Consider the following 288,358-nt stretch of genomic DNA (forward strand, 5'->3'; position numbering starts at 1 on the left):
AAGTAGCTCATTAACAGCTCATTGCCCTTACTTATCTGCACTAAGTAACAAACTGTTGTAACCCAAAACAGTGTATTTCACATCCCTGCACCTGCAAAAAAAAAAAAAAAACAAGATAAATTAAAAATGCATTCATGGTTAATAATATAGCATTAAACTCATAGACTTCATGCTGTACAATTTATTCACAGAAAAATAAGCATTCTGTCAGCAGTCAACCAAACAAGAAAATCAAGGATCATATCCAAGGAACATGGCTGATATGATGAAGCCCCTGTTTACTATAATAAGTTCCTTCTTTTACATTATAACTAGGCTGGGAAGCAGGAGACACATACAGACACAGACAAAAATGCAGAAATATGACTATTGATTACAACTCCTTGAATGACTACATACATTTAGATGTTTGCTTGTGATAAAATAAATAAGCACATAAATGACTGAGAAGTGTATTTCATCTCACTATGTGAGAACCATACATTATATCCAATTGCATACTCCCATGCCCTTCCAACCTTTTATACCAAGTGTCAGAGATAAAGTCACAACAGTCAAGGAGCAGATTTTAAATCTTTCTCTTATAATGTTAGAAAATTGCATTAGCAAATATTTTCTGAAAGGCACAATGTCTGAAACCCATGTGTCTGATGTTATTTAGTGACTGTAATCTATAATGATTTGCCAGAAAGCCACACATTTTATAAGGAACAGACAAAACTAATTCTCAATTTTTTTGCTCAAGAATAGTGGAAAAAGCCAAAAATAACTGGGGAAGTAAAATTTTTAAATACTATTTTAACCAAGTAAACCCACTGGGGAAAATGTCCCTTTTCCTGGATGCCAAAGGAATAGTCTCTGAGTGATTTGCTTGCCATCACACAGTAGACAAATTGAGGTGGCAAGATTCAAATACTGTACCCCTTGACTTCAGGGAGCAGTTTGTTAACCATTAATAGCTTTAAGTGCCAGACAACTCAAATTTACTTAAAGGTTAACGGAACTACAACAGCTGTTGCATGGACATGCATTTTCCAAACAGTGAGAAGTATAAAATGCTAATGGTTTGTTTACCAAAAAAAAATAAATAAATAAAGGAGGTCTGGAAGTTGTTGTGGAGGGGTAAGGCTCAAAGTTCTTAATGATCTGTCTCATGGGTACAGGGTTTTAATCCTTCGACCCAAACTTTGTGACTCTGAGTAAGTCACTTAACTGGAAACTTCTATCTAACTGAGGTGTTTCACACATGTACCTATCAACTCAATGTAATAACCACTTTCCTTACTTCCTCCTCCTCCAGACTGGTTAAAAATCTGAAAATAGATACAGATCGTTAACGTTCTTACAAGAAGACATTCTTTCAAAAATGTCAGGCTTTCATGTGATTTAAGAATGGACTTGAAATCTTTGAAGAGTCAACTATACTTGCATAGGGTGTACACATAAAGATGCATCCCCAGTTGAAAACTTTTTTTTTCACATTCCAGTGTACTTGTGTTTTTTCTTAGCATTCCCAGTGGCTGGGGCATTCAGGGATCCCACACTTTCACAGTGGAAGGATATGCTGCCATGTGCCCCTCTCTAATACCACCCATGCTGAAGATCCAGTTGGCCAATTTGCTCTTTTTAAACTGCTTATATTTGTGTTTATTCCTATTATTTTAATCTCAGTGCTCCCCACTGGTAGAGCTCATGCTTTTTTTCCTAACAATTTCTGATACCTTTGTTGTCTCCTTATTAAACATGCTTATAAAAGACATTTATGATAACACATTTCCATTCTATTTGTTTTTTGGGTCCATGTTCTTTTTACTCTCTTCATATAAATGTCTGGCTATTTATTTTTTTAGCATGTAATGTCAGGGCAATTTTCTTTCAAGATTTACTATTGATTAGTCTTGTTTTACACATATTCTTTTGCTATAATAATTGCATCATAATATGATATATGTGTTACCTTTATCTGAGGCTGATCCTTTCATACATTGTATGTCATAGAATGGGTATTACCAGTAGTCATTGGTATTTGAATTGTGCCTCTTGCATTTTGTAGTTTGTAATTTAAAAAGAAGGATCTGTACTTATACATAGAAGAAAGGCACTGAGCTTTCATAACAAACATTCAGATTTATGAGCTTTGGTAACAAACCAATTTGTCCAGGGACATCTTCAGAAGGGGGCTAGATAAATATATTAGTGGGAGTTAAGAGGGTGGGGTGGGTCAAAGGATTAAACGGGAAGGAGGGATGGTTGGGAGGAAATGAGGTAAGGGTGGGAAGGGGCTTAAGAGGTTTAGGCAAGTATAGCTGTGTAAGGGATCACATTTTGGCGTGAACTTGCTACAGCAGGTTTTCCTGTAGGTATTGGTGGTCAGGTAGGCCTTAGAATAGTTGACTATGGAAGAGGTGAGTAATGTTCACTAACAAAGCTTGGTAGTGGTACTATTTTTTTTTTTGTGGAGGGGGGGTTAGGAGAGAGAACTGAAGTGAGGGTGGTCCAAATCGGTAACCTCCATTGGGACTGTAGTTGGTAGGGCTAGTGAGTGGAGTATCTTGTCAAGGGTATGGATGGGCAGAGAAGGAAGGTTTTCTCATAGTGTCTGCCTTTTTCTATAACATGGGGTTTAGGTGGTTTAGGTAAGGTAGCATTGCAAAGTTTATCCTTCAGGAGGGTCGTGCTAATGCAAATTGGCGGTTTTACTGATTTTCTATTGTTAATAGGAGAAGCTTTGGCATTCTGACTTCATTAGGTTTACTGACTTTGTATGAGCAGCGTGTGAACTGGTCCTAGTACCTGGCTTTTCAGTACTGATGTTTGTTATGGTTATATTTAATGTGCAAATGTCCACCTCTGTTGGAAGAGTGTGGGTTTCTTGGTAGAATTTTTCCCGGGTGGTGTCCTGTTATTGTCTTCTCTGTGCTGGCCTTTTTGATGTGCATGGATTGCTTTTGCAGCCTTTGGGTGCACCTCATGTCAGCTGGGATGGCTTGCCTGGTCTGTCTACTTAGGGCTTCTTGTGATGTAGAAAAAAAAAGGGGGTGTATAAAATAAGTAAATCAATGGAAATGATTCTCGAGGAAAATGTCCATCCTTGGGTGAGGGGTATGATGGGATTAGCAATCGGACCGAAGCCTTTTATTTGCATGCTGTCACTATTAACCAAGGCTGCTGGATTTAAGAGTACAGGAAAGATTGCAGTGGGCTGAACAGTGGTTCATAGGTTGGTAGTAGGCTATTGGCCCTAGGGCCTATACAAGCCTATCCAAACAATTCCTCGGATATTTCTTCCCACAATATTTACTTCCATGAACCCCTGTCTAGCAGGGCAACTGACGTGATCCCCAGGGTGAATTCCCTATCTCCCATCCAGTCATCAAGGTTCCTTTTGAAGAGGGCCAAGGAGGCGCTCTGCTTGACATGTATGGGCAGTCTATTCCAGAGTATGAGGAGTCTCTGAGTCGGGAACTTATCCCTCCAGCATGTTTTGTTCATTGTGATGACAAGGTTTAGATCCCTGGAGCATGTGGCTCTGAGGGATTGGAATTAGTGTGAGTGGAGCGTGTAGATCCAAACACAGGGAACAGAGTCTTTTTGATGCGGTAAGCCAGCAGTTTGGCAGACCTTTTGCATCACGTGGTAAATGCATAAAAACATGCTGATGTAGTTCCCTTGCGCTGGTAATTTGACAATATGCCCGGGGGGGGTGTTAAGTTGTCTTATCAGAACATACCTAGCGATGGAAACTAGCAAAAATAAATACAGTGTTCTGTAATACAAAGGGCAAAGCATAGAATTATTGCACCAGCAGGAGAATAAACTAATGTATGGTAAAGCTGATTGACAAGCTGCAGTGAAATAAAAGTTTAATCCTGTATGCTACTATATTGGTAAGGTCAATAGGTTGCTCAGCAATGTGATGCAAAGACAGGTTGTTAATCAAAGCAACTGCAATTACCTTCAGTGTTACTTCTGTTTCAAATATAATATTGTAGAAGGCTTGACGAGTGTTACCATATTCAAGCAAGGTACTCCAGTTTTATTCAGTAAGTTTTAGTAATGATAGCTTCAGTATGGGTATTATGAAACTGTCACTGGTGCAAATAAAAAAAAAATGGTGTTCGCAAATTTTAGATGGCTGCAGATAATGACCTGTGTGGTCTGAGGAATTGTCATGGGAGGGCTCATGCTGCATGCTCTTGCCAGTGATGAGAATAGAGGAGGTAGAACAGGATGGAACTACGAGGGAGTGGAGATTTCTACTGATGTATTGCTTGAAGAATTTAACGACAAGGTAGAGGATCTAATAATGACACCTTCTTCTTATTTGGAGTAGACTGGCATTTCTCTACGGTAAATGTTCGGTCCTGATAATATCTCCTACAGTGTTAGTAGGAAGGGTTTGTCTACTCTGTGATAACTCCTGCCATGGCAGTGCATATTGCTTGGTAATTAAGTAATGGGGTAATTGTTTCATGAATTACTTCAGATATGTTAAAGAGCAATTAGGATACTTATATGGGAATAACTGTTTTGGTATAGTGACAGGCTAGCAGTTCATTAGTGGTCACGACTAAATATTTGTTTGTATGTACTTGTGTAAGTAAGGATTTATTTGCTACCACATCCCTACAGCCTCACCAGTGAACTGATTAGGTTAATGGAAGATCATTTTGCATAAGAATGTATATTCAGACATGTTTAAGCTCCTAAACAATTGGCATGGCTCCAAACAATGCAGTTTTGAATAGTTAAGTGTTGCCAGTCCTTTGATTTACAATACTTTTGGAGCAGTTTTCCTGCATCTTATATTCCATTGGCCTCAGGTAAACATTTAATAACCTTCCGCATCATTACCAAACCCTTGTAATTGTAAAGATTTTGCAGAATGCCAATAGTTCATATGTGGATGATTACTGGCAAGTCATTAGAGATTAAAATAATGACAGACATTTATGTTTCAGACTACGTAACCTTCAGGAAATTCCTACTAATTAATTGACTCACTCAGATGCATATGGTCAGCAGATGGCACATCTGATAGACTGGACATAGGCATTTTGTTGTCAATTTGGGCAGTCAAATAATTTACACTTGGTCACTGCTTTTGTTCTAATGGGTGGGGAGGTGTGTTCTGCATGCAGTATTACTCCTAGTTGCAGTAAGTTGACATTGTCAACGTGCATGCATGGCTGAACACTATGGTGGTTTTGCCACTTTGGGCATCTGTAAATGTAATAACACTAATAGCAATAGAAATAATGCAATAGGTGTAAAAGAGACAGCTCAATGGAAGGGGAGGGATGTAGAAAGGAGGTTGATGAGTGATCTCTGGCCATTGCATTTTATTAGAAGTGGGGGTAGGCCCCCACCAATACTTAATGCTGTCATTAAGAAGTTATGGTTATGTGCGTGCAGAGAATTTATAGTTTTTTTTTTTTTTTGCAGGTGGGGAAGCATAGAGTGGGCATCGATCAGTGACCTGAAGGAAGTCAGTTCATTAGGTGATGGAGGCTGCCCAGTGCATATGTGGAGCTCAAGGTTGTCGCAGATTGTGGAGGTATAGAATTTGAGTGGCCATCGGTTGGTGCCCTGAAGGAAGGAGGTCCCGGTCACTTAATGGAGAGTGCTGAGTGAGCAACGTTCAGTGCCCTGCTGGAAATGGATTTGAAAGGTAATGGATTCTGCTTGTGTGGATGTTTTGATTGCTGGAGGGGCACACATGGTAGCAGGTAATTGTATTTGGTGGTCATTAAGGCACATCAGACTAGATTGTTTAATGAAATTTTGGAAAGTGAGAGAATGCCTGAGGAATGGAGAAAAAGTGTTTTGGTACCGATTTTTAAGAATAAGGGTGATGTGCAGAGCTGTAGTAACTACAGATGGATTAAACTGATCAGTCACAGCATCAAGTTATTGGAAAGAGTAGTGGGAGCTAGGTTAAGAAGGGAGGTGATTATTAGTGATCAGCAGTATGGTTTCATGCCAGGAAAGAGCACTACAGATGCGATGTTTGCTCTGAGAGTGTTGATGGAGAAGTACAGAGAAGGTCAGAAGGAGTTGCATTGTGTCTTTGTGGATTTAGAGAAAGCATATGACAGGGTGCCTAGAGAGGAGTTGTGGTATTGTATGAGGAAGTTGGGAGTGTCAGAGAAGTATGTAAGAGTGGTACAGGATATGTATGAGGGTAGTGTGACAGCGGTGAGGTCTGCGGTGGGAGTGACGGATGCATTGAAGGTGGAGATGGGATTACATCGAGGATCAGCTCTGAGCCCTTTCTTATTAGCAATGATGATGGACAGGTTGACAGACAAGATCAGACAGGAGTCCCCATGGACTATGATGTTTGCAGATAACATTGTGATCTGCAGTGAGAGTAGGGAACATGTGGAGGAGACCCTGGAGAGGTGGAGATATGCTCTACAGAGAAGAGGAATGAAGGTCAGCAGGACTAAGACAGAATATATGTGTGTGAATGAGAGGGAGGATAGAGGAGGATGCAGGGAGTAGAGGTGGCGAAGGTGGATGAGTTTAACTACTTGGGATCAACAGTTCAGAGTAATGGTGAGTGTTGAACAGAGGTGAAGAAGAGAGTACAGGCAGGATGGAGTGGGTAGAGAAGAGTGTCAGAAGTGATTTGTGACAGATGAGTTCCAGTAAGAGTGAAAGGGAAGGTCTACAAGAGGGTAGTGAGACCAGCTGTGTTATATGGGTTGGAGACAGTAGCACTGACAAAAAGGCAGGAGTCAGAGCTTGACATGGCAGAGATGAAGATGTTAAGATTTGCACTGGGTGTGACTAGGATGGACAGGATTAGGAATAAGTATATTAGAGCGTCAGCCCATGTTGGAAGGTTTGGAGACAAAGCCAGAGAGGCAAGATTATGTTGGTTTGGACATGTGCTGAGGAGAGATGCAGAGTATATTGGGAAAAAGATGCTAAGGATGAAGCTGCCAGGTAACAGGAAAAGAGGAAGGCCTAAGATGAGGTTTATGGATCTGGTGAGAGAGGATATGCAGGTGGTTGGTGTGACAGAGCAAGATGCAGAGAAATGGAAACAGTTGATCTGCTGTGGTGACCCCTAACGGCAGCAGCTAAAAGAAGAGGAAGAAGAAGAAGAAGAAAAAGAAGGCACATCAGACTTGGAGAATTTCAAGGTAGTATAGGGGCAGGTTGAGAGGAGATAGGTTTTGGTGCAGGGTGATGCAGGGCAGAGGATGGTTTAAGAGGAGTTTAGGGTTTCCACAGGTGGGGTGGAGGCACAACAATCACAGGATCATAAGAAGCTATGAGGTCACTGGTTCTAGGGCCCTTGCAAGCTAGCAAAGTTCAGATCTTTCTTCCACTTGCTGCTCCTATTGTCCTTTAAGAGGGACATGGGTGGAACTGTTGGGGAATTTATGCTTACAAAGCCAGTTGTTTGAGGGGGCTAAGGAGGTGTTTTGTTGAAGTGGGAGTTTGTTTTGTATGTAGTATTTTCTGGGAGACAAATCTGTCCCTCAGGCAAGTTTTATTAACGTCACTTATCTGGTTAAGATTTCGAGCAAGTAACATGTACCATTTGACATTGCTTTGAGCTGGTAGGCGGTGCTCGTTAGAGGTATGACTTTTATGGATAGATAGGGTTTGATGGAGCATTGTGGGTATGTGGGTTATTTGGGGGACAGGCATGGAACTGAATATTTTTTTTCTTAATAAGAAATCTTATGCAAGGCATTTGTTTGTGATTCCTTGCAGATGTAGGACATGTTTATTTGCTTACAGATACAAACATATCAAAAGGAAAAACAATGTTTTAGGGGAAGCTGAGGTCAAGCAACAGATTAAGGATGTTCTTCAGCTTCTTTGGTTACTGAAGTTGCATGTCGGCCAGTTTAAGTAGGTTGCTCAGGTAGGGGTCAATACGTTAGTGTAGTTTATTGTTCTGTTGCCTTTGGGTTAATTCATTGGGATGGCCCGTGGGGAAGATGGATAGGGTTAGTCACACGGATTTGTATTTTGTTTATATATTTTATAGGAGGTGTTGGGTTGGGTGCATAATTTGGGAGGGTTGTTTGTGGTTTGGTGGATGATAGGTCAGAGGGACAATTGAGGATGCTGAGTATTTAGAGTTTCAGTTTAACATTGAGTAGGTTTGGTGGGTGTTGGAGATTAGGGTTCACTTCAATTGTGTAAGATGGCAGTGGGATGGGTTTTTCTGTCTGTTTGTGTAGGTGTATCACTTTGCATTAAGGTTAAAGGCTTGCTATGGGAGTTTAGGGCACCTCTTTATAAGTCAAACATATGTTATGGTGAGGCTAGCTTACTTAGGTGTGGGTTACACAGGTCAGTGGGAAGAATTTTGATAGATGGAAAGATTTAGTTATTTGACAGGCTTGGGAACAAGGTAAGGCAGTTCACTTGGTCAGGAGGTTAAGTGAATTAATTTGGCTAGTGGTCATTAGTTTGAAGGGTTGGGGTAGGTTGAGAGGGAAGATGAATGGACTTTGGCTATTGTCAAGATGGGTTTTGTTGTGGGGGATTGGTGTTGGTAATATGGAGTTCAGTGGGTTACAGTTTCTATGACATTTATGTTATAGCTGTATTTAGTCATTCCAAAAGTGTTTTGAGGCTCAGCAAAGGCTAGGATGGTCACTATGTGCTACGCTTGTACTGGATAGATGGAGGGATGGCAGGATTGCTTTTGGACTTTATTATATAGGGCTGCTGTTAGGATGTTGGTAGGCAATTGCCCTTGCGTGGTTTCACTTGGCATTGGGTTTACTGCTTTGGTGTTGCCTAGGGCAGGTAATGTCCCAGAGCACATTACAAGGTTAACATTGGTAGTTGGAATGAGTGAGAAGTTAGTTAATATGCAGATGTTATGCAAAGATATGGTTATTATTTTAGTATTGGAAAGGGATCGTCAGTTTAACTGTTAGTCAAGTGATGGCTTTCGGTACTCGTATGACAGGGCTATTGGTGTTGCTGATAGGGATTCAGTTGGGTTTAGAGAAGATGGGTACACCAAATGATGTTTGGTTGAACCACCCCTCCCCTTTTGTATGGGTGGTTAGATTGTTGAAATTCTGGTAGGAGAGAGGGGGAACAGCCTGGTCAGGTTGGTAGGCAGAGAAGGGGGATAGGTTTGCCCTCTTCTGTTCCCCCTCTGGTGTTGGATGTTCCTTTCAGTGAGTTGGGAAAAGAAAGTGAGTATTTGGAGGCCGCTTGATAAATAAATAAGCAAGCGGAAGTAAGGATGCTGCTTATTGGTTTGGATGTTTAATTCAGTAAATGGAAAATATAAGTGAGCGGAGGTATGAAGCTGCTTATTTGGTTGAGGGTGTAATTCAATAAATAGTATATGAAATGAGTGGTGGGGTGCTGCTTCATAAGTAAAATAAGTGAGTGGAGGTATGGACGCTGCTTAATGAGTCAGGATGAGAGAGGTCATGATGTCCTGATTAACATTACATTGATGTTTATGCTGTGATTAAAATCAGCTATACTATATTCAATTGCAATTAATAAATATTGTTTATCAAAGCTATGTCATGGCAGTTTAATAAATGTCATCAAATGTCATTCGGTGTGATGTGTTTATTGAAGGGGACCAACAAATTTCATTCACTAGTAAGATTTCCAAAACTGTACCAAAGACAAACAGATCTCTTGAAAAGTTTAGCCTACCCCAGTCTACTACAACAACAACAACAGCATGCCATGCATTTCTATAGTGTTGTGTTCACAAAATAATTATGTCAAGACTCTGCTGCTCGCAGGATTCTCCTAGATATGAGTGCACATCTGGTAAGGTAAGTATTTTGGAGAAATTATCAAGAAAGTGACACATTTGTGAATTCCTTTAAATAACAGCAGATCTTCCAATCTGCCTTTTGCTGTATTACAATGGATCAAAATGTGGTAGCCAAAAACCTTATTATTTTTTCTGAATTCATTATATAAGCTTGCAGTGAAATAAGCATCCAGATATTAAGAATCCATTAACTTGATTTTGCCATTTTAATGAAAAATAAAAAATATTCAATAAAGCAAGCAAACTAAATAAAACTATTCACTCAGATAATGTGACTGTACAAGCTGCAAGTGTGCTAAGAAAGAGTTTGCAAAGAAATGATTAGGGCAGCAGAAATAGCCACTTATTTTGGCAGGGAATAAATGATGCCCATCATACATCATAGGATTATTTTCAATCTGCTTTCATCAGCAGTGCTAAGTGTCCTTGTGCATAAGATGATATGTGTAAAATAATATATAATAGCCATCTAACCAAATCTCAACTTTCTTCTGCAGATAACAAGACATATAGTCAAGTCCAAAAATCATTTTGCCCAAAATTGTCAACTTGGCACTTAGGGGTCATCTTTTAAGTGCTGTTTTTCACAATGTCCACAATCTTGGCAGACAATGAAAAAGACCTGACTGTGAAGGAACAGATTTCTGCTACTCTGGAGAGGTACTGTCTTTTACATCATTGTAACACTACCAGGAGTCTTTTATTCAATTTATATAAAAACTGAGACATGCACTTCGCAGATACCTCCAATAATGTTATTCTTTATACACAACACTTCCTGGAACCAAATGTAATCTGCAACTGGTCATGAAAATAGTATCAACTGTGATCATCTATACCTTGCATGTTTAGCAGAGTACTGCAAGAACAGTTAAGTGAATAACAGGACTACAGATTTCTTTAAATAAGAGTCTTCTAAAATTGTTATCTCTTTATGAGAAGGAGCAGAGCTTCCTGAAGCTGTTCCATATTCCCCCATGTCCATTTCTATTCTTTACAGGGAAATAAAAAATAATTTACTGAATATTCCATACCTGATAATTAACATGCTTTACTCTGCTGTGGTCACTATTTGGAACTGTTTATGATATTCCCCTCCTTCTGAAATCTTTAAAGGTACAATGAGGAGCTGTCCCTTTTATCAGTCTTTCATCGACCTTTACTTTAGTTTTGATATATTGCAATTGTGTTGCAAAAACGTTGCTCCAGTCTTGCATTACTAGATTGCTGATCCAGTTTTATTAATTAACACATTTGATTGCATTGCTGGTTGTGTTTATTAATCTCAATGCTTTTTCTATATTCACACTTTGGTGAAGCAAGTAGTAAAAATAAATCTTAAATCTTGGAAAGTAGCTTTTTATTTTAAACCATACATTCATGTTGCACAATGATTTTCTTCCTGAGGATGTATGGCACCATTTTCGCCGAAGAAGTACACGTGGTATATTAAGATGAGCATGGATAAGTAAATGAGAAAGAGATGCCAATGCTATGACTCACCCTTGTAATAATAAGCACAACCTTTATTAAAATACTGGCACATCTATTTTTGACAAAGCTTGTCGACATGTCTGGCAGCATTATAACTCCCACACAGTCTGACTTGGCAAACAGTTGAATCTTAAATAAATACATACTAGTCTCCACAGATGAATGCAAGGAGAAATGGATTTAGTTTGTTACAATAATGACAGACCAATGAAGCCAATACTTAGAAATCAAAGCATGTTCACAGCATGCTTGCCCTATTCATTCAACCTACTGCCAGACATGAAATAAATTTAGATTCACAGCTATATGAATTGTTGGTCTTCAGAAAGCTTTTATACAAAAGAGTGACCTTAGGATGTAATTGTCATGCATCAACAAAATATCTCCCAATTTTTTTTTGTCTTTCACCTCATGTTGGAAAGTCTCAGTAAGTTTTTTCCTTCTTACAGTATACTTTATATAGTGTCTGTATGTGACTGATATTTATATATATATATATATATATATATATATATATATATATGTGTGTGTGTGTATATATATATATATATATATATATATATATATATATATATATATATATATATATATGTGTGTGTATATATATATATATATATATATATATATATATATATATATATATATATTTATATGCTACAGTGAATGGCTGAACTATCGATGGACAACATGCAGACACAGTGATGCTGATAACAAACATTGGGAGCTGACTGTGCATGGTGCTGCTGCTGTGGCCAATACACAGATACCAGTTATGATACTTAGTTACTTAAGACACCATTGAAATGTCTCTTTGCTGGTTACAACTTCATGTGCTGTTATTCTAATTTTCACAAACCTCACATCAGCTCTAGATGGTTTTAAAGCTGACATAGTTAGAAGAAAATTAACATTGTGTCACATACATTTAATATATGTGAGCTGAGCAGGTCATCACACTTAGTACCCACACTGCAAATAGCTGTCTCTGAGTGCACACCCAAAAAATTCATATGGTTATAGTTAAAATGCATGTCACGTTATTAAACTGAACTTTAATGCTGGCGTGTTAATTAAACATCCTGTGACAGGCCTTTTATCTCAGAGATTTATGTCCATGAGCTGTTACTGAGTTTTATTATGTTGCCCTGGGTTTTATTCCTGGAGTTCTCTATTTGCCTTTTGTGTGACTTGGAGCAAGTCAGTTAATCAGACAGTGCTCCCAAGTTGACATGTAAAGAGATACCTGTGTCTAGTTGGATTTCATAAGAAACAAATCCATTGAAAAAAATAATGGGGTTATAATAATGGTTGTGTATTTGAATTTGCCTCAGTTTTAAAGGAAGCTGTTGAAAGAGTGAATATTTCATCTCAGATGTCTACTTCAGTCTTCTACTTGTATGGGTGCTGCACCGAGCTCATATCTTAACAACAGCAGAGGCCTTATATACTACACATGCAGCAGCTATAGTCCTCGAAGGTCAATGCATCCTGCATTTATGATAAGGTAGTCCAATTAATATACCCAACCTCCCGAAAATGCAATAGTAATGTTTTATACTGGGATGTTGTAACATAATTTTTTACATTTTGCATGTTAATAGCTTATGCTGTAGTGTTATTAACTCTAACTATACATATTAACAGTACATATTATTTGAAAGAAGTAAAGTTACATGTTTGTTAATTATTAGAGCGGCTTAAAAGGACTAAGAGGAATGAGAAACTTACAGAGGAAATTAGCTGCTGTGGGATATGAGTTGTCATTTTCACATGCTGTAGTCAAATTCTGATGTCAGTATGTCAAGCTTAGAGTAGATCAGCAGTTCACAATGGCTAAAAACATAATTAAACAAGCAGGCATTCTTTTATATACAGTCAAGATTGCTTGTAATATTGGAATTAATAAGAGAAATAATATGCATATTCACGAGGAATGCAATATCTATTTATCTATCTATGTAAGATTAATAAAAGAGCAGTATCAGTAAGCTAAGAAATATATACACATACTATAATCTTTCACACAGAGATGATGACGAAATACGTCTTTCATGGGAAATTTTAGAAATACAAGACATACAGAATAAGGTATAATACTAGGAAAATAACACAGAACAATATATTTAATAAACTATTTTTAAGAAAGATGTCTGTTACATATACCTGCATATGGCAGAAATGTGAAGGTACAAGATCTGATATAATTTACACAGAAAAATCAAATAAAAATATTTGAAAACCTGAATGCTGAAATTTGAAGATTGGTCATGTGATCTTTGAAGCTTTCTACATGTTGTATATTATTAGATTCACTAAGACTACCTGAAATAATTCATTTCATAAATCAAAGCTGAAATCTGTGTGTTTTATTGCTGAATCAGTACATCTATTTTAAGAGAAAGTAAAGTAGATTTTTCAATATGTTTGAATCTGGGAAAGGAAAACGGGATTTGAACTGAACACATTGTAACTTTTGAATGCAATATACACTGTCGGTATTTTTTTGGACTCCATGAAAATATCAAGACACTTTCTTTGACCTTAGTAATGTACATATTTTATGAAGTAGTTTAGTAAGCTAAAATATTTTTAAATATTTTGATATTTGTCATGTTAAGAGTGTTACACAAATATGAGATACAGACACTTGTACTTTAAAATTTAATTCAGAGGTTTTGTTGGATCTATAATATATGTGTGTGCCTTTTAACATGATAAATATGTGCTGACTTGTTGGAACATAGGCTAAATTCTTCGCTAGGCTTTTAAGGGCCACAGGGCTAATAACCTTGTCACTTTCTATGATCCTATATATATAATTTGATGGATTGTCAATTAACAGAGATTATCAGTCTAAATGAATCAGTAATAATAATTTAGATGATTTACTAGTAAAAGCAGATGAGTTATTGTTCTTCACTCATTATTCTTATGCACGAGACACAAACTAGAATTGATAAGATTTATAGCTCTATAGATTTACTTAATGAAGTGAATTATTTTAAAACTATTCCTTGTTCTTTATCTGATCATAATGTACTATTAATATAGTAATGGATATAAAGACATTTCAGATTATCTATAGAATCCCAGTATATGTGATGAAATCATAACAGTTTTAAGAGTTACCTTAAAGAGCAAATCAATAATTTTTTATCTTTGAATGATAATGGACAGGATAATAAAGTCATACTATAGGACTCCTTAAAAATGCACATTAAAGATAGAATGGGAAGATGGGCTAGAAATAAAATGAAAGATTGGGATACACATTTGCTAGAAATACAAGACGAAATACACAAAGCAAGGACTGAATGACAGACAAATACATTTGATAATATTGAATCATTAAAAAACTAATGGCAAAATACCAAACAGTTTTAATGCATGAAGTGGAGATAGCTTTAGAAAAAAAAATAAAATTGCACTGTTATGTGATGACTTCAAAAATCTACATCAATCACCTAATAGAAGTAACATGCTTAGCAAAAGTGCACACATCAGTAATATTTGAAATCCTCACACCAATAAGTTTACTTTGGACATTGAGGAAATGCTTAAATATTTTTTAAAAAATTCCATTATGATCTTAATAAAGATAGAAATAATAATCCTGATTATTAGAAACTTGAAAACTTGTTTAAAGAAAAATGTACTAATACACTTAATGACCAGCAACTATCTCTCTTGAATAAGCCTATTACCCTGATATAAGTTGAAGGAGCTTTAAAAATGGGAAAAATGGGAAAGCTCCAAGGTTAGAGGGTATAAGTATGGAATTGTATAGGCTGCATCTGTTAAATAGTTTAGAATTACTGAGTGACATTTTCAGGATAATTCAGAGTAACAAAATAATTACTTCCTCATGGAAATTTTCTTTAACCTCACCTATACTTAAACAGGGAAAGTATAATAGGTTAGTTTCCTCATTTAGACCTATTTCATAATTAAATGTAGACTACAAAAACACTTACTTCCATTTTCTCTTCAAGATTAAGTGATATTGTAGATTCATTAATGATGATTAAACAGGATTTATACTGAATAGATTAAGTTACAAGAATATAAAAAGGGTAGCAACTATCTTTCATTTAGCAAATGGAAAGAACAAGTAATTGGCCTTAAGTAGCTTAGATATTGAAACAGCGTCTGGTTCTGTAGATTGTAACTAGTTGTTTAAAACTTTAGAAGTGATTGCATTTCCAGAACATGTTACTGGAATATTAAGAAAAACTGTCTAGGGACTCCAAATCATATGTTAAAACTAGATATTGCATTTCACAAAGATTCACTTTAAACAAAGGCGTAAAGCAAGGGAGTCACTTGTCCCCTCTACTACTTGCATTAGTTATCTACCCCTTAGCTAATAGTATAAGAAGCAATAAACAATTTGATGGATTGTCAATTAACAGAGATTATCAGTCTAAAATACAGCTTTTTGCAGATGATATTTTACTAACTATTGGAAATTTAAATTACTCCATTGAAGAAATAGATCAGGAAATTCAAACGTTTCAAGAAACATCGCTGCTGAAATTTAATAATGATAAAACTGAAACTTTAACATTAAATCACTTGCTAGATAGGAAGTTTAAAGATAAATATAAATATAATTGTGAAGGAAAATAACTAAAAACATTTAGGAATAGAAATCTATCAAGATGTAAGATTATTAATAATAATTTTCAAAACATAATTAAAGAAGAGTTACTTCTTTTTAAAAATAGAATGATTTGTTTTACTTTTGAGGACAGGTTAATACTTATTAAAATAATTATATCATCCAAGATTGTATACATATATATATATATATATATATATATATATATATATATATATATATATATATATATATACTATGACAAAAAAGATTTAAAGAAAATTGAAAAAAAATTAGCATCATTCTGATGGTATCCTAAAAAGCCAAGAATATCTGATAGAAATCATATAAGATTATGGGAGTATGGTGATATTATCTTCCCAATGTAGAATCTTATTCTATTGCTGCAAGTTTTATTTCTGTTATACTCTGGATAGTCACAGCATATACTAGTCAATGGAAAACCACCCAGGAGCAGATTATACTAAATTCTTCTAAGTTTATTAAATATTATAAATTAGAAATATGTAATAATCCTTTCATCTGGTTAACACAATTAGCCTTAGAAGAAAATTCATCCCAGTCTTTACATTCTGCATATATGAAATCATTTTTTAAAACACTAATGAAATGTGTTTGGGCTTTACCGTTGCACACACCTCTAGATTTAAGGGAACTCAGAACTATGTTAAAAGAATTTACTAAAAAAGAATGGATTAAAATATAAGTTGGAGGAGTCTGCTAACCAGTTAATATTATCCATCAGTAAGAAATTAAATGAATGTGTGAATAATCTGAGTGAAGAGGAACAGAACACTATTCCCCCATTAAATGAAAATATGAATGACATTTTAAAAGGTAGATTGACCTACAAAAGAAGCTTGTCCAGGTTATATAATCTTTTACATCAATAATAATAGTTTTGATGCAACTGGATCTTTTTAGATAGACGTTGACTGAGTGACACAATAGATGATAAGAATAAAACGGTTTTACTTAAATCAGTCAAACTTCTTTAAGTTTATACTGGAAAGTATTTATATGGGAATATATACACAATGTGTGTTGCTCCCTATAAAATCTCTAAGTTTAGTAACATGACTTTTTCAGTTTGTTGGAGATATAGTAAAGATGTAAAAGCTAATTGGATACAAATGTTTAGGGATTGAGAAAAAATACATGCATATTGGGAAGAGATATGTTTTAAGGAGTTATGCTATGATAACTGTTCCTTAACTAGATCAGTAATACCAATGAATGTTCCACTTCATGTATCAGTAAAAGCCAACGTGCAAAAAATGTTTTGGGCTGTCTTGACGGTGTCTGGAAAAATTACTAGAAAAGATTGGAAATCAAACTCTTTTCTTATGTTCAAATTTTTTTTAAAATTTAAAAGCAATATTATATACAAGTGAAAAAGAAGTGACCAGAATTAGATCTATAAATTGTACTAAGACTTTTAGTGGTTGAGATAACCTTGAAATCTTGCTATTGAAATACCAAAACTCTTAATGTGTTAATTGTATAAGATTACCTTGATGATTCAATGTATTCTTATCATTGTATAACAATATGTAATGTTGAACTTCTTCCTTTCTGTGTATATATTGCAAATATGTTAAATTAATAATGTTTTTCTTTAAAAAATACATAGAATAACTAACATATAGATACAGAAGTACATGAAAAAAGAAATCTGAGTCCACATAGAGTAAACTATGCTGAAATCTTTAGCTACAAAGTGCAAACTAGATTACAAACAAGTTATGTTTAGGACAAAGTGCTGCTCTGTGCTATCGTACAAATAAGAGTATTAGCTTGTGTACACTCAATACTGATAACAGTGTGAACAGGTTTCTCCAGTTCTGTGTAAGGCTAAAACATAGTTCTGAAGGATTTATAACAAGTGTACAACTGTATATACTTACCCCATAATACACGAGTGACATGCTTCAAGACTAAAACTGAATAACATTTAATCAAAAAAAAACTGGACAATTAGCTAAGTCCCCATGGTATAATGTAGAATAATTCTAAATGCCTTAAATGCCTATGTAATTATTATTCATTGTTTATATACTGTACCCATTTGTGTTTATAAACTCCGTTCAAGACAGATGTCAATGACTATCTTGCTCAACCTTCATTCAGCCTCTATCTGTGACAGTATCACAATATCACCAGTCACATGTCTGTCAACCTGATTTTCAGCAGTAAATATAGCTTTGAACATGTACATAGTGTGGTTTACCTGTACAAACTAAAACATGGTGGGCCCTCAGATAGCATGAAAATGTTTACAGCACCATTTCCACAGTATTACTGATGCAAAATTCATACATGGTATTAGTGTAATTATCCAGAGGGATATAATGTATTGTTGTCTTTACAAATAAGATGCGGCTATGATTCTCTGTGACTCATCAGCCAGAGGCTTAATATTAAGCTATGAATCTATGATCTATGAATCCAAAATACAGGGCAAGGGTATGTATAAGTCATCAATTGCATTTTATCAGTATCATTGTACTACTCTGGTGTAGATAGCCTCAGTTGCCGCAAAATCAGATATGAAATGCCTTGTATGGATTATGTGTCATCTGTTGGATAGCAACATTAATAGTAACAATGCATATTAAACTTATGTCCCATCCGTAGATGAAAAAAAAATCCCATGGCACTTTTCAAGCAAAGGACATGGGTACTGTGATGATGTGAAGTGTTGCCAGCTATGCCAGGAGAAGTAGGGCAGTGGATTTTGTAAAGAGTTATGTATCATTTCTATATCAAACTGAATTGTACAGATGCCTGCATTGAAAATGTATTTGTAAAGTTTCTTTTGTTAAAAATGTACCAACAATGGGTCCTAAATGTATTGTAGCTGATTGAATCTAAAATCCAGCTAACTTTGAAAAATGGTAAGAAATGAAATTACTTAATTTAGGACATAAAGACTATATATTACAGTTTTGAATGCATCCAGAGATGAAATGTCTGTGCAAGAGAATAGTTTATTAGCTCCTGTAGGAAGGGTGAAAGTGTTAATTGTTTTATGACTTCCAGAACTACTACAGATCTTAGCAAAGCCCTATGTGTGTGTATTATTGAAGCATATGTGCTAAATCCTGGTAGTTTCTAGTAATGGGGGTTGTATGGGAAAAAGAGGGCAGATGACCAGATGTATGTGATGTCTTTCTGTAATCCAGACTGAAATGATGTTTTAATACTAGATGAGACAGAAGTCTCATGGCACTCTTTCTTGTAAGTTGATATAGAAGGATAGCTCACCTACTTCATCTCACCTTGCTCTAGTAAGTAAACCAGGGAATAGTAATTCTTTAGATCAGTCAGGAAAATATAGTGAGATTAGTTAAGTACTGTATTTCTGTATCTGTGTGAATCTGTTCATCTGTGTTATTTTAATATTTCCTGTGACTGAAACTCTGGTATTTATTGTAAATAGATATTCCATATTTTCATGTTTTTTTTATTATTTATTATTAAATATATTTAGATGTTTCATTGTGGCTGGTCCTTTACAGAATATTCTAACCTTTGAGAGTACTTATATTGATTTGGTGACTCTGTTGCCACTTCTGAAAGCCTTACTGCATTGTTCAGACACTATTATTTGCATTAATATTAATTTCAGTCAGTATAATTGAGTACCCTTTTAAGAGCCTTTACGTAGCTGGTTTTGGGTTGTCTGGTGGCAGTGTAACTACCTTATAGTCTGGATAGAAGGGGACATGGCTAGTAAATATGTGCCTGCCTTTCCCAGGTGTGTGAGTGCAAATCAAACCTCCATGACTGTGTGTGCGTCAGCTGCTTGGAGCAGTGACACTAAGCAGTGGTCTTACAGAGAGAGTGGTGGAGGGCTTGTCTTGGACACTCAGCTGAGGACTCAGCTCTATAGTTGTGCCAGTGGGAAGTCTCACTGGGGGGGGTCTGGACTGAGAAAGAGAAATCCAGACCATGGACTGAGTGTGTTCCCTGTGTGCTCTTAAGGGAAATTATGCTTAATGCAGAGAGCTGCATCTGGAAATACTGGGTGTATCCATTTTTGTTCCAAGTTAATGTCCCTCCCAGTATCAGTGTTGAGGACTCAGGCTGCTTGATTACCGGCCCAGAAAGGTTCATAGGTTCATAGGTTCATAGGTTCATACTAGGCTATCTGCCCGAGGGCATTTATAAGCCTAGCCATAGTTTTGTGGCTTACGCCACCCCTTAGTTTGGAGAAACTATGCCCATTATTTAGCTGTGCCTCTGTCGAGCAGTGACACTGAGGTAACCCCTGGGGTGTCACAGGTACTTTATCTTTTCTTCTCTGCCTCTATTTCTCCTCACTTTTTTCCAATTACTTCTTATTTTCCTTCTTTGTAGCATAATCCAAGCTAAAAGTATTATATCTATATGATTCAAATTAATGATGCCTTCTACCATCATCTTCTTATATGGCACCATTTGTTAAGTCTACAGAGGATGAAATACCACTGACTTTGTTTAAACTTATGAAATCGTTAGCATAGTATGTTATTGAATATGTTTTATGTGTATACTTAATTGCTTACTTACTTGATGGTTATTTGTTTGATTGTTAATCAAAAGGGTAGGCTGGCTCAAGGACAAACAGCAACCTAGCCCCAAAGACAAAGATGAAAATACAGAATCATTTTAATAGTGCTTACAATAAGTAGTAGATTCATTATATAAATTTACAAGCATGATATGAAAAACATTGCATTACAGGAATGAGACATAAAAAACTATTCTATTAACCGAGCAGAAAATGAAACATGCAAAATAATAACAATATAATGATAACAATGCATATTATACCTTGTGACACATAAGCAAGCACTAGAGATTTATAATTATGTGTGACTCTAAATGGCTAACAAAGGTGTGCTGGCACCACTGGGCTTCCGGATATTAGCTAAGGCTCTTGCCACCCCCATAGTGCCTTTTTTAGGCAAGGCTCAAAAGACAAACCCACCTCCTTAGAAAACAAAAATGGAAAAAAACTAAGGGTAATGCTGCTCAATGCCAGAAGTCTAAATCTCAAGATGCAGGCACTCGATGCACTCCTCAGCATGGAGAACATTGACGTCTGTGCATAACTGAAACCTGGTTCAAGGCTCCTGAGAGCACCCCATCGCTACCAGGCTATACCTCGTTTCATGCTTTTCAGCCCCAAAACCCAGGTCGAACCACAAAGGGAGGGGGAGTGTCCATATTCATCAAGGACACCCACACCTCCAGGTTAGTAGCAACACATGAAGCATCGGAGGCCATACAGGTGCAACTAACCATAGGCAAAACTGCTATACAACTGGTAGCATGTTACAGACCACCCTCCCAATCTCAAGAACCCCACTCAGCCTTCCTGAAGACATTGGAGGATATGAATGTATCACAAAATACCATCATACTGGGAGACTTCAACTACCCAAACATAGATTGGGTACATTATTCTAGCCCTAACACCCTAGCCCAAAGGTTCCTGGAATTTATAAATTCAAATGCACTGGAACAACTAGTCACCTCTCCCACTAGGGGAGATAATCTACTAGACCTGATCATCACAAACATGGGGACAAAATGCTCCACACCGGAGGTATACCCCTCACTAGTGAGATCTGACCACAAACTAATCACCCTGGATATACATATCCTACCTCCACCCCCAGCACAAAAGACCACAGTGAAAAACTTCTCAAAAGCAGACTTCACTCTTCTTAAGACTGAGATGGTATCCTTTAAGCCCACTGGGCCAGTGGATACCACATCCCACAATGCCGAATCCTTCACAAATGCTTTCTATGGACATCTCCAAGAATGCATGGATCATGCAATCCCAAATAAATCCAAGTCCCTCTTCACCAAAGGCAAGTATCCTGTCTGGTGGACCTCAGCCATTAACAAATTGTATAACAAAAGAAGGAAGTTACTGCATGACAGAGCAAAATCCCATAAAGGGAAGACATCTCTGATCAACACCAGCAGAAAACTACATTCTCTCATAAAAACATCCAAGGCCAACTTTGAGAGAAAAATCGCTAAGGACACTAAAGATAACCACAAAGCCTTCTTCAGCTATGTTAGAAACCTGGGTGGAAACCCTCAGATATGCTCAGAGTTAGTTCACAACAACAAAAAATGCACTGAACCCACAGATATTGCCAACATTTTGGCTGACAGGTTCAGTGCAAATTTCTCCCCTCCCTCACTCCCAAAAGAAGAAATACTTATCCCAGCTGAATGTAATCTCCCTGTCATCTTAGATGTCCAAGTGAGAGCCGCCCTCAACAAAGCTAAAAACACAGCATCAATGGGACCTGACGGTATCCCGGGTTGCGTGCTACGTGAACTCCAAGAGGAGCTAAACCCGCACATAAAAATGCTATTTAACCTTAGCCTTACTACAGGATATGTACCTGAACACTGGCGTACAGCAACAGTGGTCCCACTCCACAAAAGGGGTACCTCTACAGACCCTGGGAACTACCGCCCCATAAGCTTAACCAGCCTGGTCTGCAAAGCTATGGAAAGAATCATTATGAAACTCATAAACAAAGACATTGGGGACCTACAGACACTTGACCCCACCCAGTTCGGCTTTGTAAAGGGCAGATCCTGCCTTTTGAACCTGGTTGACTTTTTCGAAACAGTCACCAGAGCCATTGATGAGGGCAAAGCAGTCCATACAGCCTACCTGGACTTGGCTAAGGCCTTCGACACAATACCCCACTCAAGCATCATAGATAAGCTCAACAGCTTAAACATAAACCCTTATGTCACTAGATGGGTTGCAAACTGGCTAAAGGACAGACCCCATAAAGTTAAAATCGCTGGAGCAATGTCGGACTCAAAGCCAGTCACAAGTGGTGTCCCACAGGGATCTGTCCTGGGGCCCCTCTTGTTCAGCATTTATTTCTCAGATGTTAAAGCAAACATGGGAGGATTGTGGCTGACAAAGTTCGCAGATGACTGCAAACTAGGTGCCATAGTCGATACGCCAGCGGACACATACATCCTACAAAAAGGCCTCACAGAAACGGACAACTGGTGCCGGAGTCATAGCCTTAAACAAAATGCCAAAAAATGTATAGTCATCCCCTTTGGGAAAAACAAAGTGCCCACAAATTATCACATAGACACCAACCCACTGAGTACGGAAAAAGTAATCAGAGACCTAGGGACCCAAGTCGACAGTGACCTCTCATTTGACACCCACGTTGCCAAAGTGGTTAGAAAAACATTCTACCTTGCACACCTTATCATGAAGGGATTCACATCCAGATCCAAGGATGTCATTGTACCCCTATACTCCTCCCTCATCAGACCCATGATTGAGTACAATGCCCCATTTGGTATGTACCTCACCTGGCATTTGCAACAGCTGGAGAGACCACAAAAGTACCTCACCAAGAGGATCAAGGGTCTCTAACATATGTCTTATTCTGCCAGAATAAAGAAACTCCAGCTCTATTCAGTAGCATACCGCCTGCTCAGAGGTGATCTCTGCTTGACGTACAAGGCCTTGTCCAGTCAGGAACTGATGGATATGCTCCACCTCAAAAAATCCAAATCCATCAGGACCACGAGAGCTAAAGACTTAAACCTCGGCACAAGCATGAATAGGACATGCTGGAGGGATAGATTCATAACCCAGAGGCTTCCCATGCTCTGGAACAAGATCCCAGTTCATGTTAGGCAGAGCCCCTCACTGACTCTCTTCAAGAGAAATCTTGATGAGTGGATGGGAGATCGTAAGTTTACCCCAGGGGTCACATCTTGTCACTACTAGACAGGGGCACAGTAAACTAATTCTATTATATAAGGGGACCTTCACTGTGTCACTACTAGACAGAGGCACAGTATTCTAAATCTATTCTGTGCATTTTTGTACCATTTCATTGGGTGGCGAAAGCCACATCACTATGGCTAGGCTTACAAATGCCCCAGGGCAGATAGCCTAGTACTAAACTATGAAACTATGAAACTATAAGTTTAATCTGAAAGTGATATATTATTTTATACAAAAAGTCACCTTCATGCTTACTGAATACAGTACACCAAAAATTTGTCAGAGATTACGGATGCATGGCTAGGCTTAAAAAGGCAATTGTGATCATTAGCATAGTAAACATCTAAGAACCCATGATACAAAGCCATTATTTCAAGATGATAAAAAAACTGATTCAACTGAGCATAACAAAGCCACCATTTATTGTCAGATGTGGAGCCCCTTCCCCCAAACCCTGCTGTCAGGAAAAATATCATATGACACTCCCTTGATTTTATAAGCCATACTGATAGCCATTTGAAATTTTAGGACTCATAATGCTGTGACTGAATGATTGAAGAAATGGAGTTACTTATATACTAAGTGGGGTCCCACTGCATTTTTTGGCATGTTTGCATTCAGTGTTATGAGTGCTGATATTTCAATACGGTGTAGTCGTACAACTATGGGGAAAAGAGGAACACCCTGGAAGGTTGAAAACAGTAGTTATATCAATTCAATCACTGAATCAAATAGTTTAATATTTTAAAGGATTTGCCTCAGGATTCTATAAGACAACACACCATTGTTTATCTCTATACATACAACACAGGTCCAAGTTCATTCCTCACCTTTAATTCATTTCATAGCATGTAATATTTAATTTACTTGCCACACAGGTTAGTAAGTAGCTTACAGCTACATTTAAACTACCTAGTAACATAACCACTCATGACGATGTTGTTAAGAAATCATTGCCAAAGTCTCCTAAACCACATTTAAACAAACCTCAGACACATGATACCAATCACTCGAATACATCTGCAAATGCATCTTCACCCACTCATAAACCGAATCAGTCTGGGTCCAGTTCTATACTCATAAACACCCCTAGTACTTCAGCCATACATGGTAGAATGTACTTCCTGGTCCACAAACCAGGAAGACATTAGTCTGTAATGCAATACAACATTACTGATGTGATGTGCAAGTGTGGGAAAGTTACTCCCATATGCATGTGCAATACATCAAAAAATGCAGAAGAATAGGAAGCAACATGGATAAACACTATGACTCAGTTATACAAAGGTATTATTTAAAAAAAATGAAGCAATTTTTTTTCTTAAATTTTTCTTAAATAATGCCATTGTATAATAGCAATAACCCACCTGTGGGTGTGGGTATATATATGACATCAGATAAAAGCAGCAAATCCTCACTGTCCACCAAACTGTCTCTGACGGCTGAATATGTGATGTGATCAAAACCCTAGGTCACTTCACCTTTTTACTAAGCATGTTATTTGTTATTATCTGATGGTCTAGGCAGATGCAGATTACACCAGCATACTGTGCTTCATTCAGATTGGAGGATAGTGAGGAGTTTCTGCTTTTATCTGTTGTCATACTAAATTGTACTTAATACTTTGATTTTAAATGCCTTCATATTTTGATCACATTCAATAATGTAAGTTAGCCCATCACTGCTAACAGTAGATGTTTTTCAGTGTCAACTGAGGACCACATTAGGTAGCTGGATAAGTTGGATTCTTTGTCAAAATCTCTAACTTTGGGTGTGTTTAGTTGTCCTTCCAACAGCGAGTTTTCACAGCCAACAATAATATTGAGATCATCCTAGATTTGTTAATATCCTTATATCAAATTGTCGAAGTTCACACTAAAGAGAATAATACACTTGACTTTATCTTTATGAATACTGCCATCCATACACCAATTAACCTCATATAATCCTTCATCAAATCTGAACTGTCTTCTTTTCACTCAAAGCTAGTATTAACCAGCCTTGTATTTAGAAGTCTGTAGCTGTGAGGCATTAATGTGGCAGGAAATTCAAGGGCAAACCACTATAGTAAAATTTCCAGATCTAAATTTATTATAGGAGAAAAACTATTTGGGCCATCCAAAACTTAGAACGAGGCTTATACACATGTCTGCAGGGTTCTCTAACATGGAATTAGGAAAACTAAGGCTGACTATAAATTGAAGATAGCTATCTCTTCAAGATTTTAAACTACATTAGGAGAATGAGATGTTATACTCAATACAACTTTGAGACTGAATCAAGTGCTATCTATTTTAATATTATATGCTGATGTCTGACAAATGTAACTAAGATTTAACCCTCCCACTCATACCCATTTACCCTTCTTTAAATCTTTAATGTGTGCTCCCCCATTATCACAATGAATCAGATCTTAGAAACAAATGCAAAACTGAAAATAGCAACTCCGTTGATTGTTTATCAGGTTGTGCTGCTGTTGGCATAACTGTCATTATAGCTGAACTCCATTTGAAGATTTTAATCTCAGCATTTCCACAAGGTGTGTGTTTGAGCTATGGAAACGGTGGTTATGGTATCTTTGTATAAAGGTTACATTGCAACAGAGCCTGGGAATTACTATTCTAATAGCTCAGTAAACTAATTATATGCATCATAGTCAATTTTAAAAGCATAATTAGATAACTTACAAACTGTTGGTCTTAGTCAGTTTGGATTTGTGAAGAGTAAGCCTTGTCTGATTAATTTGGATGACTCTTTTGAGAATGTGACAGACACTAATGAAGGAGGTCTTTTAGTCCATGCTATTTATCTCAGCTTTGCTAAGACATCAAAGAAAATTTGCATGACGGCATTACTGATACACTTTTCACTTAAATGTTGATCTCTGTGTAACTTAATATGTTGCAACTTGTCTCTCGGTTTAAAATCTCTCCCTTCCTCCTCTCCTTCAAGAAAAACCTGAAATTGGCTCACCTCCAGCTATCATACAAGACCAAGTCCTGTAAGTCCTTTCAAACTCTAAAAATACTCCATTGATGGGTCCTGCCAATATCCCTGGATGCATCTTAAATAGCATGAAGCGCAATCTATCACACTGCTAACGACACTGCTCAATTTCAGCCTCAAACAGGTTTAAACCAAGTGAATGGAGAACAGCTACAGTTATTCCCCTGCATAAGGAAGATGTGTGCTTTCTGAAGATAAATCAGAGTATATGGGTCCCAGGCAATTAAAGATGCCTAAGTCTGACCAGCCATGGAAAGACATGGTGGAACTAAGCAAGCAGGATACAGGGAACCTCCAAACAGTGGACTCATCTCAGTTTCAGTTTCCTGAGGGCAGGTCATGCTTACTCAGCTTGGGGGATTTCTTTGAAAAGGTCACCAAAACACCGAATGAAGGCAAAATGGTACACAACACATATCTTGATTTGAAGCTTTGACATAATTCCCCATTCAGGTATAGTATAAAAGCTAAATAAACTGAGAATAAACCCCTATGTCACCCAATGTATTGCCAACTGACTCAAAGATAGGATGTAGGAACTCAAAATAAGGAAAGTTACCTCCAGAGAGAGACCGGTCACCAGTAGAGCATCTCAGAGTTCTGTGCCAGGACCTCTCCTTTTTAATAACGACTTTCCTGAAGTAAATGCTAATACCAAAGGGTTTTCGCTGACTAGGTTTGTAGATGCCTGGAAGCTAGGGACAGCCACTGAATCCCCAAAAGAATTTGCCATCCTGTAGGAAGGTTTGTCCCAAATAAATAACTGGTGCCAAAATCATAGACTGAAACTAAATGCCAAAAAATACATTTCTGTATCCTTTGGGAAGTCATCTATCCTAGGAAACTACCCCATCAACAGTCTACCCCTATTTGTTTGGCATTTGGGAACTTATGTGGACAGTACCTTAACTTTTGACCAACATGTGTCCATTATTGTAAGAAAGTCCGTCGATACTCCACGACTTACAAACAATGGGATTGTGTCTAGATTTAGGGATGTCATTGTCTCCCTTTACTCAGCCCTCATTAGGCCAGGCATTGAACATAATGCCCTCTTTGGCATGTATCTTGTCAGACACATGCAACCACTGAAATGCCAACAGAGATGCCTTACTAAAATGATGCAAGGCCTAAACAACATGTCCTACATGAACTGACTCAAAGCTCTGTCACTATACTCAGTATCCTACAGACTTCTAAGTTGTGACCTGTGTCTAGTACACAAGGTATCCTCTGGCCCAACAATGATGGATTTCTGTACATCAGCAAGTCAAATGGCTTGAGGAATACTCAGTCTAGGAATGTAAACTTCTTCTGCAACATCAACAGAATGGTTTGGAAGAACAGCTATATCTCACAGAGGAACAGACTCCCAATCCACATAAAACAAAGTTCATCTGTGTCCATGTTCAAGCACACACATGTATGGATAGGAAAAAGAAAACTTACCCCAGAACTACCCCATGTGCTACTAATGGAAAGAAACACTTCCTAAATTCTTTATCCCATGAATGGGTCCCTTCAAATGACCTATGTTATTTATTTATTTACTTATTTTACATTTGTTTACTGGAAAAGTCCGACTGAACACATGTCCTTTTGTGGTGGATACCTAGGGAGAAAAGCTCTATTACAAAATAGTATAAGAATAAACATAATAGAAGTTTAACACATTGCATGGATTTAACATGAAGATTAACATACAGGTAGTATTTACACAATGCTATTATATGTGGTCCTCAAGTGGAAGCGTTATCATAGCCAATTATATTACAGTTATTCTCATGAAGGGTAATATATAATTACCAACCATGGAATGGGGAGGGCCAGTCTCTAATCAAGTGGGACAGGCTATTTTGAAAACAGAAAGGGAAATTGGCTAGACTTAAAATGGCCCACAAGAGCAGCTAGCCTTGTACTTACCTATGAACCTATGAACTTATGAAATTACAGAGTGAAAGTTGTTTGTACCTTTTTATTTAGCTTAATAATTGCTATTGGGGAACCTCATGAGCTGGCACTGTACTGTGACCACTTTATTTGAGATTACCTCATTAATGTAAAGGTAATATATATAAAATGTGTGGCTGACCAATTTATGGCTCAGTGCAAATTTTGCACCATGACTGGGTTCGCTGCATATTCTTATATTCAGCAATAAGGGATGACAAGAATTAATCTTTGATATTCTGATAAAACCCCTATATTCAACACAAAAAATATAGTTTACTTGCATTTGGGAAAGAAGATTCTTCCATGGATTAGTGAACAAGTGGATCCCCACTGAAGGAAAATACTGTCATTAAAGATGTATTTAAATTCATTTACAATGAATAGTGTTTTGTTCATCAAATATTAGTTATGGTAAGGAAATCTTTATACATTTCCAATGTAATTATCAGATGTATATCCTCTAGATCTAGAGATGTCATATCACCTTTTTATTCATTCTTTATTAGGCTAATCTTTGAATATAACATATCATTTTGTATGCATATTTCCAAACATGTAACTCATCTTGAAAGGCCTCCATATTCTTTTAACCAAGAAAATTAGAGGTCTTGGCTCCCTTAGTTAACCAGACAAATTAAATACCCACTTACTTTTTTTCTTTCTCATACCAAGTGTTTCATGCAGATCTCACTTTGCCTTCAGGGCTTTGAATGTCCATGTTTTATCAGATCTTTTCCACCTTAGGAACACTTAAATCAAAGATTTCAACTTGCGTAGTAACATAACAGGTTAATTACTCAAGGGATACCACATACACACACACACACACACACACACACACACACACACACACACACACACACACACACACACACACACACACACACACATATATATATATATATATATATATATATATATATATATATATATATATATATATATATAAACATTTTCTTGAATATTAAATGGCTTAACAATTTGGCCTATTTCAGCCAATTTCACATTAAATCATCACAAGTAAATGGGTTCACATAAATATACTTCCAGATTATCAGTATGGTTCTTATCAAGAACTAAGGTAAATTTCTTGGTATATTTCCTTTTATGCATGACTAGGTTTTATGTGGTCATTCAGCTCACCTGCATAGTGCTAACTTGTGAACCTATAGGACACAGTTAGAGAAAAATAGCATTAATGAAAGTAAATGGGGAAAGGAACATTTGACCTGCTAATTACTTGATCACATGCATGATGTTGTGAAATGGGGAGCAGTCAAAATGGAGGTATATATGCCAAGGCAACAGAATACATTCCTATTGCCCATATTTTTGCTTCTGTGTCTATGGATATGCTGCAGTTTATCCTGATTATTATGGCTATAGGGTTAAGGACACTGGATAAATGTCCTCTCTTACGCAGATTTCATTGTTATACTGCTCTGTTGGTGTTCATCACTTCTCTGTAATCATGCACCTTAAAGGGTGACTGCGACATTTCACTTCCTCAAATAATGATAGTCATGCTACACTGCTCAAGTATTTTGGAATTCTTCCATTTGAGTTGTCTAATTCTAATATAGAAATAAATATCCAGATAATACAGATGTGCTGACAGATAAAATTGCTTGCATTCGATAAGAGATAAAATAAAGATTATACTGTATTCCTTGAAATTAAAAAAATAGTGAAGAAAATTGAAAACAAAACATGTAAAGATAATATTAATAAGGGAAATACACAGATTAAGAAAGTAGAGTAAAAACATTAAGTAGCCTAACAGAAGCACATAAAAAGAGACATAAATGCCATAGAAAAGGGAAACATTCCCATGAGACAATGCAGATACTGTGGTATTTATAATCTACATAACTGCCAGTGTAAAGACCTTGAATTTTTTATACAAAATTATGAAAAAATGCAATAATTTTGTTGTTCTATCTGAGAGTTAATGTATAGGGAATGAACAACAATGCAAATGAAAATCATTTCAGAGAAAAAACAAAACAACAAGGCAGAGAATATATGAAAGGAGAGCTAGTAATAATAAAAAACACAGCATGTGGATAGATACAAAGAAATAATTGTGTGGGTAGTATAAATATAAAAGGCAATGCAGAAAGGACAGAAATAAGAATGACTGTGTTAGACAAAGCAGTAAAGATGCTGATAAATACAGAATCTTCTGTGAACATAATAAGATATTAAATATACAACAAGCTAAGGACAAAGCCAAAATTCTGGAAAGCCTAGAAATACATTCACATATAAAAAAAACATAATTAACACTGGCTTGCAGAGGTCAGAATAAAATGGAAAATAATTAAAGCAAGACTCCTTATGCTAGTGGGAAAATAGTACAACTTGATTAATTCTAACTTTGAAAATAAACGGTATCTGATAAATTAAAGAGTTATTCCTACAGAGCAGAAAAGGAAAATAAAATAAGACTGCAGACGAGAGTGTGACCATGTTAGAGAAAGAGGTAGAAAGTCAAAAGACTATGAAAGAGTCACCAGTATAATGCTAATGAGGTTGTATAGAAAATAAGGCCTGGATTGTGAAGAGAGCCATTGACAGCTTTGTATAATGTGCCAGTGTATACCAAATAATACATTTTATTGTTCTTAATAGCTGCTTGGGTTTTTTTAGTTATAATACTCGTGCATTCCACATTCCCATAGATGGTATTTTCAGCTCTTGTTAAAATATGTATTATGTGGTCAGATGACTGCAGGGACTAGTAGCTCACCATCTTTTATCAAACAACAGTTAAAAACATTGTTAGAGCTAAGGAATTACACAAGGAAATGAAAATGTAACCAAATAAATTCTTGAATACATCATACCAAATACAAAGAACATTATATAAATTGCTAAAACTATGAAACACTATTGTTTTGGTATTCTTCCAAATAAATTAGGGTTCTGACATAACTTTAGGGAAAAAAAACTTCCCTAGCACTATCAAGTAAGTCAACTGAACTGAACTGATTTAGAAATAAAACATAAAAACCAGAAGGAGAAGAACACAGACAATTTTTTCAGTAAAGATAGATCATGCAAACAAGAACAGGAGACATCATATGAGCCTGACTCTTTGTTTAACTCAAAGCCCTAGCAAATAAGCAAGATGAAATAGATTATGCATCAGTACATTGAAATATAATATAACAAGGCACTATTCTGCTGTGATAGTCTGCATGACAGTTATTTGGTGAGAAAAATTATTATGTTTCTTGCTATGGTTCTTAGTTTCACCCAACAAGAGAAAGATTACCTGTCAGACAAATATTTATACCCAGAAAGTCCATAAATGTTCTAAACATATCTTAATTTATTTTAAATGATTGTTAATCTCTCACTTAATATTGACTACTAATATTTTTATTTATTTTACAGACCATTTGAAGTTATGAGCAATCAAAAGTGTCAGTTAAAAATAAATGTTTCTCTTCACAATTAATTTCCTTTCTAGAATGACTCAATCAGAAAAAGTTAGAAAAGATTGGGAAGAGAGATCAAATAATCACTTCACAAGGAAACAATTGTATGACATATGTATAGCTCCCAAATGTGCAACAAAGTCTAGAAAATGCAAAAGCTTTACTTGGAAATATTTTCATAGGCATTTTTATACACCAAGCATACACCAAAGAATTTTTCCTCAGGTCGATGGCAAATGCTGGAGGTGTAATAAGGAGGAAAGGGATAAACATGAACATATGTTTTGGTAGTATAATGAGTCGGCAAACTTTAAAAATGTCCTACAGAGTAATCCGTCAGAAATATTGGATGATCAAATGCGTGTAAGTAAATGATGTTTGAGCTTGGAAATAGGATCTGAACTGTCTAGGCATAGTAAGGCCTTGTTAAGTTTAATTCTGGTGGCTGCCCAAAACAAACAAACAAAAAAAAAACAATTACTAGAAAATGGAAATCAAAGCCTAAATCAACTGAGTAGTGAATATTCTGACAGAGATTACAAAAATGGAAGTGGGATCTTTAGAATGGGGTAGAAGCAAATGAAATAGAAAAAAAATAAAATTGTGGGAACAATATATGTAGAATAATGTTTTAGAAGAGCAGTGATGTTTAAGGGAAGGCATGAATTGCTTAATTGCAATGTTGGATTGATGATAATTTTATAAATTAATATATGTGATGTATAATGTTTGTAAATGTGAACATTAACATGTTTTTTCTTTTCTATAAATGTATGTTTGCCTATGTCTTAAGTGATTATTCAATAAAGGTGTTAAAAATCACTATATCTCTCTGACATAAATCATGTTTATAGTTACTGATATGCATTATGACAAATTTTATTTACAATTATTGTGTATTGTGTACGATTACTATTTGTATAGTATCTATCAATAAAGTATTTCACATTTCTACTACATTGTAATTTCCATTGCCAATTGGTCTAGTTCTTGCCTGAAAAGGTTGGTTAACCAGCACACTTACCCATTTAAAAAAAATACGGAAATGAGTAAATAAGTAAACAGACAAGTAGACAGGACAAAGATGGTAGATCATTAATGGACTAGAAGAGGCTGAATAAAAATTTAGAAAGTAATGTTGCATCTTAAATTTTGCACGAACCAAGTTATGTAGTTGATCCTCACTGGTTATCATATGATTTTGTTATTCAATACAAGAGTAAAAGAAAAAAAAAACTCATAACTCTAAAGAATAGAATAAAACAGAAGTTAGCAGCTAGTTCATATCAGGAATAAGTACAGCTTTATCTGAGGATAGTTATATTTAAATAATTTCTGAAGAGGGTGTGTGGGTTTTTTTTTTGTTTGTTTGTTTTTTTTGTAAGAGTGTTAATTCCAGTTACCAAACCAAATTACTGGGTTAAAGATCAGTTGGTCCTGGATGCATTGTGCTAAAGCCATTTCATTATTAAGTTATAGGTCCATCTCTTGATGTCAAATGAAATAAAATCATAACACCTCTGGTTACCAGGATTTAGCCCATGTTATCTAATCTTATTCCCACCATGCATGCAAACTTTGTAGAATGGAGGATTCATATGACATGTTTTTAGGCACGTCTCTGAGCTATTCACAGAAATATAAAAATTATCACTATTTACAGAGGTAAAAATGCAAACAGTACTCAACATTTCTGAAACAACACAAACTCCAATGTCAGTATGTTTTTTCAATGATACTCTTCTGAAATGGCTCCTTATCACACCAATACAAATCCCGATGCTTTGAAAAATAAAGTAGGATTCAAACAAAAAAGTGGTAAATTGCAAAATGTCGGAGAATAATTCGTCAATCCTGATGGCTGATGAAGACTTTAAGAAGGTTTTAGGTGATCGACTCGTTTTTTTTTTTTTTTTTTTTTTTTTTTTTTAAGAATAGTCAATCTCTTAATTTCAGGTATGCTATAATTTAAATAAGCATCCCAACCGCATTTCTGTTCTTGTACATCCTGGTACTGGCCGGATGTATACATTTATTTTTTATGCAGATTGAAACAGTATTGATCTAGTATATTTAGCTCAGTGTATATCCTGGTTGTGCTTTTATGTGGACGAGACAAAACATTCTTTTAAAAAACGGATATTAGAACATCTATGCGATATTAGTAAATAAAAAATGTTTAATGCATTTTTTTGTTCTACAACTGTTGAATGTTGATTTGAGGGGTGATGACTAATAAAATTGAATGCATGGAGTTGAAATGGATTTTAGAATTGCAAGATGATAGCGGGTTAGGATTGAATGACACTGTTTCTTTAAGTCCTATACTTAAGTCACACGTTCTTAAACATTAATTAATATTTAAATATGCTTATTTTATTTATGTTTTTATGGTCTGATAAGTGCCTACTGGGCATGAAAGTGCTTACCCTACATCAAACATATTTTATCCTTGGTCATGTTAACTGGTCTCTTTTATCCTTTATTTACTTTATGCTAATGTGAGAAGTGTTTTTTTTTAACTGTAGTGGTTGTATTTCTTTACTCCAAACTGCAAAATGTGCTGTTACCTTTTAAAGTGTTTTGTATGGCAGCTTCATTCTGTGCCTCCTCCAATGTGGGTGGCTTTGCATTCCATTCCACACTCTTTTACTTATATATATTATCTTCATAATATCTTTGCCTTGGACTAGGCAGAGTCTTCTGAGATCTCTTATCGTTTTAACACCTTTTTAACACATACATAAAATATAATAAAAAGGAAAACATTAATTGTAGGTTTAGCCATGCAAACATAGTATAGATGTTCATGGTGATCTATTTTTCTTAAAAAGTGATGTTTAATTGCTTGGAATAACTACTGTCAATCCAAAAAAACTCTATACTTTCCACTTGAATGTTTGATTTATAAACAATTAATTAATAAATAAGGTATAAGCTTTGCATGTAGTTCACACCAACAACAAAGTGTAAAATGATGACTCTGTTAAAAAGTGGTAATCAAGTCAGAGACATTTAATTTCTTAGTCAACATTTTGATAGTCAGCCTTGCAACATGCAGCCATTGTATCTCAGCACGAATACACTGCTGTATATAGGAAATAAGGTGTAATTCAGCACAAAGCATTTGGTTGCCTCACCTATGCTGTAGCATGGGGGTTGTACTCCAAGACACTGTGATATACTATTGCTGTGTAGATCAGATGTCAAAATTGTGTTGTCATACAATATCGTTGCTCCACATATGTTAACTTCACTGCTTTTTCCTTCTTTATTGTGTTACGTTTTGCTTTTCCTACTGTCAAAATGTTTAACTTTTATTGTCTTTTCGAGGCCAACTTACTGTGCAAGACATGTAATATACTGATTTCACATGTCACATACATGTATATTATTCTTACTTTTATGGACATTATTGCAGTCTTGTTTATGTTTTTGTACATATTTTTTTGGATTCTGAGTATTCCAGTGCATGGTAACATGAATGGAAGATTATGACAGTTAATAAAGAAAAGTGTTGACTTTGCTTCACACTTGAAAAGCACAGTGTCCATCTAATGTGCACTGTTTATGTGATATCACTGCTACCTCAGACAATGATCTGTTTACTTTTGACGTAACACTGTCTTACTTCATTTACAAAGCATATTGAGTAATCTGTCTTAAAAAAAAAAAACATTTTCTATTCTTGGATCCTGGCACTCAACTGCTTTTAATGAATTCATAAACATTTTCCCTCATGCTAATCTTTACCTCATCTCCTGGACTAAAGACCTATACTCTGATCCTGTAGATGGTCCACTGCAGACATTCTGACATAAAGAGCATAAGTAATTGTGCATATTGAAATTGCATATTAAATTAACTGATTAGCTAACATGGAATCCACAATACTGGCTATATAAAATATTTATAAAAGGGCCTTCTTGTGATGTGCTGTGTTGTGTTAGCTGACATATTGCTATCAGCACTAAAATATAATGTTGGCACTGAATATGCAACTTTTACTAGCACAGTTAGAACTCAGATGTCTTAAAATGCATTTAAGTGAAAATCTACAGCAAATTGCTGCTTTAGAGTTTCATTCCTAACTGCCTTTTACAAAGTGCTTTAGGCAAAGTTGAATTAGTCTCTAGCAGTGCGGGCATTTCACCCCTCATTAGCCACAGTGCTGGAGGAGGTAATGAGTACATGTTAAACTCTTAAAAGAGTTTATCTGAGTCAGATGGTTTGCCATCCAGTTTTACACATTTAATGGGAAAAGCCATGGCCACACAGTTATGCTTCTTCTAAATGACAGTACTAGAGAAAGTGTTCCTCCTCCCAGAAAAAAAGGTTATTGTTATTTTTTGTAAGGGTGGCTCATCAACTGAACTAAATAACTGTAGGCCAATAGAACTTATCTGCTCCTTGCCAAAATATTTGAATCATTAGCCTACTCGCAAATGCTGTGGTGTCTCAGTATAGCTCTTGAAAGTGCTGTGCTGTTGATGCTGTTCCTGTTTCTATCTCTGAATTCATTATTAAAGTCTTAAACAAAGGACTTTGTGGGGACCTCTACTTTTAGAAGTTTTTCACGAATGACCAGTCACTCCTTGTTGTTCAACATATTCTGCAATTCTTGTTTCAGAAATTATCTTCAAGAAAAAGTTGTCAAAATTAAATGGTAGAAATCCTTCCAGAAATCCTCCTGTTTTGATAAATGGGTACCACAAGGGTTAAGTCCTTCACAGACAGGTATGGTCTGTGACTCTGTTATGTTTATTTCCCAATGAAATGTAAAACCATTGCAACAAACTCTTCCTTTTGCACATTAGTTCAGTCTTCCCAATATAGGCAACTCCATCACAAAATTACAGACATATTTTGCCATAGGATTATACTTGTAGAAAGCCATGTTATTCTGTAGCAAAAGAGATAGAAACACACATAATTTAATCTGAATAACTGTATCTCTCAAATATATTCACTAAAAGGTGATACTGTGTGTCACTTCCCCACTCTGGGCCAGTAATCAAGGAGCCTGAATCTTCACTACTGGCACTGGAACAAAAATGGATACACCCAGTATTCTCAGATGCAGCTCTCTGCATCAAGCACAGTTTCCCTTAAGAGCACACAGGGAACACACTCAGCCCTGGATCTGGGTTTCTTTCTCTGTCTCTCCCCAGGTCCCCAGTAAGGTTCCCCACTGACACAGCTGTTGAGTTAAGTCCTCAGTCAAGTGTCAAAGCCAAGTCCCTCACCACCCTCTCTGTGAAACCAGTGCTTTATATCCCTGCCCCAAGCAGCTGACACACACACACACACACACACAAACACACACACACACACACACACACACACACACACACACACACACACACACACACACACACACACACACACACACCTGGGAAAGGATGGCACAGGTTTTCTAGCTATGCCTCCTTCTGCCCAGACTATAAGGTAGTTACCACCAGCCATTCCCAAGCCAGCTACTCTAAGTCTCTTACAAGGGTACCCAATTATACAGAGTGAAATTAATATTAATAGGAATGGTAATTTGACCAATGCAGTAAGGCTATCAGGAGTGGCCACAGAGTCACCAAACAGATATGAGTGTTCTCAAATGTTAAAATATTCTCTAAATGCCAGCCACAATGAAAAGTTTAAATATATTTAATAATAAATAAGAAAAGTACATGAAAATACTGAATATCTATTTAAAATAAACACCAGAGTTTCAACCACAGTAAATATTAAAATAATATAGGTGAATAGATTCACACAGATACAGAAAAACAATATTTAGCTAATCTCACTATATTTTCCAGACTGATCTCAACAGTTACTATTCCCTGGTCATTTACTAGAGCAAGGCAAGATGAAGTAGGTGAGTGGCCTTCCTTCGTCAGGTTCCAAGAACAGACTGACATGAGACTTCAGTCTCACCTAGTACTAAACATTATTTTAGTGATGGATTCCAGAGTACCATCAAATACATCTGGTCATCTGACTTCTGATTCCCATGCAACCCTCCATTGCTAGAAAATGCCAGGTTTTAGCACCTATGTGTCAATAATTCACACACACACACACACACACACACACACACACACACACACACACACACACACACACACACACAGCTTTGCTAAGATCTGACACAGCTCCTGGAAATCATAAAACCATAAAACAATTCCACTTGTTCCTCTGGAGTTAATAAACCATACGTATTACAGACATTGCATCTCCAGCTTCATTCAAAACTGTGAGATAACATCTTTATGGCCTAGGCCTAGTCATTTAATTTCTTACTATTTCTCACAGTTAGCTGGAGCTGAGCTTAACCTCTTCTATTTCAGTATTCTCTGTTACAATGTATACATTTAATCAGTTACAATACAGTACAATCTGATGTACACTGTTGATACATTTTAATACAAGGAACTTTACAAATACATTTTTCAGTACAAGCATCTGTACAAATCAGTTTGATGTACAAATAAAGAATTATTTACAAAATTCCAGCTAGATGTGCTGGCATATGATACAAATCCATTACCCTACTTCTCCTGGCATAGCTGGAAATACCTCACATTGTCACTCCGTGAACTAATTGAACGTATCAGATATTAAGATGGTGTCCCAGATCATTCCATATACTTTGAAAAACAAATTTCTAGACCTTCAAAAAATCAAAAATTATGGCCACTTTGTGACATTAGCTCTTATTTTACCTCTGAATCTTTCTGCAAGTTCTTTTTTCAGATGTTTTCTCTGTGTCTGTTCTACATAATTAATTATTGGCTTCTTCTTTTTTTTTTTTAATAAAGATGGCATATCACAGAGATGTAACACTTCCCACAGCTTTACCTTTTACAACTCATTACTGAGACAAGTTGCTTTGAAAGTTCGTGGCTGAACAGTTAGTCCTTAGGTTTAGACATGCCCCCTTGCATTTCCAATAAAACTTATCAAAATTATAATATGCCCTTCCTCAACAAACACTTAAGATGACAAACAACTGCTTATAGAAAATGTGTGTGAGTAGAGTTTCACTTGATGTAGTTTTAATATGACACTTCCAGGTCTTTCTTTCTTTCCACATCAATGTATCTATAGCTCTATATATATATATATATATATATATATATATATATATATATATATATATATATATATATATTTAAATATAGATATAGATATAGGTATAGATAGATATATGTATATATGGATCTATTTCCAAATATCAAAAGACCAGAATCCAGAACATTATTTTTGTGAGACGAAAATAATGATACTTAAAATCCTAAAGCACAACCTTTTTCCCAGGGCAAGTAAGTTCTTGCCCAAAACTACACAGTACACAGGGAACCATCTGAAATGCACCTAGGTGGAGCCTATGCCCCCACACCCCCCAACTCTATATACTAACTCCAGGATTGTACCCCGATGAGGAAAAGGGCATATTTCCCCTCAACTGGGAAAAAGTCCAGGGTTCAAGATTTTAACTTTCGTTATTTTTATCTCACAAAAAAATGTTCTGGATTTTGGTATTTTGATATTTGAAAGGGAATATATATATATATATATATATATATATATATATATATATATATATATATATGGGTCTATATGACTTGGTCGACACTCATTTGGTCGACAGTTCATTTGGTCGACAAGCAGATTTGCCTCCTTCCCCAATGTTGTGCAACCCTGGAGTTGATATATATAGTTAGGGGGGTGTGTGGGGCACAGTGCCCCACATTGGGGGTTGTGGGGGGCGAAGCCCCCCTCCTAAAATGCCTGTCCACCAAATGAACTGTTGACCAAATGAGTGTCAATCAAATGAACTGTCGACCAAGTCATATAGACCCATATATATATATATATATATATATATATATATATATATATATATATATATATATATAGATATATAGATATAGATATATATATATATATATATATATACACATATATATATATATATATATATATATATATATATATATATATATATATATATATATATACATATGTATACACACATATACAGGTGCATATATACATACATATATATAGGGGTTCCATTCAGAATTTCGAAGCTCAAAACTTCGAATTTCATATGATCGAAGGTCATATGTTTGAAGTTTCAAAACTTTGAAATCCTGAAGAGAGATTAGCATACAACACAGACTGGGAGATTTCTCTTGTCCTTACTGTAGTGCAATCTTGGAGTTGGTATATTTAAGTTACGGGGGGGTGGAGGGAGCTTTCCCCCTGGATACACATGTTTTAGTGTGTTGGGTGGTGTTTTGGGGGGGTCACAATTTCAAGATTCCAAGATCTCGGGATTCTGAACTCGATATTCTGAAACTCGAGATTTTGGGATTTCAAAATTTCGTAGTGAAAAAAAATGAACAGAAGTAGAGAAAAACAAACTAAAGAACAAACTTCCATAACAGGTTAAGGAATGAGAGGGACACACATTATATGATGAGTGCCTTCATCCTTTATTCGTAATAGGACTTCATCAGAACATGAAAAAATATAAGAAGCTGTCCAATGTGCAGGTTTTATTGGGTTTCAGTTTATAATACTTGAGCAAGTTGATGTTTTTGTGGGGGATGTTGACTGTTTTTAAGTAGTTTGTGAACTTAAGTGGCAATTACTGTTGAATGCTGATGCAGCTCCTGTTCTAAATGAAACATAAGATGTGCACTACGCTTGTATAACTAACCACACCCTGTTTCTTCATAGTGATGCTTTATTGGTCTCTGCATTTTTATGAATGACATGAATGACACTTTTATTGCTGTTAGTTCCTCTCTGGTAGAATATATATTGGACTGTTTCTTACATTTTTTCATGTTCTGATGAAGTCCTATTATGAATAAAGGATGAAAGCGCTCAACATATAATGTGTGTCCGTCTTATTCCTCAACCTTAGTTAGGGAAGTTTGTTCTTTAATATATATATATATATATATATATATATATATATATATATATATATATATATATATATATATATATATATATATATATATATATATATATGTATATTATATTATATTATATATAATTAGTCACTCATGGCTATGAAGGATCTGCTTATGTTCAACTTATTTTGGTTGACACCATCTGTTGCCAACATTTGTATGATAAACAATGATCCTGAGGAAAGGTAATGGCCAGGAATCATCAAGAGCTTCATGAAGTGTAGTGATCATGTTGGCATTGTGTTGTGCCACTAACATGATAGCATGTTATTCTGTATTCATTAAGCAGTTCTATATGATGTATAGAACTGCCAAATGCAGATACTTAGCAGAACATGCTAATGAAAGCATAACAAGCTGAAGTACATTCTGATTAACCAATCCAACATGTTGGAAATTTCAGGAAGCTATAAATCAATTATGTACAGTCAGTGTAGGCTTTTGCTATGTACGCCAAAACTCTTTGGAATAGAGGCATGATTACACTTAGAAAAAAAAGCATGTTAGGGGCTCTTGCTGATATTTTTATGCTGTATGTACAACAGACTTTAAATCATTGTGCTGTTGTTGCTGCTGCCAGACCTTGGGCAAGAAGACAAAGAAGAAGAGGGGCGGGGTTTATGACGCAGTTTAACTTATGGACTACATGAAACAGAAATTGTTGAGAGATACATGATTGCCAGGGAAATACTGGAAGAACTACACAACCTTTGCCACTTCCATCTCAGGTCACAGGGAAAGTATGTAAAAAACATCCCAATGAAAACAAAGGTATGTGTAGCATATCATGAAGTATACTACAGTAAGACCTGGATACTTATATGGAAAAACTTACAGTCTGTGCCATGTTACTCAATATAATTCTCCAGAAGCAGCTTCAACTAAGACAGCATAGTGTGAGATTACAGTTTCAAGAAACAGGCACAGCCAGTAGTAGCAGCAGGAGCAGCAGGTACAAATGAGGAGTCTACGGAAAAAAAACACCAGCTGAAGATTGTGGCACCACATACAATCACTGCCTAGCACACACAGACATAGGACAACGGATGCCTATGAGACACCACAACCTTTACTTAACCAGGCAATGGCTGAGTTCTGATAGCATCAGACAGGGACAACCCACACGGACACAATTCTTGCTTGTAGTAATGACAAGGTAAGTGTGGAGCCTGTAAAGCAAAAAAAAATAGTTATGCAATTGATTACTTTCATATGGATATGTGTATATGCACCTAAGCAGACCCTTTTATCTGAGGTGTGTAGTTAAGTCAGTATAATCTTGCCTGTAAGATATTTGCAGCATACAATTACATGTTTGAACCAGTTATACCCTCATTTGCACAACTATACTAAGAAGCAAGATTGAAGTACCTAATTCTTCCAATATTGTAATGACAATACTAACTGAAATACCATGTGCCACTTCAGTATACAAGTAATCTACTCACAAATGAGTAGGAACAAGAAATCAAGAACTCTAGCTCTGCAATATATATTTAAAAATCCAGTCTTGTGTATAAGCCAGCATCAGTTATCCATTATTTAAATCAGACTAATATACAACTCTAAGTCACAAAGAAATATGCAAGGGGCAGGGCACAATTATCATCATTTGCACATGGTGTGGGGAAGGAGTAGGAGGGCAAAGCTGACACCAATGAAGTGAGTGTGTACAAGTAAGAAATACATGTGTCTGTCAGAGTATACAGTGTTCAGGGTAAATGACAACAGATGCACAGCAGTCAACAATGCTGCTTAGATAGTTTGTACATGTGTGAAGTACTATGGGAAAGTTAATTATTTTTTCTATGTGTGTGTGTCTGCATGAACACATTCAAGCACTGTGCCGCACTATGTCATGGCTCTTGGACAGATGTGAGTCATGCATGGCAAACTACTCACTTCAGTGTTATTGCCCCCAATTACAAGAACCACCTCTGCCGTTAGTTGTAATGCTACTTCCATGGCCCTGGCTAGAAATTAGGGTACGACCTGAATGTAAGTGATGTGTACTGGATGGGTTCTCATCAGAAATATATCCGGAACCACAACCTCGTGGACTACACCAAGTTGGTGTAGACACTGCAATCACTGATGGAGCAGTGGATGTAGTGTCACTGCAGGAGTGGGATCATGCATATCTACTAACACCAAAAGATGGAGCAGCTCTCCATCACCGTGGATGCCCATCTTCACCTAACAGATGTTGCATCACAGAAACTGCCCAATCCAGCATGTCATTCATCCTGCTTAAGGAGTTTCCCACATAGTTCAAGGAGTCACTCACTTCAGAAAGCACAGTATTTAGTGGTCACACTATCTCCTCTGAGGCCCAGGTAGAACATGCCTGTGCCGCCATTATGGCCCTATACATAAGTCTGGGGGCACCTAATGACACACAAGCATGAGTAGGAGGGTGTACAGCAGGCCTCCTCCGAGCACCTCTACCAACCCTCCTGTGAGGCACCAAGCCCTCATAATGGCTACTGGGAGAGGCAACTGGCTCTGCAACCACAGTAACCACACTATCCTGATCAAATGTGCACCCTCAACCTGTACTGTATCAGAGGTCTCTGTATCCTGGCTGTGCATAGAAATACTGACTGTGTCTAAAACATGGGCAGGAGATGTGAGTGTCACAACCTCAGTGTCAGACTGACCCTCTGCACCCCCTGTGTGTGCTTGTTCATTGCCACCATCATCATCAAAGGCTACCAATACTCTGACATCAGGTGGTGGGAGTTCCACATTTCCACTTTCAGGATCACCTGTGACAACAAGCAATAAACACAAGAGAATAATGGAGAATAAAACTGATCACATATTTGCCTTATAATAAAGATATGTTAAACTTTTTAACAGATGCTGAGGTCACAGAAACTTTACTGTCAAATAGACCTGATTCTTACTGTGAGCAAGTAGGTGGGTAGCCTGCAATCCAGAAGTGTCTGTATAAGACAAATGGAAAGGAAAGAAGTCTACTAAGCATCACAATGCAAATGAAACAAGAAAAAGAGAGCACTCCCTTTAACAACTGCAGCTAAAAAAGGTTCTCATGAAAAAAAGTGAAAGAACAGTTGGCTGACCCCCAAACCAAAAGCAAACTGCACTCTTCTGGTATGACTGTAGTCTGATTCACACAGTTATTGCTCTCTCTCGCTCTCTCTCTGTAGATATAGATATATATATATATATATATATATATATATATATATATATATATGGCTTTCTATTGAAACCTTGAAACTGCATAGGTCGACCGGTCACATGGTTGACCCAAAATCCTGAATCCAGAACAGCAACATTGTGGCCAGGTCAAAACTAAATAGATCAACACCCATAATTTGATATATTCGACATAGCAGGAAGTGAAGTCATTCACACATGCTATGCACCATAACGTATTGTGACATTCCATAGTCAATGGTACATGTATTTTACTATTTTGCAGGGGGGCACAAACACACACACACACACACACACACACACACACACACACACACACACATATATATGGTTCTACCTGACTTAGTCGACAGCGTAGAACACCGACAACGGAATCCCGAGCTCCAGAAGATCGACAATGAAGAAGACCGACGCGAATCGCGAGTGCCAGAACATCGACAATGCAGAAGACCGACACGACAGATGACAACACCGACGCCGAGGATGCTGACATGGGAAAAGGCTGTGTGAGTATTCGGTAGTGACGGACGTTAGGGTGCGAGTCAGGTAAGTGTGGATATTGACGGTCTGTGGGGATAGGGGTGGGTTAAGTGAGTTAGGGTTAGGGAGCGGGTTAGGTAAGTGTGCGGTAGGGATAGACTTTGGGATAGGGGCGGGTTAAGTGAGTTAGGGTTAGGGAGCGGGTTAGGTACGTGTGCGATAGTGACGGACCTTAGGGTTAGGGTTGTCGATAGTTGTGTATGTAAGGTTTAGTGTGGGTTTGTAAGGATTTTGGTGTGCTTGTGTTGTGTGTGTGGTTTGTGGAATGGGGATGCGTTTTGTTTTTTATTGTTGTTATTGTGGTGTGTGCAGTGTATGGGGTTTCGTGTTTGTGTACCTTCGGTTATTTCGTTGTCGGGTATGTGAGGTTTCGTGTTAATGCACTGTCGATTATGTGGTGTCGGTGATGTCGTTGTCGGTGTTGTGTGGTTTCGACTATGTCAGGTAGAACCATATAAATATATATATATATATATATATATATATATATATATATATATATATATATATATATATATTGCAACTCCAGATTACACTACAGTGAGGAAATAGGCTAATTCCCTGTTCCTCACTGAACCACGATCTCAGTGCACTGTGCTGAACTCAGATACTTGAACTACACTACCCATTTGCTGTAGTGTAGTCGATGTATTTTGAGTCAGCATTCTGCCCATTGGAAAACTGATTTTTGTCTGTATGCCATTCAACAGCAGTGATGTTGAATATTCACTAGTAAACCATATAGATAGATAGATAGATAGATAGATAGATAGATAGATAGATAGATAGATAGATAGATAGATAGACTAATAGATATAGATAGATATATAGATATTCATATAAAGATGTAAAAATTACACTTGCTTCTTGCATACCTTGAAGTTCTGCTTGTGATACTCTGGGTCTGTCGTCTGCATCTGCACCAGTTTCAAGGATTCTGGTGGAACCCTCTCATGAGCTGTCTTGATGTTTGATTGTGGACAGGAACTCTCAGTTTCAGTCATTGGTGATTCAGTAGCAGGATCACCCCCTGTATCCACCTGTTCTTGGGCAATTGCAATAGCACTATGGTAGGAAGAAGTTAACATATCAGTGCATGGTGTCTTACCTGGAAGTACATTTTCCCATGTCCTCTGACAGTATTAAAGTGATCACCTGCTGCCACATCCTGTCTCAGGCAGATTAGTTTCCTCTACCTATCCCTAAAAGAAAAACTCCACGGTGGTGTAAGGCCTGTATAATTACCTCATTTTCTATACCGCTATATAGTGGCTTACAGGGTACAGATGTCTTCTTGGGTGCTATGTCCCGGTATGAGATGAAGCAGAAAACAGAAACAAAAATTAAACACATAATAAACAGACAAGATTACTATGAGTTCAATTCTTTGTGACTGCATGTATCCAGCATGTACACAAGCAATTTCTACATGTTAACTGCTCATTATGACTACACAAAAAATAGGTCCCTCCCCAATCCACAGCCCCAGGCCACCTCACTAAACCTCCCAACAAAAAAGAAGTATATTTAAAACTCAGTTGTCAGCTCAGATCTTCTAACACTTCTGTAATGGAGATAACACAGTTTTAAACTTTGTAATACATTGCTGCATTAACAATAGCAGTTATAAATGCAGCATTTGAAAAGTACCACCAAATTGCTACAACTTCCATATCCATTTCTGTGTAGTTTTGTCTGGAAGAAATACAAAAACAGAACATTTTGTTTCTTTTCCTGCTAACACAGATAAAAACATCACACCTTCCTACGTACTTTCAATACAGTCATATGCAATGTGTGAATAAATGGCATACAAAATAAAATAATAAACTGGTCATGCATAATTGTAGGAATGCAAACATGGCTGTGGCAAAATGAAGGAATAAAAGTAAATAAATCTAAAATTGTGCAAATTCTTTTCAGCAGTCAGTGCACTTTACCCTTTAATGTTAAACTAAAAAGCATTATTTAATAAATAGGAGCATACCTTGACAATAAGGCACTGTAGAAAATAAATAAATATCCCACATACCTTGACAATATAGCAATGTAATAAATAGATAAATCTCACAAAGTCTTGTATTAGTGGCAGTATTAAGCTTTGTGTTTCAAAACAGTCTCTTCAGCATGACACAAGGGCATTATCTAACTTATTACCTTTCTATATTGTGCAGCATCAGCCCTGTAAGCACTGTGAGTGGGCAAATGAGGTATCAAATCATTGGCATTCCTGAATACCAAAAGTGTCACTAAGTGTAGGGAATGTAAACATGGTGAACATGGTGTCAGGACCTGCAAAATTACATGCACATACCCTAGCAATGCAAGGGTGAGCACTGAGAAGTGATCTGTGTTAATGGCTTGCAGGTGCATCTGATTACCCTGACTGTAGGAATTATGAAGTTTCCCATCTGTACTCTTTGATATACACCTACCAAGGGTCTATGTGATAATGGGTGGAGCATTACACATAACACAGCTCAATGTCATGTTTTACACCTTTACTGCTATATGTTATAAGTAATGCTAATATGCCTGACAAGGAGTTCAAGGAGTTCATCTGCTTTAAATTGTGCAAATGCAGTTGGCTAGGCTGTGTGTCTTTGTACAACACCAGTAATACATGAGATCTGAAATAGGTGCCAGTTCAGACATGTTTTGTTATCTTAACTTTTGCAGACTTGGCTGGCAAAGGAGTCAATGGTTTTAAATTCAGAAGTCCAGAATATTTGTGGCACTCCTCATACTCCTCATGAAGTGCTACAATGATAGACTGCTGTAGGGGGGTTATACCTATATATATATATATGTATATATATATATATATATATATATATATATATATGTATAGGACACATGCTCAACTACCATATGTCTGAATCACTAAACATCGAACACACATACACGAAAGCGCTTAAAACCGAAAAGTGCTTCCGTGTATGTGTGCCTGTTTCTTAGATCGGACTACAGTGCAGGTAAGGGGAAATTCCCTTTTCCCCACTGCAGTTGATCTCAGAGTGAGAATATTAAAGTAGAGGGGGTGTGGGGGGTGCAGCGGGGCAAAGCCCCCCTGCAGAAACGTAGATTTGTTGTTTTTTTTTTGAAGTACACATACAAGGAAGCGCTTTTCAGTTTTAAGTGCTTTTGTGTATGTGTGTTCAATGTTTAGTGATTCAGACACATGGTAATCGAGCATGTGTCCTAGATCCATATATATATATATATATATTATATATATATATATATATATATATATATATATATATATATATATATATATAAAATAATTTAATAATTAACACCTGATGCCACTGGTGATCTGTGTTCCTCATGTCAAAAGGTGGATGATTTACTTACCATCATTATCATTATTAGTAGTAAATCTGGCTTTACTGATGATTACACTTGTGCAATTGGCACAGCTTGCAGAACTGTTGTTATATATTTTTATGACTGGACTGATGAGATAAATAATGTTAGGCAAAGATTAATATAATTCATTTAGGAAAGGATGTATATTTGATCTGTAAAGATCACACAATCCCTATGAAACAATATAATGCCACTGACAATTTTGGAATTCTGGATGCAAGTGCTTGGCAATTTGAGAATTCAGTTTGTATAAAAAGAAATAAAAAAGAAAGAAAGGAAGAAGTTCACAACAAATAACAAAGAAAATAGATACATTTTGGAAAAAATGTCTATGAAGATCCTATGGAATATAACAAAGACGCTGAATGGATAGAAGAAGTAAAAGAAAGAATAAGAAGTTCAAATGTACAGGATAGGAAATGGGAAGAAGTAATGGCCAGAGAAATTGAAAAAAAGTTAAGAAAAGCTCCTAATTGGAAAACCCTGAGGCCCATATACAGTACCTAATGTCTGGCTAAAAGTATTAACATCTTTGTATGAAGATGTAGCCATCAGTAAGAATTATTTATAAGTGCACCCTGAAGAGACACCAACCTGGTTAACAATAGGAAAAACAATACTTCTGTTTAAGTTTGATACTGCAAGCTATCCTAAAAACTATAGACCATTAACTTGCCTTCCGATGATGTATAAACTATACACTAGAACTGATGCCAACAGAGTTTATAGTCATTCAGAAGAAAACTCAGTCATGGCAATAGAACAAAAGGGTAACAAAAGAAGGTCATATGAAACAAAGGATCATTGTTAAATGAAGTCAAAACGGAGAACTGTAAAAAGGGGAATAATCTAAGTATGGCATGGATAGACTACAAAAAAGCATTTGACAGTATCCCACATACATGGATAAAAGAGTGCTTAAACATGTATAAGATACCCCTACACTGATCAATTACATTACAATAACTATGAAACAGTAGCAAATTACTTTGCAGTTAAGCCATGATAAAGGACAAATTATTATTCCAGGATGACTCTTTTGTCACTGCTGCCCTTAACCCATTAAGCTGTCTACAAAACATGTTTGGCTCCCAGAAAAAAAACAAAGTGTAAAGACTTCTTATGTTCTTTTTGTGGATGATTTAAAACTGTATAGTTCATCAGCTGAGGATCTGAAAGCACAACTTCAAGTGGTCAAAACTCTTTCAGATTATATAAGAATGTTAGTTGGTCTTGATGAATGTGCAAAAGCAGCCTTTAAAGGAGAAAAGCTGGAGCACCAAGAAAACATCAGCCTGGGACTGGAATGTGATATAAAAGAACTTGACCATGAGGAAGTGTATGCATATTTGGGAATTGGTGAAGGATCAACACTAAAACAAATAAATGCATATAAAACTTAGTATGGAATATTTTAGGAGACTAAAATTAGTACTGAAAACAGCACTGATATCTAGGAACAAAGTCAAAGCTATAAACCAATTTGGTCTTTCTGATCTAACTTACAGTTTTGCAGTAACTGACTGGCCCCAAAAAGTGCTCGATTGCTTGGACAAGAAAACAAGAAGAATGCTTCATGTTTGTCAAATGATTTATAAAAATCAGTGTATACCAAGACAATATATTCCCCATTCCTAAGGAGTTATGAGTCTCCATAAAATTGATTTTAGATATGCAATTGTAGGACTGCAAACATATCTGCTGACTTCACAAGACCCAAACACAGTGAAAGCTTTAAAACATGAAGAGAATAAGTCTATGATGACTTCCCTGCTTAGTTTAGTAGCAGTATATTGGTGTCAACTGGGAATGGAAATCAAACCAGAAATAGATAAAAATCAAGCAGCTACTGAATGTGCCAAAAAAACAAAAGAAAGCATATAAGGGGATCAGATGAGAAGGCAAGAAATGTGAAAAATGTATAAATATAGTTGCAAGTAGCGAAAACTTTTGGAACAACCTCATGTTGATCAGGACTGAATGCAGAAATGGTTAAGTAGAGGTGAATGTAAACCAAAAGAAGAAAAAGTTAATATTGGCAGTCCAACATAGTGGACTACATACACTTTGGTTTACAAATTCCATTGAACATGTGGGAGAAACAAACAAATGTAAGTTTTGTAAAACAAGATTGGAACCGGTCACATATCTTGTTGTTGGTTGTGATATACTAATGGCAGAAGGGCTGTTTACTGAAGATATAATAATGTGGCAAGACTGTTGTATTGGGGATTGTGCCAACATTATAAAATTGAAGTAGCTGAAAAACATTGGAAACATAGGTCACAAAGCATTATAGAAAATGATAAAGTTTATATCACATAGGACCACCCATTAAAAACAGTTCAAAAAATAAATGTGAGATAACCAGATATAGCAGTTCATGAAAAGAAGACAAAAGCAGCATTGGTTATTGAAATTGCTACACCCAGTGAGTACAGTGTCTTACTTACAGAAGGACACAAAGTTATAAAATACAAGGAATTGCAGGCAGAAATGAGAGCAATGTAGAAGAAGGATACCCAGAAAGTTTGAAAAGTACTAGTTGCAACAGGTCTTATAAAAAGGAATTTGCAAGTAATCACCGTGGTATCCCTGAAGTCTCAAACAACCCACTAAACAAGTAAAGTGCATCCAAAACCAAAACAGTGTAAGAAACTTCTCTGTGTGGAAGATTTTCAATCCATATATATCTAGTTAATCAGATTTAGATATGCAGATTTCCAAGTACAAAGGTGACCTTTGCCTAACATAAGGTGACCTTTGCCTAACATACAAGGCCATGTCAAACCCAGATTTGATGAATATGCTTCACCTCAAAAAATCTAGATCCGTCAGAGCCACAAGGGCGGGAGACTTAAACCTCGACACGGCTATTAATAGGATGTGCTGGAGGGATAGATTCATCACCCAAAGACTCCCTATGCTGTGGAATAAAATCCCGGTATATGTGAGGCAGAGCACCTCGCTGGCCTTGTTCAAGAGAAATCTTGACCAATGGATGGGAGATCGCAGATATACCCCAGGGATTACCTCAGTGTCACTGCTCAACAGAGGCACAGCAAAATAATGGGTATAGTTCCCCATACTAAAGGGGTGGCGTAAGCCACAAAACTATGGGCTAGGCTTGTAAATGCCCTCGGGCAGATAGCCTAGTATGAACCTATGAACCTATGAACCTACACCAACAATAACAGAATCACCACTGATCTAGTCAGAAAACCAATGAGGGTTAACTTATTACTCCACAGTTAAACTCTGCATCCTGCAAAAAACAAGTATAATGTGGTGAAGTCCCAGGGCTATAGATTAGCTAGAATTACTACAGAGACGGAACCATTTTTGAGAAACATGAACAAATTAGAGAATGATTTTCTAGTGAGAGGCTATGAAAGTCAGATGTTAAAAAAGCATCCTGGAAACAATTATAGAACTGAAAAGGACTGAAGTACCTTCACTCAACCTCCCCAGTAGGAGAATGTTAAGAAATTTCACAGAGAATACTAAATGCAAAAATAGCTGCTTCCTGACACTTTGGATTATCACAGTATCAAAAATGTTATTGAAGAAAACTGGGCCATCGTCACAGGAATACCTTTTCTGATTAACATCTTAGGTGAAGCCCATCCTTTGTTTACAGGAAGGCCAGGAACATTAGAAATGTTGTTGAATTTAAACCTAGACTATATGAGAGAAACACAAAAAGATGTGAAGCTAATGGTAAGGTGATAGTTTTTATTGACCTTATTTAAATAAAATCATTAAGACCAGTGCAGGGGGTGACTGTAACACTACAAATATAATATACAGGGCAAAAATGCTATGAATGTGAAGCGTTTTATGTGGGCAAGACTGTAAATAAACTTAAGTGTAGAATTTCATGTCATCTGGTAAAAATCCGCTCTGGATATAAAATTAATGCACTGGCCAAACACCTTGCTCTTCATAAAAGACGCACAGTTTTTAAGTTCCAGATTCTGGATTGCATAGACATGGGTGATCTTGAAGGAGACATCCTGAATATACTGGAGAAATGTGAACTCATGTGGCAATTAAAGCTGAATTCTTTTAGAAAGCCTGGACTAAATTATTACTGTTCACTTAAAAGTGTACTGGAACTTAGAAAATTGCCACATTGTTTGCATGACTAATTTTATTTTATTTTATTTTATTTTAGTCTTCCCGTTGGTTTTAAATATCATGTTAAATCAGTTTTAATGTAAGAGTATATTTTGTTTCCATTATCATACATTTTTCTTTTTCTTGTTCTTTTTTCCACTTTATTCAAAATGAAGTGTAATAATACTAACTAATTACACAATAATATTTTCTAGATAGTTTTTAGGGTTCTTGTACACAGATCTGAAGAAGTCTAGAAGGACGAAAGTGATCTTTGTTAACAACAGGTTATGGAAATAAGATATGATTTTTACAATGGATTTTTTGTATGCAAAGTGTATATGTATATATTTATATATATTTTTAGATTGCCATATGGTCTAAGGTTTACATATTTCCAGATATGTAGTATATTGTCTTGGATAAAATCACAGACTTAATAATCTGGTTAAATAAGAGGTACCACATCATTATTAATTTTATTTAAAGTACATAAGGGTTATATTATTATTATGACAGATACTAAGTAGGACAGGATCAGCTTGACTGTCACACTGATGGGGGAAGGGATGTGGATTTAACATGTATACCAATAACACTTTGTTTTGCAGCACTATAAACTACTCCCTTGCCTGATAAAAGTATATATATATATATATATATATATATATATATATATATATATATATATATATATATATATATATATATATAATTTGGTGAGCATACTTGCACAAAAGTGCTGTTCACTGAAGCAGCACTTTCGCATAAGTATGCTTGTTGTTCCGGTCTACTACGGTGCGGTAAGGGAAAAAATCCCTTTTCCCCACTGTAGTGCGACCTTGAAGTGAAAATATTAAAGTAGGGGGGTGTTGGGGGCACAGCCCTTCACATCGGGGGGGTGCAAGCGGGCTTGCCCCCCTGCATTCAATAGATTTTGTGGGTTTTTTTAACATACTTTAACGAAAGCACTTTTTGATGAAAGCGCTTTCGTTAAAGTGTGTTCGGTGGGAATGGATTTGGGCTTTTGATCTTTCGATCAAAAGTCCTAGATCCAAATATATATATATATATATATATATATATATATATATATATATATATATATAATATATATATTTATATATATATATATATATATATATATATATATATATATAAAATTAGAAAGCTTATGAGGAAACTATTACTCTGTTATTTTTGTTTTACTTGGATCGCTTGTTTATATACTTAATAAAGGATTTTTGACTGGAAACAGACTGCCTATCCTTCTTGGATTACTTTGGAATACTTAGTAATTCTGTATAATATTTCAAATTATGTATATATATATATATATATATATATATATATATATTTTTTTTTTTTTTTTTTTTTTTTTTTTTTTTTTTTACTTAGGACGAGTTTAAGTTCGCGACTTCTACCACCATTATCTGATTTGATTAGTATACAGTGATTAACTAGATATATATGGATTGAAAATCTTCCACACAGAGAAGTTTCTTACAGTGTTTTTTTTTTTTTTTTTTTATAAAAAAGAATTTACAATCAAACTTAGATATGTTAACAATACATGTAACTCCATATAAATTGCAGAAGAAGTCAATATTGGGCACGTGGTGGGTACTGCAAAGAGCGCTTCTGGCTGACATCAAAGATTGAAGCAATACTAATTTCATGAACTTTAATCATGTTTTGACTTAGGAATGTGGTCCATTCCCATTATGGCATTAGAAACACAAAATACTTGGAGAAATTAAAAATGGTAAGAAAGATTATAAAGGAATGAGAATTGTACTAATTGGTTCTCTGAGACAGTAGCTGCTGCATGGAGTAGACTACCAAATTTTATTAAAGTAAAGACTAGTTTAGATATTCTTCAGAACAACCTGGACACTTATTATGGAAATAACTGTTTTTATATTTGGCAGGCTAGAAATATGTTATTACCCATGCATGAAATATTTGCATGTATGTATCAATATATAATTTTCATGCATTTTTTATGACATTCTGGATGTGGAGGTTCAGTTTGAGGTATTCATCCAAGCTGAGATCTAATAGTTTTGTGTCTTCAATGGTAATACAGTTTTAAGAGACCTTGGAGAAATTTCATTTTTCTTATTGTTTACTTTTAGGGAAGAATAGGATGAGTTTTTATTGGCATTTAGAACAAGGTTTGATTCTTTTAAGCCAGGTCTCATTTGATGTGCACACAGAGTGGTGATTTGTAGGTCTTTTAGTAACAACTACAACAACATTGTGCATATGATAACAGATTCAAGAATGTATTGAATAATGGAGGAGTTACTGGAGTAAAGATAAAGATTATTAATAAAAATTCTAAATAGAAGAGGACCTAGGATGAAGTCTTATGGTACTCTGATGGGGATAAGAATAAAATATGAAGCAGTTTGATGACATTTAAATTGGGATCTATTGGAGAGATAAGAATAGAACCAGGGGGTGGAGGATGTTGAGAAATTAAGCAGTAACAACTTCTGAAATACTTTTTGAGGTTAGTATCAAAAGCTTTTAAAAGATCAGGGAAGATTATGGATATTAGGTTATTTGTTTCTCCATGTTTGTGGATAATTCCTATTAAAGAGAGAAATGCAGTGTGCACGTCAGTGTTCTTGATGAGTAGGAGAGCGAGATATTGTAAGATTTGAGTGTGTATACACTTTTCTAAAAAAGCTGAGAAAGGTGATGGAATAGCAAAAGATCTAGAATTAAGTTCATAAGAATTACCACCTTTATGAAGTACTAGGATGAAACATTGCTCCCTGCGGTGAGGAAAGTAGGATCCCTAAACCTATCTTTTTATCAGAGTTCTTTTCAAACTATCTAGAAATATACAGAGCTAAGTATATATTTTTTTGGTTCTTCAGAATTGTATACTGTAAATTGTTGCTGGACTAATTTTATTCAGAGTTGTGCACTGTTATTTTTGATTCACTGTATAGTTTTTCAGATCTCTGCTGAAAGTGTTTTGTCCCACTCACCCTTCCTATTTCTGGTTTGTTGTTTAAATTTGGTGGCTTTTGCAGTTGCCTGCCCCACTGTAGATTTGATCTGGGACACTCCCTCCAGTCCCATCTCTTTACCACGTTCTACCTAATACACTCCTTCTGCACTTGTTTTTAGTCATTTTTAATTTAATTGCATTTTTTTAAACTGTGTTTTATCTAATATTGCTGCATACTCAAATATGCTAGCTTGCACTGCATTTGAATTGTTTTTATTGCTGTTTTAGCTACTTTTCTGTAAAAAATCTGTAAGCCTGTTTCCTACCTTTCCTGTAACTAGTGCAGTCGAGATACAGATTTGCTGTATCCAGGACTGCATGTAAGCTTCTGAGCCCCCCCCCCCCCAAGTCTTTCTGTGTTGGAGGGAAGCCTTCTAGCTTGTCAGTGGGAGTGGTAAGCACTAGGTAACCTGTCTACCACATAAGGAGTGGTTCTAGTCCAGAAATTGTAGTTACTGGCCATCTGGGCAATCTTTTCCATCTCTCTCAACTTTCTGATTTGAAAGCCCGCATTTGCACTTGTTTCTTTCCTGTAACTAGTCTAGTGCAAATACAGATTCTTAGTTTTAGCACTTGAATTTGCTTATTCGTGCTCAGCACTTGTTCAAAACTTGTTGCAAACAATAAATAAACTACTAATTACTATAGCACTCAACCTTCCTCATTACCTAGAGGAAAACAGATTTGCACTTACTTTCCTCACTTGCTTAGAGAAAAACAGCTCTTGTACTCACTTTCCTCATTTATGTAGAGGAAAATAGTTTTTTATTCAGGCATGTCCAAGGGTCAGCTCCCAGTGTTCTCTCCTGTCTATCTGATGAATCTGGGCATCTTGGGGCAATGTAGAAATTGCCTCATGTACACAGACAACCCTCTCCTACCACCCAACACTACAACATGTGAGAGATGCACTTATCCAGCCAAACTGGAGGTAAACTCTCTTCAGTCAAGACTGAACTTGACATTCAAGAGGAGAAGGTAAACACTTGCACCATACCCCACTTATCACATAGTCTCACTAAATCTACACCACCAAAATCCACACACAGAAATAAAAAAATTCACAGAGGCTCTCAATAATAATCTGTCCAAGCAACAGAGACCTCCAAAGCAGAAACCCCCAACACAACCCAAATGATACATAGACCACAGACTCAGTGTGCCACTCAACCACAGCCAATAAGGCAAAACAACATATCCAACACACTAGTCATAGGTGACTCTATAGTCAGGCACACTGATGTCCCACTCACCAGGCTAAACAAGGAGAAGGTTACTGTCAGCTGCTTGTCGGGTGCCAGGATCCACCACATAACCCACGCACTCAGGTCACTCCACAACAAGTACAAGTATGACTCTGTCATTGTCCATGTTGGTGTAAACGACCTGAGACCTACCTCCCTGGACTACATGAAAAGAGACATGGAAGAGCTCTCTAATCTTGTAGCCCAGGCAGGTATGACCCTAGCCCTGAGTAGCATTCTGCCATTGCCCAGAATGATACCGCAGGACAAGGACAAAATGATTGACTTCAACAATTGGCTAAGCTTCTGGTGTCATTCTAAGGGGATCCAGTATCTGTCTGCCTGGGATGACATGGTCGACAGACCATGATGCTTTGCTAGAGATGGCCTGCATCTGTCGCCCCCTGGGATTTTGGATACTGGCTAAGGCTCTTGCCACCCCTATAGTGCCATTTTAGACAAGGTTCAAATGACAAATTCACCACCGTAAAAGCAACAGGCAAGCAAAAACTGAGAGTAATGCTGATAGAAGTCTAAATCTCAAAATGCACTCACTCAAGGCACTCCTTAAAATGAAGAACATCAATATCTGTGCAGTGACTGAGACCTGGTTCAAGGCTCCAGAGAGCACCCTTGCACTACAAGGCTATAACTCATACTACACTTTTCGGCCATGTAACCTGGGCGGAGTTGTGTCCATATTCATTAAGGATATCCACACCTCCATGCTAGTTGCTCAGCATAATGCATCCGAGGTTATCCAAGTGCAACTAACTCTGGGCAAAACTGCATTCCAAATTGTTACTTGCTACAGATCCCCCACCATGCTCCAGGATTCCCACTCCTCTTTTCTTGATGTACTGGAAAATATTAGGGTTCAACCAAACACACTAATAACGGGCGATTTCAACTACCCCACCATTAACTGGGAAAACTACTTGTGTAACAACTTCTTCACACAACGCTTTCTGGAATTCATAAACTTCAATGCCCTAGATCAACATACCCACACCCCCACCAGGGGCTACAATATCCTAGACCTAGTCATTACCAACATGAGTGACCAGTGTTCCACACCTAAAGTCAACTCCTCGTTGGTCTGATCCGTCCATAAGCTAATCACCCTTGATATCCACATCCCGCCCCCACCCCCATTAAGGAAACCACTGTAAAAAGTTTCTCCAAAGCCAACTTCATGCTTCTTAAGACAGAAGTGGTGAACTTCATGACAACCATGCAGATGGACAATACAGTTACAACTGCTGAATCCTACACAAATGCACTCTCTAAGCACTTACATGAGTGCATGGATCATGCTATCCCAAACAGAACCAAGGTGCTATCCTCCAAAAAAGGAAGCCAATCTGGTTGTCCCCTGCCATAAACAAACTTTATAGCAGAAGGAAGAAATTGTTGCAAAAGAGAGTAAAATCCCATGAGTGGAGGAGCTCCCTGGTCAGCCTCAATAAGAAGCTGAGATCACTTATAAGATAATCTAAAGCTAGCTACAAAAACAAAATCACCAATGAGTCTAAGGGCAACCACAAAGCATTCTATAGCTATGTCTAGAATCTCAATGGCAATACTCATATCTGCTCTGAGTTACAACACAACGGCACGAAAATTACAAAACCAACTGATATTGCCAACATCCTGTCAGATAGGTTCTGTGCTAACTTTACCCCCCCCCACCACCCCCTACAGGGCCCATCTATATACAGGAAGAATGCAGAGTCCCTGTAATCACAACTACGCAGGTAGAAGCTACACTCTCTAAAGCCAAAAACACAGCTTCCATGGGACTGGACAACATCTCAGGCTGCATTTTACATGAACTATAGAACAAACTGTCTTCCCGCCTAAGCACGATGTTCAATCATAGCCTCACATCAGGCTTTGTGCCCACCGAATGGCATACAGCAACAGTTATCCCACTCCACAAAGGGGAAGCCACCACTCATCCTGGGAACTATCGCCCTATTAGCCTGATGAGCCTGGTCTGCAAGGCCATGGAACGTATCATCATGGAACTCATAAACAAAGACATTGGTAACCTCCAAACTCTGGATCCCACCCAGTTCGGGTTTGTGAAAGGCAGATCATGCCTCCTGAACCTGACTGACTTCTTTGAGGCAGTCACCAAAGCCGCAGATGAGGGTAAGGTGGTTCACACAGCCTATCTTGACTTTGCCAAGGCTTTCGACACCATCCCCCATTCTGGAATTATAGTTAAACTCACTAAACTAGGTATAAATCCCTATGTCACAACATGGGTTGCCAACTGGCTCACTGACAGAACCCACACTGTAAAAGTTGCACACTCCAAATCTGACCTCAAACCAGTGACAAATGGTGTACCACAGGGTTCAGTCCTGGGACCCCTCCTGTTTTGTATCTACTTCTCTGAAGTACAGGCTAACACAGAAGGCCTCTGGCTAACAAAGTTCGCAGATGACTGCAAACTAGGAGCCATAGTCGAGTTCCCAAATGATGTGGAAAACCTACAGAAGGGCCTCGCTGAGACAGATGCCTGGTGTCAGAGCCATGGCCTCAAGCTCAATGCCAAAAAGTGCATTGTCATCCCCTTTGGAAAAAACTCTGTACCCATGAACTACTACATAGACAGCAGTCTATTTAACACCGGATGTGTGATAAGAGACCTTGGGACCCAGGTGGACAGTTGTCAGTCCTTTGATAGTCCCATCACCACAGTAGTCAGGAAGTCCTTCTATGTGGCACACCTCATCATAAAAGGGTTCTCATCCAGGAAAAAAGAGGTCATTGTTCCCCTCTACTCAGCACTCATTAGACCCATTATAGAGTACAACGCCCCTTTTAGAATGTACCTCACAAGAAATCTGCAGCAACTGGAAAGGCCATAGAAGTACCTCACAAAGAGGATTACTGGCCTCAAACAGATGACCTACACTGCTTGTCTCAAAAAACTCCAGCTTTACTCCATAGCATATTGCCTACTCCGAGGTGATCTCTGCCTAACATATAAAGCTATGTCAAACCCAGAGCTGTTGGACATGCTACACCAAAAGAAATCCCCAATCCCTCCAACTACATGCTCCAGGGACCTAAACATTGTCACCACAATAAACAAGACATGCTGGAAGGATAGATTCCTGTCCCAGAGACTTCCCATACTCTGGAACAGGCTACCCATCTATGTCAATCAAAGGTCTTCATTAGCACTCTTCAAGAAAAATCTTGATGAGTGGATGGGAAATAGGAAATACACCCCGGGGATCACTTCTGTGTCTCTGCTCAACAGTGGCACAGGAAAATAACTTTCTTGGGTGGCGTAAGCCAGGGAACCTTGTATTTTTTAGGCTTACGTAGGCCCTTGGGCTGATAGCCTAGTACCTACCTATGAACCTATGAACCTATAAACCTTGTCATCACAATGAACAAAACATGCTGGAGGGATAGGTTCCTGACCCAGAGACTCCCCGTATTCTGGAATAGACTGCCCATACATGTCAAGCAGAGTGCCTCCTTGGCCCTCTTCAAAAGGAACCTTGATGATTGGATGGGAGATAGAAAATTCACCTCAGGGATCATGTCAGTTGCCCTGCTAGACAGGGGTCCAGGGAAGGAAATATTGTAGGAAGAAATATCCAGGGAATTGTTATGGCTAGGCTTGTATAGGCCCTAGGGCCGATAGCCTAGTACCAACCTATGAATAGGTACTGGGTAAGAAATAGCATCTGCAGCTAGTTTAAGGCATTCTGACAGAAGATTAGCAGAGGCTAGTGTGATAGATTTGATTTTAGAGAGGTATGATTTTGTTTTGGATGTTGGGACTGGCTTGGGTGCAAAATGGTTGTGTGGTAGTGATGTACTGCTAGGATGCATGCAAATAGTGTTTGTGCTAGACAGGGATGTTACAACGTAAATAAGGTTCAAGTTAAAGGTATTGGCACTACTGCAATCTAAACAGTTTGGAAGTGGATACAGAGGGACACGTTTGCCTGGTTTTAAAGTTGGGGTAGAGTGGACCAGAATTTTGTGAAGATTTGTGTATTAGAGTTCATTGGTTAGACAAGTAGTTATTTTTATCTAGCAACATCTTAGTTTTGTTTTTGTTTCTGAGGGTATGATAGGTCTGGAGTGAAGAAGATTTTTTATTAGTTTTCCTGTGATGCCATGCCTTCTCTCTCTCTCTCTCTCTCTCTCTCTCTCTCTCTCTCTCTCTCTCTCTCTGTCTGTCTCATGAGCTGCTTTGTTGATGGGGTTAATCAAAGGCCTGAATTAAATGTGACTCAATTTCTACCAATGGGCCCATGTCAGTACAGTATATTTAGCATATTTAGTAATGCTTAACAAACAGGAGGCCCCATGGACTATGATGTTTGCAGATGACATTGTGATCTCTAGTGAGAGTAGGGATCGGGTTGAGGAGACCCTGGAGAGGTGGAAATATGCTCTAGAGAGGAGAGGAATGAAGGTCAGCAGGACTAAGACAGAATATGTGTGTGTGTGAATTAGAGGGAGTATAGAGGAATGGCGAAGGTGGATGAATTTAAGTACTTGGGATCAAAGGTTCAGAGTATTGGTGAGTGTGGAAGAGAGGTGAAGAAGAGAGTACAGGCAGGGTGGGATGGGTGGAGAAGAGTGTCAGGAGTGATTTCTGACAGACGGGTACTAGTAAGAGTGAAAGGGAAGGTCTACAAGAGGGTAGCGAGACCAGCTATGTTGTATGGGTTGGAGATGGTGGCATTGACAAAAAGGCAGGAGCCAGAGCTGGAAGTGGCAGACTTAAAGATGTTAAGATTTGCACTGGGTGTGACAAGGATGGACAGGATTAGGAATCAGTATATGAGAGGGTCAGCTTAGGTTGGACGGTTTGGAGACAAAGTCAGAGAGGCGAGATTGCGTTGGTTTGGACATGTGTTGAGCAGGGATGCTAGGTATATTGGGAAAAGTATGCTAAGGATGGAGCTGCCAGGTAAGAGGAAAAGAGGAAGGCCTAAGATAAGGTTTATGGATGTGGTGAGAGAGGACATGCAGGTGGTTGGTGTGACACAGCAATATGCAGAGAACAGGAAGAAATGGAAACAGATGATCTGCTGCGGTGACCCCTAATGGAAACAGCTGAAAGAGAAGAAGAGTAATGCTTAACAAACGTGTTCAACTTTGTCATCAAGGGGGAGGAGTTTGAATATTGACCAGTTACAGACTCTTAGGGTAATGGCAAATGCTCCTTTGTTGAATCTGGATATGTTTCTAATGTATTAATTCTTTGTTTAAGGTTTCGGCTAGGCTATTAATAATGTCTTCAAATTTCAAAAATAAGATCTAAAAGTAAAACATAAGTCAGGAAAACTGATGCTGATAGCTGATACATTTATAAGGTTATGTATTAAAGAAGATAAAAAAAAGTTCTGCTAGAAAAGACTTGATAGTTTTGAGGGTTTGTCTAAAGATCCCTATGTCTCCAGAGAAATGGAATGAGTTTAACACATTTACCCAAAAAGATGAAGAAACTTAAAAATTGAAATAACCCAATAGTTGACATGACCAAATGATGTGTAACCTAACAAAGTCCTTGACCTCCATGCTAACCTTTCCCTCATCTTACCAGATGTAGTTCTTCTAACTGAGACATGGCTTATGCCTGACATCTCTAATACTGAAATTACTGCCCCTGGTTATAATTTACTACACAAAGACTGAATAAACAAAAAAGAGGAGAAGTTGCAATATTATTTAAACTAAATGTCACAACACTAGACATACAAACTCCAGCCCTAGGTACCGCAGAAATTATACTCACTAACCTAGAAATTAACATCTAAAAAACTATCAATATAATTGGTTGCTACTTCCCACCTGGTAATAATATACCCACCCTAGAGAACTTACTCCACTGGGCATTCGAGGCACTCCCTCAAGAAAACATTATTATAGGAGACTTTAATATTGACTGGACAACATGTAATTCAATTATTCCCAATACACATATCGAACTCCATGGATTTACTCAGCTAATCCAATCTCCCACTAGAACTGACAAAACAACAAACAGACAGTCTATTCTAGACTGGATAATGTCAAACAAACCATCCCAAATAATTAAATCTGGCAGCCTACCTGACAGCCTGAGTGACCACTTGACTACCTATATAATTAGACATTGCCCCACTCAAGCTTCCAGCTAATATGTAACAGAAATAATTTCATCCCATCTAACTTCATCTCAGCTCTAAAAGCCTGCAATTGGAATCACATCAAGCACCTCAACCTTAATGAAGCTGTAAGGTATTTCATCTCCACATTTTTAAACATAATGAATTCCCATGCCCCACCTAGAGCCATTAGAATTAAATTTAACTATGTACCCTGGTTAAGCAAAGAAATCAGATCTCTGCTTCATGCAAGAGATACATCTTGGTCTAACTGGCACAAAGCAAAAACAATAAATTCAAAACAAGCATACCTAGAACTAAGAAAGAAAGCCAAAAAAATTATCAGAACAGACAAAATAAACTACTATCATAGCATACAAATGAATCATCAGCATAATCCTAGAATGTTTTGGACAGCTATTAACAATATTCTTCAACCAGGGAAATCTAAGACTCCATCCCCTGCTACTACAGACACCACAACTAAAATTTCCACTCAATTTAATACATTTTTTACTGAATCCATACTTGCCTTAGCATACTCCCAAACATTTTTTGTCCTCAATGAAAAACATAAACACCTTACTAATGAAGACGTCTTTACCTTTCAACCTGCCTCTGTAAACTTGATCAAAAATTACTCAAAAAGCTAATACCAAACACACTGAATGCTGATGAACTCCCAGCTGAATTTTTAAAAATCACCACTGATGGAATACCTTATCCAGTAACCATCCTTATCAACCATTCAATTACAGGAAAACTAGTCACTTGCCTCTGGAAGGTCTCTCATATTATTCCCTTTCATAAAAGGGATAACTCAAAAGAACTAACAAATTACTGCCCTATAGCTATACTGTCTCCCCTCTTAAAAATATTGGAAAGGAGCATACACAAACAAATCATGGAACACCTCAACACACAAAAACTGCCCACTAACACTCAACATGGATTTGGGCCTTACCATAGTACAACCACTGCTCTCATATCATTCAATCACATAGTTAATGAGCATAGAAAGAATGTTAGATATATCTCAGCCATCTTCCTAGACCTTTCCAAGGATTTTGACATGGTTAATCATAACAAACTTATACAAGCTCTGTCAGAACTACATCTTAGCCAATCCACTGTTGCATGGTTTCAGAGCTACCTAACAGGGAGGTAGCAGGCAGTCAAATGGTACTAATAGCTATCACCTCTACTCCCCGTTACAATAGGTGCACCACAAGGGTCCATTCTCAGACCTGTATTCTTTATGATATTCACCAACAACCTTCACACCTCTACTCTCCATTCCTCAGTCATTCAATATGCAGACAACTCTACATTATTCTGTACCTCCTCCTCCCTCCTGGAACTACACCAGCATACTCAAGCTTCCTTTCTGTCTGTTGAATCCTGGCTTACTGACCACCAGCTAATACTTAACCCAAAGAAAACACAACTTATTATCTTTCAACCTACACAACATACCAGTCCCAACCTTTCTTTTAACATCCTATCCAATGACAAAATTATCTTCTCTCCTGTTACGCACAAAAAGCTTATTGGGATTGTGACTGACTGTAACATGAAATTCAATATCCATATCTTTCACCATAAAGAAAGTCCATAAAAAATAGGTACTCTATATAGAAACAAACAGTTCCTTACAAACACTGCTAGGGCCACTATAGCACGCACACATCTCATCTCTACTCTATGCCTCTCAAATCCTCACCAACCTTAGAAAATATGATATAGCCAAACTAGAGGCCTGCTACAACAAAATTGCCAAATTTGCTTCTAACAGTTCCTGTAGATTATGTATTGTCTAGCTCTCAAACAGCTCAATTGGCTTGAGCTTCCTCACCTAATTCTATACAATCAGCTTACCCTGGCACATAACATTGTATATCAACCCAAGATAACCCCATCACTTCAAAGTCTGACAATACCATATTCCTGTACCAGAAACCTCAGCTCCACCAACAAACTTCTCCTCAAAGTAACTAAAGAGAATAATGCCACTGGTACTTTCCTCTACTCTAACACAATAGCCAAACAATTGAATAAACTTCCCCCTCTCCTTACATCTGTAACTTCCACACATGAATTAAAAAAAAAACTTAAAATCACACTTGTTGAACTCATGGATCTGCAACTGCAATACCCAGGTTAATACTACAACCCATCCCTTTTCTCACTCTGTCTTCTTCATCTTTACCTAATACTTCTTCTCTCCTCTCATCTCTTACTTGCTCCTACCTGTCCCTTACTCTTGCTTTACTTAATAACAGCAACTATCACTTGGTGATCTAATATTTAAATTATTGGTGCTGCTATATACTTTTATGTCATATGTTAAATAATACTACTTTGCACCACTATACTGTACTATGTGAATTCTGAATTGATGATTGTTTTGTTGTGTATATTGTTATTTGTGGAGCTTTTCTCCCCAGGTCTCCGCTGAAAAAGGACCCATGTCCAGTCGGACTTTCCCGGTACACAAATGTAAAATAAAAATAAATAAATAAAAAAAAACAACCTAAGGATATACAGTTATAAACCAAAAGCATAGCAAGGATACAACTAACTGTTATTTAAAAAGGTGAAGTACTTTTTGTTTGTTAAAATCACAAACTTCATCAGACCATAAAGCATTACATAACAGTTGTTTAAATAACATCTTACATTACTCACCCCAACCCAGGAAAAGGAAATGATGTCATTATACATTAATATAAAATCTTGCCATTTAAAATTCGTTATATGTTAACTAGAAAATGTCTATATAAACTCTATATGAAATATACACAGAAAAATAATAGCGCATATTACTATCTAGAAAAATAGCGAAAAAAACTATTTTTATGAATAAACTTACATATGCCTGACAAAGCCTATTCTTCAGCATACCTCCTATAGACTTAAAGGGTGTTAAACAAGTTGAATTGCATGTTAAATAAACACTACTAGTGATTCTGATGATGTCATAAAGCCTATCTGATCTATCTAAGCAATGCTTTTAATTTCAATATACTGTTAATCACACAGTAATCGTTAAGCCCTGGCCAAACATAAGAATACAGTGATAATTGCCACATTAATTCAGCTCTTTCAAGATGCAGCATCCATGGATCACCCCTAGGCTGCTCTTTAATGTGTTGAATACCACAAAATTCAAAACTATGGTCATTGTAAGTATGTACATGCTTTGCAAGAGCATTAGTTAAAATAGACTTTTTTATGGCATATAAGTGCTCATATACTCTTTCCTTAAGTGCTCTAGTAGTTTTTCCTGTATAATAGGCTGGACACTGCTTGCACTTAGCCACATATACCACCCTTTTTTAATTACAATTCAGTTTGTTATATATCAAATACTTTCTGCCATTGATTTCAACATATTGGCCTTGATGCATAAACTTACAAAAATTGCACATTCCACATTTTTTCATGCTTTCACATTGGGATTTGTGTGCATTACTACATGTTTCATAAGACATTTTAAATTCTTGCCCCTTCTTGCTATCATTCTTACACCATCCTTAAATGTATTCCTGATAAGCACGTCATCATCTATTAACATCCAGTTCTTCAAAATTATTGTCTTAATTTCATAAAAATGTGTACTGAATGTTGTGATAAAAGTAGCTGTATAGTCTATCTCAGCATTTCTTCGCTGACCACCTACTTGACATCCCTGTTGGTTAAGGATTGGAGTGAAATGGCCATTATTCATTTTATAATTAACCTTGGTGAATAGTTCATACAAAAGATCATTCACGTAGCCCCTACTTGGAAACATATCCATTAAATGTCTGCACTCCACCACAAAATCAGCATCTAAACTTACCATCCTGACAGCTCGGACAAATTGCCATTTTACAGCTGCTTATTTATTTGAAAGAGGATGGGTGCTTGTGAAATTCTATGTATTTTGGCAATGAAGCTCCTATTAATTCTATCCTTACTGAGGTTAACATCAAGATAGTTGATTTCTTGACCTTCAATGGCATGAGTGAATTGCAAATTATGTGTGGTGCTATTGATATAAACCAAAAATTCATCCAAAGCCTGTTGGTTACCCTTCCATAAAATAAATATATTATCCAGGTAACGAAGATATAGAGCGATTTTATTGGCATAAATACCATCAAGGATGTATCTCTTCTCCCATGCTGCTATAACCAAATTAGCAAATATGGTCCCACAGGATGACCCCATCACAACACCTACTTTTTGGAGATAATAACTGTTGTTAAATATTATAAAGTTATTAGCAAGCACAATATCAAACAAATTAGAATACAAATTAATTTTGGATTGCAGTACCCCTTACTCAGACAAAAATTGTTCTATTGCCTGAATACCCTCTTGATGACGTATAACAGAAAACAGGTATTTGATAGCAATCGTCAAAAGAAACACCTCATCTGAATATTCAATAGCATTAATCAACCTAAGAAAGTGCCATGAATCCTTACATATCTGTGTTTCTTCATCCAGATAATTTTTAAGCCTACTTTCAAGAAATGTGGCACAAGCATAGGTTATTGAATTACAGCCATCAACTGTGGGCCAGAGAGGTGGATTGGATACATCCTTATGGATTTTTGGAGCACCAAAAGTGGTGGGGATGGTAGGTGAAATTACATTTAAGTAATTTTTTTGGATAGTAATATGTGTTATTATTTTTTTGTGTATATTTCATATAGAGTTTATATAGACATTTTTCTAGTTAACATATAATGAATTTTAAATGGCAAGATTTTATATTAATGTATAATGACATCATTTTCTTTTCCTAGGTTGGGGCGGTTAATGCAGGATGTTATTTAAACAACTGTTATGTAATGCATTATGGTCTGATGAAGTTTGTGATTTTAACAAACGAAAAGCACTTCACCTTATTAAATAAAAGTTAGCTGTATCCTTGCAGTGCTTTTTGTTTTATAGTCATAGTTTGTTTTGTCAGTTTTTTTTTAAGGATATATAGTTGAAAGACATAAAGAGTTTGCATTATACATAGTTTCAAAAAACATTTTCTTGAAGCAGTGCATTTCAGAAGAAGTTATTTAAAAAAGATTCTAAATATTCAAGCCAAACATTTAAAACTTTTGTTAACCATTGTTTACTACATCAGTTCCATAATATCCTCAGATTCATGGCAAGAAAGAAAGGGAGAGACAGAGACAGAGCGGAAAAAACAGTATAAATTATTAAAATATTGACAATGTAATTTGGAAACTCCAAAACTGCAGATTGTTCCTTGTTTAGAGTATAGGAATTTGTCATTTCACATTCCAGATTAAAGATCATCTCAGTTATTGATGGAAAGAACATTGCAATCTAAATTGCCTACCACTTGCTTTTTATTATAGCCATAGACTCAGAGTAATGCACAACAGGATTCAAATGAGACAGAAGTTCTACTATGAAAAGAGGCACAGAATACTTAGCACTCTGTCGGGAGGGAGATAAAAGTGCAGAATGGAGTCCTGATGAAAGCAGAGAATTTACTGAGTGTATACAAGAAAACATGTACAAACTACTGCAATTTCAGAAGCATCAAGGAATAAAATGGAATTTAATGAAAAGTTTTGACAATTGAGTCTGCAGAAAAAGTTATAATCATATTCACAGAATGCCACAGAAAAAAGTTCCTGAAATACTTGTTCTACAAAATCAGAATATTATAAAACCATCTTGGAGAGAAAATTTCACTGATGTCTATCCAAAATGCATTCTTCAAGTTAAAATTAATTTGTACAATTTGAAAAAACAAAGCAAACAAACAAAAAAAACTATCTGAAAATACCGTCTTAGTTCCAGCACCATTCTAAAGATCCTTAGTTTGCAATGTAATCTTCGCCATGTGTCAGTGTCTGTGTCAGCTACTTCTGTGTGCTGCTTGTTGTTGTTGTGTCTTTCGGCTTTTCCCAGGTTAGGGGTCGCCACAGCGGAACTTCGGTCCGCTAATGATTGGTAATTAATTTTTACGTGCAGAGTTACCAACCCTGATGCACAACCTTCAATGAAGGTACGCCCATTCACGTATGTCTCCACGCAGAAGACGCTTTAGCTGAAAATCGAACCGGATAGCTAAAGAAAAGATTTGATAATACCAACAGCAAATTTCCTTTATATTTATTATTTGACAGACAGCTAAAGAAACTGCCAAGTTATTCTGTTAATACACACAATACTGATTTTTCAAGAGGCAGATCAAAAACTGAAATGTAATATACTAGTTTTATGTCAAGGTCATTCCACAGTTTAAATTTATTGTAAATGTATGTTATATAGTATAGCTTTAGTACAGTCCTTTTCATTTCTTTGTATAAAATGTGTATATTATGTATTATAGCCTTTTAAATAAAAGGGGATATTAAATATGTATATAAAGCACAACATCAGCTTATATGTGTGTTAATTTACAGACACACACACACACACACACACACACACACACACACACACACACACACACACACACACACACACACACACACACACACACACACACACACACCTATCTATCTATATATCTATGTATGTAATGGGTCTATGGATGTGTGTGTGTGTGTGTGTGTGTGTGTGTGTGTGTGTGTGTGTGTGTGTGTGTGTGTGTGTGTGTGTATATATATATATATATATATATATATGTGTGTGTGTGTGTGTGTGTGTGTGTGTGTGTGTATATATATATATATATATATATATATATATATATAGCATATTATTTATTTGTTTTACATTTGGTTACTGGGAAAGTCTGACTGGACATGGGCCCTTTTTCAATGGAGGCACGAGAAGAAAAGTTCCACAAATAACATTACATAAACATTAATAGCTTACAATTTTGTTCACACATTACAGTACAAATGGTGAGTAGAAGTATTTATCATATAACAAAATGTCAGATCAACAATTAGCAACCTTAGTTTCACTATTAAGTATCTTTTTACATTTTAGCAGCTGCCAAAGGATAAACAAGGATAAGACATGGATAGATGTAATTATATAAGAAATGTGTGGAGAGAAGTGGGGTGAAAGTGTAAATGATGGTCATATGAATGGAGATTAGAGAGTAGTAAGGCAGGGTCTTAGTATTAGCCTGTACTATCACATTTGCAGAGCCTTGAGTACAACAAATGTGATTTTAAGGACTTTTCAAATTCATGTATAGAAGCTGTCACTGTAATGGGGGGTGGGGTGGCAGTTTGTTCCAGTGTTTTGCTATAGTGCTAGAGTAGAAGGATGAACCTACTGTGTTATTATCTTTAGTTACTTTGAGGAGAAATTTGTTAGGGGAGTATAGATTTCTGGTACAAGAGTATGGAAGTATCAGGTCTCATAGTGAGGGGGTTTTCTCGGGATGATATAGAATTTTGTGTGTCAGGGTAAGTTAATTATATAGTAGTAGATGAAGAAGTTCTAGCCAGTTGATCTTTTTAAGAGCTAGGTAGTGGTGTGATCTGTAGGAACTGTTGGTAACGAATTTGGCAGTTTTGTTGTAGCATTCTTCTAATTTGGTTAGGTCAGATTTTAGAAGGTTGGTTAAGATTGGAGAAACATATAGTAATGAGGAGATAAGATGCTTGTGTGAAATAGTGGCCCTAGTAGTGTCTGTTAAAAATGTTTATTTCTATATAGAGTGCCTATTTTTGTGGACTTTCTTTATGTTAAGAGACCTATGGATATCGAATTTCATGTTTGAGTCAATCACAACACCGAGAAGCTTTGTGTGGGTAACAGGAGATATGATAGTCTTGTTATTGGATATGACGTTGAATGAGAGGTCAGAATTGGTATGTTCTGTATGTTGGAAGATGAGAAGTTGTGTTTTGTTTGGGTTCAGTATTAGCTGGTGGTCAGTGAGCCAAGATTTTATAGAGAGAACTGAGGCTTAAGTTTGTTGGTGTAGATCCTGGAGTGAAGAGGAGGCACAGACTAATGTAGAATCATCTGCATACTGGATGACTGAGGAGTGGAGAGTAGAGGTGTAGAGGTTATTGGTAAATATAGTAAACAATAAAGGTCCAAGGATGGAACCTTGTGGAACCCCTATTGTTACTGGGAGCAGAGAAGATAGTTCCTGGTCCCATTTAAATGCCCCCTGTCTACCTGTTAGGTAAATGTGAAACCATGCTATAGTGTTTTGGCTAAGACTGAGTTCTGATAGAGCTTTTAAAAGTTTGTTATGATTAACCATATCAAAGGCCTTGGAAAGGTCCAGGAAGATGGATAATACATATTTACCATAATTTCTGTATCCATTAACTGAGTGAATGACATGAGTGTAGTGGTTGTGCTATGGGAAGGCCTGAAACCATGTTGAATGTTAGTGAGTAGTTTCTTTGTGCTGAGGTGTTCCATAATTTGTATATGTATACACCTTTCTAGTATTTTAGAGAGTGCAGACAGTATGGTTATGGGGTGGTAATTAGTTAGTTCTTTTGAGTTGCCCCCTTTATGAAGGGGGATAATATGCAGAGATTTTCCAGAGGTCATGGACTAGCTTTTCAGAGATAGACCAGTTGATGAAGATGGCTACTGGATATGCTATTACATCGGTGGCTATTTTTAGGAATTCAGCTGGGAGTCCATCTGTGACAAGTGTAGTTGGTTTTAGCCTTTTGAGTAGTTTTTTAATCAGATTTATAGGGACGAGTTGAAAGGTAAAGCTATTTTCATTATTAAGGTGTATGTGTTTCTCATTGTGATTAGGGGAGTTGTGAGAGTTTGCTAGTGTGAGAATGGATTCAGTAAAGAATTTACTAAATTTGGTAGCAATATTATTTGAGGTGTCTGTAGTAGCAGGGTGAGGGATTTTAGATGTTCCTGGTTGAAGAACCTTATTAATAGCTGTCCAGAACTTTCTTGGATTATGTTGATATTTCATTTGTATGCTATGATAGTAGTTTATTTCGTCTGTTCTAAGCATTCTTTGGCTTTGCTTCTAAGTTCTAGGTATGTTTGTTTTGAGTTAATTGTTTTTGCTTTGTTCTAGTTAGACCACGCTTTATCCCTTGCATGAAACAGAGATCTGGTTTCTTTGCTCAGCCAGTATGCATAGTTAGCTTTAATTCTAATGGTTCTAGGTGGAGCATGGAAGTTTAGCATGTTTAAGAAAGTGGAATTGAAGTACCAGGTAGGAAGTCGCAACCAGTTAAACTGATTGTCTTTCTAGTGTTCATTTGTAGGTTAGTGAGTAAGATTTCTGTGTACCTAGATCTGGAATTGGTATTTCTAATGTTGTGACATTTACTTGGTCTTTAAATAATATTGCGACACCACCTCCCTTTTTGTGCAAACTGTCTTTGTGTAGTAAAGTGTAACCAGGGGCAGAAATCTCAGTATTGGAGATGTTAGGTTTTAGCCATGTTTCAGTTAGAAGTACTATATCTGGAGAGTATAGGAAAAGATTAGCATGTATGTCATGGACTTTGTTTGAGATGCTTCTAAAATTAATGTTTAGTATTAATAGACCAGTAGTATTTCTGGAGAAGCAGGTGGAACTATTAGGTGTATTTGTATTGGGAAGGCTCATATAAGGATTTGTAGGTGCAGGATTTGGGTGCATGTCTCCACAAAGTGACAGTCTGGAGGTAATATGTAGAATTAGTTTAATGATTTTGATGGGGTACTTATTATATAGTAAGGATGTTTTTTGTGAGTGCTGGCATGCTGGGGTTTTTAGTAGAATGTGGTGGTAGATTGCTGATTGAAAGAAACCTGGGTGTATGCAATGTTTGAGCGAAGTGGAATGCTCAGCATGTGTAACAGTTGTGCCATGGTGAGGATTTGTTATTAGAGTCGTGTGGCGATAGGAGGTGATATATGCTAGTAAAGTAAGAGTTAAGAGTGTGAGAGTGTGAATGTGCAACACGTTGTAGCTTTGTTAGAGAAATGAGGGAAGTTATAATTGGAGGAGTTAAGTTGTCTATATCGAACTACTAAATTTAAATGTACAGTACAGTAAGTTATGTTAAGTAATCTATAGTTAGTGAATGTGTAAAGTAGTTAAGTTAAAGTTAGGTAGGTTAGGTTGTGGTATGAGAAGTGTGATGAACTGAGGAATGGGTGTGGAAATGTGTTGATGTTAATTGGGAGAGAATAGTGATTGGATCATGCAGAGTTGTGGGCATGGTTTAGAGGGTATAAATCAAAGAAAGTGGGGTGGATGGGAATGGGGTAGGGTGGAAGAGCGAACGGAGTGGGATGGACCATGAGAAGTGGGAAACTTGTAAGAAAAACTATCAGCAAGGTGGCAATATCTGATGTCAAGAAATCAAGCCAGGTAAGTTTAACTGTGGGAAAGAGAACCAAATTCTAGTAAGCATGTACACAAGTTAATACAGGGAGCCTTCACCAGACTAGTGTAGGTACACAAATGGATAATTAAGTTGGAATGGAAAGATAGTATTCTTAAAAGACAGAAACCTTAATGTGAAACATAGGGAGTTTATTGGAAGTGGCTGAGTGATGGGAGCCAGTGGGTTAAAGAAGGAGATAGAAATGGGGGGATGAACTAGTGAGAATAGTGTTCCGCCACAGTCTTATCTCAAAACAGTTTTAAATATGTAGATAGGCAGTGATACTAATTATAGCAGCAGTAAATGCTAATTCTGAAATACTGGTAGCAGTAACGTCAGACATACAGTGCACTTCCCGAAATGTAAGGCAGTCCTCTCGAGTCATTGTGCTTCTTGGGTTACTATGATCCAAACAGTTTTATATATATATATATATATATATATATATATATATATATATATATATATATATATGTATGTATATATATATAAATATATATATATATATATGTGTGTGTGTGTGTGTGTGTGTGTGTATATATATATATATATATATATATATATATATATATATATATATATATACACATATATAATTTATTGGCCTTTATACTAAAACCGTTATGTGAACACATGTATTATCACTATGGCCACTTCTGATGAAAAATCATAAGAAGATATATTACACTGTTGATGATGTTACCCTGTTCATGAATTCCACCCTTCCATCTCCTTTTTGACAGTTGCTAGAAGCAGCTACAATTTCTTTCAGGATATATTATGTAATACCTATTAAGTGCTTAAAAAGGGAGGCATGAATTTCTGACTGTGTCTACAATAAAAGAAATTTGGCTAGGCTTCTTATGGGCCTTTGCTCTCAGCATTGTGCAGCATATTCTTTTCTGGAGGATCCAGGTCTCATGCAACATACAAACTGTTATCAGCAATTGATGGCACTTGCACAATGTTTACAATATTTACAATGATAATAATTATGTGCAGATACAAAAACAATGCTGACACCAGTTTAAGTTACATTGTATCAAGGAAATATCTGCATTATGCAACAGATGCTGAGTAATCCAGAAGGCTTTTCTTAAACAATATGTGGTCTTTAATATGTCTGGGCAGTTTGGAAAGATGTTCCACAGCACTGGAATAAGTTTGTAGAAGGCCATTTACCCTAAGTTGAGTAAGAAGGATGGTCTAAATCTAGTGTCCCATTGTTGTCATGATTTTTGATAGTTCACAATGGTAAGTTGTATAAGCTTGTTTTTCTCTGCAGGATTCTAACACAAATTACTACAAAAACCACTTCTGAGTCACAAATATAGTGCATGCAAACTGTTGCTGTAATATTAAATAATATTGTCTCTGCATGGTGTCAAGCTCTCCTATACCCACTATTATTTGCCAAGGATTTCTTATTACTTGGAAGTTTAAATTTGATTTGTAAATTATTTATACATAGACAATAGCAAGTCATTCTAAAAAATACAGCTGTAATAGACAGAAGAAGCAAACATTTGAAATGACTATTTTCTATACTATTTTATAAACTGCAAATGTTCTGCTTACAGTTTAACTCATGTCACAGCATAACTACATTGCATTACGTCTCTGTAATGGCATTGTGTTCATATGATGCTAAGTTCTTAAGAAAACATGGGTAATTAATTGCTTGCACATGCTACAAATTTAATGAAGGGGGTATTATTTTTCAAAAACTGGACTTATGTATTCAAGATTTTTTCTTCTACATTCACAGATAAATACTATTTATACTTGTAAAATAAGCTTCTTTATGTTTTCAGTTTTTTAAAACAAACAGTTTACCTTTAGTTATTTCTTGACAGGCACTTCAAGTTACCAGCTGTCATTTCTAAGTAGAAGATTTTAATTTTTCAATAAACAAACATTTAAACATACCCCTAGACACACACACACACACACACACACACACACACACACACATATATATATATATATATATATATATATATATATATATATATATATAACATTTTTGGTATCATTGCTAGGGGACTGTGCAACACTGCAGGTGAAAATATATTAAACTTATTTGTAGTTAATCAGACTGTAGAGCAATGCATCTGAGTCATATTAAATGCATAGGGCTACTTAGGAATAGAAGCTAAATCATGTGGTTAACCTTGTCTTGTGGGAAACAGATGAAGGCAAAGCAATTAATCCACAAATGAGCTAGGGAGAAGGTTGATCAAAACCTGTCTGTCAAAGACCACTTCAGTCTTTATTTAAAGAACAGTATTGCTCACTGGAATTCTTAGACTATGTATTGAGCATTAGGGAAAATTAAATGCAAGACAGCTGCAGCAGTGTGCATACTAAGTTATTACTTTTGCACATTACATTACAAGAAGTACTGTGCTCTGAGCACCCAAGCATACCTCACAGTTTATTATTCAAGTTTCTTTTTTAAATGAACTGGATTTTTCAATTAATTAGAGTTTTCATTTTCTTAAAGTGCATTAATGGCCAAGGATTTCCCCTGTAAATTCTCTGAAAATTCTTGTGAGAAAAGCAACGCTATTGTGAATGCGAAACACCAACTTTATAATATAGGCATTACTCATGTAAGGTATTCAGTGCAAGCCATCAGTTATTTATTTCTTTATATGCAGCAGTTTATACATCCCAAAATAAAACATGGACTTTCGTGCATATACTGTAACATACACTTATCCAGTGCTGGTCACTTTGCAAAAATGCAGGTATTAGTTGCTTTTTCCTGTATTTCCCATTTGGGCTACAGTTATATATTTCCTCAGATATCAACACTTATTTCTCCCCAAATCTCAGTAGATCTAAGGCTGGCTACATTGTCTCTATTGCTGATTTTCTTTGTTTTGCCTAGCTCTCAACTTGAAGGATAGATAACTCACCTCTGAATAGTTGTTTCAGTTTGTTTACTTCATCATTATCTCCAAGTTCCCTGCAAATTAACTGCTGTGAGTCACAGGCAGGTAGATTAGGAATGTTTGCTAAGCAAAAACAGCTCATTATATGTACTTTTTGCAATAAAAGTAATGAAGTAGAATTAAAAAAAAGTAATTATAGCACAGTCAAGACCAAAGTTGTCATCATGTGATTTGAAGTAGCAACAATTCTCTCTTCTGTTAGCAATGCAGAACTTCTATAACACTGCATAATGACAGGGAATACTATGCTCCTTCTAATGTGATAATAGTTCATACATTGTCTTCCCTTCAGAACCAAGACATTCTTGTATTGTTCCAGTCATTCAGTCATTCAATCAGTAATTTCTTTTTTATGACTTGTTTAATGTAGTTCAGGATCATGAATCTGTTGGAGCACATAGATGTTCATCCTGAGAAGGGTGACAGCCCATCACACAACAACACACACACACACACACAGTCACACACAGACACACACAAAGACACACACACACACACACACACACACACACACACACACACACACACACACACACACGTAGATGCACCTTTATACACACATCTGGTACCTTCACTATTAGCATCTACAATCTCCCTATCTCCCTTTTCATAACTGCCATAGCCACTGCAGGCAGCTGTCATTCACCGAACACACACACATATATATATATATATATATATATATATATATACTCATACACACAAAAACAAACAAACAAACACACACACACATCTGCATGCATACACATGCTCTCACATCATGAGCTATGGACAATGTACAGGACCACCAGTTCACCTGTGATGTATCTTCAGAATATGGAAAGAAACCTTTGAACTTGTGCCATAATTGCCCTGGCATTCAATAAACAAAGCATCTTCTTCTTTTCTCTGCTATTATTTTAAGTGATGGATACATTGTTAAAGACTGTATTGTAGGAAGATCTGTTATTTGGCTACATAATATTAAAAAAAATATTCTTAATGACAGTGAGTTTTCTCATACATTTACTCAAATAGCAACTAAGCAGTGCAATGAAATTCAGAAAGTTCAAAGATCATATGTTGCTGTGCTACATGATAATGAATCAGAGAAAAGCAGGCAAAGAAAGGGCAAATGAAACATAGCAAGGCACTCCTGATGACTCGTATGACACTGTGGCCTGGCTAGTGAAACCTACAAGAGGTATCATTCACACACGTACAAAAGCACAGTGCAGCACTGATAAACAGTGATGTCATTTTATGCAGATTATGAAAAAAGAGCACACTGACACCTGGTATGCTTTTTAGCAGTCAGGCATGTTCCAATGTATTAAGCTTTATGAAGAATAAATATATTTAGGGCAAGCCTAAAGAGAAAACCTCACTCTGACAGTACATGAAGAAATGTTTATAGGGTCATAGTCATTACTAAGCTAGCGGCCAAAATCACATAAAAATCCTAGACATTATTGTACCATGTAAAACAACCCCCCTATATCTATATGCTGGAAGATAGTAAGGCTATGTACATATGTGTGTATTTCATTACATTACATACTGCCTCTCCCCATATGTGACATGCACCACCCAGTCACACAATTAGCAAGCACACATCCAGTGGTCTGGAGGTGGCTTGCAGAGGCTCATGGAAGGACTCTGCATGAGTGACATGAGGACATCCTACACTCCTCTGCAGGAAGAATGTCATTCAGCCAGACGGAAAAAGAAGATGTTGGATGCATGGGGCTACATTAAAGGTTCTCCTAAGTGGTTGTGAAATAAAAAGCAATTCAAATGATAATACAATGACCATAATGTAAAACCAACCACACACACACACACACCAGTAGACTGGGTGTGATTTGAACATTGCACCAGTGTAGTTATGGCAGCTGACTTCCATACAATGCAATAGTAGCCCCACCACATATGTCCGAGTTTAGCACTGTCACATTACACTTTATGGAGTATGGTAGCATCATTGCATGCTGAGAAGAACATTTTGGGAGCAGTGTCTGACATGGATGTGGACTCATATCTCAGTGTAAAATTGTCTAACAAATATTATTTAAATGTATACACACTCAAGTTGCCTGCTGTTAGATATGAACCTGTAAATATCTAGTTATAGAAGCTGGAGTACATATCACTTAATGTTTTTGACACAGCACAAGTTTAACTTGAGTAATATCAGAGTACACATTATACAGGATGACATCATCAGTATATGTTACAAGAGGATGTTGAAAGGAATGCCTGACATAGCTGTGGATTCACATGGTAGCGGCCAAAATCACATACAAATCCTAGACATTATTGTACCATGTAAAACAACCCCCTATATCTGTATGCTCTAAGATAGTAAGGCTATGTACATATGTGTGTATTTCATTACATTACATACTGCCTCTCCCCATATGTGACATGCACCACCCAGTCATACAATTAGCAAGCACACATCCAGTGGTCTGGAGGTGGCTTGCAGAGGCTCATTGAAGGACTGGATGTGATTTGAACATTGCACCAGTGTAGTTATGGCAGCTGACTTCCATACAATACAACAGTAGCCCCACCACATATGTGTGAGCACTGATAAACAGTAATGTCATTTTATGCAGATTATGAAAAAAGAGCACACTGACACCTGGTATGCTTTTTAGCAGTCAGGCATGTTCCAATGTATTAAGTTTTATGAAGAATAAATATATTTAGGGCAAGCCTAAAGAGAAAACCTCACTCTGACAGTACATGAAGAAATGTTTATAGGGTCATAGGTCATTACTAAGCTAGCGGCCAAAATCACATAAAAATCCTAGACGTTATTGTACCATGTAAAACAACCCCCCTATATCTATATGCTGGAAGATAGTAAGGCTATGTACATATGTGTGTATTTCATTACATTACATACTGCCTCTCCCCATATGTGACATGCACCACCCAGTCACACAATTAGCAAGCACACATCTAGTGGTCTGGAGGTGGCCTGCAGAGGCTCATGGAAGGACTCTGCATGAGTGACATGAGGACATCCTACACTCCTCTGCAGGAAGAATGTCATGCAGCCAGAGGGAAAAAGAAGATGTTGGATGCATGGGGCTACATTAAAGGTTCTCCTAAGTGGTTGTGAAATGAAAAGCAATTCAAATGATAATACAATGACCATAATGTAAAACCAACCACACACACACACACACACACACACACACACACACACACACACACACACACACACACACACACACACACACACACACACACACATACACAAACACACACACACACACACACACACACACACACACACACACACACACACACACACACACACACACACACACCAGTAGACTGGGTGTGATTTGAACATTGCACCAGTGTAGTTATGGCAGCTGACTTCCATACAATGCAACAGTAGCCCCACCACATATGTGCGAGTTTAGCACTGTCACATTACACTTTATGGAGTATGGTAGCATCATTGCATGCTGAGAAGAACATTTTGGGAGCAGTGTCTGACATGGACGTGGACTCATATCTCAGTGTAAAATTGTCTAATAAATATTATTTAAATGTATACACACTCAAGTTGCCTGCTGTTAGATATGAACCTGTAAATATCTAGTTATAGAAGCTGGAGTACATATCACTTAATGTTTTTGACACAGCACAAGTTTAACTTGAGTAATATCAGAGTACACGTTATACAGGATGACATCATCAGTATATGTTACAGAGGATGTTCAAAGGAATGCCTGACATAGCTGTGGATTCACATGGTAACGGCCAAAATCACATAAAAATCCTAGACATTATTGTACCATGTAAAACAACCCCCTATATCTATATGCTCTAAGATAGTAAGGCTATGTACATATGTGTGTAGTTCATTACATTACATACTGCCTCTCCCCATATGTGACATGCACCACCCAGTCATACAATTAGCAAGCACACATCCAGTAGTCTGGAGGTGGCTTGCAGAGGCTCATGGAAGGACTCCACATGAGTGACATGAGGACATCCTCCACTCATCTGCAGGAAGAATGTCATGCAGCCAGAGGGAAAAAGAGGATGTTGGATGCATGGGGCTACATTAAAGGTTCTCCTAAGTGGTTGTGAAATGAAAAGCAATTCAAATGATAATAAAATTACCATAATGTGAAACCAACCACACACACACATACATATTATTTAAATGTATACACACTCAAGTTGCCTGCTATTAAATATGAACCTGTAAATATCTAGTTATAGAAGCTGGAGCACATATCACTTAATGTTTTTGACACAGCACAAGTTTAACTTGAGTAATATCAGAGTAGACATTATACAGGATGACATCATCAGTATATGTTACAAGAAGATGTTCAAAGGAATGCCTGACATAGCTGTGGATTCACATGCTGTTCTAAAATTGTCACCATACTGAGTTTTGAATGAACACACACACATTGACTGCAGGGAAACTAGAACCCCTGCCTAACTATTCATAGAACACAGTACTTAATGTAAGCACCACAATACAAGTATAGCTGGCATAATCTCAGACACTTTATAGCTAATGACATCAGCAGTGTCTGGTGAGAAGAAGATGGTAGTAGGAGTATCTCACATGCTGTTCTAAAATGGTCTCCAGAATATGAACTAACTGAACACAAATGCACACACACAAATTCACTGCAGTGAAACTAGAACCCATACGTATCTGCAAAGCGCAGTACTTAACATAAGCACCACAGCACAAGTATGGCTAGTTTAGTGTCAGATAATACTTTATAGCTGATGACATCAGCAGTGTCTGGTGAGAAGAAGATGGTAGTAGGAGTGTTTCACGTGCAGTTTTCAAATGCTCTCATGAAAGTGAAGTAACAGAACCCACCCCCTCCACACACACACACACACACACACACACACACACACACACACACACACACACACACACACACACACATTCACAAATTGACTGCAGTGAAACTAGAACCCCAACCTAACTTTCTAAAAAACATGGTACTTAACACAAGTGCCAAAGCACTTTTCTGGTCATTATAGTGTCAGACAACACTTTATAGCTGATGACAACAGCAGGGTATATTTGTGAGAAGATGTTGGGAGACCTGTATTTAATGGCTGTGTAGGCATGTACAATGGTCAAAATATTTGTTCTGCATTGGACTGGACTGTTGACAGTAAACTACAGACTCATGCACTTCTGATTACATGCACACACAGACACACACGCACACACACACACACAAGCTAGAGAACTCAGTACTTAATGCACATGCCAAAACACAAGTCTGACTTTTATATTTCTGCTGGACAATTTATAGTGGACAACATCATCATTGTATGTTCGGGAGAAGATGTTGGGAGGCCTATATGAAATGGCTGTATAGGCAGATACAAATGTAAAAATATTTGTTCTGCATGGGTCTGGATTGATGACAGTAGGATACAGACTCATGTCCTTCTGACTACTCTCTCACACACACACACACACACACACACACACACACACACACACACACACACACGCGTGCACACATGTGCACACACACACGCACATACACACACACACACACACACACACACACACACACACACACACACACACACACACATATACACACTTACACGTGTATAGAGACACGCACATAATGTGGCTGTTGTGGTAAGTTATCCCACATGTAAGTATTTTGTCCCCATCTGCAGAACACAGTAGTTAATAACTGCACCATCCCTGAAATATTTCTTTGCCTTGCTATACTGGTCTTTATAGTCAAAGCCATCATCATTATATGATGTGGGTAACATATCCTGTTTTGATAGTGGCATGCAAAGTATGGATTTTGTATTTTCTGTTGTGCTTCCAATGTGTACATATACTTTAAAAGACACCTTTTCAAACTAGTTGCAAAAAGCTGTCAGGAATGCATGTAGCAGAGCTGAGACATATGCAACTGTTTCTAAATATGTTATGTGCATAACACACCTACTGTCACACATAGACACACACATGTTTTTTGATCAGTATGCATGCAACTGTGTATGTAGGTGTGTTCATATTTGTGATGAATTGATTTCCACATTAGCATATACATAAGACAATCTGAATGTCTATTGTCAATATAAAACTTTAGATGATATTACAATGTGGTTGTTCTATTTATTTCTAAAGTGTAGTTGACATTAGGGAAGTAGTACTGACATATCCATTTTCAAGTGCATGGGTGCAGGGCACACGACTCTGACTAAATATGTATTCTGTCAGAAAAAAAGTGCCTTCCCTTTAGTTGTGGTTTTACATGGATTATTATGTGATTCATGCCAATCAGCTATTTCCACAGTGCACTGTGGAACAGCTGATTTGCGTGATCAATGGCAAAAGTGTTTGCGTATGCGAGATTTACACTTTATGACTACTACATTAACTTGAAAAGTACTTATACATATCGACTATGGTAGAAATAGCTGAGAGACACTATGGTGTTCATAATGTAGTTTATATTGCAAATGTGTCAGAAATGTTATGACATGAAGAACTATTAGTACTACTTTCTCCATTTGCACAGAGTTAAGCAATGAGCAAATGTGGGTCTTTGCTTCTTTGAGAAAATAATAATACTTCTATTAGTTCACCTCCTTCATACAAACATGCTAAGCAGAGAGGTGTGGCTGTCAGCACTTTGGACAATACTGAGTGTAAGAAAAACACATGCTGCCTAGCTCTCTCTGTGGCACGTGTAAAACAGAGTTGTTTTTTTTTTTTAGCACAAATGATATAGGGATCAAATTCAGCTCATTGTGATTTTTTTTAAATATGTATTGAGAATGACATTAAATAATTAAATGTGATAACTTAAGCAAATATGAGAGGGAATGACTACAGTGAAGTACGGTACAAAAATGAACACCACTCAATTGCATTATGTCAACAGTACACATATGGATTGGCATTTTTCTACATTCATCACTCTAAAGAAATAGGATAGGAAATAATTATATATATATATATATATATATATATATATATATATATATATATATATTAATATTAGTGCTATTACTATGTTTTAACTGCATGTTTCATTAACATAGCCAGTTAAGCAGCTTTACAAGGAGGTAACCATACCCTGTCATAGGACAGGAAGAACCATTCACCATCACTCAGCATTGGTGCACGATGCCAAAATCCATGGAAAAGCAGAGGACAAAAAGTGAATGCCTTTATTAGGCATTTATTATATATATGTGTGGTGTGACTCTATTTTTGAACAGATTAAAGGTGTAAAAATGAGGTAGATAGGAAAGTGGTGAAATGAGATGCAAGCATGGGGAAGAACAAAGGGGAATCAATATAGGAATTTGCAGCAGGAATTAGGAAAGAACCATACATATACACTTCTTCAACAGTGTAAAATGAACATGTATAGAATATTGTCTGAATCTGGACTGTGACCTCAAAAAAAGTGGGGTGACAACAATGCAATAATGTTGCATATCCAATTGAACCAAATCAAGTGTGTTATGAAGACACATGTGTGAAGTGGATAGCTATGTATGGGATGATATTTTTTGGGACAGGTACCCATTTTTTTAATTTTATTTTGGTAAGAGAGGAATGTTGTGTAAAGGACGTAGGTATGTCAGGATCAGGGTAGGTGATGAAGCAGATGCAGACACACAAGACAAACAAGACAGAGACAGGGATAGTGAGGGACACAAAAAGTTGGGGGACAGGGATAGTGAGGGGACATCAGGGGCCCATGTCCGTCAAGCATGGGAACAGTAAGAATCTAGTCCTCACACTCAAAACTGACATCACCATCCCCTTCTTCAGTTTGCTGTTGGAGTGCTTGACCCCCCCCCCCAGCATTCCAAGGAACATCTTCTTCAACTGGCTGAGGTGTGTGCCATTAGTACTTTTTACACTCTCACACACTACACCTGGTATCTCCTGGGGGATGACAAAATCACTACCTCTACTAATACACCTGGAGTGTACCACTGCACCAGCTGCAGGGTAATGCTATGTGATGGTTTGGACCCAGTGGCAGCACTGCCAGGTTTTGTCCTTGATATGCTGGGCATCAGTGCAGCAGCCACTGGAGGGGTGACAGGCCAAGATGCACTGGTTGGCCTACCTCCCTGTGCAGGAAATAATTTTGTCAGTTATCAGAAATTGATGAAATCTGAATGTCGTGGGCATCCATATAAAAATTTAAAAAAAGAAATAAGGGGTTGGGTAAGAGATAAAAAAGAAAAATACATAGAATAAATTACTATGATATAAATATAATTTTACTTCTACTTTTACTTTAACTTTACCTTTTAAAAACTAAAAAAAGGAGAATCGTTCCAAGTAATCCTTGCAATATGCATATAGTGCACATATGCTTTTTCAGATAATACAGATTAAGTTAATAAAATGTCATTTATGTGAAAGTTTGTTGAAATGTATATTTAATATTTGTTATTGTTTTAGTATGTATTTGTTATTTGTGGGATTTGAACCCACAACATCTGAATACGCTATTACAATTGACTTTTTCAATTCCTTTGAGCTACAGAATGAAGCATGCATGCTTGGTTTTGCAGCCAAGATGCGCATACTTAATTTACTACTAATGTATAGCAGAGCAATACTTTTCATATGATAATAATTATTTTGTACTACATACATACCTTTCAATTCTCTTAGCCTTTCTAAATGTTCAGCATGGGCTTTCCTATTCAGTGCAATCTCCTGGGACAGCTTTAAAATATAGAGGAGAGAAAAATATAAGAGCAGTATGCTTATTAGTCTTGCCTGTCCCCAACTTTGAAGTATCTTTATCTGTATACTTACATAACTGTGGGATGTCAGTAGTCATAAACTCATCCAGACACTGTTGGAGTTGTGTCTGCTTGCACTTTTTCAGGTCATCAAAGAGGTGCCTGCATTGCTCTCCAGTGTGTGGAATGCCAGTGGCACTGGAGACAGTCTTGGCAAGACTATTCCAAGTCTTAGATTTACATTGAGACCTGGAAGAGTCCGCCTGCAATAGCCTATGGCTGTGGCACTTTATAAAGAGTCAATTGAATATTTTGGACTCCTCTACACACCATCTTTGAGACCGAAATTTGGCACTTTCCTTTCTTGCACCTTCCATGTCCACACATGTCATACAGCAACAGTTGAAGTGTCTTACTGCCAATTTGTGATATTGCTTTTAATGTTCAGTGCGCAAACCCATATAAACATCTCAACAGCATTTGTACAATGTTTAGCAGAGACCAACAATGCCAAAAACAGAGGAAGGCAGTTTATGAATTTGGAAGGGTAACGTGAGAGCTGGAATTAGTTTATGGGTTGGATTCTGATGTACCTGTTAGATAACTTAATTTTTCAGACATGCACTGGAGGAATAAATTGTATAACCTAAAATATTTTTTAATGGATTTATGCACTGATAAAAGTCATTTGTACAATGTGGGATTCAAATCTATGTAAAACAGGCAACACATAATCTTCTACATGCTGTAGGTGTCTTTACCTCCTTGCCATAGAGGAAGTGTTTTTCAGGCATACTCATTAATTATGTAAACACATTTAAGAGTGAGTAGTTGACCATGTATCTGTGTGACCTGATAATGTCCAGGTTTATATATCCATGTATATATGACTATTATTGATGTATGAAGTCCATCCCATTGCAGAAAAACACTTCTAAGTACAGAAACATAATTGTCAGTATACCTTCAGTCACACATATAATTCATATGATATCCACTGCTATATGCTGTCATTTTTATGTATAATTATATGTATAGTGTTCCTTTTAATATAATTTACAGTGGAACAGCATTAATAAAAGTTGGAGTTTGCTGGATTAAAACCCTGCCTCACCTGTATTGTGTCTGTGCATTTACACCATTTGCCACAGGGAAGGCTGGACAGTAAGTTTATTTTTTAAAGTTATTACTATGCAGACTGCTCATTGCAACTGAGGATATGTTTATCACACATGCTTATTAATTTTATATATACATATTAACGTGCTGAGTGATTAACCATATATGTGTGAGACATGAAAGTTCAGAAAATAAATGTTTAACTGTAGAACAATAATTGTAGTGATAATCACAGTTAGATATATAATATATATATGTGTGTGTATGCTCAATCCATCTGCTATGCATAGTTATTTTTATGTATAATTATTTTTATTCTGTTAATTTTAATATAAATTACAGTGGAACAGCATTAGGTAGCATTGTCGCCTCACAGTAAGACATTGTCCTGTTCGATTCTCAGCTAAAGTGTCTTCTGTATGGAGACATGCGTGAATGGGCATACCTTCATTGAAGGTTGTGCGTCAGGGCTGGCAACTCAGTACATAAAAATCTACTGCCAATCATTACCGGACCGGAGTTTCCCTGTGGCAACCACTAACCGGGAAAAGCCGAAAGACACAACAACAGTGGAACAGCATTAAGAAGATTTGGAGTTTGCTGGATTGGAAACCTGTCTCACCTATATTGTGGCCATGAAGTTACACCATTTGCCGCATGTAAGGCTGGGCAGAAAGTATATTTTTTTCATTCATTACTGTGTATGAGTGCTGACCACCATGCAATACTGCTTGGTTGGTGTGTTTTCTAGATGAAAGACCACACATGTTACAATGCATCTTTTTGAAACTGTCAAGTCTGCAGGTGCTCTGGAAGCATGTTAACCACCATGCAATGCAGCGTAGAGTGTTTATGAGATGGTAAGCACAAGATGTAACAATGTATCTTTTTGAAAACTGAAAATGTCTGCCTATTGTCTGCATGTGTTGTGGAAGTGTGCTGACTGCTGTGTAATTCCACTTAGCATGCTTGCGCAATGGAAGATAAAACATGCATCAATGCATCTTTTGTGAAATTCTCATTGTTTGCTTATTGTTTGGGCATTATGCCATATCTTTTCAGAATTGAGCAACATGCAAACAAGACAGGTATAGCTCAACATATATTATTCTTGTTAAAAGTGGTTATTATTTTTCATCATTAAAAGATAAATGCGTGACTTGAAACATGATCTACATATCCTATGATCTGTGTGCTTCATCATGTTTACTAGGTGTGTTACACACTTAATTCACAGCTGTAATTGTCACTGTCCTTATCATTGAAGCAATTTCCCTTAATTTTTATTTATACATCCCTTTCACCATTATCTGTGCAAAGCTGAGCATCACACAAATATTAATATTTAAAAAAAGGAAACATAAATAACATTACAAAATAAATTTTAGCACACCTTGCAGATTTTTACACAACACTGGATTTGAACTATCATACTAACAAATCTACCAAACACACTAGGGATGTCTTATTTCTCTTTGCCACTGAAATAACTTTGCACTAGGAATGCAAATCATTGTGCATACAAGCAAGTTCCATTTCCTCTACAGTATTTACAAGACATATACACTTCTACACTCTCATTAGTTTGTACGTGTTGCTTACAGATTTATTGCCGTGAGTGATCACACAGCCAGTTATGAACATTGTTTGCAGAAATGCAGCTCTGTTTTCTCTTTGTATTGTGTTCATTCTTCTTTCATTTGTGCTTTACTCTCAGACATGCAATATATAGGGCATTTTGTATCATTTCCCATTAAATGCATGATAAAATTACATGACATTGGAAAACAGTTGTCAGCAAAAGCAGGAGTGTTGCTATTATTAAACAAAAATGAAAACTGCATGCTGTTCACCTCCATTTCAAAGCTTGCTACAGTTACTTCTACACTTTGTAAGTGCATCCTGGGTGACACACCCAACACAGGTAAGAAAGTCTAAATTGCTGCTGTGTCTTCCTTCTCCCTCACACTAATCATTCACAATTGCAATCCATTAGAATCTAACACTGAGGTAGTGCCTATACTGTGTTTATTTGATTTATTAAGTTTAAGTTTAATCATGCTGAATATGATATGTCAAATTCACAGTTCCTTTCAAGGAAAGTTCAAGTTTGAGTAGACAGCTTTGTATTTTTTTAATTTTTTAAGTTTTAAGTTTTAAGTTTAAGTTTAATAACTGTTAATACCAGTACTAGGTTCATAATATTTCAAATCTGGGGAGTATTTTTGTATAGTTATTCCACTGAGAACACCTAGTGGAAAGTTTCTTACAGTGTTTGGTGCATACACATAATTACTCACACTATTTGCCAAGAGGGAATGGTGACAACTCTTATTTTTTATTTATTTATTTACATTTGATTATCAGGAAAGTCCGACTGGGCGGATACCTGTTTTCAGCAGAGGACTGGGGTAAAAGCTCCATATAAAATAAAATGACTATATACACACATTACAATAAATAGCGTTCCATCAAGAAGAGCTCCCACATACAATAAAAAAGTATGCATACATTACAATAGATAGAGTTACACCATATAACAGTGTTGGACATTATTTGGTTACATTATTAGAGAACAAGTTTGAACAATATTTACAAAAATAGCAGATGTTCCTTTGGGAGATTGTTAGAAGTAAAAAAAAAAATACTTGTGCCATGTGGGGGGGGGGGGGATTGTATTATCCTGGTCCATTGCATGTGTAGAGCCAGGTGTTTGCAAAATGAGATTTGAGTAACTTTTCAAAGTTGGAGGTGTTTTCTACTGATCTGATAGAGTTGGGTAGTGCATTCTACATTTTTGTTAAGTGGCTGGAGTAAAGTGAGTCTCCTGGAGTATTTCTAGTTTTAGTAACTGTAAGTAGGATTGTATTGGTAGAATGGACTGAGCGGTTATTGGTATAGGGTGTTATTATAACCGATATCCTTTGGATAATTCTGTCAACCACACAGAATTAACCTCAACGGGTACAAACACAGAGCAGACAGACAATTCACTCAAACAAAATGTACTGTACCTAAACAAACATATAGCAGCTTGCATGAGTTTGGTTTTGAACAATGTGAACCAAGTTAACCAGTTTTCAAGTGACAAGGATGCATTGAATATTGACTATTTGATTAACAAACATTACAGCTTTAACAATGACACTCAACGAGTGCACCAAAATGAACTAAATGAGAACATTTCATTAAATGAACTGATTTTTAAGTTAGAAAAAAGTTATTGAGATTGAAAACCTTGTAATTGGATAACAATTATCTTTCTAAATGTTTAGAGCTGAAAATAGCTCTGGAATGCCTCCGGCTTTTTAAATTTCCATTTGGTTTAACATACACAAATTCTATGTACCAGGAATTAATTGAAATGTTTGACCAGCACGGTTTTTACTTATTGAATAAAATTATTAAGTTTAATGATATGGACATTAGCACTTTAATAGCTGAAATAGAAGTTTTAAATGTAACTATAAAAAATGATGTAATTTTTGATCAGTGGCAGAGGTTTTATAACAAGTGTTTAGGTGGCATTGACTTAAAATGTGTTAAGGCATTTGAGAGAAAATAAAAGCAAATAGCCAGAAACTTGCAGCAATATGCAGACAAAAATGTGCCTACCACATGAAACTTCATGATAGTGTGAATTTGGAGACAGGAAATAGACACACAGAGGATTTTGACCAAAAGGTGAGGACTCAAATCGAAATAGGTACTGAATATTCCAGTAACAACAATAAGAAGAAAGGTTTTTTTCGAAAGGGCCAAAAGAATTTTTACAAGTGGAAAAAATTCCCACATAATCCAGACCATTTGATACCATAGGGGAACAACAGCTACATGAACAGATGGTCCAAAAGGGGGAAGAAAAAATAATTAAGAAAAATGATATTGAATACTCATCAAATAGGTTTAGTATTTACAACTACACAAATATGGTGATCACCAAAGACCATTTTTCTTTATTTACCAAATGGTGGAAGTTTGTACCCTTTAGGAAGTTTGACTTAGCAGACACATGGAAATAAGTCAATTTTTTGTGAGGAAGTTGAATTTGGAATTTTACTTCAAGGATAAACCCTTAGGTATACCACTTCCTGACAACAGAGTAGCTGTTAAAAAGAAAAGTACATTTACCCCCCCCCCCCTTTGTTACCCAACCTAAATGTTTTTGAAAAAAGTATAGTGGATGATTTACATAAACTTGATATGGACCCCAAGAAGTGCAAGTCTGGGTACTTGAACTTAACTTACAAGAAAAGAGTTTTACTGGACAAACTAAAGGAAGACAACACAGTTAGAATACTAAAACCAGACAAAGGAGGTGGCACAATTTTATTTAATTCCTTTGATTATTCAACAGTAATGTTCGACTTATTAAATGACCATGAGAATTATTTGGTCTCTTCGATTAATGAGATTAATATAGGATATCAGAGAATTGATTCCTTTTTAGAAGAATATTTGGTGGAATAGAGAATCTCCCCAGAAATTTATGATTTTTTAAGGGTGAAATTTCCTAGAACTGCGACATTTTTTTGGATCCCAAAAATACATTAAGATATTTTAAATTCCCCATTTAGACTCATTGTTTTGGGGAGGGATTCCAAAACATATCCAATAGGTGTTTTTATAGCCAAATCTGTTAAAGCATTCATGGAAAGAATTCCATACATTATTAATGACTCATGGGATTTTGCAAGTCAGTTAACACAGGATATTTGATCAAGAGATTTGATTTTTTATTAACATCGATGTAGTTGGCCTTTTCACTTTTATTTCCAAAGTAGATGAACTGGAACACTTTAGGAATAGTTTGTTAAATTGCATTTCTTTCCCCTGTGATTACATTGACCTATTTGTCAATTGATGAGTTTGATCTTGGATTTTAATTTTATATACTTTGAGGGAGAATACTACAGGCAAACTAAATGTGTATTAGTGGGGGTGTCATGTGCCCCTGTTTTTGCAGACTTGGTGCTGGCAGAGTGGGAGTGAACTTACATATTTAATGGGCTATATTTTAAGTACACAAAATTTTATGTGCAATTTCTGGATGATGTTTTTATTTTATGGAAAGGCCCAGTAGCCATTATAGAGGAATTTTTAAGTTACCTAAACCAAACATCCATCTTTTTGCATTTTACATATACTTTTAATGATGTGGGTATTAACTACTTGGACACATTTATTGAACACAATATAGGTGGTTTCAAATCAAATTTGTTTAGAAAACCCACTTTTAGCAATAGTTACTTGGATTTTTCCAGCTGGCACACTTACAATCAAAAGAAAAGTATTTTAAAGGGTCAGTGTATCAGAGCAGCCAGGATGACTTCCCATTATGAAGAAGCTTGTAAAGAAATTTCATACATTGGCCAAACATTTTTAGACAGAGGTTACTTTGTATCCTTGGTGGAAGACACTTGTAGTTATGTTATATCCCAATGGGGTCTTAAATACAAACCCTTACTTGGTGTAAAATTGTACCAGGTAAACAAGGACCTGACGAGTGACACATATGATAGGGCTTTGGTAGTCCAGTATGGTCCCCATTTTGGGTTTATAAAAGAAATCATAAAAAGGAATTGGAATATTATTAGGGGTATATTATTAGTATTATGGCTATAGTTGATATTGTTAATCTCTTTACGGTGATCCCACACGACGAAGGTCTTGACATGTTCGAAGCATGTCTTAACAAATACTGTAGACAGAATAGTTCTGACAACCGACTCTTAACTGAAATGTTGGAACTTGTTTTGGAAAACAACTTTTTATTTTTTAACAACTATTTCAGGCAAATGAAGGGTGTAGCTATGGGGGCCAGATGTGCCCCCATTTACGCTAATCTGGTTTTAGCCTTTTGGGAATCAGAATACATATTTACTAGTAAATTTTGGAATAAGGTACTGTTATACTTACGTTACTTGGACGACATTCTCATTTTTTGGAGAGGAACTGAAGACGAATTTAATGAATTTATAATTTACATGGGAGAGACTACTAGTTTTCTTAAGTTTACAAGTCACTTATTTGTTAATAACGCTGAATTTTTAGACATTGTGCTTTCCTTTAGTAACAACCAATTTGAGTCAGGTATTTATAGGAAGAAAACATATTCAAATTCCTTTCTACATTTTGACAGTTGTCACCCGATGCATCAAAAGAAGAACCTAGTAAAAGGACAAATGGTTAGATTGTCTAGAATTGTCAGTAATGACGAGGCTTTTCAACAGGAGTTGAACAAACTTATGAATATGTTTTTGGCCAGAGGTTACCCTACTGAATTTGTTCAATCAATTAGCAAAGAAATTTTAACAAAAAGGCCCACACTATACCAACCAATTATTTTTCAAGGCACAAAACCAAACACTAGTACGAATTCAGTAAAATCTAGACACAACACTCTTATCCTGCCATATAATAACAGTTCTCAACAGATAGTCAACGTGATACATGAATCTTGGATTAGCGTTTTAGAATTGAACCCAGAAACTATGGATATTTTGGGTAACAAACCCAAAATTACTTTCAGCAGAGGTAGAAATTTAAAAAAACCTGTTTGAAGATTGTACTAACAATGACCTATACAGGAAATCTAAGATGAGTAAATGTGGAGCATGCCACGTTTGCAGATATGTTAATGATGGTCCATATCTTACTATTAACAATTTTGTGAAGACCATCAGATGTCCAGGTTTATGTAACTGTAATTCAGTCATGGTTGTGTATGCAGCTACATGCACAGCCTGTCAAGCATTTTATATAGGAAAAATGATTAGAAAACTAAAAACAAGAATTATTGAACATTTAAGTGATATTAAAAAACACAAAATGACCAGTGCTCTCTACAACCACAGTATCAACTGTCCTAATTTTAAAAGATTTTTATTCTTTGTTATTGACAGAATAGTTAACAAAAAACAGAATGGGGGTGATGAAAAAACATTACTCGAAGCCAAGGAATGTTTGTGGCAACTTAGGCTAAACGCCACTATGAGGCCTGGGATTAATGAACAAATATCCATTTTTAGTATACTAAAGCTTAAATCTCAATTCATTTAGAAATAGATTTTATTTCTCACCACCCAAGTTCATTTGCTGTATGTTTTCTGTTTTACATATGTGTTCACCAAATGTGTCTATTGAGTAAACATAGAATGTCATTTTTACAATTATTTATGACTATTCATATTCAAACATTTATATTTACATAAATAATTTTTTAAACAATTTTTTATAAAATTTTTATACAATATTTATTCATTCCTATATTTTAACAAACACATATTTAATATCAATATTTATATTTTATGTTTAATATTTAATACTTAACACTTAATATTTAATGTTTAATGATTAATATCTAACATTCAATATTTACATTTACTTGACACAACTTTAAAGACGGACCTAAGTAACTAGTTTACTCTAACTAGAACTATCTAAATATATTAAACATTTTACAAATATGTTCACAGAACAATTACTATTTATATACACATTCTATATTTACTCTATTTTAATGTACAGAAATATGTACAACTTCTAACTTTTATTTTACACTCTCCATTTACAATTAGTTGTTTCATTAATCACTATATTACATTATATATTTGCTTAAGCACACAAGGTTTTCTAACTTCAGGATTCACTATGTTGCCTGAGTATGTTTGAAATTGATTTTTTAATATATAATATACAATATATATATATATATTTTTTAACATATCTAAAGTGTGTTTCTTTGTATTATGCTTTTTTACAACTAATAGCCATTAATTCCATTATTCAGTTTACAATACGCAAAACATAGGAATCTAATCTTGTACTAAACAAGTTGGTTGTAAAACAAGTATTTTTTCTTCTTTTTTTAGTTAACCAAGTTAAGCAAATGTAATTGTCTGCTTTTATTCAACATATTAATTCAATTAATCACTTATTTATTTAAATTAAACAATTATTCCAATTAACTGTTTTAATGATTTAATATTTAAGGGATGATGGTTGTGTGATTTAGTTACTCTGAGGATGCCCTACCACTAGGGTGAAAGCACTTAGTGTTTTTTCATTGTTGTGTTCACTCTTTTGGTCCAGTTTGTAATAAAGAAGTTTTATTTGGAAACCAGGATCCAAGGTTCGCTGAATTTCTTTGTTTTATCTATATTTTAAGTACACAAAATTTTATGTGCAATTTCTGGATGTTTTTATTTTATGGAAAGGCCCAGTAGCCATTATAGAGGAATTTTTAAGTTACCTAAACCAAACGTCCATCTTTATGCATTTTACATATACTTTTAACGATGTGGGTATTAACTACTTGGACACATTTATTGAACACAATATAGGTGGTTTCAAATCAATTTTTTTTAGAAAACCCACTTTTAGCAATAGTTACTTGGATTTTTCCAGCTGGCACACTTACAATCAAAAGAAAAGTATTTTAAAGGGTCAGTGTATCAGAGTAGCCAGGATGACTTCCCATTATGAAGAAGCTTGTAAAGAAATTTCATACATTGGCCAAACATTTTTAGACAGAGGTTACTTTGTATCCTTGGTGGAAGACACTTGTAGTTATGTTATATCCCAATGGGGTCTTAAATACAAACCCTTACTTGGTGTAAAATTGTACCAGGTAAACAAGGACCTGATGAGTGACGCATATGATAGGGCTTTGGTAGTCCAGTATGGTCCCCATTTCCCTACAAACTTTCTTAATTAAAAGATCCTTGCAATATTAAAGTTTTTGCCACACCATTTTTCTATTATTTATTCTCCCAGTATACATCTGAAAAGTTTTTGGTTATATTAAAAAGAAGAGTTTTCTCTGGTGTTGTTATAGTTTTGGCACTTTTATTGTACAAGAAAAAAAGATTTTTAGAAATACTGTAGACTGACATTTTGTCTTCAATTGTATTTCAATTGTTTAATTGATTACTTATGATTCTTATTGAGCCATTAATCTGAGGGTATAGTTAAGAGCTGGTCATGTTGTGAGTTTTATTCTGAAGAAGTCTCAATTTGTAAGGGGATGAAAGTACTTATTTTACTGTGTTTTTAGCTGTGTGATGTGTATGAAATGTTTCTTTGTTTTAAAGACAGTTTTGAGTTCCTTGTTTCCACCATTCTGGATATTGGTTATTTTAAGTTGTTGGGTATGACCGTGTTTTTTCATTTACATAGGGTGCTATTATGTTTTGAATGGCTGGTGTCTTATGAGGGTGGTGAACTATTTTGTGAGCCAATGTTAGTTGGTTTTGAACAAGTGTGTGGGGAAGTTCTAACCAGGAGAGTTATTTTAGTGAGAGACAATGGTGAGTTCTATATTTAAGGCCAGTTGCGAATTTTGCTATTTTATTATACATAATTCAAGTTTTTCAAGATCTATTTTCCTTAGATTAGTGAATACAGGGGAGGTGTAGAGGAGGGTGGGGAGGTGATGATTTCTAGAAATGGATATTCTAGTGCTATTAGTTAGGAGGTGCTTATTTCTATAGAGGGATCCGTGTTTTTTGTATACCTTTTTGACAGTTTGTGCTATGTGCTAATGAAATCACATATTGTTTTCAATTACTACTCCCATAAGTTTAGATTGTGTTGCTGGTGTCATTTTTTTGTGTCATCAGAAGCAGTAATGGGTGGGAAGGGGTCAGAGGCTCTGGTAGGTTGGATGATCATACGTTTGGTTTTACTAGTATTTAAAATGAGTTGAGCATCAGTGAGCCAAGTTTCAATAGTGGTAAAGGACCTTTGTGTAGTCTCTTGGAGCTGTTTTATGTTGGAGCAGTGCATACAAGTGTTGAATCATCCACATATTGGATCAACATGGTTATAGATGTGGCTGTGCTAAGGTTGTTGGTAAACAGACTGAATAGAAGGGGGCCTAATATCGATCCTTATGGTACTCCTAATGTGACAGGGAGGAGGCAAGAAAGTTCTTTCAACCATTTCACAGCTTGTTGACATCCTGTTAAGTAGCTTTGGAACCAGTTGATGGCAGAGGGACTAAGGTTTAGGTCACTGAGAATGGACAATAGTTTGGGATAAGATTTCTGTTTAGTGAGAGTAGCACCTGTCCTGTATTCAATGTACTCTGCCATCGATCTGACTGCTTATCTGATAGGTAGATGCCCAGTAAAGGTCATTATTTCAATGGAGCAAGCCAAGAAGCATTATGTTATTGATGGCTGATGGTCAGTCATTTTCTTCAAAAGAGTGGATAGCAACAGCCACACCTGTGTTGTTTGAATATCCTTCACTAGCAAAATACATAATCAACAGCAATCTTTGTTAGATGAAGTGACAACTCATACCTTTTAGATGATATACTTTTATAAGATTTCCAGAAAATAACCCCAGAGAAATGGAAAAAAAATGATGTTACTCCTTCATTTACAGAATTTATAAACATTTCCCCTTTTGTGTGAAAAATAAATGTCTACCCTTAAGATGATAATGAACAAAATAAACTAACAATACAAGTACTAAATAAAACTGAACTTAATAACAAAGAATTATTAATATATGTTTGGCTGTTTAATGAATATTACTGATATATATATATATATATATATATATATATATATGTATATCTACTTCACTTCACCGAAATCCCATTTCACTGACATTCATTTCACTGAGACCAAATCACCTAAACTTCAAAACACTGACAATTCATTTCACTGAATCTCACTTCACCGACAACTTAAAATGTTAAATTTCTCAAGACTAAATGGGAAACCATACCGAAACAAACTAGCAAAACTAATGACTACCTCTTTCCACAACTTAGAAACTACTTATATATCCTCTTAACAAAAAACAGACAATATAAAACCAAACTAAGTGGAGGGTACACCCCCCCTAAATATTTATACTAACTCCACATCGCACTACTGTGGGGAAAAGGGCATATACCTTTTACTTCCCTCACAGTATTCTACACACTGCCGCATCAAATCTATAGCTTACAGTTCAGTGAAATGAGATTCAATGAAATGAGTTGTCAGTGTTGTGGACTTTAGGTAATTTGGTCTCAGTGAAATGAATGTCAGTGAAATGGGATTTTGGTGAAGTGAAGAAGACCCATGTGTGTATATATATATATATATATATATATATATATATATATATATATATATATATATATATACACACACACACATACATACATATATATATATATATATATATATATATATATATATATATATATATATATATATATAAATATATAGACATACATACATATATACATATATACATATATGTATAGTTTGAACCAGTGAAGACATGTGTGTAAATAGCTATTTATTTTATTAGGTGTTTTTTTTTCTGCATATAGTATTTCAATGAATGTATTAAAAACAGATCTGCTTCTGCATTCAAAACAGTATTGCAGTTGCAGGAGGAAAGGGAATAAAATATTCCATATGGACAGAGTGTTAACACAATGGATGCTGGCTGAAACATCTTGTTGTAGCATTTACTGTCAGATAGAATTTCCACTGATCAACTAATCATCCTAGACAATCATAAATTAAAAAAAAAAAAAAACAGCAATAACTCTGATGAAGTACAGCCCTTGGTTGTTAGATTTTCCCAAGTCTCAGAGCAGCAGTGTTTCTGATTCAATACACTCCAAACATGTTACATATATTTCAAACATAAATAAAATCAGTCTTTTCTTTTGAAGCAAAATACAAAATATTCAGATAGATCTGTTGCATGACGATGCAATATATCTTTTGAAGAAATCAGTAAGCAAAAAATCATAAACAATTTCATATAATTAAAAAGTCCTAAATTCTACACCTCAAGTAAAACACACAAAGTGTGCACATTTGTAAAATCCAAGAAGTTATCATCTAACATTCCTGCCCCTCTCTAGACTATAGGTAAGTTTGCTTGAGCTACCCCTAAGAAAACTAGTTTGGGGTGAAAATACATTTTCGTATTTAAGTCTGGGCGGCATAGTGGTACAGCGGTTAACGTTGTCGCCTCACAGCAAGAGGTTCTCCGGTTCGATTCTCAGCTGGGGTGCCTTCTGTATGGAGTTTGCATGTTTCTCCCTGTGTTCGCGTGGGTTTCCTCTGGGTACTCCAGTTTCCTCCCACATTCCAAAGACATGCATCTGGAGCATTTCTCCCCGGGCCTCTGCTGAAAACAGGCTCTGTGGAACCTAGTCGGACATTCCCGGTCAACAAATGTTAAATAAATAAAATAAAAAAAATAAAAAGTCACCCTGACTTTGAAGACATTGTAGGTTTCTTGTCTCGGAGTAAACACTTTTTCCATTTCTAGCAGGTTGCATTTCACCATAATAGTTAAGTCTGTTCTTTATCTTGGCAGCTGGTATAACCCCAGTTGGGTACACCTGGTTAAGGAGTGAATGTGTCTCAAAGTTCTCATGATACAACTTTGAATTCCTGAACAGGAATAGGGAATAGTTGCTATGACAGCACCACTTTATTTATGGAATTGTGAGACTGAGATTTATAAACAGATCTATTACAAGATTCATCTCTACTACTTCCTGGAATCACCTGGAAATACAAGATGCTGATGACTTTCTGTCATGGTAGGGATTCAAGATGTTAACATGGTAAAGTTTGTATTTTTTCTGGTTGACAAATCCACCATATAATTAACACTGGCTACCTTCCTTACAATATTGAAAGATTACAATCAAGCTGCTTATACTTATTTTGCTAAAAAGGAAGAAGCACAATTATCTTTTCTCTTACAGCATAGTCTTGTGTTGTCAATGCCCATCATAAAAAAATTGTTGCTGCTGTCCTTGAGCTAGGTGCCACTGCACCAGTCCCAGGAGCTCCATAATACTCCAAGGCAGACACTTTCTTGGAATCAACTTCACTCTCCCATTCATCACAAATAGTCTAGAGGCCTCTTCACCATCTGACTATAAAGTAGCTCAAAAGGGTAACAATTTGGATTCTTGTGCCACCTCCCTGTATGCAAAAAGGAGATCGGTCAGGCACTTGTCAGTCCTGTATAAACTGGCATACATATGCTCTAAGTATGCTCTAATTGAGTAGAGTTAAACCTCTAAATATCTGTTTGTGGATGTTAGGGAGTAGCTTATAAGTACTGTATGCCAGTACACTTCCACAAATAAGCCAGCAGGTCAAACTTAAAGTTAACCCATCTGTTTGTTAACATTTCCAAAGGAAAATAAATATGCTGCTGAAAAACAGCAGAGGACATAGACATCCCCTTAGGGTATCTACTGGCATAATCTACAACCCCAAGATATTTCTGAGATACTAATAGGCTACAAAACATCCATGGCTAACTTCTTCTTCAATACTAGGCAAATGCAGCAAAGCAACGAAAGCAACAATAGCTTTTTAGCAACTGCTGTATTGCTTCTCACTCTAGCCACTATCCAGGATTCAATTTACTGTAGAATTAATCAACTAATAATCCCAGCTTAACAAAAAAGAAAAGACAGGTATATTTCTAGTAAAGTGCATTTCTCAGTGGATAGACAAAATGTTGCCAATCCTCAGTAATAGTCCTATATAACAAGAAGGAAAAAAAGAAAGTATTGACTCAGACAGAGTTTGCTTCATGCAGGTTAATAATCTTTTTGGTTACTGCAAGACACCAAAACATATTTTGTTGCAAGGACTTTACAGTTGGTGGGACTGGAAATTTCATTAATATTGTTGATCATAAGATAATGCAATTGTCTGACGACAGCCATTGAAAAAAATGTCTCTTCCCAATAAGCATTTAATCTTTTACAATCCATGAATACATGCATCCAATCAGCTTTCACCTCCTTACTACATCTCTAACAAATTTTAATTAACTTATAAATTTTATACGGAGTAATACATATTCTGTTGAAATATTTCCACATGAAGACCTTCCAATATAGTCTAGATGAAATTTGGCTAACTGACTCAGGTAATACAATTCTATTCTTATCCATCCATCCATCCACTCACAACCCCTTTTTCCCATTTTTTTTCATGGGGTGTGGGTGTCACTTCACTAGTCATAATCATCTAGAGCGAAGGTTTACACTGCTTAGTGGTAATTTAATCCACTGCTATTTAAAATGTCCAATAATTTATATCAACATTATTATGATTAATAATTCATCTATATAACCTATATATTACCTTTGATAATAAAATCATATGTCATATAATTGCAAAATTGCATTCTGCACATTTTCATTCATAAAATTTTTGTAACTATTCAATTTCCCTCTAATAGACAGTATTAACTGAGTAACAGGTGCATCCAGTTTATACAAATCCATTAGTTTAATCAGAAGTCATTACTTTCCCTATCTCAAAGTAGCCATACCATAGTACTAGTCCATTTTTTTAAACAATTTATTTTCAATGACATTCTGCAATTCCACAGATCCTAGGGTAGATGTAAAAGGAAAACATAAAACATTACATTTTTAATTAACATGATTTGCATATATATTTCTTAAATGTTTTCAGAATCAAATTCTGCAACAAATGTCCTTCTAAAATGTGTTTTAGTAGACAAATGAAAGAATTATTAAATATTTCAAATCTACCTACACTAATATACTTATATGAAACCAGAAGAATCTGTTCATGAATAATTTTCCTTTGACTAATACAAGTTGGATCTAACCAAAATATGACGAGTAAGATTTCTGCAATTGAATACAATTCTACGAAAGGAAGTTCATTGCTGCCATACTTCCAAAGCCTCGTATGATTTCTATATGTAATCTTTTTCTGTTTTTAGGATGCCACAAAGATGATATTAATAGTTTTTTCATTTTCTTTAGCAAGTTTTTTCCCCAGAAGTAATGCTGTTAAATGCAAAAAAATAGACAATCTTTGGCAGTATAATCATTTTAATAAGGACTAATCTTTCTTCAAATGTAAAGAAACATCCATTCCATCATTTAGTAAGCAGTAAAACATCTTCAATTATTTTTATGAATTTATTATTAATATCGTTTAGTCGATCATTGAATTTTAATTCCTAAATTTTTTCCTGCCCTTCCCAGTTGTCTTTATATTTGTCATTTAACCTGCTATCCAATAGATGATTTATTTATATAGTTGCAGTTCAGAAGTGATGTCTTGACATTTTTCAATTTTTTTACTAATTTATTTGAGTTATCCATATCTCCTAATGTAAATAGAATATTATCAGCAAAGAGGTGTATTTTAGACTGAAAGTTCCTACTTATAATTTCATTCTTTACTGTTTGCTAAGGGCTCAGTAACCAATAAAAATAGTAAAGAAGACAAAGGACATTATTGTTTTGTACCTTTGATTAAGGTAAATCCTTAAGATAAGTAAGTACCAATTTTAATATATTGTTCTAGAAATCCAAATATTTGTAAAGTTTTGAAGAAATAAATACAATAGATAGAATGAAAAGCCCTTTTAATATCTAAACTAAGCAAGGTCAATTTGTATTTAAACTATTTGCTAAATCTAAAATCACCATTGCCCTTTTAATATTAGCATACATTAATCCACTAACAATGAACATAGTTTGAGCCTTATTAATCAAATTATCTACAATATCTCTTAGTCTCATAGAAAAAATAGCAGAAAAAATTTAAAATCTGCATTTAGAAGAGAGATAGATCTATATGATGAAACTAAATATTTTCCTTTCCATGCTTGTGTGCATTTCAGAAGGCATTTATTTAATTTTCTGGAAAAAGTGTAATTTTTTTTTGTCTCTTTGTTTTTTCCATTTCTGTTTGCTTCCAAATTGCCTTCCACAGGGTGACTTAGCCAGAGACTTAGTTTTTTGGTAGTATCCACACTTGAGAGCTGCTCTTTACTCACTTTTACATTAAGAAATTCTGGGGCAATCCATCTTGTGGAGGAAGGTGTTTACATGGTCTCTCTGATTTGGGAAGTACTCCAAGCAGCCCAAAGTGTACTTGTTTATTGGCCAGAGGGTATAAGATCTTTCTGTCTGCTATAAATTAGCCATGTTTATGTGCCACTGTTATTAGCAGTGCCATGTATAGTCGCAAACAGACTGAAAAATATACCTATAATGCTAGTTCATGGGCTTTAAACCTGTAACACAGAAAGTCTTTGGGCTTTGCTAAGCTTAAGGCAGCTAGTTAGCATGTTGAACAACACTACTACCAGATAACAGAACTTCTTAGCATCTAACCATACTCCTAGACACCACTCAGGTGACTCCTGTAAAACCAAGTCCCTAAACCGTAATAGCCCAACCCTAATACATGTCTTCACAACAAGCATTTGCACTCATCTAATGTCTCTGTGACCATCTTGGTAGATATGGGCATACTAAGACAATATAGCAATTTTTCATGTACTCAGACAACATTTTATTCCTTAAAGAAACAAAGTATGTAAGAGGTCACATACGTAACTTTCTTGGAGGCAAAAATCTCACTTACAAGCAAGGTTGTCAAGAACACATATACTGCATCCTTCATACATATCAATCATCCCATACATAGACCTTCTTATGTTGAGAAAGTTAAAAGCAGCCTTTCAAAACCACAAAGCTCTCCTAAGACAAAAAACAGAAACCTCTATCCTCAGCAACCACTTAAGCACATACCAAAAGCAATGCCAAAAACCACACATAAGCCCATACCCAGTAGTCCTCAATGAACAAAGCGAATCAAACACTTTACCTAGTACTCTTGTTATACAGGCTTCTATTGTACAATGTGCAGATGCCCCTCTCACCATGTTGGACAAACTGAATATAAGATTTAGTTGCCTGCCTGGAGCTAAGATCCACAATAAAATGCACACACTCAGATCACTGCACTACAGGTACCAATACGATTCTACCATAGTCCTTGTGGGCATAAATGACAGTAACATACCTCACTGTACAATATGCAAAGAGACATTATGGCTCTCTCTAAATATATGTCACACACCAGTACGCGCCTTGCATTGAGGAGCATTCTACCTTCACCCAGGATGATGCCACAGTATGAAGAGAAAATTATTGATTTCAATAATTGGCTTAATTTCTGGTGTCACCCCGGCAGGATACAATATCTAACAGCATGGAAGAACATAGTTAACAGATCACGCTGCTTTGCCAAGGATGGCTTGCCTCACTCTCCCTAGGCTTTTAGATAATCTAAAAAAATAAAACTTTATCCAACACCCTAGAGCCTTTTTTTAGACTATGTCAAAATTCCAAAACTACTACTATATTAAAAAAACTCATAGCAACCTTAATGTGTTACTGCTCCATGCTAGGAGCCTAAGAAAGAAACTCCAAACTCTACAAGCTATCCTCACTGTGGAGAATGTACACATCTATGCTGTTATCAAAACTTGATGGGAAGGTGCAGAAAGTACTATGGCAGTGCAAGGCTACAGTGTCTTCTACACATTTAGACCAACAGCAACACAGAAAGGATCTAAAGGTGGAGGCATGCTAATCTATGTTAGCAACAAATATAACTCCTTTTTGGTTAAACAGAATGCTGCCTGGAGTTCATTCATACCCATGTTTCCAGAGACAAGATTGCTTATCATGGCCAGGCTAGCTATGACCAGTGAAGCCCACAAGTTGTACCTCGACCTACTAGAAACTTTCAACATCCAACAAAATACTTTATTTATGGGAAACTTTAACTACCCCTCTACATACTGAGAAAAGGACATTGCCTTTAACTCACAGGCACAATGTTTCCTGGACATTAGAAAACACAAACTCCCTGGATCACATAGTATGCACTCCAACCAGTTGATCATGCTTACTAAACCTAATACTCACCATCATGGATAAGTGTTGTGCACCCCCCACCATGTGACATCCTCATTGGTGAGGTCAGACCACAAAGCTGTCTCCCTTGAAATAAGAATGAGCCTAACTAAACTGGCAACACTAACTATTCTAAAGTGAATTACATCCTATTAAGTGACAGTTTGTCAAGAATTCAAGGCTCATGCAGATCCCAAGAATACAGCTACCTGTGCAGAATTATTCACAGAAATCCTGTGCAAACATGTAAATGGCTGCATTGAGGCTTCCATACCTATCAGAAGCAAGCCCAAATCTAACTCCAAAATCAAATCTCACTGCTGGAATCCTAACTTTAACAGGGTATATAACAAAAGAAAAATGTCATGGCCAAAATCAGAAAGAGCAACTTTAATAGAAACAATAGATTTCTGATTCAACTAAACAAGTAAATAAAAGGTCTAATAAAGTCCAACAAGCTCAGACCCTTCACTGAACAGAATAACATAGTGAATCTTCTGACTGATAAATTTAGCTTTAACTTCACCCCCCCAGTACCCACCAATACCCCCTCTGAAATCCCTTTTGCTATATCCCCTCCACCCCACTTACCCCAACTATCAACAGGGAGTAGTCTTGGTGGCTCTTACTAAGGCCAAAAACACTGTTTCAATGGGCCCTGACAATATCCCCAGTTGCCTACTAAATAGCCTAAAACATGACCTAGCAGGACCCCTAGAGGCACTGTTTAACTACAGTCTCAGAACAAGTTACATACCAGATGAATGGAGGGCCGCAATGGTCATCTCTCTCCATGAGGGTAGACCAATAATTGACCCCAGGAACTACAGAGCCATCAGTCTGACAAGTCTAATATGCAAAGCCATAGAACAAATTATCATGGAAATAATCAACATAGACATTGGCAAACTACAGACACTGGACTCATCACAGTTTGGCTTTGTTAAGGGAAAGTCTTGCCTAGTCAACCTGGTTGATGTCTTTGAGAGGTTACCAAGGCCATGGATGAGGGTAAAACAGTTCCTAGCACCTAACTTGACCTGGCCAAGGTGTTTGATACAAATAATCCACTCAGAAATTGTTGGCAAACTCTCAGAACTAGCAATAAAGTTTTATATAACTCACTGGATTGCTGGCTCACTCACAGATGGAACCCAAGAATTCAAGATTGGTCAGATTAGTTCCACCAGGAGACTGATTACCAGTGGCCTGCACAGGGCTCTGTGTTGGGCCCATTCCTGTTTGTCATCTACTTCTTGGAAGTCAAGAGTAATATTGAAGGCCTCGGGCTCACTAGGATTGCAGATGACTATAAACTAGGAAATATCATAGATTGCCCCCATGACACCAACATCCTGCAAGATGGTCAAATACAAATGATTGGTGCCAGAACCATGGATTAAAACTCAGTGTGAAAAAAATGCATTATAGTGCCCTTTGGGAAATCATCCACTCAAATTAATTACTCCATCAATAAAACATCCCAAAGAGCTCACCCAGTAGTTAAGCATCTGGGAAGATATGTAGACAGACTAACGCATAGTCACAATGGTAATAAAAATCATTCTATGTCACCCAATTCATAAGGAAGGGTATGGCATCTGGGTCAAAGAAAGTTATAGTACCACTCTACTTAGCCCATATCAATCCCATCATTGACTATAATGCTTCCTTCAATATGTACCTAACAAGGCACTTGAAACTGTTGGAACACCGTCAAAGGTTTCTATAAGAATACAATGTATGAATACCCTGTCCTACATAGATCACCTCAAGGTCCTATCACATACTCAATCTCCTACAGGTTACTAAAAGGCAATCTACATCTGGCATATAAGGTATCCTCAGACCTAACTTGATGGATCTCTTGAACTTATGCAAAACAAACAACGCCATGAATAATAGATCCAAGGATATGAACATCGCCTTCAACATAAACAGAGCATGGTGGAAAAATGTATATGTGTCTCTAAAGATCCCGTGCTATGATTTAACCCAAATTCATCCCCAGTATCAACCCCATGTCTGTGATGGACAGAGGTCAACAGTAAGTAAGCTAATCCCAAACTAACATACCCAACTACATAACCCTTAACTACTTCTTTACTAACATACCCCCATATAGGCATCCAAGGTAGTCAGGGTTGCATGTCTAGGCTTATAAAGACCTTGGTGGTCATTAGCCTGGTAAAAACCTATGAACATTTATAGTTGCAGCAGCAGAAGCATTCAAGCTTCTATTATTAAGCAGTCCATAACAAGCTGGCAAAGCACAAGCAAAAGAGAGCACAGAGTTTAAGGATGACCACCCAAAACCAAAGCTTACCCAAATCAGAACAATGAATGAGACTTCACAGCATATTAATCAGGGAAAAAATAACAGCTGCTTAATGAATAAACGCAAAACAGACCCTTACCACAGTCGCACTTCTTTAAGAAAGAAAGATACAAAGTATTTCAACCTATGGAGAAATACCTAGAAAGTATGTTCACTCAAATACATTGAACACCAATAGAAAAAAGTGAAATTGGCAAATTGAGTCTCTTAAACTAAATAGCTGAACCCATAAGACAAACAGGTATCCAGCACTTTATAGCAACATAAAATGTCAACACAATATGAAAACAGAAAAAAATAGACGTATCTTCTTTGCCTCAGAAATAGTTAGCATACTGCTCATGTTCACTGCTACATTACAACCAGCTATGGCTCTGCTTCTGCTTGCAACAAGCCCACAAACTAAAAAATAGCATCTCCAACTCCCACTTTAAAATTTTAAGAGAGTAATTTTAGCATTTTAAAGAATAAAAGATTTTGAATTTATGAAAAGGAAGCAATTGTCTATATAATTATGCTTATCTATGCATTGATCTGAAGTTCCTGTATTTTGACTGCTTTGCATTCTTCGCATTTCAAGCAGTTCAGCTAGTATTTTGTTTCTCTCCCACGCATGGTAATACACACTGTGCATACTCTCGCAGTCAAGCTTTTCTTGTTGACTGTGGAGGTGCAGGCATCCTCTTGGTGGGTTCACCTCTGTATGAGTCACACAGGCTCTCCATACTCCTTCCTATCCCCTTCCTTGTGTGTCACTCGCTGAGCCTTTTTGGCTGTAGTCCAGTCCTCTTCACAAACAGTTGTCCATCATCAGTCAGGTCATGTCTCTCCACAGTTGTCTCACCCTTGTGTTCACAATCTCCCCTTAGTCTTTGTCTGCACTGTGTGTTTATCTGTCTGTCCTTGCTTCTTTGCCTATGCCCTTCTTGTTCTAATATTTGCTCTTTTCTGTCCCCCTGTCTCCTTTTTATAAAAGAATGGAATTGATTCCCAGTGCTGAAAAAATATATATTCTCACCCCCCCCCCCATCTATCTACTGCATGCCGCTGTGCCTTCATTTTCTTACTTCTTTTCATTTCTGTCTGTTTACTTCTCCATTACCTGCCCATTTGTAGTTTCATATGTAAGTACTAGGCAATCGGTCAACAGACCATTACAAGCCTAGCCAAAAACCTTGCCTTTGGAGCAGAAGGCTATGAATTCTTTTACCGCATCAGGTGTGTAGCTTATTTTTTGATGCCTGGATGGCGCCGCTGGTAGAGCATCAGAGATTTATAGGTTCATAGGTTAAGTACTGGGTTAGCTGCTCCTGTGGGCCATTTAAGCCTAGTCAGCTTCTCTTTTTGCGCTTGAATTAATCTATCACATTTGGTTAGATATTGGCCTTACCCATCTCATCCCATGATCAATAATTATATAATACCCTTAATGAGAATAACTGGGATCATACCAGAGGTAATTTGAGGTGACCCATGCATGGGATAAAGCATTTAGGAGGTGCCTCTGTCTATTAATAACACAGGGGATAGCCTGGGGTAAACTTTCTGTTTCCTATCCATAAATCCAAGTTGTGCTTGAATATGGACAGGGATGAACTTTACATTATGTTGATGCGGAGTCTGTTCCTCTGCAAGACATACCTATCCCTCCAAACCATTCTATTGATGTTGCAGAAGAGACTTAGATCCCAGGTGGAGTGTTTCTGATGCCATTTAACTTGTCGATGTGCAGTAAATCCATCAGTGTTGGGTCTGAGGATGCCTTTTATGCCAGACGCAACACACAGTCCATGTAGAGCATGTTGTTTAAGCCTTGTATCCTTTTAGTAAGGTATCTTAGTGGGCATTTCAGTTGTTCCATGTGTCTGGACAGATACTCACCAAAGGGAGCATTATATATTCAGTGATTGGCCTAATGAGGGCTGAGTAAAAGGGGGCAATTACATCCCAACATCTAGACACAATAACTTTGCTATAAGCTGTGCACTACAGAAATACTGATAAAATGAAAGCTGACCAACCATAGAAATAGAACACAACCCACGACAACAGTTAAAGGAATGACCAAAACCAAGCAGAGAATCTTGTCAGAATCTTGTCAGCAACCAGTACCAAATAATCCAATATTCCAACAGTTCGAATAGTCTTTTATTGTATGATATTCTACAAAGTTTAGTGCTTCATTCACACTGGAACTTCATCAGAACTCCTTTGATAAAAAGCACAACACATTTAAATACCTTCCTGTTCAGCAGTTAACAAATCACATACCCCTTCAACCAATAAAACATTTAAAATTTATTTAAATTTTTATTTAGAATTCAATCACTTCAATTTAAGCACAGGGAGCAGGGACAAAGTGTCATTTAGCCCTGGGTGGTGAGTTGCATTTAGAAAAATTTGCCACTTTAATTCTGCCAAGTCTAAATGCTCATCAACCATGCTCCCTTGTGCATCCTTCAACATCTTTTCCACTGCCATGAATTTTAAACTATGGGAAGAATTCATGTGAATGTGCTATGTCTATATAAAGCATTACTTGGATTACAGTTCTTAATATCAAAAGAATTCTTGTACATACGATCACGCAACCTTCTTTTTGTTTTGCCTATATAAAAACTTGAACAAAGGTTGCACACAGCAATATAGACTACATTCTGCGTCTCACAGTTGAATCTCCCATTTATATAATATGTGGTGTTTCTCACAATAAAATGATCATTACATAATATACTAGAACATTGTGAACATGTTCCACATCTCTTAGTACAATTCCCTTGTACACTATTAACATTTTGAGAGTGCTTCCCTTCCAATCTTTGTTTGAAGGATACTCCCTTTCTAAAAACAAATGTTGGTTTGACACCCACTTTTTCTATCACCTTACTGTACACATCCACATCACTAACAATAATACACCAGCTCTTTTCAATAACATTTCTGATGCTTACGCTATTCAAACTATAAGTAAAAATACAACTTGTATTACTATTCCTCTCTACTCTGTTACTGGCCATCAAGACCATATAATCAGTGCCCAATAATGGTAAAAATACCCCATTTTGCCTTTTTCTCACAACCTCATTCTTAATCTCAGCCAGGAACTCTGGTGGATAACCACTTCTTATAAACATTTCAAGTACCCCGTCACATTCACCAATAAATGTCTCCATATTGGAGACCATACGTGCCAACCTCACCAGCTGCCACTTCACCACTGCCTTGTTTTGATGTTGTGGGTGCCAGCTGGTGAAGTGCAAATAGGTGTTAGAAAAGGTAGGTTTTATGTAAACAGTCGATACAAACCTACCCCCCCAATGTTGTCCTTGGTGAGTTCAATATCCAAATAATGGATCCTTTCATAATCCAGATAGGTGGAGAAGGACAAAAAAATCACCACTGTTGTCTAAATAAACAAAAAACTCTTCTAGTCTTTCAATAGTATCATTCCAGTAGAGATAGATATCGTCCAAATATCTAATATAAATCACCTATAATTTTACATATGGGGTATTCAGGATGAATCTATCCTCCCACTCGGCCATCACATAATTGGCAAGCATGGGGGCACAAGCCGCCCCCATTGCCACTCCTGTTGCTTGCCTATAGAATTGGCCTTCAAAATGTATTATGTAAAATTATGTTTAAGGACTAGTTCCATCAAACAAATCATTGCACTAATCCTCCAGTTAGTGGTGTTGAAACGTTTTGTTAATTATGACTTAAAACTATTCCAAACCCTCCCTGTGGGGGATAACCGAAAAAAGATTTTTAACGTCAATAGTAACAAATATCCCCTCAGAACTAAAAGGCACCTTGCCCACCTTAGACAAAAAGTCCCAGGAGTCTCTGCATATTTGCTTGATAGAACCCACTCCCTTTTTCAAGTCAAGGTCCAAGAATCTAGCAATAGAACTAGTCTTGGACCTTCCCCCATCAACGATAGACGTAAAGGGAGGGTTTGCTAAGTCAGAATGAATTTTTGGTATACCAAAGATTGGGGCAATTTTTGGTTTATCAATTAACATATACCTATATTCTTCACTTGAAATTTACCCATCAGTAATCATGTCCAACAGTGCTCTATCAATTTTGGCATAAGCAATGTTGATTTCACACACAGACACTTCTTCATATGTTTCAGTAACCAACATTTGATTCATTCTGCTCAAATAATCAAGTTTATCCATTACTATCAAACCACACCCCTTATCTGGTTTCATCACCCTGATAGTATGGTCATCACACATAACTTTAAACAATTGTTTTTCTCTATTGTTTAAATTTTCAAATTCATATTCACTTTTTCTGCACAAGATATTGCGTATATCAATCTCACAAAATTTCTCAAACTGCTGGATGACACTATGCGGGGGGGGGGGGGGGTGTGGTTAAATACACTCGGCTTATACAAAACATTGTTATACCCAGCATTGTTAACCATGATTACACCTAAATTCATTTTACGACAAAACAACTTTAAGTCGACTATACTTCCAACAATGTTTGCTCTCTTTACAGGAACAAAGGATAGTCCCTTTGACAATAAGTTTGCATGCTCAACAGTCAAATTCTTCTGGGAATAATTAAACAGTTTAAAGTCTCTGTCATTGTTGAAAACAATGGTATGTGGCACAAGACCGCAGCCAAAATTGCCACCGTCATTGATAGCTACAGTTACCTCCGATACCATTGCTTCTGCTTCTTTGTCTTTGCTCCCTCTCATCTGTATTGGTCCTCCTGACCATTCATATATCTCTCCTTCTCCTTGTTGTGGATTCTCTTGGACCTGCGAATCCCAGCATTCTCTAAAGGGTCGTCCTGGCCATTTCCATAACCCTCTGACGACATGTCATAATTTCCTGCATTTTGAGACACTGCCACTTGCCTCACTGCACTGTTCAAGTTCCTGTTACTATCGTCATGGTAACCAGGCAGCCATGGATACGCCCTATTATTGTAATACTGGCCCAAGTCTCTAGTCAGTTTTTTGATTTTGTTTTGAAAAAGTCTATTGCACTGTTGGTCAGTCCTTGGAAACAAATTATTATAATTAGTCTCATAGTTGGAAAATAAAAGGTCACCATGTATTTTTCTGTCAAGCTCATCAATGGATTTAGATAAAGTCTCAATTTCAAAGCCGTTGTTTTTGACCATAATTTTTAAAATTTCACAGCCAATCTTATCAAATAGTTCGTACAATTCAGTTAGCATCTCAGGCTTATTTTCAACCCCATTCGGGTACTGCCATACCCCGAGACTCTTAGGTATACAGTTCAGCCAGATACATTCAGTCAAATATACATTCTCTGCTTGCAATTTCTTATATTGAAATAGCTGCTTATCCAAAGACAGTAACAATTCAGCTAAACAAGGTGTTTGCTCATGGAAATCCACACCCGTAACATCTATGTTCACCTCCGTTTGCCCATTGATGGTATATTTATTCAGTTTCCATTCATCTAATAATGGCAAGCTGCTACAATTTAACAAACTTGCTTGTTCTTTTAAATTGCTCTGACTCTGTTGTTTTAATGGTAACCCCAGGCTTGATGTCAAAAAATCGTTTACACCTGTGTTACCAGCCATAAGATGAGACAATTGATTGTTGATGGATTTTACTTGTTCCAAAAGCACTGACAAACTCACACCTCCCTGGGTGTTGATAGTATCCAAATAACTGCTCATCCTGGGAGAAGACATTAAACCAATTCTGATTAAATGAATGCTGACCAACCATAGAAATAGAACACAACCCATGACAACAGTTAAAGGAATGACCAAAACCAAGCAGAGAATCTTGTCAGCAACCAGTAACAGATAATCCAATATTCCAACAGTTTGAATAATCTTTTATTGTATGATATTCCACAGAGTTTAGCACTTTCATTCACACTGGAACTTCATCCAACCAATAAAACTTATTGCTTAAATTGAAACAATTGAATTTTAAATAAATACATTTTAAATACGTTTTATTGGTTGGAAAGGGTATGTGATTGTTAACTGTTGAACAGGAAGATATTTAAATGTGTTGTGCTTTTTATAAAATGAGTTCTGATGAAGTTCCAGTGTGAATGAAAGCACTAAACTCTGCGGAATATCATACAATAAAAGACTATTCGAACTGTTGGAATGTTAGATTATTTGTTAATGGTTGCTGACAAGATTCTGGCAAGATTCTCTGCTTGGTTTGGGTCGTTCCTTTAACTGTTGTCATGGGTTGTGTTCTAGCACTATAGAAATACTTTCTTATGACAATGGACATATGTTGGTCAAAAGTTAGGTCACTGTCCACATAAATTCCCAAATCCTGAACAACTGGGACAACTCTTTCAGGTGTATTGTTAATGCAGTAGTTCCCTGGAATACAATAATATATTTTTGGCATTTAGTTTCAGTCCATGATTTTGACACCAGTTATTTATTTCAGACAAGCCTTCCAGTAGGATGGCTCAGTTATTTAGGGATTCAATATCTGCACCTAGTTTGTAGTTATCTGCAAACTTGTCAGCTAGAGCCCTTTGGTACTGGCTTTTACATAAGAAAAGTTGATGCCAAACAGGAGAGGTTCCAGCACCGAGCCCTGAGTAGCTCCAGTGGTGACTGCCATCTTTGCCAAGGTAGATTTTCCTAGTTTTATTTCTTGCATTCTTTCTGTGAGCCAGATGGCAAGCCACTTGGTGACATAGAGGTTTATTTAGATTTTCTACTATGCCTGAGTGGGGAATTGTGTAAAAAGCTTTGGGCAGGTCAAGGTATGAGGTGTGTACAATTTTTAATTCATCCATTGCTTTGTTGACGTTTTCAAAAAAATCCACCAGGTAGAGTAAGCATGACCAGCCTTTGACAAATCCAAACTGAGATTGGTCCAGTGTTTAGAGGTTCTCTATGTCCTTACTGATTAGTACTATGAGAAGTCTTCCCATGGGTTTGCATAGGAGGTTGGTTAGTCTTATGTCTCTGTAATTGGCTGGGTCTGTGGAAGGTCCTCCTTTATGCAAGGATACGACTGTAGCTATTTTCCATTTGCTTGGTACAAAACCTGTATGGGTGCTGAGACTGAACAGTATCATTAGAAGTATGGCTAAATCAGGCTTCATGCTACTTAAGATGCATCCCAGCATGTTGTCAGGATCCATTAATGCATTATTTTTGTTTTTGATAGAACTTTTACGACTTTTAGGACTTGATGTTGTGTAATGGAGCTTAGCCAGCTTCAGACAGATCCCCTTGTGGGGACACTTTGTCACATTAGTCAAGGATTGCAATACCTCACAGGGAAAATGTTCCAGCAAAAACATGTTAGATGTCAAGACATGTGAAGATGAAGGGATTAAATGGGAGCATTTTCTAGGAGCTGCTGTCTCAGGGAACTCATGGCCAGAGGTAATTAGTCTATGTCAACTGTTCAAGCATGTGCCATTAATTGCCTTAACCCACTTTAGGAAATTGCATTATTAGTACATTTCTTCAACAGCAAAAAGGAATAAGGAATGAATGTTAGAGAGGTCAGAGTGCAGTGTCAGCTTATTTGCACATGCTATGGTCATGTTCAGTCACTAAGAGAGTTGGAAGATGTGATGGCAACTCTGGATGTAATATCCAGCTTGGCGGATACAAGTTTCTATATGTTTAGGGCTTGTGCACATACATGCCATTTAGAAAACATTTTACGTTTTTGTTTAATCACACAAGGCTATGTTATTGCTGCAATTATATTTAGGTAGTGGAAACATATACCACATAGTTTTTACAAACATCCTACGTGATTATAACAAAAAATTGTAAAGGTTCTCACCATGGCATTGAAATATAAAAAGCATCATAACTTCTGAACTCTTTTCTTGAATTGCCAGGACAGTGATTTGTTATTTAAACCAGTTTTTGACTGTTTCATGGGGAGATGGAAGTATTGTTTAATACATTTATTGTTATACTTGTAGCTTAGATTGTTATATTGCTCTTCTATTTTCTTATATGCCTTATATGTGGATGTTTTCTTATTCATGCTATACAATATAACATGTCTGTTTTAAGTCAAAAGTATCTGGATTGAGTTGTTGTATTACAGTGAATTATATCCTGCTGACATTTATTATTTCTAATTTGGCCTTATAGTACTAAAAAGCATTGTCAGGCCTTGTACTGCCTGACCATCTGAATTTTGAAGTGGTCATTTCAATTCATCTGAAATCAGCATAGTTCTCAGAATGCTTCATAATAATAATAATAATAATAATAATGAGTATATGCACTTAATGATACATTATAAGTTGTTTAATATGACATTGTCAAAAGACAAACTAATATTCAGTAGCAACAAAGAAGAAGGAAATGCAGAAATGAAAGTATACCATATATGAATACATTTTGGCAATCCAGGTTTGTTTTAAACACAAGTGCTTATTGAATTCAATGAGTTAAGTAAAGAGTATATATATATATATATATATATATATATATATATATATATATATATATACTTTATAATGCTGATCCTGATATGGGTGACTCGACTTGCAAGAAGGCCGAAATGCGATTGTCACCGAAGTCGAATTCCGAATGTGCGAATGGCAAAACCTCGCCCCTTTTTGATCCATGGTAGCATGGGTGCGGAGGTGTTGTGCAGGCAGTAATGTCGAACGTCGAATGAGCTTCGACATTTAAAAATTTTCACGGTTTTGGTTCGCACAAAACACTTCGAAGAAGTGGTCGTTCGACAAAGTGCAATTGCCTATTTAAAGGTAAACCATATATATATATATATATATATATATATATATATATATATATATATATATATATATATATATACATATATATATATATATATATATATATATATATATATATATGGGTCTACCTGACAAGAGTGAAAGCTCAAAAGGCTGATCAATGACACCACAAGAACGAAAGTGCAAAAACACGAAAGTTGACATGCCCGACAAAGCACAATCCTGACAGTTAACAAAACAAAAACAATTCCCTGTTCCAAAAAACACACACACAACACAAGCACACCAAAAACCTCATAAACCTACACTAAACCTTACATACACAACTATCTATGCACTAACCTTAATCCAAGCCCTAACCCTAAAGTCCGTCACTATCGCATACTTACCTTACCTGCACCCTAACCCTAAAGTTTGTCACTATCACATACTTAACGTACCCACACCCTAACCCTAAAGGCCGTCACTATCGCACACTTACCTTACCCGCACCCTAACCCTAAAGTCCGTCACTGTCGCACACTTACCTTACCCACACCCTAACCCTAAAGTCCATCACTATTGCACACTTACACAGTCATGCTCAAATGCAAGCACACATGTTTTGCATGTCGGTGTTTCCGGTGTTGGAATTTCCACTTGTCGGGTATTTGCTTTGTTGGTCTTCTAGTGTTGGTTATCTCATTGTTTTGGCTTGTCCGTCTTCTCAGGTAGACCTATATATATATATATATATATATATATATATATATATATATATATATAATATATATATCAAGTGTTATATCAAGTGTTCTAATATCGAACCCTATTAATTGAAAATTTAAAACATCGAACATGGGAAAGAATTTGCTGCTCCAAAACACATACAGACAACACAAGTACACCAAACAAATAGCAATCCACACACATACACCTAAACTCTTACACCTAACCCTACACTAAACTATACATACACCACTAACTATCCACTTACTTTAACCCAAACCCTAACCCTAAGGTCCGTCACTATCGCACAGTCACCTCACCCATGCCCTAACCCTAAATCACCTACCCCGCCCTAAGCCTCACATCCACACAATCACACACTTACCTGAACCCGGCCCGTAACTTTCCACCACAGCACTGAAAATACAGAAGCAACAGAAACAGACAACCAAATTCTTTCCCTAGGAAAAAAATTGGGTTTTCTGTTTCTTCGATATTTTCACCGTTCGCTGAAAACGGGTTGATATTGGAACACTCGAAATTTTGAAAGTTCAGAGTTCTAATATAGACCCTAGATATATATATATATATATATATATATATATATATATGTGTGTGTGTGTGTGTGTGTGTGTGTATGTACATACGGGTCCCAGAATCTTTAGCAAATGGTACTTTGGTTGACATCCGTTTAATCAATTCAAAAATTAAATATATAAAGCAGACTAAAAATGAAAATAATTAAAACCAAAGTTTGTTTAATAAAAAAACTTTAGTGCTTTCACCAATTAGATGGCAATTTTATTTTTGTGAGTACCTTCAAGTTTACCACTTGGGGGTAACATCCTCCTTTTCTCTTTGGGGAGTTCACTGGAGGGGTATGGTGCTTTTTCTTGAATGAATTACTACCACAAACATTTGCAACTATTTTCTGGTATCTGTTTAATCAACACAATTTGGTCGACTAACAGCTGGTCGACAGCTGTGCAAAGTCAACAGTCCCCAGGTAGGGGAATATAGCATTTTCCTTGGGGAGTGTGACATATCAGAGTTATAATGTATGATTAGCAGGAGGTGTTGGGTGTGCAGACCACCACATGGAGGCTACAGGAGGGCCTGCCCCCTGCAAAAACTAATCCGTTCTTTGCATTTCTTTTAAGTTTTGCATGTGCTAAGAATAGTAGGGTGTCAAGTGTATAATGTTGATCAGTTTGTTTTAACATTATGCACTTCAACTAAGTGGTATTTAATCAATTTAAGTAATTCCATAAGTGTGTCTGTGTATGTGTGTGTATATGGGTCTACTTTGAAACATCTAAAACCCATAACATCTAATTTCATAACATTGAGACCAGAACATCTAAAACCCATAACATCGAATTTCATAACATCTAACACTACAAATCCCAAGAAAATAACATCCCCTCCACATATAACGACACCACACTAGTAAACACACTTTTTACCAAGTTTCTGCAGAGGGGCAAGCCCCCCCTGCACCCCCTGAATGTGGGGGGGCTCCACCCCCACACCCTCCATAAATTAAATATACTAACTCCAAGATCGCACTACAGTGGGAAAAAGTTAATTTCCTAACCCCACTGCATCAAGCCCCCCCTGCAGAAACATAGTAAAAAGTGTGTTTGGTAGTTTGGTGTCATTATATGTTGTTATATGTGGAGGGGATGTTATTTTCATGTGATTTGTACTGTTAGATGTCATGAAATTAAATTTTATGGGTTTTAGATGTTTTGGGTTTTAGATGTTCTGGTCTCAGTGTTATGAAATTAGATGTTATGGGTTTTAGATGTTTTGAAGGTGACCCGTGTGTATCTATATCTCTTTCTCTATCTATATCTATATAAATCTATATCTATATCTATAGAAGGTGGGGCATTCTTGACCAGGTAAGACCACTGGACACAAGTGTCCATTTTCTGGGGCAACCCAGGATCTCTGTCTGGTTAGTTGACTCACTCAGAGTCATACAAAAAGGAGGTAGAAGGAATTGAACCCTGTACAGGAAGCAGCACATTAACAGATCAGATGTAAATGCTAGACAAAAAAATTTAGTTTCTCCAAGATTTGAACTCAGATTACTGAATTCAGAGTCCAGATCACTAGCCATTACATCATGGAACCTTCCTTGTTGTTATTACTAATGCAATACCAAAAAGATAGTTAAGTAAAAAAAAAAGACACTCAAAGCAGAATACCATGCAACATCGTGAAAAGGTCTTAGGGGAAAAAAGCCACCAAACAAACATTGAATGCTTTCCAAAATAGAATTCTGAACATTAAATGTTGGTGTATGCATAAACACTGGGATTTGCTTTTAACATATTCACAGACTAACTCTACGTGCCACACTTTTCAGCACATCTGTTAGACAGATACATTCAAAGTGAAACACAGATTAACTTTCTTTTTAACTAAAGTCCATAATTATTTAAATAAATGAATGCAGTGATTACCATTCAGTAAAATGGAAAGTTGGGAAGCTTCACGTTGCTTATTTCTGAAAGTAATACTGTGACTTTTTATGCAAAGCCGATTGGAAAGCAATGGCTCAGAGGTTAAGGACAAAAATAATTTGCAGATGGTTGTTCATATATAATGAGAGGAAAACATGCCTGAAGGCAAACTTTTGCCTGTGGGGACTCTGATCTCTATAGCAACCCTAGTTCAAGTAATCAGGAGCCAAGTGAATATGAGTGGTAACCAGCAAATAAGGACTGAATGGTGAAAATTAAATAGTATATCAAAAGCAACTTAACAATACCAAGCTGAAAGAAATCACATTTTCATTTATGGACAGTGATGTCTCCAGATGGTAGCTGCATTCATTTATTAGTCGACAAATAACTTATATGCTGGAAAGTGATCTCTTTATAAATGTAAAAATTGCAGCAGTGTACCGCTGTAGAATTCCATTTTTAAATAATAAGCTATAGTGCATTGGGTCTAACATTATATGAATAATATGCATATAAACTATATATATTTTCAGAATGTATTGCTTGCCTTTTTTTCTGTTTTGTAACACTGCCAGCCTGTCATTCTTACAACAGAATCAAAAATATTATCTTGGATATTAGTTGTTAAAATGGTTTACCTTAAACATTTTAACTTAAACCATTCTTATTTTAGTCAATCTTTTCATCTAAAACTAGTTGAACTTATAAGAAAGAAAGAAAATGACTTCATGCTCTGTTGTATGACCATCATTCATCTCTGTTAACTTTACTCCCTGTATTATAAGGCTCCTGTGTACTGGCAGAAAAGAATGTTAGATTCAGTTTGTTACTTGATACCTATGGACATTTCACTGGCTTTATATATATATATATATTTTGACAAGTCAGATGATACTAAGAAAAATACACATTATTTTTGACTCATTTCACTTTACATTCTTAAAGTCTAGTGATGTTATTATTTGATTCTATTACTATTAATGTTATTTTTTATTTCTCCTGGTCATTTCCTGAAAAAAAAAAACAATTGTGGCTTATATAATGGGAGTGATATTTTGCCATTGCAAATCTTAACTTTTTTCATCATAAGGAAAAGTTAACATGACACTCCAAAATTTTAATAAACTAGTTCAACCATATAGACAAATTGAGACCTTTCTCTTGGCTCAGTCCAGTGATATAGCTATACTATCACTTAGAAATGGTACATCTAAATAAATCCCAATCCCTCTGCACCACACATTCCAGAGACTTCATCCTCATTACCACAATCAACAGAACATGCTGGAGGGACAGGTTCATAACCCAGAGACTGCCCATGCTATGGAACAGAATTCCCATACATGTCAAACAGAGCACCTCACTGGTCATCTTCAAGAGAAATCTTGATAAGTGGATGGGAAATAGAAAATTCACCCCAGGGATAACTCCAGTGTCTCTACGTGACAGAGGCACTGGGAACTAATGACAGGTGGCATGATGTCAGGGTAATCCTATGGCTAGGCTTGTAAAGGGTCATTAGCCTAGTACATACCTATGAACCTATGCACTTATGAACTTAACTAGTCATACATCAAGGCATCAACTATTGTTATATTTGTAATGCAAGCTAAAGCCCAAATAATGAGACATCAACTATTGTTATATTTGTAATGCAAGTTAAAGCCCAAATAATGAGCAACATACTTGCCTATAATACTTGATCTACATCCAGTATAGCTAGAGAGATAGTTAGGACTATTCACATATGTGGTTATAATAATGGACAATAATTTTTAGCAAGCATCATATGGGTTATCTCAGATGCTGCAACAAGTATGTGTGGAAAACTGTGTGTATGTTTGTGTGTGTGTGTGTGTGTGTGTGTGTGTGTGTGTGTGTGTGTGTGTGTGTGTGTGTGTGTGTGTGTGTGTGTTTAGTTCCAGTGGTTGCTGGAGTGCTGTAAGTTTGTTTCAATACATTATGAAAAGTAGCATCTATTGAGTTTATCTAACTTTATTGTGACTTATAAAATCCAATGTATACCCGGAGTTTAATTAATTTTATTGTCACAGATACACATTTATGCTGGACAATTTTCTTTTCTATATTTGTTTAATAACATTCATCATTTTGGAGACATGCCCTAGCATTTAGAAAAGCTTAGTGTTAGGAGTTTCCATATGGTGCTAAGTCTTCTTGATTGATAGACTGCTGTACCATTGAGATTTTCACCTGGCAGAGGATACAGAATGGATAGCAGTCTTGAGGGTGAAATCTATCCTAATGGGCAGTCTGGAGGTGGCTAATGTTAATTAGACATGTTGTTAACTACATACATTTCCATGGTTCTCTATTTGCTCAGTGGAACAATTATCAGTTTGCTGAGTAAAATGTTACTCTAGGGTTAAAATAACCCCTGTAAAAGAACAGGAGGAATACTTGGGTTGTATTTAATCTGTCCTCTAAACTAAAGATATTTTGTTATAGCCTTTACTGTAAGCGTGCACACTACTGATCCGCCCCCATTTTTTTCTTTTCCTGTTGTATTCCTAGGTCAGTTACTTAAAACTACTTTATTTCTCTCGGAAAAGGTTTACCTATGTACCTGCAGCCCATACTTATTTTGTTTTTCCGTATAGAACTGGTGGGGCTTTTTCATCACACTACCCTGTATCAGTAGCATAAGATTTCTAGTTATTAGGAAGATACTGTGATACACTGACCTGGAATTGATTGTGCTTGGTTTTTTTTATTACTTTCTTGGAAGCTGGCCTGGTCCAGTTTTTCTGGCTCATCCCACTCTGTTCACCCTCGCTGCACTCGGGCTCTCTCTGCTGCCCTACCCTACCCGCAATGCCACCCACCCCTGACATAATTTCCTTTATAGCTAAACCTGCATTGCCCCACCTCCACACTAGCCAATAGACATCTCTCTCTCCTCTACTCATACCCCACATCACCATTAACTACACCCACTCCCCACCCCTCCTGAGCCTTACCTACTTTTAACTCTTTCAGTCACTCACTTTAGAAAACTCCTTCAGTTAATTCTTGATGTCTTCTACTAATCTTAATTGTTACTTTTTAATTATTTTTGAACTGAAACTAAATCATGGCTATACCCTTCAAAACTCTATTCCTCTATTCCTCTCCCTCCTACTTCTAATTCTTTTCTCAGCTCTAACCACTTACCATACTTCTCACCTGCTTACCACCCCATCTCCCACACTCTCTTATCCCACTACCCACAATGCAAATAACTACTCCACTCCTACTGCCCCCTCTGTCTTTAACCATACCACTATATCATTTCACAAGTTCAAAGTATTGTACATACCAAATGCCTAATCTCTCATCAAAACAAAGCATCAGTTCCTTTACAAATATTTCTTCATACAAATACTTCAAAGCATAATACTACTCTTATCTGTTGATTTTCACCCCAACTCAGGCCCTTCCCAACAGCACTCTAACCTTTCTTATACAGCACCCCCTGTTCTAACTGTCTCACAAGTAACTCATTATGATCACAAGCCTCCAAAAATCTCTTTTTTTTAAATTAATGTATTTATTTATTTTACATTTGTTAACCGGGGTGTCTGACTGAGCCGAAAAGGCCCTTTTTCAGCAGATGCACGTGGAGAAAAGCTCCACATAGAAAAATTACAGATACATTTAATTATTTAGACATGATCAGAATACACACAAATTACAAAAGACGTGTTTTTACAGTGGTATGCAGCACATCAACAGTTACAGTGGAGAGAACAAACAAAAAATATTAATTTAAAAATAATAGTAATTAATAGATTTGTGGTGTACAACTGAAAATTGGAACAAAGGTACAATACATACATAGACCAGACATACAGTACATACATTATAGATTAGTCAGTGTTTGTCAGTAAGATTGAAAACTATTATCAAGTACTCTATGTTTAGTATGTATACCTTATCCGCTTTCACTAGCCTGGGGAGCAATCATGGCACTGCCAACTTTGCTTGAGATTTTGCCTGATTAGGTCTTTAAAGGTGGCTTTGGATGATGTGTTTTGAATGCTAGTGGGGACAGAGTTCCATTTTTTAGCCACTGAACTACTATATAGCGCATCTCCAAAGGTATTGTAGCTGTTGGTGACTTCTAGTAGTAGTTTGCTTGATGATCTAAGAGGCCTTTTGGCTGAGTGATGTTGTACTAGGTTTTTGAGGGCAGGGCACTTATTGGGGAGCTAATAGATCAAATGACAGAAGCAGAGTTAATTGTAGGTCAGGAGGTTGGGCAGTTCAAGCCAGTGGAGCTGTCTCAAAGCTGTACAGTGATGAGTTCTATATAAGCAATTTGCAGCAAAGCAGGCAATTCTGTTATAGCAGGCTTCCATTTTGCTTAGTTCAGTTTTGTTGAGATTAGTCAGAATGGGAGATGCATAGAGTAGGGCGGATAGAAGTTGGGAGCGAGCAATGGCTGATCTTGTGTTGTTGGTAAGAAATGGTTTGATACGGTAGAGTGATCCCAGTTTGGCATGTACTTTTTTAATAGTTAAGTTGAGATGACTATCAGATTTTAGGTGGGAATTTATGGTTATTCCCAATAGCTTAGCCTGTGCCACTGGAGCGATTGGAGTAGCATTTGTGTAGTAGATAGTGAATTGACTGTTATCTGTGTTTTTGTTAGAACTGGTTATAATCATATGCTGAGTTTTCTTTGGATTGAGGATAAGTTGGGCTTTGCTAAGGTAGTTTTCAATGTCAGAGAATGCTAGTTGAGTTGTTTGCAGGATGGTGAGAATGTTTTGTGCAGCACAGATTAAGGTAGTGTCATCTGCATACTGAATGATTGATACATGCTGTGTGGAGGTCATTTGTGAAGATTGTGAATAGTAGTGGTCCTAAGATAGAACCCTGGGGAACTCCTATAGTTATGGGCAGCGGAGGAGAGAGAGAATGTTCCCATTTCACAGCTTGGTACCTGCCAGTTAAGTAGCTTTGGAACCAGGTAAGAGTGGAATTTGATAGGTGATATTGGTTTAGTTTGTTCAGTAGGAATTGGTGCAAGACTGTGTCAAATGCTTTGGACATATCCAGAAAAAGAGTTGACACCTGCAGGCCTTCATTTCTGAGACAGTTTACTGTGTCTGTGAAGCAGAAGAGGGCTGTAGTGGTACTATGGGCAGGTCTGAAACCATGCTGACTAGGTGACAGGATGTTGCTATCTAGGAGATATTTTAGCATCTAGGTATGGATGCATTTTTTTAGGATTTTGGCCAGGGGGAGAGTAAAGTAATGGGTCTGTAGTTATTAAGTTCAGTGGAGTTCCCGCCTTTATGTATGGGTGTAACATAGGATATTTTCCAGAGTTTGGGCACATAGTTTTCAACAACTGATCTGTTTATGAGAGTGGAGATTGGGATAGCAATAGAATCTGCTGCAGGTTTCAAGAAATAGCTAGGGAGTAGGTTGGCTGCTGTTGATGAGGTTTTTAGTTTGGAAAGCATGCTTTTGATTAAAGTGGTGGAAACTGTTTTGAGGATAAAACTTGTATTAGTGTTATTTGTGTTTGGGGGATAGTGAGGAAGGAACTGTCATGTGATACTAAGGATAGAATTGAGTTCACAAAGTGGGAGTTGAATTGTGTTTCGATGGGAACTTTAGTGTCAGGGGTGGTTGGTTTGGGGGTAGCCTTTTGGGTGGGTTTTAGTAGCTGGTTTACATTTTTCCAAAGTTTTTGGGGGTTGTGTTGGTATTTAGTTTGTAATGTCATGTAGTAAGACGTTTTGTTCAGCCTAATGCATTTTTTGCAGGGTTGCGCAGTTCTTGGTACTTAGTTAGGCTTTGTGTTTCTTTGTTTTTTTTATAGTAAAGCCAGACAGTGTCTCTGGACATGAGGATTTGTTTGGTTTCTTTACTGAGCCAGGGGATTGTAGAGGTTCTAACCTTGATTTTGTGCAATGGACCAATGGCGTCTAGGTGTTGTAGAAATGTTTTGTTGAAATATGTTACAGCCTGGTCACGTGGAAGGATTTTTAGGGGGGTCCAGTCACAGTTACAGAGTAAAGTATTGAGGACATCAGGAGAGAATTTTTTTGTGTTTCTAGTGGATATATAGTTAGTGGTTTTGCATATGCTTGTTCTACTATGTATAAAGTATATTATGTTGTGGTCACTTAAGGTGCCAGGGAGACTGACTGCGTGGGGGTACAATGTGGGGGTTGTTAGTTAGGACCCATTCAAGGATGGATTCCCTTTTAGATTTTTTATCACATCTAGTTGGAATTTGAACTAGCTGCTGGTAGCCATGGAGATTTATTAGATTACTTGATGGTTCTGATATGCAGGTGAACCAATCTAGGTTGAAATCCCCTAGAATAAGTGTTTTTGTGAGTATGTGTAAGAACACCAGGATAAGAAGTCTTCAAGGATAGCAGGTGTATTACCAGGTGGAATATAGATCACAATTGTGGTGATGACCTTTTTAGGGTGAAGTTGAAGTTGTGAGATAAGTATGTCCCAATTATTGGGGGAGGGGAGGAGTTTGGTAATTGACATACAGTTAAGTTGGACTTATACAGTAAGGCAGTTCCACCCCCTTTATGAAGTGGTCTGTCTTGTCTAATGATATTGTAGCCGGTAGGGAGAACTTCTGAGTTAGCAATGTTTTTATTTAGCCAGGTTTCTGTTAAAGCAACTATGTCTGGGGAGTAGTGTGCTATTGTGGCCTGGAGTTCAGGTATTTTATTTTTGATACTTCTAATATTAATATTTAGCATTACTAGTTGGTTTTGCTGCTGTTGTTGATTTGCCCAGGGATGAAGATAGTGGGGGTGTTATGTTCTGATATTTGTGTTGGACAGGATGGATTTGGGCCTGGGTTGAGGTGAATATGCCCACTTATGGTGAGCCTAGTGTTAAAATGGTGATACAGATGTTGGAGTTTGGTGAGGAGTGTAAGAAAGTATTGTGTTTTTTTTAAGTAGGAATGAGAACATATGTGTTTAGTTCTGAATTGGTCCATTATGTAGTTCTTGAACAATTGTGGGCAGATATTATTATAATGTGTGGTGTCTGTATATGAGAGTGCATAATGTAGTGTTGTGCTACTAAGTTTAGGGATATTGCTAGAGTGATAACTTGTGGTATTATAAAGAATTATGAAAAGACATACTAGACTTAGTTGTGTGATAGTCATGGCCATAAAGTTTAAGTTGGTTCTAGGTGGGTGTCTGAATAGGAATTATAGGGTTGCACTATATGTGGAAGGGAAAGTAGTGTGGGTGATGTAAAAAATGCCTAGTGGAAATGAGAGTGATTGGGAGTATTTTGTGTGGGCATGTTGGTGTGGTATAATGTGATCTGACTTGAGGAGCTGTGATTGGTGGAGGTGATGTGAGAGTGAGCTGTGGGTGTGGCTGCGATTACTATAAATGTAGAGGTAGTGGTGGCAGGAGGGAATGGGGGCAGGGTAGGGGAGCTGAGAGAGCCCGAGCATTAGCGAGGGCAAACGGAGTGGGGCAGAGCCCACCAAGATAAGAGAAAAAAGTAAGTATTACTTTACAAATCTGAACACTTTAAACAAATTCCTGAGATCTGATGGCTTACCAGCAAGCAGAATGCAATTGCTGAAGAGCACCTGGTGGGAGACTAGAAATTTATAGATGGCTCCATGCTCAGCAGGATTCTAATATAGACTTAGTACTGGGGGAGGGAGATAGCACAAGGGGTGTAAACCAGGTGGAATGCAAAGAAACCAGGGAGGCAATCAGTGGAAATCTATCAGTGAAGGCCTAAGGGGGGGGGGGTAAGTAATAATTCAAACTACCTGTAAAATGAAGGAGAGAAGAGATAGCAAAGTTTATTAAGGTTGGGAGTCTGTCTTCACATTGATTTGCTGATTAGTAACCAGTTTATGCACAGATTAGAGTAGGGAGATACACTAGCAATGAAGGGGAATGTATAGAGATGCAAATAAACAGTTGGGCCTCCAAGTGATACAAACTAAGGCAGAAAGCACTTGATGGTTAATTTAGTCACAGGTATCTGAATTAAATGTATACTGTCTATTGGACAGTTAGGATTACTGCACTAGCTGGGGGAGGACATAAGGCTACAACAGTCAGTTTTATTAACACGCTGTGAACTACTAAGAAATATTGCTAATGTAATAGCTTCACTCTCATAAAACATACAAGTAGAATGCCTGGTTGGACTGACCCTGCTCGAGGCTCAAAATGTATATCCTTGTTTAGTTTTGCAGTACTGATTCATTCTTATACTGTATGGTGGAGTGGTAGCTGCAGACTGCAGATGTGCTTGAGTGTGCTCTGAAGAGAGAGAGAGAGAAAAAAAAGCGAGAGGACAAAGCTAGTAGAATGAGACAAAGATAGGTCAAAGGAAGTAATGAGGAGATAGGAGGGTGTAAAAGATACAAATCTGAGGATAGTGTGGATAAAGCAGGAGAATAGATGCTACTGCTACACTTTGAGAGTGCTTCAACAGTAACCACATCACAGTACCATAACCTAGTTTGGAAACAGGTTAATAAATCATGCACAATACATTTATCAGCCAATTATCTATGCATACAAGAAAAAGGAAAATGAACACTTAACAGCTGAATCAGTAGCAGAGACAACTGTAGTGCTAAATCAGTAAATATTGTTTCTAACTCTAACACTAAGTCCATCAGATTTACATTACAGTTATAACAGCAGTTTTAGTAAATCATAGTAGCATAGAGAAAACATAGCTGCAGTGGTAGTGTCAGTAAAACACAATTGCTGAATGACAGAATCAACCAGTTAAATAAACAAATAAGCAGATCAGTAGTCAGGAATCAGAAAAATGAATACTAGCTGTATAGATCCAAATACAGCAAAAAGTAATATTACTTTACAAATCTGAAAACTTTAAACAAATTCCTGAGGTCTAATGGCTTACCAGCAAGCAGAATGCAATTGCTGAGGAGCACTTGTGTCCTGGTGGGAGACTTAAGCAATAACCCACACCTGGGTGTGGGTAATACTGGATTTACCCACGGTTGGTGTGGTTTGGTCACGAGAGTGAAGCCCGAGTGGCCAAACAAAGACAGCCGTGGGTAAATCCAGCATTGACCATACCCAGAAGTGGGTTATTGCTATTATACAATGACATTATTTAAGAAAAAAAATACTTACCTTTCTTAAATAATGTCATTGTATAATGCCTCCGTGCTAGCCTTCCGCAGCTGTTTGGTATTCTGCGGCAGTTCTGATGTACTGCACATGCGTATGCTTACGCAGCACATCAGAGCCGTGGGTGGAAGCAACGGGGAAAGCAAAATCGCCGTTGCTTTTTACAAAGTGTCTTGCTATGTTAAATGCATTTAACATAGCGAGACAGCTTTAAAAATGCAACGGCACACTTTAGAGCAAATAGAAAGTATAGAAGTTGATGAAAACATATTAAACAAAAGTTATTATATAAGGAAAGTATTTATATTTTAAAATATAAGACATTGGTTCCTAAGGGCTTAAACAATGAACTGAATTGGAAGTGTTTGCTTTAAAATAGAAACCTATTTTTATTGTTTAATTGATTAATTGAATGTAATTAGTAGTAACATATAAAAGACAAAGTTTTTGTAGTCTTTTTTTTATTCCTTGAAGGTGGTAACACCGAAGCGCTAGAATAAACTATACCTGTTTTACTACGTAGTTTTCTCCTATATTATAAGTAAGCAGTTGGAGTTACATTTCCATTTGAATTCAAGTCGTTGTGCTAAATATCTAGAGTTATATCAAGCTTTCTCTATCACTCTGTACATGTGCACATGATGTGTGTGTGTGTGTGTGTGTGTGTGTGTGTGTGTGTGTGTATTTATACATATTTCTATCTGTCTCTCTCTCTCTCTCTCTATATATATATATATATATATATATATATATATATAGATATATACACAGACACACACACATATAGATAGATATAGGCACACATACACACACACACACACACACACACACACACACACACACACACACATATACATCATAGTGCCCACAGTGCCTTTGCAAAAGTGCAGTCTGTTATATCAGCTGTTGTGTTTGATATAGTAATGAGCTGATAAGGAGGTCTTTCTCACTGCAATTACATCTGTCTCAGAATCATCTGAATCCATTTTTTAACCATTAGGTTATTGACCAACCTATAGTTGGCAATTAGTGAGAGCAGTAACCCTTTTTTTAATCCTAGGGATGAACATTTGTCAGCTTATATTCTGACTTTATAAAAATACAATGACCATAGAAATGGAAGTAGAATATGATATTCCACAGCTCTTATAAGTGCAAAAAAGTTAATGCATTAACTTTTTGAAAATGTATCTACCTGTGGTATGTTCATTTAGCTGTCCTACAACAGTTGATGACTTCTTCTCTTTCAGACTAACTGTCCCAAAGTGTTGATACCAGAGGTGCTACTAACTTCCAGAATTATTATCATTTCAGAATTTATTTTCCCTTCATCATTTTTTCTGAAAGATCATGTTTACCTTGTTCTCAAGCAGGCAGAATGATAGGATTTAAAGATATGCAACTATTTTTTTTTTGCAAAATGATTGTGCTGTCTTATGGGGATTATATACAACTGGCACCTATGTCTCTGATGAAAACAGGTAAACTGTAAATGTTTCATCTCCCAGGCCCATGTTTACACTTATCAAGAGTGTCAGAACTTGTCAGAGATTTGAGATGCATGGCTAGGCTTAAAAATGCCCTTGTGTTTGTTAGCCTAGTAAACACCTATGAACCTAAGTAAAGGGTAGAAGGATGCATAGACCCACAAAGTAGCGGAGTACTTGAGATTCACCCCCAGAAAAAATATTTTTAGCAGAGATTTGCTACAGCTTGGTAAAATTCGCAACAGTGAAGGATTTGCCCCCATAATGAAATCCCTTTCAGGGAGTTAGATGATTTTGGGGAATTTAGATATATGTACTGTTATGGGCTATCTTATGTTGGATAAACACTATACCAGTTACCAGTCAGAACATTCTCAAAATAAAGAAATATCCATGTCCACAGAGACTTCTGTAACCTTAAGTGAAGCAGCAAACATGTTTCAGATTAGGGGAGGGCTGGCAGCCCATCCTGTCTAGAGATCCATAACACTGCCACTTTTCTTAAACATAACATGAATAATAATAATAATAATAACGATAATAATAATAATAATAATAATAATAATAATAATAATAATAATAGGCTGTGATGCAATCTGTAGAGTATTCTGTGGCTACAGGTTTGGGAAAAGGTTTACATCAAGTTGCAGTCAAAGTGAACCAGCCCCAAGTAGGCTTATTCTGTATTGTCAGGATGCTGTCAGTCTTATTTGGCAAACTTTGTACAGTTCCCAATTGACTAGTGTGTGTATTTTTACAGAACTTTTTCATTAAATTGTAACATCATAAAAAACAAAATAGTGATACGACATGCTTCAAAATGCATATTCCAAAAAACTTTGAATCCATTTGCATCATATAAAAGTGCCATACTTAAACAGATTAATAAACAGATTTGTATTAGTAAAAATGAAAGAGAGAGAGAGAGAGACAGAGAGACAGAGAGAGAGCAATAAGAGATAAATGTAAGCAGAGATTGTTTATGAAGACATAATGGGATAGATGTCAAGTGCATTTCCCATTAATTGCCTAGCCCAAAATCAAATCCCAATTAATTCCATATGAAGACAGAGCCCGGTAAGGGATCTGGGTATACAATTTATGCTGAGACAAAACTGGCATCTGCAGTTCATTTATTATATCTCCTCTGCACAACCATACTATACACTTTGATTATACTTCAGCTAAAAAGAAAACTGGGCATCATCTTCTTCCAGTGTCTATATTAACTACACCAAAGCAATGATCCTGAGGACCCATAATTAAACAAAAAAATGCATCCCTTACTTGGACCTAATAGTATAACCCAATTTTCTTCACTATTGCTGTTATTGGAGAACATCTAGCACTTGGTTTCCAAAATATTAGATCCCTATTCTATTATCTCTACTGACACATTATAACCCACCCCCCAGCTAGTCTAACCTTGTTGTGCCATTACTTGATCAATCCAGAAAGCTTAATTTACTTGCACTCAGTATAACACTGTCACATTTCTCAAACATCCAGGTGACTTTCCTTCCCTAGTTGCATTATCTTCAGAACCTAATTAAAGCTTCTGCTCATTTTGCTAGTTTCTGTTCTGCTTTCCCATTTCCATTCCAGCTACTTTTTTTCAAACATTTTTTAGAAATTTGTATATAAATTGGGGATCATTCCATCTAGAGCAGACACTGCACTCATGCATATTTCATTAGAGATCTTCACAATAATTGGCTTTTCCCATAGTTATTTAATTAGGGAATATATGTTTATGCTATAAGTCTTGAGTGTAGTCCATGATGGTCTTGCTTTGTTTAATCACCAGATACCAATGGGTGTTAAATCTTGCTATCCTCATCAACATTGCTAAGCTCGGGTACTTTATTCTGCCTGAGGAACGTTTCTGGTAATTAGTATTTATTTGTTTGTTTATTTATATACTGTTTGTGACATGTGTCCCTTTTCATTGGAGAACTGGGAGCACTATCTCGTTAAGTGACTTCCTTACATTCAAGCATTAGTCAAACGGGAGGCTGATCCTATTTTTAGGTTGAATTACCTTTAAGTTACAAAGGATTTAAACCACTAAAGAGGTTACAGACTGATGTCAGAATTATGTAATAAGTTTAGTAAGAGAGATTTATATTCATTACAGCCAAGTGAGCCTCCAGGTGTTTCTGCAGTTAGCTCCTACTGATGCCTCTAGGCATCAAATATTGCTTGTTCATATTTGTATTAATTGTATAAATGTAAATTTGCCTATGTCACAATGATAATTCAATAAAGGTGTTTAAAAAGTAAATAATTCCAAAAACATGCTACATGCAGGGTATGATAAGATTTTATTTTAAAGCATACATTATGGCAAAAACAATTGTATTGATATTTGACCTCTGTCTAATGCAGCTAAAGTGATATTGAATATTATTTATATACTTTTTACTTGTGTTGTAATAATTTTCATATGTCTCTAAATATCTCAACATTCAAGTAACACAGACAGAACTACATAGCTTCATATGAAAGCTCACAGCTGTATGAAAAAAAAAAATCCTGCTGGCAGTATGTGCCTTGCTTGAATGGCTGCTGAGATATCATAAGCTATTTATACAACATTACTAAATTAATATTAACTGCCTTTATTTTGGCTTATAAAATACAGTTTAAAGCATCAAATGGAATGAATGCCACCAATGTAAAAACTAATTTATCCTGGATGGTTTGCCATTTACAGTTTTCTAGTAATACTTAATGCATAGTTCCACAGATATGAATATTTGTTTGAACTTTAAGGTGATAACTTTATTTTTTTAAAGGCTCAAGCCACACCCACTGGGTGTTAAAGGTGCACTTGTAAAAGAGTTGTAATAGAAGGAATAAATTAAGTCAATGACTTTAGTCAGGTTGATGAACTGGGCACTTGTAAGGAGGCCTTTGTTCAAAATTTGATGTATTATGAACAAGGGCAGAAATAGAGGTCATTGTGCTTCTTCCTGCCCAGAAACAGTACTGGAGTTTAGGGAGTATCCTGGATTTTTGGATACATTCTGTCAGCTGGTTGCAAATTAGTTTTTCAAAGATTTTTCCTAGGGTTGGTAGTATAGAGATTGGGCAAAAATCATTGGGTTTGGAGGGTTTAGTTGTTTTGGGAAGAAGTTTAACTACTGGTATTGTTCCAGTGTTTAGGCATATAATCATTGGGAAGGCTGAGGATATAAAGATGTGTTATGAGCCAAAATGTATTCTTGGTAATGGTTAATAAACAAGGAGTGGAGGTCACGTGGACCTAATGTGAAGTTAGACTGGATTATTTCTGGGATTTCTACCTGTTTTATTGCATTCTTCTGAAGCAGAATGAAGGATAGTCTGTTAAAGGCTATGTAAGTTCATTACTAGTAGATAGAAATGAGGACAGTTCATGTTGAAAGTCAGCTGGAGTGGGAGGTTATGATATCTTTGTGCAAAGGGTCTGGCTTAAGGTTTTTCCCTGTTATCTAATTTACTAGGTTCCAGATTTTTTATAATTTTTTGGCTACTTCTTGCATGGCTTTTAAGTATTTTGATGTATAATATCTAGTAGATGTTTTGGCCAAGTTCCAAAGTATGGTGAACATGTGTCTGTTTTTATAAAGGTAGAATGTTTTCCAATTAAGTCCAGGTTCTGTCCATTTCTTTGTATAGGGTCTTACGTTTTGATATATTCAGATGTAAAAAGGAGCTAGTAAATGAGCTGACTACTGCTTTAGTGTTTGTTCCACAAGTAAAGGTGACTAATTAATTTCTGCAAGTTCATATCTAAGGGCTTCAGGTCTTTGTTGAGTTTTGGAACAGTAAGTCATTAGTTTGTTGTTGTTTTTATGATGAATTTGCAGTATTTTACTGGTCAGTGCACTCAGTGGACACTACTTTAGGGAAGGAGGATAGATAAATATATGTTGGAGCTGTTGATGATTATAAAGTCTAGGATGGTATGCTTGCATGATTTGAAGTTTATCTTGTTGCTTCTTGGACTACTTGAGTAAGAATGTGATGTGTGATTGTGCCATATATTTGTAAGTTTTAGCGGCGTAACAATTTGATAGTGAAGTCACTTGGAATAAAAATATCTTCAGATTCCTTTGCTTGTTTCATAATATCATTTTGCAGCTCTTCATATTTATTGTGCTTTCTGGGGATGGAGATATGAGACTTTAAGAAATAAATTGAGTGTTTGGTTTTAGTAGCGATGGTGATGGTTAGGCATTTTTGATCAAGGATTATTATTTGACTGGTTTTCTGAAAATAATGTTATGTTAGCATGTTCAAGTATGTTCCCACCTACCCAGGTTTTTGGCCAAGCACTGACTAGGAATGCAGAGAATAGGTGGGGGGAGGGGAGAAAATTGGCAAAGGGACCAAGGTATTGGGAGTAAATAATTAGAGAGGAAATTGGTTAAAACTGCATCATCAGCTAACATATACACTGCTTCCTACCACCTATAAAATTATCCAGCATCTAGCTGCCTGTCCAGCACTAAAAAACATTCTACACAACCATGTTCCCAGTCAGTCATTGCAACCCAGTGAACAAAAACTCCTGTCTGCCTACAAACTTGGGCATTGTCTGCACTCATACATGGTTGCTAAGGCCTGTTATAAATATTTAAACTGCAGATGTTTTTGTTTTATTTTGGAAGATTGTAAAATTATTGTTCTTAAAATGTTTTGTAATAATTTGAAGCTTTTCTCCCCCTCTCCCCTCCCTCTCCCATCCTCTGCTGAAAATGGGCTTCTACCCAGTCAGACTTTCCCAGTAATCAAATGTCAATACATAAATAAATAAAAAAAAAAACAAATAATGGGATTTGAAGAGCCCAAGAAGAAACTTGGACTGCAGGCTATAGACTGCCTTCCCTATCAAGGACTGATATCAGAGTATAGGCAAAGAGAAAGGAATAGGGGACTCCTAAGTGAAAGACCAGCACTGGTAGAGTTTTTAGATGAATGCAGAACAGAAGCTGCTATTAAAAAAGGATAATTAGTAGGTCATATAAAATATCACATGATAACTATAGGAATCAAATAGAGAAGGTTAGAAAGGATTGGGAGGAGAGACTAGCTAAGCAATTCACAAAGAAACAATAGTAGGCAATATGCATGTCTCACAAATATACAACAGAATATCGATGTCTCAGGATTTTTGCTTGGAAGTGTTTGCATAGGTATTTTTATACCCCAAGCAGCCTCCAACGAGTTTTTCCTTGGCTAGCAAATGTTGGAGGTATGCTGGAGAGGAAAGACATAATTTGTCAAAACATTTTGAGAGTGTAATGAGTTGGGAGATTTTAAAAAATTAAAGGCAAGAAAAAACAGCTAGGGCCAGGTCTAAGGTTAACTGTCACTCAATATACAAAATATTCACAAAGAAAAGTAAGTCCAGTGATCAGAAATGCTGGGCAGTGGGGTGTGGCCAAGATGTCAAATAGCCAACAGCTTAGAATTTTAGCTCTGCTTATTTTTCATTATTCTGACAGGAAATATTCTTTCTTTCTTGAAGAAAACTGTTCAAATGCATCTTGGAAGAAACATAAATATCTGCCCTTTTGTTTTTGTTTTGTTTTTTTCTTCAGTTTAGTGTTGTTACTTTTCTTTTTTTTATTGTTCCTGTCAAGAAGTTTTCAACAGGAAATACAGACATGAGTAACTCAAAGAACTCACATCAGGAGAGTGCAGTGAAGAAGGAACTTGTGTATATGTATATATATATATATTCAAGAACTCTCAATCAAAATGGACAAACTGGATGATAAAACTGACAAGATAAAACAAGACAGTAGTAAATAACTAGATCTACTTAATGAGATAATAAAGAAACATGCTGAACAGATTTCTTCTGTTGAAGAAACAGTGACTGATATTGATGGTAGAGTGTCTGAGTGTGAAAACCAGAATGAGTTTCTTCTGAAGCAGAATAATAAACGATTAGGGAAAGTAGAAAATTTAGAGAGTAGATCAAGGAGAAACAATCTAAGAATCTACGGGATACCAAAAAAGGAAGAGGGCAGCAACATGATACAATTTCTGAATAAATGGCTACCCACAGCATTAAATTTGCCTGAATCTCTTTAATTTGGAATTGAAAGAGCTCACCGGTCTTTGTTAAAATCCAGTTTCAGTTGGCAATTCCTCTACACCCAGATCTATAATAGTTAGATTTATGTCAAGTCAGGATAAAGACTTGGTATTAAAATCTGCCTGGTTCACCCTCCTGTCAAAATTAATGGCAAAAAAACACATTTGTTTTGACAATGATTATATGTCTTCTGTTATTGCCAAAAGGAAAGAATGTGTCCCTTTAATACAGTCCCTAAAAAAATCTAACATTAAAGCTCAAGTACTATTCCCAGCCAGGATAAAAATATATTTACCTGATGGAGAGAAGATCTTTGGTTCTTTACAAGAAGCTGTAGACTTTGGCCAAAAGAAAAATCTAATATCTGAGACAAAAGATATGGACCGGTCAGCACAAAGTCTGAAGAGATATGCAACAAATAATGGATATACTGTGAAAGAAGGAGCTAATAAAAAGCTGAAAGATAAGTAGAATGGACTTTTTTTCATTACATCTGTATATTTAACAAGGTAAATAGTGATATTTACTATATTTTCATCTTTCTTTCTACTTTATTTTACTTTTTATCTAAATTCTTTAAATATATTTTGTATATTAATCTGTTAAAAAAAGGGGTAATACATTTGTGCTTACTTAAACTACAAGGGTGCTTGTGGTTATAAATGTAGTTTTGGTGTCTTAATTAAATATTTTGGCATATTAAAAGGTTAATGATCTTATAATTGCAATTTGATGGGGTGCTGTAGAAAAATGCATATAGTTTGTTTTTTTCTTTTCCTTCTCTCTTTGGCCCTATATTTCCTTTTGTGACCTCTTATACTGTCTTGGGGAGGCATATGTCTTAAATATAAGTAGTGGTAATTGAATATGAAAAAGATAGATATGTTGTTGTTTATTTATATTGGGTCTTTATGAGAAATGTTTTAGTAGTGTAATTATTGTTGATTCCTCCTAATTTGGGTACTGTAGTCTTTTTATCTGGTTTTGAATGATTAGATTAGTTCTGCAATGCTATATTGTGATTAGATTTCTTCTTTTTTGTTGGTTCCATGAGTTTTGGAGTGATGCCATTGAATTACTGCATCTATAAGCCATTTGAAAATACTGCAGAGTCATCTCGAGCATTTCTTTCAGTTTTTCTTACCCTGTGTGCATTGCTTTCCTGCCTGATGACATTCAAATGCTATTTTAGTTGAATTCAAATTTGCGAGCCAAGTTAAGTATGCAGCACAAAGTGTAGCCACAATTAACAGTGGCTCACATTAAATCAGATCAGCTGGTGACCTTTAACCCCTCACTGAATGTCTGAAATCCTGCAACAGCAACTACAAGCAAAACCAGAAAGAAAACAAGACTATAGATGTAGATTCTAAATCTTTCTTCATTAAAACAAGGTGCAAAAAGATAAAATCAACAAAATAAATATTATCTAATGCAGCTGTAACAAAAGGAAACATCAAAATATTAAATAAGGTATATGATGGGGGGAATAAAGGGAAAAGGCAGGTTCAACAGTTTAATAACAGTGTTTCATGCTGAGTACATTGCGATATCTATCTGGACATTTAATGACACTTATTGTAAATTATTCTATATATCAGATATAACAATGATTTAGGAATGAAATGTCAATACTGTAGGTAATACATTGTGTAGCTGTTTAACATGAAACAATATAAAAGTAGATGGGAAAAATTTACAAAACTTGAATAAGTGGCACATAACCATCATAAACAAACAGATTTGGTTTATGCTTCTGTGAATATATATGTTCATAATAACATATGAATATATGTGTGTATGTTTGTGTGTGTGTGTGTGTGTGTGTGTGTGTGTGTGTGTGTGTGTGTGTGTGCACGTGTGTTTGTGTGTAAACATTTTATGGAAAAAAGGGAGAGGGGAAGGAAGGGGAAAGGGAAGGAAAAAAAAGAAAAAACATACATTTATGTTAAAGAAAATTTACTATAGAACATAAAGAAATGCAAAGTTATATGTTGATATGTGTTCCACCTGGCATTGTAATTAGAAGTCAGATTGTCCTCACTTTAGTAAAATATGCAGGATGACTGGATATAATGCTAATGAATGATAAAAAGTTTTGGAATGCTGAAGTTTGTAAACTGTATATACTATAGATATTTCAAGGAAATCTTTTTCTCTTTTGTTTTGTTCACCTTATGCAAAGCTTTCTGATTCCCACCTAAATCATTAAGGATCACCTCAAGTCAATGAGGGAAGGAAAAAGGGAAATGTCATCTATCCATTCAGTATTATTGATCTATTCAGACTTCTCGAAGAATTTCAAAGTTATAACAGGAGATATAAAATGTCTCAAATATATCATCTGTATTATTTTAGTCATTGAACTGTACAGTATCATCTTTGATTATCTGTTGAGAGTTAACCTTTCATTTACTTGGGTTTATTCTATTTATTTATTTATTTGATACACTTGCTTATTATGCTATGACTTTAGGCATATATTATATGATTAGAGACAAAGTCATTTATTGAATTGTGTTCATTTGTCTAAGATTAGTAATTTTGCTTATCACATTAGGTGAGACCAGGCATAGACTGAGCATCAAAATATCTTTGGAGACATTGTTCATTAATGATATTTAATTGCTTCTTTGGAACTATTCATTTTGTAAAACAAGGGAAGCTATGTTAGGCAATTAGAGATGTCAACTAAGATAAATACATAAAAGAAGAGATGGTGATGGATGGAAAGATGGGAGCAGAGGAGAGAGGTAGATTAATATGACTCATGTTAAAATATGACACATAGTAAAAATAAAAAAAAACTAAGCAGATTGTATTTTGTAACACAAGCACAATTACACATATTTAAAATGAGCATATATGAATCTTAAAGTTGTTCTCTAACCTTCATATTGATAGTTCTATATGTACTCTGATTTATAATAGTTAGATACACATTTCATCTATCTAAAGTACAATACACTTAGTAAACACATATATTTAAAGCTGATTCACATTGCATTACTATACAGTTTCAATAGTCTGTTGATATTTGTATTCTACATACAAGGCAGTAGCTGAAAATAATGTATTTGGAGAGTGAGTTATGGTGTGGGTGGTTTGATTAATAATTTAATCAAACCATGAACTTTAAGTTCCATGTACATCTTTGTATATACAATTTTGTTTCAGAAACCAATAGTTAAAATGTTTGTTTAATCCATGATAAAATACTTAAAAAGTTATTTCCAAATATTTTATAATAAAGTTTATTACAGATTCTTTAAATACACTTTGCAAATATGCTAGCTTACAAGTGTTATCACTTAATGTTAATGGCTTAAATAATAACACAAAAGAGTGGGTTTGCTTAAATTTATCAGTCTACACAAGGCACAAATAATCTTCCTACAGGAGACTCATTATTGAAAAATGATCTAGATAAAACATCCTTTAATGGCTATACTATACTCACTGACTCTTGTTACAAAAAAAAAAAAAAAGAAGAAGAGGGACACTCATATTATGGAAAGATTTATTTATTTATTTATTTTATTCATTTTACATTTGTTGACCGGGCTAGTCCAACTGGATATATGTCCATTTTCAGTAGAGGCCTGGGGAGAAAAGCTCCAAAGACAGATACATTATAACAAAATGTATAAGGTTACAAATAAAAACAGTGTTTGTAAGGTTACAATCAAGTTAACATAGCAGTAGATACAAACATTTAACAGTTTATTACAAGAGAAATATTTACAATAATATGGGGCAAGATATTCTCATGAGGTAGATTAAACTTAAGGTTTACAATTTCCTGAGAACGGTTACATAAGAGTATTGATAACATGTTGATCAAGATATCCATGTGAGGTAGAACATCACTAAAGTGGGTTCGCTATTCTTCTAAAGTTTGCAGAAAGAGCATTAAATTATAATTAGAGAGGAGTTAGGAGAAACTTAGTCGCTGAGGTAGTAGGTTAATCAGGGTTAGTGCAAAGGCATAGCCAGTGTGTTCTAAGGTATATTTTGAGTTTATGTTTAAAGTAGGGTAGGGAAGGAACAACCAAAAAACAGCTTAACCAGTCCAGAATACCACCACCACACGATAGAAACACAGCTCACAATGAGGTACCACGAACTCCAAAGCTCAGATTTATTAACGTCACAATAAGTTGGCAAATACACATTTTCATCGATAAAACGACTTCTTCAGATAAAACCATGTACAAAACAGCTCTTTAAATACACTTCATAAACAATCAATTATGATGCAAGGTAATCAAACAATTATATAATTAATTAATTAAATAATAAAAACTGTGTACTGCATTATAAAGCAACAAAAGTTTTTTTACAATAAAATAAAATAAAAATATTAATGTTTAACCAATTTTCCGTTAAACCACATGAACAGTAGGTAAAACATGTATACACATATATTGTTGGATTCAACTGCCATATTACCAACTTAAATGGATTATAAAATATATGTGTAATATACTGTATATATAGGTCTTCTAATTTGTTTTGGTTTTTTATATTAAGGTAATTATGTATATTTCTATATACAAACACCCTAAATTATATGCGCCCTGCCTTAAGTTTAAGGTAGGGAGCAATAGAAATAAAGTAATTAAGACCCGGGAATTTGTTAGATTCTAAAAGAATCTGCCAAAAAGTCTAGGGTAGGGTAGGGTAGGGTAGGGAAGGAAGTGATATAAGATCACTAGGTAGAAGATTCCAGTATTTCCCAGTTGTGTTAGCAAAAAGAGTTTCCTGCCATGTTGTTAGACTTACTAATACTAAGTAGAGGTCTGTTAGCAGAGCGTAAGGTATTAAGATTTTGAGGTTTGAGAGTATAGGAGTGTTGTTGAGCTGGTTGAGGATCTTATGATTCTTATGATTCTTAAGATTGTACTGTTATGTCGAACATTATAAATACATTCTCTGATAAAGAAGGAATATTGTGTTTGGTGGTATTAGAAATCATTGAAAAAGTTACACTTTAGGTAACTCTTACTGGATACCTGGATTGGGGAACTAGATTTATGAATAAATGCCTAGATATGATTACACTGCAGGCCAAGGGTGAAATAATTATGGCTGGAGATTTTAATTATTTACTAGCAGCCAGATACACTTCAATAATGAGTCTCCTATTATACTTAATAGATTTAAAATGATGCCACAATCTAAAAAAATAAATAATTGTATTTCTTTAATGAGTCTTAGAGATATATATGACTTAAAACTAACAAACTCACGTAACTATACCCATTATTCCTTTAGATTTGGAAACCAAACAAACATAGATAAAGTTTTTGTTACTAATAGATCATATTCCAAAATAAATGAAGTTTTAATGATGTCATGCCCACTATCAGACCATAATGCCCTTTTTTATCTTAATGTGAGAAATGATGAATTAATATATTGGCAAAGAATTCCAGCTTATATAATAAACATTAAAGGCTTTAAAGACTGATTCCAATCTGAAGTAAATACCTTTGTGGAAATAAATAACAATGGTTTAGTTACAGATTCTATACTCTGGGATGCATTGAAGGCGTATCTATATGGTATTATCAAAAACTGGTATCTTTTGAAAAGAAAAAAAAATGGGATAGGGAACTATCGGAACTACAAATTAAAACTGATAGCTTAAAAATCAAAATTTAAACCAAATGCTAAACAACCATATACAGAATTGTTAAACCTAAATCAAAAATATTTAGAAATACTAAATCATAAAGTGGCTATAAACAAAGAAAGATTACAATTACAATCTCACTCTGTGAATCCTAAACATTTATACAAATTGGCCATTAGAACCAAATAATAATTTAAATCATATCAATGAAATTAAACATACAGAAAATAACTCTGTAGAAAAAAATAACTGATTTAAAAGGTATATTATAAGCATTTAAAGAATATTACAAATCAATTAATGATAGAATTCTATCTTTAGAAAATGATAGTATAATAGATAATTCCATACAAAACAATGTTGTTAATAAATTATCTAAGCAACAAAATAGGATATTAAACAAACCAATACCATTAATAGAACTTAAAGATCAAATTAAAAACCTAAAAAAATAATAAAGCCCCAAGCTTGGATGGGATAATTCCAAAAATGTATAAAATATTGCCAGATACAACTCTTAAAATCTTGTTAAATACATTTTCCACTGTTAAACATAATTTAAAAATCCCACCTTCCTGGAAATATACTATAATTTCCCCTATTCGAAAGCAAAGCAAAGCAAAGACATGCCGTTCTGTTCTTCTTATTGTCGTATTTCTTTTTAAACATAGATTATAAAATATTGATGTCTATCTTAGCAAAAAGGTTAAATAATATACTTCCCAATCTAATACATCATGATCAAACCAGTTTCATTATACATAGGAAAGTACAAGACAATATTATAAAACTGTTGTCTCTGATAGATATTGCAAATAAAACTAAAAAGCAGCTTATCACCATTAGCTTAGATATTGATAAAGCCTTTGACTCTATTAGCTGTCTCTATTTGCAAAAAAATCTTTAAAGGATATAAGTTTTCTCTAGAGTTTTCTAATCTAATACTAAAATTATATAAGGATTCCCAAACATATGTTAAAATTGGTTCATGTCTATCAACAGCATTGAAAATTTTAAAAGGTACTAAACAAGGCTGTCCATCATCACCTCTATTATTTGCCTTATCAATAGAACCATTTGCCAATTATATAAGAAATAATATAAACATAAAAGGATTTCCCTTAAAAAATAGAGAGAACTGTCAAAAAATCCAGTTATTTGTGGATTATATTCTTATAACAAGTGGAGACATGGACTCTTCCTTACAATATATCACAGAATCAATTAGTCTTTTTGAAAGAATATCCAGTCTAAATTTTAAACAAAATAAAACCAAAAGTTGACTAATTAACAAAAAAGTTAATAAACTTTTACAAAGCTACAAAAATCTTAATTGGGAGAATAATACTTTGCAATATTTAAGAATTACCTTTAAATTCACCAGGAAGGAAACAGTCATACTAAATTATATTATTCTAATAAACATAATCACTAATTTAACTAACAATTGGAGCAAAATGTTATTTTCTATGGAGGATAGACTAACTCTGATTAAAATAGTTATCTTTCCAAAAATGTCCTATATACAATCATTAATCTTATCTCCACCTAAAAAAATTCTTTAAACAAATAAATACCTTATTTCTTAAATTATTTTGGTTTCCTCAAAGGCCAATGATAGCCTTTAGCTGGCATATTACAGTGTGGGACAGTAATGGGACTGGATTTCTGGATGTTGAATTGTATTCAAAAGCAGTTATTTTTAACATAGTCCTACATTGCCTTACCCTGACCTATGTTTCAAGCTGGAAACAAGTATATGAAGCTCACATAATTTATATAATATGAATGAAACACAAATAAATCCTTTATTAAGCATTAGTAAAATATATTGGATACTTCGTTACTTCTGTATATATAGTAAAAATATTTGCCCATTTCTCTTATGGTATAAATCAAATCTTTTATGCTTTCAAAAATATAACGGAAAGCAATTATAGTGTTAAACAACTACTTTTTCTTATATTTCCCATCGTCTACACCCCTGATTATTCAGAATCTTTTAATATTAATAAGACGTTAAACTTTAAAGACAATCATTTCAAATTCTGGTATCAGTTTATAAATAAAAATAAAATTCAAACAATAAACTTTCTTTTAGCTAGGTATAACATTAAACAAGGCAATTGGTTATCCTTGCGATCTTTAAGACAATTTATTGAATGTAGATTGGGGCTTAGAATAAATTCAGATTCAGACTGTGTACCATCATTGCTGCAACTTTTTATGTGTTGTAACTCAATGAATATTGAACAAAATTACATATTTCGCCTATATACAAAATTTTAAGGAAAGAATGCTTGGCCTTTGATTCAACTTACTGGAGTTATTCTAAAAAAATCAATAAAGAATCACTAACTGCTGATAATAGGAAACAATTATTAAAATCTATAATTAACACCATATCTTCTTTATATTGGACATTTCAACTGGAAATTTCTTCATATAAGTTTGTTCACACCACACAAAATTGCCATTATTACTAAATGCATGGAAATTAAATGTTGGAGGTGTGGTGAAGCCTTAGAAGCTAATTGGGTTCATATGTTCATTGATTGTAGAAATATATTGCAATTTTGGAATGATTTTAAATATTTTGTAAAGGCACTGTGGTCAGATAATTGTCATATTACTGATTCCTTACTATTATTTAATGTTCCTGTCCCAAGTGTAATTCCTAAACATCAGATACCTCTTCTTTGGTCAATTTTGGCCATTGCTGGGAAGATTATAACATTACATTGGAAGAATAAACGAGCTCCAGGATTCAATAAAGTCTGCATAGGAATAGTGTTATTCCTACATGGAGTGAATGGTGTTCACGTCTGCATACCCTTCTCAGCAGAGTCTTTCATATTAATCAAGGCACACTACTGAGATGGATCTGCAGACATGAACACTGAATGAGTGCAGGAGGCATGTTGCAGTAGTGCTTGCAGATCTGTAACACACCCGCTGCACTCTCAAAGTGTGGTATGGCACTTTACAAAGCATTCAGTGCCCATGGACAATGAAAGCAAGATTGTCAATGGGAAGCAATTCAGGGAGTGTGTGACAGGAACTGTAATACATCTCCCTGCATTGTCAAAGTGCCATGCAGCATTTTATAATGCTTTCAGTGTCCACGGACACTAAAAGCCAGGAGTGTGAATGGGAAGCAATGCAGGGTGTGTGTGACAGGAACTGTAACACACCCTCTGCATTGTCAAAGTGCCATACAGCAATCTACAGTACAAGTGTGTCCTCAGACACACAGCCATACCTGTCAACTTCTTAGTGCCAAATATCCAGACAAAGGGCAACAAAATGGGGGGACAAAGGTCCAAAAATAGGGACATATTTCAAGTACAGCTCTTAGAAACTTAGAAAGTTGATAGAGTAACATACCTTTTCTGAAGGACTAGAAGTCTGAAACTCAAATGGATGCCATTATGTAGTGACTTCAGTCTTGAGATTATCCCATTGATTTACAGAAAACCATGAATGTTAAAAGGAACAAAACAAAAATAGAGCCAAACATTTGGACAGTCTGTGAAAATCGGGAAAGTTGAGAGGCATGCACATAACTCAACCTCTTCCACCAAGAAATCTAGATAAAGTCATGAAATAAATGGACAAAGGTCCCAAAATAGGCAAATTCTAAAACATATTACAAATACAGACTTAGAAAGTTGATAGAATGACAGGTCTTTCTTCTTCTACCTCCCACCTGGCTGCTGTGCGTCCTGCTCCTGTGCTAGAACTGCTCTGTGTTCCAGTTTGTCCCTGCAACAGTTACCTGCTTTGTCCCTTCAGGAAGCCTCTGAACATTAGGGCAACTAAAGAAACCACCTAACATCTCCCTGAAAGCATTGACCTTTGAAAAGGCATTGAAACTATGTGTTCCAGTTTGTCCCTGCAACAGTTACCTGGTTTGTCCCTTCAGGAAGCCTCTGAACATTAGGGCAACTAAAGAAACCACCTAACATCTCCCTGAAAGCATTGATCTTTGAAAAGGCATTGAAGCTCTGTGTTCCAGTTTGTCCCTGCAACAGTTACCTGCTTTGTCCCTGCAGTAAGCCTTTGAACATTAGGGCAACTAAAGAAACCACCTAACATCTCCTTGAAAGCACTGACCTTTGAAAAGGCATTGAAACTCTGTGTTCCAGTTTTTCCCTGCAACAGTTACCCGCTTTGTCCCTCCAGGAAGCCTCTGAACATTAGAGCAACTAAAGAAACCACCTAACATCTCCCTGAAAGCATTGACCTTTGAAAAGGCATTGAAACGCTATGTTCCAGTTTGTCCCTGCAACAGTTACCTGCTTTGTCCCTTCAGGAAGCCTCTGAGCATTAGGGCAACTAAAGAAACCACCTAACATCTCCCTGAAAGCATTGACCTTTGAAAAGGCATTGAAACTCTGTGTTCCAGTTTGTCCCTGCAACAGTTACCTGCTTTGTCCCTTCAGGAAGCCTCTGAACATTAGGGCAGCTAAAGAAACCACCTAACATCTCCCTGAAAGCATTGACCTTTGAAAAGACATTGAAACTTCGTGTTCCAGTTTGTCCCTGCAACAGTTACCTGCTTTGTCCCTTCAGGAAGCCTCTGAACATTAGGGCAACTAAAGAAACCACCTAACATCTCCCTGAAAGCATTGACCTTTGAAAAGGCATTGAAACTATGTGTTCCAGTTTGTCCCTGCAACAGTTACCTGGTTTGTCCCTTCAGGAAGCCTCTGAACATTAGGGCAACTAAAGAAACCACCTAACATCTCCCTGAAAGCATTGACCTTTGAAAAGGCATTGAAGCTCTGTGTTCCAGTTTGTCCCTGCAACAGTTACCTGCTTTGTCCCTGCAGTAAGCCTTTGAACATTAGGGCAACTAAAGAAACCACCTAACATCTCCCTGAAAGAACTGACCTTTGAAAAGGCATTGAAACTCTGTGTTCCAGTTTTTCCCTGCAACAGTTACCTGCTTTGTCCCTCCAGGAAGCCTCTGAACATTAGGGCAACTAAAGAAACCACCTAACATCTCCCTGAAAGCATTGACCTTTGAAAAGGCATTGAAACGCTATGTTCCAGTTTATCCCTGCAACAGTTACCTGCTTTGTCCTTTCAGGAAGCCTCTGAGCATTAGGGCAACTAAAGAAACCACCTAACATCTCCCTGAAAGCATTGACCTTTGAAAAGGCATTGAAACTCTGTGTTCCAGTTTGTCCCTGCAACAGTTACCTGCTTTGTCCCTTCAGGAAGCCTCTGAACATTAGGGCAGCTAAAGAAACCACCTAACATCTCCCTGAAAGCATTGACCTTTGAAAAGACATTGAAACTTCGTGTTCCAGTTTGTCCCTGCAACAGTTACCTGCTTTGTCCCTTCAGGAAGCCTCGGAACATTAGGGCAACTAAAGAAACCGCCTAACATCTCCCTGAAAGCATTGACCTTTGAAAAGGAATTGAAAGTATGTATTGACACTGACTCTGAGGAGTTACATGTAAAGCAACTACTTCTAAATAAAGTTCTAATTTTGCTAGTCTAGGCAAACTATTCAGGCAGGCTAGCCAGCAGCCTACCCACCCCCTTTCACAGCTTTCAACTTTTTCCTCTAATATTCTTACCCCCTTGCATTATCTGATTCTTCTCATTCGCAATTTAGTCCCCCATACCCAACCTAGACAAGACCATTGCTATACTACAAATGGCCACCAGGTGGCGCCTCATGAATTAACTCTCTATAAAAAAAGCTTTCTGATCTGTAATTTCCTACCCCATTTCTGTTACCTTTCTAATATGCTAGCTTCTGCTCTGTAATTTCCTACATCATTTCTGTAAGCTTTCTATAACCTGACCCCCAGTCACGCTGTTCTTAGTCTCTTGATACACTTATCTATCACCTTTTCTTCTTAACCCAAGGCATCCTGCTATCAGCGTCCTCTGCTCTTACATCTTGTCTCTCTTCCTTCCTACCTCTGAATATTGCCCACCTTTCTCCCACCATCAGACTTACCTGTTGGTTTGCTCTCACTTTACTGATTGTCTTCCTCCACATTCTGCTCTCTTGTCTCTACCCACTCCATTCACCCTGCGGGCTCACTCCGCTCCCCTACCCTAACCCCAATTCCAACCCACCCCCACTACCTCTACCTTTGTACCCACTAAGCCACACCTACTTCCACCCAAACTGTCATACCCCTCCCCTTCCTCTTGCGTCCCCTCCCACTTTCTCTCCATACTCACATGACAACTTCCCCTCATCCTTCTCGAAACAGTACAAACCTCACCAACACAACATGTTTCTAAAATATTCATCCCTCCCAATTCAACTGTTACTCCTTCTAAGCCTCACTTATATTTACTTTCTTACCCAACCTACTCTCAACAACCACTCTACTCACTTACACACAACCTTTCATCTCCACACATCAAAATCCTACTATAATAGCCAAATCTCTCCTTACCTTTATCCCCTCAACAACAACCTATGTTTTCACTACAAACTAATCCTTCCTCATAAAACCATCTCACCCTCTCTATTCTCCATATCTCCCTCTAATCTTTCTACTTACTCCACTCAAACAAAACAACCCAAACACCTCTACTACCTAACTCAACTTCTAACTGTCATACTTTTATCTGGTGATATACACCCTAACCCAGGTCCAAACCACCTCCTCAAATTCTGAATCTATTCTATTCGCATCTCTTAACGCACAAAGCTTAGCAAACAAAATCCCTAACCTTCATGCATGGGTACTCCATAACAAACCTGACATACTAGCCATTTCTGAAACCTGGCTAAAACCCCACATAAAGGATGCCGAGATATTACCACCAAACTACTCAATCATTAGATCAGACATAACCCACAAAAAGGGTGGTGGAGTAGCTCTACTCTACTCATCCTTCCTATGCTTAACACTTTATAACAAATGAATTCCCCAGTTTTCTAATGCAGAACTAAAATTAGCTCATCTCCAGCTGAATAAACACAAATTTATATGCATAGCCTCTCTCTACATTCCCCCTGGAGATAATATCCCAATACTTGAAAACATCCTCTCCTGGCTATCAACTAACATCTGTAATGAAACTATAATCATGAGAGATACCAATATTAATTGGCCCTCCATACAGTCACCTACACACCCCCTCAACATCAACCTTTTCAACTATTCTCAACTAATCAACTCAATAACTAGGCCATCCAAAGACTTCTCAAGTGGCAACATCTTAGACTGGATTCTAGTCTCCCATCCCCATAACTACCCTAACAGTGGAACCCTTCCTGACCCCCGTCAGTGATCATCTTCCCATCTTCACTAGACGTCTTCCGACTCCCTTACAAGTTACTCATAACTACATAACTACCAGATGCCATAAAAACTTTAACCCTGAAGCTTTCTCCAGCACCCTTAAATCTATTAACTGGATTCCCTTAAAAACCCTACCACTTGAAAATGCAGTAACTCACTTTAATACTATCTACCTAAACATCCTAAATAATCATGCTCCCTTAATAACCAAAAGAATAAAAAGGAAAGCCACCCCCTGGTTAACAAAAAATACACTTACTACCATGCGACTTAGAGATAAAACATGGGCACAATACAAGCAAAACAAATCTACATCTAACCTCAATAAATACAAAACTCTTCGTAACTTAGTAAAAAAACTCATCTCAATAGACCGCCAAAACCACTTTATCCAACTTCAAAACAATCATAAAACTAACCCACAACAGTTCTGGGCAGGTATAAATTCACTCTTAAAACCTGGCACTATAGAAAACCCAAACCCCAGCCCAGATTTACAAGACATAGATCTTGGTACCCAATTCAATTCTTTCTTCATATACTCTATTTCCAAACTTACTTCTTCTTTTACACATAACAATGCACCTCCTACCCCCTCTACTCACAACCAACCTCCCCCTCCAACTCCTTTCTCTCATTAACCCACACCTCAACTCCTCCCATTTTTGATTAAACCTACTCTAACTTTTACTATAAGAAAACTCCTACAGAAATTAAAACCATGCACCAATGCCCCTGACAACATCCCCTCATACTACCTCAGTATAGCTGCTGATGCCATTGCCCTCCCTATCAGTATCCTCATTAATCGCTCTATCCAAGAAGGTTTAGTCCCCGAAACTTGGAAAAAAGCTTACATCATCCCTCTACACAAAGGAGGAAATAATACTAACATCTCCAATTTCTGTCCCATTAGCCATCCTCTCACCCATTTCTAAAGTTCGAGAGAAATGTATCCACTTTCAACTCCTTCCCCATCTCTTGGACAACAATCTGCTAACCCCTACTAAACACGGATTCAGACCCCATCATAGTACTATGACAGCCCTCCTATCCTTCCTTGAAACTGTGAATAAAGCTAGAGATTCTGGACTCATTGTATCTACCATTCTTCTCAATCTTTCTAAGGCCTTTGATACTATCTCCCATAATCTACTTCTTACTAAACTATCTAATCTAAACCTTTCTCTCTCTTCACTCAACTGGTTTAATAGCTATCTCTCCAATAGACAACAAGCAGTCAAGTGGAAAAAAAGCTACCTCCTCCTTTCTAAATACCCCTACAAGTGTCCCACAAGGTTCCATTCTGGGCCCCCTTCTCTTTAATATTTTCATTAATGACTTTTTCCACGCTATCCCTCAGGCTAATATTATTCAATATGCAGATGATTCCACAATCATCTGCGCTGCATCATCCATCCCAACTCTTTTAAAGCTAACCCAGGATGCCTTCTCCACCACTGAAAATTGGATGAAAGACAACCATCTAGCTCTTAATGCTGCTAAAACCAAACTCATGATATTTACTCCTTCAAAAACTACTAACATTGATCATAAATCATTCTCCATCTCCAGCCAAAATAACATCCCCTTTGAGCTTGTATCAGAAACCAAACTATTAGGAGTCCAAATTGATGACAAGCTTAAATTCAATTCCCATCTACTACAAAACATAAATAAAACCCACCAAAAATTTGGCATACTCTACCGTCATAATTGATTCCTCAGCTCAGCTACTAAGATTACTCTCTCTACTACATTTCGTCTACCCTCCCTTCTCTATGGGGCACCTCTTCTTACTAACCTACAATCCTCTCTCAAAACCAAACTATCCTCTTGTTACATTAACATTGCCAAATTCGCCACTTGTAACAAATCATCAACCCACCACTGTGAACCACTCCACAAACTGAACTGGTTAGAACTACCCAACTACCTCTCCTACACCCAACACACATATGCTCACAAACTGATTTTCCAGCCATCCCTCTGCCCTGCACTCTCGTCTACCTTTAAAATGCACCACACTCAATGACATCTAAGATCAAATAATCAAAACCTCATAGAAATTCACAGACCCCTCCACCCTCCTGGACAAAACCTCCTGTCCTTCTCACTAGCATGCTTATGGAACTCCCTTCCTCCCTCCATTCATACCATTACAAACCTCCCATCCTTTAAAAAATCACTCCACTCTCATCTAACCTCCACATGGGAGTGCTCCTGCTCTCACCCCTCATAACCTACTCTTTACTCTAGTACCTTTTCTCTTCTTTCACTCTGAACACCAGGTAGCATTATTCATGGACTACCAGTATACTGCTCTCACCCCTCATAACCTACTCTTTACACTAATACTTTTCTCTTCTGTCACTCAAAATCCCAGGTAGCATTACACATTGGCTACCAGCATACTAACTAACGCTCGTCAAAAAAAATATATATATTGTTGCTCTTATAACCTGTGTTTTTAGGTCTCTCTACATGTTTAATTACATAAACTGTACAATGTTTAACCCCATGTAATGTATATATATATCCTCATCTTTGTGTAATCTGTATGTGGAGCTTTTCTCCCCAGGACTCCATTGAAAATGGGTTCTTTGAGCCCAATGGACTATCCTGGTTAAACAAATGCAAATAAATAAAAATAAATAAATAGTGCATTACCAAATATGAATAAGCATTAGTATTAATATATGTAATTAAAGTGGTTGTATAAATTTTTTCCCATTATAAGTGAAGTTTAAGCTTAGCTGAGCAGGTTTGTGCATTGTGGTGCTTTGTTCAGCATTGCTTAAACATCTGATAGGAGCTAAATACAAATCTATATCTAAAATCCTCAGCAGTGTGATAACATAGTGGTTAGAGTTCCAGCTTTGCATGTAGCAGATCATGGTTCGAGTACCAAGACAGGTCTATCAATTTTACATGGGAAAACATTGTGAAAATTATTATTTTTCCTGAAATTATGTAGTAATTGATATTTGTTAGCCAGGGTAGTGTAGCTGGTCCAAAATTGAAGCATCGGTGGATATAAGATGTGAAATCACCCATATAAACACGTGTCACATACAGTATAGTCACACCCCAAGGTAATGTAATGAAAGCACATAGGGGGACACCATGTAAAGTAAATTATATACATGTAATACTATGTCAGTAATGAGTGATTAATTTGCAATTCTGAAATATTTTTTTAAAATGAAAACTGACCAATGCTTAGCAGTGCTTAGCTTTGCTTAGCCAGTATAAGCATTGCTTAGAAGTCTCATTCTAAGCAGTATTCAGCCCAGCTGAGCATATTTGCATACTGCTAAGCACTGCTCAGCATTTTCCTCTTTAAGCACTGCTCAACTCAGCTTAGTGGGTTTACGCACCATTGAGCTGTATTGAGCATTTTCAAAAATGGTCCAATGATGGCAAAGTGTGGGAATATGGCCTTATTTAAACCACACAGGTGGCAATACAACCAGAACCTGTTGTAGTTTGATCTCTGCAGGAACTATGTCTGGTGTTGGAGAGGGATCATGCTTTCAGGCACAGTGCTTGGGCATCTTGGTGTCCAGGGTCATGGCTGGGCTCCTTGTTAAAGACCATGACCACAGACTGCTGCATGGTCAGTACTAGGGCTCACAGTACAAAGCAGATGGCTGGGACCATCTGGCATGTGAACTCACCAGTGCTACTGGAATCCCCCGAGCTGATGAACAGGTACAGCATTATTATTCTGAGCTAAACTGTAGGAAGGGGGTGCCCTTGGCCCAATGGATCCAAAAATCTCAAGACAGGGATGCCCCAGTAGTATCTCACCCATATCAGTTCCAAAATCTAGCCCGAGTATGTGATAGACATGTAGTATTAATGCTTTTTTCCCCTACAGCTGAAGAGGTGAGAGCTAGCAATCTTGAGGCCCATGCTGACAGATTGGCGAGGTTGCAATGAGAGTCTGGTGAGTGCAGATTTATCTTGCAGTATATAGTGTAATAAATAAGAAGGATTGTCTTTTGTTTACTGTCAGTAGGTATAGTGTGTTCTGAGTGTACTGAATAAATAAAAAGTTTGTCAGACCAATATTGACCTTCAGGATATGGAGTAGTACTGAATGTAAAATATCAACTGTAAGAAAGCATTGTGTCATGCTACTTAAATAAAGATTTATATCACAAACTGTTGTGTGTAATCTGGTTTGCTGTTGAAGAAATAGAATGTGTAAAACAAGATATAAATGAAATATGAAATATGTCCTGCACTAACATCTGAACCCTGATTAGTAATGTGTAATGGATTTCAGTGTGTCCCCTGCAGCATTGCCTTATGTTAACCTTTGCATTTCAGATCAATGTAGTCCTGAATGTGGGTATACTGATGCAGGCAAGTATGAGAATGTAATCGGTGGAGACTGCAAATATATGCTGTCCAAATGTATACAGGTCAGGTATGCAACCCAGCACCCTGCTGTACTCTGTACAGATCACACATATTCACATCTACTAGGGGGTTAAATGTGTACACCTGCTTTTAAAGGATTAATACAAAGTAAAATAACTATCTGTCAGGCATGTATGTTCAACTGTCACCACAGTCTTTGGTGACACTCCACTTAGATTACAATGTCAGACTGTATAACCATGTGAGTATTAGGCAGAAATCAGTCAAGCAAGAAACAGTGGTTCCCCAGTAGCTCAGTATATTGAGAAAGAGATTTGTTATTCGTTTTTGAACACACAGTCCACAATTTAAATCCAGGGAGTGGTACTAAGATGTAGGAATATTTACTGATAAGTAATCCTGAATATGTGTACAAATAGTCAGGTACTGTTAACAGATATTGTATTCACAGGTTTTACAGGTAAAGAAATAATTATAGTAGCTGTATGATGAGTATACTAATAACTTTGTGTCCAAAAGTTCCAGTGTCCACCCCCATGCCTGAGAAAGACAGCAGAATAGGTACATACACTATGCACTCTTCCCGATACATGTTTCTCAAGTGTTATGCTGTTACAGCTAGTGATCACTGTTGCTAATAACCTTGGACACAGATATGAATCTAGTTGAAGAATGCCTGTAGCACACTCACACAACATCAGTGCAGACTACACCTTGTTAGTCATATATGTAACTCTGACATGTACTAGACTCTCCAGTCATGTACCCAGAGTATTCGCACTTTGCCCCATACTATTCTAGCTTGACAGTTTAATAGTTATGCATGTGCTACAGAAGCTATGGGACACAGGTAGATATAAAGTGAGAGCAGACTTGTAGAATATTGAGCAGTACTGTTCTGAAAAGTAAAAGCCTATGTAATTGTTAATGGACTTTTTTTCTCTACCCCCATCCCTTATCTGTATCAATAATTATTATCCATATACTACAGGTATGTTGCTGTGGTAGAGCTGTCACCTCACAGTAAGACGTTGTCCTGTTCGATTCTCAGCTAAAGTGTCTTCTGTGTGGAGACATGCGTGAATGGGCGTACCTTCATTGAAGGTTGTGCGTCAGGCCGGGCAAGTCGGTACGTAAAAATCTACTGCCAATCATTAGTGGACGGAGTTCCGCTGTGGCGACCCCTAACCAGGAAAAGCCGAAAGATACAACAACAACATACTACAGGTATGTTGTTCTCAAAATCTAATGTTTGGACCTGTGTTCTACTATTATTAATATATTTCATTGTTTACATATTAACATACCTTGTTCAAATACCATTGTTGGTGGCCTGTTGCCACACATTTAACTGGCATGCTGTTAAAATTCTGACTGTTATTTCTTATATGCATGTGTTCTGTTTGCTATGCAGTTGTTTGAATTCCATTGTTCTGGGTTAACTGGAACGCTCATGCATACTGTTATAATTAATTTTGAAATGTATTGTTCAACTTTCTTGGGGGGGTCGTAAGCTATGGAACCTTGCTGGCTAGGTTTACATAGGCCCTTGGGCTGATAGCCTAGTACCTACCTATGAACCTATGAACCTATGACTAACCAGTACATTTTGTGAAACCTCAACACCATAGCCCATTTGGAAAGACCGATCCCAGCAGATCCACCTGTCCCGCCTCATGTGGCCATGGCACCAGGCTCCAGCATGTCTGGGACCCATACCGGAACTTCCCTCTCTGCTGGTCCTGCACCACGCTCGGGTGGAATTGCCTCAGGGGATGGGACCACCCCCCCGGGTGTAAGCATGGAAAGGAACTGGTCACTCGCAAGACGTTCCGGGGTATGGTGCACAGTGTTATCCGCTCAGAGTTGGAAGGAAGGCTGAGCCAGATCGAGGGCAGACAGATGCACCTTGAGAGGCAGCCTGCTCCTGTTGTCCAGCGACCAGCACAGCCACCTTTAGGGCCATGAAGGTGCAGTGGTGACCGCCCATGGGTGGGGATCTCAGTCCCACTGTATCCATTTGGGGACTCCCAACCACCCTCCCCATCCAAGATGTTTACCCCCCTCATGTGTCATATACCGCTCCTGTCTGCTGTCTTGTGTGTCTTGTCTGTCTGCAAATGCAACCTATCCTACCCAACCTACCTCCCCAAACATACCTACAGCCTTTTCCCAACATCCCACTCTCACCTTAATAAAAAAAGGGCATCTGTCCCGCAAAAAAATAATTGCCCCATACATATCTTTGCATTTTGCCCCCATGAACAGTGATGTAAATCAATCTACCCTCAAATTACTCTACAAAAGTATGTTGCCAACACCCCTCCCTATGGCATGTGAGGCTGTAAATACCAAATTTCCCACATCATTCACAGCTGTTGCTGCAGAAGAAATGTAGAGCTATGGTCCTTTCCTACACTTGCCCTTCACATACCTAGCTTCTTTTCCTATTGCTTTACTTGCTGCTTGCACCCATTTCACCACTTTCATATCACCATTTTTTCTTTTCTTTTTTTTAAATTAGTGTGGGCTTAAGTGGGAATAAGCAGCTCTAAATGAAGCCAAACAGGATTAAGCACCTTTGGCATCACTTAGCATTGCGCAAACCTGTGCAAACCCGTGTAAAACTGCTTTAATCACGCTATCTCAATCAGCCTCTGTTCTGTCCACCAACAAAGTAACCAACCCTGGCAAGTCTCAAGCCCAAGACCCTGTGCATTACAGTCAAAGCAACATACTGCTAGACCACATGAGCTGTGGGAATTTGTTCATAGGTTCATAGGTGTGTACTAGGTTAATGGCCCTGGAGTCTTTACAAGCCTAGCCCACAGAAGTGCCCTGGCATAGTGCTGTCTGATGTTAGTTCCCAGTGCTTCTATCAAGTAGAGCCACTGGAGTAATCCCCAGGGGGAACTTTCTATTTCCCATCCACTCATCAAGATTTCTCTTGAAGATGGCCAGTGAGGTGCTCTGCTTGACATGTATGGGAAGTCTATTCCAAAGCATGGGCTGTCTCTGGGACATGAACCTGTCCCTCCAGCATGTTCTGTTGATTGCAGTAATGAAGTTGAGGTTTCTGGAGCATGTGGTGTGGAGGGATTGGGATTTCTTTAGATGTAGGATTTCTAACAGAGCTGGGTCAGACATGGCTTTGAAAGTCAAGCAGAGATGGCCTCTTAGTAGACGATATGAGATAGAGAATAGCTGGAGTTTTTTTGAGTCTGTCCATGTATGACATGTGTTTAAGGCCTAGGATAATCTTCTTGAAGTTCTTTTGTGGCCTTTCCAGCTGTTGCATGTGTCTAGTGAGGTACATGCCAAATGGGGCAATGTTATAATGCTTTTACAAACATATCATGCGTTACAGTCATTTAACATAAGGGAAAAAGTGCACATCCCTGGCAAGTCTTAAACCTAGGACCCTATGCACTCCAGTCACAGCAGCTTCCACTACTACACATGAGCTGTGAGAATTACTAATGCTTCAGTAAAGATATAATGCAGGATGGTCATCCAACATTAGGGAAAAAGCCTTGGAGTTAGTAATGTTTGTATATATATATATATATATATATATATATATATATATATATATATATATACTCAACATGAAGGTACTGCCAAAAAATTAAAATGTAAAACCAAACAATAATAAGGCAGTAACCACCACGCTGAGTGTAAAAACTAATACAACTTTATTCAAACAAAAAATAAATAAAACAGTATCATAAGTGCTTTCAGGTGTAACCCTTCATCAGATAATAAACCAGTCAAATGCACACACCTTTTTATGCATAAACAATGACCAATCAAATTCAGTACTGATCCCTCCTTTTCATTAAAGCCGGTTTTAAAGGGACCACTTCATTCAAAACTGGGTCTTTATCAGCTCCCAGTCTAAGAATCCATTGCATTTCTTTATATTCAGTCTCATTCTTTAAATCCCCCATTCTGTTACTCAATAACTATCTGTATAACCATGAATAAACATGCATGTCCCTCATGCAGAGTTATGTGTTTATACAAAGCATTATGTTCATTGTTCAACCTTATATTGGACAGATGTTTCAAAATCCTGTCTGTTAGTCTGCAGTTAGTTTTACCAATATAATGTGCAGTACATTGTTGACAAATAGCAATATAAACAACATTTTGTGTATTGTAATCCACATAAGCATTTAAGGAATACATCTTACTGGTTCTTGGATGAACAAAACAATTTTCCTTCATGATATGTGTGCAAGTTTTGCAATGATGACAGGCATACTTACCCTTTTTCACAGTATTAAATTTTGGGTCTATGTTATAACAGCGAACGATCAAAAGATCGAATGCTGTTATATCAACCACAAAAGAATGAAAAGAAAAAAAGAGAGAACAGCCAGAACAGCATTTTTTTCCCCAGGGAAATATCCACTTTGTACCATTTCCTTATCCAGTACTTTTTTGGTATACCCCCTTTTTCGTAGATTATTTTCTAGGAAGTGTTACTCATGATGGCAGGAATCCTCATTGGTACCCAATCTGGATATCCTGCAGATTTGTCCCTTTACTATATTGTTAAAAACATATCTAGGGTGCATACTGTCAAACCTTAGCATATTATTAGTCCAGAAAGGCTTTCTACCATTCTTTTACTGAGAGAGAGTATCGCGATGTACACATAAAACAGAAAGGAGATGGTGGCATAGAATCAAGTGGATATTATAGAAATAATGTGAAACCATGGCTCTTTAGAGGGAGGGAACATGAGAACGAGAGAAATTACAAGGAGAATAGGGGAATTTGAGGTGTACAGTTAAGTCTCACTTACAGTAGTGATATAGGTGGGATATGTAACATCATTAGGAATAATTGGAGAATTATGATGATTGATGAGAAGATAGCTAAAATCATAGGGATACAACCTATGTATACTTTTAAAAGGAACAGAAACTTAAAAGACATTTTATGTCATGAACCATTTTTAACTACTGGTAAGAAATTGAATACTGTGAAAAAAGGTAAGCATGCTTGTCATCATTGCAAAGCTTGCATACATATTATGACGGAAAATTGTTTTGTACATCCAAGAACCCGAACCAATAAGATGTATTATTTAAATGCTTATGCGGATTGCAATACACAAAACGTTGTTTATCTTGCTTTTTTGTCAACAATGTACTGAGTATTATGCAGGCTAAAGGACAGGATTTTGAAACATCTGAACGATATAAGGTTGTACAGTGAACATAATGCTTTGTATAAACACATACCTCTGCATGCGGAACATGTATCTTTATTCATGGTTATACAGATAGTTATTAAGAGTAACAGAATGGGGCATTTAAAGAATGATACTGAATATAAAGGAATGCAATGGATTCTTAGACTGGGAGTTGATAAAGCCCCAGGTTTGAATGAAATGGTCCCTTTAAAACCGACTTTAATCAAAAGGAGGTTTCAGTACTGAATTTGAATAGTCATAGTTTATGTATAAAATGGTATGGGCATTTGACTGGTTTATCATCTAAAGAAAGGTTACACCTGAAAATGCTTATGATGCTATTTTATTTTTTGTTTTTTTTAATAAAGTTGTATTCGTTTTTACACTCAGCGTGGTGGTTACTTCCTTATTATTGTTTGATTTAGCCTGACAAAGTGGCGGGACAAATGTCTAGAAATAGGAACATATTTTAGTTATTGATTTTATAGGCTCAGAATGTTATTACAGTAACACGGTTTGTTTTAACATATACTTATTGAAATATGTCAAGTCTGACACCCAAATGCTTCTCATTATTTAGTGACTTAAATCATCAGTGATTTGTCAGAAATCCACAACAGTTATGGGGAACAGACCAAAGATATGAGCTAAACATCTGGACATTCTATGAAAATCTGGATAGTTGAGAGGTATGAGTCATGTAACATTAAGGGAAAAACACTGAGCTGCCAAGCATTCCACCCAGTACCTTCTGAACTACAGTCAGAGGAACATAACACTACACCAAATCAGCTCTAGGGAACTGTTGATGCATTTGCAAATATATCATGCACTAGAAGAATGTAACTGTAGGGAAAACAGACACCGGTGAGAATTTGGCTACCCAGAACCATTTGCACAACAGTCAAAGCAACATACCAGTAAGCCAACTGACCTCAACAATATAATAACTGTTTTAACAAACATATCTTGATTGCCAGTCACACATTACTCCTATATATACTGCCCCAAATCACAGTGTACTTGAAATACTGAAGCTTTAAGGGTCATGTCTCAGTCTGTCCCTACAAACATATACAGCTGATAGACCACCAGCAACTGTAGCAGCATGCACAGTCAGACAGAAAAGGATCTATAACACTCACATCTTCCCCTCTCCCTACTCTGCCTAACAAACATTTACACACTATACTGCTACACAGTGTTGAAAGTCTGTTAACAATGGCTAGACATACATAACTCTCAACTGTACAGATTTCCACAGAATGTCCAGGGTTTGGGCCCATATTTATGGCCTCTTCCTCATAACATTCCTGGGATTCTGCTAAATCACTGGGATGATTTCAGGAGTGAAGTCAACAAATAATGATATATCATACCTCTCAACCTCTTAGTGCAAGACATCAGGACAAAGCCTGACATACTTGGGGGAAAGAGGCACAAAAATAGGGACATATTATAAATATTGGTGTTATAAACTGAAAAAGTTGCTGGAGTGACAGGGTTTGTTTTAACATAAATTTGCCGAAGCATATGAAGTCTGAAACAAAAATGGATGTCATTATTTAGTGACTTCTATGCTCAGATCATCCTAGTGAATAGCCAAAAAGAACAATTGTATGAGGGGCAGACCAAACATAAGAGGTAAACCTCTGGACATTTTGCGAAAATCTAAACAGTTGAGAGGTATGTCATACATATATATATATATATATATATATATATATATATATATATATATATATATATATATATATATATATATCAGTATCAGACTTCAAATGAAGCAGAAATGGCATGTCCATACAAACCCTGTTAATCTAGTAAGTTTCTAACTGCATAACAGCAATACTTACAATCTGTCCCTAATTCTAGCAGTTTGTCCCCCATTTTGTTGGGCTTTCTCCACATTTCTTGTGCTAAGAGGTTGACAGGTATGCAGACACAGGATGCAAAACTGTGGACATAGCACATCAATCCAACCAGTGGACTGCATTTCCATCTGCCTCTGTGATGATGTAGCTCCCACACCTCTATAATGACCTCCTCACAGGCAAGGAAAAGAGGCAAGGCCCATATGAAGGACTTAATTATAGCACTGTGTTGCCACGCCATTGGCTAATGGAAAGATGCCACGGTTGTTCTGGATGCATTTAGCAAGTGGGAGACATCAGTTGGTGCACAGGTCATGACCTGCTCATGAGCATTGCCAATAAAAGGCAAGCTGCTGCCTATGCAAAACAGGTCTGAGCCTTTGTATGCAAATACACACTGCAAATACAGGAAGCAATACCTGGGTTACTCTTTGAAAACACTACACCAGTATAACAGGCATGTCAAACAATTAAGCATGTAATGGAATGCAGAATGGGGGATGCAATAATGGGAAATAGGAAGTTAAACAATAGATCTCAACAAGACTTGCTGGACTGACATGTTGCTGTCCAGCTCCTACAGCCTTCCCTGCTGGCTCTATCTGCAGTGACATAGATCACAGCTCTGACCCCTGAGTCACCCCAGCAAAGGTCAGCTCACATATGAATTCTACTGGAGTGTCTGTTGTACAATACTGACTGTGACACTGCCAGGCCATCTACCTGGGATGTTGTAAATATTCATATGTCACTTGTGAATACTACTATGATACATATGCATGCCTTACAAATGTAAGAGACCTATATAGGATATGTGCATAGTAAACAACTGGCACAGAAGTGTGTGTTGAACTGTATGCTATATACTGAGCTCATACCTTTCAACTGTCCAGAGTTTTGCAGACTGACCACCTTTGCCTCATATTTGTAGTCACTTTCTTATACAGTTGTGTTTTTTTTTTTTTTTTTTCTGGCAAATCATTAAAGACTGAAGTCATAACATAATAGCATGCATTTGAATGTCAGATGTCATATCCTTCAGAGTGTTCCTGTGAATGCAAAACCTAATTTGCTATCAACTTACTAGGTGTGTTACAGCAACATTTATAAACTGTCACTATTTTTTGGGCCTTTGCCCCCCATTTATGTGTGCCTTTGTCTAGATGTCTTGTTCTAACAGGTTGAGTGGTATAACTGAGCTGTAAGAGTGTAAACATAGTGTGCCATACTGACAAAGAACAGAAATGTATATAAAGTATTACCTGTGCACATGTATGTATTAATAGTAGTAGCTGGAAGCCTCAAACATACTGACATGAGTTGCAAAATGTCAGGTAAATAAGCTGCACTTGTTTTACAAATGTGTAATCTTAGTTTCAGTGCATCAAACAGACATAAATGTCTACAGCTACATGTTGCTGTATTGCATTGGAACACAAATAATTACTAGTTTGATTATAATTACTATGTTGAAATTGGAAAAGTGTTTAACTGTGTTATGACTTTGTGTCCAAGCCTACACCAAACATCTATATGAGCACCTACATAGCTGTATGGACTCAGCAATACCTGACTGGACAAAATCATCTCTCCCAAGGCAGAGTAAACCTCTGTTGTGGACAGCAGCAATACACAAACTCCATAATAGGTGGAAATATTGGCTGTGCAGGGCCAAGAAGTAGCAGGTGCTAAATTGGAAGCAATCCCACCTTTGTCTGAACAAGCAAATAAGGTCACAGGTGAATTACTCTCAGGCTATCACTGAGTGCAAATTGGACACATCCACCAAGGCCAATCACAAGGCCTTCTTCACATATAGCAAAAAGACAACAATAATAAAGTTTCTTTAAAGCCATGTCTCAAGGCTAGAGCTCTTAAACATTGACTTTTAATTTTATTAATGAATGTTTCTATGACTGTCATTTCTATGTTAAATAGTATATGTATTAATTATTTTAGCAATGTGACACTTTTAGCAACATGTACTATATTTTATAATTTATATATATGTGTTTATACACACACACACATATACATATGTATTTTTTGGTAACAATCTGTTGCTTATATGTCAGAGATTTTAGTATCATTTTTATTTATGCCTTTACTATTTTAATGTGTTAATACCACTTACTATGAGCTATTTTTCACTGTGATCCAGCATTTTAGAAGTTAAATATGTATTTAAGTCATTAGCCTAGATGATTGGCTCATGTGAATGTATAAAAGCAAGTTTTCTATGCTATTTCTCATTCTAGTCTGATGAAGCGGATGATATTCGCGAACGCGCTCACTTGTTTTTCCTTGGAATAAATTATTTTTGGATATTTATACAGCCGAGTGGAACCAGAGTGTTTTTACTCAATTTGGCCCTGCTTCACATATGTCTGCAATCTCAGAGGCAACACCCAAGTCTGCTCTGTACTGGTGGTCAAGAATGCCAAATACAGATGAGCCATAGATATAGCTAACTTGCTGCAGACAAGTTAAGTGAAAACCTCACCCCCTGTCCCACCATCAGTAAAGGAAGACATGCACAGCACCTGCCCCCCTCCCCTCATCATCAGGGATCAGGCCTGTAAAAGTCAACCAAAGCCTGAGCACCATTGTTATCCCATCTGCATGGAGGACAGCCACTGTCATCCCTCTGCACAAAGGTGGAGCATCCACTGACCCAGCCAATCATATGCACATCAGCCTAACTAACCTGATCTGCAAGACCATGGAAAACATTATCAAGGACCTAATAAACAAGGACATCGGCAACCTCAAAATGCTTGACCCCACACAGTTTGGTATTGTCAAAGGGAGATGAGGCCTGTTAAACCTGGTTGACTTCTTTGAGGTGGTCAACAAACACATGGATGAGGCGAAGACAGTGCACACTGCCTACCTTCACCTAGCCAAAGCCTCTGACAATAATCCCTAGTTGGCCATAATACATAAGCCTACACAGCTAAGCATCAACATGTATGTTACCAAATGGGTAGCGAACCGGTTCAATTATAGTACCCACTCAGTCAAAGTAGCAGAAGCCACCTCTAGTAGTAGACCCTTAAAGAGTGGTGTGCCCCAAAGATCTGTCTGGGGGCCTCTACTGTTAGGGATATACTTTTCTGAGCTGCAAGACAAAACCAGTGATCTGTGGCTGACTGTGTTTACAGATAGCTGCAACCTGGTCACTGTCTTACATCTCCCTAGTGATGTGAGCATCCTGCAAGAGGCCCTTACCCAAACTAATGTCTGGTCCCAGAAGCATTGCCTCAGACTGAATGCCAGGGAATGTATCATTATCCCTGTTGTGGTAGATTTCATCCACACTAGTTATGACAATAATAACAATGTACTGAGAATGCAATCAGGTGTGAGGTGACTTGTGCAGCAAGGTTAATAGCAATCTGATAGCTTCCAACCTCATTGCCACCATTGTATGGAAGGTTGTCTACATGGCCCCTTCACAAATAAGGGTATGTCATCCAGGAACCAGGAGACCATAGCATCCCTGTACTCCTCTCTTATCAGACCAATTACTGAGTACAATGGCTCATTTGGCATGTACCTTGCCAACCACATGCAGCAGTTGCAGAGATCACAGAGGTTCCTGACCAGGAAAACCCAGTGCCTGCAACATCTATCGGCTGGCTGAAAGCCCTGTCACTCTCCTCAGTCTCATACAGAGTGATCATAGGTGATGTGTATCTGGCATACAAGGCCATTCCCACACCAGCCTTGATAGAGTTTCTGCATATCTGTAAGACAAACCCCACTCACTCAACTGGCGCACAAGGCCCTCACCTTGTCTGTGACATGAATAGTACTTGTTGGTGGGATAGATTTGTATTACAAATAATACACTGTCTATAAAATACATTCTCTCCCCATGTCTAGCAGAGTACCTCTCTAGCCTTTTTTAAGAAGAAGCTGGATGACTGCATGGGAAACACAAAAGACACCCTTGGGATCCCACCTGTGTCCCAGCTGGACACGGGAAATAGGTGCTAACTTTGAAGGGACATGGGCAAAAATCTGGGCTAGGATTATGAGGGCATCTGGGCCAATAGCCTAGTATCATCCTATGAACCTATGCACCTAGTACTTTACACATTTACTGTGTGTATTGCAGACTGTCCTGCAATATTGTCATAAATGAATCCCTGTGAGTCTGACCTGTGTAGTTACTGGATTGATAGAGTATTCCCTTGTTCCTTTATTAGTTATTATCACATACCGTTACACTTTGTCATTGTGTCTTGTCTGTATAGCACTAACTCACCTCTTAGAGTACTTGCATATGCACATGGTGACACTGTATAGCTCAATCCAATAGCCTTGTTGTTGTCACACTAACCATTTTGCTAATAGGCTCATCATACAGTAGGATTTGTCACCCTTTGTTGAGGGCCTTACTGTACCTGTCAAGGAGATGGATTGTGGCAGTCAGAACTATCTAGAGTCTGGGCTGAAGGGCCCATAGGTAGTAAAGTTGTACCAGACTTTAACAGGAGTGTATGTGTTTGTGTGTGTGTGTGTTTGTGATTCAAAACTCAAATAGCAAAGTGTGTGTGTCAGCTACTTGGCCAGGAACCCAATTTTCTGGTAGGACAGAGTATGACAGATGTTTTGGATTGACTGCTCTGCTGAAATTTTAACCTCATAGGTGTGCCAGTGTGGAGTGTTATTGGGGATGTGAAGAATGAGGGAGAAATTATCCCCACACCGACTTTGACCACTGTGTCCTCTGAAGGGTAATTGTACTGTAATGTGCATGTACGTGTCATCCTGCCATTGTGTAGATCCATCACTGGTGGTAGAGGTTAGCATTTAGGCTCCCTAAGGATTGGGCCAGTGCAGGGGTGACACAGTGACAGTACATACTGGTGGATAGAGATGGCATATCACATCATGTACCATCACTGAGCCCCTCTTAGTCTGACAATGTCATATAGGGTTATTTCAGAGATTCTCCATGTCTCCTTGACCATTCCTGACACACTTTGACTAGGTGAGTATGTACTCCACATCTGTATCTGATTGCCTCACACCTATGGCTAGCATATCCGGTGACCCCTGGAGCAGGACAGCAAGTTATAGTAAGTATTAGTGGGTGGATGCTGACACTTGGTCAGCAGCAGTGTGCACATACTGAGCATACAATGTAAGGGAATGGATACAGTACCAGATACCCAGGTGCCATCACTGTGCCCCCAGGGGTCTGACATGTACCAGACACATTCCCCAAACTACATGGACAAGTATCATGTATTGTTCAACTGGTGCGCGTAAATATACATTTGTCTGGCAGAGGGGTCTACATCTTTCAGACACATGTATGCATTCCACAAAACATCTGGGTGCTGAAAATGTCAGACACCTATGAGGAGGTCACTCTACAGCACATATGCACTGATCTCAGTTATTGTGTAGCTCAGATGTTCCAGGAATGTCCCCATGCACCTGTAGGAGCACTCTCCTATTTGTGGAATATAGGCTTGAATACATGGGGGAGACCCAGCAGTCAATGGCACTGATGTGTATGGACACATAACAACACAGTCTGTCACAGCAGACAAGCCACTTATAGTATTCCATGTACCAGGTTACTAGGCTGCTGGCCCTGAGCAACCATATCCCTAGGCCATATGTTAGCCCATGTGTATGCAAGGCAGCAGCTGATGCCACCATCCAACAGGGACACAGGTGGTATCACAAGGGTGTATGTGCCATTAACCACCCAGTTGAACATGTTATGCTTGCAAAGGTGTAGGTAGCTACTCTGCCTGATGTGGACAGGGTGCCCATTCCCCCACAGGGTGATTGTGTGTGACACACATCCAAGCTGCCAACAAGGCCAGTCCAGATCACTCACCAGGTGGAGGTTGTGTGTGTGTGTGTGTGTGTGTGTGTGTGTGTGTGTGTGTGTGTGTGTGTGTGTGTGTGTGTGTGTGTGTGTGTGTGTGTGTGTGTGTGTGTGTATGTGTGTGTGCGTGTGTGTGCGTGTGTGTGTGTAACAGAGTCCCAGTAATGTGGAGTGTGTGATTGTCTGGCATGAAAGAGTGAGGTAACTCTTGAGGGGTATGTATGACACCGGGTAGGGGCTTGGCTTCATAACCTATAGGTGTATGGTAGATGTCTGATGAGCTGGTATGTCCTGGTAGGGAACTTCTTTGATGTCCCAAGCTGTTGCATGTGCCATCTGATATGAATGATGAATGGAGGATTATGCACATTAATGATCTTCATTGGGGGGAACAGGAAACATCAGGATCAGGAGTGCAATGCATGCTGTAATGCCAGTATGGTGAAACTACCCAAACACATACTGTGCTGATAGATAGCAGGGCTATGATGTGGGTGTTAGTGTTGGATAGTGGTAGCAAATGTGTATATGCAGAATCTGTACATAACAGTGCCCAATGTATGAAGTCCTGTGATGTATTTCCCTGTTCATGTCTTTCAGGTATAATGTCTCGACAGTGGCAACCAGCCTTTTCTGACACTGAGACTGCAGCAATATGCAATGTCATAATACTGCCTCATACAGTCCTGCTTGGTAGACGCAGACAACAACTGCAAGAATGGACTGCCCTGTGGACCAAACTAGTGTCAACTGTTAACAATCTGGGTCAGCATGGGTGAATCTATGAACAGATCAGGTACAGGGCAACTGACCTTATTCACCATGCCAGGCAAAGGGCTGCAGTTGTGGCCAGGGACTGTACAGCCACAGGAAAGAGTCCTGCTATGCAGACCCCACTGACACCAACAGAGGAGTTCCTCGCCAACCATGGGGCAGCTGCCACACCTCAGGAAACCATACACACCTATGTCAAGGAGGTGGGTGGTACCCAGACAACAGGCAAGGAGCATCCAGCTAAGGCCCTAGTGGACATCACTTCAATACTGTATCAATCATACTGGCATCCTTGGAGTATCTAGATGCATATGTCAGGTCAAACTGCATTTGTGGGTGGGGTATTGTAATGCACACAAGTGTACATCTATAGTGAATGATAACAAATTGAGTAGTATCAGAGCTTGTACTGTACATGTCCAGAAATGCACCATTTATCCAGTACCAATGCCACGTGCGAGTGTGCTGACAATACTTCTCAACCAAAACTACATAGGTCCCTCTGGTCTGGCTGGGGAACAGCAGCCTGAAGCCAGTGAGTATGGAAATGTCTTGTTGTGGCACACCAATACCCTAGACATGTTAAGGTCATGCATTTTCCATGCACAGAACTGTTACTCTTAGTCATATTGCAATATGTGCATGGTCACTTGTGGTGGGGTTAACTGCAGTGCATCACAGTGTTCATCAAAGGAGTCAATTCACAGGAGCTGAAACATTTATGTGGGTGTTGCCACTGTGCTATACAGAAGTACAGCAATATTGTGTACATGGGTCCAGTGTGTGTTATGTGAAGGTCCACCACCTACTACCACTCCTTACATCTCTCAGAGGTGTATATTAGTAGCAACACTAAGTGGACATAGCTGCACTGCATGTTGTTCAGGGCCTGTCCAGAGTGTGTCTGTTGTGGTCTGATTGTGTGTCGTGCATGTCATCATTCAGATATTGTGTGGTCTGTATAATGCCTTTGTGCCACCTCACGTGTGTGTGTGTGTGTGTGTGTGTGTGTGTGTGTGTGTGTGTGTGTGTGTGTGTGTGTGTGTGTGTGTGTGTGTGCGTGTGTGTGTATCAGCAAACATTAAGTACAGGTATTAATTTACATATGTTGTCTTCCCCTCACAGTTGAACACAGGGGTTCATGTCTCTCCCCTCACAACCTGATGCCAGTGTCTTTGCAGACTCTGATGATGATGTTGGTCATAATGAGGCACACGTGGGGTTGTCAGAGGCTGAATCTGGGCAATTAGTTGGTATCCCACATTCACCCACAATGTCCTTGCACACAGTCCATATGCCCACACATACCCAGTCCCCAGCAGCCACAGATAATGGATAGTTAGAGGATGGTGGCATGGAACAGGCTAGTGTGGTGACTATGGCAAGTGTGAGTGTAGACACTAGCCATAGCCTTAGAGCATGCCATGTCCCACACAGGTGGATGGACAGGGATGCTTGAAGGAGGAATGCTGCCCATAAGCCCTTGTCGCAAGTGTCACAGCAGGTGTCACCAGACATATGTTTTGGTCCATCATAGAGGCACAGACACATTATGAATGCAACACCAGACAGATGCTCAGAGTCATAACTGCAACACGCTGTCATGCGTGACAACCTTCAAAGCCTTGGTGATGACATACGTTATTATGCTGATGTCATGGATAGACTGTGGGGTAAGACATTGTCATTGCACAACCGTGCAATGTCTCTGCTTAAGCATATAGTGGGAGTAGGTCATCACCCACGTGGGAGTAGGTCAGCAACAAGATCAGCTGGGAGTCCATGAGACCATGCATATTTACACTTCCATAGTGGCAGTACCACCAGCACTAGCAAAGGAAGGGTGCTGTCCACACTTCAATGGAGTAGACCAAGGGCACTTGGTCCTGGCTGGTCCCATCAAGGACACGGATCTAGCAGATAGCATTCACCATCAGGGAGTAGTACTGCATCTGGCCTTGGGCCTGGTGGTACCAGTGAAACCTCTGGTAGAACCAGTTCCCATGTCTATGGCCGGAGATGGTGAACTGTACATCCTGCCATGTACGATCCACCACTGTCCAGCATACCCTTGTGCAGGGCAACCACATGGCTTGATTGTGTGCAGACAAACACTTACACATCTCTATCACAGGCCGGTCATCACCAGACACACACAGCTCCTTTGCACAGCCTAGTTGAACAACACCCCTCCAGACACACATACACATGATGTCAACCGTATGGCCAGCCTAGGCTTCTGGCAAACCCACACCACACCCTGTGCATGTGATGATACTTGTGCCACATCCCTGTTATCCATGCCATTGATGCAGGGACATGTTAATATGGGTCTGATGCACAGGGTGAATATAGTTCAGTGTAGTAATGTGATGCTGTGTAAGGTGCTGTCTGCTGGAAATTGTTATGGGTACACATCAAAGTGTATGTACCTTTTTAGCCATGAGGGATTATTGCTGTTAGCACTGCTGATTGACTGTGGTCTCACATAATGTATTCTGTTTATGTTCCAGGTGTCTGTGTGTCTGCAGGCTGTGGACCTGCTGACATTACCAATGATAAGTATGGCAGAGTGGAAATACAGTGACATTTTAATAGCCAAGGTACAGCTGTATATGTACATGTTTACCAGGTGTGTATGCATGCAACAGTGCATGAGGGACACTGGGGGCAGACAGTGTGACATTGCATACATACCCCTTTACACAGCAAACTAGGCTTCATACATGTCAACTGGGTGTTCTGTAGTACCACAGGCTCATACATACAGAGGAGGTTACTTGAGTACTGGCACTAGGTCCCTCACAAGCTTACCCATTACTGTAACCCCAACAGATTCACCTATCTTGTGGGCACCAGGTAGTCACAGGGCCTTCACATGTCTACATATTGCACACACATAGGCAACACACAAAGTGTGTGTGACATTATCAAATGTGGAGTGTGAGACACAATTCATAGTAATGTGACAGTTGGCAGCACATAGCATACCCACAGCAAGTGCAACACACAGGGCTTCCTCTGGTTTACTATTATGACACCTTCTTTGTGTGACATTACCTTAGCTTACAGTATTTCTCGTAACATTAAGGTGCTTCTGATGTGCAATAACTGCTCTATGCAACCAGTACAGTACTGTATGAAATGTTGATTGTCCTACAGTCTTGGGACCTCTTTTCACTGTTTCAGTTGTTGTCACAGGTTACACCTTGCCAAACATGGACTGCAACCTGCAGGGTGGTACAGACATACCTCTCAACTGTACAAATTTCCACAGAATGTCCAGATTCTTGACTCATATTCTTGGTCCATTTTTCCATAAACCTGTGTTTTTCTAGCAAATTGTTGCCAAATAATTGTGGGTTGATGTCAAAAAATCATGGCAGACATTATGATTTGCAGACGTCATACCTTTCAGACTATATGTGCTAATGCAAAACCTGTTATTCTATCACCTTTATAGGTCTGTAGGAACAATATTTGACAAGTGTCCCTATTATGTGGCCTTTGTCACCCCATTATGTATGGCTTTGTAAATATTTCTTGCTCTAAGAGCTTGAAAGGTATGGGTACAGATGGTGGCCATACCTCTGACCTCTGCATATGTCTGCAGATTGTCCTGATGTCTGACACATAATTTCTTTCCATCTGTCATAAACTTGTGGTTTTCTGGCCAATGTTTTTGAAAATCATGACAGACTGACATTGCAGATTAATGACAGATATCGTCATGTAACAACACATACCCTTTGGAAGGTGCATTCAAATGTATGACCTGTTCTACTATCTATTTCCCATGTATGACACAGCAATATTTGAAGGGTGCACTTAATGTTTGCTGTTTTCCCCAGCTTCTCATGTGGCTTTAACCAGATGTTTTTCTGTGAGTGGTTGAGAGGTATGCTGGTACATACATACATACATACAGATGCACACATACACACACACACACACACACACACACACACACACACACACACACACACACACACACACACACACACACACACACACACACACACACACACACACACACACACACACACACACATTCATGACCTGCCCCTGCTAATAGATGAACCTCCACCTGCCCAGTTTTACAAATGATTCTGCTAGATATATAACAGAAACACCACAGAGGTAATGTAGTGTTGCAGGGTCTGCCACTACTATTCAATTGTGTGACAATTGCAGAGACTGCTAGGATTGCCAATGGGGGGTTCAGAGGCCCTTAACATGGTAGAGCCACTTGAAACACACACACATTGCTGCATGGGGACATGGATTGAAACACACATGCACACAGAGTTTACATTTCTCATATTAGATGACCCACCTATCTATTTATGTACAATACACAGTGATATGACAATTGCATGCATCACAGTGCCTTTGTGTTAGAAACTGTGTAACTGTGCTTGTAAGGTGGATGACATCTGTAGGGGCTGCAACTAGGTTGGCAATGGGGAAGTTAACAGGGAGGAAGAGGCACACAAAATGGTATAAGCATCAGATACAGATAGTAAAGACAGCCACAAGGGGATATGCATACAGAAACACATACACAGTTGCCAATAGAGTTCTAGCCCTACGTATTTACTTGTATGTACTACAGTGCTACATACACATTGCATGAACCACAGAGATTATATGTTGGGGATATAACTTATTACATCTTACAAGTAATCTTGGGAATGCCTTCATTGATGGTGGGATAAAATGGGTCTATATTATATCCTCGAAGAGGCGTTCCATCAAAAGCTTCTTTATTGACCCTTAAACCGCAAATTCACAAAACACCGAATATTCACATCAGCGATTTCTTTCCCTGCAAAGAACTCGTTTGCCCTAAAAAGAAAAACACATCACTATAAACATTACAAAGTGAGGGGATTTGCCCCCCACACCCCCCTAACTAAATATAACAACACTGAGATCGCACTACAGTGGGGAAAAAGGCAAACTAAGAGGGATGGCCAAGCGATTTATTTCCCAGGGAAAGAAATCACTGATGTGAATGTTTGCTGTTTTCTGATTTTGTGGTTTAAGGGTCGCTGAAGAGGCGTTCAATGGAATGCCTCTTCAAGGATATAATATAGACCTGGATAAAGCACCCAAAATAGCAACTGGTCTCATATATTGCTCTTACATACCTGGACAAGTGGTAGAGTAACAGACTTTGTATCAGCATGATGTTTCAGACAGGTACAAAGTCTGATGCTGACATGTTTGCCACTATGGTAGCTGTCACATATTTTGCAATGATTGCTCATAAATGCCCATTGTTAGGGGACACAGACTAGATATAAGTTGTAAACATCTGGCTATTCCATATACATCTGTACAGATGACTGGTATGGCCTATATAGTTTAACATGGTGCATGTAAAGCAGATGCCATTAACTGCCTCCTTAAAGTAATGCCATGGGGAGGTAGTCAACAGGCCTTAAAATGGTATAACCAAGACACACAACAGCCACAGGGAATATGCTTCATAAACAAACAAACATGGTACTATAGTTGCCAATATTGGGATTAGAACCCCTACCTATTTAATTATTTGCATTATAGTATTACAGACTTCTTGCATGTGCCACAGAGCTTAAGGGGCTGGACAATGTATACAGGTACTTCTAAGGTGAATGACATCAGCAGGCCTTGTAAAGTAGGACAATGGGAAGTGTACTGTGTGGAACACACCTCAAAATGGTAAAACCCACACTCCCAGAGGATATAGTTCTCACCCACATACACACACCTCCACACACACACACCTCCACACACACACACACACACACACACACACACACACACACACACACACACACACACACACACACACACACACACACACAGTTGCCAGTATTGAGTTTAGAACCCTGACCTACCTAGTTATTTGTACTACAGTATTACACAATTATTGAACATGCCACAGAGCTTAAAGGGTTGAAGAGTGTCCCAAGGTACTTCTAAGGTGAATAACATCAGCAGCCCTAGTAAAGTATGGCAATGGGAAGTGTACTGGGTTGGATGGCAATGGGACATGTACTGGGTGGGAAAGGCATCAAAATACTTTAACTTACAAACATATACATTTGCCTGAACTTCAATTAAAACACCTACCTATCTAGCTATTTGTACTATACTGTTAGGCAGTTATTGCCATTGAGCTTAAAGGGCTGAGGGCTGTCCAAAGGTACTTCTAGGGTAAATAACAGCAGCAGCCCTTGTAAAGTATGGCAGTTGGAAGTGTACTGGGTGAGAAAGGCCTCAAAATACTTTAACCTACAAATATACACACTTGCAAACACATTTGCCAGAGCTGAGATTAGAACCCTTGCCTATCTAATTATTTGTACTATACTGTTATGTAGTTATTGCATGTGTCACAGAGGTTAGAGGCCTGATAGCTGTCCAAAGATACTTCTAAGGTGACTGACGTCATCAGGATTGTTAATGTAGAGCAATGGGAAGTGAAGTGGGTGGGAATGGCATAAAAATGTTTAACCTACAAACACACAAACTTACATTTGCCAGGACTGAGATCAGAACCCCTACTATCTAGTTATTTGCACTATAGTGTTATACAGTTATCGCACATGCCACAGAGCTTATAGGGCTGACAAGTGTCCAAAGGTACTTTTAAGGTGAATGACATCAGCAGATCTTGTAAAGTAGGACACTGGGAAGTGAACTGAGTGTGAAAGGCCTCATAATACTTTAAACTACAAACACACACCACACACACACACACACACACACACACACACACACACACACACACACACAAAAAGCAGGTGATGTGATATTACAACCCCTACCTCAGTACTATTACACAATGGAGCTCATCTTCATGCTGGCACATGCAACTGTTTACAACTGGTATGCAACTGTCTGCAACAGGACATCACTCTATCCCTGTCTATGACTCACTTACTATGTTTGTCTTCCTGTGTCTCTGTCTACCACTGTCTGTCTCTCTCTTCCCCATGTCTATGTGTGTATGCTTGAAATATTGTTATACGTTGCCCATATATATGTTTATGTATCACATGCAACAGATGCAGATATATCATGTATGGGCCACCTACAGTTAGGTGAGGGTAATCCGGTCTAATGGGTGTGGGTAGAGTCAGTTAAGGTGTACATAGCTGTCTGTATGCAAAGACATCTATACATAATACAGTTGTATAATCTGATGTGGGTTTAGACATTGGCTGTAATTCTCTAAGTGTAGGAGCATGCTCAGTATAACCTTCTATAGTAAGAGTGGGACTCCATTCCAGAGATAGTTGTACTCTGGTCCGGAGTTTTGTGTGCTACAGCCATACCTCTCAACCTGTTAGAGCAAGGAATCTGGAGATAGCCTGCCAAAATTGGGGGACAATGGTCCAAACAAAAGGAAATACTGTAAATATTGCTCTTATTAATGTGGAAAGTTGCTAATGTAACATGGTTTGTTTTAGCAGACATTTTTTGACATATATGACATCTGACACTAAAATGTGTAGTGTCGTTACTTATTGACAGAAATCCTCAGATCATTAGAGTGATTTATCTGAGAAATACAAGATGTATGATGCACAGACTGAAATTATGAGCCAAACTATAGACATTCTTGCCTAATTTGGCTATTTGAGAGGTGTGGCTACAGCTGATTGGCTGATGAAGCTGTGTAAACAGTCTAGCACCTCAGTGATATACTGGTTAGGGATCACCTGCTTGTGTGTTATTCTTCTTACCTGAAAAGTCATATCCTGGTTCGTAGGTTCATAGGTTCATAGGTTCATACTAGGCTATCTGCCCTAGGGCATTTATAAGCCTAGCCAGAGTGTGTTTGGCTTTCACCACCCATTTTAAATGAATTTTGCTATGCCCTTTTTCGAGGTTAGTATACTGTGCTTCTGTCTAACAGTGACACAGAAGTGATACCCGGGGTAAACCTACTATCTCCCATCCACTCATCAAGATTCCTCTTGAAGAGAGTCAATGAGGGACTCTGCCTAACCTGGACTGGGATTTTATTCCATAGTGAAGGGAGCCTCTGGGTTATGAATCTGTCCCTCCAGCATGTCCTATTTATTTCAGTGCTGAGGTTCACGTCTCTCGAGCATGTAGCTCAATGGGATTTGGATTTTCTGAGGTTCAGCATGTCCATTAATTCCTGGTTGGACATGGCTTTATACGTCAGGCACAGATCGCCTCTGAGCAGGTGGTATGCCACTGAGTAGAGCTGGAGTTTCTTTAACTGGGCAGCATATGGCATCTGTTTGAGCCCTTTGATCCTCTTGGTGAGGTACTTTTGGGGTCTTTCCAGTTGCTGCAGGTGTCTGGTAAGGTACATCCCAAAAGGGGCATTGTACTCAATTATGGGTCTGATGAGGGATGAGTAAAGAGGCTCGATGACCTCCCCTGATCTAGATGTGAATCCCTTCATGATTAGGTGGGCTATATAAAATGTTTTTCTAACCACTTTGGCCACGCGGTTGTCAAATGAGAGATTGCTATTAACTTGGGTCCCCAGGTCCCTAATTACTTCTTCTGTACTTAATGGATTACCACCTAAGTGGTAATTTGTGGGCACTTTGTTTTTGCCAAAGGGGATGACTATACACATTTTGGTGTTTAGCTTGAGGCCATGGCTCTGGCACCAGTTGTCTGTTCCTATGAGGCCCTTTTGTAGGATGCTTGTGTCGGCTGGAGAGTCGATTATGGCGCCCAGTTTGCAGTCATCTGCGAAATTGGTCAGCCACAGTCCTTCCGTGTTAGCCTGTACCTCCGAGAAATATATACCAAACAAGAGAGGTCCCAGGACTGAGCCTTTTGGGATGCCACTTGTAACTGGTTTGGAGTCTGACATGGCTCCAGCAATTCTAACCATGTGGGTTCTGTCCTTGAGCCAGTTTGCAACCCATCTAGTGACATAGGGGTTTATATTTAAGCTGGTGAGCTTATCTATAATGCCTGAGTGAGGTATTGTATCGAAGGCTTTTGCAAGGTCCAGGTAGGCTGTCTGGACCACTTTCCCCTCGTCAGTGGCCTTTGTGACTGTTTCAAAGAAATCAACCAGGTTTAAGAGGCAGGATCTGCCCTTAACAAAGCCGAACTGGGTAGGATCCAATGTCTGTAGGTCCCCAATATCTTTATTTATGAGGTCCATGATGATCCTTTACATAGCTTTGCAGACCAGGCTAGTCAGGCTTATGGGGCGATAGTTTCCAGGATCCGTTGAGGCACCACCTTTGTGGAGAGGGACCACTGTTGCTGTACGCCATTCTTTGGGTACATATCCTGTAGTAAGGCAGAGATTGAACAGTAGATTTATGTTTGGGTTTAGTTCTTCTTGGAGTTCATGTAGGACGCAGCCCGGGACACTGTCTGGCCCCATTGATGCTGTGTTTTTTGCTTAGGAGAGGGGGGCTCTTACCTGAGCATCTGAGATGTCAGGGGGGCAGCACTATGCTGGGATAGATATTTGCCCTTTTGGAGGGGAAGGGGGGAGAAGTTTGCACTGAACCTGTCAGCTAGGATGTTGGCAATGTCTGTGGGTTCGGTGTATTTTTTGTCATTTTGGACTAATTCTGAGCATATCTGGGAATTCCCACCCAGGTTCCTAACATAACTAAAGAAAGCCTTGTGATTATTCTTAGTGTCCTGTGCAATTTTTCTCTCGAAGCTGGCCTTAGACAATTTTATGTGCCCATAGTTTTTTGCTAATACTGATCAGAGATGCCTTCCCTTTTTGGGATTTTGCTCTATCATGTAGTAGCTTCCTCCTTCTATTGTATAGTTTGTTTATGGCTGGGGTCCACCAGACAGGACGCCTAACTTTGGAGGACTGGGTCTTGGTTTTATTTGGGATTGCATGATCCATGCATTCCTGAAGGTGTTCATAGAATGCGTTTATAAAGGATTATGCAGTCTGGGCCGTATTTTCCACAGGCCTGCGGGCTTTGAAGGATTCCACCTCAGTTTTGAGGAGTGTGAAATTTGCATTAGAGAAGTTTTTCACTGTGGTTTTCTGGGCAGGGGCTGGGGTCGGGATGTGAATATCTAGTGAGATTAGTTTATGGTCTGATCTTACCAGTGAGGGATACACTTCTGGTCTGGAGCATAGAGTCCCCAAGTTGGTGATGATCAGGTCCAGTATCTTTTCCCCTCTTGTGGGAGTGGTAACAAGTTGTTCCATAGCATTTGAGTTTATAAATTCTAGGAACCTTCAGGCTAGGGTGTTGGAGCTAGAGTAATGCTCCCAGTCTATGTTTGGGTAGTTGAAGTCACCCAATATAATGGTGTTTGGAGAGACCTTCATATTTTCCAGTGTTCTCAGGAAGGCCGAATGGGGTTCCTGGGTTTGGGAGGGTGGTCTGTAGCAGGCTATAAACTGGAAGGCAGATTTACCCACTGTTAGTTGCACATGGATAGTCTCTGATGCTTCGTGCTGTGCCACCAACCTGGAGGTGTGGGTATCTTTGACGGATATTGATACTTCCCCTCCTTTTATGGTTTGGTCCAAGTTTTGGGGCCAAAAAACATGGTATGAGGTATAACCTGGTAGTGCTGGGGTGCTCTCGGGAGCCTTGAACCAGGTTTCTGTTACTGCACAGATATCAATGTTCTCCATGCTAAGGAGAGTTTCGAGTGCATGCATCTTGAGGTTTGGACTTCTGGCGTTGAGTAGCATTACTCTTAGTTTCTTATCCCTTGTGATATCTATGGAGGTGGGTTTGTCTTATGAGCCTTGCCTAAAAAAGGCACTATGGGGGTGCAAGAGCCTTTGCCGATATCCAAAAGCCCAGGGGTGACAGGTGCATGCCGTCCCTAGCGAAGCATCGTGGCTTGTCGAGCATGTCATCCCAGGCAGACAGGCATTGGATCCCCTTTGAATGACACCAGTACTTAAGCCAATTGTTGAAATTGATCATCTTGTCTTCATATTGTGGCATCATTCTTGGTGAGGGTAAGATGCTACTCAAGGTCAGGGTCATACCGGCCTGGGCTACATGCTCAGAGAGCTCCTCTATGTCTCTTTTCATGCAGTCCAGGGAGATACATCTCAGGTCATTCACACCAGCATGGACAATGACTGAGTCATATTTGTACTTGCCTTGGAGTGACCTGAGTTCTTGTGTTATGTGGCAGATCCTAGCACCCGACAGGCAGCTCACCGTGACCTTCTCCTTGTTCAGCCTAGTGAGCGGGACGTCAGTGTGCCTGACGATAGAGTCACCTATTACAAGTGTATCAGGTGTGTTGTTTAGCCTTAAGGGCTGTGACTGTTCGGCACACTGGCTTTGTGAGCTATGTGTTGCACGTGTTTTGTTTTGGGGTAGCGGTTGCTTGGGTGTCTGCTTTGGAGGTCTCTGCTGCTTAGGCAGATTTTTATTTAGAGCCTCAGTATGTTTTTGTGTGTTTATGTGTTTGGTTTGCTGTCGTGGTAGGTCTATGTGAGACTGGAATTGTAGTGAGTGTGGTTTCCTTCTCCTCCTGACTGGTTACACCAGTACTGAGTTGAGAGAGATTAGCCTCCAGTTTGGCTATATGGTTGCATCCCTCACATGTGTTGGAATTTGTTGGGAGGAGGAGAGGGTTGTCTGTGTACATCAGGCAGTTGTAACATTGCCTCAAGATTCCCAGATTCACCAGCTGGACCTGAGAGGAGATTGACAACTGACCTTTGGACATGCTAGAATAGTATTGGGAATTCCTTTATAATTGAAAAAAAAAGGGCCAATGGGGAACAAAGTACTCAAGGGGAGTTTGTGAGGGTGTAGTGCTTTTAATTTTTTAGTGCTGACTTATATAATTGCTTTAGTGAGCAAGTGCCAGGCTTTAGAGTGGGAATAAGGTATTTGTTATGAGAACTAGATCAGATCTAAGGGAAAAAGTGAAGAGCAGACTTTGTGGAGCCAAGAATTGTTTAAACCCAATTAAGCGGTGCTGCCTGATGCTGCGCTATGTGCAAAATCACGCAAAGCCACGCTAAAGCGGGTTTTATACAGGGGGACTTGAAAGAAATTGGCCCAAAACGTCCAATAGACTACCAGATTCTTGTGCTGGGAACACTCCTCCAGGGATAGATAGGCTGCTCCAAGCTCCCCACTGCCACTGGTGAACAAAGAAGCCACCCTTTATCCAAGAAAGGAAATGGGCAACACAGAAACTTTCCAAAAGTCCAGAATACAGCAAAGCCTGCATGTGGACTACTCTAGGTCAGGAAAGATGGGAAACAAGGATTTTTTTTTTCTTTTTTGCAACAAACAGTAGGAAAATGCAATAAATATGTAAGACAGGCTAGTGCACTTGAGTGTGTAGCCTCAACAGGTAAATGCAACAAACAGGACAAACTTTAAAAGTGCAGGTGCAAAAACAACTTTAAACAGTTTAAAACAGTTCAAGAAGCAGAAATACTTGCAGTTTAGCTACATCAGACAGTCGCCCAGATAGTAGCAGGAAAACAAACACTTTTATCAGGTTTGCAGTCACTCTTTAGCCTTTCTGCTGCTAGCACCACTCTGCAGGACCACAAGGAGCTTGGCTGAGTAGCGACAAGTGCAAAAACTGTGCCAAAGTGGGTTTTATACAGGGGGACTTGAAAGAGCTAGAAATTGGCCCAAAAGAGCCAATAGACTACCAGATTCTTGTGCTGGGAACACTCCTCCAGGGATAGATAGGCTGCTCCAAGCTCCCCACTGCCACTGGTGAACAAAGAAGCAGAAAAATGCAATAAATATGTAACACAGGCTAGCGCACTTGAGTGTGTAGCCTCAACAGGTAAATGCAACAAGCAGGACAAACTTTAAATTACAAGCACAAAAGCACGCTAAAGCTGGCTTTAAAGCAGGGGGTTAGAAAGAGATAGGAAATGGCCCAAAACAGCCAATAAGCTACAGGTCACTGGGCTGGAACCACTCCTCAAGGGACAGATAGGCTGCTCAGAGCTCCCCACTCTCACTGGTTAACAAAGAAGCTTCCTCCTATCCAAATAAGGATATGGGCAACACAGGAACTATGACACAGCCCAGAGATCAGCAATACCTAAAGACTGGACTATTCTAGTTCAGTAAAGGCGAGAAACAAGGATTTTTTTTTTTTACAAAGTAGTAGAAATTAGGTACAGAAACGCAGTAAATGCTTTAATTCGGCTAGCGTACTTGAGTGTGTAGCCTACCAGTTAAACTAAGCAAAAACAAACTTTAAAAGTGCAAAAAAACTCAGAAATATAGGCAGGAATGCAATAAAACAACTTTGCAGAGCTTATTTAGTTAAAGAAACAGAGAAGTCTATATATACAGAAAAGCAGCTAAAACACACAAACACTTCAGATGCAGTGCAACGTAGAGCACTTGAGTTGTAGCAATATTAAGGCAATTACAGTTATAATAAATGCTCTGAAATATACTCTATATTTCCAAAATGTTTGAGAAGTGCAGTCAGAACACAAGGAGGTTCAGGCAAAAAAAAAAAAAAGTTTTTTTTTTTTTTTGAAAGGGAAAAAGGAGAAACAGAAGGCCTTATCAAATGTTCTCTCTGTACTAGGTAGAATGAGCTAATGACACTAGACTGGGAGGAGTGTCACAGATCAGATTTACAGTAGGGGCGGGCAACTGCAAAGCCACCAAGTATAAGAGGAAGACACCAGCTGGGCGGGAGAGTGGGTACAATAGCCTACAGCCAGTAGCACTAGAGAAAGCCAAAGTGTGACTCATACTTCTCAACTGTACAGTTTTTTTGCAGAATGCCCGATGTTTGTCTCATAATTGTTGTTTTCTGGCAAGTTAGTGGCAAATAATTAAAGACTGAATTTAGAAAATAATGACAGAACATTTGAGTTTCAGACTTTATAACCTTCAAAAAATTCATGCTAATGCAAAGCCTGTTATTCCATCAACTTTGTAGGTTTGTGAGAGCAATATTTAAATATCATCCCTATTTTTGAGCCTTTGTCCCATTTTTTATGACCTTATCCAGATTTCTTGCTCTAAGAGGTTAAGAAGTATGGGTGTGGGTACAGAGTACATTCTACTGAGCAGAGATGTCCATTATATGTGTGGTATATCCCACATAGCACTGTGATTTCTAGGTATGTCAGTGGTAGAGCAGTATAGGGCAATGTGGTGAACCAGTGGCAGAAATTTGTTTATAGGTTGATAGGTTGGTATGAGGTTACTAGGCTATTGGTCCTGAAGCCCTTATAACCCTCGCAGATGAGGGTGTAGCCCATGTTAAGACATGTCAGCACCCATAGCCCCCATACAGTAAGGACACATGTGGAATCACAGGACTATATTTTCTGTTGCCCATGCACTTATACAGGGAGCACATCACAAGGGGTATTGAAGCACTCGGCTTGTTGTGGACAGGGAGTGTATTGCACAGATGGGGGAGTCTGTGCGACAAGTATCTGTCACACCAACACGCCCTATTGATATCACAGACCCAGTTGATGCTGCACCTACAGATTGATTGAGTGGGCCTTGACTTCTAGATGTGCAACAGCCCCATCAAGGCAGGGTCTGGATTGCTTTGCATGCCAGACAGAGATCACCTGTGGGGAGTCTGTGTGGAATTGAGTAGAGGAACAGTGTTGTTAGCCTATCTGTGTAGGGTAGGTGTTTGGGGTCCTGGATTATCCCAATGAGGAACCTCTGTGGTCTCTCCAGCTGCTGCATGTGCTTTGTGAGGTACATGCCAAAGGGGGCGTTGTACAAAATAATTGGCCTTATAAAATTAGAATACATGAATCTTCTGACCTCTTTGTCCCAGAATGAGATACCCTTACTTTTGTGTTGGCTCATCTATGAAGCTTTCTGTACAATGGAAGCAACATGGTGTCCAGACTTCAGGTTGCTATCAACCTAGGTGGCTAAATGCCTCACTACTGATTGTGTATGTAGGACATTGTTGTTCATATGATAATATGTGGGGACATCAGTCTCCCTGAAGGGGATGATGATGCATCTTCAGCTTGAGGCCATGTTTCTGGCAGCAGTCATTTGTTTTGTTGAGACCCTGTTGTAGGACGTCCACATCACTTTGAGTATTTATGACTGTTTCCTGCTTGCAGTCATCTGCAAACTTGGTCAGCCATAAGCCAGTGTTTTTGAGTTGCACCCCAGGGAAGTATATCCCATATACCAGAGGCCCCCAGACCAATCCCTTGGGTATGCCACTCATTACGGGTGTACTGCTTGACTTGGTTACCCTATTATGATTATGTGAGTTCTATCAATGAACCAGTTTGCTACCCATCTGGTAACATATGGATTGCTGCCTAGTTGACAGAGTTCATGTACTATGGCCAAGTGGGGAATAATGTGTAAGGTTTTGGCCAAGTCAAGGTGGCCAGAGTGCATCATCTTTTGATCATCCATGCCTTTGTTTGGTGTCTCAGGGAAGTCATCCAGAGTTCACTGACATACTTTTCCTTGCGAAAGGCAGACTGTGTGGGGTTAAGTATTTGGAGTTTGCCAGTGTCCCTGTTAATGAGGTCCAGGATAATCCATGATGATCCATAATGATAATACCTCAGACAGTTTGTGTTGCTATGTTACTACATGTTGGTCCTAGCTGTCAACCTGTCACAGACTGATATTCGGACAGGCCCATATATGATAGTCAGACACATGCCCACACATGGGGATAGGGTGTTAATATTGCTCTTGCAAACATAGACAGTTTGGAGACCGGTTTGTTATAAGCTTGTTTTTTCTTATGGGTATGACGTCTGCTTCTCCACTGTCTGCCTTTGATGTTTTGACATGAACCTTTCTTGTTTGGCACATAGCTTGGCAGGCAAATGCAATGTTAGGACAAGCAAAAGAGATATATGAGGCATACTTGTGATCCTTCTGTGAAAGCCTGTCATTCCAGGGGTATGGATGGTGGCCAGTGACTTGTCAGTGCTGATACAGCAAGGTGGCAGCCATTTAACACCTGGCAGTACACTGACTTTCAGGTACCTTCTGACCTACTAGGCACTGAGTAAGTTACACTGAGCTGTGTACTGCCCATATGTGTGTCCCCCTGTCCCTGACTTGTCCAGCTTTCCTGCAGTAACAGATATTGACTTCTGGAAAGTGTGTACAACTCCTACAGTAGGTGTAGTTGCATGCAAAACAGTTGGCACATAAGGTCTTAGAACATGGACCCTGCCAACCACAGTACAGCATCTAGGCCACTAAGCCACAGCAGCCAAGAGTAAGTGCTGCCCAACTTCTGACTGTATTAACCATGCATATATATAGCTCATTGACCCCTGCATATTGTGGACATGCGACAAGTCATCAAATTGATTGGGACAGCCCTGGGAATGTGTGCTCTGCTACTATTACCCTACAAATATACATGTTATTACATTTCTATGGGGACGTAGGTGTGTTGGGGGCATAACTGTCAACTGTACACATTTGCACAGACTGTGCAGATGTTGGATTTACTTTTTGGTTCCATTTAGCATAGTCTTGTGCCTGTCTTGGAGAATACTGGCATATCAGTAAAGATCAAATGTTAGAATGTAATGGCAGACATTTGAGTATCAGACTTCCAAACATTCAGAGACTTCATGCAACTGCAAGATCTGCTGTGACATCACTGTGTAAGTCTGTAAGAGGGCCAAACATTTCTTTATGGTTTTCTGTGGCTGACTTACTGGAGATGCTGAGGGGTGAGTATGGGACTCCAACATTGACATCCATGCATGTGACCTATGACTCCTCAGTTTAACTGTCCCCCACATACACTGCAATGAGTTTTGTCACCTAGGGGACTACTGCATACTCTGTGGAAGGCAGTATTGGGCAGACATTTCCTGTTGTTGCACATAGCTGTCAGTTGTCTGCTGCTATCCCGGTAGGCCACCCAATTTCCTTGCATACATGCAGCAATACCTGAGATATGCCTCCAAAATGTACTACTTCATTGATCTGTTGTTAAGAAGAGTGCCTTACCTTGTGCCTGTGGCAGTTCTGAGGATGGTGCTTGAGGACTGACTCTGTAGGATGCACGCAGTACACAGCATATACATAGTAAGGTACAGGCAGTATGATGTGTGTGGCATCCATTTTACTGTGTGTGCAAGTCAGAGAGAGAGGTATCAGTCCCTGTGTCCCTATGGTGTCAGTGTATGTGCTATGCATTGCCTCTTTGCCAAGGCCAGGGCATATTGGGCACACCTACGTCTGCCTACAGGGACAAGCTCAGGGGGTTCCTCCTCCAAGTCCCCTGTGCCTGTAGAGATCTTGGCAATGGTGGAGGGCTGTGTCCCCCTTCCCTGTAATGTTCCTGCTGCAGCTGTTTCTGCAGGATCATTTTGTGTAGCATGGCCCATATTATGAACATGTGCACACATGTGGCTGGAGAGTACTGCAAGGCTCCACCAGAAATGTCAAGGCAGCGGAACTGTGACTTGAGCATCCCAAGCACATTTGCTATAATGTTCCTAGTTTGTGCGTGTGCCTCATTGTTGCATTCTTCAGTGGGAGTGTATGCATTTCTTATGGGTATCACCATTCATGATTCCAATGCATAGCCAGCATCCCACACAAGATGGCCATACGGGATATCCTCCCTGGTAAAATGCCTGGTAGAGCTGTGAGGCATGCCAGATGTGGGAGTCATGATAGCTACCAGGGCTGCCAGCACACAGATTCATGATAATGCCCTGGGCATTACACATGACCTGGCAGCTGATGGAGTGATAGCCCTTGTGGTTGACATACACTCCACCATCTTCACTGGGTGGTGCTTTGATGTGGACATGAGTGCAGTCTATGGCACTCAGTATCTCTGGTTAGTCTGGTAAATGGTGGAAGAGATGCATATTGCTGATCCTCTCCTCAGGGGTGCTGGGGAAATAAATGTGCTTACCAGCATGTGGTAGCATAGCATCCAGTAACTGGGTGGAGTACCCTGGATGCAAATGCCTGTGAGACCCCCAGGATATCCTCAGTAGGTCTTTGGAAAGTACCTGTAGCTAGTATTCTTAAGGCTACACATAACTTGGTTTCAACTGGGATGGGTTCCCTTCTGTTGGCTCTGGGTCTGAGGTGAGGCCGGCAGAGCTCAGTGAGTTGCTGAAGTATGTCCCTATCCACCCTGTACCACTCTAGTATCTCCAGATCATGTATCCCCTGGAAGGTTACCCTTGGTCTGAGCACTTTCCTCCTCCTTGGTCTGGGCTGGTTCTCAGCATTATCCTCATCACCACCCTCAGCCTGTAGCACATACAGATGTAGCAAAGCAGCAGCAGCCTCTATCATTTTGTCAGTTAAAACTCCCAAGTGTGTACACCAGTGGTGCAGAGTTTGTGGGATAAGCCAGACTGAAAGGTGTTTGCATAGTTTACACTGGTGTACTGCGGATGTTGCCTGTGTGATTGGCTGACTATGATTCACTCCACCTGCCAGCTATATTATTGAGGGGTTTGAATGGGCCACTGTGAGTGGCAGCTTCCATATTAGTGATTTGTAATTAATTTCCTTTATTCTGCTATTTCCTCTTTTTTTCTTTTTCCGCTGTGTTTAAGCCCTGTGGCATGCCACGCAAACTGTTTTAGCTAGTGTAAACATTACTGAGCAGAAATGTCCCTCCTCTGGACATGAACATGCTCAGCATTTCTTGAACCAGCTAAACACAGATAAGCAGCCTCAGACACACCCCCTTGCTTAGATGTGCTTAGCTGAGTGCAAATAGGAGCCGTGGAATTCCAGTGTGCTTACACCAATCATGACACATCCCCTTTTTATGTCAACTGCTTCTTCTGCTTACACCACCGCATTATAACTCTTACATAGTTAGGTACCCACAGACATGGTCTCCCATTTTGCTATTCAATAAATGTAGCTCATTTACGTATCCCTACTGGCTTATACCCTAGTTACACCACTACACTGGAGCCTATGCCCTTAGCAACCACTGTCACCTGCTATTGTTATGAGTCTGCATGCTGCCCACTATAATGGCAAAATTACTGTTTCACATTTAATCGCTTTTTTCCTAATTTTTTTATTTTCTTTCCAATCACATTTGGGCGCCACTGCTCTGCTTAAATGGACGAAATCGGCCCAAAAAAAAGTTTGATTTTTTTCAATTTTAGAACATATTGGGATGCCAGTGGCCATGCCTAATGAACATAATACATGCTTTACTTTGAGCTGTCATGCCTCAATTTTGATTTTTGCAGAAATGTACATGGTTACTAACCGCATACATTTCTGCTGTGGACACGGCTCCAACATGGATGCCTGTCTGCTTCCTGGATCCCAAATTCACCTCATTTGCATGGTTTTCACCAGCAAATGAGGTGATTTGCATTATTCCATCATGTCCATGCTGGATTAGTCATGCACTCCCCCCAGCCTTGTTTACTGGATCGCACAGGCCCCAAACTTCATGTTCAAGCCATGGCACTATGCTTGCATGGAGATTAGCTCCATGTAAGCTTTACTGAATGCCCCCCCAAAACTTTTATTCACTGATTTTATAAGATTAGTCAAATGTGACTGTAAAGAAGAAATGCAAACTAACTCCATTAGAACATCTAATATAACGCACAAAAAAATAGCCCGGAAAAAATTGCAAACTTTATTAGATAAATACTAATGTTATGTAAATATTTTTATGCTCACATCATCATGGATCTTTGCATATAGCTATGAGTAGTTATTTATTTGATCTTTATTTATGTTTGAATTGTTTTGGTTGTTGATTTTTGATTGAAAACTTAAATAAAAAGTTGTTTAAAAAAAAAAAGAAACACTGGGCAGGTAATAATAAGTAGCAAACTTGTTTATTAGAATACACAAAGCTTTCAGGCCAATGCCCTTCCTCAATGTGTTAGATACCAAACTGCTATTCAAATATATTTAAACTAAAATCTTCATGACACAACCCAATCAGAAGAGAACAACAATTAACTGCATATTCAAAATTAAAAATATAAAACACGTTTTAAAACATAAAATAATTCCTGTCTAAGTTGTCTTGTACTCTAAAATTATAAAAAGTATAAAAAATATATAAAAATAAAGTCTCTGGTCTGTTATTCAAATCACCTCCTCTTATACTTGAAAAAACACCTTTGTTATAAGGTTATGAAACAACAAAATGTTAAACCAACATATAAAGTAGGCACTTTTCCTTGTTAAAACTGCTCCTGCTGTAAATATATCATACATAATGTTGAGTTTATACATCTAGTAACAGATGTAAAATATACATTTAAATGTCATGCTACCTGCTATTCTTCTAATGTGGTATACCTTGCTACCTGTACAAAGTGTCATTTTAATGTATAAGTGCACACGAAAACTTAAGGATCTTATAACAGAACATAAATCTGAAATACGCAGAAATGTTAAAACTAATGCACTTGCAAAACACATGGATGAAAAGGGAAGAGCCCATTAATTTAAGTTTAGAGTTATAAACATTGTGCACAGGAGCATAAGAGGAGGTGACTTGAATGACAGACTAGAGACTTTACAGTATGAATGGATAGTGAGACTGCAAGTAGACTCTCTACCTGTATTAATGCAGCAGTGAGCTTGAAACCTATACTAAAGAAAAGACAAATGCTGTTGAATTATTGTATAGGATATATGCACTTTAATATAAAATATGTATATATTTTTTAAATATTTTTATACTTTTTATAATTTTAGAGTGCAAGACTTTTAGAAAATATTTTATGTTTTAAAATGTGTTTCATGTCTTTAAATATCATTATGTGGTTAATTATTGCTCTCTTCTGATCGGGCTGTGTCATGAAGATTTTAGTTTAAATATATGTAAACTGTAGTTTGGTATGTAACACCCTGAGGAAAGGCATTGGCCTGAACGCTTTGTGTATTATAATAAACAAGTTTGCTACTTACTATTACCTGCCTAAAATTTTTGATCACTGGACTTTACTTAGTTCTTTGTGAAGATTTTAAAAATTCCCTGCAGACTACTCTGTCAGAAATACTCGGTGAGTAAATTGGTGTAACTAAAGAATTTTTTTTAACTGTGATACAGGATTTGAATTGCCTAGACATATTAAGGCCTTGCTGAGTTTAATTCTGGTGGCTGTCAAATACAAGTACTAGAAAATGGAAATCAAAGTTTAAACAAGCTGTATTAAAAGTAGTGAGTATAATAGAGATAAAAGAACTGGAAGTGGGATCTTTAGAAAAGGGGAGGAGCAAACTGCATAGAAAAAATAGAATTGTGGGAACAATGCATGCAGAATATTGTTGTGAAGGGAGAATGAGATTTAAGAGAAGGCAGGAATTGAATGAGCTATGTAATATTCAATTGGCAATCACTGTATAGAAGAATATATGGGATGTATAATGTTTGCAACTGAAAATATGTCAGCATGGTTGTTTTTTATTTATATAAATGTATGATTTTCCACGTCATGAATGATAATTCAATAAAGATGCTTTTGTTTAAAAAAAACATTAACTAGGAATGTATAGTTGGGGAAGTGTGTTCATATATTAGGAGTGTCCTATTTTATCAATGAGTCTGTGACTACAAAGATGTCAGGAAATTGAGAGGTTAAAATGCATGTTGCTGCTCTAGTTTGTTTAGAATATTGCTCACACTAATCAATGCTATCATGAGAGAGGTTCGGACACAGGAGATGGACATGGTATTACTTGATGTGATTTGTCTGATGTGGGCCAGAACAGGATTGAAGAATAGGTTGCAGGATGAAAATGTTTAGTAATGGGCTCTGCAAATAGGATAGCTGAGAAATCCTTTGAGGGGAGGTCAGCTTAGCAGGATTGGTTGTTAAATCAGAGTTTGGTAAGTGGGTAAGTTGTAGTTAGAATGTTAACTGTTAAAAGCTTTTCATATGAATAGAGTTGTTTTGTAGGGATTATTAGGTGTACTGTGCCAGTTTCTGTGGGGGTGGTGAGGAAGGTTTGGATGGGCTGATGAGGAGACTCGTGGGTTTGGAACTTGCCTAATTTTATTTAGTCAAGCTGATATGGTGATCAAGGCAAGAATGGTAATAATGATGTAGCTCACAATGTAAATCCAGAAATGCAGAAGGAGTGGTTGATTGGTTTAGAGTTTGGGGGGCAGTGGGTTAAAGGCAAATTATAGGTATGTACTTGAAAATAATCACTTGAAGTGTGGATTATTTATGTGTAGGATTGGTAGTAAAGAGCTGATGGGAGATCACTAGACTGAGGATATTATCAAAACTGGATTGTAGTGGGTTTTGTGAATGTCACTATGAATCTGAAATAAGATGTTTAATCAAGGGGTTGTTTGAAATAAGTTGATTGGTGGACTAAACTCTGGTCTGGGTCTAATGTTGCTGATGTCATTACTTTAGATGGAAATACCATAGTATACAATGCAGGTCATAATTATAGTCCCAAGATACGTTTCATCAATAATGCATGCAAAGTTTTTCATAGTGAAAAACACCAGATGTGAAGTTGTTCTATCTCGCAGTTTTGTTCTTACACGTGGCGTTTTGTTCTTACACGTGGGTTCGGAGCTGATCCCTCAGCTCTGAGTCGGCCGCTTTTCAAGCTCAAACTCTCAGAGAAGCTCGTGACCCAGTATATATCCCATGATGCTCTACTGTAAACCCCAGGTCTAGTTTGCCGCTGCAACGGATCTACAGACTCGTCAGAGCAAGCTCGGGTCATTGTTATGTTTTTTCTATATTTAGAGATATTTTGAAAAATATTTTCTCTTGCTGTGTTAGCTAGTCTTATAGTATTTGAAAAATAGAGTTTAGTTAGACTTAGCATGTAGATTAGAATACTTTTGAAGTGTTTTCTTAACGGCTGTTTGTTCTAGGCCTTTCTTAGTTTTTTGGGTGTGACAGGGCTCTGTCAGCTCCTTTGTGTGTGCTAATTTTATTAGTGGTAGTTTAGAATTAGTTAGATTAGTTAGAAATTAGCTACTTCTGTAGAGAGTTAAACTTCTAAAAAATAGTTGAATATCTTTTGTGTTAATATTCAAAGTTTGAGTTCAAGGATCTGAACTTATATATATATATATATATATATATATATATATATATATATATATATGGTTTACTATCAAAATGCCGACATGCAATTGCATGGCTATGAAGTATTCGAACAAACATATGTTCGAATACTTCATAGTTTGGCAGGTTATGTGAGCGAACGTTATCATTGCGAATGGACTGTTCATTCGCAATTATAACGTTCGCTCATGTGAGGAGACCATGGTACAGTGCTGTTAGGGAAATACATCCCTTTCCTCACTGTAGTGTGATCTCGGAGTTGGAATATTAAGTTGTGGGGGTGTGGGGGTGCAGCCCCCCACAGGGGGGTGCAGGGGGGGCTTGCCCCCCCCTGCATAACTGTGAGTTTAGGCTAGTTAGGTAGGGAGTTAGGGGATGGGTGGGAGTGCTGTTGATTGTCGGAAATGTCCCGAGCGACATTTTCGACAATTAACACTTGTTTTCGACATTAGGGCCATACGAAAATGTGTCCATTCAGCGAAACAATTCGCAATTAAGTACACATTTTATTATAAATTTTGACATTATGATAGTAAACCTATATATATATATATATATATATATATATATATATATATATTCCTCTCTTCTTCTAAATCTAAAATGTCTGAGAAGCAAAAGTCAGCTTCAAAAGGTGTGAGTGTGGCCAAAAAATGTCTGTGATGGACAACCACTCAAGCTGTGTGCACTGTTTGGGATCTGTTCATTTGCAGGAAGTGTGCTCTATCTGCCACTCCTTTAGCACCAGGGTTCTTCTGGAAAGGCACAGGAAGCTGGTGGATAGGGGACTCCTGAAGCCTAATTTTCAGGCTGCACTGGACAAGACCAACCTTTCTTCCAAGGCTTCAAAGGGGTCAAAGTCATCCAAGGGGTCCTCGGAGCCCAAGTCCTCGGCTCCGAGCTCCTCTAGTATGGTTCGATCATCGGCTTCACAGCCCTTGGAGCCATGTACCGATCCTTTACCTCGGAGCCCAGTTGTGGATCCGGTGTTGGAAACTCCTCAGTCTCCGATTCTTTAATCAGTGCCGTCTTCAGCCCCTTCGACCTATCCCTCGACCCATTCTTTGAGGTTATCTGATGTGGACCTGGTCCAAGTGGTTAAGAGATTGCTAGAGAACCCGGCCCTGGCCAAAATGATTTCCACTTCGAGCCACTTGGCTTCGAAGCCTAAAATTTCAGTCCTACTTTCTACTCCTCCTCCTCCGAAGCCAATTGAACTCTTGGAGCCAGGGCAGAGAGAACCGATGTTGGTAGAGCTCTCGGAGCCAAGGTTCGATCCAGCTCCCTCGGCTACCTCAACCTTGATCTCCTCGGTTCCAACCGGGGAGTCTCGGAGCCGACAATCCCTTGCTGGCTCCGGGGTGGAGAGTCGGACCGAGACTTCGGTTCCGACACTTCCACTCGGGGCTTTGGCGCAGGTGGGTTCGGCTCAGTCCTCTGGATTGGAGCATGAGGTCTCAGCTTGGGGAGGGCTGCTGGCCTCTTTGAAGCTGACAGACTTCTCAGACCGGGATTCTGGTGCCTTTGATGCCATGAGAAGGTCATGTCTTCTAAGACCACTACCTCTTCTGATCTTTCTTCCCCTTCCCCTAAAGTGCCTCATTCTGTCTCTTCGCCACAGGTCCCTACCAAGCATCAAGACCCAGAGCCTCAGGTATCCCCATTGGGCAGCCCCTCCTCTACAGGGACTTCACTGGACGCTCCCACTGATGAAGTACCTAGGAAGAGACTGTGCAAGAAGAGGCACTTCGATTCCCCACATGAAACCCTGACATCGGATACCAACTTGGAGGAATCAGAAGGGTCCCCATGATCCCCCTCAGAGGATGTCTCATTTGCAGACATATTGGAGATCTTAAGGCAGAGGGGTGATTGGCAGTCCCTTGCCCCTACTGAGGATGAGTCGGTACTCCTGAAGACCTTTGGGTCTCAACCATCCACCTCCTGGGTTACTCCTCCCTTCGATGAACTAATGGATCTGGTTGCTCGAAGGGCGTGGGAGTCCCCTGATTCAGTGGAACCAGTCCCTCGGAGGCCCAACAAGTTCATTACTACGCCTGCTGACAAGCCCTTCCTTACCAAGGGAGTCCCGGTTGATGCCATGGTGGTGGCGGCAGCCACCAAGAAAGAGATGTCGGAAACCTCTTCTTCTGTCCATCCTCCTAATAGGGATTCTAAGATGATGGACAGGTATGGGAAACGCATATTTAGTTCTGCAGCTTTTTCCATGAGATCGCTCAACTACCTGACCCATTTTACCCGCCGTCAACGAGATCTCCTTAAAGAGCTGGGAGATACTCTACAGGGTAACACAGCTGATGCAGTTTCTGAGAAAGTGACTGCACAACTCAACACCCTCAATTCTATAGTCAACTCATCCATGCGGCTTATTTCTTATGACGCCGATGGATCGAGTAGGGTGGCAGGTTCAGCGATATCTCTTCGGAGACAGTCCTGGATGCACCTTTGCTCCTTTGCAGAAGCCTTCAACTCTTCCTTCGTCAACACCCCATTTGATGGTTCCGCCTTGTTCGGGCCTAAAGTTAAGGAGACACTTACTAGGTTTGAACAAGAAGGAAAGATTCTGTCTGCTGTAGTAGTCCGTTTTTCCACTCCAACTAGACCGTATCCCAAAAGTCAATGAAGTGGAAAAATGGGGTTTTGAAAGCCCCAAGTAGCTTTCCAGAACACACCTATGGATACCCCCTCTAGAGGCAGAGGAGGGGGTAAAAACGGAAGACGCCATCCAAATGGCAGAGGGGGGTCTTCAAAATCAGGGTGACAGGGAGCAGTTCTCTGGTAAGCCCTATCAGCATTCCTAAAAGGAAGCCCGGCTGTCCTTTTCAGGAGGTGGTCGGGGGGTCGCTTGGCTTTATACCCAAACACCTAGCTAAACATTACAACGGATTCTTGGGTAAAAAGCATAATTTCCAGAGGTTACTACATCCCCTTTACAAAATTCCCTCCCATGTGTACAAGTATTCCAGACGTTCCACCCAGTCTGCAAAAACTAGCAGCCATAGAGATTCAAAACCTGCTAGACAAAAGAGTCATCCAGCCAGTCCCGGCAGACCAGATAGGATCCAGAACTTACTGAAGGTTCTTTTTAGTTCCAAAGAAAACAGGGGACTGGAGGCCCATCTTAGACCTCAGCAAACTCAACACCTTCGTCAAGAAGGAAAAGTTCCAGATGGTCACGCTTCAATTGATACTTCCATTCCTAGAAATGGGTGATTGGATCTGCTCTATCTATCTCAAGGATGCTTGCTACCACATCAAAATGGCCAGATCATCCAGAGATCACTTGCGTTTCTGGCTGGGGGCCAGTCATTACCAGTTCAGAACCCTGCCCTTTGGTCTCACCACAGCCCCCAGAGTGTTCACCAAATGTATGGCAGTGGTCACGGCTCACCTGAGATGCTTAGGATTCCGGGTGTTTCCATATCTGGACGACTGGCTCCTCACCACCACCTCCAGGCATCAACTAATTCAGGCAAGAGACTACACGATCAACCTGTGTTCCCAGCTGGGCATAACCTTAAACTTCGAAAAATCTGCATTATCGCCCTCGCAGTGTATTACCTTTATAGGAGCAGAGCTAGACACTATCGATTCAAGGATCAGGTTGCTGCAAACAAGAATCTTATCTCTAAGAAGTCAATTGTCCAGTCTGTTGACCCAAAACAAAGCTCCTCCGTCCCAGATACTGAAGCTATTAGGCACAATGGCAGCCACGCTAATAGCAGTCCCATTGGGGCGCATGCACATGCAGATACTCCAGTGGTTACTCTTCACACAATGGATTTACCATCAATTGCCCATGTTGCACGAGACTCTGTTAACAAATCTTTGCAAGAAGGATCTCAATTGGTGGCTGAACAGTGACCAGATAGTAGTCAGACATCCCCTTGTTCTTCCCCAACCCACAGCCACAGTGACCACAGATGCTTCCCTGATAGGGTGGGGGGGCTATTTCAGGGAAAGACTGTCCAAGGTACTTGGTCAAGCATGGAATCACATTTGCATATAAATGTCCTGGAGCTGAGAGCTGTGCTCCTGGCATTGCAACACTTTCATGACTGTCTTCCTCCAGAGACAATTGCAATTCAGACGGACAACATGTCAGTAGTCTGGTACATCAACAAGCAAGGGGGAACCAGATCGTATCCCTTATGCCAAAAGGCCCTAAGAATTTGGCAGTGGGCTGTATCCACCAGGCGCTTCCTGATAGCAATGCACATCCCGGGGTCATCCAATGTGATAGAGGACAAACTGAGCAGGGCCATCCTGTTGCCTCACGAGTGGCCCCTCAAACAACAGGTGGCGGACAAGATTTTCCACAGGTGGGGCCAGCCTTGCTGCGATCTGTTTGCATCTCCGATGAATGCCAAATGCAGAAGCTACTTTGCCCTTTATCCCCCACCAGGGAGCAACCCGAGGGATGCGCTTGTACACAATTGGCCCCCAGGCCTCCTGTATGCCTTCCCACCAATTCCCCTAATTCCCAAATTCATACAGAAAGCCAAAAGTCTGGGAAGGACTGTTATTCTGATAGCCCCATCTTGGCCTTGTCAGATTTGGTTCCCCTTCCTACAGAAGTAACAAATGGAAGAACCATGGGTTCTGGACCCAGTGCCAGACCTTCTGACTCATTCGTCGGGAGTTCTTCATCCCTCCCTCATGTCCCTAAAACTGACAGCTTGGCTGCTCCAATTCCCATATTAGCCAGGTCTCAAGATTTGTCTCCCACAGTCCAACATATTATAGTTTCCTCTCATAAACTGTCAACCAGGAAGCTATATAATAGCAAATGGAAACAATTTGTTCACTGGGCTTCTCACCACGATGTTGACCCATATGTTGCACCTATTCATACCATATTAGAGTTCTTGTCTTCCTTGTTCTATGATGGCACAGCAGCTGCCACCATAAGGGTTCAATTGGCTGCCATTTCCAACTTTCATGTAGGGTTTAACGGATCTAACATCATATCCCGCAGACTATGCAAGGCCTTTTTGAAAGGGACCCACCATCTCAGACCACATATCAGACACCCTGTCTCTCCCTGGAATATGAATCTTGTTTTATCCCAATTGATGCTTACCCACTTCGAACCCACGTCATCTTGTGATTTGAAGTTTCTGTCTTGGAAAACAATATTTCTGGTAGCCATTACCTCTGCACGTAGGGTCTCTGAACTCCAAGCTTTATCTTCCAGGCCCCCATATTTGATCTTCCACCCTAATAGGGTGTCCCTCAGGACAAACCCTACCTTTCTTCCTAAGGTCTGTTCAGAAACTAACCTAATCAGTCCATTGAACTCCCAACATTTTTTAGACACCAGACCAACAGACTGGAATATATGTTACACAAGCTTGATGTTCACAGACAATTGAGATTCTACTTGGACAGAACGAAAGACTTCAGGCAATCTGATCAACTCTTTGTCTCTTACGCAGAGAATAAGAAAGGTTCTGTGGTATCAAAAGTCACATTATCAAAGTGGCTTTCTGATTGTATTAAATTAATTTATTCCTCCACTAACCAGCCATTACTGACTAATGTCAAAGCCCATTCTACCCAGGCTGTTTCTACGTCATTAGCTCATGCAGCTCGTTTACCCTTGGATATCATCTGTGCAGCTGCTACTTGGTCCAAACCTCACACGTTTATCACTCATTACAAAGTGGATAGGGCTTCCTTTGGTTCCACTGTGCTCAGGCATGTTCTCCCTTGAGCCACCTGGGATTAGGGTGCTTGGGACGCTACCCACATGTAAGAATAAAATGGCGAGATAGAACAACTTCACATAAAGAAGTTATGTTCTTACCATAACGTTCCATTTGAGTTGTTCATCTCACCTTTTTGTTTTTACATTCCCTCCCACCTTCCCCCTCCTGGTGAGAAAGATGGTTGCCTTGGTGGATTGGTTGGTCTTGTCAGCTTGTCTCCTTAAGACAGACTGTTTTTCTTTCTGCAAATCTATAGGTACCCAGATAGGTAGGTACTGCAGTGCTTATTTTTTTTAGGCTGTCTTTGGGTGCAGTGTACTAGATCTGGGTTTACAGTAGAGCATCATGGGATATATACTGGGTCTTGAGCTTCTCTAAGAGTTTGAGCTTGAAAAGCGGCCAACTCGGAGCCGTGGGATCGGCTCCAAACCCACGTGTAAGAACAATACGGCCATGTGTAAGAACAAAAAGGCGAGATGAACAACTCACGTGGAACGTTATGGTAAGAACATAACTTCCTTTTCTCTTTGTTGTTCTTACTGCTCTTATCATTATTATTGTTTTCATGATACAAAGGTTAACGGTTCTACTAGGCATTTTTATTTCCCTGCATATTGAAATCACAGAGGAAATAAATGTAGCAATGCATCCTGCATTGTATACAACACAACACTGTTGCCAAAGTGCCAAAAGCAAACGTATTACCTAACCAATCACCCTATCCCACAGTACAAGGATTTAGCCCCATCAAGTTCTCCTGCATTGTTAGAAAACAACAGTGAAACACTCAGTGATGACCACACAGACTGTGCCTATGTATACCCAGTGAACGTGTGAAGCACTTAACTTCTCCTCTCTTAGACACGGGGAGCAGTGCGTCTACCTCGGGCATGGAGACCGAAAATTATTATTTCACATGTCCAATGGAATTTGATGAATTCTTTGTACAAAAATGTATGTTCATAATTGGCTTGCTTCACTTTAAGCATAGCCCATTACAGTTAACACCACTCATTCAGTTACTACATGTAGTCTGAAATTGCAGCCTATCCCTAAGTAATGCCAAGTGCCATAAGGAGGAAATTCTAGTTGCTGTGCTCTATTTCACCCCATTATTCATTTATAATGTATAATAGAAAGTATACTATTGATTTACTTTCACATATCAACCTGACTCAATATGTGAAAGTAAATCAATAGAATTTCTTTGGGGTTGCAGCCCATAAGAGCAAGAAAACTTTTTTGCTTGTTTTTTAGCCTGCCATCTGCTTTCTATACAAGACTGCTTTACAGTGAGGTCTGAAAATTTATCCTTAACCTCTGTCATGCAGTCTAGGAGTTGGCACATATAATTATCAGGGGGTTGGGTGAGTGGTGAAGGGGAAGCTTGGCCCCCTGCAAAAAAAAAAAAAAAAAAAAAAAAAAAGATCATATAGATAGATAATATGGATATACATATATATAATTTTAGATTTTTCATTCCATCTTTAAAGCACTTAAGATTTCATCAGAAAGACATCTTGGGATTTTAATATTTTGGTCTTCTATTGTTTTGACTTTTCCTTATTTACAGTATAAATACAGTAAAGCTTTAGTGTCCCCAAACCCCCACACAATCAACCTGAAAAAATGTTAATATTTGTTATTTATCTCTTATAAGTCCATAATAATAAAAATAATAACAATAAAAATAATAATAACAAGCAAACTATCCATGGTGAATGATGACACCTATGTGTATATTTGTCTCATTTGATGATGTTCCAAGTGAGCTAATTATGCAGCTACTGTGTGGCAGACAAGGTACTCATAATCTCTGAAAACTGTTACATAAAAACCACATATATTTGCCAAGAAAACCCCATAATGATGGCATAGATTAACATGTGATAAGCCAACAGTGTGGCACTCAGCTATTTATGCATTAAAACAGTCATGTAAAATAACACAGTTGCTCACACCTCATAATTTATGGTATATTAACAGATGATCTAGGTTCCTATTATAAATGGCACAAGGGAAGCAGACCATTAAGCAGTGTATACATCTTACGAAGGCCAAAATTCAAAGAGATGCTTTGCATGGCTGAAAAATGTTTACACTGCTTAGCTGTGATACACTGCAGGGTATATAAGGCATGAATATACAAGTGATATTTCACTGAGAAATCAGAACAAAGCCAAAAGATGTGAGCCAACCAATACAAAGAAGAACAAGTGGTACATTCTGGAGCAAGGTAGTAGTCACATGCTTGTTAGGACAGATATTGCAATAGCTGAAGGCATCAGGTAGCCTGAGTTAGTGTATGCTGGAGCAGAAACTCAACATGCACTGCATGCAAGTAAGCTGCAGTACATTGAAAATAACTGCTTTGAAATGCCCAGTTAACTGGATACTTAACTGCTTCCCTCAAAACACAGGAAAGAGGAATATAAAACAGCAGAAAATGGGGATACTATAGGAAGCAAGGGAATACACAGCAGGGAAGCAAGCAAAAATGTTGGGGGGCAAGGAAAGCAGAACATACTTTCTGAGAGGATAAGCATGCTTTTTTGCAAATAAATGGTGAGAAATTGGAGGGGGTAAAGGAAACAATAGAAAGAAAGGAGGGGAAGGATAGGCAGTGAAGGCAAACTAACACAAAAAAGCACAGAGAAACAAGGGTGGGTGTGTAGATACTAGACTTAGGAGACATGGCTATACAGAGGCAAGCATGGTAGAAATGGTGATATGGACGAGTGGACAATGTACAAGACTGTGCCACAATAGAAAGGATGTGAACCTTGCTGTGGCTAGAGTGAAAACAATATACTGGCTACCAGTCAGCCTAAGGCTGACTGGTCAGGGAGATCACTGACATGGGACATACCCTGCTCCTGTTGATTGATGACAGAGACCTGTTGTTTAGGCAAATCTGCTGTGTGATCCAGGAGGCATGATAATGACCAACCAGTGAATCATCACACCATCAACTGTCTCAGTTATCTTCTGCTGTACAGATATTTGGGCAAATGACATGAGTAACATGCCTAGTAGATGCTGATCCCTTTAACAAGGCAGTCATCACCCTCACCTACAATAGCTTCAGCCACTGGGGCAAGGGCAGCTGCAGGTGCTGAGCCTGCAACTCCTTGGGCTTGTGACCTGCAGGAGAGAAACACACAAGAAAGGATAATATCACTGAACATATCTTACACATGGCAAAAGCAGTAGAATAGCTTATTAGGCAAATCATGGTTATCGATTGAGAGATCTCTCAGCAAATGAGAAAACTGTAAAAATAGCATCATATTGCTCTCCTGAAAGATCTTTCAGCAAGCCTTGAACTAAAAAAAAAAATGCTGAAAACTCCTTGTGGAGAACTTCAAAACTATTGACTGATTGATTGACTGATTTTTTTGCAAGGATGCAAGCTTCCCTGCATCTACCATGTGCTGATACGAACCTCACTCCTGCATACGTATACATACCTTCTCCTTGGTCACACAACAGTAGTGTAAAGGGTAAATTTCATTGGCATTGAAAATGGCTTACAGAAAATTTACTTTGCAGCAAGGGCATTTGCTCAAAGTGTGGTTAAACAGATGCATTGTAGAAGGTATATATGCACCACATTAATCATGCTGTACTGCAAGTCTCAGATGACTCATTTTGCAGCCAACATGACTGGCTTCCCTTTCTGCCTGAGTTCAATATTCTATATTCTAAATGTTTTATGTCCAAAACTGAAGCTCCATCTCTCTTCCTCTCAGAAAAAATGGACAATCTAAAATCCTTTAAATGACAACTAAGAAATATCTGTCCAACTCCTGGCTGTGCTCCAGCATTTCTCCCCCACTTTACACCTCATTATTACAGGTAGCATCTCTCATGCATTCTTCTATTATTTCCTATATACACAAATCTTTTGTCCACTCTTAATCTCTCACAATGCTTGTAAATGAACTTTTTCTGACACAAATGTATTATTGCAATTATCAGTGTCTCTTAATGCATTATTGCAGAATTTTCTTCACAGCTGAATTTGTGAATCTAAATGCAAAGACTGTGCGCAGATATTGACCACTAATTGTTGTAATGAGAAGTAATTGCATATTGCAACATGATTGCAACCCTGTATGTTGTTCAGTAATTATATTGTTCTGCTTTCTTGATTCTAAGTGAAGTTTGCACACACATATCCATCACTGTTAGTGGTATAAGGTAATGTTAATTCCACCTAATACGCGGCTTCTCAGCGCTTCTGTGGATCACTAGTGATATCTGCATTGCTTACTGTACTTATTTCCTTGTTTCACTTGAAAGAAAGTTACTGTTTGTCATTTTTGCATTTAAGTTACCTGTAACACATTGCACTTAAGTTACCTGGCACTTGCTCGCTAAAGCAATTATATAAGTCAGCACTAAAAATTAAAAGCACTACACCCTCACTCCCCACTGGCCCTTGTTTTCAATTATTAAGGAATTCCCAATATTATTCTAGCATGTCCAAAGGTCAGTTGTCAATCTCCTCTCCGTTCCAGCTGGTGAATCTGGGAATCTTGAGGCAATGTTACAACTGCCTCATGTACACAAACAACCCTCTCCTCCTCCCAACAAATTCCAACACATGTGAGAGATGCAACCATATAGCCAAACTGGAGGCTAAGCTCTCTCAACTCAGTACTGGCATAACCAGTCAGAAGGAGAAGGAAACCACACTCACTACAATTCCAGTCTCACATAGACCTACCACGACAACAAACCAAACACATAATCACACAAAAACATACTCGGAGGCTCTAAATAAAGATCTGCCTAAGCAGCAGAGACCTCCAAAGCAGACACCCAAGCAACCGCTACCCCAAAACAAAACACATGCACCACATATCTCACAAAGCCAGTGTGCCGAACAGTCACAGCCCTTAAGACTAAACAACACACCTGATACACTTGTAATAGGTGACTCTATCGTCAGGCACACTGACGTCCCGCTCAGCAGGCTGAACAAGGAGAGGGTCATGGTGAGCAGCCTGTCGGGCGCTAGGATCCGCCACATAACACAAGCACTCAGGTCACTCCAAGGCAAGTACAAATATGACTCAGTCATTGTCCATGCTGGTGTGAATGACCTGAGACGTACCTCCCTGGACTACATGAAAAGAGACATATAAAGGAGCTCTCTGAGCATGTAGCCTAGGCCGGTATGACCCTGACCTTGAGTAGCATCTTACCCTCACCAAGAATGATGCCACAATATGAAGACAAGATGATCAATTTCAACAATTGGCTTAAGTACTGGTGTCATTCAAAGGGGATCCAATGCCTGTCAGCTTGGGATGATATGCTCGACAAGCCACGATGCTTCGCTAGGGACGGCTTGCACCTGTCACCCCTGGGCTTTTGGATATTGGCAAAGGCTCTTGCTACCCCCATAGTGCCTTTTTTAGGCAAGGCCCAAAAGACAAACCCACCTCCATAGGTATCACAAGGAATAAGAAACTAAGAGTAATGCTACTCAACACCAGAAGTCTAAACCTCAAGATGCATGCACTCGAAACTCTCCTTAGCATGGAGAACATCGATATCTGTGCAGTAACAGAAACCTGGTTCAGGGCTCCCGAGAGCACCCCAGCACTACCAGGTTATACCTCATACTATGCTTTTTGGCCACAAAACTTGGACCGAACCACAAAAGGAGGGGGAGTATCGATATTCATCAAAGATACCCACACCTCCAGGTTGGTGGCAAAGCACGAAGCATCAGAGACTATCCATGTGCAACTAACAGTGGGTAAAACTGCCTTCCAGTTTACAGCCTGCTACAGACCACCCTCCCAAACCCAGGAACCCCATTCTGCCTTTCTGAGAACACTGGAAAATATGAAGGACTCTCCAAACATCATTATATTGGGAGACTTCAACTACCCAAACATAGACTGGGAGCATTACTCTAGCTCCAACACCCTAGCCCAAAGTTTCCTAGAATTTGTAAACTCAAATGCTATGGAACAACTTGTTACCACTCCCACAAGAGGGGAAAACATACTGGACCTGATCATCACCAACATGGGGACTCTATGCTCCAGACCAGAAGTGTATCCCTCACTGGTAAGATCAGACCATAAACTAATCTCACTGGATATTCACATCCTGACCCCACCCCCTGCCCAGAAAACCACAGTGAAAAACTTCTCTAAAGCAAATTTCACACTCCTCAAAACCGAGGTGGAATCCTTCAAAGCCCCCGGGCCTGCGGAAAATACAGCCCAGACCACAGAATCCTTTATAAAAGCATTCTATGTACACCTTCAGGGATGCATGGATCATGCGATCCCAAATAAAATCAAGACCCAATCCTCCAAAGGCAGATGTCCTGTCTGGTCGACCCCAGCCATAAACAAACTATACAATAGAAGGAGGAAGCTACTAAATGATAGAGCAAAATCCCAAAAAGGGAAGGCATCACTGATCAGTATTAGCAAAAAACTACAGGCACTCATAAAATTGTCTAAGGCCAGCTTCGAGAGAAAAATTGCACAGGACACTAAGGATAATCACAAGGCTTTCTTTAGTTATGTTAGGAACCTGGGTGGTAATTCCCAGATATGCTCAGAATTAGTCCAAAATGACAAAAAATACACTGAACCCACAGACATTGCCAACATCCTAGCTGACAGGTTCAGCGCAAACTTCTCCCCCCCCTACCCACCAGAAGGGCAAATATCTATCCCAGCAGAGTGCTGCCCCCCCCTCGACATCTCAGATGCTCAGGTAAGAGCCGCCCTCTCCAAAGCAAAAAACACAGCATCAATGGGACCAGACGGTGTCCCGGGCTGCATCCTACATGAACTCCAAGAAGAGCTAAATCCAAACATAAAACTACTGTTCAGTCTCAGCCTTACTACAGGATATGTGCCCAAAGAGTGGCGTACAGCAACAGTAGTCCCTCTCCATAAAGGTGGTGCCTCAACGGATCCTGGAAACTATCGCCCCATAAGCCTGACTAGCTTGGTCTGCAAAGCTATAGAAAGGATCATCATGGACCTCATAAATAAAGATATTGGGGACCTACAGACACTGGATCCTACCCAATTCGGCTTTGTTAAGGGCAGATCCTACCTCTTAAACCTGGTTGATTTATTTGAAACAGTCACCAAGGCCATTGACGAGGGGAAGGTGGTCCACACAGCCTACCTGGACCTCGCAAAAGCCTTCGATACAATACCCCACTCGGGCATTATAGATAAACTCACCAGCTTAAATATAAACCCCTATGTCACTAGATGGATTGCAAACTGGCTCAAGGACTGAACCCACATGGTTAGAATTGCTGGAGCCATGTCAGACTCCAAACCAGTTACAAGTGGTGTCCCACAAGGCTCAGTCCTGGGACCTCTCTTGTTCAGTATATATTTCTCGGAGGTACAGGCCAACATGGAAGGACTGTGGCTGACCAAGTTCGCAGATGACTGCAAACTGGGCACCATAATTGACTCTCCAGCCGACACAAGCATCCTCCAAAAGGGCCTCATAGAAACAGACAACTGGTGCCAGAGCCATGGTCTCAAGCTAAATGCCAAAAAGTGTATTGTCATCCCCTTTGGCAAAAGCAAAGTGCCCACAAATTACGACATAGGTGGTAATCCATTAAGTACAGAAGAAGTAATTAGGAACCTGGGGACCCAAGTTGATAGCAATCTTTCATTTGACAACCACGTGGCCAAAGTGGTTAGAAGAACATTTTATGTAGCCCACCTAATCATGAAGGGATTCACATCTAGATCAGGGGAGGTCATCGTGCCTCTTTACTCATCCCTCATCAGGCCCATAATTGAGTACAATACCCCTTTTGGGATGTACCTTACCAGACACATGCAGCAACTGGAAAGACCCCAAAAGTATCTCACCAAGAGGATCAAAGGGCTCAAACAGATGCCATATGATGCCCGGTTAAAGAAACTCCAGCTCTACTCAGTGGCATACCGCCTGCTCAGAGGCGATCTGTGCCTGATGTATAAAGCCATGTCCAATGCGGAATTAATGGACATGCTGCACCTCAGAAAATCCAAATCCCATTGAGCTATGCGCTCGAGAGACGTGAACCTCAGCACTGAAATAAATAGGACATGCTGGAGGGACAGATTCATAACCCAGAGGCTCCCTTCACTCTGGAATAAAATCCCAGTCCAGGTTAGGCAGAGTCCCTCATTGACTCTCTTCAAGAGGAATCTTGATGAGTGGATGGGAGATCATAGGTTTACCCCGGGTATCACTTCTGTGTCACTGTTAGACAGATGCACAGTATACTAACCTCGAAAAAGGGCATAGCAAAATTAATTTAAAATGGGTGGCGAAAGCCAAACACATTCTGGCTAGGCTTATAAATGTCCTAGGGCAGATAGCCTAGTATGAACCTATGAACCTATGAGAATGTAACTCTCTATACTACAGATTTCAATGTGAATGCAACCTTATATGTTGCATGCAAATATGGATTTTATTTTACTCATTTTGTTTTGACAGAAATGTTTGCTATCTCTGTATACTGTATGCATCTCATGTGTATAACATTTTGCAAGCTGGAGCTTTTCTCTCTGAGCCTCTGCTGAAAATGGGTTTTATTGACCAGTCAGGCTTTCATGGCAATTAAATGCAATCAATCAATCAATCAATCAATAAATGTTGGAAAATACAAGGGGCACAACAGCTGTCTCGCACAGATGTAGGTAAGATATAGAGCCATTAGTGCAAAACTATACTCCCTCATGAGTATGCATGATAGCAAACACCTGGAAATGTGCCAAAGCTATACAATTAAGCTTCAGACCTACACGCACATGCATAACAGCAGACACGTGAAAAAGTGAGCACACTTTAACAAAAAAGCTACACCACCCACAACTGATCAGCTATGCAATGACCCACAATAAGTCGCAATGCCAAAACAGATAAGCTGAAAGCACAGATCAAACAGAGCTCCCCCACTGTAGTCTACCTGGTATGCCCTGGTAACTGTTAGTGCAAATTACATTTATTAAGAACATAGCTAAAGACAGAAAAAAAGGATACAAGTATACTTTTGAAAAATATTGGCTACTGCAAATCCATTACATACTATATTCTTGGGTTTTTCCCTGCCTAACTTCCTCTTTTTGGCACTGTACTCTTACTCCATTCCCCCAGCCATGGCCTGTAGTGCCATCCTTGTTCCTATCATTAGATGGTATTGTCTATGAAACAGAGCCCCCCTTGCCACGACAAGATTCCCATCATCACCTCTGGTAATGTGCCCCACCACCAAGGCTGTGATACCTACAACATATAATTGTTTCCCTTGGCACCAGTGCAAATTACTATGACTGTCACCCACTATACCTTCCCTGCTGTGTGGTGTATGTGGAGTTGTCTGTTGCACAGTTTGACTTGACCAACCATTCCCTAGCTTTTAGCTAACACTGCATGCATGATGCTTGCTCAATTTGGCAGATCACTTTCACTGCATGCTCATTATGAGCCCATAGAGCTTGACTAGATGTTAGCACATTGCCTGTGCTACCATGTACTGTGACATTCATCAAGAGGGATATGATACAGCTGCTGCATGCTGTCTCTCAGCCTCACTATCAACACTGCATGTATTCCGCATCATGACAAATGTGATTTACCCATTGTGTCCCTGTTTGTCTCTGGAAGTTCCCTCTAACAAATATAGTAAAATCAGCACATACTTTAGTGTTCACTTGTTTAAAAAGACCCTGGTTTCCTACTAACCTTGTTTATAGGCGATACATTCCAACAGGTAAAAACAAGCTCAACCACCACAGCTGACACGTATAAAACTTTAATAGAAAAACAATAAAAAAAAACAAAAAGTAAAAGGTAAGTACTCTCATGGCTGGAATATGGTCTGAAGAAGCGTCCTCCAGCTGTAAAAGCACTTACCTTTTACTTTTTGTTTTTTTATTATTTTTCTATTAAAGTTTTATAAGTGTCAGCCATGGTGGTCAAACTTGTTTTCACCTTTTGGATTCTATTATGTGCTAATTCAACCTTCATTCATCTGGTATACTTCTGTTTATTGTTTATAGGTGATACATGCCAACTAATGCCAGTATGATAACTCAGTTCACACAAAGAACATCTCTCTGCTTCTATTTGGGTAGCTTCTCTGGTAGTGTGTAGCCAGTTGTTGGTACCATTTTTGCTCATACTGCCTTCCACTACATTGCACTACTCCATGGAAGTAGTTATACTTGGGACAAGTTCTCAGCCACAAAAGCTGTTATAGATGCAAGCAACTTTTATAGATCCAAGCAACTTTACTTTTTGCAATTCCTGAAGTTTCAATATGTCATTTTCTCCTACAGTAACACCTAACTTATTGAGCACTTTATTGGTAGTTCAAAGATAAATCATGACCTGCTTCAGGAGGGCAAAAATTTGCATCTTATAATGCACACATTAGACAAAACCTTTTCATTTATATATGGTTTACCATCAGATGGTCGAACCTGACCCCATCAAACGATGGGATCATCAACCCCTTTCCATGAAACCAACAATGTCGAATTTTGACATTATCGAAATATGACTCACTGCAAACCTTAGAACAGGCTTTAACATGGGTCGAGATGAGGGCAAGATTCGTACTTCGATAATGTTGGGTTCGACATTGTCGCCGTTCAGTCTCCAGACTTCGACTGAAGTGGGTTCAACTGAACCCACTTCGACCTTCTGATTGTCACCCTTTACATATCATTATACAGCCATAGTACTACCTGCAAATATGAATCAATTGGATGGTGTAGTGGCACAGCAGTAGCATTGTTGTCTCACAGCAGGAGATTTTCTAGTTCAATTCTTGGCTGGAGTGCCTTCTGTGCAGAGTCTGCATGTTCTCCTTGCATTTGTGTGGGTTTCCTCCCACGTTTCAAAGACATGCATCTGGAGTGTTTCTCCCTGTGCTCATGCTGAACATTGGCTTCGTTCCAAGTTGGACTTTCCCAGTAAAAAAGTAAATCAAAAGATACTGCTATGTGGACACTTCCTATGCAATGATATGCTAGGAATCTTTGACTAACTGCACATTCTTTAATATTTTTTCTGTTAAGTTTATTTAGAATTAGGATAGTTGACTTTTGGCTTTTTTTTAAGACAAGCTAAACTAGATGTGTATATATTTTTTAAAACAGGGCTGAAGCCAGCATTTGGAATGTGTCCCCAAAAACAGAACCTCTACCTCATACTACATTTGATTCAACTCTAAACAAAATAGTTTGGTAGCAAGCCTCTCAGTAAAAGAAGAAATGTGTAATGTAAATGCAATTGCAGTTCTAAGAATTACTTATAGGTTCATAGGTAGGTACTAGGCTGTTGGCCCAAGGGCCTAAGTAAGTCTAGCCAACAAGGTTCCCTGGCTTATGCCATGCAAGAAAGTTAATTTCATGTGCCCTTGTCGAGCAGACCCACAGAAGCGTTCCCAGGGTGTATTTCCTATTTCACATTCACTCATCAAGATTTTTCTTGAAGAGTGCAAATGAGGAACATTGCTTGACATAGATGGGCAGCTTGTTCCAGAGTATAGGAAGTCTCTAGGACAGGAATATATCCCCCCAGCATGTCCTGTTTATTGTGGTGACAAGGTTTAGGTCCCTAGAGCATGTAGCTCAGAGGGATTGGGATTTTTTTAGGTGTAGCATGTCTAACAGCACTTAGTAACATTTTTATGCAAGCTTTTCATATTTATATTTCTCACAGTTTAGTGTATTAGCAATCAAAGTCATTTTATCTTATCGACCTGTATCATTTTGTCATCTGGTATATACAAGAGCCATGGCTGAAATTCAACCTTTGACTAGATCACTTACCTGTTCATGAAACAAATAAGTAAATAAACAAAGGCAAAAAATGCAGATACATACATGCATTTCTCTTTCTCCTAGGGGCATTGTGGTAATCCTTCCTGCATTAAAACACACACTGCTTCTTAATTTTTGAAAATAGTCATGTAGCCATTGTAACCCTTTATTCAATATCTGCTAAGCAGAAAACATGTCCAGTTAGTGTGCAACAGACATTACATTAATAAGTTGTGTAGAAATCTGCTCAGCAAATGAATCATGTAGCCAGTATACATCAATCAAATCATATTGCTGTAATATATTGAGTTTCTGCCAAGCAGAAAGGATTGTGTAGCTGATAAGCAACAAACATTAATGTTAATAAATTATGGGGAGTAACTGGCATATCAATACAATAGGTGCCAAACAGAATCATCAGTGTATCAGTCTAAAGAAAATAAGTATGAAGCAGATAAAATTCACATTGATGCTATGCAACAATAACACTAAAATTAAAGAGTTGTTATGCAGCTATATTCAAGGATAAATACACTGTTCTAATGTACATAAAATTATACACTTGTGAGCCTGCCAAAAGTATAAATTATGTTAGTGTTTTCTCTGGGTAAGCTAATGTTGAACAAACTTAAAAAGTCTTTGTGCTGTCTTTACAACAAAGTATGCACTACAAATTGCTAATACACAACAAACAGCCTCAGTGCCCCCTCAAGAATGTTAAGGTAACTGTAACTGCCCTTCCTCAGGGAGGACAAAATATGACATTTATACTGACAGTGGAAATGTGTCTAGAATACAAGGAAAATTGTTCTGGTCTTTCTGAAGTGCATGCATTTTGTTCTTGCCAGGAAACAAATGGCAGACATGACATTTGGTAGAAGTGTCGAGGAGATAGAGTGGTAGTTGTCATATATATAAAATGTAAACTCAGAAGGAAATGAGTCTCTGTTAGGAGCTCATTGGCCTCTGTAATGGATCATATCACTAATCTTATGACTATTGACATTAAGGTGAGGTTTCTGAATGGTAAAGGAGAGGAGAATGCATTAAAAAAGCATCTTTATTCTTAGTCTGTAGATATCACAATTAGTGATGCAGCAGGAAGAGAGAACATTTAAGTTCTGCTATACTTCAGATTCAGTGTTTATTTGGTGAGGACAGATCACTGGAAGGGACAGCATGTAACACTATAAGTAATAGAGGAATTTAATATGCTAATATCATGCTACCAATAGCTGTAAGACATCGGTCATATATTATATATGGAAAACCATTGTATGGCTCATAAACATAAGTTCAAAATGTTATTTCACTTATATGCTTAGTAAATGACGCGACTTTGACATTTGACCATGTGAATAAGGTGAATAATTTTATTAATGCATTTAGAATTAATGCTAAAGCAAAACCATCAAATGACTTTATCTGTAACTTAAGCTCCCATCAAAGCAGGTAATATTGACCCACTTCACATCACACAGATTACATAGAACTTTAAGCTTGACGACTCCCTCCAAAATGCAAACACAACATTGAGGGTTGTTCCTCCACTGACAGTCTAGGTAACCATAGCCAGCTGGGGTAACCAAAGCCATGATTGGCCAAATATGTTACTATGGGATTACAAACAAGAAACATAATAATAAATAAGTAAATTGACATGGTGCAGGCAGAACTTAACACAGTGCAGGCAGAACATGAAATAAGGAACCATAGTCTGCACTAAATAAATAAACAATAAGTGATCATATTACCAAACAGATCTACAGAGTATCATAGCAGCAAAATATTATATTAGAGGGAAGAATCAAACAAAGAACCACAGTTGTTTCAAGTAAGATAAAGCAGCACTCGGCTGGGATGCAGCTGTCAGAGTATTGCACCAGTTATCAGTATCAACTGTAGTGATAATCACACTCTATGTACTGCAGTACAGCTCACATCCATTCTCTCGATGTTGTTTCTTCACTCTTTTACAGAGTCTTCAACAACACCATTTGACATCCTCTGTGGGATGGAAAGAGGATAGAGGTAAAGTGCTTCAGTCTAAACTTAGGAGGCTGACTTTATCATACAAAATATGTTGCTGCAGTTGGAAAATAATGCTTTTCTTCAGCTTATCAGTTTAGAATGTTTTTTGACAGGATATCAAAATGGAATTATTATTGTACTGTGACAATTTTAATGAAATTACAAAATTAAAAGCATACAGATGTTATGCTTATAGGTTCATAGGTTGGTACTAGGCTATCGGCCCTAGGGCCTATACAAGCCTAGCCATAACAGTTCCCTGGCTATTTCTTCCCAGGAAATTTACTTCCATGGTCCCCTGTCTAGCAGAGTGACTGACGTAATCTCTGGGGTGAATTTCCTATCTCCCATCCAGACATCAAGGTTCCTTTTGAAGAGGGTCAAAAGGTACTCTGCTTGACATGTACGGGCAGTCTATTCCAGAGTATGCTGAGTCTCTCGGACAGAAACCTATCCCTCCAGCATGTTTTGTTCATTGTGATGACCAGGTTTAGATACCAGGAGTGTGTGGCTCTGAGGGATTGGGATTTCTTTAAGTGTAGCATGTCCAACAGCTCTGGGTTTGACATGGGCTTGTATGTTAAGCAGAGATCACCTCTAAGTAGACGATATGCGACAGAGTATAGTTGGAGTTTTTTTAGAAGGTTGGCATAGGGCATCTGCTTTAAGTCTGTGATTCTTTTAGTGAGGTATTTCTGCGGCCTTTCCAACTGTTGCAGATGTCTTGTGAGGTACATGCCAAATGGGGCGTTGTACTCTATAATGGGTCTAATGAGGGAAGAGTACAGTGGGACAATGACCTCCTTTTTCCTGGATGAAAAGCCCCTAGTAATGAGATGTGCCACATAGAAGGATTTCCTGACTGTTGTGGCTATGTGGTTATCGAAGGTGAGACCACTGTCCACCTGTGTCCCTAAGACCCTTATCACACTTTTGGTGTTTAGTGTACTGCCACTTATGTGGTAATTCATGGGTACATGTTTTTTCCCAAAGGGGAAATGCTCACTTTGTGACAACCAAATTGCCATTTTGATTCTGTCAGTGTGTGAGAGAGTGTTAGAACAGTACTTACTGGGAAATTCTGTTCTACTTTTACATTTTATAAACTATAGGACTGGAAAAAGTCTTATAAGGCTAAAAGTGCTTCTTCTAAACACTTAGTGACAATTAACCTTCTGCCCAGCTCACTCCAGATATGAGTATCACTTTTGGTGATTTTTCCCCAGTTACAGCATGAATACTTACTATATTCCAGCTAGCTCTCCTCTCATAATACCTAGAAAGACAAAAAAAATTACTTACCAATGAATCCGTGCCATTGTTGTGGACTCAGTCTGTGCCTTAGCCAGTAGTGGGTGAAGCTGTAGTGGCCATTGAGCTTTCCTCAGACCACTCACTTACTTCCCTGGTTTCCTCTTTTGTAGTCCTTTTGGCCAGCATGAACCACAGGTGAGCCACATCCTCTTTGTATGTTCCAGTGCTTGATACTGGCATGGAATAACCATCTTTTCTAGGTGAGACCCTCTGGGAAATTTTTCTTGGGTAACTGGGTCAAGGGATCATTCCACTGGGCAGATGTTTCTCCTTCGAATCAGTCCTCTTATGCTGGAATTCCTATTAAAAAAAAAAAGATGAACATTGTTATACTAATGAAAGTCTTACTGGTAAAAAAGATGTTTTCTTTTTTTTTATCTTAGCTAGACAGGCATTACAAGCAGTAAATCCCAGTACACAGAATCGTATACAGGTGGGCACTTCCTGTAAAGGTACTTCAGAGGAAACAGGATGTGATGATTTTGATTTTGACTGAGGCTTCTTCTCCTGCAGATTCCTAAGCTCAGCTCTCTGAATAGGAGAACATTTTTAATTCTTATGCTCATCTGGAGAAATTGACTTTTAATCATTCCTTTTGCCTAGATAAATGAGGTATTTTAATAGGAACAAATAGATATTCGGCCAGAACTGATGAGATGTAATATGTTATAAATGGATATACCTCATTCCTCTCTTATCCTTACTTTACTGCCAGTTCTGGAGGATGTGTTGAATATTGCCTGTAGTTATCCTGATGCACAGCCATCAATCCCTAAAAAAACAAATAAGCTATATAAGGTGCCATAGGCATATATGTATGAATATATGCTCTGTCATATAGATAGTCTGAGGGATTTGGCTTTCACTTTTCCTACCGAAGAAAGCTCTTTTTTAAACCAAACTGTTCCACTCCTTTCTCAGGTATCTAAACATGCTTTGAAGAGTGTGTATGATTGTGCAAATACTGCATCTAGGGTCATGGCTATTGTTACACTGTTGAGGAGATGTGCTTGGGAGCATGACCAAATGTTTGTTGAGATAAAACCTGAAATTTTGGTTTGATGTTTAGATAGGGAGGTATTTTGTGGTCCTTTGTTGCAAAACAAAATGCAAAACATAGATTGCCTGGGGGTAACAAAAAAAGGTCCTTTCAGAAACAGGGACACATCAACAGTAAAGAATGACTATGCCAGCATTCCTTATGCTCTTCCCTCCCCCTAACCAATATCACTACAAATCTGTCCCAATAAATCAACTGTCCCTTAATATTCCCCTTTGGCATAAGATTGTTATAAACTCCTGGGTGTTAAAAGTGTTATAGGAGGGAATACCTCTCTTCCCTCCCAAACAAAACATAATTTTTCTTAGGTTCTTCAGGCTTTACACACCCAGGAAGTCATAGAAACAGTGCCTTTCAGTCAAAAAATCAAGGGCATCTATTACTGAATGAGACGTCTTTCATTTTTAAATATGCATGTGAAAGTTGCAAAGTTCAAAATGTTAACCTTACAGACACTGTTACCTCTCGTTCCTCACATGAGTTACCTGGCAACTCTAGACCAAAAAGGTGCTTACTACCATATTCCCATACACACTGGCTTCAGGAAATTTCTAAAATTCTCTTTTTCTTAGCCATGCTATAATTTCTCTGCATTTCCCTTGGTTTATGTAGAACATCAGGATGATTCACAAAATGTCTAGCCCCAGTCATGGCTTATTGTAGACTGAATGGCATTCATATCATTCTTAATTTAGACAACTTGCTTGCCCCAGCAGAGTCCTTTTCCAGATGTCAAGAGTCAATATCATGGGTTATGTCTCTTCTGACCAATCTAAGCTACCAGGTAAATATTGCAAAACCATCCTTGACACCATCTCACAGGATTGTTTTTCTGGAATGCCACATAGATTATTCTCCTCAAAAGGCCTTTTTAACACAAAAGGCGGTGGCTCTTTATCTGGAATTTTTTCTGAACTTTTCCAATCATTTTCAGACTTCTGCAAGACAATTTCTCAGGATCCTAGGGTTCATGGCTTCTATGATTCTCATGATATCTCTTGACAGATTACACATGAGAAAAATACAATGGTTTAAAAAGAACTCATGGACCTAGCATTTGCTTTCTCTGGACTATCAAATTCCAATTTGGGTTTTATAAAAATAAAACTTCATTGGTGGAGACAACATATTTAACTAAACCCAAGTCTCCCTTCTCAGACTCCAAACTAATCTGTTGCCCCAGATGCATCAGATTTTGCATTAGGGAGCTGCAAGGCTTATGGAATCCTTCAGACAAACCAATCGGATCAACTGAATAGAGATATTGTCTGGGATCCATGGCTTTATGTCTCGCCATCACATTTGGTTCCTAAGACCTCTTCAAGTAATTACAGACAATACCCCAGGCATGTGAACTGACAGTGGTGACTTTGAGTTAGATCTTCAGCATTTCTTAACTCACTGAGCATCTTGCATCCCATGAGAGCAAAACATAGTGGCAGACAAGCTGAGCAGAACCAGAACAGATCCGCATGAATGGGAATTGAATAAGGGGGTCTTCAAGGAATTGATCCAGTTGTGGGGAACACCTCATATAGATCTGTTTGCATCCTTACAAAACAGACAACTAAACAATTTTTGTTCCAGGGATCCTTGAAAACAAGTCTGGAAGATAGATGCATTTTCATTCCCTTGGAAGGGAATGTTCTTTTATGCATTTCTACCCTATCCACTGATATCACAGGTAATTCTGAAAATTCAAAAAGATACCACGGAATTAATTGTGGTGACCCTCTTTTAACTGAAGCAACATTGGTTTTCACTTTTTATGGAACTGGCCAAGGACAGTTACAGCAAGCTTACTCACAAACTGTATCTACTCAGAACAAGCCAGGGGGAGTTTAATACACCCCGATATCAATAAACTTCAACTGACTGAGTGGATGATTCAGTTTTTTACCTTTTAGGCACTTATTTCATGAGGACATGCAGCATGCACTGAACGAGATAATACATCCTTCTACTAGAAAAATCCTATCTTGGTAAGCAGAAGCAATTTTCTATTTAGCGTCTAACCAATACCCAGGGCCATATCAGGAATTTTGTACCACTGATACTCCAATAATTGTGTTACTTGCATCTGACTTTCTTATTCCTCTATAGAGGTTTATCTTATGGCCATTTCAGTATGAATGCCCATGCACCCTCCTCTTTCTTTTCTATTTGTTGTGAAACAGATTCGGAAAGCAGATTTACACCCAAAACTTCTTCATAAACAGGTTGCTGGGAGTAGGGGAATAGTGAACATAGTACAGTTGTGTAAGTTGCACTTTCCCATAACAGTAAATCTTTAAATTCCTCACTGCTACAGTAGCAGCACCCACTCTTCATCCTCCCACTCTTATATAAAGTTCTAGTTGGGATATAATGTAAGGTTATGTTTGTTTCTACTTTATATCTTTTATTGTTAATATTAGTTAGTTGGTTATTTCAGGATTGTTAAGCTCTTCTTTCATTGTATCAGCCAGAAAATCCTGAAAAAAGCTTCAGGGATTAGCCAATCAGCAGTCAGAGTGAATGAGTGTTCGGGGTGGAGATAGAGCTTTGTGAAGCTGACCAGTTAATTGTTTCCTGGGAGATAAACAACCCATATAGCCTATGGGCTACTGCAGCAGTGAGAAATTTGAATATTTACTGTTATGTTTAAGTGTACATAACACAATTATAGTTGGTGAATGCTCTCAGTGAAAGTTTTACAAAGTATTTAAAGGAAACAGTAAATTAGCTGCACAATTCTGGAAGAAATACTGTGAAATGTGTGAAGAAGCAGACAATTTTAGTAAGTGGCAGTAGGGGAAAAATAACTTAATAGAAAAAGGCAGTACAATACCCGATGGACAAGAAAATGTAAATGAAGAATCCATAGCTGAATGCATGTTTTTGTGCCTCAGACATTACAAAATGCTTAAAAATGCCTGTAGGACAAGGTGCAATGGCCATTTGGCAGTTTTTTTATCTCTTTCAACTTTCTGGTCTAAAGCCCACATATGCGCTTGTTTCCCACCTTTCCTGTAGCTAGTCTAGTCCAGATACAGTTTTGCTGTATCCAGGATGGTTTGCAAGCTTCTGAGCCCTCCAAGCTTTTTTTGTGTTGAGGGAAGCCTTTTAGCTTATCAGTGTGAGTGGTAAGCACTAGGTTGCCTAGCTATCACAAGATGAGTGGTTTCTGGCCCAACATTTGTAGTTCATTGGCCTTTTGGGCAGTTTTTTTCCATCTCTTTCAACTTTCTGGTTTAAAAGCCCAAATTTGCACTTGTTTCCCACCTTTCCTATAACTAGTTTAGTCCAGATACAGATTTTCTGTATCCAGGACTGTTTGTAACCTTTCCTATAACTAGTCTAGTCCAGATAGAGATTTGCTGTATCCAGGACTGTTTGTAAGCTTCTGAATCCTCCAAGCCTTTCTGTGTTGGAGGGAAGCCTTCTAGCTTATCAGTGGGAGTGGTAAGCACTAGGTTGCCTATCTACCACAAGAGTGGTTTTGGCCCAGAAATTGTAGTTTATTGGCTGTTTGGGCAGTTTTTTCATCTCTTTCAACTTTCTGGTCTAAAAGTCAGCATTTGTGCTTGTTTTCCACCTTTCCTGTAGCTTGTCAAGTCCTAATACAATTTTGCTGTATCCAGGACTGTTTGTAAGCTTCTGAGCCCCCCAAGCCTTTCTATGTTGATGGAAGCCTTCTAGCCTATCAGTGGGAGTGGTAAGCACTACATAGCCTATCTACCACAAGAGGAGTGGTTTCTGGCTCAAAAATTGTAGTTCATTGGCCGTTTGTGCAGTTTTTTCAATCTCTTTCAACTTTCTGGTTTAAAAGCACACATTTTGCTTGTTTCCCACCTTTCCTATAACTAGTTTAGTCCAGGTACAGATTTGCTGTAACCAGGACTGTTTGTAACCCTTCCTATAACTAGTCTAGTCCAGATACAGATTTGCTGTATCCAGGACTGTTTGTAAGCTTCTGAGCCACCCAAGCCTTTCTGTGTTGGAGGGAAGCCTTCTAACTTTTCAGTGGGAGTAGCACGCACTAGGTAGCCAATCTACCACAAGAGGAGTGGTTTCTGGCCCAGAAATTGTAGTTTATTGGCTGTTTAGGCAGTTTTTTTCCATCTCTTTCAACTTTCTGGTCTAAAACCCTGCCTTTGCGTGTTTCCCTCATTTCCTGTAACTAGTCTAGTCCACATACAGATTTGCTGTATCCAGGACTGTATGTAAGCTTCTGAGCCCTCCAAGCCTTTCTGTGTTGGAGGGAAGCCTTCTAGCTTATCAGTGGGAGTGATAAGCACTAGTAGCCTATCTGCCACAGAAACAGTGGTTTCTGGGCTCAGAATTTGTAGTTTATTGGCCTTTTGGGCAGTTTTTCTTTCTCTTTCAACTTTCTGGTTTAAAACACCATGTTTGCACTTGTTTCCCACCTTTCCTGTAACTAGTCTAGTCTAGATACAGATTTGCTGTATCCAGGACTGTTTGTAAGCTTCTGAGAGGTGCCAAAGTCTGCTCTTAAAATTTTCCCTTAGATTTCCTAGTTCTCTCCTCTCCTGCACTTTTACTAGCTTATTAGTCTAGCAGTTTACCATACCAGACTTCTTGTAGCAATTATTGTAGCAGACAAAAGTGCTACCAACACTAAACATACTACAAGGAAACAGCTCCAGTACTTATTAAATGCCCTTCCCTCCAGGCATGTCTAAAGGTCAGTTCCATGTGCTTTCTCCTATTAACCTGGTGAGCTTGGGCATCCTGAGGCAATGTAGCAACTCCCTCATGTACACCGACAACCCTCTCCTCTTACCTCCCAACACTCAGACTTGCAAGAGATGCACTTATATATCTGAATTGGAATCAATGCACTCTCCAGCCAAGACTGGGATAGCTGGTCAAGAGGAGAAGGTCAACACTTGCACCACAACACATGGAACACATAGCCCTCCAGAACACACACCAGCATTGCCTTCACAAAAAAAACACAAACCATGCACTCAACTTCATGAAGACTCTCAATAAAAATCTACCCAAACAGCAGAGACCACAAAGGCAGAAACATCCTCAACTACCACAGCACAACACTAATCACAAGATGCATAACTCTCCTAAACAGTGTGCCACTCAACCAAAGCCCCTAAGGCAAAACAGCATCCCCAGCACACTAGTCATAGGTGACTCGATAGTGAGGTACGCTGATGTCCCACTCACTAGGTTGAATAAGGAGAAAGTAACAGTCAGCTGCCTGTCAGATGCCAGGATCCACCATATAACAATCACACACTCAGGTCCCTCAACAACAGGTACAAATATGACTCTGTCATTGTACATTTGAGTGTGAATGACCTGAGACATACCTCCCTGGACTACATGAAAAGAGGCATGGAGGAACTCTTGGATTATGTAGCCCAGGTGGGTATGACCCTAGCCCTGAGCAGCATCCTACCATCACCCAGAATAATACTACAGTACAGGCAGAAAATGATTGATTTCAATCAACTGGCTAAATTTCTATATTTAAATTTTTTAAATTTTAAATTCAATAAATTGGCAAGGTTTCTGGTGTCATTCTAAGGGGATCCAGTATCTCTCTGCCTGGGATGACATGATTGACAGACCTCGATGCTTTGCCAGAGATGGCCTGCATCTGTTACTTCTGGGCTTCCGGATATTGGCCAAGGCTCTTGCCAATCCTATAGTGCCTTTGTAGGTAGTGTTCCAAAGACCAAATTACCACCATAACAGCTAGAAACAAATGCAAGCTAAGGGTCATGCTGCTCAATGCTAGAAGTCTACATCTCAAAATGCACTCACTCGAAACACTCCTTAAAATGGAGAACATCAACATTTGTGCTGTAACAGAGACCTGGTTCAAGGCAGCAGAAAGCACCCTTGCACTACCAGGCTATAACTCATTCCACACCTTTCGGCCCCAGAACTTGGACCAATGCTCCAAAGGTGGTGGTGTTTTTATATTCATAAAGGATGCGCACACCTCTAGACTGGTAGCCCAACATAACACATCAGAGATACTTCAGGTGCAGCTAATATTGGTTAACACAGAGATTCAGGTCATATCCTGCTGTAGGTCCCTAACCATGTCCCAAGACTCACACTCCACATTCCTAAACACCCTGGAGAATATTAGGGTCCAACCTAACACTCTCATACTGGGCGACTTCAACTATCCCTCCATTAACTGGTAAAACTACTCATGTACCAATACACTTGCCCAACGTTTCCTGGAATTCATTAATTCCAATGCCCTGGATCAGCTTGTTCTTACCTCCACTAGAGGTAACAACATCCTTGACCTGCTCATTACTAACATGAGCGACCATTGATCTACACCAGTAGTCAACTCTTTCCTGGTTAGATCCGACCACAAACTATACACCTTGGAAACCCACATCCCTCCACCCCCCCCCCACACCTTGCAAAGGTAACCACCATGAAAAACTTCTCCAAAGCTAACTTTGGGCTCCTAAAAACAGAGGTGGCTAGCTTCATGGCACCCATGCAAATGAAGAATAGTTGCATGACCACCAAATCATACACCAATGCACTGTACGAACATGTACACAAATGCATGGATCTCACCATACCCACTAGAACCAAGATGCTCTCCTCCAAAAAAAAGAAACCAATCTGGTGGTCCCTTTCCATAAACAAACTCTACAACAGAAGGAGGAAACTGCTGGAGTATAAGGTGAAGTCCCAAGATTGGAAAAACTCCCTTATCAGCCTCAACAAAAAGTTGAGATCCCCCATCAAATCCTCTAAAGCTAGCTATGAAAACAGAATTGCAGTAGATAGTAAAGACAATCACAAGGCCTTCTATAGTTATGTAAAGAGTCTCCATGGCAATACCCAGATTTGCTCTGAGCTACTGCACAATGGTACCTCCTATACCGAGCCAACAGATATTGCCAATATACTGGCCGACAGATTCTGTGCCAACTTTACCCCTTTCTCCCCCTCCCCAAAGTACCAATCACAATACTAGTAGATTGCCAGGCATCCAGTATTACTGCTGCACAGGTTAAAACAGCACTGTCCAAGGCCAAGAATACAGCTTCTATAGGACCTGACAATATCCCTGGCTGTGTTCTACATGAACTACAGAGTGAACTGGCACCTCACTTGTGCGCCCTGTTCAATCATATCCTCACCTCAGGCTTTGCCCCTACTGAATGGTGCACTGCTATAGTCATCCCTCTTCACAAAGAAGGAGTGACTACAGACCCTGGGAACTATCGCCCCATTAGCCTGACAAGTCTGATATGCAAAGCTATGGAATGCATCATCATGGACCTAATAAACAAGGATATAGGGAATCTCCAAACTCTAGATCCCACACAGTTTGGTTTTGTGAAGGGTAGATCATGCCTGCTCAACTTGGTCGACTTCTTTGAGTCAGTCACCAGAGTGGTGGATGAAGGCAAGGTGGTTCATACAATCTACCTTGATCTGGCCAAAGCCTTTGATACCATTCCCCATTCAGGAATCATAGAAAAACTCACTAAGCTAGGCATCAACTCCTATATCACTAGGTGGGCTGCAAACTGGCTCACAGATAGAACCCTGTAGCTGACTCCAAGTCAGACTGCTGACCAGTCATGAGTGGAGTCCTACAGGGATTGGTCCTGGGTCCTCTCCTGTTTGGTATCTACTTCTCAGAAGACCAGGCCAACACAAAGGGACTCCGGCTGACAAAGTTCGCAGATGATTGCAAGTTGGGAGCCTTTATTAACTCCCCAAGTGATGCTGACATCCTACAGAAAGACCTCACTGAGACCAACGACTGGTGTCAGAACCATGGCCATGAATTACCACATTAATGGTAGTCCACTGAACACAGAAGGCATTATAAGAAATCTGGGAACACAGGTTGACAACAACCTCTCTTTTGACCACCACATTGCCATTGTGGTCAGAAAGTCCCTCTATGTGGCATCTCTCATTAGGAAGGGTTTTGCATCCAGGAAGAAAGAGGTCAATGTCTCCCTCTACTCCTACCTCATTAGGCCAATCATCAAGTATAATGGCCCATTTGGCATGTACCTCACTAGATACCTACAACTACTGGAGGGGCCACAAAAGTACCTCATAAAGAGGATCCTAGGCCTTAAACACTTGTCCTATATGGATAAACTCAGAAAACTCCAACAATTCTCTGTCTCATATCACTTACTTAGAGGCACTCTCTGCATGACTTACAAAGCCATGTCTGACCCAGCTCTGTCAGAAATTCTACATCTAAAGAAATCCTAATCCCTCCGCACCGCACACTCCAGAGACCTCAACCTCATTACCACAATCAACAGAACATGCTGGAGGGACATGTTCATAACCCAGAGACTGCCCATGCTATGTAATAGACTTCCCATACATGTCAAAATAGAGCACCTCACTGGCCCTCTTCAAGAGAAATCTTGATGAGTGGATGGGAAATAAAAAATTCACCCCAGTGATCACTCCAGTTGCTCTACTCGACAGAGGCACTGGGAACTAAGGTCGGGTGGCACTATGCCAGGGTAATCCTATCGGCTAGGCTTGTAAAGGCTCCAGGGCCATTAGCCTAGTACACAATTATGAACCTATGTACATCTGCAAATAATCTTAAGAATGAAACTAAGAAAAGGATGATGAGTTAGGGCAGGCTGACTACAGAAACTTAGGAGGGACATATTCTAGGATTTATGGTTATGAACTGAAAGGGAAAGGTGAAGCAAATTACACAAGGAACAGGCGAAACATAACAAATATTGAAAATTTCCCCCTGAATGTTAGCAGCTACAACTATGACTATACAACTGCAGTGCTTTGTGACAAAACAGTAGGATATTGCTTGCCTGCAACATATTGAAGCTTAAGATTGGGTGTCTGATTGTAACCAGCTTGTTATGTCTTCATGACATTGATATACAAATAAGGTCAGTGATGGTTATTCATGCTGACCACAGAAATGTGCAGGCATTTTGAGACACATGCCTACCAACAACAAGTATGTGCATAAGGTGCTGTACACATCTGCATATTACTGCGATTCATACAGATAAACATTAAAGTGCCTCGTTTGCACACAAACCACTTTAGGAGCTTGAATTTATGTGAGTATGTTTAATAGCTCCATATTAGCTTGAGATTACTTGAGTTAGGTGATAAATTATTTAAGAAACAGTGGACTTTTAAACTCTGAGAAATATTAGAAATTATTAAGAAACAATTTTAAATGAGGAAAGATCATTGGGTTCACTTCAGGAAATGCTTGTTTTATTCATATGCTAAGCATATTACAACATTGTAAGCTGTGCTTTGTAAATGGGAAATCATTACAGAAGCAGTGGAAATGATAGAAAATCATTTACTTTGATGTCTTTTAGTGATTGTGCATAAATGGTAGAAATACAGTGATTTAATCTGAAGTACTGAAATCTCAAAGATGTTTTGTTGGCTGAACATGTGTCTTTACTGGAAGATTCCTGAGGGTCACTGACATTATTATGACTATAAGAGTGTGGTAGGGGCTAATGAAATGATGCTTTCTTTACTTTTTTGGACTCTTCATGAGTATATAATAGGTCTGTGTCACATAACCTTTTTTTTTCCTGACAACGGCAGGTATTCTTTGGCTGACTGTGACATTTTATTTACTGATCCAGCAACAAAAACAACTAAGTTAACAGAAAGTTTCTGGACTGCAAAGTAGATATGATAAGTACAACTAAGCTTTTTACAACAGATGTGTGGACCACGTGAAAATCTGACTATGATTCGCAAGTAGGCAAGCAAACGCTTATTTAGCATACACTGGGTTACATCATTTCTCATTTGCTTCTCATTACTAGTTAACTAACTTACACTTATTCAAAAACCAAGTCAAAAGCACAAAAACTAAATACCAAAAGTAAGCCCCAAATCCCGGAGCCAGCAGGGCAAAGCTAATCACAGTGGTGTAAGACAAGGCACAATCCGATATACAGTCACTAAGAAGTTACAGAGACCGGTTGAATAAATTGTTTCTGGTGTTCAACCGGTCTCTGTAACTTCTTAGCGACTGTATATCGGATTGTGCCTTGGATTACACCACCATGATTAGCTTTGCCCTGCCGGCTCCTGGATTTGGGGCTTACTTTTTGGTATTTAACTTATACTTATTCACAGCCATAATACATTAAATGGCCTCTATGAATTTGTGGCTTAGCTACAAGCATTCATGGATAGATCAGTTAGCCTAAACATGTTCATGCAGTGACTATGAATACTGCCCATGGTCTACACTGATATAAAATGTATTTAGAATAATGAGAAGCAAACAAGAAACTGAAGACTTTTAACACACCTAAATACAGACTACAATTTACAGTGTAACTGTAAATTAGAGGTGTGCCACAAAACATCTTGGAATAAGAAATCTATGGTATGTGCAAACCTAATGGATTTTACAAATTGTTTAGAGCTCAGTGGAGAAATGGTAGCTACCATTGTTAATGGAAAAGGAATATGCAGAACCATTTCATTGACTAAGCCAAAGTTTACAAAACTGTTAAGCAGGGCATGATATGTGATGTAATGCAAGGGTATGAGTTTGGTGTAAAAACATTATTGTTTATGTTAATTTATAGTTTCACACATTTTATTCTATAAATAAATGTTAAGAAAGGAAAGAAAACAAAAGTGTTGTGTGTGGTTAAGCAGGGTTACCTGCTACTCCCTATTTGTTTGGTTTGGTTTAGCTATGACTACTATGATTTGCATGGTAAAAGGCAAAAAGAAATATATGGAAGGAGAGTTATTAACATATATTGTTACCATCTTGTATGAGTTGCAGAAATTATTTTTTGAGCTTAATGAAGGATGTAGATGTAGTTTTATTCTTTACAGAGATAGGAAAGAGACTGTGGATGGTCAAGGTACTGGAGATAAACAAAGGTTAGTTTAAAGGCCTACACAAAAAAAAGTACAGAAGATTTATGTCTGATAAAGGGAATTCAAGTGTGTGTGTGTGTGTGTGTGTGTGTGTGTGTGTGTGTGTGTGTGTGGTGTGTGTGTGTGTGTGTGTGTGTGTGTGTGTGTGTGTGTGTGTGTGTGTGTGTGTGTGTGTGTGTGTGTGTGTGCCTGTGTGTGTAGGGGTTGTGGAAGGAATACCAAAAAATTTAAAATATTATTATTACATGGATATTTATATACTATCATACAAGAAGTTTATTTTTATTTTTAATGAATTCTACATTACTGGCATACAGCATTACTTTAAAAGGATATATTAACCTGAAGAGATGGAAAAGAAAAGTTTGAATTTGTTTCTGTATTTTGTGAGTTCTCAAGCTGAGTCTGATTAAACAGGGGGATTTATATGGGAAAAAGAGGATGAAGGCTTTGGGATAACAAATCCTGTAGTGCAGCATGCATCTTTTCACTTACATAATGTATTTATAAAAATAAAAAAAAAAATGAAAACAGAATGTGTTAGGTGGCCTGTTAAATAAAAGTACCTAAATTTATGGGAAAGTATTAGAAGTGGGGAAGTGTAGAAACTAATAAATGATTATGCAATGCATCATTTAAAGAAATAATTTAAAATGTATTAAGTTTAAACAAAATTATGTTTGTTACAAAATAAAGAACTAGTAGCACTGGGTAATGATGCATTATTGTTTTATATCAAGGTGGAATTCATTATGGTCATCTGCTGCTTCAGCTATCAAAATAAGAAAGAAAATACTACAAAATGAAGTCTGGTGGCTTGAGTTCATGTGAAGACTATAAAAAAGATATCTATAAAGAGCGAGATGAAATATAAATGTGTGGAAGAGAGACATTGGGGAAATTCTGGAAGGCTTATAGTGATGCTAAAGCCTTTCCTGAATCATCTTCATGTTGAGGTAAGCTGTTCCAATGAATAGACTGCTCTACTGCTGTGATCTTCCCCTTGTGGGGACTGTAATGCAGAGAACAATATTACTTGAGAAGCCACATGACAATGTAGCCATGTGGGGGAGTAGCTAAGCAAGCAATAATGCCTGACAGGGTGTTTGTTAATGTGCAATTAACACCTGCCTAGGGATGTTATGAGGCCTGACACCACAGGCAGAGGGCCTCTACACCCTTGGAAGTGCATTAATTACACATTAATACACACTGTGGAGGGAATTATTGTGCTTAGACAAAGGGTTCTCTGTAAAATTGTTGTGTTTTACTTGCTTATTTATTTTTTAAGTACTATATGATTTTTTTATATATTTTAATGTAAAATAGTTCCTCCTTCAACTGTTTCAGACTTGCTGTAGTATATGTTAATAGTGTTGGAGGAAGCATTTTACATCAAATATATAAAAAAATAATATTGTGCTTAAAAAAATAATAAGCAAGTGAAACAATTTTACATACAGCCCTTTCTCCCTCCCACACACACACACACATACACAGTCTCTTCTGCTTTAACACACATACATATACATACACAGTCTCCTATGCTTTCATACACACATTCACTCACACAAGATCTGTCTCACCCTCTTTCTCAATCACTCACAGTCTCCAGCTGCTTTCATACACACATTCAGTCTCACTCTCTATCGATCTCTCTCACAGGAAGTTTCCTCTGCTTACATACATGCATTCACTCACACATAACTCTCGCTTTCTCTCTCACTCTCTCCATGTATCTCTCTTTCTCACACACACACATACATACACACGCACACACACACACACACACACACACACACACACACACACACACAGAGTCTCTCTGCTTTCATGCACGCATTCACGCACACATAGGCAGAAACATAAACAGACTCTTCTGTTTCGCTTGGTTGCTCTTTGTGTCTTACTCACATACACACCTACACTCTCACACACTCTGTATTTTTTTTTATTTTTTTATTTTACACTCGCTAAACAGCAAAAGCACTGCTTAGCGAGTGTAAAATAATGGCTCACTCACTCTCACTTTCACCGACATGCACACATACATTCACACACAGACAAACTCACACACACAGACACATACATACCTTTTTTGTTGTTGTCTTCTTTTTTAAATTTTACACTTGCTAAATAGCAAAAACGCTGCTTAGTGAGCATAAAATAATGGCCACTATTCCGTTTCCTCAGTCTGAGCTCCACTGTGGCTTGATAAGCTGCCATGAAGCGGCGGACTCATTTTTCACTGGGCACTACTTGTATATTAACACCCTCCTGGAGAATGCTTGTTCTCCAATCAGGGTATTGACGTACAGTTTGCCCATTGTCTAATACTAATTAATCATATATTGTTCCATGGAACTGTTTGTGGGTCCTGATTTGCTTGGCTAACTGATTCAGAGAACTGCTAGGCAGAGTAGAATTTGCTCTATGAGGAAAACGTGAACATCATCAAAATATGACATCCATCCATTCACTCACTGTGACTACTCACAGTGCAGATAAGTAAAGCAGAGCTTTGTTTCTTGTGTGTGTGTGTGTGTGTGTGTGTGTGTGTGTGTGTGTGTGTGTGTGTGTGTGTGTGTGTGTGTGTGTGTGTGCACATTTATGCTTGTTTATTTGTATATGAAGAAGCCTTTGCTGATGCGATTCCTGGGCTGATAGGGAAAGAATAGTCAGGTGAAGAAGTGATCATAAAATTGCATGCTGTCTTCTGTGAACTTGAAGTAGGAGATGTGCTGATATACTGTATAATAAAGTGTCGGATATAAAAAAAAATGAAAATATCATTAGCCAGAAAAGGAATGTAGATTCCTTTACCTTATTGGTAGATATTAAGGCTTAATGACTATGCATGACTTGTTGACTCAAATAATTGGTTTCTTTTTTTTTGTTTGTTTGTAAAACTCTGATCTTTTAAGAAATACATCCTATTCACTTTTTGATGAGTTTTATTAGACCTTTAACCTCTACCTAAAATATCTTCAACTCACACGGGTTATATCTCTGTTTATTGTCTCATCTAAAAGACAGAAACTCTGGAATTTAGCACCCCACACAAATGTTCATGCTGTGTCAGCACAGGAGCAAGAATTTAAGCACCTATTGAAGGAAAAGAGTCTAGAACCTTCTGATCTTCTAGACATCCAAGGTATCAATGTAAGCAGTTTAGACATTACAAGAGGTATTCCAGTGCCTGTGGACATAAATATATGCATGGTTGTCATAGCACGCAGCTGAAATATAAATTGGAATCATAATGTGCCTTCTAAAAGCAGTATTGTTATATACTTATCTGACAAAAACTTTTGCCATTTGAAATGCTGAGAATGGGAATGTTGAATTTCATAATATGGAGACTAAATGGCTGAAAATCTAGATATATTAAGTCCAAGATTGCAGTTTCTCAGAGTATCTCCTTTTTTCTGAAATGTGAAGCTGTCAGAGTTGGCATATTCAAGTTCAGGTGGTGTGGGGTTTTGGCAAATGTAAATGTGAAAAGCAATGTCTGATATTCACCCTTCTGCATTTTCTGTCTTTTTTTTTTTTTTTTTTTTTTTGCTTTACTGGGACTAGGCACTGTGAGCCATTACATTTCAACATTTGAATTCATTAACTTTAAGAAGCAGAATAAATTCAAGTGCGACTGCAATGTAATAGGGCATGAGAAATTCAAAAATGTCTGCATCAAAAATTCCGTATCTGAAGAATTTGTATAATGTGATTGTTTTATTCTCCTGAATATGCTCAGCTTGCAGTTTATTGCAATTTCACTCTTTTTTAATTTCTCCAAATGTTTTAAGAGAAATGGATCCTGTTTATGAGTTGGAGTATGACAAATGTTCAAGAAATTAGCATTGCTTCAGTCTTTGATATTTGCCAGTAATGTTCTTCTATTGTATTCTATTGTAGCCTCTCTTTTTAATTGCTCCGGATATTATGGGTTTCTAAGAATGACACATGAATGGACCCAATTACCGAGTAAGGATATTATTAAAGGTCATGAAATTAGTATTCCTTCAGTCTTTGATGTTTGCCAAGAGTGCTCTTCTCAGAAACTACAGTGTAACCAGAAGTGCTTCCTTCTGTAGTTCATAAGAGTTTACATGTATTGGCAGCATGTTTAAGTATGCTTGACCATTTTTTATTAGTTTTTTTTTTTTTTTTTTTTTTTTTTTACTCTTACTACTGTTGAAACTGCCTGGTCCTCTTTATTCCACTCTGTTCTAGTTTCTGCTTGCAGAACCTGGCATTTTATGACTTTATGTCTCTTACTATGTAAGACACTAAATTTCTGGATGTAGCTATTTCAATTGTTGATGTTTCTTTCATCCTTTTTTTTTCTTGGACAGCTATAATTGGTTATCTTGCATCTGTTTTCTTAACTGTTGGTATTGTGATCCCATGTGATCTATAGTTCATCATTATCACTAATGCTTTGAAGTTTACGTTTCCAATACTTCTCAGCTATTTGTATATTGCAGTGTTTGCGCAATGGTATTTCCGCATTATTGTAGCTTTCAGTATAAAAAACCCACAGACACAAGTATATTGCAACCAAAGAGATGTGCTACTGTTTTCAGTTGTGTATTACAAGACCTGTGTATGCCTGTTTCAACCACTTTTTCCTACAGACTTTGTAAACCATTGTGTATGTAGCCCATTATCCTGGGTTGCTATTATTGTAATGTGTAATGTATGTGTAGTCTTTTGATTTAAATTCACTTCTCCTTAACCATGCATATCTTTGTGAACATGTGGTTGCTCTAGAAGTTCTCTGTATTTCTGGGCTTTCCAATTCTCTATCCTTTTCTTCTAGTACTTATTTTTTATATTTTTTATTTGTTTTTAGGCACTTTCAGTTGCTGCTGGATTCTCATCTACTTCTGGTTTGATTTCTATTCCCATACATTTCTAAAATACTTCTACTAAACTAAGCAAAGTTGTCATCTTAGACTTTTTCTCTTTATGCTTTAGAATTTTAACTATGCTTGGATCTGATGATGTCAGCAAATATATATGAAGGACATGATTGCAGATCTACACATGTAGTTACTTTTGTGAAGGACCATACCTTATTCAGAATGAAAGATCATCTGATAAGTACAACATATTACTTTTGTTTTATAGTCTGACTGATTCAGTACTGTTTGGGATCAGTCAATCACACAAAAAGCTGTAAGATGTAATGCAAAAAGCTAATTTACAGCTTGGGCTTTCTAGGTCTCAAAGCATTTTTCAGTATTAGCTTTAGTCTTTTGAACTATTGGTTACTAAGCTTTGTTCTCATGTCTTCATGAATTATAGATGATGTATTATCTCTTCCCTAATATATATACCAATGCACTCACATGCACACACACACACACACACACACACACACACACACACACACACATACACACGCACATCTGCACACACACACACACACACACACACACACACACACACACACACACACACACACACACACACTCACACACGCACACATGCACTCACACACACATGCACGTGCGTGCGTGCGTGCACACGCACACGCACACACACACACACACACACACACACACACACACACACACACACACACACACACACACATACGCACACGCGCACACATGCACACACTCACACACTCCTGTTCAAGTTTCTTTATGTCAAATTCTATCCCAGGCTGATATTTTCATGGTGCCAGTGATTTCCCACAATAAATGTTGCTTTTTCACATTTTTCAAGGCCAGATGTCATTCTTACATCATCTGCAAAAATTTTAACTATTTGTAGTGCATTCATATTATTGTCCAATTAGTCATTCACAAAAAGTAGATGTGATATCTTTAAACAAGGTTGGTGACTGGAAGTTAAACTGTAACCACAGCCAAGTTTATTAATTAATGAGTTTAATGAGTTAAGTGTATGACAAAACAACAGTGTTGAAAAAGAATCACCCAGGAATACCCCCCTTTGAGATTTTTGTCCCTTGGATAATAACTTTTTTTTTATTATGACTGTACTTCTCAACTTCTTTGTTCAAGAATTTTGGGCAAAGTTAAAATAATGGAGAGCCAAAGATTCAAAATCATAGACAATTTTGAAATATTATGTTTACTCACTTAAAAAGTTACTAGAACAATAGCTTTTGCATCAACATTCATTTTTTCAACAAGAAGTATGAAACTTTAATGACTAACATTATTGATTGACTGTAATCTTCAGTGATTTACCAGAAAATCAAACATTTTATGAGAGACAAGGTAAAAATACAAGGTAACATCAGGGATAGGTGATATGTATGATCATGACTCAACTGTGAATTTTTTAATAGTCACTGCAATGCAATTTATCAATGTAGGCTAAATGATATATATATCTGTAAACATTCAATGAGTACAGCTATAGAATATCCTGGGGATTCAATAAACTCCATGTAGGCATGGTGAGCAGCATTGCTAATTATATATGCATTATGTGCACCATGGTTAAATGTTTACAGGAGCAGTTCCATGGCCAATAACAATGTTGCCAGAAAGGAAACCATGTAAAGCAACTCAGACACCAGCAGACATGTAAAACTGTTTACCTATGGGCAATCTAGGTCTGCGAGATTGAGTAGAATGCCACAATGATTACCAGGATTAATAATTAAGCTATGTGTGCAGTTCCAACATATTACATGAAAGTGGATACAATGCAGAGTATCGTGGAAAGCTGTTTCAGGCATACTGAATAAAAGTTGTGTAAATGATCAGTAAGGGTACATAGACTGCATTATAAATAAATGGTCAGAGGAAGTGTGTGTATTGAAAAAGGACACATAGATGAATTGTAGGAATGAACACAGGGGAAGAGGACAGGTGAAATATGGTAGTATACAGCAGATGAGAGCATGTCAGTGAAAACATTGGTAACATGAACACTAACCACATATCGACATGATACTGCATGGACTGCACTATTATTGTATATCATGTGACTGCCACACAAGGTGACATATGAGTGGAAAAGATTATTTGTGATATAAGCATCCTGACATGAATCATGGAGATGGCATATATCAGAGATGGTATATACAATAGAGGCTAGGTACATATTGTGAAGCTGTGCAAAATGAGTTGCTTGAACATCAATGCAATGTCACCAGAGGTCTCAACCAAACAGGACATATAATAACAGACTCATGGACAACTGTAGACAGAAGCACACACAATAATGGACATCATCAGAATAATAACACCAGTAATCCTATGTCTTTGATATAACATTTGTGATTGTGAGTGATCATAGATGGTTCTGCAAGAACATAATTGTACAACTATTATGATTTGTCAGCAATCTCTGAGGGGAATCAAACACACCTTCCTCACAGCAGTATTTGAAATCACAAACAATCCTGGCTAGTTGACAGGTGTGCATGCTACACACACACACACACACACACACACACACACACACACACACACACACACACACACACACACACACACGCACACGCACGCACGCACACACACACACACACACACACACACACACACACACACACACACACACATATATATATATATATATATATATATATATATATATATATATATATAGACATATATGCCACAATATACACTTCCACAAATGTAACCTATGCCATCAATGTTGTCTGTCAGCTATGTATTTACTGTATGCATCACAGGAATGCATATCACATATGCATCTTGTATAACACCTCAAAGGGGTTTCTGCATTGTTATGCCCTAATGTTTATGCACCAAAAATAATACTTAGGTATGGCTGATACAATGTGTATTTACATTATGGAAGATAGGAAGACTACATTGCTTATGTGTATATTTGTTTGATTGCATTACATACTGCCACTGTCCATATGGGACATGTGTACCACACCATGACAGAATTAGCAATCACACATATAGTGGTCTGGAGATGGTTTTCAGAGGCTCATGGAAGGACTCTACTACATGATGTGTGTATGACTGGGCCTGATTTCAACATTACACCTGTGTGATTATAGACTTCCACGGTGGTACAGTGGTAGCGTTGTTACCTCACAGCAAGAGGTTCTCCTGTTCAATTCTTGGCTGGAGTGCCTTCTGTGTGGAGTCTGCATGTCCTCCCCATGGTCAAGTGGCTTCAGAAAGACATGTGTGAATGGACATGCCTTCCCTGAAGGTTGGGCATTGGGCTGGCAATTCGGCACTATAAAATTTGACTGCCAATCATTAATGGACCAGAGTTCCACTGTGGCGACCCCTAACCGGGAAAAGCCAAAAAGACAAACAAACCGGTGTGATTATAGAATACGAATGCCACGCAATGTAACAGTAGCAACACCACATTTGTGTGGTTGTAATACTGTTATGTTGCACTTTATAGAGTATATTATCATCATTGTATGCTGAGGAGAACTGGTCTATGTTTAATCATCAAAGGTTAAATTTATCAAACCTTTGATGATTGAACATAAACCAGAGAAGCTTCTTGAACCTTCTTTCATCAAACATTCAATTCAGTGAATGTGTGAGACAGGGAAAATAACTAGTTGGCCAACATTTCCCTATCTCACACACTGCAGTGTTTCAAACCCACCCCCAACTATATATACCAACTCTGAGATCGCACTACAGTTTGGAAAAGGACCTGGAAGAGGACATTTGCCCTTTTCTCCACTGTAGTTTAATCTTGCAGTTGGTATATGTAGTTACAGGGAGTGTTTTAAACCCACCCAGGTGGGGGGCTGTGCCCCCACAATCCCCAATGTGCAGCCCCCCCACCTGGGTGGGGTTGAAACACTGTGGAGTGTGAGACAGGAAAATGTTGGCCAACTGGTTAGTTTCCCCATCTCACACATTTTCTGAAATGAAGGTTTTCTGTAGGCACATTTGCTGGGTTGTGTTCAATGATCAGACGTTTGCTGAATTGAACATTCATTCATTAAACATAGACCTGAGGAGAACATGTTGGGTGGAGTGTAGGACATGGATGAGGAGTCACATCACTGTAGAAAATTGTCTCAAAAGTGATATTTGTATGTATAAAGACTCAAGTTGCCTGCTATCAGATTGGAACCCCTATATGTGGTGGTAAAATAGCTTGCAAACACAGTAGTTAATGGTACTGCCACAGCACAGGTTTGTCTTGAATACTGTCAAGGTACATAGTATACAGGTTGGCATCATCAGTATGTGCTACAACAAGATGTTTGGAGGAGGGTCTGATATAGCTGTGGACTCACATATTGTTCTACAATTGTCAATACAGTGATTGTTGAATGCACATATAGTTGACTACAGCGAGTATGGCAGTCCTAATTACTGATTTGCAAAGCACAACACAAGTAACACAGCACAAATCTGCCTTTTATAGTGCCTGACACAGTTTATAGCTGATGACATCAGCAGTGTCTGGTGAGAAGAAGATAGTACTTGCAATATCTCATACTGGTATAAAATGCTCTCTTGAATGTCAACCAAGTGAACACACAAACACACCAATTGAATGCAGTGAGACTAAAACCCTGCCTAACTGTTTACAAACCACAATATTTAATGCAAGTGCTACAGCACAAGTATGACTTGCAGAGATTTGGACAACACTTTATAAGTGATGCTGTCATCAGTGTCTTTTGAGAAGATTATTGTAATAGCAGTGTTCCACATGCAGGTGTAAAATGCTCTCTTAAATATCAATCAACAGAACAAACACACACATGCACCAGTTGACTACAGTGAAAACAGAATCCCTACCTAAGTACAGTGACTAACAGACTTGGTATTTAATGCAGACACCACGGCACAAGACTTGCTTGGTATGTCAGACAACACTTTAAAAGTGATGACATCTCTAGTGTCTGGTAAGAAGAGGATGGTAATGGCAATGTCCCACATGCAGCTGTAAAATGCTCACTTGAATGTCAGCCAACTGAACAAACACTCTCACACACACACACACACACACACACACACACACACACACACACACACACACACACACACACACACACACCAGCTGACTGCAGTGAGAATAGAATGCCTACCTAACTAGGTACACCAGCTAAAGAACTCAGTACATCACACAAATGTAACTTTTACAATGCTGCAAGAAAATTTATAGTGGATGATATCATCACTTGATAGTTAAGAGAAGGTGTTGTGAGGCCTGCATTAAATGGATGTGTAGGCATGTACAAGTGTCAAAATATTGGGTCGCAATATTGGTACTTTATGAGATTGTTCTGATGACTGAAGGATACACAGTTATGTTCTTCTGAATAGACAACCACACACAAGTTTACTACAATGAAATTAGAACCCATACTTAACTAGGTACACCAGCTAGAGAACTCAGTGCTTAACATAATTCTGACTTTTATAATGCTGTTGTACAACTTATAATGGATGACATCATCCCTGGATATTTGAGAGGCCTGTATGAACTGGATGGCTAGCCATGTATGACTGACACGATATTAACTTTCCACATGTTACCAGATTGATGAGTGTGCAAAGTGTAGTATTTGCTGTTGTATTTCCAATGTGCATGTATACTTTAAGAGACAACTTTACAAACTATATGCAGTTATCCACATTAGTACAAGTAATAGAAAATCTAAATGTGTATTGTCATTATAAAAATGTACATGGTATATAAGAAAGCATTTTTTTGTATTTTTGTAGTGTAGTTCATAGATTTGGGAACAAGTTCTGAGAGACCAAGTTTCAAGTGCATGGGTGCAGGTAACACATGGCTATAGTGTAAATATTAGTTCTTTCCTTAAAAGGTGCCTTCATTTTGGATGTTTTTACATACACTTTCATGAGTTGAAGACAAAACAGGCAGTAAACATAAGTAATACATGCCAATGTGCACATTCTTTAATGTACAATCGAGCAGCTGATTTGTGCAAAACATGACAAAGTATTTGCACATGTGAGATACACATTTATACCACTTTCCCCATTTGTGTGATGAGTAAACGCAGGCCTCAGCTTCATTGATAAACTTATGAGAGTTCTACTGATTTGCTTTACTCTGGCAAATGCATTAAACAGAGAGGTGTGGCAGTCAACAATGTGGATTGGACTGAGTGTAAGAAACACACCTGCTGCTCAACTAACTCTGTGGCATTTATTTTTGAGCCCAGATGATGCAGGGTTTGGATCCAGGTCTACATAATACTTTTCAATATGTATTTATAATGCAATTAAAACATTCTGAAAGCTAGTGTAACTGTGTTTCTGTAGTGCAGCATGTTTAAGCAGTATTGTGCAGAGGTTATTGCACCATTGTAGAGCTGTTCACTGTCACTCAGCATTGGTGCATGATGCCAAACTCCACACAAACACAGAGGAGAAAAAGGTGAATGGCTCCACTGTGTTATTTTCACTTATGTGTGTGGTGTGTGAATCTATTTTTTAACCAGATTAAACATGTTAAAATGGGGTATATAGGAAAGTGGTGAAATGGGGAGGCAAGCAGGGGGAAGAACAAAGGGAAAGCAATATAAGAATGGGTAGGAGGGAGGAAGGAATTAAACATATGTATCCACTTCTTCCGAAGGGTAAAATGAAGATATGTATAGAATATTAGCTGAATTTATACTGTCACCTCAACAAAGAGGGGTGACAACAATGCAATCATATTGTATAGCCAATTGCACCAACTCAAGTATGTCGAGAATACATCTGTGAGAAGGGGAGAGCTATGTATTTATATATATATATATATATATATATATATATATATATATATATATATATATATATATATATATTTTTTTTTTTTTTTGTGACAGGTGCCCATTTTTTTATTTTTTACTTCAGTAAGACAGGAATGTTGGGTAAGGGATGTAGGTATTTCAGGGTCAAGTAAGTAGGGTAAGTTAGGAAGCAGATGCAGACAAACAAGACAAGACACAGGCATGGTGAGGGATACAACAGGTTCGGGGACACCATGATTGGGATAGGGAGGGGACATCAGATGCCCATGTCTATCAAACATGGGGACAGTGAGAATCTAGTACTCACCTGCAGAATTGTCATCACTTTCCCATTACTCTGCTGGCTGTTGGAGTGCTTGACATATTTTCTTATGGACCACAATAGAGAGGATATTCTCCATCCGCCATTGGCATGCACCAGTGGTGCTGTGCATGACCCTATGCACAAAGCCTGGCAACTCCTAGAGGGTGACAAAATCCCCAACTCCACTACTACTCCTAGAGGGTACAACAGCACCAGCTGCTGGGGTAGTGCTACCTGATGTGGAGGGTCCACGTAGTGCAGGGAAAACAGAGGCAGTACTACTAGGTTGGGTCTCAGATGTGCTGGGTGTCAGTGCATGACCCAGTGGAGTGGGTTCAGGCTGAGATGCAGTGGTTGTCTTACCCCCTGTGCTGTAAAGCATTTTAGGAGTTGTCAGAAATGGATGACATCAAAACATTGTGACCATACATATAAAAATAAAAAAAGAGATAAAGGTTGGAGTAAGAGAAAAAAGAGGTAATTAGTACCATCATATGTGATATTCAATTAATTATTACAATATAAAGAATTTATTTTTGTTTTTACATTTAAGTATACTTCTTAACAACTGCAAACTATAACTGATGATTGCTCAAAGTAATCCTTAGAATGCGCATATATTGCACATATACTTGATCAAATTATGCAGATTAAGTTAGCAGGGCATTTATGCCACTTCTGTAATATTTTTAAATGATTTTAGTATATATTTATTACCTGAGTATTTGAACCTACAACATCTGATTACAGTATTAGAAATGACTCCTACAGTTGACTTTTTCTTCACACTGACGCATGCATGCTTGATTTTACAGTTAGGATATGTATGCTTAATTTGCTGTTACTGTACAGAAGAGCAATACTTTAGATAAAAAATAATTATGTTGTACTGCATAAATACCCCTTGCTTCCCTCAGTCTTTCTAAATGCTCAACATTGGATTTACTGTTTACTATTATCTCCTGGTTGGCTTTAGAATAAAAAAAGAGAACAAGAGAAGAGCATTATGCATACCAGCCTTGCCTATATGCAGCTGTATATCTAGTTTAAATTGTCTTTATCTGTATACTTACACAACTGCAGGATGCCAACAGTCCTAAACTCAGCCATCCACTGGCTGAGTGTATTCTGCTTCCATCTTTTGAGGTCATTAAAATGGTGCCTGCACTTTTCTCCAGTGCATGGAATGCCAATTGCACTAGAGACGGCCTTGGTCAGATTATTTCATGCCTCAGTCTTGTATTGGGAGCCTGTATAGTCTGCCTGCAGCAGTTTGCCGCTGCTCGGTTGTGGTACTTTATGAGTCCAATAAAGATTCTAGACTCCTCAGCAACCCACCTTTGAGCCCTAAATTGGGCACTTTTCCTTCTACCTCAAGACATGTCTAATCAGGGCAAACAGCAATAGATAATAGTGCTTTTCCGCCAGTTCATGTTATTGCATTTACTACTAGTGTGCAAACCCAAATAACAAAGCCAACCACATTTGCTTGATGATAATCAAAGAGCAACAGTATCAAACAGGGAGGAAAGCAGTTTTTGAAATAGGAAGGTTAAGCGGATAGTTGGCATTAGTTGATTGGCTGGTTGCTTTTGTAACTGTTAGTGATTCAACTTTATAGACATTTATTGGGCGCATAAATTTTATGACCTGAAACTTTTTTTGTGGCATTACACACTGATAAAATGAAGTTGTACTATGCATTAGAGACAAAACATATTATTCCACATAGGTGATTTTTCATTCTTGACACATAAGAAGTGTTTGTTAGACATGTGCATTAATTATATATAAATACACATGACAGAGTGAGGGGTTAACCATGCATATGTATGACTTGAGAAGGTCCTGGTTTATAAATTCATGTATTTTTGAATATCATTCAGATCTGAAGATCATCTATGCCAGGGAAGACAATTATAATTATAGAAATATAATATTCAGTATACCCTCTGTCACACATATGATTCATATGAGTTCCACTGCTAGACTTTCTTATTTATAATTATGTTTAAATGTTTTTGTTTTTTAAAACTGAGTGGGCGAGCATTAATAAAACTGGAAGTATGCTAGATTAGAATCCTGGCTCATCTGTATTGTGAACATTAACTTACACCAGTTGCCACAAGGAAGGTTGGACTACAAGTGTATTTTTTACGGTCATTACTGTGCAGAGTGCTCATTGCAACTGAGACCTTGTTTGTTGAGTTGCTCATTACTTTTATATATATATATATATATATATATATATATATATATATATATATATATATGTATACATTAAAGAGTTGAGTGTGTACACATGTACGAGTGTGTGACATGACAGTTCAAAAACTAGATGCGTAATTGTAGAACCATAATTCTATTGATACCCACAATAAAACATTTAATATATATCTGATATGCTCAATGCACCTGCTGTAGATAATTATTTCATTTCTAGGTTTAATTATTGTTTTCATGTTAATTTTAATATAAAGTCAACTGGAACAACAAGAATAAAATGTTAGACTTTGCTAGATTAGAACTCAGGCTCACATGTATCACAGTGCTACACTTACTCCTGATGCAACAGGAAGGAAGAGCTGCATATTTTCATTTTCATTATTAAGTATGTGTGCTGAATGCAGTGCTACGTCACTTAGCATGTTTGTGGGGTGGCAAGCCATAGATGATACAATGTATCCATTTTGAAATTGTCTACAGTCTGCTTCCTGCCTGCAGGTGTTCTGGACCTCCAGATGTTGGGGAAGCTTGCTAATCACCGTGCAAAGCTACTTAGCAAGTTTGCATGATGGTAAGCAAAAAAATGCAACAATGTATCCATTTTGAAATTAACTGCTGTCTACCTCCTGTCTGCAGATGTTCTGTCTACTTTGTGTGTGGACCATTAGGCCAGGTTTGCATGAAGTTAAGGGACGCACAAACACGACTAGCAAAGCTGACCTTGTTTTATCCCTGTGAGCAGTGTTTATTAGGTTTTATCCTTAAAAGATAAATGTGGAACTTGAACTGTGATCTACAGATAGTATGTACTGTATGGCCCACCATGTTTACCAGGTGTGCCACACATACAAGTGATTCATAGGTGTAGTTTATTTAGTCTTTATCATGCAAGTACATTACATGAAATTTATTGGATTTATCTGTTTCTCTGTGTTTGCGCTAAGCCTTGTGCCAAGCAAATAGTGATATTAAAAATAATAATAAAATAAAGACAAAACAGTAAACAACATTACAAAACAAATGTTAGTACACATTAAAGATTTTTACACACATCTGGATTTGAACTGTCAGATAAATGAACCTACAAAACACTGTAAAGGTGTCTTATCTCTCTTTGCTGTAGAAACAGTTTTGCAGCAGGAATGCAAATCATTGTGCATACAAGCAAGTCCAATTTTATCCACAGTATTAACAAGATGTATAACACTTGTACACTCCCAGTTGTTTGTACATGTGTTAATTATATATTTTATGCAACAACTGATCATACAACCACTTATGAGTATTGTTTGCAGCCATGCAGCTGTCTTCTCTTTGTATTGTGTTTATTCTTCTCTTATCTGAACAATGATCTCAGACATGTAGTCTGTAAGGCATTGTTTAGCATTGTCCTTAAAATGTATAAGAACATTAAATGACAACAATATACAGTTTTCAACAAAGGCAAGGGAGTTTGGATATTAGTTAATGGAAACTGAGTAATGTGTGCTGCTCACTTCCTTTCAAACCTTGATACAATTACTTCTATACTTTGTAAGTGTATCCTGGCTAATACACATACTGCAGGTAAGGGAGTCAGAATTGTTGCGTATTGCTTCTCCCTTCCACTAACCATTGACAGCTGCAGTCCATTAGCAACAAACACTGAGGTAGTGCCTACACTATGTTTACATCTTCTACACAGATCCAAAAGTTTGGGATTCAGCAATTCTAATGAGTTCACACCTCATCTACATCTTCACTGCGTTCAGAGGCATGAGTCTATGTAGCTAGGGAATTCGAAGGTGAGATAACTTGTGTATTAGTAGAACACAGAGGATTGAGATTTCTTTTGATTTTTCTGCATAGAAGGCTTCTGATGTTGCTAAGTTGCTAAGGTATGCTTGTATTTTTCAGGTACATGTTAGATTTGTTCACACGTTATGAAGAGAACTGATATACATATATATATATATATATATATATATATATATATATATATATATATATATATATATATATATATATATATATATATATATATGCATTAGGGGATCAAACTATCTGTATGCACCTCTTGTACTTCAGTCTTGGCACAGGCATGTTTGCCATGCATTGACTTTCACAAGATATACAGCCTTATTAAGTATCATTACAAGTGCTATTTTTAAAACTGGATACCTTACAGTCTTTTCTATCTTATTCCATGCAATGTAAAGTACTATATTGTCAATGACACAGGGGTGTACTGCTTCTAAGATGACCCATAGATACTACCAGGGGAGTGCTGGGCACAGTGAGAGGTGGCTAGCAATCATATACAATTTTCTTTTGTGTTGTACGTGTGTACACATTTTGTGAAAATTGTGTGAAAAGTATTCATAACAGATTAATTATGTGTTTTTCCTTCGAGTCTTTGCTCTTGCACTTGTGTAGTCATCCTGCTATTTCCATGTGTGTACAGGGAAAATTGTATGAAATCAGTGGCATGTTGTAGCATAGCATTCAGGAATTAATGTAGGATCTTGGATGCCGATGTCTGTGATATACCCAGCATATGCCCTGCTGGCATCTGAAAGGTTCCTCTAGCTAAAACTGTAACTGCTACACATACCTTAGTCTCCACAAGTATTGGTTCCCCTCAATGTGCCATTGCTCTCAGCTGTGGATGACAGAAGTTGCAGAGTTCCTGTAGTGTGTCTCTATCCACCTTGTAGCACTCTACGATTTCCATATTATGCAGACTGTGTTAATTTAACAGGGGTGTAAATAACCTTCTCCTTCCTGGCCATGGTGTAATTTGCAGCAGCAGCAGCAGCAGCAGCAGCAGCATAGACTTGGGCCTGTTGCACATACATATCTATAACAGTAACTGCAGCCCCTAACATTGTTTCTATGTAGAGTACCTTCCATGCCTGTATTCCAATAGGTTTTGGAATTCACAGGGAAAAACCTATACTGAGACTATACAATTGCTTTATAACTTATTGAATAGCTCCTCTGTCTAGAATTGGTTTACTATCATACAGTTCAGCAGGTTATGCTGTAATTAGCATGCCACAATTTTTACCATCTTTGCGCGGGCTCTATACACCATGTAGAGCCACTTACTGAATACAAAACGGTGTACTTTCATGTGCGCATTGCACCGTGATGTGCACATGATCTTAGTGATCTGTGCAGGCTTTCTTGAATCAGCACCTCTGTCTATTTCAGCACTGAATGTGCAACAACACTACATAAGATATGCATGTGATATAAAAGTTATACATCTGCATATACTATAATAGTACATTATATAAACAGATGTATATTCATGTCAGCTCAGAATGAAATTTAAGTAAGTGAATTTACCACAGCTGAAACAGTAAAAGACAGTTTCACTGAATGTCAAAATATACTTTTTTCTCTTGGGCTGCAGCCTCCATCTGGAGTGACAGCCAATACTTCCCAGTTTTATATGTATGAAGCCCACTGTCACACACAATAGAATTCAGCAACATTAATTTCTGGTAATACCTTTGCATGACTAACTAGCTCCTGAATATATATATATATATATATATATATATATATATATATATAAATATATACACTGCATATGCATTTTATATACATATATACATCTATATATCTATATATCTACATTTATATCTATAACTAACATATGTATATATATATATATATATATATATATATATATATATATATATATATATATATATATATATATATATATATATATATATATATATATAGAGAGAGAGAGAGAGAGATGGATATATAGATAGATATAGATATAGATATATATGCACTTTTAATTGCACAGTTACCATGAAAGTAACAATGTACAGTAATGTAACTTCAGAATAATATATGGAAATATATGTACATGCTCAACCAGTCTGAAACATATTTATATTTGAAATAACTGACAGAATAAGAAAAAAATTGGCATTCCTCTGTAGAAGTATGTAAAAACATGTGATGCATTCAAAAATGACACGCACTGCAATCATAACTTATTTCTCACAGGTCACTGCATATTATGTGGTGTTTTCTTCAGAGAAATGTGAGCATAATCATTATTTAGACTGGCAGATACCCTCAAACTGTACATCTTCTCAGATCCTATCCAACCATGCACAGAAGTTCATCCATGCGCATACAGTTAAGTTACAGCAATACTTGGTTTGTGGTGTGGTATTAAATCAACAACATGAAACACAGCATTGCAAAAACAGGTTTCTCACCTTAATGATTAGTGACAGCAGTTCTTCACTCAAAGTAGAGAAGTGTCACATCCATTTATTTTGATGTAAGTACTACAAATTTCAAAAACACATTGAACATATTGAGACACACCCCACAGGCTATGCAGAGACGGAGGAATACTGAGAGGTAAATAAAAAATAAAAATAAAAAAAATAATAGTTCATAAAAAGACTTCATGTACAGTAACTGCAAGTGCGTACACACCATGTCATGTGTAATATTTATCACTAAGAGTCTACATCTTGCGCACTGAACAGCTTCAGAGTTCTGAGATGCACAGCTAACTAGCGCCAAGATTACAAGCTGGTATAGCCTCACAGCTCCAAGGTCAGTCTTTCAGTCTTAATCACTGTGTGGGAGTTTCATATTGTCTGCTTTTCTGTACAGCTTTTGTCCCAGTACTCTGTTTTTTTCCTACCTTCCAAAGACATGGAATTGATTTTTTTTATATATATATATATATATATATATATATATATATATATATATATATATATATCTATATATAAAGATATAAAGTGTGCATTTCTGTGTGTGTGTCAGAGAGAGAGAGAGAGAGGGAGAGAAAGAGAGCTAGAGAGTACAAGCAATAATGCTCGACAGAGAGGGTATTAGAATAAAATAATAGATCCTTTTCTGTTCATTTGTTTTATTCCTTCATTGAATTCTGATAAACAGTGCTAGTAGTGTTAATTATATATTACCTAATTTTACTTTTTTTATCCAGTAAAAAAATATGCAGTGCAGAAATATAATTGCACTTTGAGCTCTGAGTAGGTAATAGAGTTTAGTGATTTATGCATATAGGCTTACTTACATTTATAAAACAGGCATTTTTATACACCTGCCTTCATGTTGAATCTGTTCTTTAGCAATAACTCACATTTGGGTACAGCTAGTATAAAGTTTACCCATGGCTGGTTTGGTTTACTTATAACTCTGAAGCCTGAGTAACCAAACCCAGACAGCTGTGACTAAACCTAAATGTTTATACCTGAACATAACTTGCTATTATATAATGCCATAATCTAAAAATAAACCTCTTACTTTTTTAAATAATGGCTTTGTATCAAATAACTTCCTTTCTGTTCTTAGTGAGGTTCTTTGCATGACTTCAGCATGTAAATGCTAAAACTTGCACATTAATCAATATAATGCACTTGCTGCCTGTTTGTTTTTCTTAGGGGTTCAGGAGTCTGCATATCTTTAGCTGTTCATGCTGTGAACATTTTTTGAAATTAAAGAAAAATATATAGATAGATATATAGATATAGATATATATATATATATATATATATATATATAGATATAGATATAGATATATATATATATAGATATAGATATAGATATAGATATAGCTATAGATATAGATATAGATATAGATATAGATATAGATATAGATATAGATATAGATATAGATAAGGGTACTGCTGTTATATGGTAGTAATAGTTGTAAGTAAATGACTTTTAATTATGCTATAGTTGACTTGTGGTTGAATATAGCATAATTTGATATAACTCATGTACTTCACCTTATGCAATCATCGAGTCAGCATTTTTAAGTTCTGTAAGTGTGTGGCAAGAATATTACGTCTATGGGTATAGATGGCTGAGCTCCCATGTACAGGTGTTTTTTTTTTTTTTTTTTTATGTGCATAGGGTGATCAGCCTTAAAATTGCTAAAGTAAACATGTTGTTTACTTTTGTGGTCATTGCATTCAATGTACTTTGCTTTAGTTCCTCCTGATCGACAATGAAGCAGCATGAGATTTTGTTATTTGTTCCTTTCCATTTTCGATCAGAACTAGTATACTTATATGTATGAATATATACATTTTCCTTTGAGGAACACTACTGAGATATGTGGGAGTGTGGAGGATTCTTTTAAAGAATTTATGTGCTTGGCTTATATGCTCATCCACTTAGAGTGCTTGTCGACTTAGAGGTAGGCAAAATATGGTAGCTGTAGCTTTTCTTTTAGCAACAGCTGAACTGCTTTTTACTAGATTACTTTTGTTTTAATTCTCAATTTACAATGAGCACTTTGTTGTGAGCAGTCAGTGTTCAGGTTTTAGACTGTTATTGACTGTCGACCATGTAGACTACCATCGGAGTATCTTTAATTTTTTTCTATGTTCTTTTTTTTTGTCTGAGCATCTGTGAGCATTAGCCTCCCTCCATTTAATTGCACTCATTCATTCCTTATCAATGGGAATTTTGTCCACTGGCTTGGGAAAGAAGCTTTCAGAGACAGTACTCACTGAGGCAGGCATGAAAGTTGAATCACCCTTGTCATCTAAATGCCATCTGCCTTCCCTGCAAACTACTGCACACTGAGTGATTCACCAGTCCTACACCACAGATTATCCTGACCCGCAGCCCAAAGGCCCACAGCAGAGATACATGATATTACCACTGATGTACCACAGCAGGATTAAAGCCTGCTGTATAGCTTGCCACTCCTGTAATCTGCTCATGGGTCCACAAGGAAGCCTTCATTAATAAAGATAGTGGGCATTTCTTATTAAGCCATAACATCTCCCTAAAGGTGGCTGGCATTAGTATTTACATCACCCCAGGAATATTCTATACCTTTCCCATTCATGCATGTGTACCCACATATATGCCAATGTAGGTAACCATCACTGCCTTGAAATCACCAAGCAAACATCCTTCAGATCTGGCTATCTTCCTCCACTTGCATAGTGATAGTGACCAGCCAATTGGAGTCTCGTCTTACTCCCGCAAGAAAGGTGAGTCATCATTGGATCCTCATTCCCACACCTCCTGCATAGCTCTTCCAGTACTCAGACTGCTTCTTGAACTCTGGATGCCAGAGTTATAAAGCTTTATTTCTCTATGCCAAAGAGCCAGGCTGGGCATCCTTAACTGCCATTTATTTGAAGCATTATTGGAAGAGATCACAAATTAGTAATCTGGCTGTAAGCCTGTAATTAGCTGTTATCTTTAAGTAATCTGCTAACTGCAGTTATTTGACTGACAAGATGTCACTTCCCATATGTCAACATTGATTATAAGTTCAGGAAGCACAATGCAGTTATCTTATTACATTAAAATTCATATGTATGAAGCAACATTTCCTCATCACTGAAGGGACAATGAGCTATAAGGAAGCATTGCTATTAAAGAAATGAAGACTTTAGTGAAAGCCAATGAAAGTTAAAAATCTAAATGATAGAAAAGACAAAAGGACATATTTTGCCTTTCTATAAACTGGCTGTAAATTCAGATTTTAACCTTTATACAGGAAATACCGTACCTACCACTACCGTACCGTACTACTGTAGTCACCTCTCTCTCTCACTTGCTGAACTGGGCTGGCTTGAACTCCCTCACCTCCTTCAATGGTATCAACTCTTACTTGCCCACAAACTAGTAAACCATCCACTAAATGTCCCATCCCTCCAGAATCTACTGCAACCCTATCGCACCACCAGACCACTAAGATCCAGCAACAAAAATCACTTGCAGATCACTAAAGCCAATAACTCTGCTGGTGAAGCACTATTCTCTTGCACCATAGCCAAATTATGGAACTCCCTCCCATCCACAATTACCTCCATACCATCATGCACCCACTTCAAAACTTTACTAAAAGCGCACCTAAAAACAAGCTGGCTATGCCCTTGCAACTCCCACTCTAATATCACCCACCCCATCCAACCACTACCTTTCTTTCCACTCCACTAACTACCTTGATTATAGCAAGCTCAGATGCTCATAAGCCTAGTACTTATTATACAGCAGGAACTTCTTATTGTAACATTTGTTAATGTCTGTTATGTACTTCACAGATAAAGATTCTAGTTGTCTACTGATGTACTATGTTCTTCATCTGTAAATATGTTGTAAGTAATTACTATGTAAATTGTTAATCGCTATGTAATCCAATGTAACTACTGTCTGTTTATTTTAACTGTGGAGCTTTTCTCCCCGGGCCTCCGCTGAAAATGGACCTACGTCCAGTCGGACACTCCCAGTCAACAAATATAAATAAATAAATAAATAAAAATACAGTACAGGTTCCTGTTGATTTCCAATAGGTAGTTTTGGTGACCATAAAAGAACTGAAGTATATTTGCTGAAACTACTTTCATTGACAGTGGAGTTTGCCTCTTTCATCATTATCATTCAGCTTCAGAGTTGATATATTTAAGTTTGTGGAATGTGTGGAGAGTATCCCTCCATATTGGGGTACAGGGAGGCTTGCCTCCTGCAAAAAATAATATCTTTGGATGTTTGACTAAGATAGTTTCAATAACCATTTTTTTCTGAATTATTTTCTTTCACAGAAACTGCCTTCAGTTAAGTCGACATGAATCCATATTCCACTACCATTGCATATGTCACTGAAATAAGTCAACATTCACACCATTTTTATAAAGGAATTCTCTTTATCCATTATACTTGCATGAATATCAGGCAGATACTACTTTCTGTAAGCATATGTTGGTGTCACTCACAGCTTCAGAAGTATTTGGTGTACCATTTCTTAATTTCCATACAATCTGGGTTGTGTTTCCCTTCTTCTGACTAATTGAAAGAACTGTCGAATATCTGTACTGCTAGCTAGTAAGCAGGAGAGATAGCGGGGTTCTTCATGTACTGCAACATGTAGAACATTATAAAAAGGAATTGTATATGCATGCTTAGATAAAGGACCTTTTATTAAAAAAAGGTTGTCACTTTCAAAAGGTTATTTTTCTCATTGCAATTCACTATGACTTTCTGACAGCAAACAAAATCCTAAATTGTATGCAAGCAGGACACCTGGTAAACTGTCTGACTTATTCCTAAATTGTTACTATAGCATATGACTGAGAGCATAGAGCTAGTTTATTTAACATTTGTCTACCAGGAAAGTCTGACTTGGAACAAGGCAATTTTCAGAGGAGGCCCATGGAGAAATGCTCCAGACACATGTATTTGTATTGTGGGAGGAAACCCACATGAATGCAGGGAAGATGTGCAGACTCCACACAGAAGAGACACCAGCCAAGAATCAAACCAGAGAACTTTTTGCAGTGAGGCAACAACACAAACCACTGCACCACTGCACCATCCTTTATATAGTCCTCACAAGTACATATTTATTACAATTCACTATGTTTTTTATCTTTATCACTGAACTATCCTTTATATAGTCCTCACAAGTACATATTTATTACAATTCACTATGTTTTTTATCTTAAGTATTAACGTTTTTGGTATTTCATTTATTTCTCACTTCATTTTCTTTCTGCTACAACTGGTATCTAGTCAGCATCAGACTAAGCAAGGGAAACCAAACTTCTTTTTCTCCAGCTATATATTCCAACTTGTCAGTGGGGACCACTGAATGATCCCCTTCTGTGCAAACAGATATAATCCTGCAGTCTGTTCTCTGACTAACATGGGACTTCCTCAAGTGGGCTGCTACAAAAAACTCTGTTTGGGTCAGAACAGGGAACATTCATGTAATCTGCCTGAAACACCTTAGTTGGGGTCTTTCGGACAAAATAGCTGTGAATCCCAGTTACTACTGGATCACCAGGCTTCTCATTCTGAAATGGAGATCAAGCGCTTTACCTCAGTGGAGAAAATTAATTTTCAGTGCTAGAACGCCTAACCTTATCCCTTTGTGCACTACCTACAGCTTATGATCTCAGTCAAGAATGGAATGAACTATGCCAAGTAAACTCACCACAGAGTATTTCTGCACTATCAGAAGAATGGCTGCCATCCCACCCTGTCTGTTGGTCCCACACTCCACCTTGTTGTAGCATGTGGCTAAACAAGTGGAGGCATTTAAACTCCTTTACTGCTCTCCCAAACTCACCCAACACAATTCACTCTTTTCTATATATAGATATGGCCTCAGATTTGGAGGTGCTGGTTCTCATACGAGCTGTAGAACACTTACTGGTGAATTATTTTAGTCTATGTTGGAGGTAATTAGTTAGATAAGTATAAAAATGACATCACCTACAAATAACACAGATGCCATTGTCACCTGAAGGTTATTGAATGAAAACTATCCAGCTTTGGTAAATTCTTTGTATCCTGTCCATGGACTCTATGAAAAGAGTGCTGACAAAGATGCACCACTGTTGGGATCCAGCATAAACATTTAATACAATTAGGTTTACTATCAATTTTGCCTATGGAGATGCTCCGTAGATGGATAATCCAAAACTGACATGTTCAAAATTCCATCTTGCAGAACTTCTCCAGTTCAAAAGTTTATCTCAGTAAATGCAGTGTGCATTCATTGATATAAACCTGATGTACTGTACAGAGATCACGGTACAGTGCAGTTTGGAAACATGTCCATTTCCTCACTGTAATGAGATCTCTGAGTTGGAATATATAGTTAGCAGGTGGGTGCAGGGGAGCTTGACCCCCTCCAAAAATGTGATATGAGGCATAGGAGTTTCATTTACATGAGCTCCTATATGGACATCATGTGATCTTTTCGGACACAATGTTGAATCTGCTGACTTCGATCAGCTGATTCAGCATTGTACCGTGGTAGTAATTTTGTTTTAGTTGTTTTGCTTCAGAGTTGTGAACGTCATTTCTTTTGCCATTCGTGATTTTGATAGTAAACCATAAAATTAACTTGATGACATGAATGTGGGTACAACTTTCACTGAATTCATACATGGATTGGATAGTCAGTATTCCTACAGGACCTCCTGTAAGACATGTCATGGTGCTTGGCAATTAACCTTTTACAAGTTGACAAGATAACTGTAGACCAGATTATTAAACTCCATCATTCTCTTTCATATCTATCCAAGGCTGACAGTTTAATACAGAAGTTTAAGACTATATACAAATAGAGCTCTCTCATTTCCACATTGATCCACAGGCTGAACAGAATAAACAAAGTTTCTCCTAAGTCTGAAGTTTGACAATAATCTACAATTTCTAGCACTCAGACTTTGTCATGGCACTGAGTACGATGAACCTACATTTGAATGGCCTGTCTGCTCCCTTTCTCCAATATGGATCTTACCATCCCAGTCTGTCATTCCAGAGATATTGTGCCAGCCTTGCCTTAATATTAATGATATGATACAGCTATGCTTCCCCAAGTATGTTTTGTGATTTTAACATCCCCAGTTGGACATCAGTAACAAGAGCAGCCCTATTACTACTACAAATACCAGTAACCATCACTCTAACATCAGCTACAATGAAGGGACACAAGCCATCACAGGTTTCAGACACTGCAAACTGAGATCTTCAAAATGTTCTTTTGAGCTCATGACATTGTCCATGGTAGTAATCAAAATTTTTCGTCCTGTTTTACATTTGTGTACAGCTATAACTATTCTAACAGTGTTTCTAACATATGCCACGTTAGTATTGGTCCTGTGAGACAGAAAAGTAAATTACAGCAGGATATTACAATTTTTCATATTGCATTAATAGTGATGGTGTCTAGCCAGTTTACTTCTCACATGAGATGATACAATACATAGTCATTTATGTGGCTGTTTTTTTAGAAGGAATGATTGTAGATCTGAATTATGATGCTACTTAAACAAACACAGAAATTTCCCAGACATAAAATGTAAAATGAATGCATCATGATTTGATAACTTGTATACTATTATTATAAGAATTAATTTTTTTACTTATTTCAGATGGCATACTTTTCATCAGACTCATTTTGAAATGCTTATGTTATTTTAGCTGCTTTTCAACTATACATTTTACTTTCGATCTGATGACATTTTAATGGTTTTAGTGATGTCAGAGACTTATATCCAACTTTTTGTATATTGTTGAGTTATAAATTTTTTGTAGATTTGTTTTTTAATTTAACATATACTGTTACTGGCCTATGTGTTTAGGTTTAGGCTTGGATACAAACTTGAGCAGGCATATTTTCCCTCTTTTTTACTTTTAGTAATGAAGTGCATATGTGCTGCTTTAGGATTGTTTATTAACCGTGTTAGAGATGTACTACAAATACATGTTTACTTTGTAGATTTAGGTGGAAATTCATAGGCAAGCCAAGCATAGACATGCAGTGTTGCTATTTGGAAGATCACCGCAAAAGGCAACTCACAGATAAGAAGATATATTCTGCACCAAGGTGGTGGCAATAGGAAGATGGTGCAGACACCCTAAACATGACAGTTACATTCTGCATTTTGTACTGCAATATGTACTATATTTCTTTGAATTCCAATTAACATATTTGCAAAGGCAGACAACACAGAAGATTATGACAGGGTCTCTGGTCATAATTTGTTATGCTTTTAAGAAATGGATGTCAAGAAAGTCATGACAATGGGAAGCTTCAGAGGTAAATCTTCACACCCACTTCAAGAATAAGTTAGATATTGACTGTGATCAAATAATCATGATCATAATTCTTTATAGGACACTGCAGCTGCCCTGCCCTGCCCTGATGTATTATAAATTACACTGAAAAAAAGTGTAGGAGACAGCAGTCAAAAGTGAAGTGCACCTCTCAACAATCAACAGCTTTATAAGCTGTTAGGCACTTTGTTCTATGACACATTGTGTGTGTGTGTTTGTGTGTGTGTGTGTGTGTGTGTGTTTGTGTGTGTGTGTGTGTGTGTGTGTGTGTGTGTGTGTGTGTGTGTGTGTGTGTGTGCACGTGAGCATGCACCTATGCTCGCGCATGTGTGTGGGTGTGTTAGTATCAGTGTTAACATCTTTCATAGCTGTCAGATTTCTCCAATGCAGATCTGTAGTTAATGCTGTCAGTGTGAGCAAATGAGGCTTAGTAACAACAAAAATACAAAAACATGTTACCCTTTTCCCCATTTTCCAAGCAGGATCCTCAATATATTACATTGTTAAATTGTTCACATAATCTATATGGGAAATATACTTCCTGATAAAACAAAATTTGTAGGACAAATTGGATGCAATTCTGATTTCTCTACTATTGTTTTTAGATAGTATACAGTCAATACTAAACAAATCTCGTTGTTTGTTTGCTTATTTCCCTGAAACGCTAATTTCACCTAAAACGTGGCTTTTCAGCGCTTCTGTGGATTCCTAGTGATATCTGCATTGCTTACTGTACTTATTTCCTTGTTTCACTTGAAAGAAAGTTACTGTTTGTCATTTTTGCATTTAAGTTACCTGTAACACATTGCATTTAAGTTACCTGGCACTTGCTCACTAAGTCAGCACTAAAAAATTAAAAGCACTACACCCTCAGAAACTCCCCTTGAGTACCTTGTTCCCCATTGGCCCTTTTTTTCAATTATAAAGGAATTCCCAATACTATTCTAGCATGTTCAAAGGTCAGTTGTCAATCTCCTCTCTGGTCCAGCTGGTGAATCTGGGAATCTTGAGGCAATGTTACAACTGCCTCATGTACACAGACAACCCTCTCCTCCTCCCAAAAAATTCCAACACATGTGAGAGATGCAACCATATAGCCAAACTGGAGGCTAAGCTCTCTCAACTCAGTACTGGCGTAACCAGTCATGAGGAGAAGGAAACCATACTCACTACAATTCCAGTCTCACATAGACCTATCATGACAGCAAACCAAACACATAAACACACAAAAACATACTTGGAGGCTCTAAATAAAAATCTGCCTAAGCAGCAGAGACCTCCAAAGCAGACACCCAAGCAACCGCTACCCCAAAACAAAACACGTGCAACACATAGCTCACAAAGCCAGTGTGCCGAACAGTCACAGCCCTTAAGGCTAAACAACACACCTGATACACTTGTAATAGGTGACTCTATCATCAGGCACACTGACATCCTGCTCACCAGGCTGAACAAGGAGAAGGTCACGGTGAGCTGCCTGTCAGGCGCTAGGATCCGCCACATAACACAAGCACTCAGGTCAATCCAAGGCAAGTACAAATATAACTCAGTCATTGTCCATGCTGGTGTGAATGACCTGAGACGTACCTCCCTGGACTACATGAAAAGAGACATAGAGGAGCTCTCTGAGCATGTAGCCCAGGCCGGTATGACCTTGACCTTGAGTAGCATCTTACCCTCACCAAGAATGGTGCCACAATATGAAGACAAGATGATCAATTTCAACAATTGGCTTAAGTATTGGTGTCATTCAAAGGGGATCCAATGCCTGTCAGCGTGGGATGACATGCTCGACAAGCCACGATGCTTTGCTAGGGATGGCTTGCACCTGTCACCCCTGGGCTTTTGGATATTTGCAAAGGCTCTTGCTACCCCCATAGTGCCTTTTTCAGGCAAGGCTCAAAAGACAAACCCACCTCCATAGGTATCACAAGGGATAAGAAACTAAGAGTAATGCTACTCAACGCCAGAAGTCTAAACCTCAAGATGCATGCACTCAAAACTCTCCTTAGCATGGAGAACTTCGATACCTGTGCAGTAACAGAAACCTGGTTCAAGGCTCCCGAGAGCACCCCAGCACTACCAGGTTATACCATATACCATGCTTTTCGGCCCCAAAACTTGGACCGAACCACAAAAGGAGGGGGAGTATCAATATTTGTCAAAGATACCCACACCTCCAGGTTGGTGGCACAGCACAAAGCATCAGAGACTATCCATGTGCAACTAACAGTGGGTAAAACTGCCTTCCAGTTTATAGCCTGCTACAGACCACCCTCCCAAACCCAGGAACCCCACTCGGCCTTCCTGAGAACACTGGAAAATATGAAGGTCTCTCCAAACACCATTATATTGGGCGACTTCAACTACCCAAACATAGACTGGGAGCATTACTCTAGCTCCAACACCCTAGCCCAAAGGTTCCTAGAATTTATAAACTCAAATGCTATGGAACAACTTGTTACCACTCCCACAAGAGGGGAAAACATACTGGACCTGATCATCACCAACATGGGGACTCTATGCTCCAGACCAGAAGTGTATCCCTCACTGGTAAGATCAGACCATAAACTAATCTCACTGGATATTCACATCCCGACCCCACCCCTTGCCCAGAAAACCACAGTGAAAAACATCTCTAAAGCAAATTTCACAATCCTCAAAACTGAGGTGGAATCCTTCAAAGCCCCCGGGCCTGTGGAAAATACGGCCCAGACTGCAGAATCCTTTATAAACGCATTCTATGAACACCTTCAGGAATGCATGGATCTTGCAATCCCAAATAAAACCAAGACCCAATCCTCCAAAGGCAGACGTCCTGTCTGGTGGACCCCAGCCATAAACAAACTATATAATAGAATGCGGAAGCTACTACATGATAGAGCAAAATCCCAAAAAGGGAAGGCATCTCTGATCAGTATTAGCAAAAAACTACGGGCACTCATAAAATCGTCTAAGGCCAGCTTCGAGAGAAAAATTGCACAGGACACTAAGGATAATCACAAGGCTTTCTTTAGTTATGTTAGGAACCTGGGTGGGAATTCCCAGATATGCTCAGAATTAGTCCAAAATGACAAAAAATACACCAAACCCACAGACATTGCCAACATCCTAGCTGACAGGTTCAGCGCAAACCTCTCCCCCCCTCCCCACCAAAAGGGCAAATATCTATCCCAGCAGAATGCTGCCCCCCTGACATCTCAGATGCTCAGGTAAGAGCCGCCCTCTCCAAAGCAAAAAACACAGCATCAATGGGAGCAGACGGTGTCCCGGGCTGTGTCCTACATGAACTCCAAGAAGAGCTAAACTCAAACATAAAACTACTGTTCAATCTCAGTCTTACTACAGGATATGTACCCAAAGAGTGGCGTACAGCAACAGTGGTCCCTCTCCACAAAGGTGGTGCCTCAACGGATCCTGGAAACTATCGCCCCATAAGCCTGACTAGCTTGGTCTGCAAAGCTATGGAAAGGATCATCATGGACCTCATAAACAAAGATATTGGGGACCTACAGACACTGGATCCTACCCAGTTCGGCTTTGTTAAGGGCAGATCCTGCCTCTTAAACCTGGTCGATTTCTTTGAAACAGTCACCAAGGCCATTGACGAGGGGAAGGTGGTCCACACAGCCTACCTGGACCTCGCAAAAGCCTTCGATACAATACTCCACTCGGGCATTATAGATAAGCTCACCAGCTTAAATATAAACCCCTATGTCACTAGATGGGTTGCAAACTGGCTCAAGGACAGAACCCACATGGTTAGAATTGCTGGAGCCATGTCAGACTCCAAACCAGTTACAAGTGGCGTCCCACAAGGCTCAGTCCTGGGACCTCTCTTATTCGGTATATATTTCTCGGATGTACAGGCCAACACGGAAGGACTGTGGCTGACCAAGTTCGCAGATGACTGCAAACTGGGCGCCATAATCGACTCTCCAGCTGACACAAGCATCCTCCAAAAGGGCCTCATAGAAACAGACAACTGGTGCCAGAGCCATGGCCTCAAGCTAAATGCCAAAAAGTGTATAGTCATTACCTTTGGCAAAAACAAAGTGCCCACAAATTACCTCATAGGTGGTAATCCATTAAGTACAGAAGAAGTAATTAGGGACCTGGGGACCCAAGTTGATAGCGATCTCTCATTTGACAACCACGTGGCCAAAGTGGTTAGAAGAACATTTTATGTAGCCCAGGGATTCACATCTAGATCAGGGGAGGTCATCGTGCCTCTTTACTCATCCCTCATCAGGCCCATAATTGAGTACAATGCCCCTTTTGGGATGTACCTTACCAGACACCTGCAGCAACTGGAAAGACCCCAAAAGTACCTCACCAAGAGGATCAAAGGGCTCAAACAGATGCCATATGCTGCCCGGTTAAAGAAACTCCAGCTCTACTCAGTGGCATACCGCCTGCTCAGAGGCGATCTGTGCCTGACGTATAAAGCCATGTCCAACCCGGAATTGATGGACATGCTGCACCTCAGAAAATCCAAATCCCATCGAGCTATGCACTCGAGAGACTTGAACCTCAGCACTGAAATAAATAGGACATGCTGGAGGGACAGATTCATAACCCAGAGGCTCCCTTCACTCTGGAATAAAATCCCAGTCCAGGTTAGGCAGAGTTCCTCATTGACTCTCTTCAAGAGGAATCTTGATGAGTGGATGGGAGATTGTAGGTTTACCCCAGGTATCACTTCTGTGTCACTGTTAGACAGAGGCACAGTATACTAACCTCGAAAAAGGGCATAGCAAAATTAATTTAAAAAGGGTGGCGAAAGCCAAACACACTCTGGTTAGGCTTATAAATGCCCTAGGGCAGATAGCCTAGTATGAACCTATGAACCTATGAACCTAAATCTATACCCCATGCACAGCACTTCTTCCCAGAGCAGAGGTCTGTGCAGTTCCCAAAACTGGCACTCCCTCAGTGAAAAAAATGTCTTTTCATAGTTAAAGGCAAAAAAAAAAAGAAAGAAAGAAATAGCAAAGTAATTAAATCCACATTGATTTAATGAGTGAGTGGTCACACAGAGCATTGAGGAGTATTTCAGTGTAAAGGCACCCTTTTGTATGTTGGTTATTATTAGGTCAAGTGTGGAGCTAGATCCATTTCTTGCACTGGTTTGAGTAGGAGCGTATATTATTTGGACCAGGCTACTTTTTCCATATCTGTCCTGTAACTGTATGTAGTGGAATGCTAGTTTCATAGTTTCATAGTTTCATAGTTTAGTACTAGGCTATCTGCCCTGGGGCATTTGTAAGCCTAGCCATAGTGATGTGGCTTTTGCCACCACATGAAATGGTACAAAAATGTACAGAATAAATTTAGAATACTGTGCGTCTGTCTAGTAGTGACACAATGAAGGTCCCCTTATATAATAGAATTAGTTTACTTTGCCCCTATCTAGCAGTGACACAGATGTGACCCCTGGGGTAAACTTACGATCTCCCATCCACTCATCAAGATTTCTCTTGAAGAGAGTCAGTGAGGGGCTCTGCCTAATATGAACTGGGATCTTGTTCCAAAGCATGGGAAGCCTCTGGGTTATGAATCTATCCCTCCAGCATGTCCTATTCATACTTGTGCCGAGGTTTAAGTCTTTAGCTCTCGTGGTCCTGATGGATTTGGATTTTTTGAGGTGGAGCATGTCCATCAGATCCTGATTGGACATGGCCTTGTACGTCAGGCAGAGATCACATGAATAGAGCTGAAGTTTCTTTAGTCTGGCAGAATACGACATATGTTGGAGACCCTTGATCCTCTTGGTGAGGTATTTTTGTGGTCTCTCCAGCTGTTGCAAATGCCGGGTGAGGTACATACCAAATGGGGCATTGTACTCAATCATGGGTCTGATGAGGGAGGAGTATATGGGTACAATGACATCCTTGGATCTGGATGTGAATCCCTTCATGATAAGGTGTGCAAGGTAGAATGTTTTTCTAACCACTGTGGCAACGTGGGTGTCAAATGAGAGGTCGCTGTCGACTTGGGTCCCTAGGTCTCTGATTACTTTTTCCGTACTCAGTGGGTTGCTGCCTATGTGATAATTTGTGGGTACTTTGTTTTTCCCAAAGGGGATGACTATACATTTTTTGGCATTTAGTTTAAGGCCATGACTCCAGCACCAGTTGTCTGTTTCTGTGAGGCCTTTTTGTAGGATGTATGTGTCCGCTGGTGTATCGACTATGGCGCCTAGTTTGCAGTCATCTGCGAACTTTGTCAGCCACAACCCTCCCATGTTTGCTTTAACATCTGAGAAATAAATGTCGAACAAGAGGGGTCCCAGGACAGATCCCTGTGGGACACCACTTGTGAATGGCTTTGAGTCTGACATTGCTCCAGTGATTTTAACTTTATGGGTTCTGTCCTTTAGCCAGTTTGCAACCCATCTAGTGACATAAGGGTTTACGTTTAAGCTGTTGAGCTTATCTATGATGCCTGAGTGGGGTATTGTGTCGAAGGCCTTAGCCAAGTCCAGGTAGGCTGTATGGACTGCTTTGCCCTCATCAATGGCTCTAGTGACTGTTTCAAAAAAGTCAACCAGGTTCAAAAGGCAGGATCTGCCCTTTACAAAGCCGAACTGGGTGGGGTCAAGTGTCTGTAGGTCCCCTATGTCTCTGTTTATGAGTTCCATAATGATTCTTTCCATAGCTTTGCAGACCAGGCTGGTTAAGCTTATGGGGCGTTAGTTCCCAGGGTCGGTAGAGGTACCCCCTTTGTGGAGTGGGACCACTGTTGCTGTATGCCAGTGTTCAGGTACATATCCTGTAGTAAGGCTAAGGTTAAATAGCATTTTTATGTGCGGGTTTAGCTCCTCTTAGAGTTCACGTAGCATGCAATCCGGGATACCATCAGGTCCCATTGATGCTGTGTTTTTAGCTTTGTTGAGGGCGGTTCTCACTTGGACATCTGAGATGACAGGAAGATTACATTTCAGCTGGGATAAGTATTTCTTCTTTTGGGGGTGAGGGAGGGGAGAAATTTGCACTGAACCTGTTAGCCAGAATGTTGGCAATATCTATGGGTTCAGTGTATTTTTTGTTGTTGTGAACTAACTCTGAGCATATCTGAGGGTTTCCGCCCAGGTTTCTAACATAGCTGAAGAAGGCTTTGTGGGTATCTTTAGTGTCCTTAGCGATTTTTCTCTCAAAGTTGGCCTTGGATGTTTTTATGAGAGAATGTAGTTTTCTGCTAATGTTGATTAGAGATGTCTTCCCTTTATGGGATTTTGCTCTGACGTGCAGTAGCTTCCTTCTTTTGTTATACAATTTGTTAATGGCTGAGGTCCACCAGACAGGACGCTTGCCTTTGGTGGAGAGGGACTTGGATTTATTTGGGATTGCATGATCCATGCATTCTTGGAGATGTCCATAGAAAGCATTTGTGAAGGATTCGGCATTGTGGGATGTGGTATCCACTGGCCCAGTGGGCTTAAAGGATACCATCTCAGTCTTAAGAAGAGTGAAGTCTGCTTTTGAGAAGTTTTTCACTGTGGTCTTTTGTGCTGGGGTGGAGGTGGGATATGTATATCCAGGGTGATTAGTTTGTGGTCAGATCTCACTAGTGAGGGGTATACCTCTGGTGTGGAGCATTTTGTCCCCATGTTTGTGATGATCAGGTCTAGTATATTATCTCCCCTAGTGGGAGAGGTGATTAGCTGTTCCAGTGCATTTGAATTTATGAATTCCAGGAACCTTTGGGCTAGGGTGTTAGGGCTAGAATAATGTACCCAATCTATGTTTGGGTAGTTGAAGTCTCCCAGTATGATGGTATTTTGTGATACATTCATATCCTCTAATGTCTTCAGGAAGGCTGAATGGGGTTCCTGGGATTGGGAGGGTGGTCTGTAACATGCTACCAGTTGTATAGCAGTTTTGCCTATGATTAGTTGCACCTGTATGGTCTCTGATGCTTCATGTATTGCTACTAACCTGGAGGTGTGGGTGTCCTTGATGAATATGGACACTCCCCCTCCCTTCCCCATCTACGTAGTGCAAGTCCCTAAGATTCTTAATTATTAGAGCTGTTCCACTACAAAAAACTTCAGCCTGCACCTTGTTTCAGTTGTAGATTGTTTTAAAAAAATGTTAAAAGCTTTTCTACTGCACCTTTAAGTATTGCAAGTCCCTAAGGTCTCTAATTTCCAATAAGTAGACTACAAGTAAACTTCAGACTGTGCCCTGTCTCAGCTATAGATTGTTTAAAAAAACTTGTTAAAAGCTAAACTATTGCAGCTTTAAATAAGTTAAGGCTTTTCATATAGCTGGCTCTTACCAGCTAAACTTTGCACTGAGAAGTGTAATGCACCACTTCTATAAAAATATCTATTTTTGCAATTAGTTGCAGGCCTTAGCTTACTCAGCTACCTATGCAGTCCCAGTCAATTTATCCTGAAGGTAATGTCTTCCTTAATTCACTTCCTTCTCTTTTCAAGCTGATCTGTGTACTTTTCAACTATTTTCTACTAGAGCACATTTGCTGCGATTAAGGGCTCTTAAGCCATTTTATCTGAACCCCCCCAGATTCAGCAGTCCTCTGTGTAAGACTAAATAAGTTTTACACGGAAGCTGCAGTTGAATGGTATGATATCAACATGCCATGCATATTCATGAGGGCATGCTGACTCATACTCTAGTCTAACACAGTCCGTGTAGGAAAGTAGGGGGCGTGTCCAATTGCTGAGTACTGCAAAGGGACACGCCCCCAGAAGAGTTAGAGTCCTGATAGTAAACACTCACGAGCGAGTCCGCCGAAATGTCAAGAAACACACCACACATCCCCACAGACTAAACCCTAGTGAAAGTGTTTAAAAAGTAAAAATAACCGTTCCAATTTTTTTTTATAATTTCCAATATGTTTGCCCGCATTTGCGCTCGTTTGCACAGGTATGCCCTTCGCTCAACCACAGTTAGCAGATATGACATTGAAAAGCATATAAGATCTACATATGCAAATTAAGCAAAGTAGCAATAGCGTAGTGGTAGAGACGTCGCCCAAAGAATAGATAGTCACGGTTCGACCCCCACAACATCCCCCTCCATTTTTCTTTAAATAAGTATGAAACAATTCCCCGATATATATAAATTTAATTTAAGTAAAATGTAATGAAATGGCCCATGTATTTCTGAACAAAACCTATATTATGTATATATAAAAAGGATCATAATTGCCCGTAGCTTAGCAGCGTTGTACCTAGCTTAATATGAGTGCCCGTAGCTAAGCAGCACTGTACCTAGCTTAATATGAGTGCCCGTAGCCAAGCAGCGCTTTACCCAGCTTAAAATGAGTGCCTGTAGCCAAACAGCGCTGAACCCAGCTTAATATGACTGCACATAACTAAATAACGCTTTACCCAGCAAAAGCTGTTTGCACGGAGCTGCGCAGTGCGCCAACCAGCTTACCGTTGGGCAACATTGGGCAACGTGTAGCAAAGTCGCCTTTATACAGACACACCTCCTAGCCTGTCTAGACAGTAGTAAAATAAAAAAGCAATGACAAGGGTTGAACCCAGGATACTGTGCACCATAGTCAAAGCACTGAACCACTAAGCCATGACACTTGTACCTAGAAATCCAGTATTACCATACATATAGGAATGAATGAAAATATAACCATGACAAAGCAGGTTTGCTCTTAGCTGAGAAATTTCCAAAACGGCCAATCAGAAATAAGTGCGGGAAAACCGGCATATATAAGCTCCATAGGCGGGAATACATACCATAACTGATTGTGGTACCCATTTGCAGTCAGGATGGCAGGTGTCGGAGAGGGAAATCACTTTAGAGTGCAAAGGCAGGGCATTGAGGAGTCCAAATATATGGTTTGGCTCCTAGTCCATCATCATGAAGGCCGACTCATGCAGGGCCAGGTTCAATGGGGTGCGTATAAGGCAGAGGCATGGAACCAGTTGGCACATGATCTCACCAGTGCCACAGGCATTCCGAGGACTGGTGAACAAGTCCGTCACCACCATGCGGACCTGAAGCGATGAAAGGACCAACTGAACCGATGGATCCAGGAGGCCCATCAAATGCCCAATGCCCCACTACTGAGTAAGTATACGTGTAATTAAGTATGTAAGAAATGCTATCCTAGCCTATAGTATGGATAGGTATGTTCCAATATCCCTTCGTTTATATTACAGCTGCAGGTGTTCGTTCCGCGAATCGGCAAGCCTATGCTGATAGGCTGGTAAGGCTGCACCACCAGGCAGGTTAGTAATTATTCAGCTGGTATTATTATAGAATATAAGTGAGACAGCCTGTAAATGAGTTCAGTGTTGTAACCCAGTAATAAAGGTCAAATAAGCCTAGAATAAAGCTTCTGCTAGTGTTCTAAGATCAGATAAGTGATACAGCCTGAAAAGGAGTATTGCAATCCATTAATAAAGAGTAAACATGTCTCAAATAGAGTTCCCACCTGTATTGTAATATCAGATAACTGCTTCAGCCTGAAAATGAGTGTTCTAATCTATCAATAAAGGACAGACAAGTATTGAATACATCCTTGTATATACTGTCATATGAAATAAGTGAGTCAGCTGGAAAGGATTGTTGTTACCCAGTAATAAATGTTAATAAAGCCTAGAATTAATTACCATCCTGAAATGTAAATATAAAATAAGTGAGAGAGTGTAAGAAAGACCTTGAAGTCTGTAATAAAGGTATACTGCATGCACGACATAATGAAATGAATGAGACAGCCACAACCAAAGAGTGAAATGTTTTAATAAAGTACAATACCTGGACTGTGTCCATCCCGCATTTCGGATATGTTGTTGTACCCTTGCATTATGGAGATAGTATGGTTGTATGAAATACTGAACATCCACAGTTGTCTAGGCCCATATAAACTGGCTAATGGGAATGCCAGTATGTCAGAAGAATATTTATAGTCCTCAACTGTGTCATGTATAGTATTTACCTGTTAATCCGGTACATGAGCAGCTTGTGCTTGTGATCCCACAAATGTCAGTGTGCTGCTAGAACTGTACGTAACTGTTCAAATGTAGCAGGATGAATACAAATGGAATGTATATTAATGTAGCAGTAACATCTCCATCACCATCATTTGTAAGGTTACATACAGGAAACTGTACTAATACATGTAGGGGATATATATCTGCATCTAGTAGGAATGTATAGTATACGTATAGGTATTTTAAGTTGTTAATGTAATATTTTATCACCCTACCTTATGTTCACAGATGATGCTATTCCACACCAAACTGGGTATGTGTATTCACAATTAATTCCTATGGACATTTGTCCTGTTGGTTTATACATATCTGCATGTACGTTGATGCATGTGCCCTGTTCACATATCCAAACCTGATGGCCTGTCAACCCTGCATGCTGTTGGAATGTCCACTGTTGACCTAAATATGCATGTGTTATGCTTGCTGTTCAACTTTTGGAATCCATGTGTGTTTGGTGAATGGGAATACTAATACATGCTGTTACAACTAATTTGGAATGGTGTTGTTTGTTACTAACCCAAAATGCCATTAAATACTGCTAAACATAGGACAACTGGGAAGGTGGGTGCCAGCGGACCCACCATTCCCACCTCAGCTGGCGAGTGCACCTGGCAGCAGTGCCCAGGCCGGTACCTCCTCCTCCTCCGGTGGCCCTGTGCCACCTTCGGGTGGAAGCGCTGCAGGGGATGGGGCTCACCCCCCCTCTGCAAGTGTGGCCAGAGGAGAGCCTCCACTCACCCTCCAAAGGGTCCGGCCTGTGGTGCGTAGTGAGATCAGACGTTCCGTGACTGATCCCCTATGCCAGCTCAAGGCGAGAGTGGAGCAACTCACGGGTGTGCCTGCCCATCCTATCCAGCCCCCAGCACAGCCCTGGCCTGGGCTGTGAAGGCGCAGTGGTAACTGCCCATGGGTGGGGATCTCAGTTCCACTGTTGCCATCTGTGGGCTCATGGGCTTGCGATATCCAAATATCCATCCCCGTCAATTGTGTTTACCCCCCACATGTGTCATACTCCTCCCCTGTATGCATCTTGTTTGTCTTGTCTGTTAACCTCCCCAACCTACCTCCTCAAATATACCTACTTCCTGTACCTCACATTCCACTCTCACCTGAAAAAAAAAAGGGCACTCTGTTCCCACAAAAAAATTACGCCCCATACATAGTTGCCCATTTCGCACACATGTCTGCTGGACATGTAAACTGATAATTACAATTGGCTCTACAACATACTTTGTTGTCCTCACTCCTCTCTCAGGGGTGGAAGGTTTCAAATATCACTCTAAATTTCTAACATATGCACAGCTGTTGCTGGTAAAGAACTGGGCAGCTACGGGCCTTCCCTACATCCTTCCTGCACATCCTGAGCTTGTTTTCCTGCTGTCCTACCCTCTCTGTGCTCCCTTTTTCACCACTTTCCTATTTCCCCATTTTCTTTTCTTTAAAAGAAAATAGCGCGGGTGTTAGCAGGAGTAAGCACTTTTAAGCAGTTGTAAGCGTGCGTGTGCTTAGCTAAGCGTAGATAAGCACAGCTAAGTGTCACGCAAACCCACTTACAACTGCTTAAAAGTGCCTTAGTCACTCTGTATGACAAGGCCTGTAGTCTGCTCATCAGCAAAATAAAATATCCTTGTCAGACTCAAACCCCACACCTTGGACTCACCAGTCTGCATGACATACTATTAAGCCACAGCAGATATACAAAAACTTGGTGCTGCAAGAAATATAACATGCATTAAAAGGAGTGAATGTAAAGGGGAAATACGAAAGCCAGAGCAATACATTTCAAGAAAGAAATGTAACATGCACTACAAGGAGTGAATGTAAAGGTAAACTACGAAAGCCAGAGCAATACATTTGAAGACAGACAGAAATATATCATGCATTACAAGGAGTGAATGTGAAGGGAATATAGGAAAGCCAGAGCAATACATTGGAATAACCACTGTTGTATGCTAGTTAATTTCCTAATTCCAAAACAAAGTACATACTCCCATGTATCCAGTGTTAGCATTAGGAGGTGTGAGTGAACTGACACACTGAGAATGGTGTACTGGAAGAAGCACAGTCAGGTTTCAGTACAACATGCATTTCACTGTCTACAACCCAGCTTCAGATATGAGACATATACCAACCTTCTGACTCACACAACAGTGTCCACAGCAAACAAGCATGGTCCCCACCTTGCAAAACTGAAAGGCCTATGCCTACCTAACCTATCATTTTATAGCAGTGTCCTGAAATCACAGTGAGAACTGCAATTAGCACACAGCAGGCTGCATGCAATTACTAAATGGTGGGCACCAATTGGTGCAGAGGCCATCACATGCACATGTGCAGATACCTACAAAAGCAGCCTGTACTTGCTGTCCACACATGCAATTATATCATTGCATTATATGGAGAGAGAGAGCAAGCAAGCAAGCAAGTGAGAGAGACAGACAAAAAACAAACAAACAAACAAACAGAGGTGTTTGTAGACACCAAAAAAATATTTAAAAAGAAAAATAAACGTCAACAGGTACAACAGACAGAGGTAAAAAATACAAAGGTAAGGTATGTAACATATATGTATTTGGTGGGATGCGAATGATGTGTATGAAGGGTACTGTACATACTGTGAACCCTCCATATGTATGTGCAGTCAATATCTGTACATAAATGCAGATGTGCATAGGGCAAGGTACATACTGCAACTGTTAGTGAAGGCTAGACATATATATGTAGTTGAAGGTTGCTATGTCCACATATCTATGTAGGTTGTAGTGTGTGGCATTGAAAACAGCAAGCAGTGCAGGTATATGTCATGTGGTGGTTAAATGCTGTGGGACTGAGACAGTGAGGCCTGCTACAGCTATATGGCCTGAGGACAGCAAAATGCATTCTATACAACACTGTGCAATAATTTTACAAAATTGTATCGTCTCACAACTGTTTAATGATTCATATTCCCAACATGAAAGGTGGCCAGTATATGTGCCTATATGTGCATGTATATGTACAGCAATGGATGTTTACAAGTATGTGTATATATGCCTGTATATATGTGTATGTATATATATATATATATATATATATATATATATATATATATATATATATATATATATATATATATATATATATATATATATATATAAAGCGAGAGAGAGATAGATATGTATATATATATATATATATATATATATATATATATATATATATATATATATATATATATATATATATATATATATATATATATATATATATATATATATATATATATATATATATATATATATATGTGTATATATATATATGTATATATATATATATATATATATGTATATATATATATGTATATATGTATATATGTATATATATATATATATATATATATATATATATATATATATATACATATATATATATATATATATATATATATATATATATATATATATATATATATATATATATATATATATATATATATATATATATATAGAGAGAGAGAGAGAGAGAGTGAGAGAGGGAGACACGGGGTCAGACGTACTGCAACAGGTGCCTGGTGACCAACGCATTGACTGAACACCAGTGTTGATACTGCAGTACCATACCCCATTCCAAAACACTTTACACACTAACTACCAGATAGGTGGTTGCCTGCCCAACACTGAAGGTGTCAGAAGGGAACATGGGCCATGGTGTACAGTAGCCTCCCCTCTGATAATCACAGTTCCACAGTAGTCTTGTAATCCCTCTACATGGTACGTGTCATCACAAAAGGTGTGCCATCTAGGGAAATATAGGTCAGTGTACCCACTACTCCTCACAATGCCCATGTGGTATGTACCTCACATGACAACCACAGCAAGTGGAAAGGCCACAGACATACCTAACAAAGAGTGACACTGCCCTAAACACATGCCCTATGCAGACTGACTCACAAAACCACAGCTAGAGTGCATTGCGTACATCATACACAGAGGTTACCACTGCCAGACATACAGAGGTATGTCACACCCATAGCAGTCGGCCAACCACCATGACAACACCTCACAATCCCACTGGGCTACATGACCTAGGGCCCTAATCCATGTCAACGCACTGAACAGCACATGCTGGAGGTACAGGTTCCTATACAGAAATATGCCATACTCTGGACTAAACTGCCCAGCATTAATAAACATGGCTCATCATTAGTAGATGTCATACATACCCCTGATGAATGTTATGGAGATAGGTAATATGCCCTGTGAGTCACCTCTGTGTATCCATTTGACAGGAGCAAGTGTAATCACATTACATGTGTGTCAAATGGCAGGGTAGCATATGGCTAGGCTGCTGTAGGCCCCAGCCCAATAGTGTAGTACCTACCTATGACACAATGCGCACACACATGTACTCAGTGCAATACCACCTATGTGAGGTGGAATGAGTGTGATACTGACTGTGTGCAAGGTCTGTAAAGGTCACAAAAAACTGCAAAGAACCACCACGATGCAAACCAAAGGATTTATTTAAGGTCTGTAAAGGTGTGATAGCTTAGCGTGAGGTTGTGTCTGTCATGGTAGTTTGTGTCCTAGGTGTGAGGGCAGAGAAAGATGTGTCAGTTATTGGGATGCAGACATAGTAGGATGGCATATGTTGTGACGTAGTACTTTGTGTACGACTGTGGTGCCCCATTGTAGGCTGTAGCAGTACATGTATGCTCAGTAAGTGGTACTGCTGCTGAATCCAGGTCACATATGAACTGTTGTACTACCTGAAGCTGTAGGCCTAAACACCACAGTATGGTGTATGTTCACATTCCCTGGTATCACTGTCTTGTGTGTTTCCTGTAGACTGCACAGATTACATTCCTCAGGCATAGGTATCTGTAAGTAGGGGCACACAGTACTATAAGGTGCACAGGTAATGCTCATCTGTGTTGGCATACATTTGTGTGTTGTATGTTTGGCTAATGTGTGTGTAATGATGCCTGTACCATGGCCGCAATCATATGTGTGTTACAGGGTATGTGTGTGTGTACCTAGCAACATGTATACTCTGTTACAGCAGTATGCCAGCTATATTAACAATCGTGCACATATGTTCGGTAGGAATGTGGCATCAAAGACTAGGGTGGTTTACTGTTAATACTGTAACTGTACATTACATTCATTGCATTGGATGACAATATTCGTCATGCATTAGCTTGATATATACCCCCAGTGTGAGGTTGTGCATTGTATCCAATATAGTGTGTCAAGTACTGGTGTATACTGGTTTGTTGTATGGAGTGCGGCAGCCACTGTCAGGCAGTTGTGGGCTGAGCACTGATAAGTGGTATTGAAGGTGTGTATCCTCTGATAGACAGATAGATGCTATATCTGGCAGTTAAGTGATATCTGTACTTCATAATGTTAAATGTGCCACATGACTTGCTCACACATATTGTTTAATTGTCTTCCAGGGTTATGGCTCATCGCCACAATCCTGTGTATACAACTGCAGAGGAGGAGGTCATACAGGCCAGGCTGTATCGAAACTATGCACGGCTTTTTTCCAGGGCCAGCCAGCACCAGCATGAGCGCACTGCACTGTGGCAAGATCTTGTTCACCGGGTAAATGACATAGGCATGCATAACCGGACATATGAGCAGGTACGCCATCACTGCAGTGATTTAATCAGACATGTCCAGCAGCGTGCATCTGATATCCATAGGCAACAGCTTGCCACAGGTGGTGGTGCGCCCATACATCCCCCCCTCACCAGAGTGGATGGAGGAGCTGCTCCTAAGCGTGGTGGCTCCTGGCCTACAGTAGCAGCAACATCATGCATGTGTCATCATGGTGGCCGGAGCTACCCAGCAGGACAACATGGAGCGTGCAGGAAATATGCCCTAGCTGTAGACTACTGTTACCTGTATTGTTAGAATATGCTTATGTGAGATGTGTACTGTGTGTTTAGCAGTTGTGCTGCCTCTCGTATGCAATACTGATATTTGGAATAGTATCTCCACACCTGTGACTGTTGACTGTTGTTCCACTGTAGATTAGTGCACTCACTCACGGCAGCAATGCCACAGTTGTGGCCACTGATAAACTGTGTCATATTCTTGTAGATCCGTGTGACAGCAGGGCAGACGGTACATGCTGGTGAGTGTGTTAACACTTTCATAATGGTAATGAAATGTGCATGTCATAGGTGAGTTGTAGGCCATGTACACGTAACACACCTACGCATAATGCATGCTGTCCATGTTTGCTGTGAGGCATTAATCATCACATTAAAGTCAGTAGCTGCCTCAAGCACATATACTGCACAGTGCAGCAGACACAAGTGTGGCAGCACTGTACTGCACCTTAGATATGCATAGTTGCTACAGCTGTACACAACAGAACACGTTTATCATATGCAGTACATGAAAACATGCTATACTCATAGCAGTCATTGCTTTGCACCTCAATGTTGTGCGTGTGCAAACATATGCACCTATGCACAATATGCATAGCATGTTGTGTGTGTGCTTACATATGCCAGTATACACAATATGCACAGCAGTTGCCATCCAAACAAAGTGTCACATATATGTCCTGGAATGCTAGTGGGTGTATAGGTCACTTGACACACATTGGGTTGTGTCCATGTACAAATTGTGTTCCAGGGTGTAGACAATCAGTGAACAACGACACAGTTGCAACAAAGCCATGTATACTGCCATTACATTGGGGCATCTACACTAGCACTGTATGGTCTTGTGCAACACATATTCTGCATGCTGACACATATGTGGAGACTGTTTACCTTGTGATACTGACACCCACCTTCACCCACTATAGAGTATGTGTTGGATTGCTGGTGTGTGTATGTGCTGTAGTGAGGAGTGTATTACTGTGCATGTGTGCATGTGTGCATGTGTGCACGTGTTCATGTGTGCATGTGTGCATGTGTTCATGTGTAGACCGTAAAGTGTGTTTCCTGTCTTCTTCTCACAGGTGCTGAGTTAGGGCTGGCCGAATGCAGCAGGGAACCTGAAACCACTGCCACAAATAGTGCTGATGATGAGACATGTATATTGACACAGGGAGGTTTGACAGGGTCTGTTGTTGGTCCACCAATCGACAGTACACAGCGTTCAACCCCATCTATGTGCACACTCATACTGCCAATACATCCCCCACCACCAATGACCATAGGCGAGGGACAGCATACAGTTGGCACTGGCCAGGAGAGTGTGGAACCCATGGCACTTGCATCCCCTCACAGCAGCCATAGCCATATTCCTGGAATGGTACCACATAGGCGGTGGTCCAGGGGCTCTAGGGGGAGCACCGCTGGTCGTATTTCCCCTGGCAGGTGTGCCCTCACTGGTCTCATGACATCCAGTATGTTCCGGGCTGTAATGCAGGCTCAGGCACGTATGGAATGGTACACCAGGCAGGGACTTAGGGAGCAGAGGGCACATTACACCTCTATCAATGACAGCATCCGTGACCTTGCTGGTTTCATTCGGACTTACACCGAGGTCATTGGTAGACATTGGGGGGAGACAATAGATGCCCTCTACAGTATGTCATCCATGAGTCAGGACCGTGCGGGACAGTTGCAACGTTGATGCGGATGCATGCCGGCAACAGCAACAGCTGGCAGTGGTCACGGAGGACCCCCGGGTCACAGCCGCTCCCGTAGTGGCAGTACCAGCCCCAGCAATGCTGGGGCTGGCCTGTCCATTGACCATCCCAGTAGACCACGTGCATGTGGCTCTGGCCATTCCCAGCAGGGATATGGGTCCAGTCGTCCCACCTCTGCCTCTGAGGACAGTACCCAGTCAGGGTTGGTACCCGATACTGTCCATAGCACCCCTGCCAGGCACAGGTACTGTGTCCGTGGCCGGAGACAGTAATCTGTACGGCCTAGCAGGTACAGTCTGTGGCTGTCCCACAAACTACTGTATATGGCAGCCACATGGTGGAGCTGTGTGCATGCCGACACACACACATTAACCAAACAACTAGGGCTCACACATACACACACATTACATCAACATTGGCCCATGCTGTACTGTTGTCCCTCACACACACACACACACACACACACACACACACACACGGACATGTCGATTGGATGGGTCAATGTCAGGCTCTGGCAAACAACAAAACGCCTTGTGCATATGATGATACCTGTGTCACCTCCTGTCATCTGTAACATTGATGGAGGAACAGGCTAACATGGTGCTGATGCACAGGGTGACACTATAGCAGTGCAGCAATATTAGCAAGTTGTCAACAGGAAAGTGTAATGACATCCTTGTAGGTATATCTCAGCAGACATTATTCATCAAAGCTCTGATTGTCATTGTAGCATTGTTTACACCACTGTTAGGTCTGACTATGTATTGTCCACCCATGTGCCACTTGGCTGACGTGTAATGTGTTGCCAGCATGTGCTAGTGAGTGGACAGTATGTGTGTGTTGTGTGCAGTACAGATTAGCAAGTGTACATCTATGAACATGGTGGGTGTGCACTGTCTTTATATACGTGCATAGTAGACACATGAGACATGTGGCATACCCTGTTGTACACATAGTGAACATGTCACAGTATCTTTCAATGGCCAGTATGCATTCTACTACAGTTATGTACTAACATGGGTAGACGTGTGTATGACATGGGTAGACACCATGCTGTGGGTGATACTGTTAGTATCTGTCAATGATTTGTGGTCTGGTAGTATACATAACCTCAACAGCATGACTATAAGCAATCATTGGATGTTGTCCTGACAAATGACACACAGTCATAGGGAACTCAGTAACAGTTGTATCCTTCCGGTGCTACACTATAACACTAACCAGTGATAATTACTGCCACCCATTCCTGTGTCCACACCTGTTTGGCATATAGCCCCCTTTGATACATGCAAACACACTAGGGATGTGTCCATCCACATCTGGTAATGCATGCAGTGGCCTACAATCCATTCCCTCTGAGAAGCTGCAGCACAACCTGTCAATGGCAACAAATGTAGTCATGTAGTATGCAGGCTTCACACCTATGTACTGATTAAGGGAACATGTACACATATATATTTGCAATGCATATACCTGATGTGTGCAATGCACTTACTGTTGTAATCATAATATGCCATAACATAGTAAAAGCAAGACCCACACTGCATTGACCAAGAGTGATGCACACACACACACAGTCAGCACTTGCAGGATTCAAACCCCTACCTAACTAGGTTATGATACTAGAGAAAGATGCATTAGCACAGCGCGGTATTTGCTTTACTGGGTGGTTTCCCTTCTCCGTCTGTATTTCTAGTGCTGACATCATCAGTCTTTCCAAAGAGGAATGTACATCTGTAGTGTGTTTACCCAGTCTTCAAAAAGGCCACTCATTTCATAGAGGATTGCACACACATACACACACCCCCACAGTCAGCGTTTGCAGGATTCAAACCCGTACCTAACTAGGTTATGATACTAGATAGAGACTCATTAGCCTGGCATGCTGTTTGCTTTATTGGGTGGGTTTTCTTCTCTGTCTGTATTTCTAGGGTGCTGACATCATCAGTCTTTCCAAAGAGGAATGTACATCTGTAGTGTGTTTTCCCAGTCTTCAAAAAGGCCACTCCTTTCATAGAGAATTGCACACACATCCACCACACACAAACACAGTCAGCATTTGCAGGATTCAAACCCCTTCCTAACTAGGTTATGACACTAAAGAGAGACACATTCGCACGGCGCACTATTTGCTTTACTGGGTGGTTTCCCTTCTCCGTCTGTATTTCTAGGGTGCTGACATCATCAGTCTTTCCAAAGAGGAATGTACATCTGTAGTGTGTTTTCCCAGTCTTCAAAAAGGCCACTCCTTTCATAGAGAATTACACACACACACACCCACACAGTCAGCGTTTGCAGGATTCAAACCCCTACCTAGCTAGGTTATGATACTAGAGAGAGATGCATTAGCACAGCACGCTATTTGCTTTACTGGGCAGTTTCCCTTCTCCGTCTGTATTTCTAGGGTGCTGACATCATCAGACTGGACATGGTAATGTGTGTACACTTTGTTTTATGCCATTCCAGGAATGGTCCATGTGGGTCATCAGGTGTCAACAGCTGGAACAGGAACTCATAATCCTTACCTTGTGTGATCTATCTGTAGACGGGTCTACTTCTATTCACCAACATCCCATTTCACTGAAACCCATTTCACTGACAGCCTCATTTCACTGACAAAAGTAATCAGGGCAAAAACCTGGGATTTGCCCCCCTCCCCACTGTTGTGCGACCGTGGAGTTGTAATATATAGTTGGGGGGGTGTGGGGGGCACAGCCCCCCACATTTGGGGTGTGGGCGAAGCCCCCCACCTTGAAAGTTTGTCAGTGAAATGAGCTGTCAGTGAAATGGGTTTCAGTGAAATGGGATGTTGGTGAATAGAAGTAGACCCCTGTAGACACATCGACATTCCTTCATATGTCAACACATATTTATGCACAGCTTGTTGGTTTTGTGGCTACTACATGTGTCTGGGATGTTGATAAAGGGCTATTCAAAGTGTATGTGTGACATGTGTAGCTATGCTCAGTGATGTATGTCCTGTGTGGCTGCCTTGCAAACAGTCTAGCATGTTTGGGCACCATGATCCGCACATGAACATACCACGGTTAGTAGGGTTGTGTGTATGTCAGCTTCCAATAGCTTGTTTTATGACTTCAACCATGATGGAATCCATGGCTTGCAGATCATACTTCATAGGCATACTGGACTGTACATCCCATGGTGTGTTGTGCACCAACACTTGTGTGGAGTGCCATATGTTGCTGTAACACATTCAACGGTTCCACATCCTGTGTAGGGGGGAGGTTCAGCTGACTGTTCAGGTGCAGGATCTGTTTGTTCTGTAGTTTATGCATGACACATATTGGTAATCAATGTAGTCCACTTGATGCCATGCTTTTAGCATTGGGGGTAGCTGTTCATCCATTCTACATGTGATATCTCCTGGTATGATGATATGGACTATCGTCGGTGGGAGGTGGGTATGTATATCTGCGCCTGTCTGTCAGGATGTCGGCATTGTCAGTCAGGTACAGTTGGCACTGACTCATGACATATATGTGTGTACATTGCTATATATTACATAGCTGTCAGAGGTGTCATGATTCAGTCTGGACTCCTTCTCAGCTACTCTTTACAGAACACCAACAAACCTGAGCACTAATCCCTGATATACTCCTTTACACACCTAACACCCTACTCATCCTTTGTCATCTGGCTACAGAGTATGTCATGATGATATCCCAGTATGTCCAAGGGTCGGATTTGTGTGCACTCTCCAGTCCAGCTGGTGAATATTGTGATGTAGACACAATGTCACATCTGCCTCATGTACACAGACAAGACTCTCCTCCTCACAACAAACCCAGATATATGTGTGAGATGCACCTGTAGAGACATACAGGGTGCTGAACTCTCTCAACCCATGACTGGCATAATCTATCAGGTGGTGAAGATAACCACACACACCACATATCAGTCTCACATATCCTCTGGCGACAACACTCAAACCACATTATCACACATACACATACTCGGATGCTGTAAATGAACTCTACCTAAGCAGCAGAGACCTCCACATCAGGCACACACACAACTGCTACCCCACTACAATTCCCACAGCTCACATAGTTCACAATGTCAGGGTGCCACACAGTCACTTACCTTTGGGCTACACAACACACATAATACAATTGTGATAGGCGACACTTATTGTCAGACACACTGACGTACCACTCACCAGCCCATACAAGGGGATAGTCCCTTTGTGCTGTCTGTCGTGTGTCAGGATCTGCTACATAACACATGCAGTCAGGTCACTACAAAGCAAGTACAGGACTGGCACCATCATTGTCCATGCTGGTGCGTAAAACCTCAGATGTTACTCCCTGGACCACATGACATGGTACATGGAGGAATAGTGTCATGATGTAGTCCAGGCCAGTATGACACTGACCTTGTCTAGCATCTTACACCCACCAAATATGATGTCACAGTATACAGACAAACATATCACATTTAACACTTGGCTAACAGATTGGTGTCATTCATAGGGGATACAGTGTCTGAAGCCTGTGGTGACATGCTCAACATGCCTCATAGCTTCACTATGGGCAGCTTGCACCTGTCACCCTTGGACCTTTGAATGCTGGCTAAGGCTCTTGCTACCACCATAGTGCATTTGTTGAGCAGGCTCAAAAGACAAACCCACCTACATAGACATTACAGGTTAAATAACACTAAGGGTAATGTTGCTCAACACCAGATGTGTTACCCTCATATTGCAGCCACTCAGGACTCCCCTCAGTATGGGGGATAGCAATATATGTGCACTAACAGACACCTAGTTCAGGGTCACATATGCACACCAGCACTACCAGGTTATGTTTCATAGCATGCTTTCTGACCACAGGACTTGGAACGGACAACACAACTAGGGGGTGTATCCATATATATCACAGATACACACACCTCCGGGTTAGTGGCACTGCACTAAGCATCACAGACCATAAATATACAACTACCATTGTTCAAAACTGCCTTTCAGTTTGTTGCCTACTACAGACCACCCTCCCATACTCAGGAACCACACACAGCGTTTCTGGGAACAGTGGGGGATATGATGGCCTCCATGAACACCATTATATTGGGTGACATCAGATACATGAATATTGACTGGGGATACTACTCAAGCCGCAACAACCTCGCCCTACAGTCACTACAATTTGTACATTCATATGCTATGGTACAACCAGTCACCACAGCCACAAGGGGGAATACATATTGGACATGATCATCACTGACATGGGGACTCTATGTTATACACCAGCAATATACCCCTCATTGGTAAGGTTGGAACACACAGCTATCTCAGTGGACATACATATACACTCCACACACCCATCCTGGGTAATCTTGGTGTACTTCTGATGAGCCAACGTCTCACTTCAACACAGGAAGGTGGTATCCTTCAGAGACCTTGAGACAGTGTGAAATACAGCTCCGACTGCTGAATCCTTTACATACACACTCTTTGGACTCCTAGTGGACTGCATGGATTGTGCTACCCCAAATAACAACAAGACTCACTCCTCCAATGGCAGGGGACCTGTCTGATAGACACCAGCCATTAATGAGCTGTACAATGTCAGGAGGAAGCTACTACATGATAGAGCACAATCCCAGATGGAGAAAGCATCTGTGATCTGTACTAGCAGACAGCTATGATCACTCATGTACTTATCTAAGGTCTTCTTCTCATAGACAATTGCACCAGACAAGTAGGACTATCACAAGGCCTTCGTCTGTTATGTCAGGAACCTGGGTGGACACTCACTGATATGCTGTGAGTTACTGCATACTGACTACACTTACCCTGAACCCACTGGCATAGCCAACATCCTGGCAAACAGGTTCAGTGCAGATGTCTCCCCCCATCCCCCCTAGGGAGCAACTACCCATCCCAACAGAGTGTAACCTCCCTGACACCACACAGTAACAGGTGAGTTCTGTCCTCCCCAAAACATAGATTACAGCATCAATGTGACCAGTTGGTGTCCCGGCCTGCATCTTACATGAGCTTCATGACAGACGTAACCCTCACATTACATCACTGTGCAATATTGGAGTTACTACAGGATATGTACCCATGGAATGGCATACAGCGACAGTGTTCCCACTCCACATAGTTGGTGCCAGAATGGAACACAGACAATATTGCCCTATAAGCCTAACTATCCTGTTATGCAAAGCTATGGAGTGTATTGTCATGGGACTCTTACACATAGACATCAGGAAACTACAGACACTGTGTCCTACACATTTCAGCATTGTTGTGGGCAGATCTTGCCTCTTGAACATGTTTGTATTCTTTTGACAGTTAACAGGTCCATCAACATATGGACAGTTGTACACACAGCCTACCTGAAGCTTGCTAAACCCTTCCACACAATAACCCACTGGGCCATTATGCATTGGCTCACCAGCATCGATATGGACACATATCTCACATGATGGATTGCTACCTGGATCAGGGATAGCACCCACATGGTCAGAATTGCAGGTGCCATGTCTGACTATACACCAGTTACATGTGGCATCCCACACGGCTCAGTCCTGGGACCTCTCTTGTTCAGTATATATTTGTCTGACATACAGGCTACCACAGGGGGAATATGGCTGACCTTGTTCACACTTGACTGCAAACTGGGTGCCATGATCACCTCTCCAGCTGCCACATGCATACTCCAACAGGGTCTCTCAGAGATGGATGACTGGTGCCTGAGCCATGGCCTACAGCTAAATGCCATTAGTTGCATAGTCATCCCCTTTGGGAATAACAACATGCCCACACATTAACACATAGGTAGTACTCCATTACATATGGCAGGTGTTGTTAGGTGATTGGGGACATGACTTGTTCGTACTGTCACCTTTGACATTCACATTGCCACAGTGGTTGGACAGACCTTCTATATAAGCAACCTTATCCCATATGGTTTCACATCTAGATCGAGTGATGTCATTGTGCCCCCATACTAATAACAACCATGCTTGGTTACAATGCCACCTCTGGGGTGTACTTTACCCAACACCTGCAGCAACTGTACTGGCCACAGATACCCAAGCAACAGCCACCCCTCAACAATACCCATGAATCACATATCTCACAAAATCAGTGTGCCTCACAGTCACAGCCCTTAATGCCAAACAACACACCAAATACAGTTGTTATAGGGGACTCTATTGTCCGGCACACTGACGTCCCGCTCAACTGACTGAACAAGGAAAAGGTCACTGTAAGCTGCCTGTCAGGTGGCAGGATCCACCACATAATGCAAGCACTCAGGTCACTCCAAACCAGGTACAAGTATGACTCTGTCATTGTCCATGCAGGTGTGAATGACATGAGATGTACCTCCCTGGACTACAAGACATGAGACATAGAGCAGCTCTCTGATCATGTAGCCCAGGCTGGTATGACCCTGACCTTGGGTAGCATCTTGCCCTCACCAAGAATGATGCCAGAGTATACAGACAAAATGATCAGTTTAAACAATTGTCTAAAGTATTGGTGTCATTCAATGGGGATCCAGTGTCTGTCAGCCTGGGATGACATGCCTGACAAGCCACGTTGCTTCGCTAGGGACGGCTTGTACCTGTCACCCTTAGGCTTTCGAATACTGGCCATGCCTCTTGCCACCCCCATAGTGCATTTTTTAGGCGAGGCTCAAAGGACATACACACCTCCATTGACAACCCAAGGATACAAAATCTAGAGGTAATGCTACTCAATGCCAGATGTCTACACTTCAAGATGCATGCACTTGAGGCTCTCCTCAGTATGGAGAATATCAATGTCTGTGCAGTAACAAAAACCTGGTTCAAGGCTCCTGAGAGCACCCCAGCACTACCAGGTTATAACTCATACCATGCGTTTCACACACAAAACTTGGACCGAAGCACAAAAGGAGGGGTAGTATCTATATTCATCAAAGATACCTACACCTCCAGGTTAGTGACACTGCACAAAGCATCAGAAACCATCCATGTGCAACTAACAGCGGGCCAAACTGCATTTCAGTTTGTAGCCTGCTACAGAACACCCTCCCTATTACAGGAACCCCATTTGGCATTCCTGAGAACACTGGAGAATATCAAGGTCTCTCCTACAACTATGTTATTGGGTGACTTCAACTACCCAAACATTGACTGCAACAACTACTCATGCCCAAACACATTCACCCAATGGTTCCTTGAAGTTATAAACTGTAATGCGATGGAACAACTGGTCACCACTCCCACAAGAGGGAACAACATATTGGACCTGGTCATCACCAACATGGGGACTCTATGTTCCACACCAGAGGTAAACCCCTCATTGGTAAGATCAGACCATTAACAAATTTCCATGGACATTCATATCCTGTCCCCACCCCTAGCCAAGGAAATCACTGTATAGAATTTCTCAAACGCCAACTTTGCACTTCTCAAGACTGAGGTGGAATCCTTCAAAGCCCACAGGCCAGAGGATAACAGGCCAATCCGCAGAATCATTTACAAATGCATTGTATGAGCACCTGCAGGAATGCATGGATCGTGCTATCCCAAATAGAACGAAGCCTCACTCCTCCAAAAACAGGAGACCTGTTTGGTGGACCCCAGCCATAAATAAGCTATACAACAGAAGTAGGAAGCTACTACATGACAGAGCAAAATCCCAAAAATGGAAGCCATCTCTGATCAGTATTAGCAAGAAACTTCAATACCTCATAAAATCATCAAAGGCCAGTTTCCAAAGGGAAATTGCCCTAGACACTAAAGGTAATCACAAGTCCATCTTTAGTTATGTCCATAATATGGGTGGAAACTCCCAGATATGCTCTGAATTGTTGCATAACAGTACAAAATATACCGAAACTTCAGACAGCCAACATCCTGGCAGACAGATTCAGCACAAACCTCTCCCACCCTTCACCCACAAAGGAACAAATTCCTATCCCAACTGAATGTAACCTCCCTGACATCACAGATGCACAGGTGAAAGCTGCCCTCACCAAAGCAGAAAACACAGCAGCTATGGGACCGGACGGTATCCCAGGCTGTGTCTTACACAAGCTCCAAGAAGAACTGAACCCTCACATTAAGTCACTGTTCAAACTTAGCCTTACTACAGGATATGTACCCGAATAATAGCATGCAGCTACAGTGATTCCACTCCACAAAGGTGGTGCCACAACAGACCCTGGGAACTATCGCCCCATAAGCCTGACTAGTCTGGTCTGTACAGCTATGGAGCGTATTATCATGGAACTCATAAACAAAGACATTGGGAGCCTCCAGACACTGGACCCTACCCAATTTGGCTTTGTTAAGGGCAGATGCTGCCTCTTAAACCTAGTTGATTTCTTTGAAACAGTTAACAAAGCTATGGATGAGGGCAAGGTAGTCCACACAGCTTACATGGACCTTGCAAAAACATTCAACACAATACCCCACTCGGATATCATACATAAGCTTAACAGCTTAAATATCAACCCCTATATCACAAGATGGGTTGCAAACTGGCTCAGGGATAGAACCCACATTGTCAGAATTGCAGGCGCCATGCCCAAATACAAACCAGTTACAAGTGACATCCCACAGCGCTCAGTTCTGGGACCTCTCTGGTTTGGTATATACTTCTCTGAGGTTCAGGCTAACACGGGGGCATTATGGCTGACAAGGTTCGCAGATTACTGCAAACTGGGGGCCATAATCAACTCTCCAGCTAACACAAGCATCCTCCAGAAGGGTCTCACAGAGATGGATGTTTGCTGCCAGAGCCACAAGCTCGAGCTACATGCTATAAAGTGCATAGTCATCCCCTTTTTGAAAAACAAGGTGCACACAAATTACCACATAAGTGGTAATCCATTAAGTACAGAAGTAGTAACTTGAGATTTGTGGACCAATGTAGATAGTAATCTCTCCTTTGATAATCACATTGCCAAAGTGGTTACAAACACCTTCTATATATGCCACCTTATCATGAACGGGTTCGCATCTACATCAAGTGAGGTCATTGTGCCCCTCTACTTGTCAGTCATCAGCACCATACTTGAATACAATGGCCCTTTTGGGATGTACCTTACCCGACACCTGCAGCACCTAAAGAGACCCAAAAGTACCTCTCCAAGAGGGTCATGGACTACAAACAGATGTCATATGCAGCTCACCTAAGGAAACTCCAGCTCTACTCAGTTGCTTACCACCTACTCAGAGGCAATCTATGCCTGACATACAAAGCCATGTCAAAGCCCGAATTAATGGACATGCTCCACCTCAAAAATCCAAGTCCCTTAGAGATACATGCTCCAGGGACTTAAACCTCAGCACAGGAATAAAAAAGACATGTTGGAGGGACAGATTCATTTCCCAGATACTCACCTCTCTCTGGAATAGAATCCCAATTCATATTAGACATAGCTTCTCGCTGACCCTCTTCAAGCCAAATCTGGACACATGGATGGGAAATCGCAAATTCACCCCTGGGATCTCTTCTGTGTCCCTGCTCGACAGAGGCACAGTAGCCTAAATGTACATGGGCTATCTTGTGTGACCTACTATTCACTGGCACAGTGTAGTACTCTGACAGGGCTGCAAAAGCCAAACACACTCTGGCTATGCTTGTACATACCCTAGGGCAGATAGCCTACTATCGACCTCTGAACCTATGCTTCTGCTCGGGATGCACAGTATTTACTGCTGATACTGTTTGCAGGTCTTTATCATCTTTGCTTTCCCAGTTTCTATGAACAACTTAGGTATCTGTGGAACATGTTTGATCACGACAGGGTTCCACTATATTATATAAGTGTCTGTTGTCATGTAACTGTGTGCACAGGGTAGATTGCTGGATAGTGAGAGGTTCCTAGGTTAACACATGCAACTGCCAGATGTGTGGCCCACTGCTGTAGTCAGACATGGCCTAAGTGTGTGAGCATGCCCAGTTCAGGCTTTCCATGTTTTGTTGCCTGACATATGTCTCATTTATCCAAGTGTGTGAGCATGCCCAGTGTGTCCTTTCAGTATGTTGCAATCTGAAGTCCACTACATTTGTGGATGTGTGTGAACATGACCGATATTAACATTTATACTGTGTGTGTTGGAAGTCAAGTTCTGTTCTTACTGCAGGACTCACCTTTGTGTCATAACTCAACAGGGATTACGCTGTGCCTGCAGGGTTTCCATGAGATACTTTGCATAGACTTATCAACATTCCTTCATACTGGCTGAACAGTGCAATGCTGTCATGGTTTAGTGGTTCAGTAATTTAACTATGGTGCACAGTATCCTGGGTTTGAGGCCCATCACTGCTTTATATTTCCATACTGAGCAGACTAGACTGCTTAAGGGCCAGTTAAGCAAATATGAGCATGTTGGCTTTTATTCTGCTATGCCCTACTTAGACCAGGCTTGTCCGTCATTGCTGTATATTCACCAACTTTGCTGGACATTGCCCAATATTACTCGAGCCAGTGTATGTGCTATGCGTTGCCTTTTTGCCAAGGCCAAAGCATACTGGGCATGCCTCCTACTGCCTACTGGAGCAGGCACAGGTTTTTCCTCCTCTGAGTCACGCTCTGCCTGTGATGACCTTGGCAGTGGTGGGGGGGCTGTTTGGGCCAGGCCTATGCTGGTCCTGCTGCAGCTGTTTTTGCAGGATCATATTATGTAGCATAGCACATACCATGACAATTTGGGTACATGTAGTTGGAGTGTACTGCAAGGCTCCAGCAGATGTGTCCAGGCACCGGAACCGTGACTTGAACAGCCCAAACACACGCTCAATTACATTTCGTGTTTGTGCATGTGCCTCATTATGGTGTTCCGGTTCAGGTGTGTGTGCATTTCTGATGGGTGTCATCAGCCACGGCTCCAGTGCATAGCCAGCGTCCCCCACTAGGTGACCATGTGGGATGTCGCTATTGGCAAATGTCTGGTACAGCTGCGTCAGATGCCAGATATGGGAATCATGGTAGCTTCCAGGGCAGCCAGCACACACATTCAGTATCACACACAACCTGGCAGTTGATGGAGGGGAAGCCCTTGCAGTTGAAGTAGACCCTACCCTGCTCACCGGCTGGTGCTTTGATGAGTATGTGCGTGCAGTCTACTGCACCCACTACCTCAGGGTATTCCGCTATTTGCTGGAAGAGACGCATATTGCTGGCCAATACCTCACGGGAATTGGGGAAATATACATGATCACCGACATGTGCTGACATGGCATCCAGAAACTGGTGCAGTACCCTGGATGCTGATGCCTGTGATATCCCCATCATATCACCAGTTGGTCTCTGGAAGGTACCTGTTGCTAGTATTCGTAGGCCAACACATACCTTGGTTTCCACTTGAATGGGTTCCCCTCTGTTGGTTCTGTGTGTGAGGCGTGGCCTGCACAGCTCAACAATTTGCTGCATGAGGTCTCTGTCCACTCTATAGCACTCCACTATCTGCAGCTCATGTAGCCCCTGGTAGGTTACCCTGGGCCTGTACACTCTTCTCCGTCTCCTCACTGGGGGTTGGTTGGCAGCATTCCCATTGTCACCACCCTCAGCATGTTGCATATGTCAGTTTAGGACAGCAATGGCAGCCCCTAACATTTCTTTATCTCAGTTAAGCCTTTTCAGTATTCACTTCTCTTAGCTTACTGCAGTGCTGCAGTGTCTCTGAGCAATACATGGTGAAAAGTTGTTTGCAGAGTTTTAAGTGCTGGGCTGGGCTGGTTTACTGCCTCTGTAATTGCCTGATTCTGATTATTTCCACCTGCTAGCTCTGCTGACTCTCCCTGGTTAACTTCCTACTGTTTGTTGTGCTTCCTTTTCCCTTTCCATTTCCTCAGGGGGCAGCGCCACGCACACTAGCGCAGACGCGCGTACATGTGCTAACATGCGCGCACACAGGCTTAGACGGACTTACACTAGCTAATTCCTGCCTAAACGTGCACACACGAGTGCAGAGGTGCTTACAAGACTTTAAACTGCCTTATACATGTTTACTCCGGCTTAAACGCGCACACTGACGCTTCCATGCATGCACATTGTCTTACTCGGGTTTACAGGTGCGCACACGCACGCATACACATTGCAAGCATTTTTCAAGAAACTTTTATGATACCCACAGTGTGCACCTTCTATTTCTTAACTTTAGCTAGGATACCTGATGACACACCTCTTCCAGTGATAAGCAACTGACAGCTAACACATGACACTCTGCTCCAATGAGATTATCTTCTTTCATACCTACCCCCTCCTGGTGTCACTATATCCTACTCTGTTACTCCCCTTATCCTAGTCTTACACTCCACTGACTGTGCTCATTTGCTATGTAGACTTGGGATTCACTATCCTTACACTCATTTGCATAGGATTGCCTACTAATGCTTGGTTACAGCTCTTAGACTGGGTTCCCCCCTTAGCAACCCCTACTCGGTAGCCATGTTGTCTTCAGCCTGCCATTGCCTTGCATTGTACAATACAAATCCCCATAAAATCCACATTTGTGGGTTTTAATTTTTATTTTTCTGTTTTTTAGAGCACAGCCCATTTGCGCGACGCTGCGCTACGCTTAAACATAGAATATTGGGAAAAAAAATTAAATTAATTTTTTTTCATTTTGCATCGGGTAACATTGCCAGAGGCAGTATATTTGGCCATTGGCATGCTTCCTCTACTGGATGCAACCTTTATTTGGAGCTGTCACGGCTCCGTTTTGCTATTTGCAGAACGATACTCAGTTGTCAACTGAGTACATTTCTGCAGATAACACTACTCTTACTCGGACAGGTTCAGGTTTCCTGGATCACAAATCTACCTCATTTGCATGCCTTTCAGCTGCAGTTGAGGTAATTTGCATGTCCCGGCCCTGTCCGTGTAAGAGCCATTTTAGGAGCTCTCTTACACGCCCCTACAGGCTGTTCCTGGATCGCTCGTCAGACATGATGGCTGCATGGAGTCTTACTCTACTCTTAGACTCCATGCAAGCCATCGTGAATCCGGCCCATTGTTTTTTGTGTTGTATTCACTCAGGGGGCCTCCCGCTTCATTTCACCTTACTATGAATGGCTTCACTTTTCTCTTCACCATACCCCTATTTCCACCCACCCCCATATCATCACATTTATACTTATCTAACCACTCCAACAATCAGTGTCACTGGTAATCAACCAGTCAAAACTAAATGTATCACTATTCCAATTATACCAGTCAGCTGGCTTTCCTCCAGTAATTCTCTGTCTCTGATGTTGAGAAAGCTTATTCACCAGGTCTCCCACAAATCTTGACATTTTAACTCCAGCTAACTTATGTTCTTTTCTGTCTAAAGTTCAACTCTGCCACTGTCTTAACTCATAATTTCTTGACCCCCACTAACAATGCAGTATAACTTTATTATAGTCTAGAATCCCTTAGCAACACACTGTATTTTACTGCATAGTTATTACACCACCTCTCCTGACTTTAGCTAACATTCTGACAAACTCAACATCGACCCATCAATGGCAACACTTTCTCAGAATTAACTTAGAAAGGTCACAAGTCACATTTAGCAAATCATTTCCCTTTTGTTCTCAAGGCAAACTCTGTCTTCACTCTCCTCAGCTATAATTTAAGCATTTGTATACAAAATGGGTCGGAATTTGAAAAATTATATAGAGAGAGGTAATATACCCAGACATTTTGCTAATAATAATAATAAAAAAAACACAAAATGTGGCAAATGCAAACAGTGTTTTGCTATATATGAAGAAAGCCACATTATTTTAGATAACATACATAAATCTAAAATAACATTTATTAGTGGAAATTGTGACACCAGATGGGTTATTTATTAAGCAAAATGCACAGCATGTTCTGGATTTTATATTGGCAAAACAGAACGGAAATTGCATAAACGAATATATGCGCATTATTATAGTATTAAGACTTGTGATGAAAAGAACGCCCTATACAAGCATATAAAACAATATGGAAATACACATACATTTAAATTTGCAATTTTGGAAAATTTGTCATGTGCACCGAGAGGGGGCGATTACAAAGGACTATTGTCATACAAGGAAATATGGTGGCAGTTTTATACTGACACTTCTAATCCACCAGGATTAAATGATTTTATTACTATAAAACCTGCATTATTATTCACATAGACATTTATATAGATGGTGGATTTAATCATTTTTATGTACATATATGTTTATTACATGTTTATGGTATTTATTAGTTATTTAATATATTAAATATACTAAAAGTTACTAGCACACAGTTCATATTTCATTTTATTATATTTATTTATTCAAATATTATTTATTTATTATTAACTATTTACTAAAAATTTTTAGACGGACATAATGTGTTTAGGATATAATGTTTTTATTGTATTTCATTGTTTTTACATCTTTAAGAACTTTTGTTACAAGGTAGCGTTTTGGCATCTAAAAGTTTTTAAAATGAATCTATTTCCTGTTTGTAACAGTTCTGATGAAGCTCATATTTTGTGAGTGAAAGCGCTTAACTCTTCTCGTTGTGTTGTACAGTTTATTATTTTTGTACATTAAATTCAGTTTTTATACTCGTTTGGAGTTCTTTTCAGACCAGGTTTGGCGTCTCATGACAGTTAGGAGTACAGCGTTTTTTACTGAGTTTTCGTTTGTGTTTTTCGAAAGCTGTTGTTCCATTTGGATTATTGTTTTATTGTTTGTCTCCTATGGAGTCAGATCGAGAAGCCCTTTCACCATCTTCACTGGTCACCCGAGATGAATGGGACAGGTTACAGACCCAACTAAGCGAGCTTAGAGGTGAAATTTTTAGACTCACTTCTCTATTCACCTCATTAAGTAATACAAAAGCTAATATTAAAACTGACCATCATATTTTGACATCTAATGGAGAGTCCTCTTTGCATAGATGTTCTACCCACAGTGTACCTGACAACAGTTTTTTAGTGAAAGAAATAGCTGATGGTAAAAATCATGAATTGGATGTGAAAGTATTACAAAGTTGTCCGTCTAGTTCTGACATCCCTAATGGACATGTTGATAGACAGGACAGTGTGGGTTTTATTGATCTGCCGGCCCCTCATGTATTTAGTGCTGCTAGGAGTAGCAGCCAGCTTGACATCTCTGATTTTATGTTCGATTTCACTTTTGGAGATCTTGACGATGAAGCCAAACGGATTGGAACTAAACCCAAGTGACCGTTACCAAAAAGAACGTACGCACAGACTATTCAACCTGTCACTAAGACTGTGCTCGCTGACTGTGGGGTTGAGGAATTGAATCCTAAAGAGAGTACTCGATTCAATAGACTGCAATCATTTTTGGACACCAATTGCGGTTTCAATAACACTAATTCTGAACAGAAACGCAATGATTATACTCCCCCACAAGGTACATTAAGAGACTATATTTACACTTTGGGCAAAAAGCTTAATGCTATTAATACTTTAAAACTGGACAATACTTATTTGATGAAATGTATTGAATGTAAAGTTGTCCCCAAGGGGCTTAGATTTTTTAAAAGACCGATGGGTCTTAACATCACTACAGTTATGAAAACTGAATTGAATTTATTATTTGATTCTTTTGGTATGTCATTTATGCAATCACTAATCAAATACAATGATGAGTTATTGGTTTTAATGTTGTTGGAGGTAGAAAAATTAAATGATTTAATATTGAATGACTTATTATTCCCTCAATGGGAAAAATTATATAAGAAACAATTTAATATTGCGGAATCTAATACTAAGAAAGCTTTTGAAAGGAAACAACATAAATTACAGAGGGACATTGAACAATATCAAAACAATACAGCATATTTTTGGGGAAAAACTAACAAATTCTGTTCTGTTAATCAACATCATATAAACACTTATGATAACGACTATACTAAGACATTTACAAATAGAAAACAAGAAGATTATAACAATTATCACAATAATAAAATTGATTTTTATGATGATTATAATGCACATTTTTTACATCCGGGCAAAAACCAAAGACATGTAAGGGAGAAAAAATGGAGATGGCATTACAAAGAAAATCTCCCTTAATGTTGCCCGACAAGCCAAATAAGCAAACACATAATATATCAGAAATTTTTAGAAAAAATGGTGACAACAATTCAGTTATTTCTACCCCGATTTTTGGAACCACCAGTAGATCTAATGATGATGTTGTTGACATGTATACAACAGAACGAAGACCAATACTAGATAGTTTGAGTACTAGTATAGTTAATGAAGGAATAGTCAACACTTATAAACACTTTAAAATTTACAATTACACAGACTTAACATTGAATACGACCCATTTTAACTTGTTTTCTAGGGGTATGAAATACATACCCACTACCAGATTCAGACTAGTTGACAATCTTATTGAGTTCAAGAAATATATAAGGAAACTAAATTTGGCCATTACTTTTGACAATAATAATGACAACAAGTCCCACAGTGTGTATGGTACACTTAAGAAAAAAAGCACATTTATTCCGCCTATGCATCCACTTACATCAGTGTATGACAAGACAGTTTCTAGACAGATGTACCAATTACAAAAGCATTTTAAAAATGCTTATACATCTAGTAATTTACCTGAAGATGAATTGAAACTGTTACAGGATTTGAGGAATGATACCAGTATTAGAATTATGAAACCCGATAAAGGGGGCGGGATTGTTATATTTGGCAGTACAGAATATGTATCTCAAATACATCAAATTTTACATAATTCTGGGAATTATGAGATCGTATCACTTAACGAAATTAATATAGCACACCGTCGTATTGATTTACATATTGAAGAATTTTTAATAGACAATAGAATTAACATGGACTTATATAAATATTTGAAAGTTGAACATCCCATCTTAGCCGCCATTGTGGGAATTCCGAAAGTTCACAAATCAATTGAGCAACCACCATTTAGACCTATAATATCTGGCAGCAGGTCTAAGACTTTTCCATTAGGGACTGCTGTGGACAGATTTTTAAAACCTATTTACGATAGAATCCCACATTTAATGAAAGATTCGTGGGATTTTTGCGTAATTTTCCTGTTAATTTATGGCATTTGGAACTTATTTTTGTTACTGTGGATGTAGTCGATTTATTCTCTAGTATCCCTAAGACTGAGGGACTAGAGGCTTTTTCCAACAGTATTAGGAAATATGGGGGCTATGAATGGGATCATGTTTGTTTAATTATAGAACTTATGTCCATTGTATTGGACAATAATTTTATTGAATATGAGGGAGAATTCTTTCGACAAACCAACGGTTTTGCTAAGGGAGCAGCTTGTGCCCCAATATATGCTAATCTCGTCATGCTTGATTGGGAGGAGTCCAAAATATTTGATAGTGAATATTTTAAATATGTTAAATATTATTCACGATATTTGGATGATATTTATATACTGTGGGACGGTAATATAGACATGTTAACACAGTTTATTGATTTCTTGAACTCAAGTAGTTCCTTTTTGAAATTTACTTATACCTTTAATAAAGAAGGCCTACCATATCTGGATACCTTAATTTCCAAGGGTGACAACAGTTTTAAATCGAGGTTGTATAGGAAACATACTTTTTCTAACAGCTATTTAGAGTTTTCTAGTTGCCACCCTAGAAAATTATTCACTAACATATTCAGAGGTCAGATTATTCGGGCCATAAGGATGACCTCTACACATGCTGATATGTTGGAAGAAGTTGGATTTATTATTAATCTTTTTAGAGACAGGGGTTATAACATCAATATGCTTAATCATATTAGAAAAATATTATTAATGGATGGGGGACAAAATATACACCTCTATTGGGTCAAAAAAATGACATTAACAGGTCAGTCAATTATACATTAGACACTACTACCATCAGTACCAATTATAGAAGAGCGTGTGTTTTAGAATATGGCCCATATGCAGGGAATATTAAGCAAATTATTAACAATAACTGGAAAATTATTATGGTGGACCAAGAAATGGAAAATATTTTGGGATCACAACCAATATTTGTATACAAAATGGGTCGGAATTTGAAAAATTATATAGAGAGAGGTAATATACCCAGACATTTTGCTAATAATAATAAAAAACCCACAAAATGTGGCAAATGCAAACAGTGTTTTGCTATATATGAAGAAAGCCACATTATTTTAGATAACATACATAAATCTAAAATAACATTTGTTAGTGGAAATTGTAACACAAGATGGGTTATTTATTTAGCAAAATGCACAGCATGTTCTGGATTTTATATTGGCAAAACAGAACGGAAATTGCATAAACGAATATATGCGCATTATTATAGTATTAAGACTTGTGATGAAAAGAACGCCCTATACAAGCATATAAAACAATATGGAAATATACATACATTTAAATTTGCAATTTTGGAAAATTTGTCATGTGCACCGAGAGGGGGCGATTACAAAGGACTATTGTCATACAAGGAAATATGGTTGCAGTTTTATACTGACGCTTCTAATCCACCAGGATTAAATGATGTTATTACTATAAAACCTGCATTATTATTCACATAGATATTTAAATAGATGGTGCATTTAATCATTTTTATGTACATATATGTTTATTACATGTTTATGGTATTTATTAGTTATTTAATATATTAAATATACTAAAAGTTACTAGCACACAGTTCATATTTCATTTTATTATATTTATTTATTCAAATATTATTTATTTATTATTAACTATTTACTAAAAATTTTTAGACGGACATAATGTGTTTAGGATATAATGTTTTTATTGTATTTCATTGTTTGTACATCTTTAAGAACTTTTGTTACAAGGTAGTGTTTTGGCACCTAAAAGTTTTTAAAATGAATCTATTCCTGTTTGTAACAGTTCTGATGAAGCTCGCATTTTGCAAGTGAAAGCGCTTAACTCTTCTCGTTGTGTTGTACAGTTTATTATTTTCATATATTAAATTCAGTTTTTATACTCGCTTGGAGTTCTTTTCAGACCAGGTTTGGCATCTCATGACACTTAGGAATACAGCGTTTTTTACTGAGTTTTCGTTTGTGTTTTTCAAACGCTGTTTTTCCATTTGGATTATTGTTCTCCTCAGCTATAATCTAAGCATTTGCTTCCTGTTATATTTATACAGTTCTCTCTCACAAAGTGTAATTCCTTCCTTCGTTTGCACATTTCTGGCTAAAACAAAGGCACTACTATAGTAATAATTTGTCTCAGATAAGCTGCTCCCATCCTTTTTCTCACTTCTTCCTTCAGTAGATCCCTCATCCTCTAACTCCACATGTTTCACCTTGTCCCTATAACTATGTTCTTTCACCTTTGACCTGTGCTTATGTCCAGGCTATTTCACTTGTCATGCAATTATTACACCAGTCTAGGCAGAAGAAAGGTTATACAAGTTAACCTTTGCACAAAGTGTAGGTAGCATATTGACTATTCATCTTTTACGTTTGACAGGTCCTCTTCCCTATTAGTTTTTCAGTGCTATCCTAAAAGCTATTCCTTCTACACTTTTACTCCTACAGTCTAGGTGCTAGACAAACTGTACCACACATCGTTGCAAGTAGCAGAGGTGGCAGATAGGTTTATAAGGTCTTTTTTTTTTTCTTATACTCCTACTCCAGCAATCTAAGCAGCAGTTAGACTCTACAACTTAACCTACGCATGGAACCTAAGTGGCCAATAGGTTGATATTCTCCATTTCTTGTCAGAACCAGTTACTTTATTGTCCAAGTGTAAATCGCATGCACTTTCTCTTCATTCCCATCTATTTCATCCTCAATACTTCTTCTCCAGAAGTTTAGGTGTCAGACAGACTGTGCTATTTAACCTATGCACACAGCCTAGGTGCAGGTAGCTTGTGCTACCTACCTATGCACATAGCTCAGGTGGCAGGTAGGCTGTGTTACTTAGCCTATGTACACAGCCTGTGTGGCAGGTAAGTTGTGCTACTTACTGTTTATAATTTCTCCAGATCTTTTGGGTTTCTAATACCATGATGGGAATGGACCCCATTCCTAAGTCAAAGTATGATTAAAGTTCATGAAATTAGTATTGTTTCAATCTTTGGTAGCAGCTAGAAGTGCTCTTCACAGCACCAGCAAATTTGTGCCCAGTAATGACTCCTTCTGCAATTCATGTGGTATTACATGTATCAGTAACATATCTAAATAGGATTGTAGATTCTTTTTTTATAAGACCCATTGCTCCTACTAATATTGGGACTGCCTGGGTATCTTCCACATTACTCTCATTTCTGCCTGCAAATCCTGATATTTTATGACTTTGTTACTCTCTGTATGCAAGGCACTGTAGTCACTGGGTGTATCGATTTCAATGACCAGTGCTAGTTTTGTCTTCTTTTCATGGACCACTGTCTCTGGTTTTCTCACATCTATCTTTT

Source organism: Protopterus annectens, chromosome 11.part0 (assembly GCF_019279795.1).
Source record: "Protopterus annectens isolate FY-2018-M chromosome 11.part0, PAN1.0, whole genome shotgun sequence".
NCBI classification, from domain to species: Eukaryota; Metazoa; Chordata; order Ceratodontiformes; family Protopteridae; genus Protopterus; species Protopterus annectens.